Raw genomic sequence first — 254,274 nt, forward strand, 5'->3', positions numbered from 1 at the left:
CGCTACTCCTCCTATATCTTCTACTACTACTTCTGCTATTACTCTTACTCTTCTATCCTTATATTTCTGTTTGACACTGCAGTGCGGAGTGTTGCATTCTGGGAGTGCACAGATTGGTGGGAGTAACTAGAGGAGACAGAGATAGCTTTAGCACTAGGCTAACGCTAACTGTGAATGAGTCAAATGTCAAATCAAAAGTGTGAGTTCGTGTCAGTGGAAAAAGTCTGATCACAAAACAGGAAGTAAATAACAACAAGCTGCCATCTGCATCCTCTGACCCTCCCCTCTGCTCCTCTGACCCGCTCCTCTGACCCTCCCCTCTGCTCCTCTGACCCGCTCCTCTGACCCTCCCCTCTGCTCCTCTGACCCGCTCCTCTGACCCTCCCCTCTGCATCCTCTGACCCTCCCCTCTGACCCTCCCCTCTACATCCTCTGACCCTCCCCTCTGACCCTCCCCTCTACATCCTCTGACCCTCCCCTCTACATCCTCTGACCCTCCCCTCTGACCCTCCCCTCTGCTCCTCTGACCCTCCCCTCTGCATCCTCTGACCCTCCCCTCTGACCCTCCCCTCTACATCCTCTGACCCTCCCCTCTACATCCTCTGACCCTCCCCTCTGACCCTCCCCTCTACATCCTCTGACCCTCCCCTCTGACCCTCCCCTCTACATCCTCTGACCCTCCCCTCTGACCCACCCCTCTGCATCCTCTGACCCTCCCCTCTGCATCCTCTGCTCCTCTGACCCTCCCCACTGCATCCTCTGACCCGCTCCTCTGACCCTCCCCTCTGCATCCTCTGACCCGCTCCTCTGCTCCTCTGACCCTCTCCTCTGCATCCTCTGACCTGCTTCTCTGACCCTCTCCTCTGCATCCTCTGCTCCTCTGACCCTCTCCTCTGCTCTTCTGACCCTCCGCCTCTGCATCCTCTGACCCTCTCCTCTGCATCCTCTGACCTGCTCCTCTGACCTTCTCCTCTGCATCCTCTGACCCGTCCCTCTTCTTCTCTGATCTTGTCCTCTGCTCCTCTGACCCTCTCCTCTGCTCCTCTGACCCTCCCCTCTGCATCCTCTGACCCTCCCCTCTGCATCCTCTGCTCCTCTGACCCTCCCCTCTGCATCCTCTGACCCGCTCCTCTGCTCCTCTGACCCTCTCCTCTGCTCCTCTGACCCTCTCCTCTGCTCCTCTGACCCTCCCCTCTGCATCCTCTGACCCTCCCCTCTGCATCCTCTGCTCCTCTGACCCTCCCCTCTGCATTCTCTGACCCGCTCCTCTGCTCCTCTGACCCTCTCCTCTGCTCCTCTGACCCTCTCCTCTGCTCTTCTGACCTTCTCCTCTGCATCCTCTGACCCGCTCCTCTGCTCCTCTGACCCGTCCCTCTTCTTCTCTGATCTTGTCCTCTGCTCCTCTGACCTTCTCTGCATCCTCTGCTCCTCTGACCCACTCCTCTGACCCTCTCCTCTGTGCCTCTGTCCCTCCTCTGCTCTGTATATTCACATTTCCTCCTTTGTACCTTTATATTCTCTCTCCACTTCACTTTAATCTACAAAATGTCTTCCCGAACTTAGTCAAAAATCCCTGTAGCTAGAGAACCTGAATTTCGAAGCATTTGTGATTTAAATTTTAAAAGCCTGTGTTTTCGCTGAAGGGGAGAGAGTGTGTGGACCAATATTGTCAGAAAAATCCTCCCCTTGATGAGAAAAAGACAACTTCACTTGGCTCGCGTGTGTTTTATACTCCCAAAACATTATATATTTAACATCCAACAGAACAGGTAGAACGTGTGGGCAGTGATCTTAAAGCCACACTCTGCTCCCTTTCTCATCATAAATACATGTGTCTCTTATTGAGCTGTGTCTCCTCCTCCTGCTGCTGCTTTGGGCCTTAGGTAGGAACAGTTTGCTTATGTGTCAAAAAGCATTTTCTACGACTATTTGGTGTCTTCTTTTTAAAAACTGCATTGTGAAACTTTGTTGGCAAATATAGACTCGTCATTACTCTGAGCGAGCTTGCATCTCCATAAACCTGACTCTTATTTGGCCTCCTGCTTGTTTCCATGGAGATTTTTTTTTTTTTATTTTTTTTTTGATGACCATTGGGACTGTGGTCACATGTGTTTTTTATGTTTTAATATTAAAATTCTGTTCAAAGTCACATTTTAAACACGTCCGGAAGAAATGACAAAAACACTGAAATCTGAACGGACAAACTAACACCAGAATGTCATTTCAGAACATGTTTGCACAGATCTAAACTAAACTACAGGGTTAGATGTTTTTATGCAGAATAAGACGTGGGATTCTGTTGGTGGAGGAAATTATGCTACAAAAAAAATCATTGTCTTTGAGATTTTCCATTTGTGTTTGTGTGAATTAAATTGATCTTGTAGCCTTGATTCAAAACTATCATTGTCTAGATTTTATCACCTCTCCTCCTCCGCTCTTCTCGTCTCCTCCTCCTCTCCTCCTCTGTCTTCCTGTTCTCCTCTCTCCTCCCCTCTCTTCCCCTCCTCTTCCCTCTTCTCTCCTCTCCTCCTCTCCCTTCTTCTCCTCTCTCCTCCCTCCTCTTCCCTCTTCTCTCCTCTCCTCCTCTGCCCTCCTCCCCTCTTCTTTCCTCCTCTCCTCTTTTCTGTCTCCTCCTCACTTCTCTCCTCCCCTCCTCTTTCCTCCTCCCCCTCTTCTCCCCTCCTCTCTTTTCCCCTCCTCTTCCCTCTTCTCGTCTCCTCCTCCTCTCCTCCTCTGTCTTCCTGTTCTCCTCTCTCCTCCCCTCTCTTCCCCTCCTCTTCCCTCTTCTCTCCTCTCCTCCTCTCCCTTCTTCTCCTCTCTCCTCCCTCCTCTTCCCTCTTCTGTCCTCTCCTCCTCTGTCCTCCTCCCCTCTTCTTTCCTCCTCTCCTCTCTTCTCTCTCCTCCCCACTTCTCCCCCCTCCTCTTTCCTCCTCTCCCCTCTTTTCCACCCCTCTTCCCTTTCCCTTCCTCTCCTCCTCTGTCCTCCTTCCCTCTCCTCCCCTCTTCTCTCCTCCTCTCCTCTCTTCTCCCCTCTCCTCCTCTCCGCTCTTTTCTTCTTTCCTATCCTCTTTTCCCCTCCTCTCCCCTCTTCTCCTCTCTCCTCCCCTCTGTTCCCCTCTCTTCTCTCTCCTCCCCACTTCTCTCCTCCTCTCCTCCCTCCTCAACCCCTTCTTCTCCTCTCTCCTCCCCTCTTTTCCCCTCCTCTTCCCTCTTCTCCCCTCTCCTCCTCTGTCCTTCTCTCCTCTCGTCCCTGTTTCTCTCCTTCTTTCTAAACCATGACATGATCATTTAAAACATCAAACCTTAAAAAAATAACAAAACAACATGTCTTCTTCCTGTTGTCTACTTCCTGGTGACTTTTGACACTGAAGCAACAATAAACCACCATAATGAAAATCGCTCTCACCCAAGCCAATCCATGCTAATCCATGCTAACTCATGCTAACTCATGCTAACTCATGCTAACAGCTAGACACGAGCTGGTAACAAAAACTGGCACAAACATGAAACGATTATCAACTGATCACTGTTGTGTGTTCTGTGGTCGGAGAGGAGTGTGTGTGTGTGTGTGTGTGTGTGTGTGTGTGTGTGTGGGTTCAAAGAGAGTTAATGAGGGCAGAATATGCACACGGGAGGGGCCATTTCTGCTCATTTATGAATTTAAATATTTTAGTTTAGCATTAAAATTTCAACAACTTTTTGCCGCTGAAAACAAAAACCTTGAAGCCAGATTAAACTCTTTTTGTGAGTGTGATCTGCAGCATTACTGGGTTCATAATTGGACCATCAGCTCAAATTGTATCGCATATAATTAAATTAACACAGTGTTCCTCAGTAGAACAGCAAAAAAACGTTACGTACTGCAGGTTTACAGGTCCTATATTACACAAAATAGACTAGAGCTTTAAGTCATGTTATAATGTTACCTCCTCAAAAACAGACCTGGAGTTGTGGTTTGTTAACTTACTAACACTTTATTATTAGTCTGTCTACATCTCCAAAGCTCAAAATGCTCAGTTCCACCTTGTGATGTCATGAAGTGGTAGTTTTCAAGTTAACAGCTCCTTTTACATTTAGTTAATCAAGGGTGTCAAACTGAATTTCACCGAGGGCCACATCAGCAAAATGGTTTGTCTCAAATTTGCAAAGATATAAAAAATGTGTCTGTGTAACTGCGTAACTCCTGATGAACTGACATTTTAAGACAGTCATACATTTAAATTTACCTCATCCTGGGCCAAATAAAATTACATGGTGGGCCGCATTTGGCCCCCGGGCCTTGAGTTTGACACATGTGATTTAAATGATTCTAGTGAAGGTGTATGGAGTTTAAAAACACAGTGGAGCACTTCATGTATTACCACATGACATCACAAGGTGGAACAGAGTGTTTTCTGTGCAGGATACTCACATATTTATACACATCTTCAGATAAAAGGAGTTTTCTGGATCTTTTGCTGATCTGCTCTCGTCTGTGTCACACCACAGTCTCACAGGGAACAGCCCAAAACAGGACATACATTATAATAGATAGGGACGTGATTTCCCATCATGCCTCTACTCTGGCCTCAGGGGAGGAGAGAGGGAGGAGAGAGGGACGAGAGAGGGAGGAGGGGGAGGAGTGGGCAGGAGAGAAAGAGGAAGGGGAGGAGTGGGGAGTATGGGGGAGGAGAGAGGGATGAAGGGGAGGACAGAGGGAGGAGAGGAGGAGGGATTGCATTGTGTTTTTGTCCCAGAGGAAAAGCTGTTTGTCTCTGGTTTGTTTTCCTCTTTGATTTCATTAATTATGATTCTCTCTCACTCTCACTCGTTCTCTCACTCTCTCTCTTTTTTTCTCTCTGCCTCCTCTCTCACTTCCTTCCTTCTCACTCTATCTTTCTGTCTCTCTTTCCATCCACTCTCTATCTCCCTGAGCTTTCACTCTCTCCAATTCTTTCTCTCCCTCTTTCCCTCCTTTCACTCCCTTCTCTCCCTCTTCCCCCTCTTTCTCTTTCTCTCCCTCCCTCCCTCGTTTCGTCTTCTCTCTTTCTCTCCCTCTCCTCTCACTTTCTCTCCCTTTTGCCCCTCTCTCTTCCTCCCCTCCCTCTCTCATTTCTCTTTTATTTCTACCTCATGTCTTTATTCCTAAACTCCCTCTGAGGACGAGGAGCTGAACTTATTTACAAAGAGGCAGATCACATTTTTCTAAATCTCTTTTATTTCTTTGTTTCTATGGAGACCAGTGTTTTCTTCACTTTTCAGCTGATCAGAATTGCTAATGTTTCAACACAAGTGCATAAAGATAATGCTAATGACTCATGTGTTTTAAAGGGGAGGTGTTTTCAGCGGCATGCGGGGACTTTAAGAGCGAGTAGACAATGTTTAGTCAATAAGAATGAATAAAATTACAAATCTACAAAGTACAAATGAGTTTATGTATTTGTACCGACATATCAGTACTTCAGTCAAGATATACGACACAAAATGTACTGTCATGAAGAGATACAACAACAGTGCATTGGTCAGACCATAGACTATATATAAATGGACATAGCTAACATGCTAGCCGCCGTGTTCCAAACAGGAAGTGATCATGGGCACAGTCCGGCTCCATCGACTCTAGTGTTTTTATTTCATTATTGTGTCTGTTACTCAATATATGAACATTAATAACAGACAAATCAGGCGTCTTCTCCCTGAGGTTGGTCCCGCTAGCGTTAGCAACAGGTTGATTGACAGCGTTGCGTCCCTTTAAACCAGAGGTGCAGGCGAGAAAGGGCGTTACCTTCAACAGCCTCATCCAGGATTGGCTCTTTGGTTGCTATGATAACATCTGATCACTAGAAACGTGAGTTATTTTACTCAGTTGGCTCTGCTGCTGTCGTCTCCTGCTGTACGTGTGCGCTCACTAGAAGCCTCCTCAGATGTTTGGTCCCTTCCTGAGTTTTTCGTGGGGTTTATTCAGTGTTTGAGCCGTGGTGCTCATTCACAAGCCTCTAAAACGGCTCTGCGGCTGTAAAAGCACATGAGAGTGTAGCACGGCACGACCTCCAAACAACAACACCACGACACAGGTGAATGAGACGTTTGGATCCGCGCTTCCTGCAGTCTGCTCAGTGACCAGTAGGGTGTACTAAAGGACACATGACTTCAACCATGCTTCAAACAGCAGTGAAAATTGGAAAACATGAAAACGGGATTATTTGGATATAATTCAAAACTATTTCATTATACTTTGGACACGTGATACTTGTCCTGATTGCCCTTGGTATTTCACTTCTGTGGGGTATTAAAGAGGGGGTATTTTACTCTATGGGGTATTAAAGGGGGAATTTTATTCTATGGGGTATTAAAGAGGAGGTATTTTATTCTATGGGGTATTAAAGGGGGTATTTTACTATATGTGGTATTAAAGAGGAGGTATTTTATTCTATGGGGTATTAAAAGGGTATTTTATTTATATGGGGTATTAACTGTAACATATTTAGATCACCATGTTTCATTTTGCTGTTTTCTCCCCAAACAACACATTAACATATTTTATAAGTTTCACTTTCATTTTTGACGCTCCTCACTTTGCTCTCCTCACTAAGTCACTCTCCCTTCAGAGCACAATCACAACACAATCAGCTGCATCTCACTAATGACACTACTGCACATCACATCAGGTTTGTCAAGTTGTAGTTGATTGTTGTGTATCCTGCCCTCCTGCCATTCAAATGTGATTGTGATGACTCTTGTCTGATACAGAACACCTCAGCACACTCTCACACAAACAAAATAAAACATCTTAATGATCTCCATGGAAACAGTGTTAATTCTTCGTGCTAATTGAACAGCGGGATTTTGTGTTTTTGTTTGATTCAGAATTTGGCCCAAAATTCTACGGAAACCAGCACCTGTAAACAGCAGGTGTGATCTGTGTCCCATTGAGCTCTGTACACACTCACACACACACACTCACCCCCACACACCTACACACACACACACACACACACACACACGAGGATCAGACTAGTACTTTAACAGAGACATTCATCAGCACACATCTGACACACGTGCGTATCAGATGCCCTCCCGTCCCCCTGTGTCCCTGTAGTGTCAGACTGAGATGGGGCAGGTCATATGCCTCTAGATAATCAGCAGATTAGTTGCAGTTGTGGTTGGATAAGAGGATGGGAGGGCATCTGACACACAGGGGTATAAAGATGGGAGGGCATCTGGCACAGAGGGATATAAGGATGGGAGGGCATCTGGCACAGAGGGATATAAGGATGGGAGGGCATCTGACACACAGGGATATAAGGATGGGAGGGCATCTGGCACAGAGGGATATAAGGATGGGATGGCATCTGGCACACAGGGATATAAGGATGGGAGGGCATCTGGCACACAGGGATATAAGGATGGGAGGGCATCTGACACACAGGGATATAAGGATGGGAGGGCATCTGGCACACAGGGATATAAGGATGGGAGGGCATCTGGCACACAGGGGTATAAGGATGAGAGGGCATCTGGCACAGAAACATGTGACTGCTTCAGTGTTTTAAATAGGTGTGGTGTTATTTTTTATAAAGGTGTGTGTGATTTTAGTTCAGTTGTTCAATGAAAAGATGAAAATGAAACATTTTTAAATAAATCAATTTTAATAAAAGTGACTGAGCTGCAAACTCAGGATTGAAAATAAAAAACATTCATTGAATCGGTCTTTCTCCCCCTCCCTTTTTCTGTCTTTTTCTCTCTCCCTCTTTCTCGCTCTCTCTTTCTCAATCCCTCATTCTCTTCACTCTTTTGCTCTTTTTCATCAGTCTTTCTCCACCTCTCTCTCCTTTGTCTCTCTCTCTTTCTTTCTCCATCATATGTTCCCTCACTCTCTCTCTCACCAGTCTTTCTCTACCTCTATTTTTCCAGCTTTCTTTCTCTCCCTCTTTCTCCATAACTTGTTCTCTATCACTCTTTCTCTCTCCATCTCGTCTCATCTCCACTTGTCTGTTTTCAGCATTCTCTCTCTTCATCTTTCTCACTCTCTTTCACCTCCACTCATTCTCTTACTTTCTATCTCATCTCTCTCTCTCTACATCAGTCAGTCACCACTCTTTTAATCTGTCCATCTTTCTTTCTATATATTTCTCTGTGCACATTTCTCCATCATCTGTTTTTCTCTCTTCATCTCTCCATAACTCTAGTCTCTTCATCTTTCTCTCTCTCTATATATAACTAATTTTCACCCCCCCCCCCCCCCCTCTCTCCATATGCATATAAATGTCCACCCCTTTTCTCTCGCTCTCATCCCTCTTTCTCATGTCGTTTAGTCCATATCCTCTCTTCTTCTCTCTGTCTGTTCGTCTTGAGCTGTTCATTCGTTCACATTGAGTCACTGGACAGGACATTTGTTCTGTTCAACACAACATCCAGACTGAGTCACTCTCCATCTTCTTTCCCTCCTCCTGTCTTCCCCTGTCTCTCCCTCTCGCCTTCTTTCTCTTTTCTCTCTTTACTCCCTCTCATTGTCCCTCCCTGTTTTCCCTCACCTTCCCCTGCCCGCCTTCTCTCCCTCTTGTCCTCTCTCTCTGTCCTGTTCCCCTTTCCCCTCCTCTCCCTCTCTCTCTCATCCCTCCCTCTCTATTCTTATCTCATTTACTCTCCCCCTCTCTCTTCCTTCCCTCTTTTTCCCATTCTCCTCTTCCTCTCTTTTCTCGCCTCCCCTCTCCTCTTGCCCATACATCCCTCTCGCTCTCTCTCTCTCCACTATCTCTCTTCCTCTTTTCCCTCTCTTCCTTCCTTTTTTACGCCTCCTTTGTTGCTCTCTCCTTCTTCACTCTTTCCCTCTATCTCTTTCCCTCCCTGCTCCTCCCCCTTCCCCTCTCTCTGTTTCTTTCCCTCCCTCCCTTTCTCCCTCCTTCCCTCCATCCCTCTCTGTGTCTTTCCCTCCCCCTTCCCTCCATTCCCCCTGTCTCTGTGTCTTTTCCTACCTCTCTCCCCTCCCTCCCCCGTCTCTCTGCTCCCCTCTCTCTCTGTCTTTTTCCCTCCCTCTGTCTCTGTCTCTATTCCTCCCTACCCTCCCTCTCTACTCCCTCTTTCCCTCCCTCTCTTTCTTTCTCCGCTCCCTCCCTCTCTTTCTCCCTCCCTCCTCTTTCCCTTCCTCCTCTCTCTCTTCCTCCTCTCCTTCCCTCTCTTTCTCCCTCCCTCCCTTCTTCTCCAGACAGTAAAATCCCTTGAGTGCATTGACAGATTGGTTGTCGGCCATATTGATTCTGTGGATGTGGTTGTGTTATTGATGAATGGCGGGATCTAAACTCTCACTTCTATCCTTCTATCCTTCCATCCTTCTATCTTTCTATCTTTCTATCATCTGCTCCCAGCTCCGGGTCAATACTGGGGTTTTATTCTCGTACTTTTCAACAATCATCCGTCCTCTTTTGACCAAAGAAAAAAAATCTATCTTTAGAATTCTGCTCAGGCAAAAATAAGCCTGAAAATGACTCAGGACCCCACGGTCACATTAAAGCTCCACTGTGTCACTTTTCTAGTGGTGGGGGCGTGCTGATTTCCTTCAAGATGCCCAAAAGGTTTCACAGTTTGGCATTAAACTGATCTGTCGGCATGAGAATGAGCAAATGAAGCCTCGAGGCCAAGTTCCAGGTCAGATCTGTGGAGAGGCGGGCCCACTCACAGTAGCAGTGCATGTTTTAAGGTGATATAAAGACCTCAGTGCAGATACAAATGTAATGCCCTATTGTGGATCATTCCAGGCAAATCTATAACGTCTCCATGGAGCTTGATCCTCACTATCTCTCTTGCTCTCTCTATCCTTCTCTCCTCCATCTCCACCTCTCTCTCTTCCCTCCTGTCTTTCTAACGTCCCCCTCTGTTCTGTTCTCTTGCCCCACTCTTTGTCTCCTTTGTCTCAGCCCTCTTATCCCCATCTTCCTCTCACTATCTTTCCTCATCCATCTCCATCTCTCTCTCTTTCTCCTCCCTCTCTCTTTCCTCCTCTCTTCCTAACGTCCCCCTTTCCTCTTTTCTCCCCATATATTCAACTCTGTTACATTGTTCTTTTCCCTCTCTCTCTCCTTCTTGTCTGGCTCTCTCCCTCTCTCCATCTCTCTCTCTCTCTCTCCCTCTCTCTCTCTCTCTCTCCCTCTCTCGCTCTCTCTTTGTCTCTCTCTCTCTCTCTCTCTCTCTCTCTCTGTCTGTCTTGCTCATTGTTCGTACATGTATCAATGTCCATGGAGACAGAGTACAGCACGGCTAACCCAATCCACTCCCCCAAAGGAAGACAAGAAGAAGAGAGGGAGAGGGAGAGAGAGGGGAGAGGGGACAGAGGAGACAGAGAGGGGGGGGCGGAGAGAGAGAAAGGAGGGGGGAGAGAAGGGACAGAGAAAGAGAGAGGAGGAGAGAGAGGTGGGGACAGAGAGGAGAGGAGAGGAGAGGAGAGAGAGGACAGAGGCAAAGTACAGCGCGGTTAACCCAATCCACTCCCCCAAACGAAGACGAGAAGGAGAGAGAGAGAGGAATGAAGAGAGGGAGAGGAAGAGAGAGGAATGAAGAGAGGGAGAGAGAGAGGGGAGAGAGGAATGAAGAGAGGGAGAGAGAGGGGACAGAGAGGAGGAGAGAGAGGGTGAAGGAGAGAGAAGGGGGGAGATGGGACAGAGAGAGAGGAGGAGGAGAGAGAGAGGAGCAGAGGTAGAGAGGAGGGGAGAGAGAAGGTAAAGAGAAAGAGAGAGGATGGGAGAGAGGGATGAAGAGAGGAAAAGGGAAAGAGAGGGCAGAGGCAAAGTACAGCGCGGTTAACCCAATCCACTCCCCCAAACGAAGACGAGAAGGAGAGAGAGAGAGGAATGAAGAGAGGGAGAGGAAGAGAGAGGAATGAAGAGAGGGAGAGAGAGAGGGGAGAGAGGAATGAAGAGAGGGAGAGAGAGGAGAGAGAGGGGACAGAGAGGAGGAGAGAGAGGGTGAAGGAGAGAGAAGGGGGGAGATGGGACAGAGAGAGAGGAGGAGGAGAGAGAGAGGAGCAGAGGGAGAGAGGAGCAGAGGGAGAGAGAAGGTAAAGAGAAAGAGAGAGGATGGGAGAGAGGGATGAAGAGAGGAAAAGGGAAAGAGAGGGCAGAGGCAAAGTACAGCGCGGTTAACCCAATCCACTCCCCCCTGAGGGAAGACGAGAAAGGAGAGAGGAAGAGAGAGAGAGTGGGGAGAAAGAGGGGAGAGGCAGAGTAAAGCGCGGCTAACCCAATCCACTTCCCCCAGAGGGAAGACGAGGAGAAGACAGGAAGAGAGAGAGGAAGAGAGAGGGATGGAGAGAGGGCGAGAGATAGAGGAGCGAGAGGAGAGGCAAAGTACAGCACAGCTAACCCAATCCACTCCACCCAGAGGGAAGACGAGAAAGAAGACAAGATATCCGTGAAATGATGGCAGGAGTCGTGGGGGAGGAAGGGATGGAGGAGAGAGAGAGAGGGAGCAGAGCCGGAGGGCCAAACAGATGTAAGGATGGGACAGATGGATAAAAGATGAGTGTCAAAGCTTGTCCCAGCTGTTAAAAAGAGAGAGGAGGTGACAGTGGACGGGGTTATAGGGCTGAGGGGCAGAGGCAACAGTGTGTGAGAGATTTTAAAAGTTGTCCAGTTAAACTTCAGTCGTCCGAGTTCATTTACTGTTTGTTATTGTGCTTTTGGGCAAGACACTTCACCCTTTTTGCCTAAGTGAATAATAAAGACCGAATCAATGAATCAATGAATCAAAATCACATGTTTTTGAAGAGGGAACAGCAAAAAACTATGTCCAATTTGCATAATACTCTCGCTTTAAAGATCCAGGAATGTCCCAATACATTTAAACAAAGAATTTAAATGTTTTTAGCGATATTTTTTATGTACGTATGTAGTTGTTCATATACTATCACCTGGTTAATTCAGATCCCTATATTTAATGTCGATAAACGCAGTAAAAGTCCACATCTCCCCTTATATTCTCCACACGTCTGGCCCCATCTGTTTACACCAGCGCGTGAGTTGTGTTTTAAGAGTTTATTAATGCCACGCGAGTCTTAAGCAGACTTCACCAGCACAGAAAGGTGACAGGAGGTGGCTTTACGGGCTCCATGGCGACGCACCTGCACAGATGTGAATGCATTATGTATGTAGTGCTTTAGCTCAGCGTGAGGAGGGGAGAGACGGAGAGGTCACCCACGACGACTTCATCTCGGGCTTTAGAAAAACTGCAGGAGGTCTGGCTCTGATGTGGAACAGGACCAGACCAGACTGTATGAAGATGTGGAGGAGGTGAGTGTGACGTCACCCACGGCGTTCAGCTCCAGTCAAATGGACCAAAAAATGACGGGTCTGACAGCAGCAGTTACAGAGAGAAGGGCCACAGTTTTTCAATAGAAACTGAATTGGAGCCAGAGTTGATGGAGCCGGTAGCGCATCCATGCTCACTTCCTGTCTGGAGCGCGGTTAGCTAGCAGGTTAGCTATGTCCATTTTTATAAACAGTCCATGAACAGGATGTTTCTCGGCCTGTAATTCTATAGTTCAGTGAGGTTCATCCGGTCAGATCTTTTATTTTAATTGATTCTTTTTAGTTTGTTTTCATCCCTGACACTTTGTACTACTCACTAGCGCCTCAGAGTGGTCACGTGATGTTGCTTTGACGTGATTGGCCAGCTGATTTAAACAGGTTTTGGCGCCATCTTTCTACTGGTGGAAGCAGGATGACAGCATTATCTAAAATCCACTAATCCAAACCACAAATGCACAGATCTGACCTGTACCTTGGCCTGCTGAGATAGATGGATATTTTCAATACCGTACTGTGGAACATTCCAGACTAACTAAACATTTTGACTGTATTTTCCCAGCACACCACAACATTTGCATAGATTTTTACTAATTAAACCAGATCTTTATCCATGTTCTTGTCGTTTCTTCTCATTGAGCGTCTGAAGTTGTTTTTGGAGTGATTCATGTTTGAGAAATATTTAATCCACTATTTTCAAGACGCCATTTTGTCCATCTGTGACGTACACGGCCACTGTGACGTACACACTTCCTTCTCCAGTTTTATTTTCTTAATCGGTGATAATCGTAAGGATTTGTAAAAGGAAAAAAAAAAACATTTGCTGCTCGCTAGTGTGATGTCCGACAGTTGATGTGATGTTGTTTACAGCGACGCCAGCTCCCATTGGGCACTGCAGTTTTCTAACATTGAAGTCAGCAGATTTGTTTCTTTTATTAAGTCGTTTTAGATGAATATTGTGATTTAAAATGTGCAAATTATAACATAATGATCCACGAGTGTCGGAGAGATTATAACTATAGAGGCACAAGCACAATATGTCTGATTTAAATACCACTGGGATATAGTTGTGATGTCGGCCATGTTGTTTTCTGTTTTTAATAACGCCACAGACAGAGTGAGTTATTGAATGTAAACAGTACAAACACATTATGAGGAGAATAAAAGTGTCGTTCTCGTTCCTGGAGCAGGGCCACAGAGCTCCAGACTCAGTGGATGTCGATGTCTGCTGATGATCTGGGCGTAATGATCCTCTGAACGATGTCGTCAGGGCTGCGGCTAAAGACAGTCCTACACAACACTAACTTTACAAAACTACAATTACGAACACTGGGAATTTGAAGAAAAACTATTTATTTTGTTCAGTTATATGCTCTGAACACATAAGGTAAATGAGAAATAACTTTGGACCACTGCAAACAGTAAAAATCAGATACAGTGTCTTTAAGTCGTGCTAGAAGTTTCCATGGTAAAAAACAAAAGCTGCTATAATTATAATGTATTTTAAAATAACACAACTGATGTCATCCTTATTGTGGGCAGAGAAAAGTTTCAAAGTTATTCCAGAGTCAAATTTGCAAATCAGATTTTTTAGGAAAGTTGATTGAAACGTTTCTGAATTAATCTTCAATAATTCTCATCAATTAAAACATTTCAGTATTTCTCAGTTTGCGTTTTTCTCAGGGCAAGTAGAGCTGTTCGAATAATGATGACTGATTTAAAACTGGTTTGGTGCAAATGGTGGAGCTGCGTTCAAATATTCAAATGGACTCATTCTTGTCCCTGATTGTCCCCAATTGTTGCCAGACCCTGATTACAATATGTCATTCATGGGGATTAACTTGGGCAAAGGTATGATTTTTAATTATAAAAATACAGGATTTACCAATATAGTTTAATATCGTGTGAGGTTTTATTTAATTCTTGCCAAAAACAACCTTAAAAAATTGCCAAAAATGTGGAAGCATAGACTGAAAATACACGTGGACTATGGGACGTCGTACTGTTTAGCTCCAGCCAAATGACGGCAATCGAGGTTAGCAGTTATAGCGGCTAATTTAGAGCCAAAATGAACAACAGTAGCTCAGTGTGTTGGCGGTTGGTGGTTCGAATCCCGGTCTCGACATAAACATCATTGGTTGACTGAAGCCACATGGAATTGGCAGATCAATGTGCTGTTTTTTGTGTCCTTGGGCGAGACACTTAACCCGCCTTGCCCTCAGTGTCTGTGTGCACTGGTGTGTGAATGTGTGTGTGAATGTGTGTGTGTGAATGTGTGTGTGAATGTGTGTGTGAATGGGTGAGTGGCTCCTTGATGTAAATCACTTTGAGCCATGAAAGCGAAAAAGCGTTATATAAAAATGTGACCATATTTAGAATTCCGAGAGTTCTGAGAGTTTCATAGCAACCAAAGAGCCAATCAGGAGCAAGGTTGTTGAAGGTACACGCCCTTTCCTGTGAACACTGCTGGATTGACAGGGGGCGGTGTCACTGCACAATGCAACATGCCTGATGGAACCTTTACATATGCACGTTTACTCAAACAACTGAAGTGGAGTCAAGTTCAAGACGTCGCCTAATTGGTCTGTTATTGATGTTCATATCTTGATTTATGGACAAAATGACGAAATAAAAACCCCAGGGTCATGTAGAGTGGGTTAATGTGAACATTTTAAGACCAGGATGATAGAAAAGTGGATGGAGCTGATTTGTGCTATTACACCTTCTGTCCTGTTTGGAGCACAGTAGCTAGCAGATTAGCTGTGTCCACTGATAGACAGTCTGTGGAACATTTAAGACAAGGCCATCACCGTGCCGACAAACAGGAGACAGACCGTACACCAGAAATGTTACACAGTGCTGTTTTAACAAATTACAAAGGCTGCATTATTTAGGTGAAACTAAAACGTGTTCCTTTAGACCTCTACAAACATGTGTAAAGCATCTGCAGGGCATCTGGGTTTGTTTTATTTTTTTTGCACACAATACTTTTGTAACTATTCAAAATCAGCGGTTTTAAGCTTTCTCCCATGTTATAACATCGTTCCCTCATCAAAAACATGTCTGAAGAGGTTTTAGATGTCATCCATGCAGGTTTGAGTAATTTAGTAATCTCTCCAGGGCCCTATTCAAACCCTCCTTATGGTTAGCTGTAAGATTCTGTACAAGGCTCCGCCCACAAGCCTACATCACCCATGCTCCCAAACAACAATTCTCCATAAATAAACAAAAACATGATACAAAACTGAAAACAGCAACTTGACAAACCTGATGTGATGTGCAGTTGTTTCATTAGTGGGATGCAACTGAATGTGTTGTGTTAGCGCTCTGAAGAGGAGTGACTTAGCATGGAGAGCAAAGGGAGGAAAGATTCAGCGTCAAAAATGAAAGCGAAATTTATAAAACATTGTAATATGCTGTTTTGGATTAATATAGCATTTTAAAACAATAAAAGGAAACATGGTGATCTAGGTATGTTATGTGTTACAGTTAATACTCCAATAGACGTAAAATACTGCCTTTTAACCTTGAATCAGCTGAGGTTTTCCTTGAGGACACACTTTGCGGATAGCTCGTGTTTTATCCGAAAGTTTCCTCATATTCACATTCTAAGTTGATCGCTGAGTTGTGTGACTGGAGTTTGTTCTGAGCACGAGCCTCTGTTCTAGTGAAAGGACAGAAAATCTGACTAAATCTCCCACAATCCAACGGGATCATGGAGTAAACAAAGATGGCCGCCCCCTGGAGACGCTCACAAAATGATACTGTGTTCATTGTCACAGGCTGTGTCCGAATGTCCACACTCTTCCCTACAGGGGGCGCTATTTATGGGTCACACCGTTTTTTTGTGGTGTCTGAATGTCAAAGTGAACGAAAAAGTAGTGCACGGAAAATTTCCCACAATGCACCTTGAAAAGTACTGTTCAGCACTGGTCACTAGACTGGGTAATATAGACCACAATGCACTGGGATAGTTGGAAAAATAACAGTGGACCATAGACTGTGTAAAGAAGTGAACCTGTTGCTAACGCTAGCGGGAGTGACCTCAGGGAAAGCAGAAACCTGATTTATCTATTTTTAGTGATCATATCTTGAGTTACAGACACAATAGCGAAATAAAAACACCTGGATCATTTAGCGCGGGTTAATACGAACATTTTAAGACCAAAATGACGAGTCTGACAGCAGCAGTGGCAGAGAGAGGGGCCACAGCTTTTCAATAGAAAGTGAATTGGAGTGAATTTGGAATGCGCTGGCTAGCAGGTTATCTATGTCCATTTATATAAAGGATGCAGAGGACAGAGACAGGTCTTTAACCGGACACAACACAATCGGTTTATCACTCTGTTGATCCTGATTATAATTAAAACACGCTAGAATAAACCGTTATGGCGTAAAGTTGCTAACGTTAGCGGCTTTAGCTCGAGCCGTTAAAAGAGCGATAATTTCCACATCTCAGACAAAAAGCACAAAGCATCTCCAGGGAATGTTGATGACATCAGCTGAAAAGTCTCTACAGTCAGGTCCCGCTGCTTTCTGATGTTCTAACTTAAACTGTACATCGTCTCAGATCCGTCGGACGATTGTTGTGTTTGTTTACTTTGTGCGTTGTCCCACAGACACACATCGGCGCGCGGATTTCCGATGTTTCGTATGGAAAAGCAGAGACACGGTGAGGAGATGGTACAAGTTTATGACCTGATATAATCTAAAGAGCTGTTCAAATGGAGGTACAGAGCCCAGTCAGCATAAACCTGCTTATGTAACCGTGTCCTCCCAGAGACGCTGCTCCGTTCATGAATAACACATGAGATAACACACGGAGGAGGCGAGGGACAGGAGCAGGAGAACTGGAGTTAAGTTAAAACATACGCAGATCCTAATCGATACTAAAACTAGTATCAAAACTAGATACTCATAAATACTAAAAAAGTCCCATTGAGAGGACAGAAATGAACCTTTCATGAATTATCTTTAGAATGATCTTGTGCTGTATCAGAACAAGTATAAGACCAGATATACTACTACTACTTACTACTACCCCTACTACTACTACTACTACTACTACTACTACTCCAAAAGCTACTGCTGCTACTACCACATAGACTAGTACACACCCATGGACCACTATGAACCTACTGGACACTGAGGGATTACACAGATATAAGACACATGGGAATAGAAAAGAAAGTACGGCCATTTAATTTTGAAAAAGACAGTATATTGTCTAAAGAAACAGTGGTATTGGAATCGGTATCAAGTATATTCCCTAGTATCGAAATCAAGTTTGAGATTTCAGTATTGTGACTAGTTACAAACCAAATTATATCAAAAACAGTACCGTCAGAATTTAGCTGTTTAAATTCTCATTTTGTCCCTGCTCCTGTCCCTGCTCCTGTCCCTGCTCCTGTCTCTGGTCCATGTCTCTGCTCCTGTCCCTGCTCCTGTCTCTGCTCCTGTCTCTGCTCCTGTCCCTGCTCCTGTCTCTGGTCCATGTCTCTGGTCCTGTCCCTGCTCCTGTCTCTGCTCCTGTCTCTGCTCCTGTCCCTGCTCCTGTCCCTGGTCCATGTCTCTGGTCCTGTCTCTGCTCCTGTCCCTGTTCCTGTCTCTGGTCCTGTCCCTGCTCCTGTCCCTGGTCCATGTCTCTGGTCCATGTCTCTGCTCCTGTCTCTGCTCCTGTCTCTGGTCCATGTCTCTGGTCCATGTCTCTGCTCCTGTCTCTGCTCCTGTCTCTGCTTCTGTCCCTGCTCCTGTCTCTGCTCTTGTCTCTGCTCTTGTCTCTGGTCCATGTCTCTGGTCCTGTCCCTGCTCCTGTCTTCTCCTGTCTCGTGTAACTTGGAGCAGGTCCCTTCATTCAGCTGTGTGCTCTGAATCAGACTCATTGTGTAAATAATACATTCTGAGGGACGACGCACAGACGGAGGAGAGGCTAAAAGCTAAAAGGTTAATGTGTAAAGATGTTTAATGTAACAGTCGCCATGACGATAAACGACCGAGGAAGGCTTTTCCATAGACTTGACCACACAAATGTCTGCAGACGTGTAGCAGCTGCAGTAACAGTAGTAGTAATAATTGAACAGACCCATTACACTGAAAGAAAATGTACTTTCTGATGGTCTCTGTATTTGACTGTATGAGCCGGAGGAGAATATAGTATCAGTAAAACTGTAGGTACTTCCAATAGTTGGTGTAATTTTGTTTTTAAAATGTATTTCATTTTATTTGTATTTAAAGTATTGTTTATTAATACTTTGCAGCTGGTTTTATCAACATTCCCTGGGGGTGTGGCGCTAACTCTAGGCACTGCTCTGTCTGAGGCTTTAATAGACTTTAATCTGAACTTTATTTCAACACAATCTGACCAGCTGAACTGACTGTCGCTCTCAGGTAACATTACAGTCACGATAGCTAGCATTAGCCAACAGTGTTTCAGTTAGTCACTCTCGCCTTTTATTGAAACTCCTAAACAGGACCATGAACGCTCGGATTGATCACATTCTCCTGAAAATGTGCTGTTTAGCATGTTTATGTGCCATAGACACACATGTAGAACACACCCAGTATGATGTCACTGCAAAGTATCAGTTAAAGACATTGTGGACACATCTCTGTGTCCACAGAAAGGAGGTAAACAGGTCAAATCAAATATAACTTTTACAGATAACAAATGTAACGCTGATTCATACTTAATTATGAAACCATTTGACCTGATTTTATATGTTATAATTTGGTATTTTGGTTCAATTATCCAATCAGGAAGCAGAGTAAGAATCAATGAGTCTCAAAGAGAGTTTCATTTGAATTGCCAGTTTCATTGATCACATCTTTCACATCTTTTGTTTGTAGTGAAGAAGAAAGTAAAAAAATACACTGTTGCCATATTGATTAACAAATTGTCACAAAATATTATTTATTTTAAATGGGAAAATGTCCAAAATGTTGTATACAATAGGAAGCAGAAACTCATGAACAAGTCTAACCACATCCCCACAGACCAGGCCCTGCTGTCTGCGTACAGTCAGTCACATTTTTATGTAGCACTTTTCCACCTTCAAGACTCAAAGCGTTTTACATCAAGGACCCACTCACCAATTCACACACATATTCACACACACATATTCACACACATATTCATACACATATTCATACACCAGTGTACACAGACACTGGAGGTGAGGTGGGTTAAGTGTCTTGCCCACGTTGAATCGATTTAACAATAATGTTGAGAGTGGATTTCGAACCACCAACCTTGGGATCAGAGGATGAACACTTGACCAGCTAAGCTACAGTTGCCAATAATAAAAAAAATGCTCTGTCTCTTTAGCGCTAACTGTGTGCTAACTGTGTGCTAAATGTGTGTTCTAACTGTGTGTGCTAACTGTGCTAACAGTGTGCTTAATGTGTGTGCTAATTGTGTGCTAAATGTGCGTGCTAATGGTGTGTGCTAACTGTGTGTGCTAGCTGTGTGTGCACTAACTGTGTGCGTTAACTCTGTGTGCTAACTGTGTGTGCGCTAACTGTGTGTGTTAACTGTGTGTGCTAACGGTGTGTGCTAATTGTGTGCACTAAATGTCTGCAAGTGTCATTTTTTTCCGCTCTCACCTTAACCAAATTAACCGTTCCTAAACCTAACCCTGATCCTATCCAAAACCTTACTCTGATTGTGAAAACATATTGTAAATAAGCATATGCTAACAGTGGGCGCTAAAAGTGGGCGCTAACAGTGGGCGCTAACAGTGGGCGCTAACAGTGAGCGCTAACAGTGAGCGCTAACAGTGAGCGCTAACAGTGAGCGGTAACAGTGGGCGCTAACAGTGGGCGCTAGCAGTGGGCGCTAGCAGTGGGCGCTAACAATGAGCGCTAACAGTGAGCGCTAACAGTGAGCGCTAACAGTGAGCTAACCTTATGCAACAACATTACTTCCCTGACTGAGCAGCACATGGGCCTCTGTTTTCAGGGTCACTTCACTTTTCTACAGCAGAGGCCTGAATAATCCAGTGAACACGCTCCACACTGAGATATTACATTCTGGAGGTGGAACGAGCTCGTACGTCCTCAATAATTCATTTACAAATGTACAAAGGTTTGGAGGACAAATCTATTCGCTTTTAAGGAAACGTCTGGGGATGAGAAACACACAATCCATCTTTTTCAGTGCCGATAATGGGTTTAGAAGGAGTCCAACACTGATAGGTGAAAAAGTATGAAATAGTTCCAGAAACATTTTGATAATGTCATGTTTTACATTATCAAAGAGTCCTCTCAAACACTGCAGAGCCACACTTCCTGCTATAATGGAAATTAACCGTGTCATGCTAAAATAAATCAGTATGTAAATTCCAGGCAGCAGACAGCAGGGGACAGATAGATCATCACAGACAATGTTAAGACCTTTACTACGATGTAAACACTTCACCAGAGGAAACATCTGTGTTTTGAGAAGTAGTTGTTTGTGTCTTCAAGATAGTGCTAATGCTAACTGAAATTAAAATGAATTAGTGATGTTAAAATAGCTCTACTATCAAAGACTGCATAAACAAGTGGACTCAGTGAGTGTGACGTCACCCACAGCGTTTGGCTTCAGTCAAATGAAGCTCATCGAGTCTCGCTAGGAGCCAATTTGGAGCCCAGATCCATATTTGAAATTCAGATCATGAGTTTCAGCAACCAAAGAATCAATCTGGAGTGAGGCTGTTGAAGGTGACGCCCCTTTTCCCGCCCACACAGCTGGTTTAGGAGGGAGCGGGCTGTTGGTAACACTGTCAATACAACTTGTTGCTAACCCTAGTGGGAGTGACCTCGGGGAAAGAGCGCCGACATAATCACTTCCTATTTGGACCACGGCAGCTAGCAGGTTAGCTATGTCCATTTATATATACAGTCTATGGGTACAGTCTGAATGATTTTGCACAGAAAAACAATGGTGATTAGATGTAGTTTCATTATGTAGCTTGGTTCTATTTTGAGATTTAGATTAGGTTAGCATTAGCATTAGCATTAGTTTTGAGACACAAACACCTACTTTTAGAAACACAGAAGTTTCCTCCGGTTAAGTGCTTACATCGCTGTAAAAGTTTTAATATTGTCACAATGAATGGAGCAGGAAGTGCGGCTCTGCAGTTTTTGAGAGAATTGAAATTAGCCTGGTGGCTCCGTGAAAAGAGTCTAGTCTGTAGCCACGGCTGCCCTGGGGTATATGGCTCTGTATTGTGGCTCTATACTCTGACTCTATATTCTGACTCTATATTGTGACTCCATACTCTGGCTCTATATTCTGTCTGTATAAAACACATTGTGTGTTGCCAGGTCGGTTGTTTGTGGCGTCTTTAGTTACTGAATATTCAATAGAAAGTCTATTATTTGTGGAGAGCTTCTTAATCAGCCTCGGGGGCTGTGCCGTTAAAAACATTTACGAGTTTATTCTCCAAACTGCAGCTTTTACTTAAGCTCTGGCTCTGGTTTAAAGGCTGTAAAACACAAAGAGAATGACCCACAGTGAAGAGGAGATTATCAAACAGAGCTCAGAGGAAAAATGCATGAAAACACAAGGACTGGAGCAGGTGGGGCTTATGTAACAACTACGGCAGCCCACGAGGTACAAACTGATTTATCACTTTAAAGGCGCTGTACCTGATTTATACTAACCACAGACCCACAGGCTGGTGGTGCGATTCCAGCTCCCATAGATGAATGCTGTCATTGTGTCCTTGGGCAGGACACTTTACCCACTTTGCCCCCAGTGTCTTGACCCCCATAGACTGTATAAGGAGTGGACTGAATGAGTGTGACGTTGTTCGGTTCGGCTCCAGGGGCAGGAGCAGTTATAGGGGCCAATATGGAGCCCAGTTCCATATTTGAAATTCCGACTGTGAGTATCATAGCAACCAAAGAGCCAATCTGGAGTGGAGTTGTTGAAGGTAACTCCCCTTCCTGCTCACACCTCAGGTTTAGCAGAGAGCGGGCACTTGGCAACGCTTTTGCCAACACTAGCGGGAGCGACCTTGGGGGAAGAAGGCACCTGATTTGTCTGTTATTAATGTTCATATGCTGATTTACAGACACAATAGTGAAATAAAACCCCAGGATCATGTAGAGCGGGTTAATACAAACATTATAAGACTAAAATGAGAAATGGCAGCAGTCGATGGAGCCCATGCTCACCTCTAATTTAGAATGTGGCGGCTAGCAGGTCCATTTATATATACAGTCTATGGAGTCTGTGTACCCTGGTGTATGTGTATGTGTGTGAATGTGTGTGTATGTGTGAGCGCTTCCTTGATGTAAAGCTTTGAGCCTTGAAGGTGGAGAAGCGCTATATAAACATTTCAGGCTAAAAATTACATCTGCTGTTGATTAAATGTGTTTGAAGTGAGTTTGAGATGAGTTTTAGTGCGTGTAATGAAGTCGTTTATAGAGTAATCTAATGATAAATGGTGAGGGACACGTGGGTGGAGGTCTGCAGCCATGGCTCCTGTTTTTATTGAACCTTTTATCTAATCTTTTTGCAGTGTGATTTGGTTTCGTGGCCTGCGTTTCTTGGCACAGATGCAGCTCTCTGGCTCTCGTTGTTTTGGAGCAGGTCCATGTTTTCTGCTGCTGTGAGCTTGTTCTTACATAACCGGGACCAAACCTGGACTCTCATTTTGTCCTCGTCTGGTCTCTGTCTCCTCTCTCCTGGAACGCTTTCTTATTATTTTTATTTTTATGTTTTTTACAAAGTGGTGACTGCTCTCTGTGTGGGTTCAAAGCAGAATTCAAGTACGACTCCTCCACCTCTCCGTTTGGTCAAGAATTCTCAAAAAAAAACATATTTGAGTGTTGGCTATAGAGCTGTTTCATGGGTTCTTGGGTTAAAAGCTCTCTACCTGATTAAAAATGGTGTAACGCTTTATATTTAGATGTAGACAGCTCAAACCAGCATTCTGCCATTGTGTCCTTGAGCAAGAAACATCACCATCTTGTTTACATAGAAGGGCCCATATTACACTATGTTCTGATCTGTTATAATCTTGTTTCCTCATCACAAACACACCTGGAGTTGTGTTTTGTTTCACACACAAACTCTGCATATTTAGGCTGAGTTCTTCTCTCAAACTGAAAACGCTCTGTTCCACCTTGTGATGTCACTGAGTGGTAATACAGGAAGTGCTCCACTACGTTTTTAAGCTCGATACACCATCACTGGAATCATTTGTAGAAGTTCAGCCCTTGCCAGTCTTTACTGAACTAAATGTAAAAGGAGCTGTTCACTTGAAAACTCCCACTTCATTAGTCTGACCCAGGGCAGCTGTGGCTCCATGGGTCTTGCTACCCTCTGTCTCCCCCTTCAACCCTCTCCTCCCCTCTCTCTTACCCCCCCCCCCCCCCCCCACACACACACACACACCCACACACACACACACACCCACACACACATTCTAGCTCCCATCCATCTCCACAGGTGTTCATTCACATTCAGCCCTGACACTAAACAGAGGTGCAGAGGGAGAGAGGGAGGAGAAGAAGAGTAGAGAGGGGGACAGAGAGAGGGAGGAGCAGAAGACGAGAGGGGGGGATGGAGAGAGGGAGGAGAAGAAGATGAGAGAGGGGGAGGAAGGGAGGTAGAGAGGGAGAGAGGAGAATGAGAACAGCAGCAGGAGGCAGTGAAGAGACAGGAAGAGCGGTAGGGAAGAGAGGAGGAAGGGGGCAGGATAGAGAGAGTGGGATATAGGGGGAGAGATTGAGAGGAGAGATGGAGAAGGGTATAGATGGTGGAGAGTGGGTGGGGGAGCGGTGAGAGAGGGAGAGAAATAGAGAGAGAGATAAGAAGTAGAGAGGGGAAGAGGGGGATGGAAAGATAGGAAGAAAAGAGAGAGAGGGAGATGGAGAATAGAAGGGAGGGAGAGAGGGGAAAGAAACAGGTCATGAGCGTGGAGATATGTGTTTTTTAACTTAACCTGGTAAATACTTTGTCCTCTTATGTGAGGGTTCAATTCTTGCTACTGTTTTTGTGTCACTGAGCAAAGCACCTCGCTCACTGGTCTATATATCTCTGTGTTTGTGGTGACAGATGCAAAACCTCTGCTCTTGAAAGGTGAAATGTAGAGCTGATTTTGACTTGTTAAACTGAATAAAAACATGGGAGATCCTCAGACTCTCAAGTTTTGACTTTTAGCTCCGACTTTTTAAACTGTTTCTAAATCACTTCTGTTTCCTCGAGTCCACAGGAGGCAGATTACAGCTGCGTCATTATCAAGCTTCATTATTATTTAACAGAGCAGCAATTTAAAACCGCTCTTCTTTTAAATATCTTTGTTTAAATAGACGATAAACACATTTATATACCTCCAAACAGCTGTTCCAGTATATTTGTTTAATAAATCGAATTTTAAAGAGGAGGTATACTGCAAAGTCATTTTTTATTAATTTTTTTTTACCCTTTTCCCATGTTTTAACTTTTCATATCTGAAGAGGTTTTTAATGTCATCCATGCAGGTTTGAGTATTCATGCAGGCCCTATTCGAACCCTCCTTATGGTTACCGGTAAGATTCTGTACAAGGCTCCGCCCACAAACCTACGTCACCCATGCTCCCACACGACAATTCTCTATAAATAAACAAAAACATGATACAAAACTGTACACAGCAACTTGACAAACCTGATGTGACGTGCAGTAGTTTCATTAGTGGGATGCAGCTGATTGTGTTGTGATAGTGCTCTGAAGGGGGAGTGACTTAGCGTGGAGAGGAGGGGAGACGTCAAAAATGAAAGTGAAACTTATAAAACATGTTAATATGTTGTTTTGTGGCGAATATCGCATTTTCAAAACAATAAAAGGTAACGTTCTTATCTAAATATGCTATGTGTTACAGTTAATACCCTATAGAAGTTAAAAACCCCTCTTTCAAGAACACATTTTCTATATTCATTTGACCGCTAGCAGGTTAGCTATGTCCACTTATATAAACAGTCTATGATGTTGAACGAGTCTAGTGCTGGTTTATGGGTTTAAAAACTGCACAGGAAAAGTCCATAGTTTTATCCATGACGCAACTAAACAGCCTCATATCAAACAGAGCATTTTTGAGGCTCAGAGAAGACAGATCCATGAAACAAAAGACAACTCCAGGTATGAGTGGACAGTATGACATGGTTAAAATGGTCAGAAAAGTTAATTTTGTGTAGTATGTGCTTTTAAAAAACACATATTTAGTCTTTATGTGGACGACTCCTATTGTACCGCGACGTCCCCACCTCGTCTGGTCCCCACCTCGTCTGGTCCCCCACATCGTCTGGTCCCCACATCGTCTGGTCCCCACCTCGTCTGGTCCCCACCTCGTCTGGTCCCCACATCGTCTGGTCCCCACATCGTCTGGTCCTCATTCGGTCACTTGATGATTTGTCTGTGTATTCGTCCCTTGTGTCAAACCTTTTGTCTTTTATAAGCCTGTTTGTGCTTTTATGGGCCTCTCCTCTCCTCCATCTCTCCTCTATCTCTCTCTCTCTCTTCCTCCTCTGTCTGCCCAGGTTGTATATTCTCTCTGTTATGTCTCTACGAGGAGAAGAATGGCATTGTGGGAAATGGCTGTATCGTTTTTCAAATAAAGTGGTGAGATTTAAAGCCTGTAGTTTGATGCTGCTGTCTGCCCTCGTGCCTTTGAGCTTAGAGTGGACCACAGATTTATATCACTATTTTCTTTTTGGCCACGTAACATAAGGTTGGTATTAGTCATGTTTACGCAATCTCTCTGAACCTGATTTTCAAAAACGTGAAAAACATGTAGGCTGTATAAAGAAGTGAGCTAAGTGAGTGTAATGTCACCCACAGCGTTTGGCTCCAGTCAGATGAAGCTCATCGAGGTTAGCAGTCCAGTTCTGTATTAGGACTGTGAGTATCATAGCAACCAAAGAGCCAATCCGGAGCGAGGCTGTTGAAAGTAGCGGGTTAATACGAACATTTTAAGACCAAAATGACGGGTCTGACAGCAGAAGTTACAGAGAGAAGGGCCACAGTTTTTCAGTAGAAAGTGAATTGGAGCCAGACTCACTGAAGCCGGTAGCGCACTCATGCTCACTTCCTGTCTGGAGCGCGGTTAGCTAGCAGGTTAGCTATGTCCATTTATATAAACAGTCTATGAACAGGATGTTTCTCGGCCTGTAATTCTATAGTTCAGTGAGGTTCATCCGGTCTGATCTTTTATTTTAATTGATTCTTTTTAGTTTGTTTTCATCCCTGACACTTTGTACTACTCACTAGCGCCTCAGAGTGGTCACATGATGTTGCCGTGACGTGACTGGACAGCTCAGATCTTTAACCATGTTCTACTAGTTTGTTCTCATCTCATCTGAAGTTTTTGGAGTGATTCATGTTTGAGTTTAATCTTTAATCGACTATTTTCAAGACGCCATTTTGTTGATCTACTCCCGTTTTCACCTCCACCTGTACACGCCCACGATCACTTTCTATTTGGAGCTGTTATGGCTTTTTTTTTTTACCTTAAATCTTCACTTGTATTGTTATGTATCTCTTTGAAGTAACCTTCGTAATACCATCTGACACTATTAAGGACAACAGGACGATTGTGCACAATTAATTAAATAAACCAGACTTTTTAGACGACTTCTTTTGTATTTTTAAAACGTTTTTTACTATTAGAAATTCCACAACAGAACGCAGCAGCTAGCAGGTTAGCTTTTTATATATGCAGTCTACGGTGTACCTCCACCTGTAACTTGACCTGATGGCGTCGTCTGCTGGAGCAATAACAAGCAAGACATTAAGGCAACAAGTTACGTAGTGCAGCTTTAAATTGTATAAATCAAACCAATATTGTGAAGGTGTAGAATCTGTAAAATACTGTGTGACTTGGCAGAGCGTCGTACCTGCTCACTGAAACTGACTCACCAAAACCTCCATTATAATTTATAATTTGATTTCGGTCACAATTGGAAACAGATGAAAAGCTCGGAGCTCCAGGACGGAGAAATATTCGTTTTTCCAGCCACAATTTTCACATTTGTTCAGAATTAGTTTGAAATTTGCTGCTGCTTCTGCAAAGCCTCTGGTGATTGAAGTTTTACCACCTCAGGCTCCTGTACTTTGTTTTTCTCAGATATGTTTGTTAGATATGGTTTTAAAAGTAAATGTGTCATGTGAGCAAAGCAATATACATAGTTTTAGTGGAATTAGTAGTAGTAGTAGTAATAGTAGTGTTTGTAGTAGTAGTAGTAGTTGTAGTTGTAGTGGTTGTTGTTGTTGTGGTGGTTGTTGTGGTTGTTGTGGTTGTTGTGGTTGTTGTTGTGGTGGTTGTTGTGGTGGTTGTTGTGGTTGTGGTTCTTGTTGTTGTGGTTCTTGTTGTTGTGGTTGTTGTAGTAGTAGTGGTAGTAGTGGTTTTGGTTGTAGTTGTGGTTGTGGTTGTGGTAGTAGTTGTGGTAGTGGTAGTTGCAGGAGTAGTAGTTGTGGTTGTAGTAGTAGTAGTAGTTGTAGTAGTTGTTGTTGTGGTTGTTGTTGTGGTGGTTGTTGTGGTTGTTGTGGTTGTGGTTGTTGTGGTTGTTGTTGTTGTGGTTGTTGTGGTGGTGGTTGTTGTGGTTGTTGTTGTTGTTGTGGTTGTTGTAGTAGTAGTGGTAGTAGTGGTTTTGGTTGTAGTTGTGGTAGTGGTAGTTGCAGGAGTAGTAGTTGTGGTTGTAGTAGTTGTAGTTGTTGTGGTGGTTGTTGTTGTGGTTGTGGTTGTTGTGGTGGTTGTTGTGATGGTTGTTGTGGTGGTTGTGGTTGTTGTGGTGGTTGTTGTGGTTGTTGTTGTGGTGGTTGTTGTGGTGGTTGTGGTTGTTGTAGTAGTAGTAGTAGTAGTAGTGGTATTAGTGGTTTTGGTTGTAGTTGTGGTTGTGGTAGTTGCAGGAGTAGTAGTTGTGGTTGTAGTGGTAGTAGTAGTAGTAATAGTAGTGGTTGTGGTTGTAGTGGTAGTAGTAGTAGTAATAGTAGTAGTTGTGGTTGTAGTAGTAGTAGTAGTTGTGGTTGTAGTAGTAGTAGTTGTGGTAGTGTAGTTGCAGGAGTAGTAGTTGTGGTTGTAGTGGTAGTAGTTGTTGTAGTATACTAGGATGAAGTAGTAGGTCTAGGAGGTGAGTCAAAATGAATAAGAAAGTTGTAGTAGTAATAATAGTAGTAGTAACAGTAGCAGCAGTAGTATTAATAGTAATAATAATAGTTGTAGTAGTTGTAGTATTTTAAAAAGCTAAAAATAAAGGTCCTCTGCCAGTTGAAGTATTACGTTACTAAACAGTACAGTTTGGTACAAGAGCTTAACTCTTATTTTGACTAATGACTTGGTCCTAATCCCTGATCCAGAGCCAGTGGCCCCTGTGTGGCTGCAGCTGATCCCAGGCTCAGGGCTTCATTCTGGGCATGAGCAGCTCCATCTCACTCCCCTGTGTGTGGATGTAGCCCCGCGGACAGTTCACTGGACTCACCAAACTGCAACTAATCCCTTTATGAGAATATGAACCAAATGAGTGTGAGAAATGAAGACCAGAGAGGGTTTAAACGTGAGCTCGAGGCCTGTGAGGTCTGGGCCTGTGAGGACTGGGCCTGTGAGGTCTGGGCCTGTGAGGTCTGGGAGGTCTGGGCCTGTGAGGACTGTGAGGTCTGGGCCTGTGAGGTCTGGGCCTGTGAGGTCTGGGCCTGTGAGGTCTGGGAGGTCTGGGCCTGTGAGGACTGTGAGGTCTGGGCCTGTGAGGTCTGGGCCTGTGAGGTCTGGGCCTGTGAGGTCTGTGAGGTCTGGGCCTGTGAGGTCTGTGAGGTCTGGGCCTGTGAGGACTGGGCCTCTGAGGTTTGGGCCTGTGAGGTCTGGGCCTGTGAAGACTGGGCCTCTGAGGTCTGGGCCTGTGAGGTCAGACACATTCTCCAAATCAAAGAGTCATGAGCTGAGACTCAGAAGACCAGGTCCCAGCTCGGCTCTGAGTCTGGTTTTCACTTCACACCAGAGCAGGTCTCACTGTTTAGTCCACAAAAAGAATCAAGATATTTGAAAAAAGTCTTAGCTGTCGTAGCTGTAGTAGTAGTTGTAGTAGTTGTAGTTGCAGTAGTAGTAGTTGCAGTAGTGCTGGAAATGTAGGTATACTACATTTAAACTGATGTAATGAGACTGTTTCCAGATCGTGTTTGGCCTGGAAAGTCTCAGAATGTTTGAACTTTTATTTACACAAAATTGTTCTGTCGTTGTCTGTCGAGAAAGAACAGACACATTACACATCTGGATGAGTTTAGTCTTATTTTATTTGACTTAAAGGAAATAAATGGTGTTTATCAGAACTGAAGAAACTGGATCAGTGAGTCCCAAATGAAAAGCCCCCCACATCTCTCTCTCCTTCTCTCTCTCTCTCTCTCTCCCTCCCTCCTTCTCTCTCTCCCTCCTTCTCTGTAGTATCTGAAGGACTCTCCAGTCCCGGGGAGCGTTGCCATGGAGCAGATGTATAAACGTGTGTGTTATAGATAGAACAGTAAATATGTTTTTATGAGCAGATTAAGACTTTAGACTCTGGTTTACGGCTCTGGAGCTCGGCCTGGAGGGGGCGCCGTGCCCATCGTTCATATTAATATCACCTCAAGATCTGTGTCTGTGGAGAGAAAGAATTATACAGTGAATATAGAGCTATCATAGGACTAAAGCAGGACTAAAGCAGGACTAAAGCAGGACTAAACCAGGACTAAAGCAGGACTAAACCAGGACTAAAGCAGGACTAAACCAGGACTAAAGCAGGACTAAACCAGGACTAAAGCAGGACTAAACCAGGACTAAAGCAGGACTAAAGCAGGACTAAAGCAGGACTAAAGCAGGACTAAAGCAGGACTAAAGCAGGACTAAAGCAGGACTAAACCAGGACTAAAGCAGGACTAAACCAGGACTAAAGCAGGACTAAACCAGGACTAAACCAGGACTAAAGCAGGACTAAAGCAGGACTAAAGCAGGACTAAAGCAGGACTAAAGCAGGACTAAAGCAGGACTAAAGCAGGACTAAACCAGGACTAAACCAGGACTAAACCAGGACTAAACCAGGACTAAAGCAGGACTAAAGCAGGACTAAAGCAGGACTAAACCAGGACTAAACCAGGACTAAACCAGGACTAAACCAGGACTAAAGCAGGACTAAAGCAGGACTAAAGCAGGACTAAAGCAGGACTAAACCAGGACTAAACCAGGACTAAACCAGGACTAAATCAGGACTAAACCAAGACTAAAGCAGGACTAAAGCAGGACTAAAGCAGGACTAAAGCAGGACTAAACCAGGACTAAAGCAGGACTAAACCAGGACTAAACCAGGACTAAAGCAGGACTAAACCAGGACTAAACCAGGACTAAACCAAGACTAAACCAAGACTAAACCAAGACTAAACCAAGACTAAACCAGGACTAAACCAGGACTAAAGCAGGACTAAAGCAGGACTAAAGCAGGACTAAAGCAGGACTAAAGCAGGACTAAAGCAGGACTAAAGCAGGACTAAAGCAGGACTAAAGCAGGACTAAAGCAGGACTAAACCAGGATTAAACCAGGACTAAACCAGGACTAAACCAGGGCTATAAATAATAATAAAAAATAATATTTAAAGCCTTACATGGAGCTTTTAAATCTCTATGGAGACGAGCAGCCTGCTTTCCTCACCTTCAATTAATAGAGGATTAGCCAAAAGTCCCAGAGGAGCAGGACTGAGCACAGGTCTCTGGAGGTCTGGACCTGGACTGGGACCTGGACCTGGACTGGGACTGGACTGGGACTGGACTGGGACTGGACTGGGACTGGACCAGGACTTGTCTGGGACTAGACTGGGAATAAATCGAGACTGGACCGGGACCGGGCCAAGACTGGACTGGACTAGGTCTGGGACTAGACAGGGACTAGACTGGGAATAGATCGGGATTACACCAGGACCGGACCGGGGCTGGACCGGACCAGCATTAGACCGGATATGAGAAGAGACCGGACCTGGACCGGGACCAGACGGGGACTGGGACTAGAGCAGGACTACACCAGGACCAGACCAGGACTAGACTGGGCCTGAGACTAGACCGGGCCTGGGGCTAGACCGGAACTAGACCAGACCTGGACCGGACAGGGACTGGGACTAGACTGGGACTAGACCGGGACTGGACTGGGACTTCTTTGGTCCACTTTGTTTTTGGGTTAAGACCTCAGAGCACCCCAGGCATGTTTCTGTGCACTGCTGATAAGAAAGAAGGAGAGGGAAGGAGAGAAAGAGAGGAGCGAGGAGAGAGGGATGAAGAATAACAGAGAAGAAACAAAGAGGGAGATGGAGAGAGAGAAAGAGAAAGGGAGAGGGGGGAGGCAGAGGGGAAGGAGAGAGAGAGAGAAAGAGAAGTGAGGGACAGAGAATAAGAGAGATGAAAAAGAGGGAGAAGGCAATGGAGAGAGAAAGGGAGAGAAGGGAGGGAGAGGGAGAGAAGAGAGGGAGCACAGAGAGAGAAGCAAGGGATGGAGAATAACAGAAGAAAGAAAGAGGGAGAGGGCAATGGAGAATGAACGAGAACGAGAATGAGAGAAAGAGAGGGAGACAGAAAAAGACAGAGAAAAAAAGAGAGAGAAGGAGAGTGACAGAGAGAAGAGAGGTAGGAGACAGAAGGAGAGCGAGGGGTAAAGGGAGAGACAGGGAGATAGAAATGGAGAGAGAGCGGAGGGGGATGACAGAAGAGAGAGAGGAGAGGGAGGTGGATTTAACAGCAAGAGAAGGAAACAGATATAGGGAGCAACAAAGAGGTAGAAGGAGAGGGTGAGGTGAGAGAGAGAGAGAGAGAGAGAGAGAAGGAGTGAGAAGAGGAGAGGCATAATGTGGTAAAAACATGAGCTGACACAGGAGTGAACAGGAGCCAAAGACTAAAATGCAAATCAAGCTCAATGAACCCGGGTTTTTTTAAAGTTTCAAATCTGAAGACTTAAAGGTGCCCTGAATAATGTTCTGGCATGTGTGTTTGTGTGTTTGTGTGTGTTGCTTTGGCTGAAATGTTACACAGTATGGCATTAAACCTTTTTTCAACCTTATTCCAGGTCCTGGTCCTGGTGCTGTCCATGGTGCTGAAACTGAGACTGCATGCATCGCTTTTGTTTGTAGAGTTTTTTGAGCACTCGTGTTTGATTAATGCTTTTTAGTACGTCACCTCCCTAGACAGACGCAATGTTGAATTTACAGATTTGTTACATCACAGGTAAAAGTCCGAATGTCTTCTATGTGTTCATAAATCATTGTCAGACTCTTTTTAATGATTTCTTCTGTAAAATCACGCTGTGTGTTTCTGTTAGCATCGTAACACCAGATCTCAGTATAGGAGCACATCTGTAGAAACACACTGTTGTCTATTGTCTGAAGATTATTTAAAATTCTGAAACAGGAGATGCCAAACAGAGTTACTCCAGAGCATGTCTAAATGCCAATAATAATAAAAATAGGACATCATATGAGCCCTGTAAATATGTTTTCAATGATCTGTACTTTTCACTCTGCTGTGGGTTCGGTCTTGGACACATGGAGCTGTCCGTGGTCCTGAAACACAAAGTCACTACATATTTGAGTTACCATCAAAAAGAAACGATAAAGTCCTATTTCAGTTTAAAATCTTTGCTTCTCTCCTCTCTCTCGTGTTCTTTCCTTTATAAACCTGTGTTAATCTGCTAGCTCCTTCTTTCCCTGAGGTCGCTCCCGTTATCAACAGGTTTGATTGACAGCGTTGCTAAGCGCCCGCTCCCTGCCATGCCAGCGGTGGGGCGCACGCTCACTTAGTCCACGTCTTTATACAGTCTGTGGTTCTGAGCAGCTTCTGTGTAATGGGCTTGTTTCAGAGCAGAGCCTCTTTAGCTCTTCATGTCGGGGGAAGATGACAAACTCATTACATGGAGCCTGATAACACGGGGTACACAACACTGACTAACCCCACACTCATGCTGTAAGAACGAGAGAACAGAGAGAGAGACTGAAACAGAGAGAACAGAGAGAGAGCACATAGACAGGAGGAGCAGAGAGGAAAAGCAGAGAGAAAGAGATAAACTCAAACAGAGAAGAGAGACAGAGCAGAGACTGAAAAAGAGAGAACAGAGAGGGAGAGCACATACACAGGGGGAGCAGAGATGAAGAGCAGAGAGAAAGAGAGAAACTGAAACAGAGAAGAGAGACAGAGCAGAGACTGAAACAGAGAGAACAGAGAGAAAGCAGATAGACAGGAGGAGCAGAGATGAAGAGCTGCGAGAGACAGAGCAGAGACTGAAAAAGAGAGAAAAGGGAGGGAGAGCACATACACAGGAGGAGCAGAGATGAAGAGCAGAGAGAGAGACTGAAACAGAGAGAACAGAGAGAGAGCAGATAGACAGGAGGGGCAGAGATGAACAGCAGAGACAAAGAGAGCAGAGAGACCGAAACGGAGAGAGAGAGAGAGAGCAGAGACTGAAACAGACAGAAAAGGGAGAGAGCAGGGAAAAGGATATATATAGAGAGAGCAAGGGAACAAGAAGAGAGAGATGGACAGAAAGAGAGCATCGAGAGAGAGATAAATTGAGAGAGTGAGAGCAGAGAGGAAGAGAGCAGTGAAAGAACAAGCAACAACAGAGAGAAAGTAAAAAGAGAGAGTAGAGAGACACTTTGAGAGAGCAGAGACATAGCAGAGAGAAAGAAGGGTCCTAAAAAGAGAGAAGAAAGAAAGAGAGAACAGAGAGATCAGAGTGAGTACAGCGAGAGAGAAAAGAGCAACAAAAGTATTGAGAACAGAAAGAGGGAAGTGGAGAGAACACACAGGGAGAGAGGGAGAACAGAGAGACAGAGAGGGAGCGAGCAGACAGGAAGAGAGGGAGCGCGGAGAGACAGGCGGAGAGATGGTGAGAGAGAGGGAGAGAGAACGAGAGAGTAGGTGGAGAAAGAGAGAAAGCAGACGAGGAGAGAGGGAGAACAGAGAGACAGAGGGAGAGAGAGGAGACAGGAAGGGAGGGAGAGTGGAGAGACAGAGATGTTGAGAGAGAGGGAGAGAGAAAGAGAGAGTAGGGGGAGAGAGAGAGACTCTTGTGTGTTTGTCTGGTGCTGTTGAGTTCTTCCTCATTAAATGGTCCTTGTCACACAGGGTCCATGTCACACTCTAACCTCGCTCCTCTGTGTGTTTTCAGTGGTGCTGTTGAACTCTAAGGAGACGCAGGCGGAGCTGGGCTGGACCTCCTTTCCCCCCAACGGAGTAAGTCACTTTACACATACTCTGTCTGTCCTCACTGTAAAACTTTTAGAAATATCTGTACTTGTTTAGCCTCCGTTTGGGAAGAATGGTTCATTAAAGGTGCAATATGCAACTTTTCTGGTGGAGGGTCCGCTTGTCTCCATGGAGATATTTGCTTTGCCTGGAATGTTTCAAAGTATGGCATTAAACTGATGTACACGACCAGTCAAAAGTTGTATTTTGAGTCTTTCTACTCTCTCTCCATCTGTCTTTCTCTACCCTCTTCCTCTCTCTTTCTCTCTCTCTCTCTCTCTCTCTCTCTCTATCTCTCTATCTATCTATCTATCTATCTATCTATCTATCTATCTATCTATCTTTTTTTAATTGTCAGTATCTGCCTTTTGCGTTTTCTTTAGTACATAATTTTATATCTTTCTTCATATATTTGCTGTCTTCTGTTTGTATATAAAATGCAGAAAGTAGCAAAAAAACAACAAAAAAAAACATTTACCGTCACCAGGTAAGCTTACATGTCAGATCTGTGGAGAGGCGACCCAACTCACAGCAAGAATAATGTTTTTCAAGTTATTTTTTAGCCATGGAAACACCTATAATGAACTAAACGCATGCAAGGGACAGAAGTATAATGCCATGTTGTGCGACATTTTAGGCAAAGCAGTAACATCTCCATGGAGACAAGCAGATGGCTCCGTCCCTATATGAGGAAAGTTCCATAATGCACCTTTAAATGTTATACTGGAACACTCGGGTTTTGTAGAAAGTACTTTTCCCTCTTTTTTCTATGTAGGTGGGGTGTATGTGATATTATGATGTAATGTGTGAACTCTGGAGTGATCTAACGTCCTCGTCCCAGTAGTTTGGATAATTCACTCAGTGCCGCGTTAACTCATTTATGTCTTTAACTCTAATATAAACCTGTGTTATTTCACTTCATTTTTGCAAAGCCCGACATCCCTAAAGCCGTCACCGTGGGGAGGCTGAACAAAACTGCAGATTTAAAGACACTTTCCCTGATTTTTTTGCCACGTGTCTGAGCAAAATACTGTCCTGTAATGTCCTTCCCCAATACAGACATGTTGTATATACACAGTTCAGGTCAAAATAAGTCCACTGTACGCTGTCTACGTCTAATTACAAACAGCTTTACCGTCCGGAAGTGCTCTGTTAGCATGCTAGTTGCAGTTAGCTTTACTGTTACTGTTTTAAAACGCCGCTCTGGTCTGTAAGAGTTGTGAAAAACACTTATAAACTCATCTTGGTGAGTAATTTTCAGTAACTTTGGACCACTGCAAACTGTTTAAAATGACCTAGTTCTGTCTTTTTTTTTTACATTTTTAAACAGTAAAAATCTCAAGAGGAAGTAAGAAAAACCAAATCCTGAAATAGTAACTGGTCAATAACAGGCAGAAACCCCCGTCCCAGCCTGTTTATAACACTGGTATCTCACTGTAGACTTTCTAACACTCGTCTGTAGCTGTAGTTCTCTCTAAACAGATCATGCTCACACCATTCTGTGCTCCCACCTCTAAACCAGCTCCAACATTTATAATTAAACCAACGCTGTTTTTCTCTTCCATTTGTCAATCACATCCCACGTTTAATATAATAACACGTTACCCGCTCAAGTACTGCGTGTGGTTTCTAAGGTAAGAAAGTTTTCAAAGTTTATGGAAGAAAAAAAAAAAAAACAAAACGGAGAAAGGTGATGCATTTGAACAGTTGTCGACAATTTCAAACGTATTTTCCAATCAAAATGTTAGATCATTTTAATGAAAAACACAGTGGAGCACTTCCTGTATTGCCACTTGATGACATCACAAGGTGGAACAGAGTGTAATATAATTATACCTTCCCAGCTTGTGTACCTTTTATGGGGTTTACAAAGTTTTCAAAGTTTACTGACAAAAAAGAAAAACGAACGTAGAGAAAACTAACTCTTTCGCGCTCTCGCTCTCTATGTAAAGCTGCATTGTGTAAATTTTCAGGTACAAGGTCCACCACCCGCTCGTCTCCATGGAGATATTATTGCGTGGCTATTCCTCAGATCTGCATAAACGTACACAACCAGGAAAAAGTTTGGACTCACCCTTTGTCTGTTTGCCTCGATAGAATGTACCACAGTCTGTCTCTGTTAAGTTTAATACCAAAGAGGCGACATTTCCAAGGTTAAGTTACAGGTTGGATCTGTGGAAAGGCCACCAAGGCTCATGGTCATTGTTTGCACTAAAAACAAAAGTAATTGAATAAATGTGTGATGGAGACGTTAATGTGAAACTGGACTCACCCTCTCAGTCAAGTTAATTAACTCTACTAAATATTTTTTAAAATATATTTTATATTTAAATCCTCAAAGTATCCGCCCTTTGCTTATTTATTTATATATTTTCTACACTATATAATTACATATATCTTACTTCATGTATTTGATGTCTTCTCTGTGTTATAGAAAAATAATTAAATATAGAAAGTGGTAAAAAGAAGAAAAAAAAAACTGTGTCCAAACTTTTGTCTGGCAGTGCATTTATTACAGTTACTATGCCTTGGTCGCCTTTCCACAGATGTGACTTGTAACTTGACCTGGTAGCGTTGCTTCCTTGTTTCTGTGGAGATAAATTTAATGCCAGACTGTGGTACATTCTATCTAGGCAAACAGACAACATCTCCATGGAGACGGATAACCTTTTAAACTTTTCCGATGGAGGGTCACTGGTACTTTATGCAGCTTGTTCCCATGGTTTATCTGGAATGGTCCACAGTATGGCATTAAACCTCTATCCCCATGGAGACAAGCGGGCAGGAATACCAAGCCAAGCTGCAGGTCGGATCTGTGGAGAGGTGATTCTACTCACAGAAAAAATAGCATGTTTTAAGTATCCGTGGGTTTCCCAAAGGTGACACATTTGGACTGTTGCCATAGCGATTAACAAGTTAAAACAACATATATTATTGTCCGAATGCTGAAAACTCCTATCAAAATGTTAACTAATTTTACTGTCCCACTGTGGAACTTTTAAGCAAAGTCATAACATCTCCATGGAGACGAGCATGTGGCAGGCAGACCCACACTAGAAAATTTCCAGAGTACTCCTTTAAATGTAAATGTTCAAAAAGACTGGATATTGTGCTGGGCTTCACACAGCTGTTGACTGGAGAATGGAGAGAGCAGAGGAGGAGGTGTGTTTTTCCTTCTCTCTGATGACGTCTTTAAGAACAGTGATATACTGTAGTGTTTTTAGGCTCGTCTTGGCTCTGTTCGTCAGCGTCTCTCTCTCTCTTTCTCTCTTTCTCTCTCTCTTTCTCTTTCTGTCTCTCCCTCCCTCCCCTCTCTCTCTCTGTGGACTTTAAACTCATCATCTCTCTTCTCTTAGTCACACTCTTTATATTATTTCGTTCTATAAACAAATGATTTTTCAGACATTTTAACATTAACCTGTTCAGGGACTTCTGCTAAAATCTCTCCCCCAGTGTCTGCGTCCTATAGACTGTTTATATAAATGGACATAGCTAACCTGCTAGCCACCACATTACAAATAGAAAGTGATCATGGGTGCACTCCAATTCACTTTCTATTGAAAAACCGTGGCCCCTCTCTCTGTAACTGCTGCTGTCAGACTCGTCATTTTGGTCTTGAAATGTTCGTATTAACCCGCTCCACATGATCCTGGGGTTTTTATTTGTCCTTCTTTCCCCGAGGTCACTCCTACTAGCATTAGCAACAGCCGTGCGGGCGGGAAGGGGCGTTACCTTCAACACCCTCACTCTGGATTGGCTGTTTGGTTGCTATGATACTCGAATTTGGAATTTCTACTCGACTCCAAATTGGCCCCTATAACCGCTAGCGTCAATCAGCTTCATTTAGAGCCAAACGCTGTGGGTGACAGTCACTTAGTCCACTTCAGTCTATAGTGTCTGTGTGCACTGGTGTGTGAATGTGTGTGTGAATGTGTGTGTGAATGTGTGTGTGAATGTGTGTGTGAATGTGTGTGTTAATGTGTGTGTTAATGTGTGTGTGAATGTGTGTGTTAATGTGTGTGTGAATGTGTGTGTTAATGTGTGTGTGAATGTGTGTGTGAATGTGTGTGTGAATGTGTGTGTGAATGTGTGTGTGAATGGAGGAGTGGTAAAGCACTTTGAGGCTTGAAGGGGGAAATGCGCTGTATAAAAATGTGACTGTGACCATTCTCCAGTTAAAATGTGGATATATATAAGGTCGTATATCACACAAATTGACTCTTGTAGCTTTAATCCATGTTCTAATGCTGTTCCCTCCTCAAAAACAGACCTGGAGTTGTGTTTTGTTTCATTCTCACATGTTTGAATAACACTTTACTATTAGTCTGTTACATCTACAAAGCTCAAAATGCTCAGTTCCACCTTGTGATGTCATGAAGTGGTAGATTTCAAGTTAACAGCTCCTTTTACCTTTAGTTCAGTAGAGATTGGCTGAAATGATCTTTTCTAGTGAAGGTGTATGGAGTTTAAAAACACAGTGGAGCACTTACTGTATTACCACTTGATGACATCACAAGGTGGAACAGAGTGTTTTCAGTCAACCTAAAATTCAGTCTAAATCTGCAGGTTTGTGTGTTAAACATGTGTGAATGAAACAAAACACAACTCCAGGTCTGTTTGTGATGAGGAAAAAACATTAGAGCAGAGATGATTTAAACAGAAGATTGTTTTGTTTTGTTTTGTTTATAGATCTAAAATATGACTTTTAAAATCCTGGTTTGAGGTTTGGATCTTTTTGGGAATGTCAGCGCTCCGTCTGTACTGTATTGCCTCAGTTCGCACATTCCCCAGAGTTGATCTATCAAGACACTGCGTCTACATTCCACAGTATCGGGAATACTACAAGTATCCCAGTGAGAGTTTCCTGGTTTCTCATGACCGGAATACTTTCTTATCCCGGGTTCTGAAATCAGGATGCTGCATTTACACGGACACACACAAAACCAGAAAATGTGTTTGTAATTTTCAACATTGTGCACTCAAACAGGTGAAATTAATATGATTTTTACAAGATCGTTAGGTCTAAAAATATGACCTCGTTAAGTCTCTGATAGTTGATGGCGTCTAATTAAACTCTATTATAATGATCATAATCCCACAGAGACTCAGTGTGTTTGTGTCATGACTCAGCTCACATTAAAGTGACGCACCACGACTCCTCTGTTTAAACATCCCACGATTAGAGTGTCTGTGTGTGTCTGTGTGTGTGTGTGTGTGTGTGTGTGTCGGGGTGTGTGTGTGTGTCTGTGTGGGGGTGTGTGTGTCTGTGTGTGAATAGGTGAGTGTTTCCTTGATGCTTTGATATCCTTATAAAAAAACATACATAAAACATCTAAAGGTCTGTTTCCGTCTCCGTCCCAGTGCGGTCCGTCCTCGTCTTTATTCAGTCATGTGATCTGGCGTTCAGTCTAAACTACAAAGTTACACAGACATAAAGTTCCCTCGTTAGATCCGGGATGTGATACTGTCTCTTTAAGCTCCACTGTGATAATGGGATGTTAAAAAAATACTGGTAAACCAATTTCTACCTAATAAAGAACCACTGTTACACAAGTAAAGAGGTACTCCCCCGTGTTAGGTGGTCCTCCAGACAAAATGCATTTGGAACCACTAGTCTAACCCCTGTGTCTCTCTCTCTTTCTTTCCCTTTCTCCCTTTTTCTTTTCCCCCTCCATCTCTCTATCCCCCCCTCTCTTTCTCCCGCCCTCCCCTTTCCCACTCCTCCTCCCTCTCTCTGTCTTTCCCTGTCCCCCTCCTTCTCTCCCTCTCTCTCTCCCTCCTCCCTCTCTTTCTCTCTCTCTCTCCTTCCCTATGTCTCTCCTCCTCTCACTCTCTTTCTCCCTCCCCCTCTTTTCCCCTTTCTCCCTCACTCCCCTCCCTCGCCCTCTCTTTCTCTCTCCCCTCTCTCTTTCCTTCTCCCCTCTCCTTCTCTCTCCCCCTCCCTCTCTTTGTCTCGCTTTCCCTCTCTTTCCTCTCCTCTCTCTCCCCTCCTTCCCCTCCCCCTCTCTCCCTCTCCCTCTCTCTCTCACCCTTGTCCCCCCTCTTTCCCCCTTCCCCTCTCGCTCTTTCTCTCTCTCTCCCTCTCTCCCCCCTCTCTCACCCTTACCCCCCCTCTCTCTCCCTCTCCCCCTTGTCCCCTCTCTTTCCCCCTCCCTCTCTCTTTCTTTCTCTCACTCCCCCTGTTTCTCTCCCCCTTGTCTCCTCTCTCCCTCTCTTTCCCCGCTCACTCACCCTTGCCCCCCCTCCCTCTCCCCCTCTCTCTCACCCTTGCCCCCCTCTCCCTCTCCCCCTCTCTCTCACCCTTGCCCCCCTCCTCTCTCTCCCCCTCTCTCACCCTTGCCACCCCCTTTCCCCCCCTCTCTCCCCCTCTCTCTTTCACCCTTGTCCCTCCCTCTCTCCCTCCCTCTCTCTCACCCTTGTCCCCCCTCTTTCCCCCTTCCTCTCTCCCCCCCCCCCCCCTTGTCTCTTCTCCCCCTCTTTCTCTCTCTCCGCAGTGGGAGGAGATCAGTGGTGTGGATGAGAAGTACAAACCGATCCGTACGTACCAGGTGTGTAACGTGATGGAGCCGCTGCAGCAGAACAACTGGCTGCAGACGGGCTGGGTGGCCAGAAGGGGGGGCCAGCGCATCTTTGTGGAGCTCCAGTTCACGCTCCGAGACTGTAACAGCATTCCTGGCGTAGCGGGAACGTGCAAGGAAACGTTCAACCTCCTGTACGTTGAATCGGACCGCGATCTGGGCGGAGTCACCAGGGAAGACCGCTACACCAAGATCGACACCATCGCCGCAGACGAAAGTTTCACGCAGGGGGATCTGGGAGAACGAAAGATGAAACTAAACACCGAAGTGCGCGAAATCGGGCATCTGAACCGGAAAGGATTCCATTTGGCGTTCCAGGACGTGGGAGCGTGCGTCGCCCTGGTGGCTGTGAGGGTGTACTACAAGCGCTGCCTGGCCACTGTGCAGAATTTGGCAGTATTTCCGGACACGGTTGCGGAGGCGGCGTTCGCGACTTTGGTGGAGGTACGAGGGGCGTGTGTGAATAACTCCGAGGTGGATACGGACAGTCCTCCCAGAATGCACTGCAGCGCCGAGGGGGAGTGGCTTGTTCCGATCGGGAAGTGCAGCTGCAGCGCGGGATATGAGGAGGGACATAGCAGCTGTGAAGGTAGGACATTTTGGTGTTTTGTTGTTCTGCTGTTTTGTGTAAACATCACAACGTATTTACAGGTTTCAGCTTCTGTTTAGAGGCGACATTTTGAGGACTTTTGCCTATTCAGAAGACACAAGATTTTGGTTTGAATTGCTAAAAAGGCAGTCGGGCTTATTTTGAAACCCACAGAGAGTGACTTGCAGTAGTAGTAGTATTTTGGAAGTATTTAAGAGCAGTGTGTGGATATGTTTTAAGAGAAACTAAAAGTCTGATTGGGATTCTTGCTCTTTTGTCAATAATTGATGTTATCATTTGAAAGTACTTTGTAATGTTCAGTGGGTAGTAGTTCACATATATTTTGGAGAAGCAGACGGGAGCAAAAGAGGCTGAATATACAGGACCAGCTAAAAGTTCAGTCTTTATTTTTACTACTTTCAACATTTTATAAACACACAGAAGACATCAGATACTGTATATGAAGTATTATTATTTAATAAAAAAAAAAGTGAAATAACTCGGCTAAATATTTTTCCACAAAGAAAAGGGTGGAGACTTTGAGGATTTGAAACTAAAATATTAAAATAAATATGTGTATGTATATATGTATATGTATATATACATATACATATATATATATATATATATATATATATATATATATACATATATATATATATATATATATATATATATATATATATATATATATATATATATATATATTTTTTTTTTTCCCCATATATGTTACTTCATATATTTGATGTCTTCTGTGTGTAAAAAATGTATAAAGTAGTAAAAATAAAGGCATTACTGTAGTTCACGGTTGGCTTAAAACATATTCTAATGCTTTTCCATTTCATGATTTAAACATAATAGACTTAATATTTAAAGATTGTAGACGTTGAGTGCTTAAAGCTGTACAGTACTTTTCTGGCTTGAAAACTTTGAGTCCTGTTTAGTGTTTACCATCGTGTTGTGTTGTGTTGTGTTGGCCAATAATGTTGTTCCCTCCTCAAAAACAGACCTGGAGTTGTGTTTTGTTTCATTCACACATGTTTGAGTAACACTTTATTATTAGTTTGCCAATATCTCCAAAGTTCAAAATGCTCTGTTCCACTTTGTGATGTCATGAAGTGGTAGTTTTTAAGTAAACACTACCTTTTACCTTTAGTTCAATAAACATTTCCAGGACTGAAATCATCCAAATGATTCTTGTGAAGGTGTATGGAGTTTAAAAATACAGTGGAGCACTTCCTGTACTACCACTTGATGACATCACAAGGTGGAACAGAGTGTTTTCTGTTTGAGAGAAGAACCTAAATATACAGGGTTTGTGTGTTAACCGTGTGTGAATGAAACAAAACACAAATCCAGGTCTGTTTGTGATGAGGAAACCACATTAGAACAGATCAGAGAACAGTGTAACATGGCCCTTTAAATAATAATTATATATGTGGAATCAGTTTCATGTAAGTCTTGTTAATCTTTGAAGTCCTGGTAGTTAAACAAAAGTGTTAATTTCTATAAAAATGTGTGAATTTCCAGGGGCACGTTACATAAGTCTGTGTGTTGTGTCGGATCCCGCAGCCATAGCTTCTAAATAAAGCTGTTTGTTTTTGTCCTGAGTCTACGTCAGTCACATCCACCTGCACGAAGAACCTGACCTCCAGCTGGGGTTGACTTTACATAATCATATTCAAGATTTGACTAAAAACGCTCTCCTCATTTTTTCTAGTTTTTAAAAATTCCACTTCCTGGTTGCACATGAGGAGCAGGTGTAAAGGCCAGAAAAAATACCTTCCACACGTGTAAATTGTAGTAGTAAGCTTAACAGTACCAGCAGTAGCAGTAGCAGTAATAGTAGTAGTACCATCATCATCATCCTATTGTTGAAGCAGTAACACATGTTGTAGCAATAGACTCTGTGCACAACAGCGCCCTCAACCTCACTGTTAGCGTCATTACTTCCTGTCCAATTGTGTCTCTGCATGTTTTTACCAAGTCACGCTAAAAATCAATACCTATTTAAAGATCAAGATGGTGCACAGGGAGCTGAGAGCGGGTCAGGGGTCAGAGGTCAGGGGGTTAGGGTCAGGCAGTGGACAGGGAGCTGCAGGTGGATGTCACTGACAACATATTGAACACTATACAAATAAAATGAATACTTTACAAAGAGAGATGCTAATGCTAATGCTAATTTTGAGGCATGATAATTATTAAGACAACATCACAAACTGAAGTATTCTACATATAAAAATAATTGTGTAGACGTTATTTAAATGAATTTGACAGGTTTTTAACAGGTTTATTTTATGTTATAGCTGTGACACACAGTGAGCTAGCTAGCAGGATAAAGGTAGTAGGATAAAGGCTAGATGTTTATGTATCACTAAAATAAAGCTAGTTTTTCCGCTCCTGTTCGTCACACATTTCTTCACATCCTTTTGTCCTGTTGAAATCCTTCCAAAGTCTAATTTTACAGAACCACCCAACTCTTCGTTGTAACTTTCATGGCTGTATTTCTAGCTCTCACGTGTGTTACATTTAGCCTGAATGTACACTGTGGTATTAGCATTAGCTTTAGCATTAATGTGGTGCTACACATTGACGTATAAGGTGCTATTAGCATTAGCTTTAGCATTAGTGTGGGTGCTACACATTGACGTATAAGGTGCTAAACACGGCCATTGCTCATACAATAGCAGCGTGTGACGGCTAACTGCTGTTAGCTTTCACACTCACACAGCCTGTGGCCTATTGTTGTGCAATGCATCGTGGGTGTTGTAGTCTGGACTGTGGGCTGAAGCTCAAATGGTCATGTTCTTGTAATACACATTTACATATCGCCTATACCAGACACTAACTGTTATGCTAATTCTTATTGTGTTTTTTGTTTTTTTTGTTTTTTAATGCAAGTTTGTTTATTTTGTGACTGTATTTCCTGATTCTGATAATCTGTGAGATTTGAACACTGTGGCGTCTCTACTCTTCTAATGAAAGTACAGTTTACATTCATTTCCCCATAGACCTTTCAGAAAATGTAAATATAAAAGAAAAATTTCAAAAGCTTCGTGCTAACTGATCCATCGTGGTCATTTTACGCTCAAAAATCTCAATATTCAGATGTTTTGTAACTTTATAAACCTTCACAAACAGATTTTAAATTAAATTGTAGGTATTGCCATTAGTTACCACAAAGCTAAACTTTTTCAAACTTTAAATCCGCCCTGTTCTTCAAACTGTTGTGTTCAGATCTTTAACCGTGTTCTAGTCGTTTCTTCTCAATGAGCCTCTGAAGTTGTATTAGGAGTGATTTGTTTTTGACTCATCTTTAATCTTTAGTCTTTTATTTTTCAAGACTCCATTTTACCACATGAACCAAGTGTTTGTTTTTTTTCTATTCAGACATTTTGATTTAATAATACTGCTGCTCTTTGATTTCAAAAAAGCTATTTCCGTTTGTGTTTTTGACTCTGAATCGTCCAGATAACATCGCAATTTTCACTATTAGCTCATACTAGGCGATGTGAGTGTAGTGTCTTGCCTAAGGACACAACAGAACAACACAACAGAACTTAGTCCGAGCTGAAATCGATCCTTTCGCCTTCGGGTTTTTGGGGACTTTGCTGTGTAAAATCTCCGTAGACCTCACCCACCCTGATATAAAGCCGTCACATGTTTCCATAGTAACGTTTAATGCGACTGTCGCTAATTACCTCTGCGACTCACAAACTGTCACTTCATGAGGTTTTCTGAGGACGGCTGTGAGCGTCCTCCATCTTAAACACCTGCACCTGCGCCGTTAGCTTAGCCTAGCCTCTCCGCTATAGTGCTATACCGCAACGATGCCCGATTTTTGTCTCGTCAGCTGAAAAACCCGGCTCTTCGGAATAAATTATCGACTGTAGTGAGCGCGTGTCGTTCTGGGCGGAGTGGGAGTGGCTTTCGGCGGGGTGCACGTGGAGAGCCGTCGGTGTGCACGTGGAGAGCCGTCGGTGTGCGCGTGGAGAGCCGTTGTTGTGCGCGTGGAGAGCCGTTGACGTGCGCGTGGAGAGCCGTGCGCAGTTGGAGGTGATTCGTTTTATTGGCAGATCGGCCTCACAAACAAACTGTGTGGCGCTTCACTGGCTTCTTGTAATTACCCACAATGCCTCCTCGACAATAAAATCAAACAGATGAACAGACAGATAGTGAAGGAGGGGAGGAGAGGAGGAGAGGTGGAGGGGTGGAGAGAGAGAAAACGGAGATAGAATGGAAGAAAGTGAGGAGAGGAAGGGAAGAGAGCGGAGGTGGAGAGTGTGGAAGAGAGAGAGAAGGAGAAAGAGGGAGATTTAGAGGAAGAAAGGAAGGGGGGTGGAGAGAGAGCGAGAGAGAAGAGAGGGTGGAGAGTGAGAAAGAGAGAGGAAGAAAGGGAGGGAGGGAGAGGGTGGAGAGTGAGAATGAGAAATTAAGAAAAAGTAGATAGGGGGCTGAGAAAAGAGTGGGAGGGATGAGAGAAAGAGGATGAGAAGAGGGGGGAAGAGAAAGGGAGAAAGGGGGAGGAGGGTGGAGAGTAAGGATGGGAGAGAGAGAAAGAGGAAGGGAGAGGAGGGAGGGGTGCATGGAGAAAGAGGAAGAGAAGGAGAGAAGGAGGAAAAAAGTTGGGAGAGAGTGACACAGAAAGAGAGTGAGGGAGGTGGAGGGAGAGAAAAGGGCAGAAACAGAGAGGGTGAGTGTATGAGGGAGAGAGAGAGAGGGAGCAGACGACAGACGGAGGTGAGGAGGGTGAGTGCGTGTGTGAAGTAACTAAAGAAGAACTAAAGCTGCTAAACTTTCAAACCACCGCACTGCAAAATATGAACAGCCTGTGAATAATAATGATATTATTATTATTATTATTATTATTATTATTATTATTATCATTATTATTATTATTATTATTATTATTATTATTATTATTATTATTATTATTATACTATTTTATTACCATGACCCTGTGGCACAGCGCTGTAGAAGTTCTATCAGATTTTGTACTGTTGTTTTGATAGTTTGTATTTTTGGTGTAGAACTAAACCTGAACTCTAGACCTGAGCTTTACCTCCTCCCCTCCTCCCCTCCTCTCCTCCTCACCTCTTCTCTTTTCTCTCTCATTTTCTTCTGGAACAGTCTAAATGTTTTTGACTTTTGTCTTTTGAATATTTATGTGGAGAAACGAGTCCCAGAGCAGCAGAGCAACTGATCAGATCGAATGGTCCACTCAGACAGAGAGAGAGAGGGAGGGAGGGAGGGCGACTGGAAGAGGGAGAGAGGGAGAGAGAGAGAGTGAGAGGGGGAGGGAGAGGGAGAGTGAGAGGGGGAGGGAGAGGGAGAGGGAGAGAGAGAGGGAGAGGGGAGGAGAAGAGAGAGAGATGAAGAGGAAGAGAGAGGAAGAGGGACAGAGGGAGGGGGGAGAGGGAGAGAGAAAGGAGAGGAAGAGAGAGGCAGAGAGAGAGAGTTACTGATCAGCTCTAATGCTCTACTCAGACACAGGGAGCGAGGAGCAGAATGTGTCTCAGCACAGATGTGTTGTATAAGCAGCTCTTAGTCCACTGTGCACTCTCTGTTTTCATATCTAAGAATCAGGAAGTTCAGGGTTAGCGTGCTAGTGGTTGTTAGCTTTACTGTGACACCTAAACTCCGCTCTGGTCTCTGAGAGTTGTGAAAACCTCTTACAAACTCATCATGGTGAATAATTAGCATGTTCAGAATGCATAAGGTAAATGAGCAGATCCTGATGAAATATAAGAATAAGTTTGATCTGTTACACAATCGTTCCCTCGTCCATTTTAAAAGCAGGACTCATGACCAAACGGGAGACGCGATCAACTCGGACACTGCGTCTTATTTACTCTTCAGGTGTAATTGTTCTGAATGTGGATGTGTTTAAACAGATCAATATTATGGATCAGGAGATCGATCTGTGAGGAGCCGATACCAGCGTCACACTGAACGGCTCCTGCTCCTGAGTCAGACCAGGAGAGAATCAGACGGGGAGAGGAGAAAGAGAGAGACAGAGAAGAGAGACAGAGATAGAGAAGAAAGAGAGAGAGAGAGTAAGAGGTAGAGATAGAGAAGAGAGGGAGATAAAGAAGAGAGGGAGACGGAGAGAAGAGAGAGGAGAGACAGACTGAGTGAGAGAGAAGAGAGAGGGACAGAGATGGAGAAGAAAGGGAAATAGAGGGAGACAGAGAGAGGAGAGACAGCCTGAGTGAGAGAGAAGAGAGACAGAAAGAGAAGAGAGACAGAGAGAAAGCAACTGAGAGAGACAGAGATAGAGAAGAGTGGGAGACAGAAAGAGAAGAGAGAGAAGAGAGAGGGACAGAGATAGAGAAGAAAGGGAAATAGAGGGAGACAGAGAGAGGAGAGACAGCCTGAGTGAGAGAGAAGAGAGACAGAAAGAGAAGAGAGACAGAGAGAAAGCAACTGAGAGAGACAGAGATAGAAAGAGAAGAGAGACAAACTGAGTCAGAGAGGAGAGAAAGCGACTGAGAGAGAGAGACAGATAGAGAAGAGAGACAAACTGAGTCAGAGAGGAGAGAAAGCAACTGAGAGACAGAGATAGATAAGAGAGGGAGACAGAGAGAGAAGAGAGGCAGACTGGGTGAGAGAGAAGAGAGACAGAGATAGAGAAGAGAGAGAGAGATACAGAGAGAAGAGAGAGAGAGGAGAGACAGACTGAGAGAGAAGAGAGAGAGCAACTGAGAGAGAGAAGAGAGACATACTGAGTGATAGAGAAGAGAGGGAGACAGAGAGAGAGGCGGAGGGAGAGAGAGGTTTCTTCAGTCGACTACAGCACCAATAATCTCTCATAGACTCTTGAGAACACTCTAAGATACTGAAGCGCTCCTTTAAATGAACAGAATTCACTTTTCGTTTATCTGATCCCTCCATCCTCATGATCACATCGCTACAGCTCATTTCCAGTCGTCTCTAATGCGACGCTCGTTCCATTGTTCTGTGCCATATTTCATAAAGAGCCGTGTCTTCAGTGAGATCTGCTGAGGGAGAGATCAGATCTGTTTAAACCATCACATTATTCTGGGCTTTTAAATTTGTTACATTCACACACATTAGACCGGCTCGTCTCATTTATTATGAGAATCAAATGAAAAATCAAACCTAAAAAGACGAGTCATTGGGAAGACTCATCACAAAGGGGTTAACAGACTCTACGTGGAGATTCTTGATATCATGGATCTATTAAAATAAGTGGATCATGTACTGCTGCTTAGAGCTGTCTCGAGTTGGACTAGTGGACACTCAGTGGTACTACAACGAAAAAATCCCTCCTGCGCAGAAAGGATTTTTCTCATGGAGCGAAATATAATCACAAACTGCTCGTGTTCGGCTGACAGGGACAGACGGGGACAGACGGGGACACTAGCTAACCCAATATGTCTTAAAGCTAATGCTAACTTTTATTTAAAGCCTAAAATATAAAATAAACAACCTATTAAAATTGTATTGATGGATGTAAACACTGCCCCTTTGTTTTTATACGTAGATTATTTCTGTTTGCTATTTTAATATTTGTCACGTCTCAAAATCAGGGTGACCGGACGTCCCCATTGACCCGGGACAGGCCCAGGTTTGAGCCCCCTGTCCCCTGTCCCAGCACATTCATATAAAAACATTCATTTGTCACTGTTTTATACAAGAAATCTCCCAGATGTCCCTATTTTTGACCAGGTTATCACTCGGCAACAGTAAAGAAGGGGATAAATTGTTAAAACAGATCTTGAAAATGAGATTAAAGTAAAAAAATACAACGTCCCTTCTGACTGGCACGAGTGAGACGGGAATGGGCCATATCAAGCTCTCTTTTTACCATTTTATTTTTACCAACCATCCAAAGGTGAGTGTGTCCTTATAAATCTGGTCACCACATCCAACATTAGCATTAGCGTTAGCACAAACATCTCCACGCACAGCTCCCTGTCCACCGGCATCTTTAAATATTTATTCATTTTAGCGTGACTCAGCAAAAATCTCATAGGGACAGAACTTGACAGGAAGTAGTGACGCTAACGGTCATGCTAATAGTGATGCTAACGGTAACGCTAACGGTGATGCTAACGGTGACGCTAACGGTGACGCTAACGGTGACGCTAACGGTGACGCTAACGGTGATGCTAACGGTGATGCTAACGGTGATGCTAACGGTGACACTAACGGTGACGCTAGCTGTGATGCTAACGGTGATGCTAACAGTGAGATCGCCAGGTGTGGTTGAGATGTAGAGAGAGGGAGAAAGGAGGAGAGGAGAAGCGAGAGGAGGAGAGAGGGAGAGACAGAGAGAAGGAGAGAGAAGGAGAGGGGAGAGATGGGGGGAAAGAGAGGCGGAGAGAAGGAGCGCAAATAGGAGAGATGGATAGATGAGGGGAGATGGAGAGAAAGATGGAGAGAAGGAGAGCGAAGAGGAGAGATGGAGAGAGGGTGGGAGATGGAGAGAAGAAGGGAGATGGAGAGAGAGGATGAAGTAGTAGCATATTTTAGTCTTACACAGTTGGGGATGAAATAAGGATTTATATGTAATAATAAACTTCATAATCAGAGTTCATTTGTGAATTTAACCTAATTACTCACCACGATGCATTTATAAACACTTTTCACAACTGTCAGAGACCAGAGCGCAGTTTACCGTTACAATTAATGCTAACAACAACTCACTGCTAACTGAAAATCCAGTTTCATAGAGAATAAAACACTATGAACGTCATTTTCACCCATAACTGTATATATCTCAATGGACATAGCTAACGTGCTAGACACTGTGCTAGCCATCGACTCCAATTCACTTTCTATATTAAAACTGTGTCCTCTCTCTGTAACTGCTGCTGTCAGACTCGTCATTTTAGTCTTAAATGTTCATATTAATCCGCTCTTCACTATTGTGTCCGTAAATCATATGAACATTAATAACAGACAAATCAGGCGCCGTCCTTCCCTGAGGTCACTCCTGCTCCTCGCTGCTTTTACAATAGATCTGAACTGGGGCCAGACACTTTTTACTTTATTACATAACAACAACGTGGTCTGTATGCAGTATTATAATTTATCTGCTTATTCATTGTTATTATTATATTAAAATTTAAAACAAATAAAATAATAATAATAAATAATCTTCATCAGTTCATTTCCTTGTTGCTTTTGTCACATCTTCTCTGTATTTTGACCTGATAGTTTTTTCCTCTGTACAAATCCTCATTAGTGCAGCACATGGGGTTTGTCCTCCGCAGGCCGCCGTAGAGACATGTGGTGGGGTGACGGGGTGCGCGGGGTTAAACCTGGGTTAACAGGCGGAGGTCAGTAGGGGGCGCACTCTGGTGTGGGCCTTGGCTTCAGTTTCACATCCATATGTTTAATGTCTCGGTCCAAACCAAATTAGAACAATATTATTTAAAAGTACAACAAAAGTACTTGGATGACATCATTGTTTTAGATACTACTAAACCAATACTAACTGCACGAATATTATATGGATGATGTTGGTGTTAAGTGTTAGGGTCTCATTTTAGGAATCGATACTAAAAAGGTCCCACTGACAGGACAGAAATGAACCTTTCCTCTTTTCTCTCCTTACATTCCTTTACCCTCTTTCTTTCCTCCCTCTATTCCTCCTCTTTTCTCTCTTTCTCCCCATTTTTTTACATCCTTCCTCTCCCACTACCGCTATCCCTCCCCTATCTCTCTCTTCTCTTCTCCTCCCTCCATCTTTCTCTCATCTTTCCTCTTCTCTCTCATTCCCTCCATTCTTTTACCCTCTCTCCTCCTTCTTCTCTTCTCCTCTCCTCCTCCTCTTCCTCTTCTTCCGAGAACAAGTATAAGATCCATAGACGAGTGTACGCCCATGGACCACTATGGAACCGAGTCTATTCCTTAGTATTGAAATCAGTAAATCAACATTTAGTATCGCGACAACGCTCCTGGAATGTTCCGCAGTAGAGCGTCAAATGTATTTATCTCCATGGAAACAAGCCACTAGTTACACGTGAGATCTGTGGAGAGGCGAGGTGCTTACAGAGCGTGTTTTTTAAGGTATTTTCAATAATACACATAACTGTCATTGAATACGTGTGTTGGGGTGTGTGTGTTTGTGTGTGTGTGTGTTTGTGTGTGTGTGTCTGTGTGTGTGTGTGTGTGTGTGTAGTGGTCAGATTGGCAGCCTCACTTCCATCAGTCTGTCCCAGGGCATCTGTGGCTACAATAGCAGTTTAGCACCGGTGAATATAGTATGAATGACAAATGATGAATAATGACTCTTTGAGACGCTCCAACAGTTATTACTATTATTATTATTATATTATGGAACATTACAAGTAAAGACAGACACAGGCAGAAAAGTTCCATAGTGCATCTTTAACCTGCAGTCTGGAAAACCTACACTATTCCACACACTGGACCAAAAACAGACCAAGACGCTCATGTAAACAACACAATTTCCTGTCTTCAAAATGCTAACCTTGTAGTTTAGATCTGTACAAACATGTGTCAGATGCCCTCCCTGTGTGTCAGATGCCCTCCCTGTGTGTCAGATGCCCTCCCTGTGTGTGTCAGATGCCCTCCCTGTGTGTCAGATGCCCTCCCTGTGTGTCAGATGCCCTCCCTGTGTGTGTCAGATGCCCTCCCTGTGTGTGTCAGATGCCCTCCCTGTGTGTCAGATGTCCTCCCTGTGTGTCAGATGCCCTCCCTGTGTGTCAGATGCCCTCCCTGTGTGTCAGATGTCCTCCCTGTGTGTCAGATGCCCTCCCTGTGTGTCAGATGCCCTCCCCGTGTGTCAGATGCCCTCCCTGTGTGTGTCAGATGCCCTCCCTGTGTGTCAGATGCCCTCCCTGTGTGTCAGATGCCCTCCCTGTGTGTCAGATGCCCTCCCTGTGTGTGTCAGATGCCCTCCCTGTGTGTCAGATGCCCTCCCTGTAGTTTAGATCTCTACAAACATGTTCTGAAATGTGCTTCTCGTTTTATGTTGCCAGTTCATATTTCAGTGTTTTTGTCAGTTCTTCTGGACGAGTTTAAAAAGCAAACTTCAAACGGTTCAGTTCTCGTGTCTTCTGTTTGATTCTCAGCATTTAAAGCTCTATTCTGAGACATTTCCACCTCTCTACACTGTGTTTGTGACTCCGTTTGGCCCAATGCCACGTGTGCCCATCTGCTCCTACATCAGCTCTGACGGTTAGTCCAACCCCCTCTCTACCTTTATCTGACTCTATCTCTCACTGCCTCTCCCCCTCTCTCTCTCGCTTTACCTTTATCTGACTCTGTCTCTCATTGCCTCTCCCCCCTCTCTCTCTCTCTCTACCTTTATCTCGCTCTATCTCACTGCCTTTCCCCCTCTCTCTCTACCTTTATCTATCTCTGGGAGAGGGGGAGACAGAGAGATGGAGAGAGAGACAGAATAGGGAGAAGAGAGAAAGAATAGAGAGAAAAGGAAGAAATAAAGAGAGAGAAAGAGAAGGGCGAGAGAGAAGAAAAGAGAAAGGGAGAGGAGAGAGAAGAGGTAGAAGAGAGAGAGAGGGGAAGAGAGGAGAGAAAGAGAGGGAGAAAGGGAGGAGAGAGAGATGAAGAGAGACAGAGGCAGAGATAGAGGGGGAGAGATGAAGAGACTGAAAAGAGTGAGACTGAAAAGAGTGATAGAGGAGTCAGAGGTGAGAGAGATAAGAAAGGGGGAGAGAGGGAGAGACAGAGGGAGAGGCGAGAGCAGAAAGAGTAGGGAAGGGGGAGAGAGAGAGGAAGGAGAGACGATAGAGAGGGATGAGATGGGGGAGAAAGATACTGATAAGAGTAGAAAAGATAGGAAGGGAGGAGCTAGAGAAAGAGGGATATGAAAGAGAGGGAGGAGAGACAGTTAACGGAGAGGGGGAACAGAAGTTGGAGACAGCAACGAGAAAGATAGAGAAGGGTAAAGAGCAAAGGTAGAGAGAGGGAGGGTGACAGGAGAGAGAACGACCTGAGAGAGGGCAGAGAAAGGGGAAAGAGAGGGATGAGAGAGAGAGAGAGAGGCAGCAGGGCCTGTCAGCAGTTGTTTGTTTGTCTCCACATAAACGACTGATACATAATGTATGAAACAGATGAGAAGAATGTTAGTGAACGAGGGAGTGAGAGAAGAGGAAGAGAGGTGGAGGGAGACAGAAGAGGAGAGGACAAAACTCTGTAAAGGGAAAATTCCACAGGTCAAGAGCTGGAAAGAAGGAAGGAGAGAGGAAAGGAGAGGAAAGAGAGAGAGGAGGAGGAGAAGAGGAGTCGATAAAACAGGAGCTGTGTTTGCCAAGTGAAAAATTGAAGAGGACAAGAGCTGCAGAGAGTGAGGGAGAAAGAAATGAGGGAAAAAGAGAGAAGTGAGAGTGAGAGAGAGAGTGAGAGAGAAGGAGGGGTGGGGTGGAGAGAAAAGGAGGTGAAGGAGAGGACAAAACAGGAGCTCTGTTTGAAAAGTGCAAATTGAAGAGGACAAGATCAGGAGAGAACAAGGGAGGAAGAGAGGAGAGATAGAGTGAGTGTGGAGAGGAAATAGAGAAAGAAAGAGAGAGAGAGAGAGAGGAGGGGAGGAGGAGAAGAGGACAAAATAGGAGTTCTGTTTGAAAAGCGCAAATTGAAGAGGACAAGAGCAGGAGAGAAGGAGGGAGTAAGAGGAGAGGAGAGATGGAGGGACAGAAGAGGAATGAAAATCAGCCCCAGGATTCCACAGGCTGATGCAGGGGGGGACTGTGCAGCAGAGTTTGAGTCGAAAATAGACTCTTTAATTATTGTGAGTTCTAGCGCTCCCTCTTATCGGGCGACGACGGTTAAATAAAATTTGAAAATTGAGAATACTGCTGTTCCAAAGTATTTTTACTCAAGTGCAAAACACATGGTACAAAAAAAAAAAACTAAAATGTGTTTAGCTGCAGAATACTGAATACTGCAGTAGAATGTATTTTGTAACGTATCCTGATCATAGACTGTTTATATAAATGGACATAGCTAACCTGCTAGCCGCCGCGTTACAAACAGGAAGTGAACATGGACGACTCTGGCTCCAATTCACTTTACATTAAAAAACTGAGCAACAGGATCAGATTTAAAATACAGTAAAATGAAAGTAACTGTACTCTGAATACTACTAAATGAAAAAGTAACTGTACTAGAATACAGTTACTTAAAATGAGTATTCAGAACACACATTCTCAGGACATGTATATAGTTACATCCCAACACTGTGGAGGGGCGCCATACTTATCGCCGTGGAGACGCTGTAGCCGAGTCTGGAATGTTCCACAGTATGGCATCAGTCTTATATGTTACGTTTGTTCCATTAGAGCTCTTTATATTCCTTTATAAATACAATACAAACTTGGTAAAGCTATAGCATCTCCATGGAGACGAGCATGCCACTAGAAGAGTTACACAGTGTACCTAAGTAAATCCAATTCAACATATCTCAAATCGATAAAAACGATAGACAAACAGACAGATAAACGGTCTGTGGAAACATTCTGCAGTGTAACTTTAAGTCAGTTTTATTCAAAATGACAAACAAACACATCACACAGAGCGGAACCATTATCCTTCTGTTTCATCTGCACCAGAACACTGCCACGACTGAAACGTGTGGATTTGTCTGCAACACTGACTCCATTTTGAATCCTGTTTGAAAATGTTTGAAAAGAAGAAGAGCTGAGGAAGTGTAAAGTGCTGACAGAGAGATGGAGTGGAGAGTAAAGGGTTAACTCCACAGAGCAGCGGTAGAAGAAGAGAAGAAGAGTTAATTGTCCTAAAGATCTGATGAAACGGAGGTGGAGTCATGTTCTCTCAGTGTTAAAGTCCAGATCCACAAGTGTTGAACCTGAACAGAGTTTGAGATCAGCACCACAAACTCATCATGTTAAGAAGAAGAAGAAGGGATAGAGAGAGGAGGAGAGAAGAGCAGAGAGAGTAGGTGAGGAGGTGAGGAGGATGGATGGTGAGAGAGGAGAGAAAGGAGGAGGGTTGGAGAGAGAAGAGGGGAGACAGGGTAGAGAGATGTGGAAGAAGAGGAGAGATGAAGAGAGAGGAGGGATGAAGAGAGAGGAGGGATGGAGAGAGGAGGAGGGATGGAGAGAGAGGAGGGGGTATGGAGACAGAGGAGGAGCGATGTAGAGAAAGGAGGAAGGTGAGACAGAGAGGAGGTTTGGAGAGAGGAGGAGGGATAAGAGAGAGGAGGAGGGATGGAGAGAGGGGATAGAGAGAGAGGAGGAGGGATGTAGAGAAAGGAGGAGGGAGAGAGAGAGGAGGGTTGGAGAGAGGAGGAGAGATGAGAGAGAGGAGGAGGGATAAGAGAGAGGAGGAGGGATGGAGAGAGAGGAGAGGGGATAGAGAGAGGAGGAGGGATGTAAGAGGAGGAGGAGGGAGAGAGAGAGGAGGGCTGGAGAGAGGAGGAGAGATGAGAGAGAGGAGAAGGGATGGAGAGAGAGGAGAAGGGACAGAGAGAGAGGAGGAGGGAGAGAGAGGAGGGTTGGAGAGAGGAGGAGAGATGAGAGAGAGGAGAAGGGATGGAGAGAGAGGAGAAGGGATAGAGAGAGAGGAGGAGGGAGAGAGGAGGAGGGATGGAGAGAGAGGAGGCGAGGAGGAGGGATAGGGAGAGAGGAGAAGAGGAGGAGAGATAAGGATAGAGGAGAGATGGGGAGAGAGGAGGGGAAATAGAGAGAGATGAGAAGAAAAGGGAGATCTAAAATGAGGAGGAGAGGTAGAGAGAGAGGAGGAGAGAAGATAGAAATGGGGAAAGAGGAGAGGAAATGGAGAGAGATGAGAGATAAAGAGAGATGGAGAAAGAGGAGGAGACAGGAGGAGAGGTGGAGAGAGAGAATGAGGAAGTTAGGCGGAAATACAAGAAGGGTGACAGAGAAAGAGAGAAACATATGGAAAGAGAGAAAGAGAGGGATTTTGTCCTGGCGCCATCAGCTTCTTGTCTCCATGGAGATAGTTAAGTTTAATGCCATACTGTGGAGCATTCCAGACAAAGCAATAACACATAAAGAGAAAAATCAGGTATAGCGTGTCTTCTATGAGAAAAGTAACATATTGTACCTTTAATTGCACAGCCCTAAGAGACGGAGGGATGGAGCGAGGAAACGAGGGAGAGAAAGAGGTGAAGAGCTCTGACCTGCAGATAAGACTGTATTATGTCATCCTTTGTCCTCATCCGACCGGAGCATTTTGGGATTACGGATTTGGGAAGTCTAATCGTTCCGTGTAAACACAGCCACAGCCTCAGTGGGATTTAAACTTAATACAGCGCCGAGTCGGACGAGGGAATACTCCCCGGAAAAGTCAAACTCACCCGAGAGGAAAACGGAAATGGGTTTAGTACAATGATACGAGGCAGACGCTATGATCTGAACTGTCATTACATCATGGTTTAAATGTGAAATCCCCATGGCAACACACAACAGACTGTAGTAGTATGCAAATGTTGCTCACATCACTGTGGGGGTCTGTTGTCACATGTCACATGTGTCTGTGTGTTAGATCTGAACGAGTCCGTGGACCTCCTCCGTGACGCTCGTTCAGGAAGTCAATTTTACATTCATTTTTCTCATAAACTTACAACATTCAAATATTTAAAGTTCAAAGGCATCATGGAGGCTAACCAGCTATGTGCTAACTAATATCCATATCGTGGTCGTTTTAAGTTGACAAAGGCTGTTTAAAACACACAGTTTAGCTAAATGCTTTAATAACTTTGTGGTCTCTAAAGTTTCAGAAACAGATTTTAAATAAAACTATAGTATACTTGTGTCATTAGTTCTACATAGCTGATTACCCCTTAGACCTTTTAAACTTTTAATATTATTTTTCCATATTTGGTTGCTATGATACTCGTGGTTGGAATTCCAAAGAGCCAGTCCAGGGCGAGCCTGTTGAAGATAACGCCCCTTCCCGCTTGCACGGCTGGTTTAGCACAGAGCGAGCACTTAGCAACGCTGTCAATCAAACCTATTGTTAACGCTAGCGGGAGCTGCCTGATTCGTCTGTTATTAATGTTCATATCTCACTTTATGGAGCCAATAGTGAAATAAAAATAAAAAAAACAGAATCATGCAGAGCAGGTTAATACGAACATTCAACGTCTAAAATAATGAGTCTGACAGCAGCAGTTACAGAGAGAGGGGCTGGAAGTGCGCCCATGATCGCTTCCTATTTGGAACGCCGTGGCTAGCGGGTTAGCTATGTCCATTTATATAAACAGTATGTGCTTCAGCTTCATAGAGCGTCATAACTGCTCTTTATTTATTGTCTGTCAAATGTTGTGAATAATTAAAATTTATTTTAAATATGTGCTTTTTATGTTTTGACAAGTGATAAGCTAAATATCATGTGTTATGAAATAATACACACCTAAACCTTTTGGAACAGCTGCAAGTCCGGCTCTTTAGGGCTGGTGTGAAAACCCAGAGTGAAGAACCGGACCAGAAGCAGGATCTGGATCTGGGCTCGGTTCTTCAGTCTCCAGTGTGGTTTGCTTGTGATGTGAACGCTAACTGAGATGGAGCGATGGAGAGATGGAAAGGGAGGAGAGATGGAAAGAGAGGAGAAGAGAGGAAAGATGGAGAGAGAGGTAGAAGTGTAGAGATAATGATGCAGAGAATCATAAGAGAGAGAAAAGTTATACATTGCAGCTTAAATGTGTGAAAATGACTGTTGTTTACATCATGTCCTGTTTTATCTTCACCAAGTCCTCACATTAAAACACTGCACTCTGTCACTCCTCCTCTTCAGCCCCGCCCCCCTCTCTTCTGCTCTCTTTCACCTCCCTCCCCCTCTCTCTCTCTCTGTATAATAACATTTCATCCTCGTTCAGGGGGGATGCGTCGTGGTCGTATAGATCGGCCTGACCCCACTTAACCTCAGAGGCGACAGTGATCCAGAGGAAACTAGAAAACTGAACAGAGCGCCGCATTAACAAGACCGCTATCAAAACTGTAATCACTCCTGAGCCGGGTCACACGGGTCAAATGCAAACGCTTATACAGGTTATACATACGGGTTATACATACGAGTTACATTTTCATAAAGATGGAAGTATTTGTTGGCATGGAAGGGCATCTGACAGGGGACAGAGACAGACAGGGGACAAAAAGGAGAAACACATTGTTAAATAAACTGTGTTTCTGTCGTTTACCTGCTCCACTCCTCCAAACATGTCATATTGTTCAGGAGAGAGAGAGAGAGGGAGAGAGAGAGAGAGAGAGAGAAGAAGTCTCTATCTCTTCCCTCCCCTCATCTGTCTCTTTTCTCCTCTCCTCCTCCTTTCTCTCCTCCTCTCTATTGTTTATACACCATTACATTATCCTTCCTTAAACACCTGTACATCCTCCTCTTATGTCACTGCAATCATTATAATCATCCTCCTCTCTCCTGCTCATCTTATCTCTTTCTCCTCTCTCTGCTGCTCCTCTCTTCTCTCTACTTTTCCTCCTCTCTCTCTCATCTCCTCTCTCTGTCTCCTCTCCTCCTCCCTCTCTCTATTGTTCATACACCATTACATTATCCCTCCCTAAACACCTGTACATCCCCCTGTTCTGTCACTGTAATCATTATAATCATCCTCTTCTCTCTTTTCTCCCCTCCCTCTCTCCTCATCCTGTACACCTGTACATCCCCCTCTTCTGTCTGCCACTGTAATCATTACACTCATCCTCCCTTTCTCTCTCCCTCTTCTCTCTCTCTTCCTCTCTCACTACTCTCTCTCCTCTATTGCTCTGTCTCTCTCTTCTCCCTCTCTTCTCTCTTTCCTCTCTCTCTCTCCTCTCTGTACATCCCCCTCTTCTGTCACTGTAATCATTACAATCATCTTCTCTCTCTCATCTCTCTCTCTCCTCCCTGTAAATCCCCCTCTTCTGTTGCTGTAATCATTACAATCATCCTCCTCCTTTTCTCTCTCCACTCTCCTCTCTCTCTCTCCTCCCTGTACATCCCCCTCTTCTGTCGCTGTAATTGTTACAATCATCCTCCCTCTCTGTCTCTCCTCCCTCCTCTCCCTCCTCTCTCTCTCCTCTCTCCTCTCTCTCCTTCCAGTACATCCCCCTCTTCTATCACTGTAATCGTTACAATCACCCTCCCTCCTCTCTCTCCTCCCTCCATCCTCTCCCTCCTCTCTCTCTCCTCCCTGTCCATCCCTCTCTTCTCTCACTCTAATCCGTTTGATGGACAGGATCATTAGCACAAGCCCTGGCGTCGTCATGGAGACGGTGTAAACATGGTGGATTAGGGCATTTGTTTAATAAAAATAATAGTTTAGTCAGATTGTAAAGCCGTGTGTCTCTGCTCCGGTGTACGCAACATTCTACTTTTAGCGTCTCGTCTGAGTATTTTTACTGCAGTATTTGTACTAAAGTTTACATAACTCCAATGTTTACGTTTATTATGCAAATGAGACTCACAAAAACATGAAACAAATGAAAATCAACACGTACAATTATTCAAACAGAAAAGTGTAATATTACCCTATGGGGTATTAGAGAGGAGGTATTTTACAAACAGGGGGTACTTTACTTCTATGGGTTATTTAGTGTAACATATTTAGACCATCATCTTTCCTTTTATTGTTTTGAAAATGGTTCATTGGCCCAAAACAACTTATTCACATTTTATAAGTTTTAGTTTTGTTTTGTCATGCTCTGAGTCTCCTCTTTCTCCCTCTCTCCTCCCTCTTTCTCCTCTTCCTCCCTCTTTCTCCCTCCTCCTCTCTCTTTCTCCCTCCTCCTCCCTCTTTCTCCCTCTCTCCTCCCTCTTACTCCCTCTCTCCTCCCTCTTTCTGCCTCTTTCTCCCTCCTCCTCCCTCTTTCTCCCTCCTCCTCCCTCTTTCTCTCTCCTCCTCTTCCCTTTCTCTCTCCCCCTCTCTTTCTCCTCCTCTTCCCTCTTTCTCCTCTTCCTCTCTTTTTCTCCCTCCTCCTCTCTCTTTTTGTCCCTCTTTCTCCCTCATCCTCCCTCTTTCTCCCTCTCTCCTCCCTTTTTCTGCCTCTTCCTCCCTCTTTCTCCCTCCTCCTCCCTCTTTCTCCCTCCTCCCTCTTTCTCCCTCCTCCTCCCTCTTTCTCCCTCTCTCCTCCCTCTTTCTCCTCTTCCTCCCTCTTTCTCCCTCCTCCTCCCTCTTTCTCCCTCTCTCCTCCCTCTTTCTCCTCTTCCTCCCTCTTTCTCCCTCTCTCCTCCCTCTTTCTCCCTCCTCCTCCCTCTTTCTCCCTCTCTCCTCCCTCTTTCTCCTCTTCCTCCCTCTTTCTCCCTCCTCCCTCTTTCTCCCTCTCTCCTCCCTCTTTCTGCCTCTTTCTCCCTCCTCCTCCGTCTTTCTCCCTCCTCCTCCGTCTTTCTCCCTCTCTCCTCCCTCTTTCTGCCTCTTTCTCCCTCCTCCTCCCTCTTTCTCCCTCTCTCCTCCCTCTTTCTGCCTCTTTCTCCCTCCTCCTCCCTCTTTCTCCCTCTCTCCTCCCTCTTTCTGCCTCTTTCTCCCTCCTCCTCCCTCTTTCTCCTCTTCCTCCCTCTTTCTGCCTCTTCCTCCCTCTTTCTCCCTCCTCCTCCCTCTTTCTCCCTCTCTCCTCCCTCTCCTCCTCTTGTTCTATTGTTCAGTTGAGATCTTGTATTCAAAGTTGAAGGAAAAAGTGGTACATTGAGTCAGTCTCTTATAAATACATTTTATACGGTGTTGTTCTCTTCTGACAGAGAGAGAGAGAGACGGAGAGAGAGGGAGAGAGGGGGGAGCGAGAGGGGGGCGGGGCACAGCGGGGGATGGAGGGCTGTGATTGGCTCCCGCAGTGACTGTTGTGGGTGACATTTACTGAGAGCAGAGATGCACAGCTGACCCACTGAGAGGCTGTGGTCCGGTCTATCTGTGTTTGTCCAGTGGAGACAGAGAGGAGGGAGGCGTCTGGGGAGAGGGAAGGGCGTCATGGGCATACAGATGAACCACAGACACGCTATAGTCCAAAGCCTATACCGCACTCCATATTCAGAGGGAAGGAGGTGTCTGGGGGAGCTGGAGAGCAGGAGCGGTGTACACATAATCCACCAAGAGCCAAGAGGGAAGCGTCTGGGGAGTGGGGGGGGGGCATCATGAATACACAGCTGACCCACGGAGGGAGGTTATAGTCCAGTGAATCTTTGGAGAGCAGGGAGGAGGTGTCTGGGGAGGGGGGAGACCAGGATGGGGTGTAAAGTTGACCTGCTGAGAGGCTATGGTCCAGTGTATTCGTGTTTGTCCAGGGGAGAGGGAAGCGCCTGGGGAGTTGGAGAGCAAGACGGGGTACGGGGCTGACTTACAGAGAGAGGATATAGTCCATTGAGTATGTATGTGAGAGAAGGGAGGAGGCGTCTGGGGAGGGGGAGAGCAGGACAGGGTGTTAAGTTAAGTTGACCCGCTGAGAGGCTGTGGTCCAGTGAGGGAGAGGGAAGCGTCTGGGGAGGGGGACCAGAGAGGGGCTGTAGTCCGGTGAGGATGTATTCTGAGAGAAGGGAGGAGGCGTCTGGGGGAGAGGGAGACTCCGCTGACGCACAGATACAGTATAGTCCAGCGCGTAAGAAAAACAAAACTCAGTGTCCCTCAGGATGGTTCGAGCTGTATTAGGGCGACAGTGGCTCAGTCGGTAGAGCGTTTGCCCACTGATCTGAAGGTTGTCCGCTCTATTCCAGCTCCCACAGACGAATCCTGTTGTCGTGTCGTTGGGCAAGACACTTAACCCACCTCACCCCCAGTGTCTGTGTGCACTGGTGTTCCACTGGGTGAGTGGTGCTAAAGCGTTTTGAGCCTTGAAGGTGGAAAAGCTCTGTTTAAATATGTGACCAACGCGTGAGTCTGAAAGGGCATCTGACTTAATAACTATGTGCTATCGGTCATGCAGTTTTCAATTTCAAAACTGCAAACAACCTCAGCTATGTCGTTTACTTTCAATACCCAGCGTTTAAACGTGGCTTCAGCTCCATCCAGTGCAGTATTTGTACCTGCCCCCCATGCCTGAAACAGAGAGTCTGGAAGGGCATCCGGCTTAAAGTGACCATACTACACTATCCTCCGATCTGTTCTAATGTTGTTTCCTCATTACAAACATGCCAGGAGTTGTGTTTTTGTTTCATTCACACATACAAACACACAAACAAACCTGCGTATTTAGGCTGAGTTCTTCTCTTAAGCCGAAAACACTCTGTTCCACCTCGTGATGTCATCAAGTGGTAATACAGGAAGTGCTCCGCTGTGTTTTTAAACTCCACACACCTTCATTTCTAGAATCATTTGGATCATTTCAGTTGCCAATCTCTACTGAACTGAAGGTAAAAGGAGCTGTTAACTTGAAAACTACCACTTCATGACATCACAAGGTGGAACAGAGCGTTTTGAGGTTTGGAGATAACGGCATTAGAACGTGACTTAAAGCTCACGAGAGTCTTTAATAACTACGCTCCATCGGTCATGCAGATCTGTATATAGGAGGTTATTGATTTTCTATTTGAAACGTGCAAAGAAAAGAAGAACAGAAGAAGTGAACAGTGGGGTTTAAATATTTATTCGTTCCTCCTCCTCCTCCGGTGCTGTTCCTGATTGTGCACTTTTGCTCCACTGCTGTGTTTGTGATGGAGTACTTTTAAATGAGAGGAGACGGAGCAAACGTCTGGCCTGGTTTGGATCGGCTTTGGTTCTGTGAGGTCTGATACATAAATAAAAGCTGCGTTTAAACTACAGACGTATGTGTTTTACCTGCAGCACGAGAGCGACGGGAATCAGGCCCGGGATTAGAAAAGTACTAACTCATTTACTCCACAAACTACATCTATATACAACATGTTTAGACGTGTACGTGCTCTGAGGTGTCACTTCAGATTTCAGTGTTTTTGTCAGTTCTTCTGGACGAGTTTAAAATGTGAACGTCGAACAGGATTTAAATATTTAAAGTATAAACTGTAAATTTAATCACAGTCACAATGTTTGGGCAGAAGATAAATGTGAATCATGAAAAAACAGATAAATCTATATATTCTACTCTGTGTAGTGGTAAAGGAAATAGAAGTAGGAATAGTAGCAGTAGTAACGGTGGTAGTAGTAGTAGTAGTAGCGGTTGTAGTGGTAGTAGTGGTAGCAGTTGTTGTAGTTGTAGCAGTTTAAGTAGTAGTAATAGTAGCAGTGGCAGTAGTGTAAGTAGTAGTAGTAGTAGCAGTAATAGTAGTAATAGCAGTTGTAGTAGTAGTAGTAGTAGTATGTGTTGTAGTAGTAGTAGTAGTAGTAGTAGTATGTGTTGTAGTAGTAGTAGTAGTAGTATGTGTTGTAGTAGTAGTAGTATGTGTTGTAGTAGTAGTAGTAGTAGTAGTATGTGTTGTAGTAGTAGTAGTAGTAGTATGTGTTGTAGTAGTAGTAGTAGTATGTGTTGTAGTAGTAGTACCTGTAGTAGTACCTGTTGTTGTAGTAGTAGTAGTAGTACCTGTAGTAGTAGTAGTAGTAGTACCTGTAGTAGTAGTAGTAGTACCTGTAGTAGTAGTAGTAGTAGTACCTGTAGTAGTAGTAGTAGTAGTAGTACCTGTTGTTGTAGTAGTAGTTGTAGTACCTGTAGTAGCAATAGTAGTAGCAGTAGTAGTAACGGTAGTAGTAGCAGTTGTAATATTTGTAGCAGTTGTAATGGTAGCAGTAATAATAATAGCAGTTGTAGTAGCAGTAATAGTAGTAGTATTTGTAGTATTAGTATTTGTAGTAGTATTTGTTTGTGCGAGGGACAGATCAGTGGCTGGTGTGTTGTCGTCTGCTGGTCCTAAAGATGGATGGTGTGTTTATGAAGAACGCTGCAGCTCGAGGCCGAACAAGGAGACCAGACCAGAGAGATGACACGAGAGGAGACAAGGAGACAAGCGAGGAAGTAGGAAAGACGGATGAGGAGACGAGGGAGGAAAGGATGAGGAGGAGAGAGGGAGAGTGAAGGTTGGGTGGGTGTTGTGTGGTGTCCGGTAGAGTCTGACCACATGACGGTGTCTCCTTCAATAAAACCTCGTCTGGAATCTGTAGAGGTTTATACTGAACACAAAACATGACTCTGTGAAATGATACTCTCCATCTGACAGACGTTCAACTGTCATTTTATTATTTATTTTATCTTGATAAATAAATATTCCACAAAAGCCCAAGTGTCCAGGTCAGAGTTATGTTATTTTAAATAGTCTTAAAGGAGCAGTACCTGATTTTCCCCCATGTGTTCAAGCTAAATAAAGTCCTGTGTGTACTGTCTGCATCTAATTATGAAGAGTTTTATTGTCAGGAAGTGCGTGTTAGCATGCTAGTTGTTTTGTTGTTAGCATCACCGTGACAACAAAACTCTGCTTTGGCCTGAGAGTCGTGTAAAATGCTTACAAACTCATCACTGTGAGTAATTAGGACGCTCAGAATTCATAAGGTAAGTGAGGAGTAACTTTTAACCACTGCAAACTGTTTAAAATGAACTAGTTTTGTTTTTCATGTTTTTAAAACGGTAAAAATCTGGAGCAGAGAATTTATATTCAAGTCGAGTGAAACAAAACCACACATGTGACACTTTTGCCTCAATTTGAAAGAGAAAATGAAAAATGAAGTGAAATGAACAGTTAAAATAGACAGAAAAAAGACAAAGTTGCTGTTGAATGTTAATGACGGTGTGATATTTCAGAGCAGACGCACAGAAACAGAAACAAACACGTCACAGATTTAAAATGATGAAGTTTGAGTTTTAAAATAAAAGATCCAGGACTCGTCTTGTTAAAAAGACACTGATGGATTCTCCGTGTCAGAAATCACAGCCACAACTAAAACAAACACACACTTTATGAAAAGACACTCCTCCCAACAGAAACTACACCTCTGAGATCATCAGCTCCACCAGTCACTCTCTCCATACTTTCATTTAAGTCTGTCCATCTGCTTTTATGAGGGAGGAGAGGAGGAGAGGTGGAGGGCCAGAGGAGAGAAGGAGGAGAGGAAGTGGAGAGGAGGAGAGATGGAGGAGATGAGGGAGAGATGGAGGAGAGATGAAGGAGAGGAAGTGGAGAGGGGGAGATAGAAGAGAGGAGGAGAGGTGGAGACAGGTGGAGGAGAGAGAAGAAGGGGGGAGTAGAGAGAGAAAGAGTGATGGAGATAGATAGATGAAAGGAGACATGAGGGAGAGATGGAGGAGAGATGAAGGAGAGGAGGAGAAGAGGAAGTGGAGGGGGGGAGACGTGGAGCTCGGATGAAGGAGAGGAGGAGATAGTGGAGAGGGGGGAGAAATGGAGAGGAGTAGAGATCGAGAGATAGAGGAGAGATGAAGGAGAGGAAGTGGAGAGGGGGAGATGGAAGAGAGGAGGAGAGGTGGAGACAGGTGGAGGAGAGAGAAGAAGGGGGAAGTAGAGAGAGAAAGAGTGATGGAGGTAGATAGATGAAAGGAGAGATGAGGGAGAGAGGGGGAGATGGATTATTTAAAGAAACATTAAAAAGTTGTTGATGGGCGATAGTTCTCTCTGGACTTTCTCTTGTTCTTTGTTTTTTGTGCAAATCAAAGGAATATATAACGCGAAAAGCAAAAGAAGAAAGGATTTAGTGTGAGTCTAAATCTGGATTTGTTCATGACGCCGATGATTGACGTGAACTCATGAAGTGACTCAGGCTCAGTCACAAACGAGTGAGTCAATACAGACGGAGACAAGAGCACAGGGAGAACATGCACACGGCACTCGGACAGAGCAGGGAGTCCAACCTACAACCTCCTGGTGAGAGGGAGGACACAGGAGGAGGACGAGACATTCGTAGGTTGTGGCGAGGTCATTCATAGGTTGGTGATGAGGTCATTCGTAGGTTCGTGGTGAGGTCATTTGTAGGTTCGTGATGAGGTCATTTGTAGGTTCGTGGTGAGGTCATTCGTAGGTTCGTGGTGACGTCATTTGTAGGTTCGTGGTGAGGTCATTCGTAGGTTCGTGGTGAGGTCATTTGTAGGTTGGTGATGAGGTCATTTGTAGGTTTGTGGCGAGGTCATTCGTAGGTTTGTGATGAGGTCATGCGTAGGTTCGTGATGAGGTCATTCGTAGGTTCGTGGTGACGTCATTTGTAGGTTCGTGGTGAGGTCATTCGTAGGTTCGTGGTGAGGTCATTTGTAGGTTGGTGATGAGGTCATTCGCAGGTTTGTGGCGAGGTCATTTGTAGGTTTGTGGCGAGGTCATTTGTAGGTTTGTGGCGAGGTCATTTGTAGGTTCGTGATGAGGTCATTCGTAGGTTCGTAATGAGGTCATTCCTAGGTTCGTGATGAGGTCATTCGTAGGTTCGTGATGAGGTCATTCGTAGGTTCGTGATGAGGTCATTCGTAGGTTCGTGATGAGGTCATTCGTAGGTTCGTGATGAGGTCATTCGTAGGTTCGTAATGAGGTCATTCGTAGGTTCGTGATGAGGTCATTTGTTGGTTCGTGATGAGGTCATTCGTAGGTTCGTGATGAGGTCATTCGTAGGTTCGTGGTGAGGCCATTCGTAGGTTCGTGGTGATGTCATTCGTAGGTTCGTGATGAGGTCATTCGTAGGTTCGTGATGAGGTCATTCGTAGGTTCGTGATGAGGTCATTCGTAGGTTCGTAATGAGGTCATTCGTAGGTTCGTGATGAGGTCATTTGTTGGTTCGTGATGAGGTCATTCGTAGGTTCGTGATGAAGTCATTCGTAGGTTTGTGATGAGGTCATTCGTAGGTTTGTGGTGAGGTCATTCGTAGGTTCATGGTGAGGTCATTCGTAGGTTTGTGATGAGGTCATTCGTAGGGTCGTGATGAGGTCATTCGTAGGTTCGTGATGAGGTCATTCGTAGGTTTGTGGTGAGGTCATTCGTAGGTTCATGATGAGGTCATTCGTAGGTTCATGATGAGGTCATTCACACATCGTGGCGTCTCGGAGCACAGATGAAACACCTTTAGTGCATTTGGGAGCAGTTTCTATCCGGAGGAGCTGAGCTGTCAGGAGGCTGGGACACTCTGGGCCAAACTGAACTGGCCTAAGGTGAGTCCTGAGGCTACAGCTGCTGTGAAACGCTCCAGACATGTCTCTATACAAGAACATGACTTTAAATACAGTGTGGTACCTCCGGATAGCACAGGCGCCTGTATAACTCTATGGGAGTCACTGTTTTGTTTTGGGGACTGACTTGACAAACTTAAGGCTGTATTTTCTGACAGAAATGATGCTTTTGTGATTAAATAACGCCCCGCCCTGTGTCCTGATGCCGACCTGACAGAGACCATGTTTAAATCAGCCCTATTGTTCTTGTGTCTTTATGGTTCTCATCTCTGACACTCGTGGATTTATAACTAATTTTGTTATAATTTACACATTTTAAATCACAATATTCATCTAAAACAATTTAATAAATGAAACAAATACTACTACTACTACTGCCCTGATTGTCACTCCACACCTCTCTATCTTTTCTCTCTAACTCTGTCCTGTCTTTCTCCTCTTTCCCCTCTCTCCTTCTCTCTTTCTCCTCTATAAATCAGCAACTAAATAACTACTTCTTTCTATTGCACCCTTTTTCTTTCTCTCTCCTCTCTCTTTTTTCTCTGCCTCTATAAATCAGCGTCTATAACATCTCTCTATCTCACTCCCTCCGCTCTTCACCTCCTCTCTCCTCCCTCTCTTCCCCTTCTCTTCTCTGTCTTATAAACCCCTCCCCTCTCTCTCTCTCTGTACCCCTCCTCTCTGTGTCACGCCCTCTTTCCTTTCACTCCTTCCCTCCCTACATGTCTCTATGACCCTTCCCTCCATCTTCCCTGTCTGTCCCTCTCCCTCTCTCCTTCACCCTCTCCTCTCTGTATAACCCATCCAACCCCTCCCTCACCCCGCACTCCTCTTTCTTTCTTTTTCCCTCTCTTTCTGTCTCACCTCTTCCCTCCCTCCTTCCCTCTTCCACTCTTTCTCCACATCTCTCCTCTCTTTCCTCCCTCTCTCCTTCACATTATAAACCATGGCAGCATCTGGCATCCATCTCTCTCTCTCTTTCTGTCTCTCCCTCCTTCCCTCTTCCACTCTTTCTCTCCATCTCTCCCTCTCTTCTTCCCTCTCTCTCCTCTCTATAACCCTGCCTAACCCCTCCTGTCACTCCTCTCTCCTCTGTCTTCTTCCCTCTCTTTCCTCCTTCCTTCCTTGCCATTATAAACCATGGCAGCAGCTGGCTAACCTCTCCTCTTTCCTCTCCCTTTATCTTTCCATCTCTCTTTCAATTTCTCCTCTCTATAACCCAGCATCATCCCTCCTTTCTCCCTCTTTCCTCTCCCGTCTTCCTCTGAATGCGTGTGTCTGTTGTTGATACTGCTGTAAGATTCACTTAGTCTTGCGGGGCAGGGGGCGGGGCTATATTAGCGGCTGCCACGGTGACATTTCATTTGCAATGAATCATGGTCCGGCAACAGGGAGCCGACACCGCGAGCGAGACTCCTGTGCTCTTCCTAATGGTCCAATACGGCTCACCTCTGATGAACTTTACACTGCAACATGCAGGGAGCCACCGATCCGGCTCTTTCAGCTTCAATACCGATCCTAATACATAGACTTTTTATACACATCAGGGGTGTCAGACTCATTTTCACAGCAAAATGGTTCCTCTCAAAGGGCCAGATGGAAAATAAATGTAACTATTTTTTAATCTTGTTAATTAACCGTTTCTGTATTTACTACGGATTCAAGTTAGAAATATTGCATATGGATTTGCACAGATATGAAAAAATACCTGTGTAACTGTGTATCTCCTGATAAACTGATATTTTAAGACAGTCATACCTTTTAATTTACCTTGTCACGGGCCACATAAAATGACTTGGCGGGCCACATTTGGCCCACGGGCCTTGAGTTTGACACATGTGATATACATGGACATAGCTAGCCGCCACGTTCCAAACAGGAAGTGAGCATGGGTGTGTTCAATGTTCATATTATCCTGCTCTACATGATTCTGTTTGTTTTTTTTCACATGTCTGTAAATCAAAATATGAACATTAATAACAGACAAATCAGGCGTCTTCTTTCCCTGAGGTCGCTCGTGCTAGCGTTAGCAACAGGTTTGATTGACAGTGTTGCTAAGAGCCTGCTACTTCTACAATAACAACAATATTCATTTGATTTGACGCTTGTCTGTATTAAATATGATTGGCCTACAGAGTGTGGTGATGTCATCTGTTTCCCGTCCATATTGACCTTATGACCTTATGACCCCTGACCTGTCTAGAGATGGACCATGCCAAGTAAAAAGTATTGTAATCTTAATCCCATATCAATATCTACTGCACTCTCCCATCCATCCCTCCGCCCCTTCACCCCTCTACATCTCTATCCCTCCACCTCTTTGCCCCTCTACCCTTCCATCCTCCCCCCCCTCCAGCCCTTCGCCCCACCGCCTCTCCATCCCTCCACTTCTCCACCCCTTTGCCTCTCCACCCCGCCATCCCTCCATCTCTTTGCCTCTCTACCCCTCCATCCCTCTACCCCTCCATCCTTCCACCCCTCCGCACCTCCACCTCTCCATCTCTACGCCTCTCTACGCCTCCATCCCTCTACCCCTCCACCCCTTCACCCCTCTACCCCACCATCCCTCCACCCCTTCACTCCTCTACTCCTCTACCGCTCCACCCCTTCACTCCTCTACACCTCTACCCCTCATCCCTCCGCTCCTTCACTCCTCTACACCTCTACCCCTCATCCCTCCGCTCCTTCACTCCTCTACACCTCTACCCCTCCACCCCTTCACCCCTCCACCCCACCATCCCTCCACCCCTTCACTCCTCCACACCTTTACCGCTCATCCCTGTGCTCCTTTACTCCTCTACACCTCTACCCCCCCAACCCTCGCCCCTCTACCCCTCCATCCCTCTGCCCCTTCACCTCTCCACCTCTTCGCCCCTCTACCCCTCCATCCCTCTACCCCTCCATCCCTCTATCCCAACATCCCTCCACCACTTCTCAAACCAATTAAATCTTTCTCATTAGTCTGATCAAACAAAACATGTATCAGATGATGAAGGGCACATTGGGGATGACATGAAGAGTACACAGAGACTGGGGTGGATTACAACAAAAATATTTACAAATATATTCTGCATATCTGTATTATATTTACAGCAGTATTCTTTCGTTCTGTGTCTGTGTTGTTCCACACTGGGATCGAGGGTTATTTGCTGGGAGCCTGTACCAGCCTCTCTTACCCTAAAGCTGCTGCTGGACTGGAGCTACAAGACAATAATTTACTCCACACAAATGAGGTGGACCAGTTCAACACCAGAATTCCCAGTGCAGTGAAACCTCCCCGTGCCTCCGTCCTGCTCTGGGAATACTGGGAATACTGGGAAAAACAGCACAGGTCTGAAGTGCAGTGATCCAGGGATTTGGCACAATGTTTTTAGATAGAAGACTGATCCAATATTAAAGCCTGTAGTAGTAGAGATTATATTAGTATCAAATGTTGTAACAGCCACGTTAAATCAGTATCATCTGCAGCTTTTTACACCTAAAACATTGCAAAAATCAAAGGTATACTGTCAAAACCAGACTTAAAGAGACTTATCCATGTGTCCAGTCTCTCCATGGACCAGCACCAAAGTACATCTCTGACATGTTAGTGCCACATGAACCATCTCACACAAGCAGGACTACACCAGGACTACACCAGGACTACACCAGGACTACACCAGGACTACACCAGGACTACACCAGGACTACACCAGGACTACACCAGGACTACACCAGGACCACAGCAGGACTAAAGCAGTCAGTCCATACATCCACAGTAGTCGTCTTATTACCCTCGCTGTGTCGACTCGTCCTCTCCGTGGCGCCGTTCCTTCAGTTCTTATTGTGATTGGGGCCAGGACCTCTCCAGTCCCACTGCACCTGATGCCTCCAAAACACTCAAACCAATGCACTTCCCCATATCACAAACATCACTCCAAGATGAGAACCGTGAATAACATATTGATACTGTGCAGCTGACATCATCAACATTCCCTGGGGGTGCGATGATAACTGTAGGCACTTCACTGTCTGAAGCTGTGTGGAGTTTGCATATTCTCTCTGTGTCAAAAAGTGCACGACAGGTCAAATCCTCCAGCCGAGGTCCTGACCAAGACGAGCTTTAGATCTGTCCCACTGCTCCTGACAGGTTTAACCCAGAGACACTGAAGGATGGGTCAAATGCAGCAGAGCCATGAGCTGAAAAGGCAGCACTGCAGTGTCCTTAAAAAACACTTAGTTCTCATAGAAAAGCCTTGTGTTTGGTAAAATGAGGTTACAGCTGAATATTTCATGTTAAAAGCTCCGTTAGTGAAGTTATTGGAGATCTGCATTTGTGAGCGGCTCTTTTTGGTTTTGGATTAAACTTTTTAAGACACAATTGTTCCTATTTCACATCTATATCTTAAATCTTTAGTATAAGGAAACAAACGAGACTCAATCTGTGGCTCAAATGCTGAAGAAAAGTTCATTTGAAAACATAGAGCAGGTGACGAACTTGCGGCTCTCGGCCAATCAGAATTCACCTCTCATATCAGATTTAAAGGTCCTATATTATGCAAAATTGACTCTTGTGAGCTTTAAGTCATGTTATAATGCTGTTACCTCCTCAAAAACACACTTGGAGTTGTGTTTTGTTGCATTCACACATGTTTGAGTAACATTTTATTATTAGTCTGTTACATCTCCAAAGCTCAATACACTCTGTTCCACCTTGTGATGTCATGAAGTCATGGAGTTTTCAAGTTAACAGCTCCTTTTACCTTTAGTTCAGAAGAGATTGGCAACTCCAGAGCTGAAATTATCCAAATATTTCTAGTGAACGTGTATGGAGTATAAAAACACAGTGGAGCACTTCCTGTATTACCACATGATGACATCACAAGGTGAAACAGAGTCTTTTCAGTTTGAGAGAAGAATTCAGTGAGTCCAAGCTCCTATAGTTCCAGTAATCTAAGTGTAAAATGTATAGATTTCATATAAAAAAGCAGTTTAAATCTTTCAGCATTCCTGCACTCCACAGGTCCCTGAACATCTCATACATAAATAATTCAAATTCCCATAGACTCGTACACATACAGACGACTCGAATCAGATGAACCCGCCGCCCTTTGACCTTTGTATTTCTTGTACAGCTTATGTTGCGCGCCTCCCTCCTCCCACGTCGTCTCTTCAAACCGGTTTATCTCTCTATAAACCTGTCCAGTGGTGTGTTTTACCGTCTCCGGGGCGTCCTAGCATGTAGCCGTAGCTTTAAACCGCTACATTTACATCAAAAATAGCTAGCATCTCCGGGGGTTAGCATGTGTCAAACGCGATAAGCCAGACCTACGGGAAGATGCCGTAAATGTGCGGTATTACACAGCAAAGGGAGAGTGAGTGACCTTATAGACCCAGATTTGCATGTTATCGACCAAAACGTAAAAATAAAATCCAATTTGAGAGATTTGTGAGATCTCGGGAGTGCGTTTGTAGGTACTTATCTCCTTGACACATATGTAGATTAAAATAGACGCGAGATTGGAGCCCTTTAAACGATTCAGTTCTGCACCAATGGGAGGCCAGATCTTTAGCCAAACTCGGCCGGTGGTGTTAAGCTAGTGGTGCTCATAGGGGAGATATTGATGCGACGCTATGCTAGCTCCTCTGTTGTGTGTCAGACCAAAGGGAGTCTATGTATGTGGAGCTAAAATGAAAAATGTGTCTGTGTAAAGCAGACAGTGTAAGAACTGGATTATGTGTCGTCAAGGGCAACGAGACAAACGCAAAACTACTAATTTAGAATAATCTCATTAGTTTGGTGAGATGATTAATTAAACATGTTTGTAAATGCAAGAAATAAATTAAAGCCAATAGTTTAACATTTAAAGCTGCACTCTGTAACTTTTTTGTGTTCATGTTTACTATTCAACATGTGTACTATTTTATGGCTGAAATAGTAACTTGAAAATCATTCATTTGCACTGTGAGCGGGCGTGCCTCTCCACAGATCTGACCTGTAACTTGGCCTGCTTGTCTAAGTTTAATGCCACGCTGAGAAACATTCCAGCATAGAGGTTAGCATTTTGCCTCATCATTTTTGCCAAGAAGGTTCCTGGTTTGATTCCAGGTTTTGTTTGCATGTTCTTCCTATGTTTAGGTGGTTTTTTTTCTCATGTTTCTACCATTCAAGGCGCCTTACAGTCTTAAAAACATGAAAAACAAAACTATTTCCCTAAAACTAAATCCCATGACAACAGAGAAGTTGGCTGCTCTTGTGGCTATCTGGCTGACACACTGAGCTGTTATTGAAACTTTTTGTGTTTAACCTCAGTTTATACAGCATATCAAGGATCTTTAAGATGTTGCAGTTTTTGTTTTTTTGTTGTTGTTTTTTTTACACCAAATGCGGCAGAAGACCTTCCAGATGAAATACACCGACTGAAACAACAGAGAGAGTGAGAGGGCTTACAACAGAATCAGAATCAGAAGACTTTTATTGCCATCGTTTGTGAACACAGTTCACAAACTGGGAACTTACTTCGGTGATAAAGTGCAACATAAAACATAAACACACTGAATAAATACAAATACAAATAAGGGCATTCACGAAGTTAAAAAAGATATGCATAAAAAAAATAAAATAAAATACTTATAGGTAGAAAATATATACAACAGCAGCATCAGAACAACAGTACAAACATGACTTATTAAAGTGACCGGTGTTATAAAGTGTCCAGTTTTGTGCAAATATTATAAAGTGTTGAGACAAACAGCAGAGGGGAAGAAACTGTTCTTATGACGAGAGGTTCTGGTCCCAATGGACCGTAGCCTCCTGCCAGAGGGAAGTGGCTCAAATAGTCCATGTCCAGGGTGAGAGGTGTCAGCTGCTATACGGCCTGCTCGCCCCCGAGTCCTGGAGACGTACAGGTCCTGTAGAGATGGAAGGCTGCAGCCAATCACCTTCTCAGCAGAGCGCACAATGCGCTGCAGTCTTTCTATTGTGTTCACCTGGCTTCCCCTGGAGGCTTCTGTGATACTGCAGGACACAAATGAGGGACACTTTTGTCTAGAGGACTGTTACTCTCCTCAAACTTGCCCTGACACAGAATCTGCCGACCCCGCCTGACCAGTGCTTCTGTTAAACTGCCCTGAGAGGTTTGACTGAAACACAAAGGCCACAAAGAAGAGCAGTGTGTCTGTCCGTCTGTCTATCAATCAATCTAAACAGTTTGCCGTGGTCCAAATTTTATTTTCAACTCTCAGAAACCAGTTGAAAATAAACTTTGGACCACGGTTTTGCCATCACTGTAAGCTATGAACAACTACCATGCTAACACACACTGATTATCAAACACTTTATAATTAGATGCAGACAGTACACAGACACAGACTTATTTTGACCTCAAGAGCTTCTTAACCAATATATCTGTGCTGTGCTCAGTAATATATCTGTGTTCTGTATTATCTGCTCCTGACAGCTTCATATTGCTAATAGCTTATTCCCCATTAGCCTAAACACAAAAGTGGCGGCTCTCTCATCTCTTTCACTGCTCCGCTGAAGTGCACTGGAATGCAATGTAGGACTGAATCACTGGTTGCTATGCGTCGCTAATGCTACGCTAATGCCTCCAAGTGTTTCTATGTGTTTGTATGGACACGTTTCCGTGGAGATGGGACTGTGATTAGTTGCTTAGGAACTGTAATAGGAAGTCAAGTATTTAATGCACGTGGAGAGGGATGTGAGAGGCTGTTTTAGGTTCTGTTTTGAATGTCTCTGCTGGAAATGTGGGATATAACGTGACGGTGTAATGTGGAAAGAATCTATGGGCGACTGGTATAGGGACAGATATGGAAGAGCATGTGTTTGTTGTTGTATCAAGTTTTGGATTTTAAATGCTTTGGACTTTGAACTGAATTTCAGTTGATTAATGTTCAATTTGTTAAAAAAAAAAAAAAAAAAATCATCTTCTAACACATATTTTCAACTCTCAAATTCAACAGTCTAAAGATGCCAACTATCAATCCCGAGTGAGTCGATCTAACTGAGTAACAACCAGGAAATGATGTAGAGAACCGATCTGATTGGTCAGAATTAACCTCATTAAAAACTCATCTCTTTGATTTTTAACTATAAGCCCCGCCTCCAGAAGTGAATAGGAAACAGCCCCCTCTGTCCTGATAAAGACTTGTAATTTGATATAGGACAAGGTGGGTTAAGTGTCTTGCCCAGGGACACAACGACAGCATTCATGTGTGAAGCTCATCCAATGATGTTTATGTCAAGTGGGCAAATGCTCTACCAGCTGAGCCACTGTAACCCTTTGTCTTACATGCAGTTTAATAACAAATAGAAAAACTTCACCAAAGACCCAGTGTGTTTCAGCCCAGAAATAAATAAAATAAGTAGAAGTTTTTTTGTTTTTTTTGTTTTTTTCCCCTTTCCCCCTTACCCCCTCCTGTCTGAGGACATGGATCGATCCGTCTAACCTCCCTCTGCTCTGCTGTGTGCTGGGCCGGATCATTATTCCACACGAGAGGGGTGGGTCCTGTCGTTTTTACCCTTGGATCTGTCTGTCCTGGGCCACAGTGCTCCTACATGTGGCCTGATCTATAACTCTGTCCCCCTTTAACTTTTACTATTTCACTCTCTCTCATGCCCCATTCTTTCCCTCTCATCCCACATTCTTTCCCTCTCATCCCTCGATCTTTCCTTCTCATCCGTCATTCTTTCCCTCTCATCCCACATTCTTTCTCTTTCATCCCTCATTCTTTCTCTCTCATCTCTTTCTTTCTCTCTCATACCCCATTCTTTCTCGAATCCCTCATTCTTTCTCTCTCATCTCTCATTCTTTCTCTCATGTTCCATTCTTTCTCTCATCCTTCATTCTTTCCCTCATCCTTCATTCTTTCCCTCTCATCCCTCATTCTTTTTCTCCCTCTGTACCCTCTTCATTATCTCTGCTTCTCTTTTCCCTCACTCCTTTTTCTTTTCTTTTTCCACTCTTCTCTCTTTCTTAACCCCCCTCTCTCTAGTCACTTCCTACCTTTCGCTCCCTCTCTTCTTTCTCTCTTTTCGTTCTACTCTTTCCTCTCTTTTGTTACCCTCCCCCTTCTTTCTCCCTCTCCCTCTTTCTCTCCCTCTCTTTTTCTCTTTTCATTCTACTCTTTCCTCTCTTTTGTTACCCTCCTCCCTCTTTCTCCCTCTCCCGCTTTCTCTCTCTAGTTCTCTCAGCAATTCCTTGAAAAAGACGGTAACAGCGCACACCCCCCTCTCCGCCCTCCGCCCCCCTCTCTCTTAGCCCCTCTCTCTTAGCCCCTCTCTCTTAGCCCCTCTCTCTTAGCCCCTCTCATGTGCCCACCCCATGGGACGTCTTGTGCACATGTGTGGACAGGAGGAAAACCACAGGGAACACAAATGGATCAATAGGGAGCGCAGACCGGCGCGTGAACATGTCCAGCCTCTAGGGGCAGTGTGGTGAAGCTCCAAATGAACAAAAATCTGTGTGTTCCTCAATGTGACAAGTTCAGACGGTGATAAAGTTCTGTTCAAAATACGACATTGACTAAACTGATGAAAATACAATTCACACTGGTATTTATTTAGTGAGGCTCTCTCTCCCTCTTTCCATCTTTCTCCCTCACTCCCCCTACCCTCTGTCTCTCTTTCTCTTCCTCTATCTCCTTCCTCCTCCCCCACCCCTCTTTCCGCCTCTCTCTCTTTCTCACTCTCTCTTTCCCCCTCTCACCCCCTCTCTTCCTGTTTTCCTCTCTTTCCCTCTCTCTCTCTCTCTCTCTCTCTCTCTCCCCCTCATGCTCCCTCTCTCTTCCTGTCTTCCTCTCTTTCCCTCTCTCCCCTTCTCGTTCTCCCTCTCTCCCTGTCTTCCTCGCTCCCCCCACCCCTCTCTCCCTCTCTCTCTCTTCCTCTGCCCACCCCCCTCTCTCTCCCTCCCTTGCTCCATCTTTCTCCTCCCCCCACCCCTCTTTCCCTCCTCTCTCTCTCCTCTATCTCTCTCCCCCCCTCATTCTCCCTCTCTCCTTGTCTTCCTCTCTCTCTTCCTCTCTCTCTCTCCCCCCTCATTCTCCCTCTCTCTCTCCCTGTCTTCCTCTCTTTCCCTCCCCCCCCTCCCTCCTTCTCTCTCTCAGATGAAGTTTGTATCACGTTTGATCTCAGACAGGACACATCTGCCTCTCCTCTTCTCCTCTGTCTGATGGTTGTTCTGTCACTTCCTCCTGTCTCCTCCACTCGTTTGTCACCCTGTCACCTGTCACTCTCATCAGTCCATCACTCTCTCCTCTCTGTCCAAATTCTTTCTATTTCTCTATATTCTTTATAGCTCCTCCACCCCCCTCTCCTCCTCATCCCTCTTTCCCTACCCTTTTTTCCAACCTCCTTTTTTTTCTCCTCTATTATTTTAAGTGACATAATAAACGTATAGACTCTCCTACATCTGAGACCATCTTAAGTCAGACATATTAATACAACTTCAGCGGCTCAATGAGAAGAAACAACTAGAACATGTTTAAAGATCTGAACACAACAGTTTGAAGAACAGGTCTGATTTAAATCTAAACAAAATGGCGTCGTCTGATTTTAAGATGACGTTTTCTCTGCATCATCTCCAAACTCTCATGTGTTTCCTGTCTGTGTTCACTCATAAACTGCACTTCTGTGATTCGTGCTCATTTTGAATCTTTCACTGGGCCAAATTCCCATCATGTTTCCGCATTAATGCCACTGTGTAACTTTTTCTGCACTAATATGTACCCTGCTCCGTTTCCATGGAGATGTTAGAGCTTACCCCCAAGAGTTCCACTGTATGCTCGTCTCCGTGGAGATAAATATGTTCAATCTCCTCTCCCCTCCTTCTCTCCTCCCTCTTCCTCCTCTTCTGTCAGTACATGATGCTTCACTCCCTCCTCTCCCTCCTTTCCTTTCTCTCTCTTCTTCTTCCCTCTTTTTATCTCTCTCTGTTCCTCCCTCCTTCTCCTCTTCTGTCAGTACATAATGCGTCCCTTCTTTCTCCCACTCTCCTCCCGCTCTCCCTCTCTCCTTGTCCTTTTCTGTTACTACATAATGCTTCCCTCCTCTTTCCTCTTTTTCCTTTCTTTTCTTTCTCTCTTTCCCTCCCTCCTTCTCCTCTTCTGTCAGTGCATAATGCTTCCCTCGTTTCTCCCTCCCTCCTCCCTCTCTCCGTTTCTCCTTTTCCTTTTCTGTCAGGACATAATGCTTCTCTCTTCTCTCCCTCGTCTCTCTCCTTTTTCTCCTCCCTCTCTCCCTCTCCTCTTCTGTCAGTGCATAATGCTTCCCTCGTTCGCCCTTAGCCCCATTTGCCTGACCAGAGCGGGCCCATGTTTAATTCATCAGAGATCCAACATTTTCCAGAGAGCTGGAATTATCCTCAAATACAAGACCAGGAAATATACAGGAAATATACAGGAAATATACAGGAAATATACAGGAAAGATTTGAGATCAGATCATTCTGCAAAATCAGCTTTTTAAAAAATCTTTCTCCCATGTTCTAACACTGTTCCCTCATCAAAAACATGTCTGAAAGAATTTTAGATGTCATCCATGTTTGAGTAATATAGCATCTCTCCCGGCCCCTAGTCGAACCCTCCTTATGTTTAGCTGTAAGACTCTGTACAAGGCTCCGCCCACAGGTCTACATAACCCATGCTCCCACACTACAATTCCTGATTGTGTTGTGATAGTGCTCTGAAGGAGGAGTGACTTAGCATGGAGAGCAAAGGGAGGAGAGACTCAAAAACAAGTCAAGTGAAAACATATGAATACGCTGTTTTGGGTGAATATAGCTTTTTCAAAACAATCAAAGGTAACATGTGATAGTTCTGATTAGACAAATAAAAATGAATGACATCACCTTTATTTTGTTAAATGGTTTAAACAGAAAAACGTCATCCCGCGTAAATTGCCCCTCTGTTTTGGATTTGTTTTATATATACAGTCTATGGTCCCGCCAAACCAGGTAATAAATAGACAAATATATAAATCTGTCAAATGAGCATTAAGGCTAAAACCTGTCGCTAAACTGTTCTTTTTTTCACTGCAAAATATCACATTATTCAAAAGAGCTAATTATCTTTTTGTTATTCGTCATAAATATTAAATACTGTTTTGTTTTGCTTTTTCCTCATGAAGCCGTAATTTACACAGAGGAAGCGTTATTATCAGTCCCACCCTGCAGACCAAAGCACGCTAACACGCTACACGCTAACACGCTACACGCTAACACGCTAACATCTGCTGTCCTCTTCACATGTGCCTGAGGCGTGGAGTCGGGGCATGTTACACACAAACATCAGACGTGACCAAATGACACACAGCCGGCAGAGTGGCATGTGCCGTGTGAACACTTAACACGCTAACAAGCAAAGCACCCCCTCTTTAGCATTCCCAGTGTATTCCCAGTGTATTCCCAGTATTCCCAGTGCAGACCATTATATAGATTGGAGAGGGCACAATTCACCGCGGGCAAAAGGCTCCGTGCCATCTGTGAGAATGGAGTGATGAATATTTGATGAAGAGAAAATAGAATTGTCTTGAAGCTAAACGAAGCGATAGAATAAAAAAAGATATAACTTGAGGTAAATTGGGCGTGTAAAAAGGGAGGCGTGTGGTTTTCAACTGGGGGTGGGGTCCAAATGTGGGTCAGACGAGGGTTTGAATGTAGGCTAAATAAAAGGCCATGTTACTCTGTTTTCTGATCTATGTTCTAATGTTGTTTCCTCGTTACAAACAGAAAAAAAAAACAGCTGTTAACTTGAAAACTACCACTTTGTGACATCACAAGGTGGAACAGAGCATTTTGATATTTGAAGATGTAGACAGACTAATAATAAAGTGTTACTCAAACATGTGTGAATGAAACAAAACACAACTCCAGATGTGTTTCTGAGGAGGGAACAAGAAGAGTCAGTTTTATAAAATATAGCACCTTTAATATGTAACACAATGATATTTAAATTATAATAAAAAGCAGTTGTTAAAATATCTGTAGACCTACACACTGCACTATTATCTGTTCAAAAATGTGAACTGTGTATAAAATAAAATAATAAAAATCAACAAAATAAAAAATAAAAAACACAGCCAAAAAACTGATTTGTGAACACTGCACTGACACAGAACAATGATTTTTATAAAAATCAGTGTGAAATGTGTAAACTCCACAGACGAGCTCGCCTTGTTCCAGTCTGTGTCCTGAGCCCGAACTCAACAAACACGATTCAGAACACTCACGCTGTTCTTAAAGACGGCGTCTTGCACCCCGATAAAACCATTTCTACTGTTCTCTGTTCAGCTGTGGGAATAGTTTTGGTGATAAACATAATTTGACAAGTGTTTTTAAAAATAAAAAAAAAGTTAAATGTTGCATATTGGCCTTTATTACAGAAATTAATTTACGTAGAATTAATAAAGGAATGACTCACTGAGGTTAGATCATACACTGTTTATATAAATGCACAGAGCTAACTTGCTAGCTGATGGGTTTCAAACAGGAAGTGATGGGCACTCACTTCTGACTCCATCGACTCCAGTTCAGTTTACATTGGAAAACTGTCACCTAGAATTAGCTTTTCCCCCATCAATAAACCATCATTAGCTCCTCCCCTTTTCACAAAACCATCATTAGCTCCTCCTCTTTTCACAAAACCATCATTAGCTCCTCCTCTTTTCACAAAACCATCATTAGCTCCTCCTCTTTTCACAAAACGATCACTAGCTCCTCTTCTTTTCACAAAACCATCATTAGCTCCTCCCCTTTTCACAAAACCATCATTAGCTCCTCCTCTTTTCACAAAACCATCATTAGCTCCTCCTCTTTTCACAAAACCATCATTAGCTCCTCCTCTTTTCACAAAACGATCACTAGCTCCTCTTCTTTTCACAAAACCATCATTAGCTCCTCCCCTTTTCACAAAACCATCATTAGCTCCTCCCCTTTTCACAAAATGATCACTAGCTCCTCCTCTTTTCACAAAACCATCATTAGCTCCTCCTCTTTTCACAAAACGATCACTAGCTCCTCTTCTTTTCACAAAACCATCATTAGCTCCTCCTCTTTTCACAAAACCATCATTAGCTCCTCCTCTTTTCACAAAACGATCACTAGCTCCTCCTCTTTTTCCAAAACCTTCTTTACCTCCTCCCCCGTCACAAAAGCCTGAGGAAATGAAATGCAATTCCTCAAAATGAAGAATGAATCCAGCGCCTGGCTCACACTTGGCTCTAGGGGGCGCTGTTCAGGCCATATGTGAAAAAAGAGACAATATTATCTCTGTTGTTTCTGTGAGGAGAGAAAGAAAGGATTGTGTCTGTGTAATGTATAGAAAAGAAGTGAAGGGTCATGTGTTATATAGAGAGAGACGAATGAGAGAGGGATTGGGGAGAGGGTAAGAGAGAGAGAGGGAGGTGGGGCAGTGAGAGAGGGAGGTGGGGCAGTGAGAGAGGGAGGTGGGGCAGTGAGAGAGGGAGGTGAGCAAGAAAGGAGAGGAGGGAGACAGGAAAGAAGGGAGAGACAAGAGAGAGAGGAGAGGGAGGAAAGAGGAGAGGAAGAGAGGGACTTTGAAAAAGAAATGGGACTAATAGGGTAGAGAGAGAAAAGATGAACAGGCAGGAAAGAAAGAGGGAGAGAGATAAAGGAGGAAGTAGAGAGATGAAGAGAGGGGGAGTGAGAAGAGGTAAGATAAATGAGACGGAGAGGTAGAAAGTAGAGATAGTATAAAAGAAAGAGACTAAAGGGAGAGAATAAGTGGAGAGGATGGAGAGAGCAGAGAGAGAAGAGAAAGATGAGAAAGAGAATGGAGGGAGAGGTAGAGAAAGGGAGGAGAGGGTAGAGACAAGAGCTGGGAAGAGAGGAAAGAAGGGAGAGAAGAGAGAGAGAAATTAAAGGAGAGAGTGATGGGGTAGAGGGGTGGAAAGAGAAGGAAAAGGAGAGAGAGAGAAAGAGGGAGATAAATAGAGAGAAATTTAGGAGTGAAAGAGAAGAGGAAAGAGGGCAGACAGAGTGGGAAAGTGAAAAAGAAATTAGACGGATAGATGGAGAAGAGAGAGAGAAGAGATGATGAGGCAGGAGAGAAGGGACAGAGGGAGAGAGAAAGATGAAGGGAGAGGAGGTGAACAGAGGTAAAAGATAGGTAGAGGTAGAAAGTGGAGATGGTATAAAAAAGAGAGGAAACAGAGATTAAAGATGGGGAGAACAAGAGGAGGTAAAGTAGAGAGGATGGAGAGACATGAAAAAAGAGAGCTATAATCTTATCACTGCTTTTTCTGTGAGGAGAGAAACAAAATGAATTTGTCTGTGTCATTTATCAGAAAACGACTGAAGGGTCATGTGTTTCAGAGAGAGAGAGAGAGAGAGAGGGGGATGGAATAAAAGAGGGGAGAGTAGAGAGGAAGGATACGGAGAGAGAAAAGTGAGGAGACGGGAGAGAATGGAGAATGGAAGGAGAGAATTACAGAGTAGAGGGATGAGAGAAAGAGAGGAAAGAAGGAAGAAGGAGAGATGGAAATAGAGGGGATGGAAAGAAGAGAGAGAACGAGATGGAGAGAAAACGAGGAATCAGACACTAGACAGGATATTAGTGCATAAGTAGTAGTAGTTTTTTGCGTGAGCTCCCCCTGCAGGTGTAGTTTTGTGACTACAGTCTGACGACGAACATGGCCGACAAACGTGCCCTGCGTTTCCACGGAGATTGGCCGTGAACGAAGTGTGCATCTGAGCAGACTTTGCGCACTGCTATATCCCACCGCGCGTGACTTCTTCTATGGGAAAAATAAGATATATTTTCTTAAAGTTTTGTAATACTACCTAAAATTTGGGTAAAAAAATAAAATATATATCACCTAGAACGTTATATTTGCCTGTTGATATTCAAAGGGAAAGATTAATTCCTTACTTCATTCAATCTAAACAGAAATAAACGGCTGCAACGACAACACCTTGACTCTTCTTCTATGAAATAAGACAAAATGGCCATAGAGAATAGTTTTAATAGAGAGCTTTTGCCACGCCCCCTTTTGAGTCGACCAATGAGAGTTTGTTTAGTCGCCGCAGAAACAGTCTGTGTTTTATCTGCTTCTGTGACATAATGTGAGCCTGGTCCATATAAAGCTGTGGTGTCCCTGAGATCTGAGAGGCTCAAAGTGTGAAAGAACAGAACAAGGACACTCGTCTGTCTCCTTTTTCGCTCTCTGCAACCCCCTTCTCCTTCTGTCTCCCTCTCTCGCTCCTCTCCCCCTTTCAGTCTATTTCTCCTCCTCTCTCTCTCCCTCCTCATACATTTCTCCTCCTCTCCTTTCCTTGTCTCTCTCTCCCTCCCTCTCTGTTTCTCCTCCTTCTCTCTCCCTCTCCGTTTCTGCTCCTCTCCCTCCCTCTATATTTCTCCTTGTCTCCCTCTTTCCTTGCCCCCCTCTGTCCCCTTCTCTCTCTCTCCCTCCCTCTCTCTTTCCTCCAAGTCCTCCACTCTTCTCTTCCTCTCTCTCTCTCCCTCCCTCTCTCTTTTCTCCACGTCCTCCAGTTTTCTCTTACTCTCTCTCTCTCTCACTCTCTCTCTCTCTCTCCCTCCCTCTCTCTCTTCTCCACATCCTCCAGTCTTCTCTTCTCTCATCTTTTATTCATGTCCGTCCCTTACAGTGAGGCTCTGGGCTTGGTCAGAATAATCTCCCTGTTTTCTTTTAAAATGGTCAAAGTTCGTTTCTTCTTTTGACATTTTCAATTCAAAATTTCCCCCCAAAAAATTCCAAAACGAAATCCCTCAATAATGATTTAAAAACAAGAACTCCAGGCCACACTGAGCCTCGCTATTCTCAGAAATCAAATGGAAAAGTATGAAGGGATTTAAGATTGTGTGTTCAAACTGAAATGGATTTTAGTATACAAATTCAATTTCTGGATTAAAGTTACCAGTTACCATGGCGACACAGTGCACCAAAAATGTTTTAAATTTGTCTGAAAACTCAAGAAAACTGCAAAAGTGATTTAAAGAGCACATTTGCAGGAGCCTGTGATCAAGTCTGGTGTTTATGGTCCCGTTTTGGAGGAGAGTGACTAACTGAAAAACTGTTGGCTAATGCTAGCTAGCCTGTGACTGTAATATTATTGGAAATTTGTTTAACAGCACAAATCAGCTCACCTGTTATAGTTCAGATAAATTAGTTCTTTATTGCCAGATTGTGTTAAAACAAAGCTTGAGACAGAGCAGTGCTTATGGTTAGCATCACACCCCCACGGAATATTCATGTAACCAGTTGCAAAGTATTAAAACAGTACTTTGAGTTCATATTTAATGCAGACGTGTATTTTTGCCTTTAAAAAAACGGGAGTGTGCATTAGAGGGAGTGACCTCAGGGAAAGAAGGCGCCTGATTCGTCTGTTATTAATGTTCATATCTTGATTTATGGACACAATAGTGAGATAAAAGCACCAGGATTGTGTGGAGCGGGTTAATATGGACATTTTAAGAACAAAAATGGCAAATCTGACAGCAGCAGTTACAGAGAGAGAGGCGACAGCTTTTCAATAGAAAGTGAACTGGAGCTGAAATGTAGCAGCTAGCAGGTTAGCTATGTCCATTTATATATACAGTCTATGCTCAAAATGTGACTCTGGGAGAGACAAATGCGTAAGCCAAATTCTAACATAGATCTTTGTGTAACTGCTAGCTAGCTCGTGACGGCACTGTTATTTAAGAGGGACTTGTTTAACAGCACAAATTTGAACGTGGATCTATACGGGAAATAAATCATACCACCTTAAAAACTCTCAAATCACCGCGTCGATTCCCCTCAGACATCAGCACTAAAAGCACTACAGCGCTCCCGTCAACACAAGGTCACGCCAGCCTCCTCTTGACCTTTGAACTTTGACCTGTGAGAGCGAGGGCTGCTCTTTATTTAAATGTCTCCGCAGATCGATAAAGAATATGACCGCGTGTCCCCATGGCGACGTGAATGTATGTCTGTGCTTTCTGAAGGTCGATTCTTGCATGAAAATCAATCGACTGGTTAAAGATTTTGTGCAGTTTGATAGTTTGATATTTTTCATCTGGAGTTTCAGAGTAAATGAAATGGTTTAATCAGTTTTTATAAATTATACAGGTGTAAAATAAACTAATTCCAAGTCTATGATTCCAGGTGTGATCAGTGGATAGTTTTGTTCTGTCCCATTGTCTAGTATGAAAGAGTAGTGTTAGTGATGGTCAGAGTTGATCGACAGGTCAATAATCTGTTTTTTTTGTTTGTTTTTTTTGTATTTCTCTGTGTTTGAACAGGGCGCCCGTGAACAGGAGAGTCTGAGTGCTCTCGTCGGTCTCTCTCATTAACTTACCTCTACGGAGTGTGGAGTGAATGAATAATACATGGAATTGCACTTGAAAAATGCTATATTCACACGGCAAAAGGAGGAAGTATTTCAGGTCCTGTATTAGACAAAACTGACTCTTGTAGCTTTAAGTCATGGTATAATGTTGTTACCTCCTCTAAAACAAAACCTAGAGTTGTGTTTTGTTTCATTGACACATGTTTGAGTTACATTTTATTATTAGTCTGTTACATCTGCAAAGCTCAAAATGCTCAGTTCCACCTTGTGATGTCATGAAGTGGTAGTTTTCAAGTTAACAGCTCCTTTTTTACCTTTAGTTCAGCAGAAATTGGCAATTCCAGTGCTAAAACCATCCAAATGATTCAAGTGAAGGTGTATGGAGTTTAAAAACACTGTGGAGCACTTCCTGTATTACCACATAGTGACATCACAAGGTGGAACAGAGTGTTTTCAGCTTAAGAGAAGAACTCAAAACACAGCTCCAGGTCTGTTTGTGATGTAGAAACAGAGATCAGAGCATAGTGTAATACGAGCCCTTTAAAAAAATCAGGACGAAAGTGACCGGACACGCTCTGATGCAGATGTGAGCTCACTGAAGTAGCGCTGGACATGCTAACGCTAATAAATCTAGCATTATGGAAATCCCAAGGTCTTACAAGGCAATGCGGGGTTTTTCATGTGGATTGGTTTGCGTTGCCGTCGGTGACCGTGACTTTGGGCAGATGTTGTGATCAGTCAGACACATACATCTCCAAAAGTGACAGAAGAATTTGAAAGTAAAATGTGATTGTGGTCCCCTCTTCCCCTCCTCCTCCTCCTCCCTTCTTCCCCTCCTCCCTCCAGCCTTCACCCCGTACTCACACACACACAGACACATAGGAGCGTGTGGGTTTAATCACAGTAAAGATATTAAAGATGTGCATGGGTGGGGTTTTATAGCATCATAGTGACTAAAATCTGGACACACACTCACATAATGAAGACCCGCCTTCTTATGGGGACAAAAATCAGGTCCTCAAAACGTAAATCTTTCATTATAGATCAACAACATGATTTTAAGTTTAAAAATATATCAGGAGATTTTGTGTGTCGTATATAAAAACATCCAGAGATTACATGTGGATATTAAGGGTTTGAGAGAACTCTGCACGTTTGAGACCGATTTCCACCTTGTGATGTCATGAAGTGGTGATACAGGAAGTGCTCCACTGTGTTTTTAAACTCCACACACCTTCACTTGAATCATTTGGATCATTTCAGCGCTGGAGTTGCCAATCTACTACTGAACTGAAGGTAAAAGGAGCTGTTAACTTGAAAACGTCCACTTCATGACATCACAAGGTGGAACAGAGCGTTTTGGAGATGCAGACATACAACTCCAGTTATATTTTCGAGGAGGTAACAGTATTATAACATGACTTAAAGCTCACAAGAATCAGTTTTGTGTAATATAGGCCCTTTAATAGTGAAATGAACAGCTCTTAAAATCAGACGAGAGATTTACGAACACGGAATTAAACAGGAATCGTAAAGAGGAAAGATGGACATTTATGATTCCCAAAGCGCCAAATCTCGTTTTCCCCAACTGATGCGATCAAATAAACTGTGTGTTGTGTAGTGGATGTTGGAGCGATACCAAACCTGTAAAGATGATGGTAAAAATTATGTTTGTTGCGATAAATTTCAAAATAAAACAGATTTGACTCATTCCACCGTTCCACATGTAAACAGAAGCACGCTAGCTAGCTCACTGTGACGCAGGGCTAACGGTCACTTTTATTAAAACTGGAAAACGCAAAATAAACAACCAATTAAAATTCTAATTAATTAAAATAAAGATTATTACGACACAATGAGCGTGTGTCTCACTAACGAAACCACTGCATCACATCAGGTTTGTCAAGTTGCCGTGTACAGTTTTGTGTCATGTTTTTGTGTATTTATGGAGACTTGTCGTGGGAGCGTGGGGGACGGAAGCTCGTTAAAAAAAGTCCCTTCCTTGTGCGTTTTTGTTGATATAAAACGCAGGTCTACCTCCTCTATTTTTGTTCTTTTCTCTGTAAAATATTGATTGGTTTGTTAATATTTGGAGCTGCTCTGACCAAACTCTGACCATGTGTCCTGTGTCCACTTGGATCAGCCTCAAACCCACAGCTTAAACTGTCAGAGCGCTCTACACTCCTCCTTTTAACAAGCTCTCTCTCCTCTCTCTATTATTCTGTCTATCCTTCTTTCTCTCTCCCTCTCTCCTCTATCTGTCTATTCTCTCCTCTCTCTCTCTGTGTTTTTCTCTCCTCTCCCTTTCTCTCCTTTTTACTCTTTCTTTTTCATCTCTCTCCCTGCCTCTCTCCATCTCACCCTCTTTTTCTCTCTCTCTTGTCTCTTTCCATCCTCTCCCTACCTCTCTCTTTCTGCTCTCTCCTCTCTGTCTTTTCTTTACTCTCTCTTTCACCTCTCCATTCCTACCTCTCCCTCTTTTTCCTCTCCTCTTTCTCTCCTTCTCTCCCCCCCTTCTCTCTTCACTCTCTCCCTCTTTTGCTCTCTCTTTTTCAACTCTCGCTCTCTTCTGTCTCCTTCTCTCCCTCTTTTGGTCTTTCACATTCACCCCTCTCTTCCTCCCTCTCTCCTGATCCTACGCTCTCCTTTCTCTATCCTTCACTCTCTCACTCTTTCTGCCCCTCTTTTTCTCTCTCTCCTCTCTCTTTCTATCCATCTCTCTTTCTCTGTCATCCTTCTCTCTCTCCCGCTCTCTCGTGCTTCTCTCCTCTTTCTCCTCTCCGACCTCTTTTGCTCTCTCCTCTTTCTTCACTCTCACCACTTGCCCCTGCTCCCTTCCTCTTTTTCTCTCTCTCTCTCTCCTCTCTTTCTATCCTTCTCTCTTTCTCTATTATTATTCTTTCTCCCTCCTCTCTCACTCTCTCTTTCGCCTCTCTCCTCTTTGTCCTCTCTCTCCCTGTTGTTTGCTCTCTTCTCTCTCTTTACTCTCCTCTTTCTCCTCCTCCCACCCTCTTTTTCTCTCTCCCCTCTCTTTCTCTATCACTTCTTCTCTTCTCTTTCACCTCTCTCTCCCTCTCACCTCTCTCTTTTCTCCTCTCTCTCTCCTCTTTTTCCCTTCTCCCTCTTTCTCTCTCTATTTCTCCCTCTTTCTCTAATCTCTCTTTCTCACCTCACTCTCTCTCCTCTCTCTTTCTCTCCTTCTCCCTCTCTTCCTCTCTCTCCTCTCTCTTTCTCTCCCTCTCTTTCTCTCTCTCTCTCCTCTCTCTTTCTCTCCTTCTCCCTCTCTTCCTCTCTCTCTCCTCTCTCTTCCTCTCTCTCTCCTCTCTCTCTCCTCTCTCTCTCCTCTCTCTTCCTCTCTCCTCTCTCTTTTCTCCCTCTCTTCCTCTCTCTCCTCTCTCTTCCTCTCTCCTCTCTCTTTTCTCCTTCTCCCTCTCTTCCTCTCTCTCCTCTCTCTTCCTCTCTCCTCTCTCTTTTCTCCTTCTCCCTCTCTTCCTCTCTCTCCTTCTCCCTCTCTTCCTCTCTCTCTCCGTTCTCTGTCCCGGGTGGTGCCAGGGGCAAAGCTGTGGATCAGAACGGACTTGTCATAGAAGCGCAAATAATCCTCACATTACAACTGACCATGAGAAAGAGAGAGCAAGAGAAGGAGGGGAGTGAGAGAGGTGGGGGGTCGAGGGAGCCAGAGAAGGAGAGGAAGAATGCAGGGAAGTGAAAGAGGAGAATATGGAGAGAAGAGGAAAGGAGGGAGGAGGATAGAAGCGAGCGAGATAGGGAGGAAAGAGGGAGTAGCATTAGAAGATGAGCAGTGGGAGGGAGAGGGATGAGATTAGAGAGAGTAGGAGGGAGAGAAAAGAAGAGACACTCAAGAAAGAGGGGGACAATGAAGAAAAGAGATGGGGAGGAGAAGAAAGTAAAAAAGAGAGACACTGAATAATTCAAAATCATGTTTATCCCTTCTCTTGTGTGATTCCTCAGGCTCACGCCTCACTCTACACGATCGCCCCGAGTGACCCGGGAGCCACAGACGCTCTCTCACTTACTCTCTCACTCTTTTACTTTCTCTCTGTTCTTTTGTCATCTCAGGACACATGTATTCTTATTCTTTCTTTTTTTTTTTAAGGAGCGCTCAAAGTGAGACCGCTATGTGCCGTCTGCATCTAATTATAAATGTTTTTATTGTCCACAAACCAGGAAGTAAAGTCCTTTATACAGCGATTTTCCACCTTCAAACCTCAAAGAGTTTTACATCAAGGAACCACACACACATTCACACACACACCCACATTCACACATTCACACACACACCCCCACACACATTCACACACACATTCACACACACATTCACACATTCACACATTCACACACACACCCACACAGTCACACATTCACACACACACCCCCACACACACATTCACACACACATTCACTCACACATTCACACACATTCACACCCACCCCCACATTCACACACACCCCCACACACACATTCAGACACACATTCACACACACATTCACACCCCCCCCACACACACACATCCCTACACACCTTCACACACACATTCATACACACCCCCACACACATTCATACACACATTCACACATTCACACATTCACACACACCCCCGCTCACACATTCACACACACACCCCCACACACATTCACACATTCACTCACACATTCACACACTCACATTCACACACACCCCCACTCACACATTCACACACACACACACACACCCACACACACATTCACTCACACCCCCATACACACACACCCCCACACACACCCCCACACACATTCACACACACCCCTACACACATTCACACATTCACACACACATTCACTCACCAGTGCACACAGACACTGGGGGTGAGGTGGGTTAAGTGTCTTGCACAAGGACACAACAACAGCATTCATCTGTGGGAGCTGGAATTGCACCACCAGCCTGTGGGTCAGTGGATCTAAACGCTCAAACAATGATTTTTATGTCGAGAGTGGGATTCGAACTGGCAACCTTCAGATCAGAGGACTGAGCAAATGAGCTACATTAGACCCCTGCAAATGGTTTAAAATGAACTACTTCTGTTTTTCACGTTTTTAAAATGGTAAAATTCAGGTACAAAGACTTTAATAACTTTTGTCCATACACTGTATATATAAACGGCCATAGCTAACCTGTTAGCCGCCACGTTCCAAACAGGAGGTGATCATGGGCGCACTTCCAGCTCCATCGACTCTGGCTCCAATTCACTTTAAATTGAAAAACTGTGGCCCCTCTCTCTAACTGCTGCTGTCAGACTCATCATTTCGGTCTTAAAATGTTTGTATTAACTCACTTTACATCCTGAGGTTTTTATTTCACTATTGTGTCTGTAAATCAAAACGTGAACATTAATAACAGACATATCGGGCGCCTTCTTTCGCTGAGGTTGCTTCTGTTAACATTAGCAACAGTTTTGATTAACAGTGCCCACTCTCTGCCAAACCAGCGGTGCAGGAGGGGCGTTACCTTCAACAGCCTTGCTCCAGATTGGTTCTTTGGTTGCTATGATACTCGTGGTTGTAATTCCTAATATGGAACTCAGCTTCATTTGGAGCCGAACATTATGGGTGACGTCACATTCACTTAGTCCACTTCTTTATACAGACTGTGGTTTGAACAGTAACAGGAAGTTTTTCTGTTTTGCATTACAAAGGTCACTTGGAATGAAATACATATAAATATATTACGAATTTTAAGTTCAGCTCATTTTCTATATTGAAAAACAGGCGTTTAAATGTGACCTTGGAACAGTGAGTAATAAATGAACTGTCTATCCACATGACAAATGATAGTACAGGCCAGACACAAGTAATCAATACCAGATTCAAAACTGATCGATCACAAACCAAACAGACAAACACAATCAAACACGATCGCTCCATCGTCTTTGCTCTCATTATTTCCCCCATAAATACCCGAAGAGTCGTTACCTCGAGTAAAACCAAACATGTGTAAATAGGCGGCCATCTTGTCTCAGTGCGATCTCAACGCTAATGTGTCAGAGGAGCAGCGGACATATCGATCCGAACAGACGAACCAGGCTCCTCACACAAATATGTCAATACCCAATCCGCGCCGCCCAATCTGCAGCGCGGCGGCTAATGCTATCGCAGCACAGGTCTGATCAATGGCAGTGGATGGAGCAGACACAGCACTCACTCACAGCACCTCCTCTTTCACTGTTATTCTGCAGTGTTTTCACGTGTGTAACTCTGTGGGACATTTTACTAAACATGTGACACTGGTGAAAGAGCCGGCTCCTTTGAACGATTCCTTAATGGGAACAGTTGGAACCGGACCTAATTTTTTAAAAGAACCAAATCTTTTTAAACCAAATTTGTATGCATTTTTACACTGATTACCGTCTACTCCTCTACATTTTTAACTGGACTGAAAAGGTTGAGGGTTTATTTTTAATACGTTCATAATTGAAGCAAACAAAAATATACAAATAAAAACAGATTGATTCCGTGGTTTCAGTTGAACAAAATGCAGCTCAAGTCTTTATTAAAACATTTGAAGTACATTTTTAAACAGGTACTTTAGTTGATTTTTTCATGTGATACTTTTACTTGAGTATTTTTTTGCTCCTATATCTGTACTTATACTTAAGTAACAACATTGAGTACGTCTTCCACCACTGCTCAGTATGAGAAATTGTAAACTGTATTATTATTATTATTATTATTAGTATTATTATTATTACTTGCATTAGCTCCTACTTGCTTAGGTCCATGTTATAACCTCCGTTCAAACTCGAGCCCTCTCGTTCTGTAAGTATCTCCAAATCTTCATCACAAAAGAAAGCTCCTTCTGGGCTCAATATGAGACCAAACTCTCCCCAAGTCCCCTTTATTTCTACCTGCTGCTCATTCGCACCATCTGATTGGCTGTTAGAGGTGATTGGGTCGATCTGATTGGCTGTTGGTTTTGATTGGGTCGATTTCATTGGTTGTTGCGTTGGTGACGAGGTGAGAGGAGGTGGAGAGGGGAGGCGCAGCTTGGTCGGGGATCACGGGTAGAGCGACATGGCCAATTAGATTGATCTGAAAATTACCGACTAAACAAAGGTTTCCACGGAGACGGTCGTCAAGGGACATGGAAAGAAACTCAAGCAAGATTGTAACCAGACTAGACCAGGACTAGACCAGGACTAGACCAGGACTAGACCAGGACTAACCCAGGACTACATAAGAACTCATAAAACTGATTTTACATAAAGTCCTTTAAAGAGGGGGTATTTTACTTCTATGTGGTATTAACTGTAACACATTTAGATCACCATGTTTCCCTTTGTTGTTTTTAAAATTCTAGATTTGTCCAAAACAACATATTAACAAGTTTAACTTTCATTTTTGACACTCTTTGCTCTCTGCACTAAGTCACTCCCCCTTCAGAGCTTCATCCCACTAATGAAACTACTGCACATCACATCAGGATTGTCAAGTTGCAGTGTACAGTTTTGTATATTTTTTGGTATATTTATGGAGAATTGTCATGTGGGAGAATGGGTGACTCTTGTGGGTGGACACGCTTATACTGGGAGAGATCACTATATTACTTAAACATGCATGGATGACATTCAAAACCTCTTCAGAAATGTTTTTGATGAGGGAACAGCATTAGAAATCTCTAACAACTTAAAGAGGAGATATGCAAAATCCCATGTTCTATGATCACAGCCGCCCGGAGGCAGACTGCAGAAAAGTGGCTGCCTTTCTATGCCTTCAGTGAATACAGTGTCTCATGCTTATAGATAGGGGAGTTGGCAGGGGGTACAAAGGGGGTCTGTTGTCCCGGGGCTCAGAATTGGCCCCTTTACCTTTTGATTTATATTAGAGGGGGTCCATGTGAGGCTTCTTGCCCCAGTCCCCTGAATTCCTGTGGCCGGCCCTGCTCATACACATGGAGGGATTTGTGCATGTGTTATTTTTAAATGAGTTCTTAATGCTCCTAATTAACATGAACATCAACATAAAGCTCTCTTTGTGTGGCGTCTTTGTGTTTCTGTATGGAAGCGTGTCGTCTTTAGTTTAAACTCTGCCCTGCGGTCGCTCTGTGCCTGTTTCACTTCTCTGCGCTCGTTTAAGCTCCTCACATTCATTTTTGTTCAATTAAATAATAAACATGTCTCCAGGAAACGGCTTCAGACTGTGGGACAAACACAAACGAGAGCACAGCAAACATGACTGAGACATTTGATTAAAGCCACACTATGGAACTTTTCATGTGGGGGGTCCCTCCACCACCTGTTTGTCTCCACATGTCTGCCTTGTCTTGAATGTTCCATAATAGATGGCAGCATGCCTTTTTAGCTGGTTTAGACCTGGTTTAGACCTGGTTTAGTCCTGGTTTAAACCTACCGGGTTTAATCCAGTTTTTTTCTGACTTTAAGTTTAGACCTAGTTTGGTCCTGGTTTGGGCCCAGTTTAGCCCTGATGATGTAGAATTGGTTTGGGCCTGTTATGGTCCTGTTTTGACCTGATGGATAGTCCTGGTTTAGTCCTGGTTCAGTCCTGTTTTAATTGTGGTTTAAACTTGGTTTAGTCCTGGTTTAGTCTTGGTATAGTCCTGATTTAGCCCTGGTTCAGTCCTGGTTTACTCCTGGTTTAGTCCTGGTTTAGTCCTGGTTTAGTCCTAGTTTAGTCTTGGTTCAGTCCTGGTTTAGTCCTGGTTTAGTCCTGGTTTAGTCTTGGTTTAGTCCTGGTTTAGTCCTGCTTTATTCTTGGTTTAGTCCTGGTTTAGTCTTGGTTTAGTCCTGGTTTAGTCCTGGTTTAGTCTTGGTTCAGTCCTGGTTTAGTCCTGGTTTAGTCATGGTTTAGTCTTGGTTTAGTCCTGGTTTAGTCCTGGTTTAGTCCTGGTTTAGTCCTGGTTTAGTCTTGGTTTAGTCCTGGTTTAGTCTTGGTTCAGTCCTGGTTTAGTCATGGTTTAGTCTTGGTTTAGTCCTGGTTTAGTCTTGGTTTAGTCCTGGTTTAGTCCTGGTTTAGTCCTGGTTTAGTCCTGGTTTAGTCTTGGTTTAGTCCTGGTTTAGTCCTGGTTTAGTCCTGGTACAGTCCTGGTACAGTCCTGGTTTAGTCCTGGTTTAGTCCTGGTTTAGTCCTGGTTTAGTCTTGGTTTAGTCCTGGTTTAGTCTTGGTTTAGTCCTGGTTTAGTCTTGGTTTAGTCCTGGTTTAGTCCTGGTTTAGTCATGGTTTAGTCCTGGTACAGTCCTGATTTAGTCCTGGTTTAGTCCTGGTTTAGTCTTGGTTTAGTCCTGGTTTAGTCTTGGTTTAGTCCTGGTTTAGTCCTGGTTTAGTCCTGGTTTAGTCCTGGTTTAGTCCTGGTTTAGTCCTGGTTCAGTCCTGGTTTAGTACTGGTTTAGTCCTGATTTGGCCCTGTTTTACTCCATCTTTCCTTCTTAAATCCTGGTTTTGACTTGGTTTCTGGTGAAATTCGGCTCCAGACTGGCTAAGCTAATGCCTTAGATGAAATTATGGTCCCTCTTGGCTCCTCGTTAGCTCGTCATTAGCCTCTTGCTAAAACGGCGTCCGCACAAACCGTTTAAAACATTAGCATCTGCTGTTTCCTATAGCGCTGATTAGAGTTTCCTTGTTTGACGTGAGCGTAAATATCAGAGCCTTGTACAGTGTTCTCAGCTCGCAGTCACTTGTCCAAAGTCATTTGCTGCTACATGTTTTGCTAGCGATGCCGCACATGCTAATTGTTTGTGTTGGTTGCCAGATTCGTTTAGTCTGAAATAATATCCCAAAGCAACAGAACAAACGTTTCCTACACAGCTCCCCGGATAATGGGGCGCTCTGCTGTACAAGTTATTTCTGAGCTACAGAAGTCTCGGCTTAGATCCTGTTTAGACCTCGTTTAGACTTGGTTTGGACTATGTTTAGACTTGGTTTAGACCTGGTTTAGATCTGGTTTAGTCCAGGTTTTTACATTCATTTTGGGGTCATTTTTCCGTCCTATAGTCTGAGTTTAAACAAGTCAATATTTGCTGTCAAATATGGCTGGTTTAGTCCTGGTTGAGTCCTAGTTCCAAACTTAGCCTCCTGATTTAGTTCTGTTTTTTGTTAGAGCAGGTCCTGGTTTAGTCCTGGTTTTATCTGTTCTGTTTGATCTGTATTTAAATCCTGGTTTAGTTCTGGGATAGTCATAAACATGCATAAGCAAACCTTTGATATTATGGTCATGTTCCCGGTCGGTTTGGTCCTGGTTTGATACCAGTTTAGTCCTGATGTGAGCTAGTTTTGGTCCTGTTCTAGACCTGGTTTAGTCCAGGTTTAATTTCAGGTTTAGTCACAATTTTGATTCAAACCAGAGACTCATTTGAATAACTATCTTAACAAAAAACTATATACTGTGTAACTATATACACTATATAAAACACTAACTATTCAGTGAAAGTTAAGTTTATGTGTGACTTTCAGCCTTATCAAAGAAAAAGCACAAGGTAACCAGGGGTGGGAGTACTTTGTTTTTGTAAAAGTATTAAAGTACCTGTTTAAAAATGTGCTTCAAGAGTAAAAAATTATTTCACACAGATTTTGTGTAGTGATTTTAAAAAAATCTGTTTTAATTTGAAAATTTTTGTTTGCTCAAATGATGAACGTGTTATAAATAAACCTCAGCCTTTTCAGCAGACAATGATTAAAAAAAAAAAAATCACTTTTCAGTCGAGTTCAAAAATGTGCTGGAGTAGAAAGTACAGATACTGCTCTCAAATATCATGACGTAAAAGTAAAAAGTATCCGCTTTAAAATCTACTTAGTAAAAATTATAAAATTATACTGAAGTACAGTACTTTACTTTTTACTTCATTACTTTCCACCACTGGTGTGAGCATTAATAAAGTAGTATTATTTTGTGTTGTCTAAAAAGAGTCTATTTCTTAGTAATGAAATTGGGTTTAACATTTTAGTAACAGTAGTGTGAGCACAGCCCGGTGTATCTCTCCTCTCCAAACTCGTGTTAGCTTACACTGCTGGAAGCATGTTAGCGCTGTGGATTAGCATGCTAGCTGGCGGTCTGGTGGATTAGCATGTGTTAGCCCGTGTTTTGGATCTGGGCCGTGCTCGGACGACCGGACAAGCTGCTTGTGTGCCCTGAACGCTGACCTCTGCCCTGGACGCGGCGCGCTGCCTTCTCTGGTAATAGACTGACCCACTTCTCCCTCGGGTGCCTCCAAATGTCACTCTCTCTGCTGTAAAACAAAGTGGAGCTGTGCTGGTCTGATGTGGGCACAGATCGAGTTTGGAAGCTTCAAATATTAAAAAACAAGTATACGCTAAGTATTAAAGCTGCACTGTGTAACTTTTCCACCTCTCACTTGTCTCCATGGTAACCCCATTGCGTGGAATGATTCGTATTCAATGATCCTGCGTATTCAGTTTAATCATATTCAACAGTTGTAAAAAATACAATGAAAACAGGTATTCTTATTGTGAGTGGGCTCGCCTCTCCACAGATCTGACCTGTAACTTGGCCTGGTTGTGTTACCAAAGCAGTGAGTCCTCGTTCTGCCTGTGCATTGATTTAAAGTTGAACTGTGCAACTTTTACGGCCACTTGCTTGTATCTGTTCCGCATTATGGCATTAAACATTTCTATCTCCATGGAGACAAGCGGGTGACAGTGACAGGCCAGATCTGTGGAGAGACAAGCCTGCCCCTAATTGTCAACTTTCAAGCAATAAAATCAGCCGTAGTTAAATAAATGCAAGATGGATACACTTAATGCTGTACTGTGGAACATTCCAGACAAAGCAATAACATCTCCATAGTGACAAGTGGGTAGCACACTCTCTATCACAAAATTACACAGTGTAGCTTTACCATGCAGACATCTAAGCCCTGAGTTAAACTGGAGAGACAGGAGATGTTTGAGTTTCTAGTCGAGCACAACATCTGTGATGAGAGCTGGAGGTTCCACAGTGTCCTTGAACGCAGCGTGACGCCTGTAGAATTCTACGATCTCAACAGTGCATGAACATACCGTGGAACCTGAACGCACCATGGAACCTGAACGCACTGTGGAACCTGAGCACTCTGTGGAACCTGAACACTATGTAGAACCTGAACGCACCATGGAACCTGAACGCACCATGGAACCTGAACGCACAGTGGAACCTGAACGCACTGTGGAACCTGAACACTCTGTAGAACCTGAACGCACCATGGAACCTGAACGCACCATGGAACCTGAACGCACAGTGGAACCTGAACGCACAGTGGAACCTGAGCACTCTGTGGAACCTGAACACTCTGTAGAACCTGAACGCACCATGGAACCTGAACGCACAGTGGAACCTGAGCACTCTGTGGAACCTGAACGCTCTGTGGAACCTGAACACTCTGTAGAACCTGAACGCATAATGGAACCTGAACGCACAGTGGAACCTGAGCACTCCGTGGAACCTGAACACTCTGTAGAACCTGAACGCACAGTGGAACCTGAGCACTCTGTAGAACCTGAACGCACCGTGGAACCTGAACGCACCGTGGAACCTGAAAGCTCTGTAGAACCTGAACGCACCGTGGAACCTGAATGCACAGTGGAACATGAATGCACCATGAAACAGGAACACACCGCAGAACCTGAACGCACCGTGGAACCTGAAAGCTCTGTAGAACCTGAACGCACCGTGGAACCTGAACGCACCGTGGAACCTGAACGCTCTGTGGGACATGAACACTCTGTGGGACATGAACACACAGTGGGACATGAATGCACGAGGCAGCAGGAGAGATGTGACTAAACTGTGATGTTAAACTCTGCAGGAGACGAGAGGAGCAGAGCCAAAGACAAATGAACAAGAACACACACAGCTCTGACAGGGAAGGAGAGAGAAAGAGAGAGGGAGAGAGAGAGAACTCCTCTACTCTTCCCTCTTCTTTTTTCCTCTCCTCCTTCTCCTCTTCCCCTCTCTCCTTGTCCTCTTATATCTCCTTGTTATCACACCATCGTTCACTCTTCTGTCCTTGTGGGTCAATGGGACATTCACTGCTCTGGTCAGGGCCAAACTCCCTCCTTCCTCACCTTCTCTCCTCCTGTCTTTCTTTCTCCTTGTGTCCTCATCTCCTCTTTCTCCTCTTCTCTTCTATCTCCTTGTTATCACACCATCGTTCACTCTTCTGTCCTTGTCCTTCCTCCTTTCCTCCTTCCCTCCTCTCTTCCTCTACTCCTCCTCTCTCCTCTCCTCCTTCTACCCCTCCATCTCTTCTCCTGTAGTCCTCTTCTCCTACTCCTGCTCCTCTCCTCCCCCTCTCTTCCTCGACTCCGCATCCTTTCTTCTCCTCCTCGTCCTGTCCCCTCCTCTCCTCCTCCTTCTGATCTCTCCTTGCCTCCTTCTACTCCTCCATCTCCTCTCCTGTATTGCTCTTCTCCTCCTCTCCTCTTCTCCTCCTCACCTCCTCCTCTCTTTCTCTACTCCTCCTCCTCTCCTCCTCTCCTCCTCCTAAAGTTTGAACACACTCTCTCATGTCACGTCAAAATGTGAACACAGCCTTTGACTTGTATCAAACTTTAATTCCAAACGTGACAAGATTTTGGACTTTGGACAAAAGCGATTCCTCCACAACATTCACTGCCAGTTTATTGTCCAGTCAAATCTCACCTCTCTCTGACCCTCTCCTCCTCCTCTCCTCCTCCTCTCTCCTCCTCCTCGCCCAGGCTGCTCCTCCTCTCTTCAAATCTGCTGTCAAACTCCAGACCCTGGGCGCTGACCTCTCTCCCTCCCCCTCATCCGTCTTCCTCCCTGGTTCTCCATCGCGCTCATCGTTCGGACATGTTTTCAATCAGGTCCTCCCACGGATTCGCATTATTCCGCCCTCTCGCTGTCTCTCCGTGCCCTGAGGAGAAATGAACGCTCGCTGGGAATGATCCAACAGAGAAAGAAAAGATGGAAGACTTCCGAGAGCACATCAAGTTTGGCATAGACACGGGAATCAGCAAGAGCCGATTTGTACTTAGGTTTGAGTTGTAGTACTCGTGGTAAATGTACTTATACTTGTAATATGAGGAAATACAAGCAAAAACATTTATAAATAAGTCGCTCAAATGTGATTATTATTAGGTTTAGACTCATACTCTGTATAAAGAAGTGGACTAAGTGAGTGTGACGTCACCCACAGCGTTCGGCTCCAGTCAAATGAAGCTCATCCAGACTAGAGCAGTTATAGGGGCCAATTTGAGGCTGAGTTCCAAGTTTGGAATTCCGACCATGAGTATCGTAGCAACGAAAGAGCCAATCTGGAGCGAGGCTGTTGAAGATGACAGAGCAGGCGCTTAGCAACGCTGTCAATCAAACCTGTTGCTAACACTAGTGGGATCGAGTGGTTGGTCGATATGTCAGGCTGATATTTGCTTTTTTTTTTTTTTTTTTTTTTTTAGCATTTTAAATCTCCAAGACAGATATTTTGTTTGGGTCGGTGTCTGTGTACACTGATGTATGAATGTGTGTGTGTGTGAATGTGTGTGTGAATGTGTGTGTGAATGTGTGTGTGAATGTGTGTGTGAATGGGCGAGTGGTTCCTTAACGTAAAGCACTTTGAGCCTTGAATGTGGCAAGTAGAGTTTATCGGTCAGTGGTTGCTCTGAAGTCTAAACAATCGGTATCTGTGATGAAATAAATGATATCAGACGGTCTCCAGATCTCTCACAAACTTCCTGATTTGAATCTCATTAAATGTTCTTTTAAATACAGTTTTGTAAATACAAGTACACACAAAATATACCAAAAAACTCCAGTATGTTGGTGTGACCTAATTCCCTGTAATTCGAGCTAGAACATCCTGAAGTCTCTCTCAAAAAGCAGAGTTTGAATCAATACTTGTTCCATGGAAAAAAAATACTTTTCCACACAGCGACTGCTCACTTAAAATACAACAGCTAGCTAGAGTTTCACGTTGAACTTTTAGCGCGCTAGCCCTCCTACGCGCCGCCTACTCACTCTCACCTCTGCAGCTCATCCACGAAGGAGAAGTCAGCCAAAAGCTCATGCTAACGACGCCGCACAATCCGTATCGCCTCAGGGAAAAACAGGGATCGATACAAGAGCGCGCGGGCCTCCTACGCTAACGCTAACACTGTTCCCAGTTTGTGTCCTCTGCTGTGGAGCTGACCCATTACTCCAACACTTCTCAGCTGTAGTTTTCGTGCATGTCGTTATTCAAAACCAGAGTGTTCCACAGGCTGAAGAGGTGACCCCAGTCAGGTCCGCTGTGGGCTATGTGAGTTTTACACTGTGTTGTTTAAGCATTTGAGTTGTGTTGATTTGACATAAGTTTAATCTTACAAATTGGATGCAGTTTAGAAACTTTTTTGTGCAAAATACTAAAACAGAAAGAAGCCAGCAGCCAGGAAATTGTGTTAAAAGAGAACTATTATGCAAAATCAAAAAATTATACTTCTCATTGAGCCTCGGAAGTTGTACTTGGAGTGAATCATGTTTGAGTAATCTTTAATCTCTCATTTTAAAGACGCCATTTTACCGATTTACCCCTGTTTTCATCTCCAGCGGTACACGCCCACTGTGACGTACGCATTTCCTTCTCCAGTTTTATTTTCTTAATTGGTGATACTTGTAGGATTCAGCAGCGTTGCGTAGTCATTTTGGTACAAATGAAAAAGTGGGCTGCTCGCTAATGTGATGTGCAGATATCCATAGGGGGCGCTGACCAATGTTCCCTCTAATTTTTCACTGAGTCTGAGCAAACACACAAACTCCCTGAGTGGTCCCATGGACCACTGTGAGCAACATCAGACGTGCACACTGTGGTCATGCTGCATCGCATCCATCCAAGTTAAATGGTTTATTAAAAGATCCAAATTACCGCATTTACATTTCTGTTATAAGACTTTTAATTAAGTGCTTTAGCCACTTATACAATGAAAATGACAAAAATCTTGCTCATGACCTGTGTAGTATGTTAATGCTATTGGAAGTATAAATATTTAATTTTAACTATGGCAAAACATGAACTTCAACCAAACCAAGACAACTGTAAACTCCAATGTTGAAAACACACTTAACATTTTTATGATAAAGCTCTGACTTGTATTATGAGTAAAAGCCATTGTGTGAAGCTTTTGCTGTGACTGAGTGAGATTGTCCTACTGTGTCTGGGAGACAGTCCGGTAACTCTTTTTCAGTAAATGACACGATCATTTTATTTTTACAACTCATAAACTAGTGACAGTATCAATGACCAACACACACTGAGAGGAATCTGTATCTGCACAGCTGCTCTATTACTGTACATTTATACATCATATCGAAACACAATATATAATGTATATTTGTATATAAAATATATTCAAAACAAGTGGTATGGGTCAAAATAAATATATATTTACAAACCACACACTGCAAACAGTGAACAAACACACACACACACACACTTCAAAATGTAAACACACACACACTGGAAACTAAGAATACATTGTACATGTGACAGTGTGACACTCATTCTGTGACAGAGGTTGGAGGATCGAGTCCCGCTCGAACCAACTTCTGTCATTGTGTCCTTAGGCAAGACACTTCACCCAAGTGGTGTGTGTGTGATGATTGGTGGTGGTCGGGGGGCGCAGATTGGCATTAGCTAATGCTAATGATTACACATGATACACATTTGACCCACAATTAAGTCATCAGCAGAATAAACCACGCTTACCGATCAGGAACAGCATCCAGTCCATCAAAACATAAGGTCCTCTGCTCCTCAGTCCACCATGAGATCTTCACTCAGTTCCACGAACCGCTCCGGGTCCGAGATGCCTCTAGTTTAACTTGTACAAACATCCACAGTGTCCTCGGTCGCGTACTTCCTTTGTTTTGTACGTTTCGTCATGTTTAAAACGCAAAACTGCTGCAAAACAGTGCGCCCGAGGGCGGGCCGTCGGAACGTTAAGGGGTTAAACACTTAGCATCATTAGCATCATTAGCGAGTCTTCAGTCCACATCGGCTAAAACTCTGGTAGCGGGACATGAGGACATAAGGACATGAGGACGCCTGTCAATGACGTGGATAAACTGCGCAGATACGTATGTGAATCACATAATTGTCTGGAGCAGCTCGTCCCCGGTCACACTCACTGAATCACACTGAAAAATAGCGCAGAATGAATTGTTGTGTGTTTATTTTATTTTCAACTCCGGTTCGATTTTTTTTTTTTGTGCACAGCACAGATTTTCTGTGTGCGGAGACCGTGTCAGCAGGGCGCAATTGCGCACACGCGCAGCTTAGAGGGAACAGTGGCGCCGACAGCATGCTGCACTGTGTTGTGGTGACATTTACGGCGACATCAGCTTCCATTGGGCAACGCAGTTTTCTAACAAGGAAGTCAACAGATTTTTTTCTTTTATTAAGTCGTTTTAGATGAATATTGTGATTTAAAATGTGTAAATTATAACATAATGATCCACAGTGTCAGAGATGAGAACCACAGAGAAACAAGCACAATAGGTGTTTGCTAGTAACAGAAACAGTACTTTATGTGCTTATCTTATCTTATCTTAAAAATCTAATAAAATTCCTATGGAAATAGTAACTTGGCAATGACCAGTGATTCCATTCCCAGTCCAGTGTTGTTGTGTCCTTGGGCAAGACATTGTTGTATGAATGAGTAAATGCAATGGAAAAGGTGAATGTAGACATGCATCAGTGCCTTTGCAGAGGTCTGTGTAACCTCCAGTTGTAGTAAATCTATTGAATACAACCATTAGCAAAGTATTGTACAGTGGGTGTTGGCTACAGCTTCATGTGACTTTGTGAATTTAAAAACCTTTTTCACATTTGCGGCTAGCACAACCTAACACATTTGAAAACACTTTTGTCTAATCAAATACAGATTCTTCCAGACTGTTGCATAAATGTCCAAATGTCCAAAAGTTTAGCCAAGACAAAGTTCACACTGATCATGCAAAAATGTAACATTCAAGCTCTAATATTTTACAAAGATGTGACTCTGGTCCACAGACTGTATAAAGAAGTGGACTAAGTGAGTGTGACGTCCCCCACAGCGTTTGGCTCCAGTCAAATGAAGCTCATTGAGAACAGCAGTTATAGGAGTGAATTTGGAGCCAAGTTCCACATTCGGAATTCCAACCGCGAGTATCATCTCCATGAAAGAGCCAATCCAGAGTGAGGCTGTTGATGGTAACGAACCTTCTCGTTCTCCGCACTGTTGGTTTAGCAGGGGGTGGGCGCTTAGCAACCCTGTCAATCAAACATGTTGTTAAAGCTAAAAGAAGGCACTTGACTTGTCTGTTATTAATGTTCGTATCTTGATTTACAGACACAACAGTGAAATAAAAACCCCAGGATCATGTAGAGCGGGATAATACAAACATTTTAAGACCAAAATGATGAGTCTGACAGCAGCAGTTACAGAGAGAGGGGACACAGTTTTTCAATTGAAAGTGAATAGGAGCCAGAGTCGATGATACCGATGCCGATACCTGCTCATCTAATTTATCTATTATCAAATTTTATTATCGATCAGTATCTGATTTTTGATCCTTTTGATGACCCCATTTGCTCTCAGCCTGACGACAGACGCATGTAGAGACATATGCAGTGGTCACATATGTGGATCATTGGGGTCACGTCTCCTCTTCATATGTCGGGTTCATACTGGGGTCACGCAGAGGTCATCTCCGTCAGATGCTGTGACCTTTCAAGTCAAATTACACTCCACACACAAACAAACAAATAAAAAAAATGGATATCCATAGGAAGTGTCATAAATTATAACTATAGAGCAGACACAAGCACAACAGGGCTGATTTAACTCTTTGTCTCACTCTCTCTCTCTCTCTCCCCCTCTCTCTAATTGGTTCGCTCCACGTGACATTGTTAGCATGGCTTAATTAAACGTGTGCTAAAGAGGAGAAGAGAGGGAGAGAGGAGGAGAGAAGGAGCAAGTGAGCAAGAGGCCAAACAAAAGAGGGAAAAACATTAATTAGTTAAAGTTAAGTGTGTGAGTGTATGTGTGTGTACGTCCTCCCGTATCTGCATTTCTGCCTGAACAAACCAGCATTACTAACACAGGATTATTTTTTACTCCTTTCTCTCTTCTCCCCTCTCTCTCCTCCCTTTTCTCTCTCTAACTCTCTTCTCCTTCCTCCTCTCCCTCTCTCCTCCCTCCTTTCTCTCTCTCTAAATCTCTCCTCCTTCCTCCTCTCTCTGTCTCCCTCTCTCTCTCCTATACCATTTCTCTTCTCCCTCCTCCTCCTCTCTCTCCCTCCCTCTCTCCTATACTCATTCTCTCCTCCCTTCTTTCTCTGTTTCTAACTCTCTCCTCCCTAGTCCCCTCTCTCTGTCTCCCGCCCTCTCTTGATACTCTTTCTCTCCTCCCTCCTCCTCTCTCTCTCCCTCCCTCTCTCCTACACCCTTTCTCTCCTCCCTCCTCCTCTCGCTGTCTCCCTCTCTCTCTCCTCCTCTCTCTCTGTCTTCCTCTCTCTTTCTCTTCTCCCACCTCTCTCTCTCTCTTTCTTTCCTCCCTCCTCTCTCTCCGTCTTTCTCCTTCTCTCTTTCTCTCCTCCCTCCTCCTCTCTCTGTCTTCCTCTCTCTCTCTCTCGTCCCTCCTCTCTCTCTGTCTCCCTCCCTCTCTCGATACTCTTTCTCTCCTCCCTCCTGCTCTCTCTGTCTCTCCCTCCCTCTCTCCTACACCCTTTCTCCCCTCCCTCCTCCTCCCGCTGTCTCTCTCTCTCCTCCTCTCTCTCTATCTTCCTCTCTTTCTCTCCTCCTACCGCTCTCTTTCTCCTTCTCTCTTTCTCTCCACCCTCCTCTCTCTGTCTCTCCCTCCCTCTCTCCTACACCCTTTCTCTCCTCCCTCCTCCTCTCGCTGTCTCCCTCTCTCTCTCCTCCTCTCTCTCTGACTACCTCTCTCTTTCTCTCCTCCCACCGCTCTCTCTCACTCTTTCTCCTTCTCTCTTTCTCTCCTCCCTCCTCTCTCTCTTTCTCCTTCTCTCTTTCTCTCCTCCCTCCTCTCCCAGAGTATTTCATGAAGTACTATGTGTGTATTTTGGCGTACATGTAAACACTTTCTGATCTGACTCCATAATTTTCTCGTAGATTTTCTTCTAAAAAAAACAAAAAAAAAACAGTAAAAACACAAATTGTACAAACAAGTAAAAAAAACATGTTTTCAACATGAAAATCTGTCAACAAAATGTACGACTGATACTGCTGCAAGTTACTACAATTAAAATACAACTAACTACAAATACTATTACTTCTGCTACGCTAGACAGAGGAATAAAGAGAAAGAGGGAGGCAGAGAGGAAAGGAAGGAGAGTGAAGGAGGGAGCGAGGGAAGGAGGGAGGAGGGTTGACAGGCTAATTAAAGGGAGAGATTACATTGTTTGTGAAAATCAGCAGTGATGTAGATTCAGGTATACACTTTAAACTCCCTCTCTCTTTCTCCACACCTCTCTATTCTCTCTTTCTCCTTTTTCTGTTTCTTTCATCACTCCTCTTTCTCTCCCTCTCTCGTCCTCCCACTGCCGCTCTCTCTCTCCTTCCGCTCAATCTCTCATTCTCTACATCTATCCTCTCTGTCTTCTGTCTTTTCTCTTCTTTTCTCTCTCCTTTCCTGCCTAGCTCTTCCCCTCTCTCCCTCTCTCCAGATACACCGTAATCCCTTTCTCTTTCATCCCTCCTCTCCCTCTTCTCTCTCTTTCATCCCTCCTCTCTCTTCCTCTCCTCCTTCAGATCCACATTAGTAACACGCGTCTCTTCACCCACATGTGTAAATGTGTTTAATTGGACGGTGTCTGGTGGAGGACATATCTGATGACCTTTGACCTGTCCAGAGCTTAACAGCCTCACACGGAGCATGAGGATTCAATTAAGCCCCTACCCCCTCTGCTCTCTTCTCCTCCCTCTCTCCTCACTCCTCTGTCTCTTCTCCCCGCTGTCTCCTCTCTATCATCACTACATCTCCTTTCACTCCTCTCCTCTCTCCTCCCTCTTTCTCCTCCTCTCTCTCTCCTCTCTATCATCACTACATTTCCTTTCACTCATCTCCCCCTCTCTCTCTGTCTCTCTCTCTCTCCACCCTCACTCTTCTCTCTCTTACTCCCTTTCTCCTCTTTATCATCACTACACCTCCTTTCACTTCTCTCCTCTCTCTCTTCACCCTCTCTCCTCCTCACTCCTCTCTCTTACGCCCTCTCTCCTCTATTGTCACTACACCTCCTTTCACTCCTCTTCTCTCTCTATTCCCTCTCTTGTCACTCCTCTCTCTCCTCCGTTCACTCCTCTCCTCTCTCATCTCCTCCCTCTCTCCTCTTTATCATCACTACACCTCCTTTCGCTCCTCTCCTCTCTCTCTCCACCCTCTCTCCTCCTCACTCCTCTCTCTTACGCCCTCTCTCCTCTATTGTCACTACACCTCCTTTCACTCCTCTTCTCTCTCTATTCCCTCTCTTGTCACTCCTCTCTCTCCTCCTTTCACTCCTCTCCTCTCTCTTCTCCTCCCTCTCTCCTCTTTATCATCACTACACCTCCTTTCACTCCTCTCTTCTCTCTCTTCCTCCTCCCTCTCTCCTCTCTATCATCCCTACACCCCCTTTCACTTCCCTACTCTCTCTCTCTCCTCTTCCCTCTCTCTCATCACTACACCTCCTTTCACTCCTCTCCTCTCTCTCTTTCATCACTGCTTTCTCTCCTCCTTTCACTCCTCTCCTCTCTCTCTCCTCCTCCTCCCTCTCTCCTCTCTATCATCACTACACCTCCTTTCACTCCTCTCTTCTCTCTCTCATCACTACACCTCTCTCTCCTCTCTCCTCTCCCTCCTCCTTTCTCTGCTCTCCTCCCTCTCTTTGCTTTCTTTCATCAGTATTCTGATTGGTGTGTGGCTCCGAGCGCTGTCATGAAAAACTGACTAAAGCCATAATGAAACACACCAGTTATTCCAGTTCACGTCGGCTGATTTGAAAATAGAAAAATCACAAAATCAAATGAAATCAGTGTGTCAGATTAGATCCGCGCGGAGGCGAGGTGCGGCCATTTTAAAACACAATTTGAAACTCATATTTAAGAAAAACACGTACAGGACCGCAGTCAGTGTTGTTTTGATACCTTTTTTTTTATCAGAGCCGGTGCCGATCCTTTGTCTCATTGTACTCACCGATACCGATACCAGTGCGATACCACATAGAGTGAAGAAGTAGACTCCATTTTGTTACAGCACAAGAGCAAAAAATAGCTGTAGTAAAAGACTAAATCTCCAACAAAGTCAGTGCTGTTGTTGTTTTAGCTCTGTTGTCATGTTAGCGCTGCTGTTGTCATTTTAGTGCTGTTGTTGTGTTGCACTGTTGTTGTCATGTTGGCGCTATTGTTGTCATTTTAGCGCTGTTGTCATGTTAGTACTGTTGTAGTTTTAGGTCTGTTGTCGTGTTAGCGGTATTGGTGTGTTAGATCTGTTGGCATGTTAGCAATATTGGCGTGTTAGCACTGTTGTTTTCTTCGCTCTGTTGTCGTGTTAGCTCTGTTGTCATGTTAGCGCTGTTGTCATGTTATCTCTGTTGTCATGTTAGCGCTGTTGTCATGTTAGCTCTGTTGTCATGTTAGCTCTGTTGTCATGTTAGCTCTGTTTTCATGTTAGCGCTGTTGTCAGGCTGCACTCTCTGTAGTTATTTTACTAAGTTCAGCGTTCACTCCAAAGGCTAAATGAAGGTATCACAGAGCTAACACAAATGTCTTTTCTGTCATTATCAGCGTGTTTAAGCGTCTGCGGAGCCTCCACCATCTGCATTTAACCTGCTCTGGGTGTTAGCGTTAGCATTAGCCACAGATGTCAACAGCAGCAGTGCTGATAGTGATGCCCGAAAAATGTGTGGCAACTCACAACTATTATTGGAGCAAATGTCAGGTCTGTGGAGAGGCGTGTCAACTCACAGTAAGAATACAGGATTTGTTAAGTGTTTTGGTATTTTAATACAACACCTGTGAATGCAAGATCATTTTAATGCTATACAGTGGAACATTCCTGGCAAAGCAAAACATCTCTATGGAGACCACTTTGCTAATTACAGGTCAGGTGTGTGTTAATAAAAGACCTGTCAATACAAAATAGACAAGTTTAATGCCATACTGTGGAACATTCTAGGCAGAGCAATAGCATCTCCAGCTGGAAGCTCATAGCGAGAATGAAAACACTGTAAATATGAGAAATTTGTGCTGATATGTGCGGCTCCTCAGACTCTCATAATAACAGATGTAATAACGTCTGGTTTATTGTTGGAGCAAATGTATTTAAATGAGATTCAGCTCATTATGAAACAGATTTTCAGAGCGCCAAGAAAATATCGACAAAAACGCTGCGGTTTGGTCATTCAGCACCAACTTCTACTGATGGAGACAGTTTAAAATTACATAGAAATACTGACTTTTTCTACTATTTAGGATGTTGAATAATCCTTCTTATTGTAAAAATACATTGAATACTACCTATCCATAGATCTGACCTGTAACTTGCCTTGGTGATTCTCCATGGAAACATTCAATGGCAAAGCAGTAACATAAATAAAGTTCCACAGTGTAGCTTTACATATGTGGATGTTTTAAATGAGGAAAATCCCTTGTCCGTCTCACCACACCAACATGGAGTCTCACGTTCCTCTCACGTGGTATAACCTCTATGGCAGAGGTGTCAAACTCATTTTCACCGAGGGCCACATCAGCAAAATGGCCGCCATCAAGGGCCAGATGTGACTGTGCGGCAGGATAAATGTCACTAAATATAAACAAATGTCATGTAAAATAAATGTAACTACTTTTAAACTTGCTAAATAACTGTTTCTGTATTTATTACTTATTCAACTTGCAAATATTACGTGTCTGTGTAACTCCGTGTAACTGTGTATTTCCTGATAAACTGACATTTTAAAAGTGTGTATCTGGTCAGAGCACACCTCCAGCACTGCTTCAAAAATAGCCTTTTTTAGCCTTTTAATTATTGGACAATTTGTTGTTTTTCTTGAAGGTTAACTTTTTCATACTTAGCTCCGTGTTTGGTGTCAAAATGTCGACGTAGATTGTACCGACCCCGCCTCATAAAAACATACAGATTTTCTCCTTGAAGCACAAACTTGTATTCACATTTAGCACCTTTCTTGAAACTGCCTTCCACACTGACAATTTTCCTCTCCCTGAACAATTTGGGATGATTATTTGCAAATATTTCTCAGAGTGACTTGTTGGGAAAATCTCTTTAGTTTATTGTCAATGCACACATTAAAGCAGTATAGACTTATTTTAAAATGACAGTCAAGCCTTAATTTACCTTCTTACGGGCCACATAAAATGACGTGGCGGGCCGCATTTGGCCCCCGGGCCTTGAGTTTGACATATGTGCTCTATGGCATCAGTAAACAATATGGCCCCTGCTCCTGTCTGCACCTGTAACCTGTATGAGGTTAAAGCCACACTGCAGAACATTCCAGACAGAGCTGAGGGTTTGGTTCTTGTCGGAGTGGAGTGTGACAGATGCAGACATTGTCTGTACTGTGTGTGTTCTGGTGTAGACCCCTGACTGTGACACTCTTGTAAAGTAAATGTCTCCTATAGCTCACACATCGCTACACACTCTATGTGTTATTAGCTTTAGCGCTAACTGTGACGGCGGCAGCTTTAGCGCACAGTTAGCTAAGGTTTTGTGCATTACTTTGACTTTGACTGCAAGCTGTTTAAAGGCGCATTGTGTCACTTTTCTGTTCATTACCTGTTTGTATGCATGACGATGTTTGAAGTATTTGGCAGTTGTAATGTTCATCTGTTGTTATGACGATGACAAAAAATAAATGAAATGATGCATAAAAAAGTATTATACCTTTGGAAGGTTTCTCAGTATGGCTTTAAAATGATCTGTGGAGTTACAGATCAGATCTGTATTGAGGTGAGCCCACTGACAGTAAGAATACAGGAAGTTTTTGAGCTAATATAACAGCTGCAGTTGCGAGGTAGATGTTTAATGCCGCACTGTGGAAGGTTCTATTCTATGTAACTTATCTGTTGGAGGCTCTGCAACCTGATTGTTTCCATGGAGATGATATTACTTTACCTGTAATGTTTCACAGTATGACTTTAAACCCCACGGAATCCATGGAAACAAGCTGTTGATGCCACCAATCCAAGTTACAGGTCAACTCTATGCAGAGGCGAGCCCACACCTCAATGTATTTTTGAGCAAATAAAACACCTGTAAATGCACAATAGAGTTTAAAATGAATGCCACACTGTGAAACATTTCTAGCAAAGCAAAAAGATCTCTATGGAGACGAGTTAGTTAGTCACAGGTCAAATCTGTGGAGAGGCAAGCCTGCTCAGAGTAAGAATAGGTTTATTAATGTATTTCTCAGCTAAGGTACCACCTGTAAATGCAAAATAGACTATGTTTAAAGACGTACAGTGGGACATTCCACGCAGAGCAATAACATCTCCATGGAGACAAGTATGTGGAGGGTTATGTAAAGTTAAAATATTGTAAATACTTCAGTTGTTTCTGGTTCCATTATAGCTTCAAAATGCTAACGTACTTTTGGAGTAGTTTTCTGTGTAAAATGGTGGAGGCTGTTCAGGGGCAGATCGATCCTTTTTAAAACACTTTCTTTGGAGATTTTTTCACCAAACGGCAAATTGAACACATTTTTCTGCTGTTTTACAAAATAAAGTCACGCATCTTTCAAAATATTCAAATTTAATCCGATTTCGTGGTTAAATTCCACCTCGGGGTCGTAGTGTGCACCTCGCCACGGGCAGAGACGGGAAAACTCAAAATACGACCAATTTAAAAATCCACCTTTTCAGCAAATGTTTTGTGTCTCGTTCGAACTTTCATTAAAAAATATTTGGAACAACTAAGATTTGTAGATGTTCTTGTTTAGTCAATGTTTAATGTTGTCAAAGTATCGAAAATCACATACTAATTGATATTAAAACTAGTATTGAAACTACATAGTCGTTTGAGCAGGTATCGATACTAAAAAAGTCTCATTGACAGAAATTTAACTTTCCTGAATATTTTTATAATGATGTTGAGCTGCATCTTTCACATGTATAAACACATAGACTAGTATACACCCATGGACCACTATGAACCTACTGGACACTGAGGGATCACACAGATATAAGACACATGGGAATAGAAAAGAATGTATGACCATTTAATGTGGAAAATCACAGTATATTGTCTAAAGAACGAGTTTTTTTTAAGTTTTTTTCTTACTACCATTGTGGTATCAGTATCGAGTATTGAGTCGATTCCTTAATACCAAGGTCTAGTTTTAAATCAGACCTGTTCTTTAAACTGTTCTGTTCAGATCTTTATCCATGTTCAAGTCGTTTCTTCTCATTGAGCCTCTGAAGTTATATTTGGAGTGATTCATGTTTGAGTAATATTTAATACACTTTTTTCAAGACGCCATTTTTTTTATCTACCCCCGTTTTCACCTCACTCAGTACACGCCCACCCAAGCACTTCCTTCTCCAGTTTTATTTTCTTAATCAGTGATACTCGTAGCATTCAGCAGTGTTGCATGGTTATTTTGGTACAAATGAAAAAAATGGGCTGTTCTCTTGTGTGATGTGCAGCTGTCCATAGGGGGCGCCGACAGCATGCGGCTCTTTGTTGTGATGACGTTTACGGCGACGTCAGCTCCCATTGTGCACTGCAGTTTTCTATTTAGATGAATATTGCAATTTAAAATGTGCAAATTATACCATAATGATCCACAGGTGTCAGAGATTATAAATATAGAGACACAACAGGAAGGATTTAAATGATAGAAAACTCCATTTATCTTGGTGATATTCGGCCATTGTTGGTGAATCATTTTGCGTTGGCGTTTGGAGCCAAAGTGACAGGAACAATATTGTTTAATTCCATTAGCGACGTTAGCAACATTAGCGACTTTAGCGAAATTAGCGACATTAGCATGATCAGGCGTAATTAGCATCACTATCACAAAGGTCAGTGTCACCGGCTTCACTGATCCAGGCAAAAGATAGAAGTCCCATTCACAGAGCTGGCACTACTCGGGCTATTACACTGTTGTCATGGTAATTTTAACCTTAGACACAATTCTCTCCCGCACGGGGTCCTTCTTTAGTCCACTTCATGGGTTTAGTCCAAGTTTAGTCCTGGTTTAGTCCTGGTTTAGTCCTAGTTTAGTCCTAGTTTAGTTATGGTTTAGTCCTGGTTTAGTCCTGGTTTAGTCCTGGTTTAGTCCTGGTTTAGTCATGGTTTAGTTCTGGTTTAGTCCTGGTTTAGACCTTGTTTAGACCTTGTTTAGTGCTGGTTTACTTCTGGTTTAGTCCTGGTTTAGTCTTAGTTTTAGTTCTGGTTTAGTTCTGTTTTAGTCCTAGTTTAGTTCATGATTTAGTCCTGGTTTACTTCTGGTTTACTCCTGTTTCAGTCCTGGTTCAGGCCTGTTTCAGTCCTGGTTTAGTTCTGGTTTAGTCCTGGTTTAGTCCTGTTTCAGTCCTGGTTTAGTCCTGTTTCAGTCTTGATTTAGTCCTGTTTCAGTCCTGGTTTAGTCCTGTTTCAGTCCTGGTTTAGTCCTGTTTCAGTCTTGATTTAGTCCTGTTTCAGTCCTGGTTTAGTCCTGTTTCAGTCTTGATTTAGTCCTGTTTCAGTCCTGTTTCAGCCCCTGGTTCTGCATTTAGTCATTTGAGTTTAATCTTAGTATAATTTTAACATAGCAGTTTTTACATCATGTATAAATATCATTTTAAATATTAAATTCATTGGAGACTCTACAGTTCTGGATTAGTTTCATCTTTGAACAACAGATGAGACTTGTATTTGACCCCAGATGAATCAGACTCTGACCTTTACAGAGCTAAATTTGACCTCTGCATTTGACCCATCCTTAAATACCATTGAACTTAAACTAATCCGAGAGCAGTGCACATGTGACCACCATTATATAACCTTTGGCTCTTGGATCTGTTGTGTACACTCTCTCTCTCCTTCCTCCATCTCTCCCTCTATCTTTGTGTCCTCTCTCCTCTCTCTGTCTCTCCCTCCCCTCCCCCTCCCTTTCTGTCTCCTCTCCCTACCCCCCTCTCTCATTCTCTCCCTATTTCTCTCCCTTTCTGTATCTCTCTCCTGTCCCCTCTCTCCTTTCCCCCTCTCCTCTCTCTCCCCTGCTCCCTCCCTCTCTCCCTCCCTCCTACTTTACCTCCTTTACCTTATCACATTATTACCTTCTAAATGTATATTGGTGCTTATGGCCCTGACCCCCCTCCCTCTCCTTCCCTCTCTCTCCCTCCCTTTCTCTCTCTCCCTCCCTCTCTCCCCCTCTCCCTCCTTCTCTCCCTCCCCCTCTCCCCCCTCTCCTTGCCTTCCCTCTTTCTTTCCTCTCTCCCTCTTTCCCCTCTTTACATAATCCCATTGTTCTCTTCTGCATGTATATCATTGCATATGGCCACCTTCCTTCACCCTCTCTCCTCTTCTCTCCTCTCCTTTCCCTCCTTCCCTTTCTCCCTCCCTCTTTCCCTCTTTACATGATCCCATTGTTACCTTCTAAATGTATATTGTTCCATATGGCCCTGACTTCCCCCGTTCTCTTTCCTCTCTCTCCTCTCCATCCCACCCACCCTCCCTCTTTCTCTCCACCCTCCCTCCTTCCTCTCCCTCCCTCTTTCCTCTCTTTACATGATCCCATTGTTCCCTTCTGCATGTATATCGTTGTATATAGCCCTGACCCCAGCCTCCTGTCAGTCTGCTCCTCTTCTTTCATGTCGTTCATTTAAATTCACGCCGCATTGTTCCTTATCTGTTTTATCTGTTTTCCTGTCTCTCCATCTCTCCATCCTCCCCTCCCTTTCCTCTCCTCCACTGCCCTTTCTTTGTACAGAGCACCTATGGCCTGTGCTTCTTTTGTCTAAAACCAAATCAGAATCTGCCTTAGAATCTCCATCTCGATAAAAGCCTCGTGAAATATCCCATTAAACTCTGTGTAGAGAGTGTGTTGCCATGTTGGGTGTAATCGCGGTTGCCAGGTGTAGCTTTGGACAGATGCGTCAGTGGGGTTGCCAGATGTCTTGGCAGATCCTTCCTCCTGTCCTCATCTTCAAATGACATTCCAACCATATACAAGGTTAAAGGAGCTGTCAGTGAATCGTATACACAGCCAACAAAGCCATATAAACTCTATGGAGAAGCTGTGGATTACTTCATCACCCTTAATGTGTGTCAGATAAAATGTCCCTGACCTGTGGGGTGCCCCAGGGGTCAATCCTGGGACCCCTGTTGTTCAATCTCTACATGCTGCCGTTAGGCCAGTTAATACACAGCAATAATGTGTCCTACCACAACTCTGCAGATGACACTCAGATCTATGTCTCACTGCAGCAGGTGAATATGGACCAGTGGATTCACTCTGACTCTGCATCCAACAGATCAGTGTGTGGATGCAAAACTGAAGTCATCGTCTTTGGTCCACAGAAACAAAGAGAAAGTGTCAGCAGTCACCTCCAGTCTCTCTCTCTCTCTAAAACCTTCAAATCAGGCTGGAAATCTAGAGGTAATAATGGACTCAGACTTAGAGAGATTTACCCATGCATTTGTCTCCAGTGGGTTAGACGACTGTGGAGTGAGTGAGTGAACACTAGAGTATCTACGTGGAGTATTTACCCTCTCAAACACCGGTTCTTCCTCCCTCCTTTCCCTGCTTTCTCTCTCTCTGTCCCTCTCTCTGTTTCTTGCTCTGCCCCCCCTCTCTCTCTCCCTCTCTTTTCCTTCCCTTCTTTCTCTCCCCCTCCCTTTCTCCTTCTCTCTCTTCCTCTTTCTCTCTCCTTCATGCCTCTCTGCTTCTCTCCCTCTCTTTCTCTTCTCCCCCCCTCTTCGTCCCCCTCTCTCCATCTCTCTCTTCCCTTTTCTCCCTCTTTCCCCCCTCTCTCTATCTCTCTCCCTCCTTCACCCCTTCCTCTCTCCCTCTCCCCCTCCCTCCCTCTCCATTTCCTTGTTTTTCGCCCTCTCGCTCTCCTTCTTTCTCTTCCCCTTTCTTCCTCCTTAACCCCGCACTCCTTCTCTCTCTTTCCCTTTCTCCTCTCCCCCTCCCTCTCTCTCTCTCCCCATCTCTCTCTTCCCCTTTCTCCCTCTTTCACCCCTCTCTCCCTCTCTCTCTTTTTCCCTTCCCTTGTTTCTCTTCCCCTTCCCCTCTCTCTCCATCTCTCTTCTCCCTTTTCTCCTTCCTTCACCCCTCGCTTCCTCTCTCTCTCCATCTCTCTCTCTCCTTCCTTCCATCCTTTTGTAGAATATTTAATGTGCCTATAATTCAAATCAGCCTGGTGCCAGCCTTGTATCCCTCGGTTTTACTCTTAAACAATAGAAGTGTGACATAATCTGATTACTCACAGGACAGTGGGCTCAGCGGCGCCCCCTGCAGGTGTGAGAGGTTACATCACTGAAGACCGCCACGTTACATTACCACAACTGTCCAATCAGAGAGCGCGAAAGAAACAGAGATCCAGTCAGGGCGGAGTAGTGACACTGTAGTCATTCACTCCAAACTCGGTGATGGTGAGTTACTCTTGTAGCCACAGCTGCCCTGGGACAGACTGATGGAAATGAGGCTGCCAGTCCACGCCATCAGCCTCTCATACATTTGAAACTCTCACTGTAATGACAGAAAGACTCAAACCCAAACTTCTCCTCCTAAAAGTGAGAGTGTGAGAGTGTATGAGAGTTTGAGAGAGTGTGTGAGAGCGAGAGTGTGTGAGAGTGTGAGAGAGAGTGTGACAGTGTGAGAGAGAGTGTGACAGCGTGAGTGAGTGTGTGAGATCGTGAGAGAGTGTGTGACAGTGTGAGAGAGTGTGAGTGAGAGTGAAAGAGTGTGTGACAGTGTGAGAGTGTGAGCGAGAGTGAAAGAGTGTGTGACAGTGTGAGAGAGTGTGTGACAGTGTGAGAGAGTGTGTGAGATCGTGAGAGAGTGTGTGACAGTGTGAGAGAGTGTGTGACAGTGTGAGAGAGTGTGTGAGATCGTGAGAGAGTGTGTGACAGTGTGAGAGAGTGTGAGCGAGAGTGAAAGAGTGTGTGACAGTGTGAGAGAGTGTGTGACAGTGTGAGAGTGTGAGTGAGAGTGAAAGAGTGTGACAGTGTGAGAGTGTGAGTGAGTGTGTGAGAGAGTGTGTGAGAGAGTGTGTGACAGTGTGAGAGAGTGTGAGTGAGAGTGAAAGAGTGTGTGACAGTGTGAGAGAGAGTTAGAGAGAGTTAGAGAGAGTGTGAGAATGTGTGAGTATGAGGGAGAGTGTTATGGTGTGGGAATGTGAGAGTGTGAGAGTGGGAGAATGAGAGTATGAGCGTGTGTGAGGGTGTGAGAGAGTGTGAGTGTAAGTTTGTACCTTGGCCCTGTTTTTATCTCTCTTTTTTGACCTCCTCCTCGGGCTGCTCTCAGTCCAGTCTGCTCCAGATGTGCCTCAAATCAGCTTTAGTCCCCCTCCGGCTTTGGACTTAACCAGGACTTAACCAGGACTCAGGCCAGGGACTTAAGACCTTGCAGGGCTCTGGGACGTCTTATTGGTGCTGCACCTCTGTGTCTCCAGGGGGCAGCGCAGAGAGACACGTCCAAATGTGCAACAGCAGCAGAGGAAGAGCTTAGGTCAGTTTAGAAAAGCAAAAACACCACTGGATAATCAATATGTAGCACTTTAGAAAACAGTTCTACTTCTCTGAGTACTTTTCAGACTGCATACTTTTACTACTACTTAAGTCATATATTGTACAGTGTTAAGGTGCACTACTTATTGACCCCATGGGGAAGTTTGTCCTGTGCATTTGACCCATCCTTCAGTGTCTCTGGGTTAAACCTGTCACGGGCATTGGGAAAAATGTTCAGATCTTGATCTCGTCTTGGTCAGGAGCTCAGCTGGAGGAGTGGACCTTTTGTGCATGTTTGGGGTTGATGGAGGAAACACTAGGAAACCCACACGGACACAGGGAGAACATGCAAACTCCACACAGACACAGGGGGAACACGCAAACTCCACACAGAAATGCACAAGATTTGAGGCCAGAATGCTCTAGCCGCTCAGCCTTACTTGAGTAACACACACACACACACCCCCCCACACACCCCCACACACACCCCCACACACACACACGCACATAAACACACACTGTCAGTTTCATAAAACCTTGTGATTCTGGTGTGGATCATGTCTCTCTGTGTCACTCTGGTTCTTTTCATTTCATACTTTATATTTTCCCACCATTATCTGTAATAATGTCTGTCTCTACCTCTCTCTCTTTCTCTCTCCCTCTCTCCCTCCTTTCCTTCCTCTCTCCCTCCTCCTCTCCCCTTTTATTTTCCCTTCTCTCTCTCCCTCTCTTTTATTTTTTATCTCTCTCTCCCCCTACCCCTCTCTTCCTCTCCTCCCTCTTGCTTTCTCTCCCTCCCCTTTGATCTCCCTCTTTCTTCATCTTTATGTCTCCCCCCCTCCTTCTCTCTCTCTCCTCCCTCTCTTTTCTCTCCTCCCTCTATCCCTCTCTTTCTATCTCTTATTGCCCCCGCTCCCCGTCTTTTCCTCTCCCCTCTCTCCCTCTTTCCCTCTCCATATTTCACTCTCTCTCTCTCTCCTCTTTATCACCTTTTGATTTCCTTAAGGTCATGTCTACATCTGTCTGCCTCTCTCATCTCCTACCCCATCTCTCTCTCTCTCTCTCTCTCCCTCTTTCTTTCTCTCTTTCTCTTCCTCTCTGTATATGTCTGTCCATTATCCCCCAGGCTAAACGCCCCTATCATTTTCACACGCTTTACAAGAGACAGTCGAACAAAAGCAGTAGACGATGAAGAGGAGGAAGAGGAGAGAGAGGAGGAGGAGGAGAGAGGAGGAAGAGGAGAGAGAGGAGGGAGAGGAGATAAAGGAGGGAGAAGAGATAAAGGAGGGAGAGTAGGAAGAGGTGAGAGAGGAGGGAGATGGAGGAGGAGGGAGATGAGGAAGCAGAGGAATAGGGGAGAGAGGAGGGAAGAGAGAGAAGGAAGAGGAGGCAGAGGAGGGAGAGGAAAGAGAGGAGGCAGTCAATGAAGAGGAGAGCAGTCCTTTGTCCATAATTCCTCTCCTTATCTTCATCATTTGCCTCCTCCTCATCATTTGCCTCCTCTTCCTTTCCTCCGCTTCATGGTCCACCTCCTCTTCCTCTCCTCCTCTTCATCGCCTGCCTCCTCTTTCTCTCCTTCTCTTCATTATTTGCCTGCTGTTCCTCTCCTCCTCATGCGCTTTTACTGTGAGCGGACTCACCTCGCCACAGATCTGACCTGTAATCTGGTTTGGTGGCATCATCTGCTCGTCTCCATGGAGATAGATCCATTGAATGCCATACTGTGGGACCTTCCAGGCAAAACACCAACATTTCAATGGAAAATGTAGATTACCTAAAGTTTTATTGTGCGCCTTTAAACTCAGTGTAAAGTATCAGTTAAAGAGACTAAAAAGCCTTACACTGGAACATTATGCTTCAGGGCCGGGTCACAGGGGGCAGCAGTCGTCCTCCAGCTCCTCCATATCTCACATCAGCACGAACCAATTGTGGACTAAACCAGAACTAGAATTTAAAGCCACAGTACGTAACTTTTTTAGATAAGTAAAAAACGTGTTTCCTGTTTTTATGATCATCAGTGTTTGTTATAGCATAAAACATGTGGTGAATGTTCCGTAGTGTGGTTTTAACTTTCTATTTCCAAGTAAACATGTAGATCACGCCACCTCCAGAAAGTTAAACACTGTAGTTTTAAGTAAATCAGCACTAATTAGCAGGACTTCCCGCTCCCCAGACGCACAGGGCGACGATGACTCAGTTGGTGGAGTGTTTGTTGATCCGAAGGTTGCCAGTTCAAATCCCGCTCTCGACATAAACATCATTGGTTGAGCGGTCAGATCCCCCCCCCCTCTATAACACACCAGTACCTCTGATATCCGACGGAGTGTGTGACTACGAACGAGGAAGTGAAAGTATCTACACGTGTAATCTGCCGCCGTCTCCTCTGTCGCTCGGATGTTTACACGCCCGTTAAATACTTGGTAATAGAAAATGGCCGCCTCTCTCCGCGCACGCTCTCTGTGTAAACTTTAAACAGGGAGCATTAATAAATCATGAAGCGCTTAACTGGATAAATGTGTTACCGTGGAGACGACAGCGCGCCGCAATTAATAACAGGAGATAGATCTACGTGCGGCGGAGCTGCACAGGCCGGTCCCTGTGGAGGAATGAAACCAAATCATATGCAAATGTATCTGTGTTTAAATGTCATGTGTGGAGGGAGAAATATTTACTTTAAAATCATATCAATTACTTAAAGGGAGAAGAAAACTGACTCTTTCTCTCTGCTCTAAAAACACAACTCCAGATCTGTTTGTGATGAGGAAACAACATCAGAGCAGAGATCAGAGAAGAGCGTAATATGGGCCTTTTAAAGCCGCTCGTCTTAAAAATGAGTTAATTTTAAACAGTTTGCCGGGGTCCTGTCTTATAAATACTGTACATTCTAATTACTCACCACGAGTGTTGTGAAGTAACTGAATACATGCACCAAAAAAACATATTCTGAATATTTTGAGTACTTGTATTGTGGTGCAGTTACTCTTTCATTTGGTGGTATTCAGAATACAGTTACTTTTATAAATTAAAATGAAACATGGAGGTACTTCATCTGTAATTTTGTCTTTAACTGCACAGTATCAGGGAGAAAAACACAAAACACAGCTCTTCTGGTCCGTACATTTCTCCTTCTCTAATTAGACATAATGAACACAGAACAAACACAGCAACAAAAACAAAGCTGTTTGTAATTCAGTTCAACTAAATTCAAGTTTATTTCTATAGCACATTTGAAACGGCTTCAGCTGAAGCAAAGTGCTTCACATAAAAGTAAAAAAACAACAACAAATCTACAGGTCACACAGAAACAGAACAATAACACACCTGTGTACTGTACATGAGAAGAGGGGGGTTTTCAGTCAACTCTAAAACTGTGTTAAAGACTGAGAGGATCTGACAGACAGAGGGCGCTGTTCCATAGTCTGGACATTGACAATCTAATGGTAGCAACAACTACCATGCTAACACGCACTTCTGTATTACTACACGATATACCTCAACTGGAGGTTTATCGTATATTGCTCAAATACATGAAAAAGAATGTGGTTGAACTACATGCTTTCTTACTGTTAGCGCCAGGTTCACCTCTCCACAGATCTGACCTGTAATGTGGTCTGGTGGCTCAATCTGCTCATGGAGCGTTTCAGTCAAAGCAATAACATCTCAAAGGACTCGTTCAGGAAGCAGACTAGACCAGAAATGTTACAGAGTGGACCTTTAAATACACAACAACACTCAGACACCTGGGGAAAAATGACTCTGGGGATGGTTCAAAAGTCCATTTAGCAGCAGATCAGGAGTAAAAATAAACACGATGGTGTCCCAGTTTATGTTCCATAAACGTGTGTGAGCCACAGAGTGTTCCACATGACTCCATCATTCTGTCTTTACTAAAACTCACACTGATCTATTCAAAACTCTCTCTGTCTCTATCACTCTGTCCCACTCTCTCTCTTCTCGCTTTTTCTCTCACTCCTCTCTCTTCTCGCTCCCTCTCTTTCTCTCTCCTCTCTTCTCGCTCTCTCTCTTTCTGTCTCTCCTCTCTTCTCGCTCTCTTTCTCTCTCTCTCTTCTCACTCTCTTTCTCTCTCTCTCCTCTCTCTTCTCGCTCTCTTTCTCTCTCTTTTCTCACTCTCTCTTTCTCTCTCCTCTCTCTTCTTGCTCTTCTCGCTCTCTCTCTTCTCTCTCTTCCTCTCTCTGTTTTCTCTCTCTTCCCCCCCCTCCCTCCCTCTCTCTATCTCTCCGTTCTCGATGTCTTTTGTTGGTGCGAGGGGCGGATAGCACAGAGTGATTATAATGAGCAGATTATGTTCATTACACACAGGACACAGGGCGGCCATCTTTACCTCTGTCTGTGGCTGTCACGCCTCACAACAAAAAGGTTCTGGGTTCAGCTTCCACCGGGGCCTTTCTGAGTAGAGGAAGAAGAGAGAAAGAGAGAGAGGAGAAAAAAGGGAGGTAACGACTGGAGTGAGGAGGAGAGAAAGAGGAGAAAGAGATAGCAGCCCCCAATAACAAAACCAGACTGCAGACTGCATAAGGACTTTTTTAACAAACAAGACGAGGACTGAAATCTGTCCCATCGCACAGATATTTAAGAGTGTATAAATGTGTTTCATTTTAACAGTGTATAAATGTGTTTCATTTTCTAATCCCACCTTTGTGCTCCTCAGATGAATGGAGCAAACGTCTCTTCTGTAATCTCTAATCTCATATTATATCTCATCTTCCCAGAATTCACACGCATATCGTTCATAATCCAGGATGTGTTTTATAAAAGGATTAAGTCTGACACACGGCTCACTGTCTATGAGGAAAATTATGATTACAGGGAATTATATGAAATGATCAGAGAAAAAGACTTGAGGGATTTACATTTTAAATATGTCTGGAAATGCTTATTTTCTCTAATGTTTAGCACAGTGCTTCAGGAGCTGTTTCCTCGTCTAAAAATCAGCACACACTATAGGACGCAAATTAATGAAATCAGGGCTTGATATCAGGGCTCGAAATCAGGGCTCAAAATTAGGGCTTGAAAATGAAATCAGGGCTTAAATGTGAAATCTGGGCTCGAAATCTGGGCTTGAAAACAGCGTCCTGATTTTCTTCTCCCCCGCGCTCCTCGTGTGTGGTGTCCGAGCGATAGCATAACCACAAAACATCACCACGGCAACAGCCAATAAAACAGAGCGTCCGGAGCAAACGCAGTGACGGACACAGAGGCGCCAGATACAAACTCAGGAAACGGTGAAAGTCATTTAAAGTCGACTTAATAAAGATGTAAAGTTAAACTGCAGCATTCTCATCCACATTATCCATTAGAATGTTTCCTCTGCAAATAATGGCACCCAGTCCACAAAACAACGCTGTGATCCAGTTTGAAGTGTTCTTTAAAAGTAAAAAGGCAAGAGTAGATCCTCATGTGTGTCTGTTTACATCCACACAGTGAGGACCAGGCTGAAGCTGCTGCTACAATAAACATGACTCTACTTCCTGTTCCTGTAAAGCATTTATCTGAACTGCCGCACCACATTTCATTGATAATAATGACACAGTTTTGACTTGTATCTAAACTAGAAGTGCAATGCTTCATCCCTCCCTCCTCTCTCCTCTCTCCTAAACTAGAAGTGCAATCCTCTGATCTTTGAAACACTTTAAAGTCTCAGAGTGAGTTGTTTTACTGTAGATATGAAACAGGTGCTCTCACAACTTGTAGCTTGTGGTGTGTGGTCTCTTCGCTGCCATATCTCAATTCTCATCCAATTCTCCTCGTGTTGGTGGTCTGCACTTTTTGTCGCACGTTTTAAAAAAAATTTTAAGACTGAAAAATCCTGTAGAGTGACACGCTTTAATTAGAAGTTTTTTGTGACAGTTCAAGTAATGATCTCACTGTTGTAAAACTTCTATGTAAATATGTTGTGAGGATATTATTTTAATTATAATGTAAAGTTTGTTTTATTTTCCTTGAGTGTTTAGCTGAAAAGAAAACACAGATTTGTTGTATGTGATTTTTACTCTTCTCTGTTTTTAAATGCCACCTTCACTAAAATAGTTCTGATTATTTCAGTTCTCCAGTTTACACAGTTTAATCAATACATTTTATTTTATTATTGCACAGATCTTAGGTACAATCCAAGATGGCGCCATGTATGATTTTCCTGGCATTCTGATTTTTTTATTTATTTATTTAATTTATTTTTTTTTAAATATAAATTAGTTGAAAGTGGTTTGACTGGTAGTATATACGTTTGTGTTTTGCAGTGTGTCCCCCCGGTTTGTACTAGATATCCTCTCATCAGCAGTGCTCTGTATATAGTGTGTACTGTATGTTCATGTTGTGTTTGCGTTGTGTGTGTGTCCAGCCCGTACAAGATGTCACTTTATCACCAGTTCTCTGTATATAATGTATCTGTTTGTGTTGTGTTTTGCAGCGTGTCCCCCCGGCTCGTACAAGATGTCGTCCCGTCAGCAGGAGTGTTTTCCCTGCCCCGAGAACAGTATCGCCGAGGAGGACGGCTCCATCATGTGTGTGTGTAAAGAGGACCACTTCAGGACGCCTCTGGACACGCCCTCCGCCCCCTGCACCAGTAAGACACAAACTGATGTCTATTGAACATTATATAAGAATTATTCAAGAGCATCGTCGAGCAAACGCTTGAGCTCATCCCTGTTAGCGGTAAAACTGTAAAGCCTAGTGTGAATGTGTTGTGCGTGTGAGTTTAAATTAGTGGTGGTCGATATATAAATCAAGTGCATTATTATTAGAACATGATCTGCTTCTACGATCACTGTCTTTATCTGTCGTACACTCATGTCAGAGAGAGCCCATTTGGGTTTATTTTAGTCGTGAGATCTGGCAACCCAAACATGAGGCGCTCATTTCTGCTGTTACATGGTGTAGAGATGTTATTGCTTTGAATTTGAACATCCATTACTACTGTGAGTGGACCTGCCTCTCCACAGATCTGACCTATAACTTGTGTTGGTGTCCACCTGCTTAATGCCAAACTGTGGAACACTGCATGCAAATAAATACGATCTCCATGGACATAAGCGGGTGGCGTGAGCTCCTCTAGAACATTTACATACGCCGCCTTTCATCAGCGTGAGCCTTCAGGGCCACCGTACATGACCACTGTAAATGACATCACCCTGCCCTTGACCCTGGCCCCTCCCACACTTTAGTCTGACCTCAGCGCCCCCTGTAGGCCTTCAGCTCTCGTTCACCATCAGCACATACAGGGGGTTGTGGTAGTCTGCACTGTGTAACTTTTCTGTTTGGGGTTAAAGTTCCCATATTAGGCATTATAATGTTGTTTCTTCATCGTAAACATACACGGATTTGTGTTGAGGGCTTCTTTCAAACAGAAAACACTCTGTTCCACCTTGTGATGTCATCATGTGGTAATACAGGAAGTGCTCCACTGTGTTTTTAAACTCCATACACCTTCACTAGAATCATTTGGATAAGTTCAGACCAGAAGTTGCCAAATCTCTACCGGGGCTGTTAATTTGAAATCTACCACTTCATGACATCACAAGGTGGAACAGAGCATTTTGAGGTTTGGAGATGTAACAGATGAATAATAAAGTGTTACTCAAACATGTGTGAATGAGACAAAACACAACTGCAGGTCTGTTTTTGAGGAAGTAACAACATTAGAACATGACATAAAACTCACAAGAGTCAATTTGTGTGATACAGGTGTATCTCTGCGGAAAACATAGAAAAAATAATAATAATCTAGTCGATATAGGTCCAGTCGATATCTCATTTTGGTCTATAAACTGGTGAAATAAGACAATTTACTGGTTGTTATTGGCCCAAAACACATGGGATTAGTGAACTTGTATTTTTCTTACTTTAAATGATAAAACAGATACAAAACACATCTGGGTCATATATTTATCTTATGTCTTTTAAAGAAAATAAATGCTGTTTTCATTCTCTGCTCTGGTATCTGTCGATGTAGAGAATCGTCAAGTACTTTAAAGCCAAAGTATCGACATCGGTATTGAAACGGAAAAGGCTGGATCAAAAGGATAGGCTGGATAAAAAGTTTTGAGTAGTGTTTTTGCCGTGGAGTTTATACTTTTATTTTAGTACATTTTTGGCAGTGGTAGTATTTGCAATAGAGTACATGTAACTGTACTTTTACTTAAGTACAAAATTTTAATACACTTTCCACCTCTGGGTAGGTCCAAGTCTTATTCTACTAGACACTTTTTTAATAATAATCCTCCCTCCCTCATGCGCTCCATCCTGCCCTCTGTCCCTTTTCTTTTTCTCTTTCTCTCTCTCTTCTCTCTGCTTTTCCTCTTTTCTTTCATTTGTCACATGTTTTATTCATGTCTCTGCCTTGGACCTTCCTTGAACCCGTTCAGATACTGGACGCGGCCTCACCTTGTATAAATCTTATAAACTCCCAGGGCTGCGTCCCATTTTCACCCTTCTCTCGCCTCTTTTCCTCTTTCCTCACGGACATTACAGATCCCTGCTCAATAACCTGCTCCATCCGTTATCTCAACTTTACCATCTCCTCACCACCTCCTCTTTCCCTCTCCTCTTCTCATCCTCTTTCCCTCCTTCTCCTCCTCCTCCGCTCTCTCCTCTCCTCCCTTCCTCATCCTCTCGTCTCCTCTCCATGACCCCTTACCCGCTACTAAGTCCGTCCTCTGGCTCTCATCAGTCTAACCCTAATATCGTCTCCTCCCCTCTGTCCATTCTGCTCTCCTCTCCCTCTCCTCCCCTCCTCTAGCTCCTCTCCTCCTCTTTTTCCTCCCCTTTTCTCCTCTATTCTCATCTTATCCCCTCTCCTCCTCGTATTCTCTACTTTCTTCTCCTCTCACTCCTCTTCCTCTCTCCCCTCTCCTCACTCATCCTCTCCTCTCCCTTGTTCTCTCCTCTCCCTCGTTCTCCCCTCTCCTCCTCTCACTCGTTCTCCCCTCTCCTGAAAATGCTTTGTTTCTGCGATGTCCAGATCAGATCTGTGGATAAGTGAGCCTGCTCTCAGTAAGAATGCATGTTTTTCAAGACAATAAAATCCCCTGTAAATGAACAAATGTAAGTGATACAAGTTTAATACCATACTGTGGAACATTTCAGACAAAGCGATAACTTCTCCATGGATACAAGCAGGTGACGGTCCCTCCCCTCAAAAAGTTACACAGTGCACCTTTAAAACCCAGTTCAGTCTGATTTACATTCAAAAGTGTTAAATCCCTGTATCTCTCCTCTGAACATCTCCATCACACTAGAGGGCGCTCTTCCCGTCTCCTTCACAGTAGAACACACACACTGCTGTGTGCTCTGGGCCGATGGCGTTCATCAGAGCGTCCCATAAAGATGCACTGTACAGGCCTGGTATCGACCCGGTCCATTCATATGAGACTAATTACACAGAGTAATGAGTCTGAGCGGTCAGGGATCGTAACCACGAGGTCAGCAACATTTTACAAGATTATAAAGGGTTTATAAAGGGTAGTTTTATTAGACCTGGTTTAGTCCTGGTTTAGATCTGTTTAAACCAGGTTCAGTCCAGGTCGATACATTTGAATTTGTTTAGGTTTATGGGAGCAGTAGCAGGTGTAATTGGGTTATTGACCCATACAGAGACCTGGTTTAGTCCTGGTCTAGTTCTAGTCTAGTCCTGGTCTAGTCCTGGTTTAGTCCTAATCTAGTCATGGTTCAGGCCTGGTTTAGTCCTGATCTAGTCCTGATCTAGTCCTGATCTAGTCCTAGTCCAGTCCTGGTCCAGTCCTGGTCCAGTCCTGGTCCAGTCCCGGTCCAGTCCTGGTCCAGTGCTGGTCCAGTCCAGTCCTGGGCTAATCCTGGTCCAGTCCCAGTCCAGTCCTGGTCCAGTCCTGGTCCAGTCCTGGTCAAGTCCCGGTCCAGTCCCGGTCCAGTCCAGTCCAGTCCAGTCCCGGTCCAGTCCCGGCCCAGTCCCGGCCCAGTCCTGGTCCAGTCCGGTCCAGTCCAGTCCCGGTCCAGTCCCGGTCCAGTCCTGGTCCAGTCCCGGTCCAGTCCTGGTCAAGTCCCGGTCCAGTCCCGGTCCAGTCCCGGTCCAGTCCTGGTCCAGTCCGGTCCAGTCCAGTCCTGGTCCAGTCCTGGTCCAGTCCTGGTCAAGTCCCGGTCCAGTCCCGGTCCAGTCCAGTCCAGTCCCGGTCCAGTCCCGGCCCAGTCCCGGCCCAGTCCTGGTCCAGTCCGGTCCAGTCCAGTCCCGGTCCAGTCCCGGTCCAGTCCCGGTCAAGTCCCGGTCCAGTCCCGGCCCAGTCCCGGCCCAGTCCCGGTCCAGTCCCGGTCCAGTCCCGGTCCAGTCTTGGTCCAGTCCCGGTCCAGTCCCGGTCCAGTCCCGGTCCAGTCCTGGTCCTGGCTCTTTTAGGTGCAGGTGTGCTTGTGTTATTGATCCGCACACAGATCCCTGACTCTTTGGTGATAACATTTATAGTGGCTTAAAGGCCACATTAATTACACTATTGATCTGTTAATTATGATTTGTCTAATCCAGTGCGCGCTAACGAGACGAGGGACACACTGGGGACTATAGAAATGTGAGGTTTAAAGTCCTGTATGTGGAGCCTTCGAGTGGATCAGGTGTAATTATGGCTCTAATGAGACTGGAGCTTTTGTCTTTTCACATCGGCGTCGTTCATTAAGTCTCTTCATAAACTTCATAAACTTCATAAACTTCATAAAGCTGTAATCCTATAAAGATCACACAGAAATACATCAAGTACAACTTTACTTTTTCTCTTTCTGCTCTTTAAAGAAATGATTATTATTAAACCCAGAACAGTGACACTAATGAACCAAAGTACTCAGTTATGTTATTTAAGAAAAAGTACAAACACAGAGGCAAAAAGTTACTCAGGTAAAAGTATCACATGAAAAAGTCTACATAAGTAAAAGTATTTAAGTACTAAAATAAATGTACTTTAAGAGTAAAAAGTATTTCACACAAGTGTTGTTCAAGTGTAAATGTAGTAATATTGATTTAAAATGATGCATATTTTGGTCACAGCAATGGTATGAATCAGTTTCTTAATTTTTCTTATGAATTTTGTGTATTTATTTTTGTTTTACTCAGAGCTGAAGCTTGAACTTGAAAACTTGAAAAAAGTCAGGATGTTTCCACGAATATGGTAAAAATAACTCATATGAAAAGTACTTTTTGCTTTTCAGTCCAGTTCAAAAATGTAGTGGAGCAGAAAGTACAGATACTGCTCTCAAATGGAGTGAAGTAAAAGTAAAAGTATCCACTGTAAAATGTACTTAAGTAAAATACAGATACCTAAAAATTCTACTTAAGTACAGTACTTTAATACTTGTACGTTGTTACCTTCCACCACTGACAAAGAGACTGTGTATCCTTGGCTGTCTGCTCTATTTAACCAGGGGACAGTGTGAGTTTTAGCTTTATTGTGTAACTTTTGAGAAAGGAGGTCCATCATCTGCTTGTCTCCATGGAGATAAGTTAAAGGTCCATGTTACTCCATTTTCTGATCTGTTTTCTAATGTTGTTTCTTCATCACAAACAGACCTGGAGTTGTGTTTTGTTTCATTCACACATGTTTAACACACAAACCTGCAGATTTAGGCTGAGTTCTTCTCTCAAACTGAAAACAGTCTGTTCCACCTTGTGATGTCATCAAGTGGTAATACAGGTGGCATTTTTAAAACTCCATACACCTTTAATAGAATCATTTGGATGATTTTTGATTTCGGAATGGCCAATCTGAATTAAAGATAATGTTAACTTGAAAACCACCACTTAATGACATCACAAGGTTGAACAGTGTGTTTTGTTCTTTGGAGATGTAGACAGACTAATAATAAAGTGTGACTCAAACATGTGTTGTGCCTCGATCCAGAATCAAACGTGACCGTCCAATCAGATGTGTTTATTTCAGTGATGCGTGTGAAACAAAAGAGCTCATTGGTTCTGCTGAAGTCCATTATGTTTTTCTGTCCCCTGTGATATTTGTTTGTCTTTTCTTTTTCCTCATAAGCAGCCATGTTTGATGAAATGGATGAGAACCAGACCAAATGTTGAAGGAATTTTGCAAATCGTTGTTAAAGGGTGTGTTCACTTGTCTTGGTTTGGTTCTGGTTCGGTCCATAGACTGTATATATAAATGGACATAGCTAACCTGCTAGCCACCACCTTTCAAACAGGAAGTGATCATGGGCTCGATTCTGGCTCCAATTCAATTTCTATTGAAAAACCATCACCCACTCTCCTTCAATTTGGTCTTAAAATGTTTGCATTAACCCGCTCTACGTGGTCCTGGTGTTTTATTTCACTATTGTGTCGGTAAATCAAGATATGAACATTAATAACTGACAAATCAGGCGCCTCCTTTCCCTGAGGTTGCTCCTGCTAGCGTTAGCAACAGGTTTGATTAATAGGGTTGCTAAGTGCCCTTTCCCTGCCAAACTGTGGGTGACGTCAAACTCACTTAGTCCACTTCTTTATACAGTCTATGGTTCGGACCAAGTTTTAGCCCTGGTCTAGATTTGGTTAGTTCCCATTTTATCCCTGGTTTAGACCTGGTCTAGGTTTGGTTTAGTCCTGGTCTAGCCCTGGTTTAGTCCTGGTTTAGTCCTGGTTTAGTCCTGGTTTAGTCCTGGTCAAGCCCTGGTTTAGTCCTGGTCTAGCCCTGGTTTAGACCTGGTTTAGTCCTGGTTTAGTCCTGGTCCATCCCTGGTTTAATCCTGGTCTACAGTTTATATTTCATATTCTTCTAAATATAAAACTGTGTAGTTCCAGTAAAAGCCAGAGGAAATCTGCATTTGAAAACAGGAGCTGGACTCATGTATTGAGCTGTATCTGCAGATTAAATGATCATTTAGTAAACAAAAGAGCAACAAAAACCTTTCAAAATCACATAATTCATATTTTAAACCCGCTGGATAATCCCACCATCTTCAGTTGAACCGTGTGACCTCTGACCTCTGCATTTGGGTCGAACGTTTCCATCAAAACAATTGATTGTGCTCAAATCCAGGATAAACAGGATTACACTCCATTATTATCATCGCAAGATAACTCCACTCTCGGGCTAACGTAGCCTTATCCTAATCAGGCGAATGTGCTGAACTCCGTGATCTCATTGGTTTAAGCTAACGGCTATGCTAATGCTAACACTAGCCCTTTAAGAGGAGACTCTACAGGCAAAACTTTTTTCTTTTTTTTTTTCAGTCAGTAACAGCCTTTATTTTGGCAACAATTCTGCACTGAGTTGTTTTAATATTTAATTTAATAAATCTGCATCTATAGAATTACCTGGGACAGAGTAACTTTCCCCCTCAGCTCTTAAAGTAGCACCTACACACACCAAACTAAACGATCTGGGACTTAACGAGATTTTGATGCACCACACTGAAGGATTTTTTTTTTTATATCTAATTCCAAGTCTGATTGACTAAAGTTTTAACTCCAAAAATAAGCGAAATTTGAATTTTTAGGCAAATTTTCAGTCAGATCTCATTTCAGATCCTAAATCCCCTCTTTGTGTGTTTTATTATAACATGTGACAGCAAAGAGAAGCAAGAAATTTAAACCAGGCTTTTTTCACATTTCTGTTTTAAAAGTCCCAAAAATTGTCAGTTTTGGGAGGTTTTTTTTTTTTTTTTTTCAAATAAAATGGCTTATTTTTTCTGTGAAAACCTGACATGATAAACTCGCCTGCAGCTGGGACTCACTTCCAGATCTGAACCGTTTCACCACCACACAGCTGCTTCTGTCTCATTATTCATTTGGCAACAACATTCACCAAATATTATTGCAAGAATTTAGCTGATAATTAGAGGATCAGACATGGCAACACTCTGATCATTTTTGTAAGAAAAAAGTGTGTACAAGCAGCTTAAAGGCCCATGTTTCCTCATCACAAACAGACCTGGAGTTGTGTTTTGTTTCATTCACACATGTTTAACACACAAACCTGCAGATTTAAGCTGAGTTCTTCTCTTTCTGTTATATAATAATAATGATAATAATAAGAATCATTATTATATCATGTTGTTATTTATTATGATGTGAGGGCCTAAAGGCCTCGGCCTGAGATTGAGTTTCTGTTTTTGACAAACTGAGACTTGGACACAGTCTCACATATTATGACTTTATGACCAAGAACAAAAACAAACGTTAATACAATTCAAAATAATGAAAGTAGCAAAAATAGAAAGAAACAAAAACACCTTCATTGAACTGGTTACACAAGAGAACTAACTCCTCTCCTCTCTCTCCTTCCTTCTCTCTGGGCTCTCTCTTCTCTCTCTCCTCTCCTTTCTCTCCTCTCTCTTCTTTTCTCTCTCCTCTCCTTTTTCTCATCTCTTTTCTCTCCTTTCCTTTGTTCTCTCCCTTCTCTCTCCTCCCTCTCTGCTCTCTCCTCTCCTGTCTCCTCTCTTCTCTCCCTTCTCTTCTCCTCCCTCTCTGCTCTCTCCTCTCCTGTCTCCTCTCTTCTCTTCTCCTCCCTCTCTGCTCTCTCCTGTCTCCTCTCTTCTCTTCTCTCCCTTCTCTTCTCCTCCCTCTCTGCTCTCTCCTGTCTCCTCTCTTCTCCCTGTAGGACCTCCCTCTCCTCCTCGGGACCTGGTGTACACTCTGAAACAGTCGACGCTGGTGTTGGAGTGGGCGCCCCCTGCTGACAGTGGAGGGAGGGCAGACCTGTCGTACAGTGTGGGGTGTCGGCGCTGTAGTCCCGGGAGCTGCGATCCGTGCGGGGCCAGTATCGGCTTCGTCCCGCAGCAGGTCGGGCTGACGGAGAGGACGGTTACCGTGGTGAACCTTTTACCAAACACCAACTACAGCTTCACCGTGGAGGCCCTCAACGGAGTGTCCGAACTCCTGCCCAAGAAGAGACAGCTCACCCACGTCAACGTGTCCACCAGCCTGCCCGGTGAGACCTGCATCTATTTAAACTCTGCAGTGACATCAGGCTGGGGGTGTTCTACATGTATGTGTATGGCAGAATGTTCAGCAGTTACCGTGGAGACCAGGCCTAAAGGAAGCGTGTTATGTTTGCACCGCTTTAAGACTCAAAAGCCCCCCTCAGTCAGTTTGTTGCACGTCTGATTAGCAAACACAACACAACAACTTTTAAAATTGTCTGAAAACTCAAGAAAAAATAGAAAAGTGTTTTAAAAATCACATTTTCAGGAGCCTCTGATCAATCCGAGCGTTCATGGTCCTGTTTTACTCAAAACGTGAGAGTGACTAACAGAAAACTGTTGGCTAATGCTAGCTAGTTTGTGTCTGTAATGTTATTTTAGAGGGACTTGACAGAATAAATCATCTGTTGTAGTTCAGATAAGGCAAGGAACAAGACGAGTTTATTTGTACAGCACAGTTGGTCCACAAAGTAATTCAAAATGCTTTAAAGAATAAGAAAGACATTAAAATCGCAATACAACAAATCAAACCATAAATAATCATCATAAAATTAACATTAAAGGGGAAAAATGTAGATTAAAACCGTTTCAGTCACATGCACAGATAAACAGAACTGTTTTGAGCCTGGATTTAAACATTGTCAAAGTAGAGGTGTGTCACATCTTCAGGAAGAATGTTCCAGGTTCTAGCTGCATAAAACTGAAACACTGATTCCCCATGTTTAGTCCTGCTTTAGTCCTGGTTTAATCCTGGTTTAGTCCTGGTTTAGTCCTGCTTTAGTCCTGCTTTAGTCCTGCTTTAGTCCTGCTTTAGTCCTGCTTTAGTCCTGACTCTGGGACCAGCAGGTCGGTCCCTGAAGTCCTCCTCATGTGAGATGGTTCATGTGGCTCTAACATGTGGGAGATGTTCTTTGGTTCTGGTCCATGGAGAGACTTGTTCACAAACAGAGCTGCTGTGTACAAGTCTCTCCATGGCCTAACTATTCTCTGAGCCACAGGAGCCAGTGCAGAGAGTATTTTACTTCTATGGGGTATTAAAGAGGGAGTATTTTACTTCTATGGGGAATTAAAGAGGGAGTATTTTACTTCTATGGAATATGAACTGTAACACACACATATTTAGATCAACGTGTTTCCTTTTCTTGTTTTGAAAATGCTGGGTTTCTTTTTATAAGTTCTGAGTCCCTCCACCCTTCACTCTCCATGCTAAGTCACTCCTCCTTCAGAACGCCATTGCAACACAGTAAGCGTACATCACACGAATGAAACACGAATGCACATCACATCAGATTTGTGAAGTTGTAGTGTATTGTAACATTGTTGTGTAGGACCCTGGGTGACATAGGATTGTGGGCGGAGGCTTGTACAGAATTTTAGGGCCCGGGAGAGATTGCTAAATTACTCAAACTTGCACGGATGACATCTATAAAGCCTCCTCTGACTTGTTTTGACGAGGGAACAGCGTTAGAACATGGGAGAAAGATACAGAAAAGTCAGTTTTGCAGAATATCATCTTTTATCTTGCTACGATAATTTTATTTTGAAAAACTCTTTAGTACAATTTTTTAAATCGCTGAATCGCTGTTTTACGTCTCTGGTCTTGTTCTGTTTCTTAACCCAAACAGCTGAGCCAAAGTAGGTCAGAGCTTTTCAAGGAAGTTAATGGACTAATCTGGGACTTTCCTCCGCTCCTCTATCTGTTCTTATACGTGTGATCTTTTTATGTGATGTTTAGCTCTGTAATAAATCTGAGTATGGTTAAGGAGCTCACTTTATAAATACAAGGGGGTTTTATTTAATCTAATCTTTTTTTAAGAGTTCATGCATTTTTCAGTTTTCAATTTGAGTGGAGACAAACTTAGATTTCTGCTTCTCTCTAGAGGAAATTTGAACAGTCGAACTAAAAATCTAAACTAAAAAGCAAAATATTTTACAGAGGAGGATTAGTGAATATGGTACAGAGGAGGAACAGTGGTGCAGAGGGGAGAGTTAATATCATGATTGGTGATTGGTTGAGAGGCAGACATAGTGGGATGTGATTGGCTGACAGGTGACAGTGGGACTTCCTGGTTGATTTTGGCTTCATTATAAACCAGGAGTCTCAAACTCGCAGCCCGTGGGCCAATTGCGGCCCACGAGATGATATTTTGTGGCCCGCAGGACAATATGAAAGCTTATTGTTAGTGTGGCATTACCATGTTGCGTGTAGAAGGTTCCGCCGAATCAGTAAACCCCAAACACACGTCACTTGCGCTGTGTACTACCATCATAAAAGATTCAACAAATAACGATGTATATCCATAAAATCCACAAGAATTAGCATATTTCCTCATGTATGTTGAAAACAGCGATGACGTTTGAGAAAATTTTAATGTTTTTTTTTTGTGGAATACCTGATGCGGCCCAGCTTCACCCAGACTCTGCCTCCTGCGGCCCTCAGATAATTTGAGTTTGAGACCCCTGGTATAAACAGACTGAGGGGAGGGGGGCTCTTTGTGCATAATAAAAGAAGTGTGTGATTACCGCGGCTGTAATCAGTGAGTGATCCAGTTAAAGACATATTCTGTACTTTTCCAAAAGAGGACCCTTGATTAAACGCTGAAGGAGTTTGTTTATTGCATGATCTGCATCGTGGCTTCAGTTAGCTCCGAGTAGCACCGGGGAATATTAAGTTGTTTTTTGAAACATCTTAACGTCCTCACCAAATTTACAACAATATCTGTCTTTTTGTTGATGAGACGGGTTTGTTTCCTTTAACGTTTTAAGCTATAAATTAATTAATCTTTATGTTGAGCATGATTGCCTCATTACAATTTAAATTTTTTTTTTTTTTTTTTTATCACAGAAACTACACTTCCTCCTCTCCTCCTCTGAGATGTCCACACATTATGAGGTGTATTAATGTTAAGGTGCATGTTATTGTCCTCTGCATTTGACCCATCCTTCTGTTTCTCTGCGTTAAACCTGCATTTGACCCATCCTTCTGTGTCTCCAGACCTTGCGCGAGTCTCAGTCCTCCTTTAGCTGGACGATTTGACCTGTCGTGCTTGTTTTGGGTTGATGAGGGAAAAAGCGCCTGAAGAAACCCCTCCAGACACGGGGAGGGGTTTCCCTCTCTAACCCGCAATGGGCGAAAACAGCGAGACCGCGAAAGGTGAACCGCGATATAGAGAGGGGCAATTTTGTGTTTTTGTTGATTTCATTTGGACCAGTAGCGGAAGAGCGGAACCTGGCTCTTAAGGTGAGCTGTGGACTGGGATTTCCTTTATAGACTTTTTGTGGGTGTATTATCAGGTGTATTACGGTACAACAGAGACCAGACAGGACCAGACTGCCCTTTAGTCATTATGGAGCATATTATCAGGAGTATTAGAGTAGTCGGAGCAGGCTTTGTGCGGGTGGAGAGCGGCTCTAAAGGTGAGATGTGCTCTGGGATTTCCTCTGAGTTGTGTAAAGTTTTTGTGGAGTATATTATCAGGAGTATTACAGTAGTGGGAGAGTGGATCCTGGCTCTAAAGGGGAGATGTGCTCTGGGATTTCCTCTGACTTCTGTAGAGTTTTTGTGGAGTATATTATCAGGTGTATTACGGTGCCACAGGGAGCAGACAGGACCAGACTGCCTCGGGGTATTATGGGATGTATTTATGGAGTGCATTATCCGGTGTATTACGGTAGTGGGAGAGTGGGTTCTGGCTCTAAAGGTGAGCTGTGGTCTGGGATTCACTGTGACATTTAAGACTCTCTGCACACACAGAGGGTCACATTGAAAACGGATTAGAATTATAGAGTTTTATTTGATGTTTTTTTGGCAGTATTCAGTTATTCATATATTTATACAACAGTGGCTCAGTTGGTACAGCGTTTGTCCACTGAACGTAAGGTTGATGGTGCGAATCCCGCTCTCGACATAAACGTCATTGGCTGAGCGGGCAGGTCCACTGATCCACAGGAATGGCGGTGTGATTCCAGCTCCCACAGATGGATGGTGTCGTTGTGTCCTTGGGCAAGACACTTAACTCACCTCACCCCAGTGTCTGTGTGCACTGGTGTGTGGAAAAATGCTGTATAAAAATGTGACGATTTACAATTCTGGAACTGGAGCTGAGGTGGAAGTGATTGGGAGAGTCGAGCGGGAGTGTTGATCGGGAGCGTTGATCGGGAGCGTTGATCGGGAGCGTTGATCGGGAGCGCTGATCGGGAGTGTTGATCGGGAGCGTTGATCGGGAGCGTTGATCGGGAGCGTTGATCGGGAGCGTTGATCGGGAGCGTTGATCGGGAGTGCTGATCGGGAGTGTTGAGCTCCAATGGAGACAAGGCTCCATCTGGATCAGAGGCTGTTACACTCAAGTCGGGTTTTACTGGTTTATAAAGTTACTTATCTGTCTCACAAGAGTTTATTTTAAACACATCACCCAGAAAAGGAACAGTTGATGATGTTCCAGGATAAAGATATATAAAAAAAACAAACCAATACAATGAGCTTCCTTTATACCTCCATCAGAATACTGGAAAAATGTATAAATCCCACATGTTTTTACAGGCATTAATGGTGACAGTGGCACAGTCGCTAGAGCGTTTGACCACTGATCTGAAAGATGATGGTTCAAATCCCACTCTGGAAATAAACATCATTGGTAGAGCGGCCAGATCCACTGATCCACAAGTTGGCAGTGAGATTCCAGCTTCCACAGATGAATGCTGACGTTGTGTCCTTGGGCAAGACACTTAACCCACCTCTTGATAAACAGGTCTGCTGAACCTACATTTTTGGCTGATTTAAGAAAAACATAAAAATAAGAGAATGTAATAAGTTCAGAGCAGTGGTCGCGGTGGGGAGTAGGGGAAAACGGGAATTTCTGGAGCAATGGCGTCTTGGGAAAACCATTTAAAATCTATTTTGCATAATATGTCCCCTTTACGCCCATATACTGTCCCAGAGGAGTCTTTATCAGGTCCATGTAATCTATGTCCTCACTTCACCTCCTGTTTTCTCCTCCATCTCTCTGTTTTTATTCCCTCGTTCTTCCACCTTCGCTGTGTCGTCTGAACATATCCCAGTGTGTTTCTCCTGAGCAAACAGTGAACGCGGCGCTGCTATAGAGCCACACACAGGTTTGAATCGTGTACTATGGATCTGTCTGTGTTTGGGCTGTTTAAATAAACGTTTACCATGGCAACAGACCCATGTTTACCACGGCAACAGACCAATGTTTACCATGGCAACAGACCAAGGTGAGAAAGAAGAGTGGAGATACAAAATGGAGGGATTTTGTACTTTAGACAAAAAGTGATCAGGATTGTGTTGGATGAAGTACTCAGTTCTGTTACTTCAGTAAAAGTGCAGATACAGAGTAACAACAAAAGTTAAAGTATTTAAGTACCTGTTTAAAAATGGTCTTTAAAGTTGCGTTCAGCCGCTCACACCAGCTCACTCCTGTCGTCCACGCCTTCTGTTGTCCTCTTCTCCTGTCCCCCTCGTCTCCTGTAGCCCTCGTCTCCTGTAGCCCTCGTCTCCTGTAGCCCTCGTCTCCTGTCCCCCTCGTCTCCTGTCCCCCTCGTCTTCTGTCCCCCTCGTCTCCTGTCGCCCTCGTCTCCTGTCCCCCTCGTCTCCTGTCCCCCTCGTCTTCTGTCCCCCTCGTCTCCTGTCGCCCTCGTCTCCTGTCCCCCTCGTCTCCTGTCCCCCTCGTCTTCTGTCCCCCTCGTCTCCTGTAGCCCTCGTCTCCTGTCCCCCTCGTCTCCTGTCCCCCTCGTCTTCTGTCCCCCTCGTCTCCTGTCGCCCTCGTCTCCTGTCCCCCTCGTCTCCTGTAGCCCTCGTCTCCTGTAGCCCTCGTCTCCTGTAGTCCTCGTTTCCTGGTGTCCTCGTTTCCTGGTGTCCTCGTCTAGTGTCCTCCTCGTCTCCTGTAGTCCTCGTTTCCTGGTGTCCTCATCTAGTGTCCTCCTCGTCTCCTGTAGTCCTCGTTTCCTGGTGTCCTCATCTAGTGTCCTCCTCGTCTCCTGTTGTCCTCATGTCATGTCATCCTGTTTCCAGTCGTCCTCGTCTCCTATAGCCCTCGTCTCCTAGTGTCCTCTCTGCCCCACACTGTTGTTTAATTCATAAAGTCACAGAGGAGTGTCTCAGCAGGACTCAGATGTGACTCACTCTTTAACAGATATTTTCATGGCTCTGGTCTTATTTTCTCACTTAAGTTTTAGCTCTGCTGCAGAGTTAATGTGACCGAAGAGTAAAAAGTAAAAGTATTTCACACGATTGTCTAAGTGTAAATGTGGTGAGACTGATTCAAAATGAGGCAGATTTAGGTCGACAGTAACAATATGAGTCAATTTTTGAGCATCTTAATTAAGCTGAGCAGGGCTGGGCCTGGTTGGAGACCGTTGGGAACATCAGGAGCCACAGAGGAGCAGCACAGATTGTTGTGTCTTTAGGCAAGACACTTCATCCACATACATACAGTGAATGTGGTGTGATGTGAGTGTTGGTGGTCGGAGAGGCCGATGGAGCAGAGCTGAATTTCAAGGAAACACTTTTCTTAATCCCTAGTCTCTTCCCCTTCTCTCTCCCTTCTCTCCCTCTCTCCCCCTCCCCCTCCCCTCTCTCTCTCCTTCCCCATCTGTCTCTGCCTCCCCCCTCCCCCTCTCTTTCTCCCTCTCTCTCTCCTGCCCTCCTTTCTCCCTCTCTCCCCCCTCTCTCTCTCCCCCCTCTCTTTCTCTCTCTCCTGCCCTCCCCTCTCTCCCTCTCTACCCCCCCCTCTTTCTTTCTCTCTCTCCTGCCCTCCTCTCTCCCTCTCTATCTCCCTCTCTCTCTCTCTGCTCTGGGACGCCTTGATAAAACTACATTTCATTGAACACACTGAGCACATTTGCCACATGAGCCGTTTCCAAAGGGGATTTTAAAGTCCAAATTGGTTTTAATGAGGCTCGATTCAGGTTTTTAAAAGGGGGATGAGATAAACGCACACGTCCCAGAATGGGGAAATATTTGGAAATTGAAAGTTTGACTTAAGGTTATTTTCAGAATTTGTGAGTGCTTTGAAAAAGAGGAATTCTGCAAGAAATTCCAACGAGGCAAAAATATCATCTGGGTCGTTTCAGTTAATGACAAACATGCCCCAATAGTTCAACTAAAAACTATCTCTCTCCTCCATCTCTCCTCTCTCTTTCTTTCTCTCTCTCTCTTTCTCTCCCTTCTCTCTTCTATCTGTCTCTCCTCTCTTCCCTCTCTCTCCTTTCTTCTGTGTCTCCTCTCTCTCCCCTTCTCTCTCTCCTCTCTCCTCTTCTCTCTGTCTCTCATCTGTTCTGTCTCTCTCCCCTTCTCTCTCTCTCCTTTCTCCACTCTCTCCTCTCTCTCTTCTTTCTCCTCTCTCCGCTCTCTCTTCTTTCTCCTCTCTCCTCTTTCTCTTCTTTCTGCCTCTTCTCTCTCCCCTCTCTCCTCTCTATCATTTCTCTGCCATTCTCTCTCCCCCCTCTCTCTGTCCTCTCTCCTCCCTCTCTCCTCTCTTATTTTTTCTTTTCTCTCCCCTTCTTTCTGTTTCTCCTCTCTTCTCTCTCTGTCTCTCCTATCTTCTATCTCTCTTCTCTCTCCCCTTCTCTGTCTCCTCTCTCTTCTCTGTCTCTCCTCTTTTCTCTCTCTCCTCTCTCTTCTTTCTCTCCTCCTTCTCTCTCTCTCTAACTATCTCCTCTCTCCCCTCTCTCCTGTTTCTCTTCTCTCTGTCTCTCATCTCTTCTCTTTCTCTCTCCCTTCTCTGTCTCTCTCTCTCCTCTTTCCCCTCTCTCCTGTTTCTCTTCTCTCTGTCTCTCCTCTCTTCTATTTCTCTTCCCCTTCTCTCTCTCCCTCTTCCCCTCTGCCTCTCCCTTTCTCTCTCTCTCACAAATATGTCCAATCGTTCATCTAAATAAAAATACCTAGAGCGACGTGTGATGAAAAGAGAAAGAGATGTTAGTAGAAAGTTGGGGGTTCAAATCCCAGTCTAGTCCGTTGTGTCTTTGGGCAAAGCACTTAGACCCAAAACAAACTGTGCAAAAATGTTATTGCTTTGCGTAAAATGTCCCAGAGTGTGGCATTAATCACAGCTGTGGAGAAGCGAGCTTGCTCACAGTGACAGTACACATGTTTCTAGGCGTTTTTTAGCAAGACAGAGACATTTAATGCCATACTGAGGAATCTTAATAATCTCCATGGAAACTGGCTGGTACGTGGAAAAATGACGTATTTAAACAGGGTCAGCGTTGCATTTTTAGGTTAATCTGTAGACGTGTTTTAATAATGTTTTAAGTTTTTATTTAAGAGCGACTCTGGAGCTGCAGGGACCTGAGTCGGGGCAGATTTCAGGGCACAAGTCCGTCCTGAAGTGAGAGCAGAACTGAAGCCTCGTAGTGATTATATCAAGTGTCACCAAGACGGAGAGACAGGCACAAAATGGAACTCCAAGGACTCTAAGAATAGTCAGAGAAGAGAGAGATGGAGAGACACCGAGATAGAGAGATGAGAGGAAATGAGTGAGTATAAAAAGACAGGAACAAAGCTAAAATTATATTGTACATTACAGCGGCTGATGAAGGGGTGAAGAGGAGAGATGTGAAGAGGAGTGATGTGAGCCACAGTGAGGCGAGAGTGGACTGGGATTAGAAAGACTCACTTATAACTAAATAGAATTATTAATAAAACATTTATTTGTAATAGTAACTCGTTTTAATATTTACTGAGTTTATAATCTAATTCTTATCCGCTTTTGCAATATGAAAGTTAAAAGGTTGGATCTGTTTTAGTCCAATTTAGTCCAATGACGTCGCCGTAAATGTCGTCACAACAAAGCGACGCATGAGAGGAGGAAGAGAGAGGAGAGAAAGAAGAGAGAAAGAAGGCAGAAGAGAGGATGAGAGAGAGAGAGACCGACAGAGGAGAGAGCGAGAGAGAGACAGAGAGAGGAAGAGAGAGAGGGATAGAGAAAAGAGATAGAAAGAAGACAGAAGAGATGATGAGAGAAACCAACAGAGAGACGTGAGAGAGAGAGAGTGAAAAAGAGATAAAGAAAGAGAGAGCGAAAAGGAGAGAAAGAGAGAAAGAAAAAGAGAGAAAGAAAGAGAGAGAGAGAGAGAGAGAGAGAGAGAGAGAGAGTTACTTGGCAAAAAACATTAGTTCACTTTTAATCCTGGTTTTGTTGTAGTTCCTTTTCATTTCACTCGTTGAAGCCAAATTCAAACTCTTGTGTTAAGTTTTAAGAGAACGAGAGGAGGACTGAGACATAGGAGGAGAAAGAGGGAGGAGGAACAGAGAGGAGGAGAGGAGAGGGGGAGAAAGAGAGGAGGAGAAGGAGGGAGGAGAGACAGAAGGGGAGGAGGGAGACAGAGGAGAAGATGAGGATAGGAGGAGAGCACCACAGGAGGAGATGAGGGGATGAGATAGAGGAGGAGAGGAGGATAGGAGGAGAGGACCACAGGAGGAGGGGATGAGCCTGACAGAGGAGGAGATGAGGGGATGAGATAGAGGAGGAGAGGAGGTTAAGATCAGAATGCAGGCTGCTGCGTGAGGCGCCATCTTGACTTTCTCTCTTTGTTTATATGAAAGTCAGATGGGATTTTTACGGCCGTCGTAAAACTGAGTCAGTGTTTTGTTTTGTCGAGTTCTGCTCAAAAATATGAAACAATAAAAGATCAGTGTTATGATCAAAGGTACAACTAAAATACACCGTATTCACAAAACTATGACACGATAGACCCTCTGCCAAGGCACCGTCTGAAACTCGCAATGACACAGACTCAGTGTCCAGACCTCGGCTCAGTTTCACTTCAGCCTGAGACCTGCAGAACAAATACTCGAGTATACTTTTACTTAAGCACATTTTTTCATGTGATACTTTTACTTTTACTTCAGTTTTTTTTTTGCTCCAGTAGCTGTACTTTTACTTAAGTACCAACACTGAGTACTTTTTCCTCCTCTGCCTGTGGGCTCAGGTTTATATGAACGTGTGAGACTGGTATATGGAACAAAGAGAGAGAGACGGAGGGAAAGAGAGACAGAGAGAGAGATGGAGGGAGAGAAAGAGAGACAGAGAGAGGTGGAGTGAGAGAAAGAGAGAGACGAGGGAAAGAGACGGAGGGAAAGAGACTGACAGAGAGAGAGATGGAGGAAGGGAGAGAAAGAGAGAGATGGAGGGAAAGACAGAAGAGAGACAGAGAGAGAGGGATGGAGGGAGAGAGGCAGAGGGAAAGAGAGGGATGGAGGGAGAGAGAAGAGTAGTGAGATAGAGAGATGAAGGGAAGGAACGAGATGGAGGGAAAGAGAGGAGAGGCAAAGAGAAAGATGGAGGGAGAGAGACAGAGGGAAAGAGGAGAGAGAGAGGCAGAGGGAGGGAGAGAGGGAAGTGAGAGAGAGGGACAGGAAAGAGGGAGAGTGAGAGATGGAAAGAGGTAGAGGAGAGAGAGGGAAGGAGGGAGGAAGAGAAGAGAGAGAAAAGGGAGTGAGTGAGGGAGAAGTAGGGAGAGAGGGAGGAGAGGGATAGGAGAGAGAGGTTAGGAAAGAGAGGAGAGAGTGAATTAGGGAGAGAGAGGGAGAGAGCAAGAGGGAAAGAGAGAGAGGGTCAGTGAGAGATGGAAGGAGGGAGAAAGAAGAGAGAGGGAGAGGAAAGAGAGGGTGAGGGTTAAAAAGGGGAGGGAGGAAGGGGAAATAGAGAAGAGAGTGAGAGAGAGGTAGGGAGAGGAGAAAGGGAGAAGGGAGAAAGAGATTAAAGGGGAGAGGAGAAAGAAAGGGAGTTAGGGGGAGAGAAGGAGAGAGAGGGAGAGAGTTAGGAAGAGAAGGAAAGGTGAGAGAGAGAGAGTGTGTGAGAGAGAGGGAGATGAGAGTGAGGAGAGAGTGTGAGGAGAGGAGTGTCCAAACAACACCAGAGCAGATCACAAGAACAAGCTGAGTGTGTCACAGAAGAGGATTATTTTCATTTATACAAACACAATCAAACAAGAAATTATAATCTGAAAAAAATACTTCATCTGAAGACTTTTGAGCAGGCGTTTTATAGAGGAAAATATGATGTTTGGATCTTGAACTCTGGCTCCAATTCACTTCCTGCTGAAAAACTGTGATCCCTCTCTCTGTAACTGCTGCTGTCATGTTGGTCTTAAAATGTTCATATTAACCTGCTCTACATCAGGGGCGTCAAACACATTTTCACCACATTAGCAAAACGGCTGCTCTCAAAGGGCCAGATGTAAAATAAATCTAACTACTTTTTTAACTTGTTAATTAACCTTTTCTGTATTTATTACTTATTCAGGTTACAATTATTGCATATTCATTTCCCTAGATGTAAAAATATGGCTCTGTAACTGTGCATCTCCTGATAAAATGACATTTTATTACCATCATACCTTTTTAATTTACCGTGTCGAGGGCCACATAAAATGATGTGGAGGGCCACATTTGGCCCGCGGGCCTTGAGTTTGACACATGCACTCTCCTTTTATTTCACTTTTGTGTCTGTAAATCAAGATATAAACATTACTAACAGACAAATCAGATGCCTTCTTTCCCTTCATTCTCTTCCTCCCCCCTCTCCTTCTCTTTGTATATCTCTGTCCCTCTCTCTCTCTGTCTCACTCTCTCCACCAGAAACATTCCATAGTGCTCTTTTTACATTCTCTTTTCATGTATTTGTTCATTATAACTCCTCTTCCAGCTGTTGCCATGACAGCTGTGTGTTTTTCTCTCATATCTCTGGTTTATTTTTCATTCTGTTCTTTATTAGTGTAACTTGCGCGCTGCATGTGTGTACATACATCTGCACTCAGACACTATTTCTTTGCTTGGAATGTTCCACAGTGACTTATTTATTTCCATGGAGACAAGGTCAGACCTATGGAGAGGCAAGTCTACTCAATCATATTTTTTCTAATGTAAGATCACAAAGTTTGATACAGAACTGTTTAAGATACCAGAAAGAAAAATTACACAGTGCAGCTAAAGCCATGTGCCAAACAAGAACACAACAGTGCTGACGTTCACACTGGTTTAGTCCTGGTTTAGTCCTGGTTTAGTCTTGGTTTAGTCTTGGTTTAGACCTGGTTTAGTCCTGGTTTAGTCCTGGTTTAGTCCTGGTTTAGTCTTGGTTTAGACCTGGTTTAGTCCTGGTTTAGTCCTGGTTTAGTCCTGGTTTAGTCTTGGTTTAGACCTGCTTTAGTCCTGGTTTAGTCCTGGTTTAGTCCCGGGTTTAGTCCTGGTAAAGACTAGGTTTTGGTGTTTGGTGTGCATTCTGAGCATCCTAATTATTCACCCTGATGACTTTATAAGCACTTTTCACACTTCTCAGAGACCAGAGCAGAGTTTTGTCGTGGTGGTGATGCTAACAACAAACAAGTACCATGCTAACAGCGCACTTCCTGATTATCGAACAATAAGACTTCTACTTGTGTACTTATACATCTGCACCAGGCCACACACACTGCGCTCTCATCCACGGCAGTACAAATACTGTACTGGGCCTTTAATACTATTCTGACTCAAATACTGCAGTAGTGGCTTGTATTGAACCACAGAGTGATACAAATACATGAGTTTGTGTGAGGGACAGGAGCCCGCGGTTGCCAGGTGCTGAGGGGGCAGATTAGGCAGTGGCAGAGTGGTTGACGGGTTGCCAGATAAGGCCTGAGTGCTGATAGAGCAGAATGATATATGCTTTAAACAGCAAAGTGCCACTGGACACATTAATATTCATAAAACAACATTATGTTTGGACTTACACAAAGTTTAAAATGAAATGAAATGTTTGTGAGTTTGTGGGAGTATTGTGTGCAAAATCATCTCCTCTGGGACCGAGAAACGCTGAAGCACAAGTTTAGAAACAAGAACTTAAAGAGGATTGTCCTGTGAATATAGAGCTCACTCTCATCTCTGCTTTGGATTCAAACTTTACATCCTAGAGGAGGGAGAGGAGGAGAAGAGAGGGAGTAGAGGAGCAGTGAGGGAGAAGAGCAGAGTGAGGGAGTGGAGAGGAGGAGAAGAGGAGGGAGTAGAGGAGCAGTGAGGGAGAAGAGCAGAGTGAGGGAGAGGAGAGGAGGAGAAGAGGAAGTGTAAGGGAGGGAAGAGATAGGAGAGAGGGAGAAGAGGAACAGTAAAGGAGGCGAGGAGAGAGGAAGAAGAGGAGCTGTGAGGGAGGGAGAAGAGGGAGGGGAGAGGAGGATAGAGAAAGAGAAGAGGGAGTGAAGGAAGGGAGGAGGAGAGAGGGAGAAGAGAGGAGTGAGGAAGTGAGTGACAGAGAGGAGTGGGGGAAAGAAGGACGAAAGGAGGGGAGAGAGTGAGAAGAGAGGAGTGAGGGAGGAGAGGAGGAGTGGGGGTGAGGAGAGGAGGGGAGAGGGAGAAGTGGAGGAGAGGGGAGAGAGGGAGGAGAGGAGGATTGACAGAGAGGAGAGGAGGAAAGAAGGAGGAGAGAGTGAGAAGAGAGGAGTGAAGAAGGAGAGGAGGGGAGAAGGAGAAGTGGAGGAGAGATGGAAAAAAGAAGGAGTGAGGGAGGAGAGAGGAGGATAGAGGGACAGGAGAATAAAAAATGGATAGTTTGGTGCCACTAATGCACTTTAATAATGTGGAGATAAACATTTATAATCACACTGCTCCTGTTTTAAAGTTTTAAATGGACCTGTGCTGTTATGTGTGTGTTTTTTTTGTATTCTTCTGTAGTTTAGGTTGTTTTCACACATGTTAGTGGCTGCGCCCCCTAGTGTGTCTTTTGGGTTCACACGTGCCCAAACACCACTTATGTGAGAGCGAGGGATGAGATAGATGGACGTAAATACTCCGTCCTCATGGTTTGTTAATCCGTTTTTCCAGGTTTAAATCTTAATGTGGACGTAATTTGCGCGTTTGACTTTAATGAGGTGATAACGGACTGAGCTCAGAGTGTTTGGGGTAATTCTGCAGGTTTGAGTAATCCTGTGTTTGTCCTGCGTTTGAGGCGCCGAAAATGTACTGCTCCAGCCAAATGAAGCTCATCGAGGAGAGCAGATACAGGAGCCAATGTGGAGTATCATAGCAACCAACGAGCCAATCAGGAGCGAGGCTGTCTCCGCCCACTGATCTGTTTTACTTGTGATTATTGAAACATTCAGAAACCACATGTCGGGTTCAAAGGTCATGGGCGTATCTCTGTATTATTCCATGTTGAGGCGTCACATACCCACAATGCTTCTTTACATTCTATCTCCATCTATGGAACTATCTATGTCCTTTTCAAGCTAAACGAGGGTCAGCAGTGGAACAGAAAGACAAAACAGGCCTGCGGACGAGCCGTAAGGAGCCGTAAGGAGCCGTAAGGAGCCGTAAGGAGCCGTAAGGAGCCGTAAGGAGCCGTAAGGAGCCGTAAGGAGCCGTAAGGAGCCGTAAGGAGCCGTAAGGAGCCGTAAGGAGCCGTAAGGAGCCATCTGCTACGTCTGAAAAACTTTTACCTTGAAAGACAAAACTGATGAACAGGCTGAAATGTGTCTTTGCAAACTCTTTAGAATAATTTAAAACAGCTTTATCTGCTCCTCCCTGTGCTCATAGAGAAAGACAAACTTTATACACAGAGTCCAGGAGGACGAGTAAACAGGATTAATTAATTTATTTATTTTTACTGTTTATTCTGGTCTGTGTTGTACCTGGACATACTGTGATTTTAGCCTATAGTTCTCCTCTTTGTATAAACCAGAGCAGCTCCGGAATTACACCTCCTCATCCTCTGTTTCACCTCTTCCTCCTCTGCTCATCCGCTCTTTCACCTCTGCCTCCTTTCATTCACCTCCTCCTCTGCTTCACCTTCTCCTCATCCTCTTTCACATCCTCCTTCTCATCCTCTATTTCACCTCCTCCTCTCCTTCACCTCCTCCTTCTCCTCTCTTTCACCTTCTCCTCTGTTTCACCTTCTCCTCCTTCTCCTCTCTTTCACCTCCTCCTCTGCTTCACCTCCTCCTTCTCCTCTCTTTCACCTTCTCCTCGGTTTCACCTTCTCCTCCTCTTCCTCTCTTTCACCTCCTCCTCTGCTTCACCTCCTCCTTCTCCTCTCTTTCACCTCCTCCTCTGCTTCACCTCCTCCTTCTCCTCTCTTTCACCTTCTCCTCGGATTCACCTTCTCCTCCTCTTCCTCTCTTTCACCTCCTCCTCTGCTTCACCTCCTCCTCCTCTCTTTCACCTCCTCCTCTCTCAGACGCACACTTCTTTTCTCCTGTAATGGCAGAGGAGCACAGAGCTGGAACAATGATGGATATTAGCCGAGCTGCGGTGCGTTCAGGGACCACTGGGAATCCGCCTCCTCCCCGGGGAATAGAGAGATTTGCACCACACAAAAGCAGAGCCGAGCGGAAGAGGGTCTGAAGAGAGGGGCTGGCTCCTCCGATAAGGAAACTGAGACCCCAGCCCCCAGAGCGGACGCCATTTTGTGCCAAAGTTGAATGTGTTCACAGAGCTGCAGAGGACCAGGATGTGCAGAGGTCAAGAGGTCAGGGCCAAGGGAAAACATGAGCGAGGGAGCGGTTAGAGAGGGGTTATGAAGGTAAAGGATGTGAGAGGAGGAAGGAGGGAGAGGAGAGGGGGAAGGGGGAAGAGAGAGGGAGGAGAGAGGGGTTAGAGACGGGTTATAAAGGTAAAGGATGTGAGAAGGGAAGGGAGAGAGAGGAGGCAGGAGGAGAGAGAGGAGGGAAAAGAGAGGGGGAGAGGAAAGAGAACAAGAGGAGAGAGGGAGGGAAAGAGAGGGAGAGGGGCTGGAGGAGAGAGGAGAGGAAAGAGAGGGAGAGGAGCAACAGGAAAGAGAGTGGAGGGAAAGAGAGAGAGAGGAGCAGGGGAAAGAGTGGAGGGAAAGAGAGAGAGGAGCAGGAGAGAGAGAGGAAAGGATAGAGAGGGAGAGGAGTGAGGGGGAGGAGCGTGGGGGGGGTGCGAGAGAAGAAGGGGGAGAGATGGAGGAGCAGGAAGAGAAAGAGAGGAATGGGAGAGGGAAGAGAGAGGAGGAGGAGAGGGAGGAGCAGGAGGAGGTGGAGGAGGTGAAGGATTTGAGAAGTGAACTCAAATTTATTTTAAGAGTCTTTCTTCAGACCAAGGTTCAGTTTGTTTCAGCTCTGGGTTTGGACGCTCAAAATACACTTACTGTGAGTGGGGTCACCTCTGCGCAGATCTGACCTGTAACATGGTCTGGTGGTGACACTTCTTTGTCTTCACAGAAATAGATGCCATACTGTGGAATATTCTAGTGTTTTTCTAGTTCTTCTGTCAAACTGAAAACATTCTGTTGCACTCTGTGATGTCATGAAGTGGTAATACAGGAAGTGCTCCACTGTGTTTTTAAACTCCACCCACCTTCACTGGAATCAATCATTTTAGACCTGGAATTACCAATCTCTACTGAACTAAATGTAAAAGGAGCTGCTAATTTGAAAACTACCACTTCATGACATCACAAGGTGGAACAGAGCATTTTGAGGTTTGGAGATGTAACAGACTAATAGTAAAGAGTCAAACATGTGTGAATGAAACAAAACACAACTCCAGGTCTGTTTTTGAGGAGCTAACAGCATTAGAACATGACTTAAAGCTCTCAAGAGTCAGTTTGTGTGATATAGAACTTTTAAATAAAAGTTCCTCCTGACACTGAACCTGACTTAAGATCTGGAGAAAGTCCCTGAAGTGGGGTTTTTTGCATTGAAGTATGGGTTACATTCAGAGAGCAGATTTCTGTTGTCCCTCAAGCTAACGTCCCTTTATCTTTGCATAATCCCGCGCTCGCTCACACGTTTACGCTGTAGTCTTATTTAAGCCTTTTATTTTACAGTTATGTTTCTGTCCAAACATCACCACAGATGTGAACAGCCCTGTTCTCTCAGGCCTGATTGTTCCTCAGTGAGATCCTCGGAATTGGATGGGATTTTGAATGGTTTACGTGCTCGGAAAATCATTGTAGGGGGGAAGGAGGGAGGAGGGGAGAGGGGTGGAGGGAGAGGAGGGAAGAGGAGGAAAGAGGAGGGAGTAAGGTTGGATGGAGGGAGGGAAGGAGGGAGGAGAGAGGAGGGTAAAAAGAGCTGAGAAGGGTGGAAGGATAGACAGAGAGGGTAGGGAGGAGAAAAGAGAGAGGAGAGTGGAGAGAGAGAAGGAGAAAGGGATAGGCTGGAGGAGAGAGGATGAAGAACTGTGGAGGAAGGAGAGAGAACTGGGGAGGAAGAGGGAGGAACGGCACGGAATAAAAGAGGAGAGTAGAGGGGAGGAAGGAGGGAGGATAGACAGGGAGAGTAGGGAGGAGAAAAGAGAGAAGAAAGAAGAAGTTGGATGAGGGGAAGGTTGGAGGAGAGAGGAGGAAGGACTGTGGAGGAAGGAGAGAGAACTGGGGAGGAACAGGGAGGAGCGGCAGGGAATAAAAGAGAAGAGAAGAGGAGAGGGGAGGAAAAGAGGGAGGGAGAGAGAGAGGGGGAGAAAAGAGGCAAGAGGAGAGTGGACTGCAGTGTGCAAAAGCAATTTCAGATGAGAAACAGCCGTGTTTCCTCCGGTCTGATCACAGCAATCACAGAAATGAAACAGACTGAACGGGACTGTGTGAGCTCCTATAGATCTTATATTACTGTGTGTGTGTGTGTGTGTGTGTGGGGGGGGTGTGTGTGTGTGTGTGTGTGTGTGTGGGGGGGGGGGGTGTGTGTGTGTGTGTGTTCCTGTAGATCTCATATTACTCTGTGTGTTTTGAACCTGAATACAAACTTTCATTATAAACTGCAACAATGAGTTTAATCCTGTTCAATTCCCTATAGTTAAAACTATAATAATGAATTAATAATAATAGTTTTATGTTTGATTATAAAAGGAGCCAATCAGGCGTCAGAATGTTATGATGCTTTATAACTCAGCCAAACTCTGTCCGACACGACTCTGTCCCTGTGTCTCTGACCCTGTGTCTCTGTCCCTGTGTCTCTGTCCCTGTGTCTCTGTCCCTGTGTCTCTGTCCCTGTGTCTCTGACCCTGTGTCTCTGTCCCTGTGTCTCTGTCCGTGGTGCTGAACTCCACTTTATAAAACTGTTCTGTTGAGTTTAATGAGAAATGTCTAGAAAATGTGATTGTAAACTAAATAAATAAACTAACTAAACTAATTAATTAAATACAGTTTAAATAAAAAAAAAAATTAAATAAAGTTTATAATGGCCCTGAACATTAGTCAGAAAAAAACACTTCACATTTTAGAAAATTGTTTTTAAAATTTAAATCCCAGAAGAATAACTTTTTTGACAACCAAAAGTTAATCTTAATAAAAAAATAAATAAATAAATTCACTGTGGTCATGTTTATAAAAGCTACAAAAACAAAACAAAAATAAATAAGTAAAAAAATTTCAATTGAATTGAACAGAATGATTGTGTCTTTGGGCAAGACACTTTGCTGCATCAGGCAGTATTAAATAGTCACAGTAAGGGCATCTGATGCAACACTGTCCACACACATAAGACAACACTGACATTTAGTTATTTTTATCCAAGCACAAACTTAATCTTGTTTCACTGAGTGACGGCGTTTGACCAGCTCCTGTTTATTCTCTGTGTTTGTGTCTCGTCTCAGATCCAACAGTCTCTGGTTTGAATAATGCAGGAAACTGGAGTCTTCACAAACATCTAAACGAGCTCACGAAGAGATGGAGAGACAGAGAAGAGATAGAGACAGAGAGAGAAAGAGACAGACAGAGAGAGAGAGTCTTCACAAACATCTAAACGAGCTCACGAAGAGATGGAGAGATGGAGAAAAGATAGAGAGAGAGACAGAGAGAGAAAGAGACAGACAGAGAGAGAGACAGAGAGAGTCTTCATAAACATCTAAACAAGCTCACGAAGAGATGGAGAGACTGAGAAAAGATAGAGAGAGAGAGAGAAAGACAGCGAGAGAGGGACGAGCTCATGCAGGGATAGAGAGAGAGACAGAGAGAAACAAAGAGACATCTAAATGAGTTGAGAGAGAGACAGAGAGAGAGAGAGAGGGGGAAAAAGTCAGAGAGCGAGACAAAGAGAGAGGGAAACAGACAGAGATAGAGAGACAGAAAGAGACAGAGAGACAGACACAGAGAGACAGAGAGAGATATCTAAACGAGCTCATGCAGAGACAGTGACAGAGAGTGAGACAGAGAGAGTGAGACAGAGAGTGAGACAGAGAGTAAGACAGAGAGTGAGGGAGACAGAGGAGCAGAGCTTTGATTCAAGATGGCGGCATTATTCAGTGTGGGTTTGTAGTTTCTTGTTGGGTTTGAATTGAGACACAGACACAACAACACAGTCATTAGAGACGGAGCGCTCAAAAGAAGAAGAAAAACAGGAAGTGAAAGGTCAGATGTAAAGAGGAGAGGATGGAGGGATGAAACAGATGGTGAAGAGTGAGAAAAAATGGGAAGTGTGATTCACAAACAAGTTATTTATCTGTAACCTTTTGTAGTGATCTAGGTTTTTAGAGAGAGGGAAACAGTAAAGGAGGGTAAGGTATCTATCTATCGATCTATCTGTCTGTTTAACTATCTATCTTCATTTATCTCTCTATCCCTATATCTCGCTATTCATTTCTTTCTTTATTTAGAATGTAGGTTACAGAGCTCTGGTTCCACATTTCCACTGTACACAAACAGAAAGTTAAAGCCATACTCTGGACCATTCTCCATGGAGATAAATCAGCTTTATGCCATACTATGGAAGAATATAGTCAAAGAAACAACATTTCCATGGAAACAATCAGGTTAAGGCCCTCCTCCAGGTCAAATATGAGTCAGGTCTGTGGAGATGTGAGCACGCTCAGACTAAGGATGGATGTTTGCCTGTGTCTTTCATCTATTTGGGCTAAAAAGTTACATACTGGGGCTTTAATTACATACAATCTGTCAAATCAGTATGCGTTAAAGGTACAATGTGTAAGAAAGCACCACCATGGACATGCTTTTTCTGTAATGTTCCACAGTATGGCATTAAACTTGGATGTATTCAATTATGGGTGGTAGCAGTAGTAGTAGTAGTGGTGGTAGTAGTGGTAGTAGTAGTAGTAGTAGTAGTAGTAGTAGTGGTAGTAGTAGTGGTAGTAGTGGTAGTAGTAGTGGTAGTAGTAGTAGTAGTGGTGGTAGTAGTGGTAGTAGTAGTGGTAGTAGTAGTAGTATAACATTTCAAGCAAAGTAATAATATCTCCCAGTAACGTTCCGCAGTGGATCTTTAAGAGGCAGATCACACATTTACTGAGCTCAAAACATCCAAACGTAAACAAGTCTTCAGACTCGTTTATTCCGGAAACATCTGCTTCATCTGTGACATAAACTTAGACCTGGAGTTGAATGTTTGTGCTTCACGGAGCGACCGGCCCCCACCTGCCCCTTTGTCTCTGTGCCCACCGTCGCCATGGCAACCGCGGCACCACCCACCAATGCCACATGCATAATTACGTCCGCTTTAACGAAGAGCCGCTCACCTGTCAATCAAAACCCGGGGCCTAAATGAGGGTGCGGAGTGAAGGAGGGAGGGGGCGGGACCATTAGGGGACACATTTGGAGACAGCGGACAGATAATTATATGTATTAGTGACTTAAATGGGTTTTGGAAATGAGGCTAGATGGAGGTATTATCATGTCTATTAGAGCTGACAATGCAGCTAAGGAGAAAAAGGCAGGTTTTGATGCTAATTCACTGTGTGGTATTGTTTGGAGAGAGACAGGATAACCACTCTGCCACAGGGAGAACATGCACACGCCACTCAGAGAGATCAGGAGTCTAACCCACAACCTCCCGGTGAGAGGGAGGAGACAGACGTAGTTTTATAGTTAATTCTCTTTAAATAATACAGACATATACAATACAAAATACTGACTTCACATGTTTTTATCTGCAGTCTGAAGTCAAGTTTGCAGTAGTAGTAGTAGCAGTAGTAGCAGTAGTAGTAGTAGTAGTTCACATTACTGACTTATTCACATGTTTCTATCTGTAGTCGAGTTTTTATAGTAATAGTAGTAGTAGTAGTAGTAGTAGTGTGTGTACTTTGTGTGCCTCTGTCCATGGTGCTGAAGTTAATGTTTCAGTGCTGTTTTATAATGTGCTGGTTTAAATTAACTGTGTGTGAGATTTTAACTTTCATAAACTTGGCCTCTCTGAGTCCCCAGAGCGAAACATGTTCACATCAAATATAACTTTTCCTGATCACATCTGATCACAAATGTGATGCTGATTTATTCTTAATTATAAAGACATTTGTTTGTCCAATCACAAATCAGAATGAGCCTCACATGACTGTAGTATTTGGGTCCAGGTCCAGTGTCTAAATCAAGCTGGTGTTTAGTCTAATTCTGAGGTTCTGAGGTTCTTTCACATGAGATATTACCCATAATCCATGTGGTCTTATCTTTGAGTTTGAGTATCTGTTTTTCGAAATACTTGTTCTTGTGGTTTTCATCTGTGTATTTTGTGTATTCTGTGTTTGTTGTTGCAGTTCCATCTCTCATCAGTGAGCTGCGAGCTGAAAAGATTGAGGAGAAAAGTGTGACTCTGGTTTGGAGAGAACCCAGCAACCCCAAGAGGAGCAGGCCTGAGTATGAAGTCAAGTACTACGAGAAGGTATTTATACTGCAGTAATCTGAGTCAAGTACTACGAGAAGGTATTTATACTGCAGTAATCTGAGTCAAGTACTACGAGAAGGTATTTATACTGTAGTAAAACTAAGTCAAGTACTACGAGAAGGTATTTATACTGCAGTAATCTGAGTCAAGTACTACGAGAAGGTATTTATACTGTAGTAAAACTAAGTCAAGTACTACGAGAAGGTATTTATACTGCAGTAATCTGAGTCAAGTACTACGAGAAGGTATTTATACTGTAGTAAAACTAAGTCAAGTACTACGAGAAGGTATTTATACTGCAGTAATCTGAGTCAAGTACTACGAGAAGGTATTTATACTGCAGTAATCTGAGTCAAGTACTACGAGAAGGCATTTATACTGTAGTAAAACTAAGTCAAGTACTACGAGAAGGTATTTATACTGCAGTAATCTGAGTCAAGTACTATGAGAAGGTATTTATACTGCAGTAATACTAAATTAAGTACTACAAAAAAGGTATTTATACTGTAGAAATACTAAGTTAAGTACTACAAGAATGGATTTATACTGTAGTAATACTTATTATATAAAGTACTACATAGTATATCTACATAGAACTATTTATATCTCTTTATCTCCATGGAGACCACCCACCAAGACAAACAAGCCAACTAGCCAAGTGACAAGTCAGATCTGTGGAAAGGCTGTCCGATCCAGAAGAAGCTGTGTTTGTGAGCGATAAAAAGACTTCTAATTGAATCAGTCCAAGAAAGATCAAATTAATGCCATAATGTAGAACATTCAGATGGCAAATCCTCCCCCAGAAAGGTTACACAGTGCACCTTTAACACAGCTGTGCAGTATTCGCTCTGAGACATGTGACTGTGTTTATACTGTCGTGTTCACTTTAAACAAACTTTACACTTATGTAGCTGCTCCAGTCAGAATCAAATCAGTGATGAAGTTCTTTCTCTGTCCTCACGTAACACGCTCATTTTGATCCCAGTATACAGCGCCCCCTGTGTGTCAGGATTTACATTCTCCTCTCCTAATACTAGAATCACATTTCACATCTAAACTACAGGGTTAAAGGTTTTTAGGTAGAATAAAACCCCATGGAGGCACAGGGAGGGCATCTGACACACAGGAACATTCCAGAACATGCTTGTACACATCTAAACTACAGGATTAGCAGTTTTTATGCAGAATCAGACATTAGTTTGTGGAGAAAGTTTTTGGTTTTTCGAAAACTGCAGTCTTTAAGATTTGATAATTGTGCTCATTCAGATTGTTATTTTTTATTAAATTGTGATTAATGCAATAAAAACACCATATTGTAAACACCATACTCTCTGACAGCTGCCCACCATCTCCACATTTACATATGCGTTCATTCATATGCAGATAAACATGTTAATATCAGCTCCATATGGGTCCGTCGCACAGCCCCGCCCACTCTTAGTCACTCACACCTCATATAATGAAGACTGCTGTTTTGTTCAGACCCGCCCACGTAAACACTGGGAGCACTCAGACACAGTTTACGCCCTGTCACATGTTAATTTACCGCAATAAAGTCCCATATGATCACATGTGCTGTCAATCAACCGGGTCAAGCTACTGCTAGCACCATTATGAACACATTTCTATATAGCACTTTTCCACCTTCAAGGCACTCAAAGCACTTAACCCATAGACTGTATATATAAATGAATATAGCTAACCTGAGAGCTGCTGTGCTCCAAATAAGCTCCATCGGCTCTGGCTCCAATTCACTTTCTATTGAAAAACAGTGGCCCCTCTCTCTGTAACTGCTGCTGTCAGACTCGTCATTTTGGTCTTAAAATGTTCGTATTAACCTGCTCTACATGATCCTGGGGTATTGACTTCACAATCATGTGCATAAATCAAGATGTGAACATTAATAACATTAACTAATAACTTGTCTCCTTCGACTAGTTCAGTCCTATAGTCCTGGTTAGGTCCTGATCTAGTCGTGTTTCAGTCTAAACTTCGTCTTACAGTACATATCTCCCATAAATGTTGAATGTTCGCATAATTTGTTTGGGATCAGCTCCACAGATTTGTAATATTAATCTTCTGGCTTTAAGTCCTTTCAACTGATGCCAGTTACATCTTTGAAAAACTGTTGGCTAATGCTAGACCATAATGTCACTTGAGAGGGACTTGTTTAACAGCACAAATCATCTCACTTGTTGTAGTTCCAACCAAGTCAGCTCTTTCTGTTCATATTGTGTTAAAATAAAGCTCAGATTAAAATCTAACTAAGCCTCAGACAGAGCAGTGCCTATAGCTAGCGTCTCACCCCCAGTGAATGTTGATGACGTGTATTCTCGCTCTCTAAATATCCTGTTGTTTGTGTCTTCAGGAGCAAAAGGACCAGAGTTACTCCACAGTGAAAACCGCCACCACTCGAATCAGCGTCAACAACCTCAAACCTGGGACCACCTATGTGTTTCTGATCAGACCCTTCTCCAGTGCAGCGCCCCCTTCTGGCCTGGCCCCTCTCTCCTCCTCTGCATCCTCCTCTTCCTCTGCATCCTCCTCTTCCTCTTCATCCTCCTCTTCCTCTGCATCCGCTGCTCCTCCCATCGACTATGGAGCCTACAGCGCCCCTCTGGAACTGCAGACGCTCGGGGAATGTGAGTACAGAGGAAGAAATGAACACATTACTTATTAAAGGCTTCCTGTATTATCACTTGATGACATCACAAGGTGGAACAGAGTGTTTTCACTCTGAGAGAAGAACTCAGCCTAAATACGCAGGGTTTGTGCATTAATTTCTCCCTCACATTTATTCATATACAGTCTCATATGTTGCTCAACAGGCAGACGTCTCAAAACAAATGAGACTGAAATATGAATGTGTGTAATCCTAATTACTCTTAATACTCATTATCGTTAACAATTATTATGAAAAAAGAGAAAGATATTCTAAAGAAATTGTAACGTCTGCTGAAGGACACTGAAACAACAGGGTCTGAATCATTATTTAAACTTTCAATCTTTAAACTTTCAGTGAATGAGTAACACAAGGTACAAGGCAAGTTTATTTGTATAACTCAATTCATACACAGTAGTTTAAGGTGTTTTACAGAATAAGACATTAAAATCACAAAATAACAAATCAAAACAAATAATCATATTATTACATTTTTAAATAGCCCTTTTCCACCTTCAAGGCACTCAAAGCACTTGACACATAGGCCGTGACCTAATTTGCCAAATGCACAATTTGAAGTACCATTCAAAGTACCCTTCAAGGGATCATTCAAAGTGCCATTTGAAGTACCTACCCAAGGGTACTCCTCTGTGTAGCCTTCATACCGAAATGGGACACGGAGCGTACGCTGTGGCACCGGTGAATAAGTGCCCATTCTCCTCTCTCAGGTGGATAAATTCCGAGTGTATAACATACTCTAGTTTCATCTCTTCTCTGCGTAGGCATGGTGCATGATGGGATATAGCAATGCGAGAATTTGCTCAGATGCATGCTTTGGTTACGGTCAATTTCCATGGAAACTCACGCCACATTTTCGGCCGCATTCGTCACATGCATGAAAAGGGACAGCAGTTGTCGCACTGCAAGTGACGTAAGCCCTTAAATGCACTGTTCAAACGCCACATTTAAGGACACTTTGGCGAATTGGGACAAGGCCATAGACTCTATATATAAATGGACATAGCTAACCTGCTAACTGCTGCATTCCAAACAGGAAGTGAACATGGGCACAAGCTCCATTGACTCTGGTCAATTATCATTTAAGACCAAAATGAAGAGAAAATGAATTGGAGCCAATGAGCTCCTTTGTTTCACATGCGTTACTAAAGTAAACTAATCTGACTGTTTGATCGTGTGAAGACGCAACTCTGTATAAATCCACAGGTATCAGTCTGGACCGGGAGCTGTTTGGATTATTATGAATATTAGATGTTCGTAGTTATGTTTATTAAGGCTGGTGATGTTACTACCAATGTGTTTCCTGTTGAGGTCGTTCTTTGATGACTTTAAACACATTTGATATTTTCCAGCATCCATTGAGTTTTATTTTCTCACAAAAGTTCTTAAAATCTGAAGGTTAAAGAGGTTTGTGAAATTAATTTACTATTTCACAGTTAAAATAATCAGAAAAAATGGGAATAATTTGGCAAATGAAATCTAAAATGATGCTGTGTTTTTTAGGACATTTTCAAAACTCAGGACTAGGATCTAAAATAAGAACTTCTGTAGGACTAAGCCAGGACTAAGCCAGGACTAAGCCAGGACTAAACCAGGACTAAACCAGGACTAAGACAGGACTAAGACAGAACTAAGACAGAACTAAGCCAGGACTAAACCAGGACTAAACCAGGACTAAGCCAGGGCTAATCCAGGACTAATCCAGGACTAATCCAGGACTAATCCAGGACTAATCCAGGACTAAGCCAGGACTAAGCCAGGACTAAGCCAGGACTAAGCCAGGACTAAGCCAGGACTAAGCCAGGACTAAGCCAGGACTAAGCCAGGACTAAGCCAGGACTAAGCCAGGACTAAGCCAGGACCAAACCCAAAATAAAGGATGCAACTTGGCCTATGCCAGAACTCAACCAGAACTTAATCAAGACAGGACTAAACCGCATTTGTGTATCTAATGAAACCCAGTCTAGACCGGGCTGGTTGTGCCGCTCCGCTCTGTAATGATCTGTTTGAATTCAAACCAGACAAAAGAATCGTTTGTCTTCTTTATAAAAATGTGTTTCCTGTTCACACTGTGAGCCCACGCACTCTACACATGTAACTTCAGAGCAGACTAGCGCCCCCTGCTGTTCCTCACTCCTCCCACAGAGCACAGGCTGTTAGAGGAGCTGTGAGAGGGGGAGGGGCCCATAACAAACTAACATCTCTATGTAAAGAGTTGTAGTCTCCTGTTTGTGTGTTGTTTTGTTGCAGTGGCGATAGAGTTGCTTGGGCCCTTTATCCCTGCTTGCTGTTCTAACACTAATTCTATGTTTTTTTCCAGTGGCGTTGGCTTTGAGTGAGCAGAACCCAGCGCTCATCATCATCATCATCATCATGTGTCTAAGCATTTAGATAGACAGCTCTTCACCTTATAACATTCATTCATTTGAAGTGGTGCTGGGGGTGCTAAGGCCCTTCTTCCCTGCTTGCAGTTTTAACAGTGTGTTGTTTTGTTGCAGTGGCGTTGGCGTCGAGCGAGCAGAACCCGGTCCTGATCATCGTGGTGATCTCTGTGGCGGCGCTCATCACGGTGTTGTCGATGGGAGTGGGGTTGCTGGTCTGGAGAAGGTAGGACTAAACCAAGACCAGGACTGTACCATGTGCTCTCCCCCTCTCTCTTCTATCTCTCGGCCTGCCATCTCTATCTCTCCCTCTTTCTCTCTCTCGCTCCTTCTCCTCTCTCTCTTCCCCCTCTCCTTCTCACTCTCCCTCCCTTCATCTTTCCCTCTTTCCATCTTCTTTTCTGTCTTTCCCACTCTCCTTCTCTCCCCACCCCCCTCTCTCTTGGTTTCAGTCCAGATTTTCTTCTGCTGTATAAACTCCCTCTCCCCGTCTCTCCCTTTCTTCTTCTCTTTCCCTATCCCCCCCCCTCTCTCTCTCTCTCTCTCTCTCTCTTTCCTCCTCTCTCCCTCCCTCTCTCTCTTGGGTTCAGTCCACACTTACTCTGCTGTATAAACACTCTCCCTCTTTCTCTCTCTGTCTCTCTTTCCTCGTCTCTCTTCCTCCCTCTCCCCCCCTCTCTCTCTCTCCTCCTCCTCCTCTCCCTCCCTCTCTCTCTTGGGTTCAGTCCACACTTCCTCTGCTGTATAAACTCCTTTTGCCATATATTCTCTCTCCCTCCCTCTCTCCCCTCTCTCTCTTTCTTCTTCTCCCTCCCTCTCTCTCTCCTCCTCTCTCTCCTCCTCTCCCTCCCTCTCTCTCTCCTCCACTCCCTCCCTCTCTCTCCTCCTCTCCCTCCCTCCCTCTCTCCTCTGTACATCCAGGTGACTCTCTCTCATGTACATGTTAGTGAGTCTTACATATATTTACACGTTCACATTTGATCTCCGTGACTGTGACGTACACACTTCCTTCTCCAGTTTCTTAATCAGTGATACTCATGGGACTTAAGTCGTTTTAGATGAATATTGTGATTTAAAATGTGTAAATTATAACATAATGATGCACGAGTGTCAGAGATGAGAACCATAGAGACACAAAAACACAATAAGACTGATTTAAACACACTGAAGATGTAGTAGAACGTCTTTATTAACACACCACTCCTGCTTGAACTGATCTAATAATTCAATATTGGTTATAAACATGTCAAATGCTTGTTTCCATGGAGACGACATTGCTGTGCCTGAAATGTTCCACAGTATGACATTCAACTTATCGAGAGCGTTTATTTTCATTAAGTGTCTTTGCTGTTCTGCCTTGAGGAACAGTGTGCGGGGTCGCCTCTCCACAGATCTGACCTCAAAGTTGACTGCTTCTTTTCATGCAGATAGAGAAGTTTAATGCCATACTGTGGAACATTCTAAGCGTGGTGGACCTTGAACCAGATGATGTTGAGTTGTATCTTTTACCAGTATAAGACACATAGACTAGTATACACCCATGGACCACTATGAACCTACTGGACACTGAGGGATCACACAGATACACATTCACATTCTATTGTTTGAAGAGAATCGAAATGGAGTTTGAGCATCAATACTTTATACATGAGAATCAATACTTTGAATCAATACCTTATCATTAATACATTTTGTTATTTTGATATCGATCCATCCACTTCAGTTCACAAATTCCCTGACCGACAACTGAGATATGCTCCATTCATTACACACACACACACACCCCTACACACACATGCATATACACACACACATACAAACACATGAAAACACACACTCATGCATACATACACACATATACAGTTATACACATGCACACACGCATACAGGTATACACATACATATACACGCACATGCATATACACACACACACACACACACACACACGCATACACATATACACATGCAGACACACACATACACACACTCATGCATACATACACATACATACGCACACACACACACTCATGCATACATACACATACATACGCACACACACACACACCCCCTCATGCATACATACACATACATACGCACACACACACACTCATGCATACATACACATACATACGCACACACACACACTCACCCCTACATACACATACATACGCACACACACACACTCATGCATACATACACATACATACGCACACACACACACACCCCCTCATGCATACATACACATACATACGCACACACACACACTCACCCCTACATACACATACATACGCACACACACACACTCATGCATACATACACACATATACAGTTATACACATGCACACACACATACAGGTATACACACACACACACACACGCAGTCACACATATGCACACACACACACATACACACACACATGCAGACACACACACACCATTGTTGTCCACTGATCCCTGACTGTCTGGGATAGAGCTGAGGTTCCACAACATTGCCCAGGCAGTGTGAGGGAAGTGTCCGATCAGAGTGCTCCGTTCTGGGGCTGCTTCACCCTCCGCTGCCCCTGATCCCTGCTGCTCTGGAGAAAAGTAGAGAAATGTGATATTATCTGAGCTGAACCTGGCTCTGACCATCAATACTGGAGCAATCAGGAGACAGACAGCGGTAAAGACGCTCAAAATACAGCAGCAGTTTGACGCCATTCCACATCTGTGCAACCGAAGAGACTTAAGAAACGAGAGGAAGATGAGTGTGTCTGTGTACTCATCACACAGATACACCCATGTTTTGGTTTGGTCGATCAAACCTATTCTGCAAACTGTTCTGTTCAGATCTTTAACCATGTTCTTGTCATTTCTGAAGTTGTTTTTATTAAGTCGATTTAGATGAATATTGTGATTGAAAATGTGCAAATTACAACATAATGATCCACGAGTGTCAGAGATGAGAACCATAGAGACACAAGCTCAATAGGTCTGATTTAAAGTTCCAGTACAGGCCGATATTTAGTTTGGGTCGACCTGCTCTGTAAAGATTACACACTTTAGCTTTATTTCAACGCTTGAATGAAACGAGAGAGCTGTAAAAATGAGACCACGCGACTCTTTTGAAGGTTCGTGGATGAGTTTGTAGTCAATTTAAACTACAGGATTTGGCGAATATGATCAAGACTGGCTTAAAATATCAGCACAAAAATCCAGATCTGATCAGCCATCAACGTCTGACAACAAAACAATAAAACAAACAAAGAAAACAACATATCAGCACGACATTTACCGTTATGAGGAGCTTTTTGTGATGTCTAATGTGTTCTAAGACATAAGGAGGATCTTAAGGAGGAGCCATAGGTTGTAGTACACAATGACATTTACTTCAGTATGTTTTATTAGAGAGGCTTTTTCAGGCTTTTTAGCTCCGATACCGATTCCAATGCAACGGCTTTAAGTATGTGCTCATCCCCCGATATCAACCAATACCAGAGCAGAGACTGAAAACAGCATTTATTTCATTTATACAAAAATAAATTAAGACAAAATCGATCCAAATGTGTTACGTAACTGTTATTTCTCTCTCAAATAACGACAGACCAACTTCGTACATTCTGAGACTTTCTGGTCCAACTACAACCAGTTTTTTTTTATATGTTTGAATTTTCTAGCAGCATAAATCTCCTGCTTGAGTCACATCTTTAATGAAGAAACAGAACTCTAATTTGAGTAAACATTTCCTTCCTTGACAAGTGATCTTGAGCTTTATGTCGACAATATGAAATGATTGTGTTTTTGGCACGGCTCCTTCAGACATGATTTACTTTGGCTCATTTCTGTGTCTGAAAATTTCACATTTGGTTCATTATTTCATGTTTTGTCCTTCACATTCACCTCAAATCATAAATCAGATGTTACGTTTGGACAGTTTCTCTTTACGTTGAGTACTAGTTTACCCAAATAACACTGTTTCGTACTTCTACTTAATATTATTCTGATCTTGGAGCGTTGAATTGGCAGCCCGTATAACTAACACCAAAAATCGTTGTGTGTTTCCTTTCCACACTGGAGCGATATTTTCAAACCTAAAATTTGACTCTTAATCAGTTGGAAAACCTTCACAAACACGCTCGGAGCGCTGAGCCAAAAGAGCTCCGGTGGTTCAAACTCAGCTGAACAAACAGAGTAAAAATCATCCAAATATCGAGACTGTTGACTCAAATCACTGGATTCTGCTGCTTTTATTAGAATGTGTTCGAATATAAAAAAACTTTTGCCAATTTTACTATTTGGCCAAAAGTGTAGAGTCCAGATTTGGCTGATTTGAGGTGTTTTGTGCCAGATGCCAGATACACACTCGGACTGGAGACATGAAATACTGGGATATTCTGGTTCATTTTACAGTGAAGAGTTTGAAGTGTCTCTTATACAAAAACATAAAAGCACTAGTCATTGAGTAAAACATCTTCAGAACAATAATAGTGGACACTCAACATCTCTAGTGTGTCTGAATCAAACCTGAGCTGGAGGAGAGGTCAGAATTCTGCAAAACAAATTAAAAAAAAAGAAACAAAACAAAGTAATATTAAGGCTGTTGTTGCACTGCACTTCTCACATTTATATCTGTGCCATAGACTGTATATGTAAATGGACAGAGCTAACCTGTTAGCCGCCGCGTTCCAAATAGAAAGTAATCATGGGTGTGCTTCCTGCTCCATCGACTCTGGCTTCAATTCACTTTCTATTGAAAAACTCTGGCCCCTCTCTCTGTAACTGCTGCTGTTAAGATGTTTCTATTAATCCGCTCTTTATGATCCTGGTGTTTTTATTTCATTATTGTGTCTGTAAATGAAGATCTGATCATTAATAACAGACAAATCGGGCACTTCAGACACAGTGACCCCGATAAAATGTGCTTCAGAACAGTTCCAGGTGTAGCCAAACTGGTTCATTTGAAATTAAAATCATCCCTTCTTCCTCTTCAGGATAAACCAGTCACTGAGGTTGTGAGGCATTATTACTGTGACTCATCAGTGCTGTTGTTTTTAGTGTGCATGAAGCAGGACGCCAGCACCAGCACATAGGTGTCCTACAAGGGCCTGCTTAAAACTATTTATATTATATTATATTTAGAGGAGTTTCCACAGTGGAGATTTGTCAGCTGGACAAAAAGATGTAAGAGTGAGAGCTTTTCAGTGCTCATCCAAGCCGCTTCTTCAGTTCCGGTCAGATTACTGATTTACACAGCCTTATATCTGTCTGAAGGGAGGAGCTAACTACGCCTGAAACTCAAAACACTCATTGTTTACAGTTTCTGTTTGTAGGCTAGCTCTATTGTGCTACTCTAAGTGTGCACTGTGTCTGAGTCATACTTAGCATAGTCATTCAAGCCCCTAATGAGTGATTTCACCCCTATTAGCATCCTGGCTAGCTCTGTTGTTTTCTTCATTCTCTGTGTTTTGCTTTGGGTCAGACACACCAGAGAAGATGGAGGAAGTGTCTGGGGTGGGGGAAATCTGGGAGTTCTTGCTTAGTCTGTTGCCCCATGTGACCCGGGCCCGGATAACAGGAAGAAAATGGATGGATGAATGGAAATCGTGACATCACACTAGGGAATTTGAAGTGTAGTACTCTATATTTCCTGCAATTTTCAACATATTTTCCAACTTTCCTTCACCAAACTGCCTCTTGACTGGTGTAAAACTTTTATTTATTTATTTATTTTTTATATTTACAACAGGTGTTATCTCGCCAAAGTAACTAAAACTTAGAGAACAATAAAAACCCATCATTCACACTTTAACTGTCTCTATGGTAACTGCCTCTGTATCAGTGGGCCTGTCTCCCCAGTGTCACCCCTGGACAGAGAGAAATCGTACGTTTTTAGTTCATATTTTTTCTCATCCAATTATAATCATAAGAACATAATGATATAATGATAAACTGAATTATCACAGTGTTATTTTTTCTCCAGTCATTTGAAAACACACCTCCGTCCTTTGCATCCCTCGCTCCAGCTGTCTTATGTAATTACACTCACACTTATATTATAAATGTGTTTAATTCTATTGCTCTTGTGTCTCTGCGTCTCCCTCACGTGCTCTTTTTTCTTATATATTCTATTAATCCTCAGTTCGGATCAGACGAGGGGGAAACGCCGTAGCCTGAGGTTGGAGAAAGGGCGACTTTGCATATGGCATTTCATTTCTGTCACTGTGAGAGAGTTTGATTTGATTCAGGATTTGTACTCGCGCCTCTCACCTCATAACGACACACGTTTAACCCGTGAAGTGAGGCCATCCTTCATATGAATATACACTCATCAAATGTCACTCCAGGTATTAGCAAGATGGACTCCTGCCAGAGCTAAGGTGGAAATCAGGAACTTTTAATGGAAAATAGGTTTGTACCGTGCATTGGAAATTATATTCTTCTATGGAGTATTAAAGAGGAGGTATTTGACTTCTATGGGGTATTAACTGTAACATATTTAGATTATCATGTTTCATTTTATTGTTTTGAAACTTCTATATGCTATTTGAGAAACTTTTATTTTTGACACTCTCTGCTCTCCATGCTAAGTCTCCCCCCTTCAGAGCACTATCACAACACATTCAGCTGCATCCCACTAATGAAACTATTGCACATCACATCAGGTTTGTCACGTTGCTGTGTACTGTTTTGTATCACGTTTTTTGTATATTTATGGAGAATTGTCTTGTGGGAGCATGGGTGATGTAGGCTTGTGGGTGGAGCCTTGTACAGAATCTTACTAGGGTTCGAATCGGGCTGGGAGAGATCGCTAGATGACTCAAACATGCACGGATGACGTATAAAACCTCTTCAGACAAGTTTTGGATGAAGGAACAATGTCAGAACATGGGAGAAAACTCTAGAAAGTTGATTTTGTGTAATACCTCCTCTTTAAAGCCATGAGATCTGTTCGGTGTTTTGTTGACTGACTTATTGTCGTTATTTTAGTCCATAGTTTCATAGTTCTTCACACAGAGAAGGACAAACTAGTTTTAAAATCATTACTAGCCAACACAGCATCAACATCAAGTAATAACACAGACATAACACAGCTCTTCTTCACTGATATAAACATGAGCACACACACAAACACACACACACACACATATACATGTCCTCTCGCTGGTATAAACATGAGCACACACACACATCCTCTCGCTGGTATAAACATGAGCACACACACACCTCCTCTCACTGGTATAAACATGAGTGCACACGTCTCGCTCGTTTTCTGTTTTTATTCTAAAGATTTGTTTCATTTTTCCTGATTTTCTTTGACGTTGTGTATTATTAAAGAGACTATTTGCCTTGTGCCATGTGTTTAAATGGTTACAAGCAGTTCTTAATGTTTCCAATTTACTGGTAAAGTGCTTTCTAATTAACCATAATTACTACGGCTTTACCCAATTACCATAATTAGCCGTTATAAATAACATGATTCGAGCCTTGTTAGAAACGCAACTGGAAAAAACACGAATGAGAAAAACTCAACTGAAAAAACTGAAAAAGTGAAGACGTGAACGACCCCGTTTAGACCAGATATAAGACTTTAAAAGTTTGGCCTGAGACATGAACAAAATATGAGTCTGCACAACTGGAAATGATCATTTTACACACACACACACACACACACCCCCACACACACATATATACACATACACACATGCACACACACTAACGCCCACACACAAACACACACACACAAATGCACACAAATGCAGACACACACATACAAATGCAGAAACACACACACAAACACGCACACACACAAACACAGACACGCACACACAAATGCAGACACATACACACACAAATGCAGACACAAACACACACAAATGCAGACACAAACACACTTACACACACAAATGCAGACACAAACACACATACACACACAAATGCAGACACAAACACACACAAATGCAGACACAAACACACATACACACACAAATGCAGGCACACACGTGTCACATATACACACACACAGACTTGTACACAGACTCGCACACAGACAAACACACACCGACAAACGCAGATACGGACAGACACAGGCACACACGATATAAATGCACACATATACACACACACATACATGCACACGCATAGACACATACACACAGAGAGACACACACACAGACATACAGAGACACATGCACACACATAGGCATACACACACATATACATGTACAGTTACATCCCACTGCAAAGAGAATCTGTTTATATGTGAATATGATGAATATAAACTGCACGGGTTTAGCCTCAAACTAGAGCTTTATTTGAGAAAGTGTAAAAAAATAAAAAAATAAAATAGTAGACAATGTGATTACTTAATAGAAAATATCCTAGAAAAGTCCTGGAAAAGTCTTGGAAAAATTTGATTGTACACTTTAAATTATCCTTCCCTTATATTTACTATTTGTTTAATAATTATAATTAAATGTTGTTTTTTCACTAAATCAGTCCCATCCTCCCTCTCTGCTAAAGTCGTCGTCTCTGTTCTTCTGTGTTGTTGTGTGTGTTTAAGGCCTCTCTCACATCTACCCTACTTCACTATTGTTTCCTCCATGTTAAACTCCCTAAGGACCCTCTCACATTTGGCTAATCCCAATTCTGTCAAACCCCCTCGATCCTTGTCTCCTTTCCTTCGTCCCTTCCTTCCTGTCTTGCTTCCTTGGTTCCTTCCTTGGTCTCATCTCGTCTCCTTGTCTCCTGTCTTAAGGACACTAGCTTAAGGTGATATATTGTGACAGATCGGGTCATGACTTTGTCCATAAACCAGATTACAAGAGACGTGATAAAACACACCTCCCCCAGGACTAAACCAGGACTGAACCAGGACTGAACCAGGACTAAACCAGGACTAAACCAGGACTAAACCAGGACTAAACCAGAACTGAACCAGGACTAAACCAGGACTGAACCAGGACTGAACCAGGACTAAACCAGGACTGAACCAGGACTAAACCAGGACTGAACCAGGACTGAACCAGGACTAAACCAGGACTGAACCAGGACTAAACCAGAACTGAACCAGGACTGAACCAGGACTGAACCAGGACTGAACCAGGACTAAACCAGGACTGAACCAGGACTAAACCAGGACTGAACCAGGACTAAACCAGGACTAAACCAGGACTAAACCAGGACTAAACCAGAACTGAACCAGGACTAAACCAGGACTGAACCAGGACTGAACCAGGACTAAACCAGGACTGAACCAGGACTAAACCAGGACTGAACCAGGACTGAACCAGGACTGAACCAGGACTGAACCAGGACTAAACCAGAACTGAACCAGGACTGAACCAGGACTGAACCAGGACTGAACCAGGACTAAACCAGGACTGAACCAGGACTAAACCAGGACTGAACCAGGACTAAACCAGGACTGAACCAGGACTGAACCAGGACTAAACCAGGACTGAACCAGGACTAAACCAGGACTAAACCAGGACTGAACCAGGACTCAACCAGGACTCAACCAGGACTCAACCAGGACTCAACCAGGACTCAACCAGGACTAAACCAGGACTAAACCAGGTCTAAATCAGGTTTAAACCTGGTTTAGACCTGGTTTAGTCCTGGTTTAGTCCTAGTTTAGATCTGTTTTAGACCTGTTATAGTCCTGGTTTAGACTTGGTTTAGATCCAGTGGCTCTGGTAAAGCCAGTTCTTTTCTTTGGTGGTATTTCCTGAGACATTTGAGAATCTGTTCTATTCTCTCCTCGACAGGTGAACTTTTGCCAATCTCATGTCTTGTCCAATCATAAATATGTATTTATCAGACACATGTCCCCTCGTTCCCCTCCTCTGTCCTCCCTCTCTCCTCTCCTCTGTCCTCCCTCCCTCTCTCCTCTCTCCTCTTCTCCCTCTCTCCTCTCTCTCTCCTCTTTCTCACCTCCTCTCTCCTCCCTCTCTCCTCTCCTCTCGTCTCCTCCCTCTCTCCTCTCGCTCTCCTTCCTCTCTCCTCTCCTTCCTCTCTCCTCTCCTCCCTCTCTCCTCTCTCTCCTCTCATCCCTCTCTCCTCTCCTCTCTCTCCTCTCCTCTCTCCTCTTCCTCCCTCTCTCCTCTCTCCTCTCCTCCCTCTCTCCTCCCTCTCTCCTCTCTCTCTCCTCTCCTCCCTCTCTCTCCTCTCTCCTCTTCCTCCCTCTCTCCTCTCTCTCTCCTCTTCCTCCCTCTCTCCTCTCTCCTCTTCCTCCCTCTCTCTCTCTCTCCTCTCCTCCCTCTCTCCTCTCTCCTCTTCCTCCCTCTCTCCTCTCTCCTCTTCCTCCCTCTCTCCTCTTCTCTCCTCTTATCACTCCGAGCGTTCCTTATCTCTCTGAATCTCCGTGTTATTTGCGTCGTTTGCGTCGCTCGGGACCAAAGCCGCTCACATCTTCATCTGTTTGTGTTTTTCAGACAATGCGGCTACAGCAAGGCGTCTCAAGAGGGCGACGAGGAGCTCTACTTTCAGTGTAAGTGACGACATTGACGGCTCTATCGCAGAAGAAGAGCGAGAGGGAGCGGGGAATCAGGGAGCGACATGGGAATACCGCTGTTTACCGTGTGTTCAGTGTGTCGGACAAATTGGGTCGTGTTTGGATCTTTTTTTGCTACTTAACTGTGTATATTTAATAGCATCGTTTACTGTTCCTAGTCCAATTTTAGGTACAATTTGAGGTACAATTGGCCAAAAATGGTTAAAAACTTGAGTGTGCGCTGCCTCTGGTGGTCACTGCGATTTCAAGTACTACGTGATATCACACAGGACTGCCCTGATCACAGCCAGCCCCTTATCCTGCACTACTCTGGCCTGCATTTGTATCTATAGTCACTCGTCTACCACTCCTCCTTCTCTCCATCCCTCACTCCTCCAGCCCCCTCTCACCATCTCTCTCTAGCTCTTCTCCAGCCCTCTCTTCTTCCTGGGCCCTCCACACCTCTCTCCTCATCCCTCTCTCCTTCTCCCTCTCTTCTGCTCTCACTCCACTACATTATCTCGTGCCTCTGTGAGTATCATATCTCTCTCCTCTCATCCTCCTTCTCTCCTCTCCTCCTCCCTCTCTCCTCCTCCTCTTCTGATCCTTCTCTCTCATATCTCTGTGTATCATACCTCCTCTCCTCCTCTCCCTCTCTTCTGCTCCGTTCTCCTCTCTCCTCATCCCTCTCTCGTGTCTCTCTGTGTATCATCTCTCCTCCTCCTCTCTCCTCATCCCTCTCTCGTGTCTCTCTGTGTATCATCTCTCCTCCTCCTCTCTCCTCATCCCTCTCTCGTGCCTCTCTGTGTATCATCTCTCCTCTCCTCCTCCTCTCTCCTCATCCCTCTCTCTTGCCTCTCTGTGTATCATCTCTCCTCCTCTCCTCCTCCTCTCTCCTCATCCCTCTCTCGTGCCTCTCTGTGTATCATCTCTCCTCTCCTCCTCCTCTCTCCTCATCTCTCTCTCGTGCCTCTCTGTGTATCATCTCTCCTCCTCTCCTCCTCCTCTCTCCTCACCCCTCTCTGTGTATCATCTCTCCTCCTCCTCTCTCCTCATCCCTCTCTCGTGCCTCTGTGTATCATCTCTCCTCTCCTCCTCCTCTCTCCTCATCCCTCTCTCGTGCCTCTCTGTGTATCATCTCTCCTCCTCCTCTCTCCTCATCCCTCTCTCGTGCCTCTCTGTGTATCATCTCTCCTCTCCTCCTCCTCTCTCCTCATCCCTCTCTCGTGCCTCTCTGTGTATCATCTCTCCTCCTCCTCTCTCCTCATCCCTCTCTCGTGCCTCTCTGTGTATCATCTCTCCTCCTCCTCTCTCCTCATCCCTCTCTCGTGCCTCTCTGTGTATCATTTCTCCTCTCCTCCTCCTCTCCCCTCATCCCTCTCTCGTGCCTCTCTGTGTATCATCTCTCCTCTCCTCCTCCTCTCTCCTCATCCCTCTCTCGTGCCTCTCTGTGTATCATCTCTCCTCTCCTCCTCCTCTCTCCTCATCCCTCTCTCGTGCCTCTCTGTGTATCATCTCTCCTCTCCTCCTCCTCTCTCCTCATCCCTCTCTCGTGCCTCTCTGTGTATCATCTCTCCTCTCCTCCTCCTCTCTCCTCATCCCTCTCTCTTGCCTCTCTGTGTATCATCTCTCCTCCTCTCCTCCTCCTCTCTCCTCATCCCTCTCTCGTGCCTCTCTGTGTATCATCTCTCCTCTCCTCCTCCTCTCTCCTCATCTCTCTCTCGTGCCTCTCTGTGTATCATCTCTCCTCCTCTCCTCCTCCTCTCTCCTCACCCCTCTCTGTGTATCATCTCTCCTCCTCCTCTCTCCTCATCCCTCTCTCGTGCATCTCTGTGTATCATCTCTCCTCTCCTCCTCCTCTCTCCTCATCCCTCTCTCGTGCCTCTCTGTGTATCATCTCTCCTCTCCTCCTCCTCTCTCCTCATCCCTCTCTCGTGCCTCTCTATGTATCATCTCTCCTCCTCCTCTCTCCTCATCCCTCTCTCGTGTCTCTCTGTGTATCATCTCTCCTCTCCTCCTCCTCTCTCCTCATCCCTCTCTCGTGCCTCTCTGTGTATCATCTCTCCTCCTCCTCTCTCCTCATCCCTCTCTCGTGCCTCTCTGTGTATCATCTCTCCTCTCCTCCTCCTCTCTCCTCATCCCTCTCTCGTGCCTCTCTGTGTATCATCTCTCCTCCTCCTCTCTCCTCATCCCTCTCTCGTGCCTCTCTGTGTATCATCTCTCCTCCTCCTCTCCCCTCATCCCTCTCTCGTGCCTCTCTGTGTATCATTTCTCCTCTCCTCCTCCTCTCCCCTCATCCCTCTCTCGTGCCTCTCTGTGTATCATCTCTCCTCTCCTCCTCCTCTCTCCTCATCCCTCTCTCGTGCCTCTCTGTGTATCATCTCTCCTCTCCTCCTCCTCTCCCCTCATCCCTCTCTCGTGCCTCTCTGTGTATCATCTCTCCTCCTCCTCTCTCCTCATCCCTCTCTCGTGCCTCTCTGTGTATCATCTCTCCTCCTCCTCTCTCCTCATCCCTCTCTCGTGCCTCTCTGTGTATCATCTCTCCTCTCCTCCTCCTCTCTCCTCATCCCTCTCTCGTGCCTCTCTGTGTATCATCTCTCCTCTCCTCCTCTCTCCTCATCCCTCTCTCGTGTCTCTCTGTGTATCATCTCTCCTCTCCTCCTCCTCTCTCCTCATCCCTCTCTCGTGCCTCTCTGTGTATCATCTCTCCTCTCCTCCTCCTCTCTCCTCATCCCTCTCTCGTGCCTCTCTGTGTATCATCTCTCCTCTCTCCTCCTCCTCTCTCCTCATCCCTCTCTTGTGTCTCTCTGTGTATCATCTCTCCTCCTCCTCTCTCCTCATCCCTCTCTTGTGTCTCTCTGTGTATCATCTCTCCTCCTCCTCTCTCCTCATCCCTCTCTCGTGCCTCTCTGTGTATCATCTCTCCTCTCCTCCTCCTCTCTCCTCATCCCTCTCTCGTGCCTCTCTGTGTATCATCTCTCCTCTCTCCTCCTCCTCTCTCCTCATCCCTCTCTTGTGTCTCTCTGTGTATCATCTCTCCTCCTCCTCTCTCCTCATCCCTCTCTCGTGCCTCTCTGTGTATCATCTCTCCTCTCCTCCTGTCTCCTCATCCCTCTCTCGTGTCTCTCTGTGTATCATCTCTCCTCTCCTCCTCCTCTCTCCTCATCCCTCTCTCGTGCCTCTCTGTGTATCATCTCTCCTCTCCTCCTCCTCTCTCCTCATCCCTCTCTCGTGCCTCTCTGTGTATCATCTCTCCTCTCTCCTCCTCCTCTCTCCTCATCCCTCTCTCGTGCCTCTCTGTGTATCATCTCTCCTCTCCTCCTCCTCTCTCCTCATCCCTCTCTCGTGTCTCTCTGTGTATCATCTCTCCTCTCCTCCTCCTCTCTCCTCATCCCTCTCTCGTGCCTCTCTGTGTATCATCTCTCCTCTCCTCCTCCTCTCTCCTCATCCCTGTCTCGTGCCTCTCTGTGTATCATCTCTCCTCTCCTCCTCCTCTCTCCTCATCCCTCTCTCGTGCCTCTCTGTGTATCATCTCTCCTCTCCTCCTCCTCTCTCCTCATCCCTCTCTCTCGTGTCTCTCTGTGTATCATCTCTCCTCCTCCTCTCTCCTCATCCCTCTCTCGTGCCTCTCTGTGTATCATCTCTCCTCCTCCTCTCTCCTCATCCCTCTCTCGTGCCTCTCTGTGTATCATCTCTCCTCCTCCTCTCTCCTCATCCCTCTCTCGTGCCTCTCTGTGTATCATCTCTCCTCATCCCTCTCTCGTGCCTCTCTGTGTATCACCTCTCCTCTCCTCCTCCTCTCTCCTCATCCCTCTCTCGTGCCTCTCTGTGTATCATCTCTCCTCTCCTCCTCCTCTCTCCTCATCCCTCTCTCATGCCTCTCTGTGTATCATCTCTCCTCTCCTCCTCCTCTCTCCTCATCCCTCTCTCGTGCCTCTCTGTGTATCACCTCTCCTCTCCTCCTCCTCTCTCCTCATCCCTCTCTCGTGCCTCTCTGTGTATCACCTCTCCTCTCCTCCTCCTCTCTCCTCATCCCTCTCTCGTGCCTCTCTGTGTATCATCTCTCCTCTCCTCCTCCTCTCTCCTCATCCCTCTCTCGTGCCTCTCTGTGTATCACCTCTCCTCTCCTCCTCCTCTCTCCTCATCCCTCTCTCGTGCCTCTCTGTGTATCACCTCTCCTCTCCTCCTCCTCTCTCCTCATCCCTCTCTTGTGCCTCTCTGTGTATCACCTCTCCTCTCCTCCTCCTCTCTCCTCATCCCTCTCTCGTGCCTCTCTGTGTATCACCTCTCCTCTCCTCCTCCTCTCTCCTCATCCCTCTCTCGTGCCTCTCTGTGTATCATCTCTCCTCCTCTCTCCTCATCCCTCTCTCGTGCCTCTCTGTGTATCATCTCTCCTCTCCTCCTCCTCTCTCCTCATCCCTCTCTCGTGCCTCTCTGTGTATCATCTCTCCTCCTCCTCTCTCCTCATCCCTCTCTCGTGCCTCTCTGTGTATCATCTCTCCTCCTCCTCTCTCCTCATCCCTCTCTCGTGCCTCTCTGTGTATCATCTCTCCTCCTCCTCTCTCCTCATCCCTCTCTCGTGCCTCTCTGTGTATCATCTCTCCTCCTCTCTCCTCATCCCTCTCTTGTGCCTCTCTGTGTATCATCTCTCCTCTCCTCCTCCTCTCTCCTCATCCCTCTCTCGTGCCTCTCTGTGTATCATCTCTCCTCCTCCTCTCTCCTCATCCCTCTCTCGTGCCTCTCTGTGTATCATCTCTCCTCCTCCTCTCTCCTCATCCCTCTCTCGTGCCTCTCTGTGTATCATCTCTCCTCCTCCTCTCTCCTCATCCCTCTCTCGTGCCTCTCTGTGTATCAGACTCAGTCACAGATGGAGCAGAATCCATCTCCAAATGTCCCATCTGTTCCACTCCAAATACAACCACAAATACTGTAGTCTTTCGCCTTTTAATCAAGAGAAAAGTATTACTACTGCTTCTACTACTGCTACTACTAAAACTACTATTAATACAGCTATTACTACTGCTGCGACTACTACAACTACAACTACAACTAGGCCAACCACTACTACTGCTACAAATGGCCGCCTGTTCTACTCACAGACTGTATGAAGAAGTGAACTAAGTGAGTGTGACGTCACCCACAGTGTTTGTTAACTGGAGCCAGAGCAGGAAGTGCATCATGATCACTTCCTGTTTGGGACGCGGCGGTTAGCACGTTAGCTAGGTCCATTTATATAAGTCTATGATTCTACCAGACTCTGCTGTGCACTCGCCGAGACTCTCAAATCGATACTTTCATTGATTGCGACACTGCCAACCTGTGCCACACAAACATACAAAGCAATGTGGATGAAGTGTCTTGCCCAAGGACACAACCCGACCTGAACCTGCCCAGCTCTACTTTACCTCCTAGTACAGATTTGGGTTGTTGTTTTCGGACATAATTCTGGACATTTATTGTAAAGAGAGAGAGAAACTGGACTCCTCTGTAAAATCCTGCTGTATCTGTGTTTTAAAAATCCACTGAAGCTCTGAGGTCTGAGAGTGGATCTTGAATTCTTATGTTAAAGGATGAGAGGAGAGGAGGAGAGAAAGAGAGAGAGGGAGAGAGAGAGAGAAAGAGAGAGAGAGGAGAGAAGGAGAGAGGAGGAGAGAATGAGAGAGAGGGGGAGAGAGAGAGGAGAGAAGGAGAGAGGAGGAGAGAATGAGACTAGTGTGAGTGTCTGTACTGGACACTGAGATGCCTGTATGCACATGGAAAAAGAAAAGAGAGAAAGGAGAGAGAAGGAGGAGAGAGCGGAGGAGGACAGAATAGTCTAGTATGAGTGTTGGACTCTGAGACACATGTTTACATTATCAAAGAAAGAAGGACAAGAGAGAGGAGGAGGAGAGTGAGAGGAGGACAGAATGAGTGTGTTTGTACTGGATATTTAAGCACACGCTACTGGACTTATGCACATGGAAGAAGAGAAGAGGAGAGGAAGAGAGAGGAGGAGAGGAGGAGAGAGTGAGACTAGTGTTTGTACTGGACACTGAGGCGTATGCTGCACGGACTTATGCACATGTGCACTTATGTGGTTTAGGATTTACATCACCAGAGAGAGGAGGAGAGAGAGGAGGAGAAGAATGAGAAAAAGAGGAGGAGGAGAGGGGAAGTACAGAGAAGAAGAGGAGAAGGAAAGAGGAGGAGGAGGAGAATGAGAAGACGGGGATGAGATGAGAGAACTAGGGGAAGGGGAGAGGGGAGGAGGAGGAGAGAGGGGAGAGATGAGTAGGAGGAGCAGAACGAGGACAAGAAGTGGAAAAGAGAGGGAGAAGAGAAGAAACAAAAAGTAGATAGAGGGATGAGCAGGAGGGGAAAGTCTTGTGAGCCTAATCTCCCAGCATGCCCCTCTTCTCTCTGGAGGTGCTGTAGATCTGTGTGTTCCTGATGAATTATGAGCTGCTCTGGAGCCACTGGGACTGAACCAAACAAAGACTCTGCACAACCCCCCGTAGGACGAGGCCTGAAACTGTAGGACTATTCTCTCTGTAGGACTAAACTGTAGGCCTATCCTCTCTGTAGGACTAAACTGTAGGCCTATCCTCTCTGTAGGACTAAACTGTAGACCTATCCGCTCTGCAGGACTAAACTGTAGGCCTATTCACTCTGTAGGACTAAACTGTAGGACTATCCTCTCTGTAGGACTAAAGAGCAGGCATATCCTCTCTGTAGGACTAAACTGTAGGACTATCCTCTCTGTAGGACTAAACTGTAGGACTATCCTCTCTGTAGGACTAAACTGTAGACCTATTCACTCTGTAGAACTAAGGAGTAGGCCTATCCTCTCTGTAGGACTAAACTGTAGGACTATCCTCTCTGTAGAACTAAGGAGTAGGCCTATCCTCTCTGTAGGACTAAACTGTAGGACTATCCTCTCTGTAGGACTAAAGAGTAGGCCTATCCTCTCTGTAGGACTAAAGAGTAGGCCTATCCTCTCTGTAGGACTAAACTAGGTCTATTCACTCAGTTTTTCAGATACTGAGGACTGGGCCTGTTCATTCCTGTGTCTGTTACCAAATTTGCGTCAGCCATGCTAGCTGTTAGCTTGACCTTATTTTCATTATTTTAATCACCAGAAACAGTTGTAATGTTATCTGTCAGCTGTGTTCTTAGTTTTGCCTTAATTTAAGTTAAATAGAGTTCATAAAGAAAGTTTTGGAGCGTTTATTTTTAGATAACGACACAAATAAATATGGCTATCAATATTTATTTCATGAACAAGACAACAAAAATGACAAAAAAATTATAATAATTGACCTTTTTCTCCTTAGTTTGAGGTTATTCTTGCATATCCAATCTAATTTTTATCTGTATATTTATTTATTTAAAACAACAACAACAAAACACTTTAAACCAACAAGGACCCACAATAATGAAACATGAAAAAAAATAAATAAAATAAACAGTTAAATTCTGTGCACAAGTCGCCTTCATCTACATGTCAAAGCAACAATAAAGCAGCTAATGTTTCAAGCCTAATTTAATCTTGAAAGGCCCTCAGGCAAAATCCACTAGGAAACCTCTTAACCCCGTAGCCTTTTAGCCGTATGCTAGGTTGCCGTTAGCGTGTGACCTACAAACCCACTCAGGTTCATCTGCATTTTTCATTACACCTTCGCCCCGGTTTGATCTCATGCAACAAGGAAACAAAGACCTGGCTCCTACAGGGATAAGGCATGTGGTACGCTAAAGTGCACGTTAGCAATGTTAGCGTGGAGAGAGCTAGCTTAGCGTGTGGCACAGATCTGGTCGTGTGTGGGCATTTGTGGTGATTTTGTGTAATCGTTGTGACAGGGGGAGCAGTTAACCCGGGTCTAATCACGGCTAACACATTGAAGCGTGAGGTTTTAGTGACTTAAACATGTCAGAGGAGTTAGCTTAGCACGCTTCAGTAGAACAGATGCTAATGTCCTCACGAATGCGGAGAGTGGGTTAGCAGGAGCAGGACTGAGGCTTAGCCAAAGTGTCACATGTGGGATTGAGTTTAAATGTGTCATGAGAGAGGACAAAGACAATCCAATTGAAACAAAAGGATTCATTTTTTTAAAACCGGAGTGAAGTAATTTAATCCGGGACACATGCCATGTTTGTACTAGAGATGGGCCTTAGGTTATACATGGATTTATATTGGTCTAGTAGTAGTGTAATAGCCTAAAATTTTGTATTTATTTATTTAAGATTGACAACGTGCTATTTTGAACTTCCCAGAAAAAAGCTAGCATTAGCATATACATGTACAAAATGTAGCCTAGCAATTAAATACTACGAAAAATAATTAATATAATATACAGTTTTACATTTTATTAATTTCAAAGAGGTCTCTCATCAAATGTTTATATTTGTCAGTATTTATTTTAAATTCAAATACATTAATTAAATATGAAATTGTTGACTAAATAGTAAATTTGGCTGATTAATTTATTTTAAAAAAAAGTAAGAAATTTTCAGAAATATGTACACAAAATCATGACGTAATATACAGCAGTAACTAAAACATTTTGATTCACTTATTTATTTGTTCATTCGTTCATTTTGTTCATGTGACATAGTGCCACATAACACCTTTAGGCTTGTATGTGACTTTTCAAAATATGAAGCATGAAGCTGCAATCAAACAAGCTTTTTCCCATAATGCATTGTACCAAAATATCACAAAGGTTTGTTCAGAGTTTGTTCTCAGTGCAACATGGCAATTTTCTCTTGGATGTTGATTATCATAACCAGTGTTGGGAAGTAACTGAATACATGTACTGAAAATACTTGTTCTGAATACTCATTTGAAGTACCTGTATTCTGGTGCCGTTACTTTTTCAATTGGTGGTATTCAGAATATACTTACTTTACTAAATTAAAGGAATACATGGTGGTACTTTAGCTGCAATTTTGGCTTTGAACTGCACAGTATTAGTGAGAAAAATGGAAACACAGCTCTTACAGTGTGAATGTGTGTGTCTGTGTGTGTGTCGGGGTGCGTCTGTGTGTGTGTGTCTGTGTGCCTGTGTCCATATGCATGTGTGTGCGTGTCTGCGTTAGTGTCTGTATGTATGTGTGTGTATCTGTGTGTATGTGCCAGTGTGTGTGTGTTTGTGTGTTAGCATGCGTGTGTGTCTGCATGTATGTGCGTCTGTGTATGCGTGTGTGTGTGTCTACGTGTGGGTGTGTGAGTGTTTGTGTGTGTGTCTATATGCTTGTGTGTGTGTCTGTGTATGTGCCTGCGTGTGTTTGTGTTGTTTGTATGCGTGTGTGTATGCATGTGTGTGTATGTATGTATGTGTGCGTGTGTCTGTATGCGTGTGTGTTTGTCTGTGTGTATGTGCCTGCGTGTGTGTTTCTGTGTGCGTCTGTGTGCATTTGTTTGTGTGTGTTGTGTGTGTGTATTACACTATAACAGGGGTCACCAACCCTGTGCCCGCGGGCGCCATGTCGCTCCCAAGCCCCATGAGTCGCCCACAGACCGGTTCTAAAAATAGCACATCTCACTAATGAGCTGCATCTAAAATTTAATTTTATTCTGTTGCTATTTTTTTTTTTTTTTTTTTATCACCCTTTCATTTATTTAGATTTAAAAATGACAATATCTTAAACATATGTTCATTATATGTGAAGTTTAGATAAGTTAAGGTGAACTTTGACCTACTCACTTCAAAGGTCAGTATTGTGCGCGTGACAAAACCAGTGCTCCGCTCGTGAGCGCTGTGAGGATGCGCTGAATGTTTCTTACTCCAAAACATTTTAGAAAATAAAGAGATCACTTTCACAACGATTTAAGACTGTAAAAGAAACCTGCGCTTATCTCATCTGTGGAGCGACTGTGGTGACGGCAAAGCGGCACAATGTGGAGGGACACGTCACTACGTCTCACAAAGCTCCACACTAACTACCCACGGGGACGCGCACTCCCCACGGGGACGCGCACTCCCCACGGAGACGCGCACTCCCCACGGAGACGCGCACTCCCCACGGGGACGCGCACTCCCCACGGAGACGCGCACTCCCCACGGAGACGCGCACTCCCCACGGAGACGCGCACTCCCCACTGGGACGCGCACTCCCCACGGAGACGCACACTATGGGCAGAACAAGCCCAGAGCTAAACGCAGCTTTGGGTAAACAACAGGCTATAAAAAATATGTAATCTTATTTTTCTTTAACATTACATAATTGATAACTTTATGAAACATGGTGCAATGTATATTATTTATGTTTTGTTAAAAAGGTTTGTCAGTGGATAGTGAAAATGGGACACTTTTCCTATGAGATGTAGTGATGTAAGTGTCATCTGGAAATTTAACAATTACTAAGATTAGTAAAGTTAAAGTGCTGAATACTGATATCTGTTTCCCTCCTTGCTCATTGTTGATAATTATTTTGAGAAATCATTAATGTGATCAGTGTCTTTTAACATGATCAGTGTGTTCACATAGATGATTATCATTTATCATTATTAATAATGTATAACTAAAGGCAAACTGAGAAAATTTGTTATTTCAGAAGAGCGTCTCAAACTGGTCGCCCTTCGTATGACTCAGTGCCCATAAAGTAGCTCTCAGGTTAAAAAAGGTTGGTGACCCCTGCACTATAATATAATGCAACTCATGTAAAAGTATTTAGAGTATTCAGAACACAGTACTCTGATTGGTCCATGTAACAGAATAAGTTACAAAACGCATTTAAATGTGAGTATTCAGTATTGTGTAACTAAATATGTTTTCACAGTATTCCTCCATCACTGGCTTTAACTAAACACAACACATTACCTCCTCCATTCCCAGTGGTCATTTCTGTTTCCTCTTTGACAAAACTCCTCTTCGATCCTCCACTTAGCTTCAGCCTTAAATAGAAGCCATTTTCTTACTCATATAATCTCACATACATATCCACACATCCACAGACCCAGAGCCGCGAGAGGCCGCCGCAGACCGATCGATACCCCGTTATGAGGCTCCTCTCTAGGCTAGCCGCTCGATCCGCAGCCTTAATCACATCTCGCTCTCTCTAAGGCTTCCAGCGCATTTTCCTGGAAGCGCGGAGCCGATGCGCGATTACGGAGGTCAGGCTGGAGTAATTGAAAGTATAGCCGCCGCTCGTGGTTATTATGGGCTGTCGGAGAGTTTATTTGGCGGTCGTTAGCGCATTGGGCAGTTTATAAAGACAAACAAGGGGAGATATTGAGAGCTGAGGAGGGGCTTGTTCACATGAAGTCACAGTCGGCCCATAACATAGAAATGACAGCTAGCGTTAGCGGCGTTGCTAATGGGGTGGTGTGTTGTAGTGGACACGTGTATGTATTTGACAGGAGTTTAAAACATGGTGGAGGATTTGTGGGATTACCACAATTTTCTGAAAAGATGCAGATTATTGAAATATGAAAGAAAGAAAGCTTTCTTTTTTTTAATTAATTTATTTATGTTTTGATGGGAATGTATAATAACAGCATTACAAGAGCATCATAAACTGGGAAATATCAGTTTGGCTTAAAGGTCCTGTATCACACAGACTGACTCTTGTAAGCTTTAAATCATGTTCTAATGCTGTTTCCTCCTCAAAAACAGACCTGGAGTTGTGTTTTGTTTCATTCTCACATGTTTGAGTAACACTTTATTATTAGTCTGTTACATCTCCAAACCTCAAAATGCCCTGTTCCACCTTCTGATGTCATAAAGTGGTAGTTTTCAAGTTAACAGCTCTTTTTACCTTTAGTTCAGTAGAGATTGGTAATTCCAGAGCTGACATCATCCAAATGATTCTAGTGAAGGTGTTTGGAGTTTAAAAACACAGTGGAGCACTTCCTGTATTACCACATGACATCACAAGGTGGAACAGAGTGTTTTCAGCCTAAATATGCAGGGTTTGCACGTTAAATGTGTGAATAAAATAACACAACTCCAGGTCTGTTTGTGATGAGGAAACATTAGAACATAGATCAGACAATATTACAGACTAATTTTGACCTCAAGAGCTGCTTATACAGTAGATCTGTACTGGGGCCAGACACTCTGCTCAAATTCATGGGAAAAAATCAGGTACAGGTCCTTTAAGTTTTAAGGTTTGTTGAATGGTAAAAAGAAACCCTTGAATGAACTGAACTCGTCTTCTTAACATAATTCTCGGGATGAACCATCCTGTATATATAAATGGACATAGCTAACACACTAGCCACTGCATTCTAAATAGGAAGTGAGCGTGGAGCATTTTGGTCTAAAATGTTCATCTTAACTCGCTCTACATGATCCTAGTTATTTTATTTTGCTATTGCATCTGTAAATCAAGATATGAAGATTAATAACAGACAAATTAGGCACCTTCTTTCCCCGAGGTCACTACCACTAGTGTTAGCAACAGATTTGATTGACAACATTGCTAAGCAGGAAGGGATGTTGCCTTCAACAGCCTTGCTCCGGATTGGCTCTTTGGTTGCTATGATACTTGCAGTTGGAATTCTGAATATGAAACTTGTTTCCAAATTGGTCCCTATAACTGCTCTAGCCTCGATGAGCTTCATTTGACTGGAGCCGAATGCTGTGCGTGACGTCACACTCACTTAGTCCACTTCTTTATACAGTCTGTGGTAATACTCGGGATGAACTGAATCCGTCTCCTAAACAAACATAATACTCAGGATGCATCTTAACCAGTGTCTCAGACTTCCGTTGAATCCAACCACAATGGGGCCTGGCGTTTCTGCATTCTGCTCCTGTATCCGTGTCTTGTTTTGTGTTGTCGACCTTGCAAACTCCAGAGAACCGGATCAAAGCGGAAAACCGGCGAATCGAAGGCACGTTCCCAAAGCGCTAGCCTCATCACAGAGCTCTTTTTCTGGGATGTTTTTTGTGTCCGTGCCCCTATCTTCACAACACACGCGCACACATGCTAACGAAGACGTGAACAATACCAGCGCAAAGAGAAAAGACGCTGAGGCTAAGAATGTAAACACACAGGACTCTCGGGGTTACGGCGAGAATGGGGGAAGTGTAACTTTTTAAGTGAGAGGATTTGAAATCTTAATCCAAACTTAATCTGATCTTGTATTATGTTGATTCTAAGCATTATGTCCCTGCAGGGCTGCCGCAGAAAAGTCACGAATGGAGCCAGAGCTATTCATCAATTTAGCTTTCTGTTTTTTATATGCAACATTTTGACATCTTTTTCCAATTCAAAAGATATATTTTGTTTTAAATTGTTAATCACTATGGCAATGGTCCTAATAATTCTGAAACCCATGAATAGACACATTGGTCTTTTTAGTGGCAAGCAGTCGTTTTTGATATTCAGTTTTTCTTAGAAGTAAAAGACTTTTTGATTTTGTTTTTCCCAAATTGTCTGCATTATGTAGCCATACGTAGAATGTTTCACAGTATGGCATTAAATCTGTCTGCTTTGCATTTATTCCATTTCTGGTGTTTTTATTGCTCAGAAACACCTTTACAAACCAGGGCCACCACTGCACAGATCTGACTTGTTACTTGGACTACTGGCACCACCAACTGCTCGTCTCCATGGAGATAGACGTGTTTAATCTGCCATACCGTGGAACATTCCAGGCACTGAAATAACAATAGGTTTCTCTCATTTGGCATCACAACTGGACTGAAGGTCAGAGGTCAGAATCCTCAGGTGCAGTTTGCTGTATAACTGTCAGACTGCAGATGTGTTGACCTGGTTTAAGACGTTATTATGAAAGAAAATATGGATGTTAACCATAAAGTGGTGCCAAATCAACCCAAAACACACGATTGATGTCGAAAGGACTTTAAACCATGAGATTAAAGGCGCTGTACCTGTTTTTTATCATCTTAAAAACATAAAAAACAGAATTTGTTCATTTTAAACAGTTTGCAGTGGTCCAAAGTTATTCATTTACCTTATGCATTCTCAGCACGATGAGTTTATAAGCATCTTTCACAACCCTCAGAGACCAGAGCAGAGTTTTGCCTTTACTGTAAAGCTAACAACCACTAGCATGCAAACGCACAGTACCTGATTATCAGACAATACACTGGCTTATAGTTGGATGCAGACAGCACACGCAGACTTATTTTGACCTGCTCTGGATATTCTTCCCCAAACTGTGAATCTCCCATAGACTTACACAGGCCCCGCCCTCCATTTGAAATCATCGAATTGTAGAACGAGAACGCAGCTCGCCATCAGTGTAATGTAACAATAATAGACTGACATACAAACGCGTTTTCAGATCCATGTGGAGCAAACGTCCAGCCTCTGCTCAGACAGGAGCGTGTGATCTGGGGTGAACTCTATCGATTTTTGTGGAGCAGTGCACGGAGCCATTTTCTCACAACATTTGGGCCCAAAGCTCAAACATCCCTCAGGGGAAAAGCCACGAAAACCAAGAAAACTGCAATTTCTACACCCACTTTAGCCTCTACTCAAAACAATTCAGAGAGTCAAATACGTGTGATTGGGAGTATAGCAACGCTGCAGCGACAGTGGGTTTCTCATATTTCCATTGCTCTGTCTGTACAGTTTAAAATAATACGTTTGTTGGTAAAGTCTGATTGGATTTTTATAGTTCTTAAACCAGTACTATTCAGCAAGCTGGACTTTTCAGATCTTTAACCATGTTCTAGTCGTTTCTTCTCACTGAGCCTCTGAAGTTGTGTTTGGAGTGATTCATGTTTGAGTAATATTTAATCACTTATTTTTAAGCCACCATTTTGCCGATCTACCCCCGTTTTCACCTCCACCTGTACACGCCCACTATTAGGTACGCACTTCCTTCTCCAATTTTATTTTCTTAATAAGTAATACTCTTTAACGTACCTTTCCAAATGTGTCAGTGGTCCAGTGACAGAAATTTGGCCCGCTAAACTGAAGGGTGGTGGTACAATTCCATCTTCAGTTAGCATATTGCCATTGTTTCTTTGGGCAAGACATTTTCAGTTCCTTCTCACCAGTGTCTGTGTCCACTACGGTATGAGTGAAGTTTGTGAGTGTGAATCCCAGAAAATGAATGAAAATGAGCCCAGTACATGTTTAGTAATATGCACTGTCTCTATACCAAATAAAAGTGTCTTGCTCAAAGGCACTCGAGTAGACTGTATAACATTTCAGTATGGTCACATTTTTATATAGCGTTTTCCCACCTTATGTTGAGAGCAGGATTGGAACCACCAAACATCCTATCAGTGGACAAACACTCTGCCAACTGAGCCACTGACAACCTTCTCGCTAGTGGGCAAACATGTTGGAAGTTACTTTAATTCAAAAGTTGTGCCATATTTCTACTTCCTGTTTTCTTTTCTGCATACTACTTTTGCATAAATATACTTTTGTTTAACACGGTGACAAACCCCAAAATTCTGCAGCTGTTGTAGAAACACACCTCCTGAGCCGTGGAGTCTGAACGCCTCCAAAAACAATCCCAGAATTCTCCAGTGACCCATAGAATAAGCTGCAGATTGAGTTGACATGAACTGCTCTGCCCCATATTCCAATCATTATTTTTGTTTTGCCTGTTTCAAAGTTTTTATTTTTGTTGTTTTTATTTAAAGTAGACATACTGTGCAAAATCAACTTTTTTCTGAACTTTTAGCCATGTTCCAATGTCTCCCACGAAGTTGAATTTAGAGTGGTTCATGTTTGAATAATCTTCATTCACACCCACTGTGACGTACACGCCCGCTGTGACGTACACGCCCACTGTGACGTACACGCCCATTGTGACGTACACGCCCACTGTGACGTATACACTTCATTCTCTAGTTTTATTTTCTTAATTGGTGATACTTGTAGGACATCTGTCAATCAGTCAGATCCTCTCAGTCTTTAACACAGTTTAAGACCAGACTGAAAACCCACCTCTTCTCCCTGGCATTTAATACTACACAGGATATACACATGTTTTATTGTTCTGTTCCTTTATATCGTGTTATTTGTTTGGTTTTTGTTGACTTTTAGGTGAAGCTCTTTGATCAGCTCAAGTTTTTCAAATGTGCTGTAGAAATAAACTTGAACTGAAAAGAACTGCTCATTTTAAAAAGTATTTCTGTTTGTTTTGCAGTTAAGATTCCCACTCGTAGGACGTACATCGACCCAGAGACATGTGAGGACCTGATGCAGGCCGTTCACGCTTTCGCCAAAGAACTGGACAACTCCAGCATCAAGATCGAACGCATCGTGCACACAGGTGAGACGCTATACTGCCACACAGGTGAGAGGTGGTACTGCAGAGAAGAGCTAAACATTGTGGGATCTGAATGTGCCACAACTAAAATATACAGAAATATCCAGAGAGAACATATGCAGTATAATGAAATGGTTTATTGATACTTTGCAGTGACACCACCGCGAGGTTGTTCTACAAACATGTCTATGGTGGAATGTTAAGCAGTTACCTTGGTGATCCAATGTATACATTAGCAAACACTGTCAAAAAGGTTTTAAAATAGGGGAGATCAGATGAGGAGCAGCTAAAATGAAGACTGTTGAAATGCAGATTTTTGTTGTAATACAGTGAGTTCCAACATTTCTGCATTTACCTTATGGACGTTTCAAGTACAGTGTCAACAAAAGGAAAACTGCCTCTTGTCTCCATCTCCCCTGTGACATCATCACATTCGAGAATCTAAAAACCACCAATGGAGCTCAACAGTGACCCCCACCCTCTGGCTCCGGAAGTAACTTCATAGACCATAGACTTTCCAAAAAAAAAAAAAAAAAAAACTTTATAAAAATCTAAGGTATTAAAACATTTGACTGAATCTTGTGTTTTAAATGGCTACAGTTTTTCAGTGAATTTTTTAAGTGAATTGGAGCCAGAGTCGATGGAGCTGAAAGCATGTCCATGCTCACTTCCTATTTGGAACACAGCAACTAGCAGATTAGCTATGTCCATTTATATGTACAGTCTACAGTTAGCATGTAGCTGGTTAGCCTCCATGACCTTTGAACTATTAATATTTGAATTTTTTTAAATGTAAAATTTACGTTTTTAACTGATAGAACATGAATGCAACCTTGAGATTCACTTGACCCCCGCATGTCGCCCCCTGCAGGTGACTTTGGGGAGGTGTGCCGCGGCTGTCTGAAGCTTCCCAGTAAACGGGAGCTCCCTGTTGCTATAAAGACTGTGCGGGCGGGATGCTCGGAAAAACAGAGGAGGGCTTTTCTCTGCGAGGCCGGAATTCTCGGGCAGTTCGACCATTCCAACATCATCAGACTGGAGGGAGTCATCACCACGGGTAAGTCCACCGCGCCAAGAAAATGCTCCTAACTGCTTTAAATCAGCCCTGTTGTGCTTGGGTCTCTCTATAATTATAATCTCTGACACTCATGGATCATAATGTTATAATTTGCACATTTTAAATCACAATATTCATATAAAACGATCTAATATTCACTTTATTCTGGAAGTTGCTGTCGAGAGAGTCTTCGTCATTTACAGAAAGTTGCATTTTAGGACCGATATATTGTCCATCGCTTAATTTTCGTTGTGGATAAAAGAAACTTTAGGCTTAAGATTTTGAGACAACGCGCCATCTGTTCAGTGATCCTCATATAGACGACACGATGAATGCAAAATGCTAATAATTATACATAACAAACTTGTATATAGTGTCCTTTTTGAGAGACAGTTGGCTCCTCTCTGCTCTGTGAGTGGAGCAGCAGCAGATGTGTCGGGGCTGTAATTGGTCCTCCAGGCACAGCGGGGGCAGCGTCTCTCACTCTCTTCGCTTCACGTGAATCTAAAGTGGGTCTGTTCATATAATCTGAGGTGCCGTCTGCTCCGGTGCACCTGTGGTCGTCTGGCACGGGGCTAAACCGCCCACACCACAGACAAATCACTTCAGAACACCGCCAAGCCTCCACGCAACCGGACCCATGCAGAGCTAACCCCACACACAACCAGACCCACATGCAACAGGACCCGCATGCGACCGGATCCACACACCACTTGACCCACATGCAACTGGACCCACACTCAACCAGACTCAGATCACCACTGATTCTCCAACCCCCACTTCATAACCCGACCCACACGCAACCGGACCCACACATATTCAGACTCACTCACAATAGGACCCGCACACAACCGGACGTACATACAATCAGACAACTGGATGCAACTGGACCTACACGCAACTGGACCCACATGCTACCGGACCCACACACAACCAGACCCACATCACCACTGATTCTCGTCCCCCCACTTCACAACCTGACCCGCACACAATCAGACTTACTCACAACTGGACCCCCACGCAACTGGACCCACATGCAACCAGACCCACGCACAATCAGATCAACAGGCAACCGGACCCACACACAACTGACCCTCAACACAACCAAACCCATACATCCGCACGCAACCAGACCCACACATAACTGACCCTCCACGCAATCAGAGCCGCACACAACAGGACCCACACTCAACCGGACTCACACACAGCTGGACCCACACACAACAGGACTCACATCACAACCGATCCGCCTACTTTACACCACCGGGCCCAGCTCTCTGCACCTGCACAGCCTCTAATCAGGACTGGATCATTCCCACAGCTGTTCAGAGGTGGTAGAGGAGCCAAAAATGAACTAAAGTTAGAATAGCTCAATGCTTTTGTTTGGCAAATTAAAACTAATTAAAAACAAACTCAGCATTTATAAATCATTATTTGAATTCAAAAGTTTGTTTTATTAACCTTCTGATCACGTGTTGGAATAAGTTGACTAAATGAGCGAACATTTTCAACTTTTAATTAAACTAAAATTGAAACTACAAGGTTTTAAGACTAAAAATAAAGTATTTCTAGTGAAAAACAAAATTAAACTTGTCTATAAAAATGAACACTGCCCAAGTCCTCAAAGTGTCAGGCTAAAATATAAATTCAGAATACAAATATCGTGACATCAAACCCGGAAAACCTGGAAAATAATTGGCCAGTTTTCCAGACATGGAAAACACACGGACAATTAGAAAAAATCCCAAATATCCTGGAAAATATATATTCTGTTGTTGAAAATGTCTTTTTCCTTTGCTTTTCTGGATTCTTGGATATCAAACTGATGGAGACTGTTACTTTCATCATCACAGTAAAAATACAAGCTGTTTTTTTCTGAAATAAATTTGGTCTCAATCATTTAAAATTCACAAAAATGCAGGAAATTATACTTAATTTGTACAAAATTTCTTGGGGGAGGATGCCCAAACCCCCTTCACCAGCTTATCTCATCTGGGATCACATGAAAATACACCTGAACTCACTTCTGAAGTATGTGTGGGTTACATTACTACTAACTCTCTATGTAATTTGAGTTTGACCACAGGATCATATTTGGGGTGATCTATAGACCTGTGTCACATGTACAGTGTGACGACACCACACTGTAAAGAGAAAATCATTTATATAAACTATCTACGACTACATCAGACTACATCTTTATGAAAAACTGAAATAAAATGAGGTTATGTAGTTGTAGACGATGTGATTACTTAATAGAAAAAGCCATGGAAAAGTCCTTGAAAACAATCTCAGGCAAAGCGCGGGAGCCAGTGTGATTTGAAAACAGTGTTAACGTAAGACTGAAGGGCCGTGCTCTCCCTCTGGACTAAATCAATTCTTTATTAACCCGAGTACTCCACATCGTACACTATAATGTAACCCAGGAGCCGTGAGCCGTTCTTCTTCTAAACTCACTCTCCTCCTCTGAGTTATGAACTAATGCTAACGCTAACGCTAACAGAATCCAGCCTTAACAGGATCCTCCATCATCAACACAAAATGAACCACCATCGGCTCATTTTCAGCATTAAGTCGGTTACATATCTGGCAACCACTCCCCCACTGACTCAGACTCCCATAATTCACTGCTGCAGTCTGGTTTCACCACTCTGTGCACTTGGCCGCGGCTGGACGAAAGCCATCTGGACTGGAGACGAGAGAGAGGGAGGAGAGAGACGGAGGAGGAGGAAAGGGAGGAGGAGAGAGAGGGAGGAGGAAAGACAGAGAAAGAGGAGTAGAGAAGGAGATGGAGAGACCGAGGGAAGGAGAGGCTGAGGAAGGAGAGATGAAAATGGGAGGAGAAAGGAAAGAGGAGAGAGGAGAGGGAGAACGTGAAATGAAGGAGGAGAGGGGAGGAGAACATGAGAGAGGGAGAGGAGAGACAAAGAGAAACTGAAAGGAAGGGGAGGGAGAGAGAGGAGGAAAGACGGACAGAGAGGAGGAGAGGAAAGATGGACAGAGAGGAGAGAAAAGAGGGAGAAGGAGAGGGAGAGGGGAAGGAGAAAAGGAGAAGGGTAGAGAGTGACGAGGAAAGGGAGGAGGCAGGTAAGGAGACAGATGAGGAGAAGAGGAGAGAAGAAGGAAGAGAAGCAGAGGATAGACAGAGAGGGAGGAAGAGAGGAGAGGGAGGAGGAGGAGAGGAAGGAGATGATTTATGAGCCAAAGCTGTAACAGAGTGTAGTTAAGAGCCTGTAGGAGGCACAAAGTGAACACAGTATCTCTATTATTGTAATACGGAGAAATAGGAGCTAATTTGGGCCTGAGGCGGGACAGTGATCAGGTTTAGAGATATTCACCTTATTCAGGAAGCTGTCATTCTGGTTGTATGGTTTTTGCCGATCTCAACCGAAAATGAATTATATGCGGATGACAAAGCTGTTTAAAGCCTCCTGTAGAATTGTACACAAATCAAACGACTTTATCTCAGATTCTAGCTGTGAGAGTCGTCTCTGCTTCTCCATTTAAATGAATGGCTCTTGCAGAGTGGGGCGTGTGGTGGGTCGGTTGGCTCGCCTGGCTCTGTCCCAGTTCATTGGTGATGGATGACAGTACCAATATGGCCGCCCCCTTCTGCCTCTCTCCCCTCGGCTGTGCGCTCACGTCTTTATTAAACCTACAGGGTGACTCTAGATGTTTATGTTCTCTCTCCCTGTGTGTGTGTGCGGGTGTGTGTCTGTGTGTGCGTACATGTGTGGGTGTGTGTGTGTGTGTGTGTGTGTATGTGCGTGTGTGTGTGTCTGTGTGTATTTGTGTGTGCAGGTAACACCATGATGATAGTGGAGGAGAGCATGTCCAATGGTTCCCTGGATGCTTTTCTCAGGGTGAGTCTGAACCTACAAATAAAAGTGACATTTGCTTTATATAAACAAAACAAAAAGTTGTAACAATATTTTTTACAGTATTTCATTAATAATGGAAACTGGATTTTTTAAATAGTTTTTGGTAGAGGCAAACGCTCTACCAACTGAGCCACTGTCACGCTTGTTACGCATTTTTGTTATAAGGACCATTACTTAGGGTCAACATGAGACCATTGTGTACTGTCTACTAATTATATAAGCATTTTATTATATGAGAACCAGGAAGTAACGTGGGTGTGCAGTTAGCATGCTAGTGGTTGTTAGCATTGTTATGACAGCAAAACTCCACCAGAGACTTTCAGTGGCAGGGTCTATAATTAAGGTGACTGTGCATTTCTGTAGTATTTTGAGTACTTTGTTGACGTGCTGTTTTGTTGTGTTGTTTTGACGTGTTGTTGCCGTAGAAACATGAGGGCCAGCTGAGCATGATCCAGCTGATTGACATGTTGACCGGAGTGGCCTCAGGAATGAAGTACCTGACCGAGATGGGCTTTGTCCACAAGAGGCTCGCCGCACATAAGGTGAGGACGGGGGAGAGACGAGGGGAGGAGAGAGGAGAGGGGGGAAGCACATAAGGTGAGGACGGGGGAGAGACGAGGGGAGGAGAGAGGAGAGGGGGGCAGCACATAAGGTGAGGACGGGGGAGAGACGAGGGGAGGAGAAGGAGGGATGGAGAGGGTGAGGAGGGGGGAGAGACGAGGGGAGGAGAAGGAGGCAGGAAGAGGAGAGAGAGAGGGCAGCACATAAGGTGAGGAGGGAGGAGAGACGAGGGGAGGAGGAGGGAGGGAGAGGGGAGAGAGGGGCAGCACATAAGGTGAGGAGGGGGGGAGACGAGGGGAGGAGAAGGAGGGAGAGGGGAGAGAGGGCAGAGAGGGGGAGGAAAAGAGAGGGAGAGACGGGGGAGCACATAAAGTGAGGAGTGGGGAGAGACGAGGGGAGGAGAAGGAGGGAGGAGAGGGGAGAGGGGGGCAGCACATAAGGTGAGGAGGGGGGAGAGAGGGGAGGGAAGGACAAGGAGGGAGGGAGAGGGCAGAGAGGGGAAGGAAAGGAGAGGGGGAGGAGAGGAGAGGGAGAGAGGGGGCAGCACATAAGGTGAGGAGGGGTGAAAGAAAGAAAAGGGGAGGAGAAGGAGGAGAGGAAAGGGGGAGAGGGAGGGGGAAGCACATAAGATGAGGAGGGGGAAGAGGGAAGAAGAAAAAGAAATGTGCTTTGTTTACAAGAGGCTGGCCGCACATAAGGTCATAAAGTGAGGAAGAGGGAGAGAAGGAGAGGGGGAACAGTGTGGAGGGAGAGAGAGAAAGGGGAAAACAGTGAGAGAGAAAGAAAGAAAGAAGGAAGGAGAGGAGAGAGAAGGAGGGACTAGTGCGAATGGGTGAAGACAGGAGTGAGAACGAAAGAAAGTGGGAGAGAGTAGGAGAAGGGAGGGAGTAGAAAAGATGGGTGAACAGAGGAGACTCAAAGTGAATGAAAGGAAGGGGTAAGGGGGGAGAAAAAAACGAGAGAGGGAGGGAGCTGAGCTTGAGGGGGAACATAGAATATAGGAGTGCATGATGGAGAGATAGAGAGAGAGATTAGAAAGGGAAGGGGAGATTGCTGAGGTGATTGATAGAGCAGAGGGAGAGAGAGAGAGAGAGAGAGAAAGAAGATGGGGAGATGGAGCATTTAATGAAGAGAGAGAGAATGGAGGGGTTATAGAAGGACAGAACAGATTGAGGGTTTGTTGGAGAGAGAGAAAGAAAGAGAGAGAATGGAGGGGTTATAGAAGGACAGAGGAGATGGAGAAAGGAAGAGGTGGAGGAGTGCAGTGACTGATGTGAGCACACGGAGCAGAGTTTGACAAATGGAGCCACAGTGAAAGTCTGAGGGAGCCACGAGAGCCAGAGCCGCCAGAGCCGCCAGACCCAGACACAGAGTTTATAGAGCCCCAGAGCTTCCACACATGGGTGTATGGAGTAGAGGGAGACTTTGGTTTATGTTTATTTATTTTCATTTGTTTAATGCATCCATCTACTTATGTATTTATGTAACTTTAAAAAAGTGCACTTGATGGGTCAAATAATCTTACTCCACATATTTAAAAAAAATATATAAAAATTGTAATAAGTTTTCAAAATAACAAAGTAGTAAAAGAACATCTTTTACTATCATTTCAAAATTATGAAGAACTGGGACAGTTGCCATAACGATTAACATTTTAAAACATCTTTTTGAGTATGGGGAAAAGTTCAAGATGTTGCATAGAATACTAAATAAAGCTAAATTAGTCAAAACAGCATCAATATTAATTTAAAGGAACACTGTGCAACTTTAGATATGCCAACTGCTAGTCTCCATGGAGATGTTAGAGACGTCTGACGATAAACTTGAACTGATTTCATTGGTTTTAAAGCTCAAGTAGACCTTCTTCCTGTGAGCGAGGTAGCTATTCCATAGATCTGACCTGTAACTTGGCCTGCTTGTTTAATGTCCTGCTGTGGAACATTCTAGGAAAAAAGCATCTTCATGGAGACAAGCAGGTAGTGTACATCAGAAAAGCGTTTTACTGTATTTCCTGTAAAACATTTACAGCAGAGCCTTACAACAAACAAAGCTTTGAAGTCAAGTGTATTTTTACAGCACATTTAAAACAGCTACAGCTGAACCAAAGTGCTTCATGTAAAAGTAAAATAAATCTACAGATAACACGATGCATAGAAACAGAACAATAACACACCTGTACTGTCTAGTGTTAAATGCCAGGGAGAAGAGGTGGGTTTTCAGTCGAGTCTTAAACTGTGTTATAGACTGAGAGGATCTGACAGGCAGAGGGCGCTGTTCCACAGTCTGGGCACTGCCACAGAAAAGACTCTGTCACCTCTGGTCTTGAGTCTGACCTTGGGCACAGTAGCAGGAGCTGGTCAGTTGACCTCTGACCTCAGGAGTCTGGGTGGAGTCTAGAGCTGCAGTAACTCCCTCAGATAAAGAGGACCCATAGAGCGCACACATTTAAACACAGGGGCTCCTCTTCTGATCAAATCTTTATTTATGCTTTATTAAGGCGTAGTAAAGTATTAAGTCTAAAGTGTTCCCTGTAAACTCTGTAAACTCCCATGTTGCACTGCTCTATGGGCCCACACAGATTTCTGTTCACTTGTTCTGCCTCTGAAACGTCTGTTTAAAATACAGAATAAACACATGACTCCACGCTTTTTCTGTCACTCCCACAATGTCATATTTACAGAACAATCTCTCTGTCCTGGTGGCACTGTACAGCAACACAAAATTAACTTAGCTCAGGTCCTGGTTTGGGCCTGGTTTAGTCCAGTTAGACATTTTGTACATGCCCTAATTAGTCCTGGTTTAGACCTTGTTTAGTCCTTGTTTAGTCCTGGTTTATCCACTATGTACATTAACCACCTGTCTCCATGGAGATTTAGTTTTTTTTTGCCAGGAATCTTTCACAGTGTGATATTTTAACTGATCTACATCCACAGAGACAAGTAAAGTAAAACGAAGTCAGTAAAGTTACAGGTCAGATCTGTGGAGGGGGAACAACTCTCATACTAAGATTGCAAAATTTTCAAGGTATTTTTGCAATAAAACACCCGGAATTGAACAAATGAGTTTAACACCTACGGCGAAACATACCAGGCAAAACAATAACATCTCCATGGAAACAAACAGATGACAGAGCCTGGTAAAAGTTCCATAGCGCACCTTTAAATAATACTTTGTCCATATGTTGTGTGTTTGCAGGTGCTGGTGAACTCTAACCTGTGCTGTAAAGTGTCTGGGTTCAGGCCTCTGCAGGAGGATAAGATGGAGGCCGTTTACACCACACTGGTACGACTCACATCACTGTATATGAACTCATGTAAACCTGTGTGTACTGTGACATAACTAATACACATAAACTCAGCACATCATGGACATCGCTAACCGCCACGCTCCAAACAGGAAGTGATCACTGATGATAGTTAACCCATCCCTAGTTTGGATAGACCTTCCTGATACATTTCCCTGTTTGACCGCAGCACGGGGGTAAGAGTGTGGTTCTGTGGTCTGCTCCTGAGGCGATACAGTATCATCGCTTCTCCTCGGCCTCCGACGTCTGGAGCTTCGGGATCGTCATGTGGGAAGTGATGTCCTACGGAGAGAGGCCGTACTGGGACATGGGGCACCAGGATGTGAGTCTGAACACGTGTAGAATGACATGCTTATAATGGAGTTTATAATGGAGTTTATAATGGAGTTTATATGGGGTTCATAATGAGGTTTATGATGGGGTTTATATGGGAATTATATTGGGTTTATATGGGGTTTATATTGGAGTTTATATGGGGTTTATAATAGGGTTTATAATAGGGTTTATATGGGGTTTATATGGGGTTTATAATAGGGTTTATATGGGGTTTATAATAGGGTTTATATGGGGTTTATAATAGGGTTTATATGGGGTTTATAATAGGGTTTATAATAGGGTTTATATGGGGTTTATAGTGGAGTTTATATGGGGTTTATAATAGGGTTTATATGGGGTTTATAATAGGGTTTATATGGGGTTTATAATAGGGTTTATATGGGGTTTATAGTGGAGTTTATATGGGGTTTATAATAGGGTTTATATGGGGTTTATAATAGGGTTTATATGGGGTTTATAGTGGAGTTTATATGGGGTTTATAATAGGGTTTATATGGGGTTTATAATAGGGTTTATATGGGGTTTATAATAGGGTTTATATGGGGTTTATAGTGGAGTTTATATGGGGTTTATAATAGGGTTTATATGGGGTTTATAATAGGGTTTATATGGGGTTTATAATAGGGTTTATATGGGGTTTATAATAGGGTTTATAATAGGGTTTATATGGGGTTTATATGGGGTTTATAATAGGGTTTATATGGGGTTTATAGTGGGGTTTATATGGGGTTTATAATAGGGTTTATATGGGGTATATAATAGGGTTTATATGGGGTTTATAATAGGGTTTATATGGGGTATATAATAGGGTTTATATGGGGTATATAATAGGGTTTATATGGGGTTTATAATAGGGTTTATATGGGGTTTATAATAGGGTTTATATGGGGTATATAATAGGGTTTATATGGGGTTTATAATAGGGTTTATAATAGGGTTTATATGGGGTTTATAATATAGTTTATAATGGAGTCCGTAATAGTGTTTATAATGGAGTTTATAATGGGGTTAATCAGAGCTAACACGAGGCACTGCTCTGTCTGAAGCTCTACAGTTAGACTTTTTTATTCTGATCTTTATTTTAACACAATCTGACACAATAAAGACCTGATTCATTTTAAAGTGCAGCAGGTGAGCTGTTTGTGCCGTTTATGTCCCTCTTTAATAAAAAGCACAGATCACTGGCAGAGCTGTGAAAAATACAGTGCTATAAAATGTATTTCACATCACTGCTCCTGAAAAGATAAAAAATAGTGGGAAAAAAGAGAGGAAGAGGACAAAGAGACAGAGAGAGAAGGAGAGTGTAAGAGAGAGGAAGGAGAGAAAGTATAAACCTTTTGGATAAATGCAGTTATACTTCTGCACTTATGTTGCCATATATAACTAAAATGACCATCTGCCTCTGCACTCCCCTCTTTTCAGACTAAATTTACTTTACTCTTAATCCCTCGCTCTCTCCCGCCGTCTGTATTCTCTCCATAAGTCTTCCTCCTCTCCTTCACCTCCCTGTATCACTCTTTATCCACAAACACTCTGGATCTTATTAAAGGAAGCCGTGAATACACCGCTCCTATGAAATATGCTCTCTTCTCTCCCTCTCTCCCCTCTTTCACTCACCTTACTCTCTCTGTGCCCTCTCACTTCATCTACCTCTCGCTCGTCCCCCTCTCCTCTATCTCATCCCCTTTTTTCCTGTCTCTTCCCCCTCTCTCCCATCTTTCTCGCTCCTCTCTATCTCCTCTTTCTCCCTCCCTCTCCTCTCTCTCTCTCTCTCCCCTCTTGCTCTCTCTCTTTCCCTCTCTTTTTTCCTCTCACTATCTCGCTTCCTCAATTTCTCCCTCTCTCCTCTCCAAGTCTTATTTTAACCCCCCCTCTTCTCTCCATCTTCCCTCTCTCTTCTCTCTTTCCATCTTTCTCTTCTCTCTCCCCTTATTGTCCCTCTCTCTTCCTGCCCCGCCCTCTCTTTCTCCTCTCTTTCCTCTCTAAGTCGTCTTTTTAACTCCCTCCTCAGCTCCGTGTCTGATCCTGTTACATTCTTAAGGACACTTTGACCCCGTTCAAGTTGGAGCCACTGTCCTCCTCCTCCTCTTCTTTTTGGTGTTCTTGTTCTTCTTCCTCTTCTTCTTCTTCTTGTTCTTCTTCTTAATCTTCTTTTTCTTCTTCTCCTTCTTGAAAAATATTTAAAAATAAAAAAAAAACCTTAAAAATCCCAAAGAAAAGCTGCACTTTCTTTAAAGTGAATGTAGAACGTTTGTGTCGTTTAGAGGATGTCCCTGAAAAAGACCTGAACCAAAACCTCTTTTTTTCCAGTCAGAATGAAAGAACAGAGGAGGAGAAGGCGCAAGAGAAGAGGGAAGAGAGATGGAAGAGAGGGAGGAAGAGAAGGGGAGAAAGAGAGGAGAGACAGAGGAGAGGAAGAGGGGAGAGAAGGAGAGTTGGGGGAGAGAAGGGGAGGAAGAGGGGAGAGAGACAGAGGAGACGGAGGACAGAGACAGAGAGAGGGAGGACATACAGAAGAGAGATATGGGGGGAGAGAGAGATAAAGATAAAGGTGAAGGGGAGAGACAAGCAGAGGAAGAGAGGACAGAAATACAGGGAGCAGGAGAGAAAGGGGGGAGTGAGTGCGAAGAGAGGGGGAGTTGATGAAAGAGTGGACAGAGAGGGAGTGAGATACAGAGGGGACAATGAAGGAATGTGGAGAAAAAGAACGAGAGAGAGGGGGGAGATGGAGAAAGAGTAACAGAGGAGAAAGAGGGGAGAGTGAGAAGAGAGAGGAGGAGAAGAGAGAGAAAGGGGAGATAAGGACATGAGAAGGAGAGTGAGGAGGGGAGAAAGGAAGAGAGAGAGAATCTCTCCTCTCTCGATTTCTTGTCTCTCCTTCTCTCCCATCTCTCTCTCTCCTCCTTTTTCACCTGCCCCTTTCTTTTCCATCTCTCTTCTTCTGCTGGGAAGATGGAAAAAGAGAGAGAGGGAGGGATTGAGGGAGAAAAATAGAGAAGGGGCAGGAGATGGGGGCAGAGAGAGAAAAAGAAATAGAAAAGTGGAAGGAGAGAGGAGAGTTGGAGAGAAACGACAAAGACAGGAGAGGCAGCAATAGAGAGGATATGCAAGAGGAAATAAGGAATGAGAGAGGGAGGGAGAGAGAAAAAAATAGAAAAGGGGCAGAAGATCAAGGAGAATATATAGAGAGAAGAGAGAGGAGAGATGGAGAGAAAGGACAAAGACAGGAGAGAGAGAGAGAGACAGAAAGAAGAGGGACAGAGGGAAAGAGAGAAATAGAGAGGAAGAGCGAGAGGAAAGAAGGGAAGAGAGAGGGAGAGGTGGATGGTTTCGTGTGCTGTCTGCTGTGTCCTTGGAGAGAAGTGCTTTTGAAAAGTGCTTGTTCAAATGGGACAAACAGGTTGTGTGAGGCTTTTGTGGAGCTCTCTGGAACTTTTAATGTGCAGCTTTTGTTTCAGATTTTTAATGCACCAAACGAAAGCCACAGGAAATGTTATGGAGAAAATGTCTGATCACGGTTCACTGTAAACTGGAGTAAACAGGAGGAGATCATTTTTGTAAAGTCAGTAGATCATGTTTTTCTCATTTTAGTTTGAAGACAAAACATGTTATTTTTGCTGTTCAAGGGCTTCCATCTTATTCCGTGGCTGGAATGTTCCACACTATGGCATTAAACTTCTTGCTAACTTGCATTTACTCAAAAATACCTTGAAAAGAGTGGAGTAGCCTCTCCACAGATCTAACTTGTAACTTGGCCTGGTAGCATCAACTGCCTATCCTCATTAAGATGGTTTTCGTTTAATGCCATACTGTGGAAAATTCAAAGCCAAGCGATGTTATTGCTTGAAAAAGTGACATAGTGCACCTTTAAAGCAGACCTATTATGCAAAATCAACTTTGCCTTACCCAGAGCTGTATTTTGACTGATTCATGCGTGTTTGAATAATCTTGTACTGTTCTGCATTTGAGGCTTTGAAAATCTGTTGAAAATCTGTTTTCACCTACCCCCTGTCTCCACCCACAGCCCTGTACTTACCGGGATTCTTTGAAAAATCCCAAACTAGAACTTTTTCCCATGTATTTTGGAAAAAAGTGTATTGCCCCAGAACAGACGTACAGTATAAACATCTTGAGATCAAAATAAGTCTGTAAGCGTTAGCATGCTAGTAGTTGTTAGCTTTACGTCATGGCAAATCTCTGCTCAGGTCTTTGAAAGTTGTGAAAAGTGCTTATAAACTCATTGCGGTGATTGATTAGAATGCTCTGAATGCATGCTGGTTCTGTTTTAAGGCAGTAAAACTACAGCGCCGTTTTTATTATTAATCCATTTTTAAACAATATTATGACAATGAGCAAATGTAAAGCTAAGATATAGACATATGTAATAGTGCATTAGCAATAGCCAGAACAAGACAGTAGCTAGAGTCTTCACCCGCTCAAAGAAAAGCTGTCTTACTTCCTTTTATCTGGTCTAATCTCAAATGGCCAGCGTCCTTAATTTCAGCTCACATCAAAAAGCATTAATAACTTACACCTTTTCTCTAAATGTAGCTTAAGCCCATCTCCAGGTCTCATTATACTGTGATATTTTAAAGTAATTACCCCTAATCACGTCTCTGCTCTTTCCTCTCAAAGCAGGGCCCCTCTGCTCTCCTCTGTCCTGACATAATCCCCCGTTTTGAGAAACCAAGAGCATGTTAAAAGTTCATTTATTACAAACATGTCTCTGCTCTGTGTCCAGATGAATATGCATGAGCCACACAGCCCTGCGTGTGAATAACCCCCATTTTAATCACGATTTTTCACTGTCTTTATGCGGCGTTACTAAGTGCAAAAGGGCTCATGTTACGCTATTTTTTGATTTGTTATTATTTTGTTTCCTTATCACGGAGGGGTGCATGATTAGGCTGAGGTCTTCTCTCAGATCTAAACTGTTTCTTATCCTATAAAATACATATCTCGGATTTGCAAAACAGTTTAAAATCAAAATGGTACTACTTTGCCTTTCAATCAATGTACCGATTAGTGAATAAAGATTTGTAGCTTGCACCACATAATAAATAAGTAAATAAACTCTGTTTTATTTTCATTCAAAGGTAATTTAAGATTTTTGAGGCAGTTTTGGATTTCATTAAAATCTTGCTGCAGTTTTAAAATCACCTGACCAGCAGAGGGAGCACTTGAATACAAAACAGCATCATCTGCATATAAATGTATGAGGCTATCTCTTAAATTGCAACATACGGAATTAATGAATATAGTAAAAAGTTGTGGGGCCAAAATTGGGCCTTGGGGCACTCCTTTGCTTAAAGTTAAAAATTGGCTACTACTGCCTGGGTTCAGTTTGAAAGATAACTTTGGAACCAATCACGTGTAGCACAGTCAAATCTAATCTGCTTCAGACGCTTCAAGACGACTCCATGACCCACTGAATCAAAGGCTTTAGTTAAATCAATAAACAGAGCTGCACAATCTTGTTTACATCAAGGCCTGAGAAAATGTCATTTAAAACTTTTATAGTTACAGTGACAGTATTTTGCCCTTTTCTGAAAGTCGATTGATAAGATTCAAAATGGAGCATTGTTTTGAATAAACTGTAATTACTTTTGAACTTACCTTTTCTAAAACTTTTGCAAGAAAGGTCATTTAGATATTGGCCTGAAAAGCTTTACATTTTTAGTTCTCCCACTATGTCAAGACGAAACGTGGGGTTTACCATAATTCTGGTATAACACCATTTGAATTGATACATTAAAAATATGGAAGAGGTTGAGTTAAATACGGGGCAGCTGGTAATATGAGGGTCATTCAATAAATAAGGTGAATTTTTCGGTATAAGGACTTTTAATACAGTTAGAAGCTTACTTTTTTGTGTTTGTTTTACTTGTTTTTCACATGGATTTAATTTCTTTTGCAGATAAAAAAAAAAAACTTTGAGAGTTTTGGCAATTAAAAAAGATGGCCAACCAAGAAGCATGCTCCAGGATTGAACAGCAGTCAGTTATCAAGTTTTTGGTTGCTGAAGGTGCAAACCCGTTGAAATTCATAGGAGAATGTCAACTGTGTAATGTTCGATCACCTCAGGAGACCTCACTTCTGTAGCCTCCCTACCTTCATCCTCAACACTGCTCCGTCCTTCTTTAAACACTTTATCCCACTTGTAGACATTTTTTTGGCTGAAACATGTGGCACCATACACAGTTGACATTCTCCTACGAATATGGGTTTGCACCCTTCAGCAACCAAAAACTTGATAACTGACCGCTGTTCAATCCTGGAGCATGCTTCTTGGTTGGCCATCTTTGTTAATCGCCAAAACTCTCAACGTTTTTTTTTTGTCTGCAAAAGAAATTAAATCCATGTGGAAAAACAAGTAAAACAAAACAAAAAAGTAAGCTTCTAACTGTATTAAAAGTCCTTATACCGAAAAATTCACCTTATTTATTGAATGACCCTCGTAGAAGTTTTGGATCAAGGTCATCAGCTCCCATGGACTTCTTTAGGTCTATGCAAAGGAGAGCATTTAAGACCTCCGTGTAAGTGAAAGAGAAAATCTGCCCCAGGTTCAAGTTCAACATAATCAAGATCTAAAACGTCACATGCAGAGATAATATGCTTATTAAAAGTATCAAACGTTTCCTCTTTAGAATTTGGTAATGTATGAAAACAAGACTCTGAGAGGAATCTGACTGTCCTCCAGAAGTTTGGTAGATTGTCTTTTTACTAGCAGTAGTAGTAACAGTAGCAGTAAGAGTAGCAGTAGTACCAGTGAGAGAGAGGATGGGTGAAGAAACAAAGGACAAAGAAGAGGAGAGAGATGGGGTAGAAGAAAAAGAGAGGGACAGCTCAATAAAGAGAGGAGAGAAATAAAGAAGAACGAGAGAGAGCAGTGGCAAAGAGGGAGGAGACAAGAACAAGTGTTTTATAAAATGGCGCCGTGGTTGTATGTTTTTTATGATAATCCGATTTTGTGCGTAGCTTTTAGGAGATTGAGTTCGGTACAGGGCCTGAGTGAAGGCAGACTGATCTGAAACTGATGTAGTTAGCAAGGCTTCTGTGTTTAGCTCAGCTTTGTGCATTTTCCTCTATACAAAAAACTGCTCCTGATGGGTCACTGAAGGATGGGTCAAATGCAGAGGACTATGTGAAGTTTACATTTGGGCTGTGCATACAAAGAAGGTTTTTTGGATGTTCTCCCCGTGACTGGGTGGGTTTCTTGCAGGAATCAACCGAAAACATGCGCTAAGATAGTCCAGACCAAAACTAGCTCAAGATCTGGAGATGGGTCCCACTGCTCCTGACCCAGTTTGACCCAGCAGCACTGACGGATGGGTCAAATCCTTAACCTTACCTTTAGTTCATGTTTCAATCTTCTCTCAAATATTAATAGTCCGTGAGTTACGATGTGTACTCTCAACTAGTTTTGTCATGGTACAAACATTTCAAACTCAATTTTGATACTAAGGAATAAATTCAATACAATACACATTTTGTTCAGAACCTTGCAGCTCCTCATAACATTATATTAACCTTCTTTGTTTTTGTAGGTGATAAAGGCGATAGAGGACGGCTTCCGGCTCCCTGCTCCGGTGAACTGCCCCCCCCACCTGCACCAGCTCATGTTGGACTGTTGGCAGAAGGAACGCACAGAAAGACCTAGTTTTAGTCAGATTCACTCAGCGCTCAGTAAAAGTATACGCTCTCCAGACGGCATCGGCTCTTCCACACTCGCACGCAGGTGAGAAGGTTATAAAGGTTCATGTTTTAGGCCAATAATGACTTATCTTTGGTTTAGTTCTGTAGTTTAGACCTAAAAATATGTGGGTACAATTGACCACAACGTATTTTGTTACACGGAAACAAATTGGTGAACTGTTGGGGTTCCTCAAGGATCTGTCTTAGGGCTCAAATTATTCCTCCTTTCTATCAATGACCTGCATCTAATCTAAAGAAAACCTTAAATTTATTCTGTTTGCTGGTGAAGTTTAGAAAGGTTCCATAGCGATTATGTTCATGCCAATAATGATGTAGCTGTAGTTTTAGTTCATAACTTTGTTTCACGCAGATGTTTTAGGAGTCCTAGGCCAATAATGACTTATCTTTGGTCTAGTTATTTAGTTTAGACCTAAAAATATGTTGATACAATTGACCACAAGTTATTTTGTCAAAAGAAAAAAATATATATAGTAAACTGCTGGGGTTCCTCAAGGATCTGTTTTAGGGCCCAGATTACTCCTCCTTGTTATCAATAACCTGTATCTAATCTCCAAAAAACTTAAAATGTATTCTATCTGCTGGTGAAGTTTAGAAAGGTTCCATAGAAATCTTATGTAATGGCCAAAATGACTTAGATATAGTGAATAGTTTGAGCCCTAAGACATATCTTTGAGGAACCCCAGCAGTTCACCATATATTTTTTGGACAAAATAAGTTGTAGTCAATTGTATCAACATATTTTTTTAGGTCTAAATTAAAGAGCCAAACAAAAGAAAAGTCATTATTGGCTCAGCATTTAGTAGAAGTATTCAGTCTCAGGCTCCTCCATGCTCGCACACAGGTCAGAAGGTTATAAAGGTGTCGTGTCTTAGGATTTTTAGGCTACAAATGACTTATCTTAGCTTTAGTTCTTTACTGTTTAGTGTTAATCTTTAGTTTTATTGCTTGACTTCAGTTCAGACCTCAATAAAAGTATACGCTCTCCGGCTTAAGAGCAAAGGGTTAGTGTGGTCAACTGGAGTATAGGGAGCATTTGTGTTACTATTTGGTCAGTGATTAGGAAGCCTGACACCAATTCAGTACTTTAAGACTGAATTATTCATATTTTAAGACATATTATACAAAACCTACTTTTTACTTAGCTTTTAACCACGTTGTAGCAGTGTTCCTCATCATTAGATTACTCAGAATTCCTGCATGTTTGAGTAATCCTGTATTCTTCTGCCTTTGACACTTGACTGCTCAGAAATTATCAGTTTTCACCTACCCCCTATCTCCGTCCTCAACTCTGCTCTCACTTTTAATTTCAACTATTACAATATTAAACCTTTGGGCCATACATGTGCAATTCAAAATGTTCAGTAGTTATTTTTCTATATTAAAAACAGGTAAATGAAAATGTGCTTCTTGCTACATTGACATGTCACTCTGAAGGCTTATCAGTTCTGCAGTTATGGACAGAAAGTTAATGACAGTTTCAATTATTAAGATGTTTTAGATCAATATCGCCGTCTACAATGAACAAAATGGTGGTCTACTTCTTGTATCTTAAAAACTGAATATCACAAAAACAGCGTAATATGTTTTGTCAAAGGTGTGTATTGCATTATTTATGGGTTCACTCTCATTTTATTTACCGCTGCTGCCTGAAGTGTTTAGAGCAATGTCAAGAGACGTGGAGAGGGCTGTACTTTGAAATAACAAAAAAGCGTGTTACCCAAGTTATAAAAACATTCATTCTTCTAGTAAACTGTCTGTATATCCATGTCTGTTCTGCAGGACGCTGAGCTCGTCCATCACGATAGCAGAGCGCCCCCTACCCACGTTCCCCGGCTTCAGCTCAGTCGGGGAGTGGCTGGACGCAGTGGACATGGGACGATATAAGGACAACTTCACTGCAGCCGGCTACTGCTACTTAGAGTCTGTGGCACGGATGACTGTACAGTAAGTATTATGAAGTAGTAGTAGTGGTACAGGATGGCCCAAAAGTCAAAGTGAAAAAAAATCATAACTCTTTTGTTTCTACATATTTTTCTTTAATTTTTTCAGAGCATTTAGAACGACCCTTCCGACATTAATATGAGCAAATCTAGCACCGAGGAACGAACCGTCATTGTACAGTGGTACTTTGAGTCACATGGGTCAAATTCAGAAACCCAGCGGTGTTACTGTCGACATTTTAATACCAGAAATGCCCCAAGTGTAAATGCCATTAAAGGAATAATAAGTCGTTTTCAAAGACAGGGGGCTGTATGTGATCCCCACAGACCTGACTAGTCTGATTTCTTCCTGTGGGGCGATCTTAAAGAAAAGTGAATAAACCTCAGACAATAAACGACTTAAAACGTAATATCGAGGATCAAATAAGAGCCATAACCTTGGAAATGCTTTCAAATGTTATGTAAAGTGTGTTGGATCGGGCTATTCAGTGTGAAACCGAAAATGATGGACAATTAAAAAACCTTTTTTTTTTTTTTTTTATTAGGTCATTTTTACTTCCCGTAGTTTAAGTATTTATAAGTTCAAGTATAAGTGAACAATTACAACCTTATATATTGCCAAAAATCTCAGAAGGTTCAGTTTACCTAGTGCTAAAATTTGGTGAGTATAACTTAAGAATTATAGGAACTACCGAAGATTTAAAAGTGCCAGTGACTTTTGGGGCACCTTGTAGTAGTAGCGCTGATAGTACTGGGAGTAGTAGTTGCCTTGTGTTTCATTGTATAGTTATTTAAACCATATTCATACTAGGCAAAATATTCTGTCTGCTGAATTGTGAAAAGTTCTCAAAATGGCAGCTATAAACATAAAGCTGATATTCATAGACTTTTGTGATGTCGTCTTTAAGGGTCAAGTGAGTGAGGTTACGGCTGCGTTCACACCACATCAAATATGGGATTAAATCTGGACTAGACCTGAACTAAACCAAAACTGAAGCAGCACTAGAACAAGACCAAACCAAGTCTAAATGAGAACAAAACCAGAACCAGTGTGAACGCACCTTCTAATGTTGATTGTGTTTTAGTTGCGTAGTGTCTTATCAGTGTCAGTCCTGTTTCCTGTTTCAGAAAATAAAAGTTGAGCTGAGAGGAGGCGAGAGCGCGAGAGGAGGAGGTGATAATTGAATTGATAACGGTGTGAATAAATGGAAACTCACTGACAGAATATATTGACTTTGTGAAGTTATATTGGCTCCATTTTTAATCATTTCTGAGTCTACAATCTTTTAATGAAATCCACGAGAAATAAAAACTAATATAGAATAATATGCAAAACCAAACTATGACTGTAAAGAGCACACATTATGAAAGACTTTTTGGAGCTTTTAATCACGTTTAGCATTATTCCCTTATCAAAAACATAACTGGAGTTGTATTTTACTTCATTCACACTTGTTTGATGAATCCTGTTTTGTAAGTCCGCTCCCTCTAAGCCCTATAAAAACATCTGATTTTGAGATTTCCAGTTTTGTTATGTCATAGGTAAAAGTCTCCTGCTGTTTTTAAGTCTATAAATCAAAACTTTTTTGATGCAAAGCCATTTTCTTTGAATATTTGATTTTATGAACTATAGCATAAGCTGCCTAGGGACTACAGGCAGAAATGAGCAATAGTGCTACAACCTGGTACAATGCAACTTACCTGTTAAAAGGCCCACATTACAATATTCTCTGATCTATGCTCTAATGATATTTCCTCATCCCAAACAGACCTGGAGTTGTGTTTTGTTTCATTCACACATGTTTAACACACAGACCCTGCATATTTTGGTTCTTCTGAGTTCTTCTCTCAAACTGAAAACACTGTGCTCCACCTTGTGACGTCATGTGGTAATACAGGAAGTGACAACTCCAGGTCTGTTTGTGAAGAGGTAACAGCATTATAACATGACTTAAAGCTCACAAGAGTCAGTTTTGTGTAATAAAGGGTCTTTAAGGTTAATGTGTATCGTGCACTGTTCCCATCTCATTAAATAAATAAACTAGAAAGTAAAATTTGAGTATTTCTGTGTCAGATCACGTTCATTATAACTACATATTTCTGTTGGCCAATCGCAGCTGTTTTGATTTTTAAATGACCTCTCCTGCCAGTTAACCCCAGTTCCTAGAATTGGAGTTCACCTCAAGGTCTTTTTAGCAACATAAATAGATATATAAGTTCAATATAAATAGATATATAAGTTCAGTGCCATTCAAGGCAAAGTACTAACATCTTTATTGAGACAAGCAGAAGTTATAGAGTGCACCTTTCAACTCAGGTATTTAATCTAAACTTTTTTCAGTTGTTGTGAAGGTGCCCAAAGAGGCCCAATAGCTTCAGGCATCAATTTATTTTACTTTTCTTCGTTTTGAGAGTTTTGAGATCTGAGAGAGAGGCAGGATGAAACCAGTGTGTGTGGATTAAACAAACACAACTCCAGCTGTTTGAACGGCTCCCTTAAATTATTCAAATCTAAGTTTTTACCTATGGGCAGTGCTGGGGACTGTATTCTGGTACAGTTACTGTTTCAACACAATTCAATTTTATTTGTATAGCACATTTAAAAATACAACTTAAGCTCTCTAAAGTAAAGTTCAACAAAACAGTTATACAGAAAATATAACACATAGGCAAAGAACAATAAAAAACCAAAACACCTATATATTATGTCTACTGTTAAATGCCAGGGAGAGGGGGTGTGTCTCGGTGCTGCCAGAGAAAAGACTCTGTCATTTGGAAGGTTTTCAGATTACAGATTTGAACTGCACAGTATGTGTGTGTGTGTGTGTGTGTGTGTATGTGTGTGTGTCTAATTAGACATAAATTACTACACAACAAACAGAGCAACAAAAATAAAGCTGTTTATAATTATGTCATGTTTTTTCCACTGTAACATAATGCAGTGTGAAAGTATTTTAAGTATTCAGAACACAGTACTCTCATTGGTCTATGTAACAGAGTTACAAAATACTTTTTAATGCAGTATTCAGTATTCTGTAACTAAACACATTTCCAAAGTATTCTTCCATCACTGCCGATGGGTGACATTGACTGAATTAATAACTCAATACTTCTAATCAGATTATGTTTTTTAATCCACTGAAAATGGTAAAATATACCCACAAACCTCTTGGGTGAGGTTCAAATATGGTTCAAAAACTGAATGAACTGAGATAGCTGTAATGTAATACTTTGGGACATTCGAGGCAAAAACATCACCATGTAGACACAATAGACTGTATATATAAATAAACATAACTAACCTGCTAGCCGTGTTCCAAATAGGAAGTGATCACGGGTGCGCTTTCAGCTCCATCGACTCTGGATCCTATTAAAAAACTCTGGCCCCTCTCTCTGTAACTGCTGCTGGTTTTAAAATGTTTGTATTAACCTGCTCTACATGGTCCTCAGGACCCACTGGCGTTAGCAACAGGTTTGATTGTTAGCGCTGATAAGGGAAGGTGCTGAATGTAAGGGGCATTACATTCATCAGGTTCTCTCCAGATTTTTGTTCCCTAGTCCACTTCTTTATACAGTCTATGGTGGACACGCAGGTACCCTCTATGAGAAAAGTTACGCAGTGCACTTTACCTGGCCCTATCTTCAATCATTTATAACAGTACTAACTTAAATTCCATTTGTTCACAGGGACGTCATGAGTCTCGGCATCACCTCGTTGGAGCATCAGAAACTCATCCTCACTGCGATACAGACACTGAGAGCCCAGGTCATTCAAATGCACGGGCGAGGCGTGCAAGTTTAACCTACACTTCCTGCTTCGTGGCACCACATTTGGACCACGCTCTCGTCCAATCAGAGGAGAGGAAGGAGAGAGGACGGGAGGGAACAAGACTCCTCGCTAAGCTCCTAACCTCGTCTCCTAATGCCTTCCTCTGGGTTCCTAACTCCTCTGTGTACGAAATAACCCGATTTTGGAGTTGGCTTGATTGATAGTTGCTAAGGGGGACCGCAGTGGAGTGATGTCATCTCTGCCGCCACTTTTGCCCTTGGGCGATTACGGTAACGCTGTCCCAAAATTAGTATTTAAAACTACAACAAATTTGAATGGATTTTGGAGGATTTTGAATGGCGAAAATGTGAACATAGAGAGAAACTTAGAAATAATGGTACAAGTGAATGAACAAAGTCTGCAAAAGTCGACGACTACGACGATTTGAAGAACGCAATGGAAGGGGAACCGCCAACGTGAACCTACTGCGCCATGTAAGATCTCCGATGGTCTAACGTTTAAGCTTAGATGTTCGCATACTACATTTGGAGACCAGACACCAGGTTTTGAAGACCGCAACGGAAGATCTACCACATTCTAGTATGAGTGAGTTTAAAAGACAAGTTCTTTCAAATATTTCTTGAGCAGGTGATGCGCTATGGCCGCAACACTGAAGAACATTTGTTTCGAAAGCGAAGACACCATTTTGAGAAGATCGTCAAGGGTTTCCAATACTTCAAATTGATCAAGTATTGTAATTGTTTTAAACTTGGTTGGGTTTAGCTTGACTTGACTCACGAGTACTACTTGTAGAAAAACAATGCGTTGCTACAAAATGGCGATATCGTGGAGTAGACGTGTTCTTCAAATAATATTGCAGATCTCGTTGCGTTAAGTTGGGATTCAAAACTGCTGTTCCTTCTCTTGTCCATTGGCGGTAAAGTAATTGTCTGTCTCTTCCAAGGTGAATGCAAAGCAACAAAATGGACTCGCAGGTTATTTTTGGAACGTAAACGAGCTTAAGTGAACCTACTTCGCCGTTTCAGATCAGCAATGGGCTAAAATGTAAGCTTGGGTGTTCACTTTTGAGTATTTGAAAGACTTAAAATGCACTGGAAAAAACTGGCATGCTGCAAGAAAGATTTAACGATCTGATGGACAAAAATGCAAGAATTCGAAGCAGGAAAAATGGGTTTGGCCATGAGTGAACTTTCTTAGTATTCGAAGGACATGTTTTTAGAGACTTTGGTTTTGAATTTGGAGGAACACTCTTGAATGAATGCAAAGTGTAGAGATGCGTTTGCAGAATGGCGTGGGTTCTTCAAAAATGCCGGTCTTGTTTTTTTGGACTTGGTTTGAGCGGGTTACAACTTTACATGATATCACACGGGAATGCTGAAAGGAAGAGAGTGAAATAGTTATTTTTATTTAATTTTGGGGATTAGGATTTTTCACTATTGGAACTTCACCTGATCTGTATTCATTTTTGGTATCATAAAAAGAGGTGGGAGGATTACTTTAAATTCATTAGAGTTATGTTTTGAAGAAATTGCACTGAAAGGTCCTATATTACACACAATGGATTTAAATCATGTTGTAAAGCTGTTACCTCCTCAAAAACAGACCTGGAGTTGTGTTTGGTTTCATTTGCACATGTTTGAGTAACACTTTATATTAGTATTAGTCTGTCTACATCTCCAAAGCTCAAAACGCTCTGTTCCACCTTGTGATGTCATGAAGTGGACGTTAACAGCTACGTTTTATCTTTTGTTTAATAGACATAGACAATTCCAGAGCTGAAATGATCCAAATGATTCTAGTGAAGTGTAATGACTTTAAAAACACAGTGGAGCACTTCCTGTATTACCGCTTGATGACGTCACAAGGTGGAACAGAGTGTTTTCAGTTTGAGAGACGTGTGAATGAAACAAAACACAGCTCCAGGTCTGTTTGTGATGACGAAACAACATTAGAACAGAGATGAGAGAACACTGTAATATGGGCCCTTTAAAGACTAGTTTAATACTCGGTACTTTTTACTTTTACTTGAGAAATGTTATGTATTTATTTATTTATGTATTTATTTATTTTGACCTGAATGACTTTGGGTTTCTCTTCCTATCTCAGTAAGTCTATAAGTGACAAAAGCTCACCTATGATTCTGAGGTTAAATTTCTTGTACAAATTTTTTTGTTATCTGTTTTTAAATTTTAAGTTTTCTTCTATGACTTAAATATTAAACTTTCATGCTTTTACTTGAGTACATATTTTGGCTGATCTTCCCACCTCTGGCCAAAAAAAACACACAGCTTCCCTCTCCTTCATCATTTTAGTTTCATAAAACAACACTGGGATGTTTACGTGCAAGTATCTGATGCGTTTGTGCCATTTTGGACTCAAATGTTTTGGTTCTTTCTTTTTTTTTTGGTTATTATCGCAGTAAACTGGAGTGGGAGGTGGAAATATTCTTTTGTGTTTCTAAAAGGTAACGTTTAAAATGATTTACTTCTATGTTTAAATCTGCATTTCATATTTTAATACAAAAGTTTACCAATGTCAGAATATTTTAAACAAGTTAATTATTTTTAAAGTAAAGTAAAGTCTTATTCAAACGTTTAAATGACCACTAGACCTGTTTAAAGGCGCTGTACCTGATTTTTACTGTGAAACATGAAAAACCTGTGCATTTTAAACAGTTTGCAGTCGTCCTAAGTCATTCCTCACTTACAGTATGCGTTCTGAACCTCCTAATTACTCACCATGATAAGTTTATAAGACCTTTTCACAACTCTTAGAGACCAGAGTGAGGTTTTGTCACAATGGTAAGGCTAAAAACTAGCATGCTAATGTACACTTCCTGATTATTGGACATTATAATGCTTTATGTTTAGTTGCAGACAGCACGCACCAGGCTTATTTTGACCTGAAGAGCTGCTCACACAATATCTGTACTGGAAAGAGACACATTTTGCTCAATTACAAGGAGAAAAATCAGGTACTGGCCCTTTAATAAACTCAGTCAAATATATGAATCATATGAATCAACAACATATGAATCAACTGATGTTATGAAGAACAACATTTTAACATTAAGACATGAAAAAGTGTTGCGTAATCGTCCAGTTCACTCCTCTTTACTGCCAAAAGTATCACAGTATGAAGTAGGCCGGACTGGAGCGCCCCGCCCACCTCTAAATCCGGAATTTCGGAAGTCTTTTCCATTTATTTTTCCCATAGACTTTTGAAAAATCCAAATATTGACAGTTCAAATGTTATGGATGCTAACCAGGTACGTGCTAACCTGCTACATGCTAACCAGCTGCGTGCTAACTATTATCTTTAAGCCTAAAAAGCACATTTAAAACACAAAATTCAGCTAAATGTTTAAATAACTTGGTATTTTATGAAGTTTCAGAAACAGATTTTAAATTAAAGTATAGGTCTTGTTGTCACTAGTTACACGTAGCTGATTATTCCTGAACTTTTCGGAACGTTTATGGGAAAAATGAATGAGAAATGAACCTCCAGACCGGGGGGAGGAGCTCCATTGTAAAGTTATTCCATTTTTGTGTAGTTTTTTTTTGTCAGTCCAATTCTTTACATTTTCCTCTATCTTATTAGTGTACTTTTCCGCTCTCATTTCCCTCTCCAGACGTTTTGAAATGACGTGGGCCGACTCTGGGAGCTGACCTCACCTTTAAATATGTATGAGTATTTATTTATAAATGACCTCTTCAGAAACAGATGCTTTATTTAACTCATGTACTGTATTTAAAGTGAAATATGGTTTTATCGTTGTTGAATTGTGTTTGGTCTGATGCACTCTGGTTTATTTAAGTATTTCTTTTGTACAGTTTTAAACAGGTCCTGGGGAAGTTACTGTGTCAACCTCCTTCACTGGACTCCTCTGCACTGAAATGGTTTTGAAATATTTAGTTTCAATGTTATATCTCATAATTTTAGACTTTTTTTTAAAGAATTTTTGTTTAGGTATAAATATAAAATAGACAGAAATGGGTGAGGGTGAGATACAGTCCAGCAAATCCTGAAACTGAAAAAAGCTCATTGAGTTAGCATCACCAGCTAAAGTTAGTTTCCACTGAAAGGCAAAGGCATTTCTTCCATAAATATTGTGATTTCAAAACAGAATCGGATTTATAAAGCCCCATTGACACGTGCAGCCTGACACGGGAATGATCAGCATTTTTGTTGTGTGAACGAAGCCAGAACTGGTTTTCCTGCATTTTTGATCTGCTAATTTCCCGGGTAAATTACCGGGAATGTGTCGGGAAGGTTTATGTGGGAATAGCTGTGTTTCAGATGACATCACCACAATCTATAGGCAAATATTATTAACACAGATGGGGGGCCAGTAAAGTTAATATGTTTACAATGCAGATTTGTGTTGTAATACACAGGGGCGCCACCAGGGGGGGGGCTTGAGGGGACCCTAGCCTCGTCATAGCTCCCTCAAAACCTTTACCCCATTTTCTTAGCACAATCAACAAAAAGAATGTTCAAATATCAACTACAGAGTGTTCGAAATGAAACTATAATCATTTTTAAAATCCATATTAGTTTTCATAATCACTACAGTAGCAAACTAAATTTAAACTGGTTTAAAACAGCCGCTCAAACATGGTAGAGGGTGAGGGGTGGGCTTGTGTCCATAAAACACTCTAAATTAACATTGAGCGCTCCCATTGAAGAACCAACCACCCCATAGCTCCTCCTACCCAAAATGTCTGGCCCCGCCCCTGGTCATACAACGAGTTCTTGGGTCCAGTCAATAATAAAAAAGATCAATTTCAACATTTGTGCGTTTATATTTTGGGATATTTCATGGCAAAGTACAATGTAATCAATAGAAAACTCTGTCTCCTGCCCCCATCTGGCAGCATGACGTCATCACAGTCTACAATCTAAACATTCCCAGAGCCACTGCAGTTTGGTTTCCTTGGTTACAAGCGTAATTTCCTTCATTTTAATTACGGGAAATGAAAATATGAAACATTTTTCACTGCAATTTTTTTTTAATATTGGTTCAAATGACCTGCTTGTCTCCATGGTGATATTACTTCACCTGGAATGATCCGCAGTATGTCATTAAACTTATCTATCTTCATTTATATGTTTAATTATATGTGCGTTTTGTTTAATACTTGGGGACAACGTGAGTTTTTACAGGGAGCGTAATCACCTCTCCACAGATCTGGGCCATAACTTAGTCTGATGGCACTACGTTCTAGTCTCCATGTTGATAGATAAGTTTAATGCCCTACTGTGGAACATTCCAGGGAAACCGTTAACCGTTACCAATTGGATTATATTTTAAAATGTGTTTCATATTAACTCCATGGAAACGAGACTCCGGTTTAAGTTTTATTCTGATCTTCAAAAAAATGTACCGTGGTGATGTGTCGCCAGCTCCAGTTCAAAAAGCCGAGTCGTTCTCACGTCGTGTTTGGTGAATCTGCTGTAAAAATCATTTCTCACTCGTCTTGTGAGATCTCACTTTGTATTATTATGAATATTTTGTCCATTTTTCCAATTACAAACTTGAATGATGTGGTTTTGCAGGGCATTAAATTTCATTCCCACAATCTCACAATAAAACCAGAATAAATCTTTTCAAACTGAGAAATTGTGACTTTATATTTGTGGTTATTTCATTGCTGAATCCACAAATGGACCCAAAGCGGCGTCCCGACTCCCTGTCCTACTGTGACCGGCCACTAGGGGGTTTCATACTGTACATATGTATCTGAAAATGCCAAAATTCTATTTTTATAATTTGTTTGCAGAACGCTGTGTTGAATAGACTCACTATGTAAAGGTTCTGTTGAATTTAGAAGCAAAATCTGTTGTTTGGGATAAACTTTTCTTTGTTAGTTTTGAATGATTTTTACCTGTTAGAATTAAACCTGATGGCTGTTCAAATAAAGACAAGTGTTATTAAAAAAGCTGCAATGATACTCGTCTCCGGATTTACTCAATGTTAGCGCTGTTTTAAGAGGCTAGCATGCACACCTCACAGCGAGAATGTTCTGGGTTCAATTCTCAGGGAGTTTGCATGTTCTTCCTGTGTCTGTGTGGAGTTTGCATGTTCTTCCTGTGTCTGTGTGGAGTTTGCATGTTCTTCCTGTGTCTGTGTGGAGTTTGCATGTTCTTCCTGTGTCTGTGTGGAGTTTGCATGTTCTTCCTGTGTCTGTGTGGAGTTTGCATGTTCTCCCTGTGTCTGGATAGGTTTCCTCTAACGCAAAACAAAAATGTCCGTATTAACCCGCTCTACATGATCCTGATCCTTTTATTTCATTACTGTGTCCATAAATCAAGATATGAATATTAATAAAGGACCCGTCAGGCGCCTTCTTTCCCTGAGGTCACTCCTGCTAGCGTTAGCACCAGGCTTGATTGACAGCGTTGATTAGCACCTGTCCCCTGCTAAATGGGCAGGAAGGGGCGTTACCTTCAACAGCTTCACTCCGGATTGGCTCTTCGGTTGCTATGATACAATTGTAATTCCTAATATAGAACTCGGCTCTATATTCACCCCTATAACTGCTCTGGCCTCGATGAGCTTCATTTGACTGGAGCTGAACGCTGTGGGGGACGTCACACTCACTTAGTCCACTTCTTTATGGTTAAACTCCACCCGCCTAACAGGTCAGATCTATGGAGAGGCGACCCTGCTCAGTTAGAATTCATGTTTTTATGGTATTTTGGAGCAATAAAACAAGAAATCTCTGGAATGGAAGCTTGGAATAAACGCTAGATAAATTTGCTGACACATTTTGCCATACTGTGGAACATTTCAGACAAAGCATCCCACAGTCGGCAGATGGCTTCAAATGACTAAATAAACAGCTTACAAACATTACCTTTTATACCTTTTCATAAAGAGTATTAGAAGATTTTCTGATAGCGATGCTCAAAAACCACAAAAACACAATGGGAGCTGCAGGAGGAACTGCAATCAAATCAAAATCAATATTTTTTGAACGAACAAATCTTTGAAGTCCCAGGAAATTTTGTCGTTTCCTCCAGAAGCAACAAAATCTTCTGTCTTATGCTGCATAAAAATGTCTAACCTTGTAGTTTGGATCTGTACAAACATGTTCTGAAATGTCCCTGTGTGCCAGATGCCCTCCCCGTGTGTCAGATGCCCTCCCCGTGTGTCAGATGCCCTCCCCGTGTGTCAGATGCCCTCCCCGTGTGTCAGATGCCCTCCCTGTTGTTCAGATCTGTACAAACATTCTGAAATCTGATTTTTGTATTATTTTGTCAGTTCAGATTTCAGTCTTTTTGTCAGTTCTTCTGGACGCGTTTAAAATGTGACTTTGAACAGAATCCCATCATTAAAACATAAAACGCAAATCAAACCTCACTCTCAATGCTCGTCAGAAAAATTCCAAATAGATATTTTCCCCGGATCGTTCAGTCCTACCTCTGAATCTGCCGCCTTTGTTTTACAGTAAACTCCACTTGTCTCCTCTGTCTCCTCAAACATGTGGCTGAATCAGAGTCTAACAAAGGCATCTCATCTCGGCCGCATCCAAATTCTCATCACATTTACCTCCTTATTCCTCCTCACTGTTTATTCACTGTAAATGAGATCAGAGACAGACACCAGCGCTCGCTCGGCAGAACCACACAAATCAGGTTTTCAAAAATCAAGATCGAAACTCATCTCTTTCACTCAAACGCGCTGACTTTCAAATAAGAAGGAGCGTAATCTTGTTTTTGTCATAACTAATGCTATTTGAACAAACATAACACAGATAAATGCATTTACCTATAGAAACTTTACTTATAGTTTCAACAGAACAGACATCGCAAACAGACCTGGAGCTGTGTTTTGTTTCATTCACACATGTTTAACACAAAAACAAACTTGCATATTTAGTCTGAGTTCTTCTGTCAAACTGAAAACACTCTGTTCCACCTTGTGATGTCATCATGTGGTAATACAGGAAGTGCTCCACTGTGTTTTTAAACTCCACACACCTTCACTAGAATCATTTGGATCATTTCAGCGCTGGACTTGTCAATCTCTACTGAACTAAAGATCAAAATAGCTGTTAACTTGAAAACTACCACTTCATGACATCACAAGGTGGAACAGAGCGTTTTGAGCTTTGGAGATGTGACAGAATAATAATAAAGTGTTACTCAAACAGGTTCCAGATTCTGCGTGGAGTTTGCGTGTTCTCTCCACGTCAACCCCTAAGATCTGGAGATGGCTGATTTCACCCAGAGCCACTGAAGGATGGGTCAAATGTAAGTAACAAGTCAGATCTGCGGAGAGGTGACTGCACTCACAATAGGAACACATGTTTTTTTTTTATAGAATCTTTTGCAGTAAAAATCTCGTGTAATTGAAAAGACAATGCAAGATAAAGCAGTTTAATACCACACCATGAAACATTCCAAAAAAAACACGTGACCGACCGCCCGAAGAATAGTGAATCTGTAAATGATAATTTGATGAAACAACAACATTACACAGTTTGAGAAATTTAAAATGTCATTGTTTTTGTGAATCTGGGTATGGGGCACTGTGTCCTCCTGTCTGCTCCTGTCTCTTCCTGTCTGCCCCTGTCTCTTCCTGTCTGCTCCTGTCTCTTCCTGTCTGCCCCTGTCTCTTCCTGTCTGCCCCTGTCTCTTCCTGTCTGCCCCTGTCTCTTCCTGTCTGCCCCTGTCTCTTCCTGTCTGCTCCTGTCTCTTCCTGTCTGTTAATGTCTCTTCCTGTCTGTTAATGTCTCCTCCTGTCTGCTCCTGTCTCCTCCTGTCTGTTCCTCTCTCTGCTCCTGTCTCCTCCTGTCTCCTCCTGTCTGCTCCTGTCTGCTCCTGTCTCCTCCTGTCTGTTCCTCTCTCTGCTCCTGTCTGCTCCTGTCACCTGCCCCATTTGTTTAGGCACTCTACTATAATGCACGGATTAATCTCATAAAGCCGATTTATGCTCCGGCAAAGAACAGGACCGAGGGAGCAACTTTTGTGAGTGCTATGAGAGGAGAGAGAAGGGGAGGAGAGGAGGAGAAGAGAGACAGAGGGAGAGGGAGTAGAGAGGGCGTGGGAGGGGGGAGAGAGGGGGAAGATGAGAGAGGGAGAAGAGGAAAGATGGAGGAGGGAGAGAGAGAGAGGAGAGTACCCTTCACAGTGACTTAAAGGGGGGACACTCCTGCTGTGTTTTTATCCTGGAGAATTTAATCTGCACATGACCAGAGAGAGAGAGAGACGGAGAGGGAGGGAAGGGAGAGATGGAGAGGAGGGGTAGTAGATGAAAGAGTAGGGAGAGAAAGAAGAGTGGAAACAAGGAAAGACTGCGATAGTAAGGGAAGGGAGAGAGAGGAGGGCAGGGAAGAAAGGGAAGAGAGACGGGGCAGAGAGAAGAGTATGAGTAAAGGAGAGGGAGCGAAAAAGAGAAAGTAGAGAGGAGATAGGAGTGTGAGGAGGGGAGGGATGGGTATGCAGTGAGAGAGAGGAAGAGAGTGAAGGGAAGAGAGAGGAAGCACAGTGCACAGATGCTCGTCCTCTGCTGTTGTCACTAAAACCTTTGTCCTCCATCACAATTTAGAGCTTTGTGGATTTTAGAAACTGAAAGTGAAACTGAAACAAGAAAACAAATATGGCTTATGTATAAGAATAAAAGTTGTATCAATTTAAAAACAAAGGACCCAGTTTAAAGGCACAGTGTGTAACTTTCGCCTGCACAAATCCATGGCACCAGAAAGTAAAAGGGCCAAATACACCTCTCCTCCATCATCTCTCTCTCTCTTTCTTTCTTTATTTGCCATGTACAAATTCATTGATCTTACAAAAGAAAAGATGATTCGCACCAGATTTTGCTACTGCGACTTTCCATCTGCAGTCCATGGGCAGGTCAGCACACAATAAAATACATTTCATTACAATTACATTATAAAACTAACAGTTCATCATTAACATTAACAGTTAAATACAATAAAATGTCCAATACATGATGTTTCCTACAGTCAAAACCAATATAAAAAGTCATTATGTGCAGGTTTTTACAGTGAAACAGAACAGTACAAATTAACCTCACTGATGTGGACATGTTTGATGATCTAAAATGTACTTTTTCAAAATTCTAATAATATTATTTAAATCTACAGACAGTTTCAGTCTGTCTGGAGCTGATTCGACTGAGCCAAGGCCAAGGATCTTTTTGGAACTATGCAATTTTAGTTCACAGAGACCGAGTGGAGACCGAGAGTCCTACATCTCTCCTTTTCCATCTATCTACTGCCACCTCTCCTCCTCCACCTCTCCTATTTATTTATTTTATTTATTTTGCACTCATATAACATAATAATAAAAAGGACACTGTATGTAAAAAGCAGGTGTGAGAAGAGGCAAAAACCCAAAAGGGCTTATATTAAAGCCTCATGAATACAGAAAATTCAATATTTTAGCCGAGCGTTTGGTTTAAAAAATGACATTTACACATCTACAAAAGTGATGCCATTAAACGCAAACATTGAGTAACATCCAATAAAACATCCAACAATTTAAAGATTATTAAACATCACACTGAAATATCAAACATTTCCTTTAAATGATGTTTCTGATCTGCATCACGAGTCAGATCTGTGCACTGGCTCCACACTTTACAGCCTCTGAGTCTCAGGCCAAACTGAGCTCCTGATGTGACACAGTTTAGAACATGAGTGTTGTATCTGTCTATTTGAATTAAAATGTAAAAATGTTCAGGGATGGTGCTTCTATTATAAAGAATTTTATACATAAAAATACAAATGTGATAAATATTACGAATGTTAAGTTTGTAGAATAAATGAGCAGATGTTTGTGGCACAGAATGAGTTACAACTTGAACAAAGTGTTTTTGTACTATTAATATTTAGTTCAGAGGAGTTGGGACGTGCTCGCCCACTCTACGTTACAATATGACAGACAGGGGTACATTAAGCCCGTATTGATTTTGAGTCCACAAGTTTAGTGATTCTTCTTATAAAATCAAGAGATTTGTTAATTTTTGCAGCCACCCAGTCAGTATGCTCTTTCCAACATTGTCAACAATGGCACCCAGAAATTTAGTGGATGAGACATGAGTTATTTCAAATTAATCCATTTTGATTTTAATAAAATCATAAACCATGTTCCCAAGCAGATAATCCAGCACTGATTTGGTTTATTGATGCACTGAAGTTTAGATATGAATAAAGTAGTATGATCCACAAACATTATCAGGGTACGATCTTGAGATATATAACATAGGTCATTTATGTATAACAAAAATAATAAAGGACCCAATATGGATCCCTGAGGGACACCACACTGTATATCAGCTCTATCAGAATTACAAACATTTATACAAACAAACTGGGATCGATTACAAATATAATTCTGCAGCCACTTTAAAACTGTGTTATAAAAAACATATTTATATATTTTTTCCATCTCTCCTCTTCCATCTCTCCACCTCAGAGCTGCTCAGACAGTTCCCTGAGCCTGGATTAAACTCAGAATGACCGTGGTGCTACCTCCATCTCCATCTTTTCTCTTCCATTTCTCCTCCTCCGTCTCGTCTTTGGGGGTAAAACACCACATTCCAGCTCAAATCTGATCTCTTCAATCCAGTTTGACACTTTTAAACTCCCATAAGAACATTCTGGACATTTCTCAGCTCCTTTCTGCCTTTACAGCCTCCCTAATCTCACATCTATCACTCACTTTCTGTCTTTTTGAATTATTATATATGAACATCTGTCCCATTCACTTTGACAGGGAGCAAAATGGCCGCACAAAGCGTGGTTCTCTCTGTTTCTATTCAAATAACTCAGATGTAAATGTGCGCGACTTTAATATGATTTTAAACCCGATAGTCTGCAGGAGTCTCTAAAGTAAAAATACAGTGTTCAGAATGGTTTAAACCTGACTTCTGTGTTAGAAAACTCGTGCCTAATGGGAGTTGACATCACCGTAAACATCATCACAACAAACGTATTATTAAGTATTTTTAGATCAGTATTATGATTTAAAATGCATAAAAAAGATCCATAGATTATAGCTATAGAAGACTAAAGATCAGAGGTCCACAGTGTAACTTTTCTGACTTCATCAAGATGTTATTACTTTGCATGGAATGTTCCTCAGTATGGCATTAAATATACATATCTTACATTTTTCACCACATGTGTCTTCATTGCTCAAGAATACATTGAAAAACATGTGTTCTTATCGTGAGCAGGCCTGCTTCACAGATCTGACCAGTAACTTGGCCCAATGGAGGCAGCTGCCAAATCTCCATAGAGACAAGCATGGCAGCAAACCGTCTACCAGAAAAGTTACACCGTGGGCCTTTGATATTTTTTCATCAGGATGTTGTGATGCTCCTCTCCTCCTTTGTCCATCCTCTTGATCCTCTTTAGCCCTTGTTGACCCTGTAGTCCACTGTCCAGATGTGTCCAGTGTCTTCATCACGCTCAGAAGACGGGCTGATGTAAATGTCCCGCTGTAATTTCAGTAAAACCCCTCGACCCGTGAAGTATTAGAGCAGAGGTTAGAGCACAGTTTTTACGGTCTTACACTGCCACCTGCTGGACAGAATCGGAACTTTTTTTTTTTTTTTTTTTTTTTTTTTTTTTTTAATTTGGATTTTTATTTATTTGAACAGGGAGAGCCCATTGAGAGACTAAAATGCAGAACAATATAAACAAAACAAAACCAACAAACACTTGCATAGGTTCATTTCAAATATTGAAAACAGGAGCAGATATGAATATAAAAGTTTATCACCAGATATTAAACGTTGTTCTCCACCTCTTCTCTTCCTCCTCTCTCCTCCTGTCTCTTCCTCTCCTCTCCCTCACCTCTCCTCACCCCTCCCTCTCCTCTCTTTTTCTCCCGCTCTTTCGCTCTCTCTCCTCCTCTCCTCCCTCTCTACCAGTTAATTAAAATATACTTTGAATTTAATTAAAAAAGGGGGATCACATTCATCGAGAGTGCGTGCAAAACTAACGCTGTAGTGAGGATTTTGACAGAACTTATGCTACGGTCCATTTGTCCAGCTTTAAGATAAGAAAGAAGCTTGTAACTTGATAATAATAATAATAATAATAATAATAATAATAATAATAATAATAATAATAATAATAATATTAATAATAATAATAATAATAATAATAATAATAATGGACTAGCTACATTACAAGGACAGACAAGTTAAATAAGCATTTTAAAATCCTTTGTGTGCAGTTGTCTTATTTGTTAAAGTGCAAATAATGTTCAAAGTGCTGTGTGCTATTAAAGTGTAAGTGCAATTTAAAGTGCATATAGTGAAGGGTGTAAAGTGCTGTTACTTTTGTAACAAATGGCCTGTTTGTTACACTTGATTTTATAAAGCTTTTTACATTATAAGTATCACTCTCAAATGCTAACTGAGACTAACAAGCAGTCAGCATCTGCAGTAAAAATAAAATAACAGATCTTGCCTATGCTAGGTGCTTCTTTAACTTTGAATGCCATTTTTAGATGTCTTTTATGAAATGCTCATTTTTTTCTTTCAGAAAATTCACCGTCCCTTGATTAGAGCTGCAATACATGAACCAACGCCAGACAAGATGGAGTTGACCTTTCACCTGCATCAGGACCTACAAAAGATATACTTATTACTCAATCTCACAATTTTAGGTGTAAAAACATCTACTCAATTTTCATTTACATTTGAAATGACCAATAATTATCAACAAAACCAACTATTGTTGTACAAACAGCATTTTGAAATACTGCAGGCCTCCTATCAAAAGCGGGCATATTTATGTGAAACGAAAAAAAAAAAAAAAAAAAAAAAAATGATGTCTGCGGTGTCTAGTTTGGGATTTATACATTTGGAGTTTCAAATAAAGTATCAACATGGTTAGTTTGCTACAGTTTTATGGTAAACTTTGTTCACTTTAACATTGCATGCTGTTTTTTTTTTTTTTTTTCGATATTGTATTTAACTATGACAATCCAAATGTAAACGTCACGTGACCGCCAGAGGCTCACGCATGACGTCTCCTAATGTAGAAATAAATGAATAAATACGTACATATGTACATAAATAAATTATAATAACAATAATAATAATTTTAAAAAAAATCATCAAGTCGTGTTAAACCATATTAGCCTGAACAACATGGTTTGTGCACATGTAGGCTACAGTAGAGTTCAAAGTTTCTCACTTGATAGGCCAAAATCATTTAAATTAAAAATACATTATTACCTGCTGTTTTCCTGGATAAAGTGTCTTGGAACCAACGCCAAGCATCTCCAAAAACCTAACTTAAGGGAAAGAAAATTGGTTTCTTTAGTTTAGTTTTTTAAAATAGATCCTTGCATTAGCATAGCCTCGCCTTAGCCAATATTTGTGCAACGTTAATTTCCTCCCCAGCGCAACAACTTCCTCAGAACCAAAATCCTTTCACTTAAAATAGTTATGGATAATTCAGTCTGATATATAGAATTATTTGGATTGTTTTACTATTTTGTTTTTATTATATTTACATGCGTACGATCATAAGAAGAGTATTTCACTGGGTAAACCTAGAGTTCAACCTGTCCAAACAAATAGACCCTGTATACCTAATTTTCAAGTCATTTCCACTCAGCCATGTGTTGATTATAGTGTAAACGGGAAGCTGCAGGTGCCATGGTGGGTGTGTTTGACCCAGATCCCACTATGACAATAAGAGCCGTGACGACCTATCTAGTGCCCGAAGAGAGGGACCCACCCGGGAATGCTAGTTTTCAAGTTAACAGCTACCTTTTACCTTTAGTTCAGTAGAGATTGGAAATTCTAGGGCTGAAATCATCCAAATGATTCTAGAGAAGGTGTATAAAGTTTAAAAACACAGTGGGGCACTTCCTGTATTAATCACATTACATCACAAGGTGGAACAGAATGTTTTCAGTTTGAAAAAAGAACTCAGCCTAAATATGCAGTTTTTGTGTTAAACATGTTTATGAAACAAAACACAACTGACATGGGCCCTTTAAATGAGGTCTCTGCAGCTTTATGAAAACAATATTTAAGTTGTAGATTCACACCTTCACCAGGAGTATAAGAATACATTTACAAATAATTTGGCAACCCTATAGTTGTACACACAGACTCCCAGACTTCCCTCACCCCGGACACGTCCTCCAGCTCCTCCGGTGGGATCCCAAGGCGTTCCCAGGCCAGCCGAGAGACATAGTCCCTCCAGCGTGTCCTGGGTCTTCCCCGGGGCCTCCTCCCGGTGGGACATGCCCAGAACACCTCCCTAGGGAGGCGTCCAGGAGGCATCCTGAGCAGATGCCCGAGCCACCTCAGCTGGTTCCTCTCAACGTGTAGGAGCAGCGGCTCTACTCCGAGCTCCTCCCGTGTGACCGAGCTCCTCACCCTATCCCTAAGGGTGCGCCCGGCCACTCTGCGGAGGAAGCCCATTTCAGCCGCTTGTATCCGCGATCTTGTCCTTTCGGTCATTACCCAGAGCTCATGACCATAGGTGAGGGTAGGAACGTAGATTGACCGGTAAATCGAGAGCTTCGCCTTCCGGCTCAGCTCCTTCTTTACCACAACGGACCGATACAGCGACCGCATCACTGCAGACGCTGCACCGATCCGCCTGTCAATCTCACGCTCCATCCTTCCCTCACTCGTGAACAAGACCCCGAGATACTTGAACTCCTCCACTTGGGGCAGAGACTCACCACCCACCCGGAGAGAGCAAACCACCTTTTTCCGGTCGAGAACCATGGCCTCGGATTTGGAGGAGCTGATTCTCATCCCAGCCGCTTCACACTCGGCTGCAAACCGCCCCAGTGCCTGCTGCAGGTCCTGGCTCGAAGAAGCCATCAGGACAACATCATCTGCAAACAGCAGAGATGAAATCCTGTGGTTCCCAAACCAGACCCCCTCCGGCCCCTGGCTGCACCTAGAAATTCTGTCCATAAATATAATGAACAGAACCGGTGACAAAGGGCAGCCCTGGTGGAGTCCAACATGCACCGGGAACAGGTCTGACTTACTGCCGGCAATGCGAACACAGCTCCTGCTCTGGTCATACAGGGACCGGACAGCCCTTAGCAAAGAGCCCCGGACCCCATACTCCCAGAGCACCCCCCAAAGGACACCACGAGGGACACGGTCGAATGCCTTCTCCAGATCCACAAAACACATGTGGACTGGTTGGGCAAACTCCCATGAGCCCTCGGGGACCCGATGAAGAGTATAGAGCTGGTCCAGTGTTCCACGACCAGGACGAAAACCACACTGCTCCTCCTGAATCCGAGGTTCGACTATCGGTCGGATTCTCCTCTCCAGTACCCTGGAATAGTTACACTGTACAGAGCGTACAGTGTAACAAAAATATTTTCTTTGAAATATGAAGATCTCCTTGTTGATATAATGTAGGCTGGCCTTTAGCGGTAGGATGTGAGACAGAAGACAGCAGCACTGGCATGGTCCACCATTTTTTTTCTTTTATTTAAAGAATTTACCAAAGTGCAAGTGTATTGTGCAATGGAGAATTTTAAAACCCATAACTACCCACCCCTTTTCTTTTCGCATCAGATTGTGAGCCTATTCTGTCCCATACTCCGGAACAGTAGGTGTCGGTAATGCTCCTGTACAATGGTTGCCAACCGCCATAAAACAACAAAAGGAAGAAGAAGAAACAAACGTCACTTCCTCCCTCGCTGTTAGTGTTAGCATTAGCCTCGTTAGCCTCTTCCGCTGCTCCTCTCTTGTTTATCTCCGTTTCCTCGGTGTTATGTGAGTTCCTCTCCACACTTGATCATGTCTCGTTTGGAAAGGCTCCGGGCTCTGGTGAACCAGCGCATTAACGCCGCAGCGGACGACATCGGCCGCATCCTGGAGGGAAAAGTGTCCGAGTACGAAGAGGAGGTGCGCTTCTTCAGAGAGGAGAACAACAGTCTGCAGCACAAGATCCTGCAGCTGGCGTCCAAGTCAGGTCTGTCCTGAATCTATACACGGGTCCAACTCAGGTCTGTCCCGGATCTATACACGGGTCCAACTCAGGTCTGTCCCGGATCTATACACGGGTCCAACTCAGGTCTGTCCTGGATCTATACACGGGTCCAACTCAGGTCTGTCCTGGATCTATACATGGGTCCAACTCAGGTCTGTCCTGGATCTATACATGGGTCTAACTCAGGTCCAAGTCAGGTCTGTCCTGGATCCACATACGGGTCCAACTCAGGTCCACTGTGTGTATATATTATATGTTTTGGAGTTGATACATTTATTTATTATTTTCTAAAACTAAACTAAAACAAAACAGGGAGAAGGATTTTAAGTCACCCCTGCTCTTGATTGAAACCCCTGTTGTTTTTGCAGATGTCCAGATCGTAGTGATGGACGAGGACGAGGCTGAGCCCAGTGAGAACCAAGAACAACCAACTGAGGAAGACTCCGATGAAGCCTCCGCCTCCTCTGCTCCAGTCTGTGAAGAAGAGAAGAAAACTGCACCCAAACGAACCAGGAGAGGGCGCAAGAGTAACACCAAAGACTGTGAAACTCCAGGCACAAGTTCAGACAAAGAAACAGAGGGAACTCAAAGACCGAAATCAAAACGAACAGCGTCTCAGCCAGAAGTGTCCAAAGCGAAGAGGCGCCGGAACTAGACTCTAAAGACCTCACTCACTCGTACAGGGACTAAACACGTGCTGACGATCGATTGGCCGACTAAAAAGCTCTCAAAACTATTCCCAATCTCTGCATCGGACTCAAACTGCATTCACAGGACTACACCTGCAGGGGGAGCTCATGGAAAAACTAAACCTGGACTGAACCCGGACTAGACTAGGACTAGAACAGGACCAAACCAAGTCTACACCAGGACTGAAGAAAGTCGACATAACCTTACACTTAAAGGTGAAGTATGTAACTTTTTTGGTTGATGTTTTGCTTGGAATTTTCCACAGTAAACAGACTTCCACTGGTGGATTGATATAGTTTGATCTATCTCAATCCACTAGGTCAAGTCAGATCTGTGGAGAGGCAAGCTCCATTAAGAATCTATGTCTTTCAAGGTATTATCTGCAAGTTTAGTGACATCTCCATGGAAACGACCTCCAACAGATATTGTACCTTTTAGTAAAATGTATATGTTAACTTTGAAAATATGTTTAATCTTTTTCATCTGTATTTTAAGTAAATAAACAAACTTGAAATGCAAATATTTTCTTTATAAAAACATACTGTTGTTATTAAATAAAAAAATGACATTTATTTAAAATCAGCATTTATCAGCCCTTAAACAGTGTATTCCATCTGATGAAGTGTTATCTTACAGAGACAGAGGTTAAGCAAAAGAAATGAATAAACGCAGAAATACTAATATTAACTGGCCATACGAGGATTTGAACAGGCAACCTTTCCGTTAGAGGTTGCATCAGTATATGAGCAGTGTATTGGCTAACAGTGTTTCGTATGTAAAAGTGGTTGATTAAATATTGATAAAACTACAATAATGAAAGGAGATCTCAGCATCTTTCTTTCGTTTTAAAAATTACTTTAAGTTTAAGTCATGGACAAATGATTTAAAAAATTAAAAACAAAAACCCTAAATCTCTCTGTGTGTCCTGTGTGTGTGAAGACACATTTATTCATTCTATTTCTGTTTTAATGAACTGCTTTTTACAGCGTTATGTGATCATTTCTCTTGTAAATGATGTAAGATTCAAACTTTCTTCAATGAACTGTCTCATTATTATTAAAAATGCTCTGTGTTTAGACACTTTCATTTAAATGGGCTTGTTTTCGTCTTGTTCTCAGTTCATTACGTCACATACAGATGCATGTGTCTGTCTCTGCTTTTTCTTCTAATTTTATGAAAAAAAGTATGAAAATATTTTAGTTTAAAACAATTGTTGAATGAGCTTTTCTTTAAATGAAAAAAACAGTTTGAAATCCTTCAGTTGTTTATCTCAGCTCCATGTTTGAGCCAGTCGCACGTCAGTTTCATTTTAATAAAGTTTGTTTAACTTTATTTGATGCCTCTGTTTTACAAGGAAGTATCCAAAGACATTTACATCATTTTAGGAGAAGTTTCACTCAGATTTGCATTTGAGGAACATTTGGGCTCGTTTGGGAAATGAGGTTGAAAACACCATTGTGAATGTGTCTGTAAAGAGCATGGAATAAAAGCTTTTTCTGTGTTCCGAGTTCTGTACAAACAGTCTATACAACAGTCTATACATAGACTGTATGTAAATGAATATATAGGTGACCTGCACACCACTGTGTTCCAAACAGAAAGTGAACACAGGTGCATTTACAGCTCCACTGGCTCTAATTCACTTCACACTGAAAAACTGTGGACCCTCTCTCTGTAACTGCTGCTGTCAGACTCATCATTTTAGTCTTAAATGTTTGTATTTCTGTTCTGTTGCATGAAGAACAGGCGCAGAGGCACATTCTGTAGATCTTTATTGTCAGTTACACAAATATAGTCGGCTTAAAGGCAGAGTCTAAAACAGAGTCTATCTTTTAGCAGAGATTACACCAGAGTTTTTATGGTCCTCCTTTAGTGGGAGTCGTGCACTCTTGTATAAAATGAGGCTATAGAGAAGAAATATGGCCTTGACCAAAATGATTGAAATGAATGAGCAGTGAAATGTCTTCACTCCTACAGCGTTTTGTCCAGTTGACAGATTTAATTTGGCTGTTAATATGGATCAGACCTGGAGGACTGAGGGATTACACAGACACTTGTGAGTTCACATTCAGGACTGAAGCTGTCAAAAGTGTCAAGAACTAGTATTGAAATTAGATCCTCAGTTTTTGCAGGTATCGATGCTAAAAAAAAAAAGTCTGTTCGCAGGATAGAAATGAATATAGTATAAGACACATAGACTAGTATACACCCATGGACCACTATGAACCTACTGGACACTGAGGGATTACACAGATATAAGACACATGGGAATAGAAAAGAAAGTACTACCATTTAATGTGGAAAATCACAGTATGCTGTCTAAAGAAAGAGTGTTTTTATTATCATTGTGAAAAAATAAAAAAAATATTATCATTGTGAAAAAATTATCATTAAAAAAAACAACAACACACAAACTGAACCCTGACAATTTGAAATGGCTGAATCTTGTTTAAAATTAATTTAATGAATATAATTTTGAAGTATCAGTACTTTTACTTGAGTACATGCCACAGGTTCCACATTCTCACGTTATCTTTCATATTTATGCCAGACCAAGCCTTTTCCCGTCCATCGCTTCAAACATCTCAAATAAAAACTTAACAACATTCTTATGTTTTATAGTTTCACTTCTGATTTGTCGTAACAATAAAATATGTTCTATTGTGTGTCTATAAAACGTCCCACTCAAACAGACCCACCCAACACAGGACACAGAAACACAGAACACCCACCCACAGTGGGTAACGAGGGGCAGGGTCCACGTGACATCACAACTCCCAGTTTATTCACACGCACATGTTTAACACACAAACCCTATATATTTAGGCTGAGTTCTTCTCTCAAACTGAAAACACTCTGTTCCACCTTGTGATGTCACCAAGTGGTAATACAGGAAGTGCTCCACTGTGTTTTTAAACTCCATACACCTTCACTGAAATCATCTGGATTATGTTATACCTGGACTTGCTAATCTCTACTGAAGTAAAGGTAAAAGGAGCTGTTAATTTGAAAACTACCACTTCATGACATCACAAGGTGGAACTGAGCGTTTTAAGCTTTGGAGATGTAACAGATTAATAAAAGTGTAACTCAAACATGTGTGAATGAAACAAAACACAACTCCAGGTCTGTTTTTGAGGAGGTAACAGCATTAGCTAAAAGAGGCAATTTTGTGCAATATAGGACCTTTAAAACACTCTAGAAGCTGTTTGTATTAGCCTAACTTAAAGGGGCGGTGACTTTTCTGGCGTATGATCAGTCACCTGATTCTTGGTAAATGGTCACAGTGTTTTTCCACCTTCTGAGACTCGAAGCTCTTTACTTCTTCCTGGTAATATCATTATATTATTGCCTGGAATGTTCCGCAATATGGCAATAAAACTCATCCATCGGCACTGGGAAAAACTGTCCAAGCCAATTTACAGGTCAGATCTATGAAGAGGCAACCCTGCTCAAAGCAAGAATCCATGTTTTTTACAATAAACCCCCTGTAACTGAATAAATATAAAATGAACGAGTCCGATGTCATACTGTGGAACATTTCAGGCAAAGCAATAGCATCTCCACGGAGACGAGCAGATGGCCCACCCTTCTCTACAAAGTGCACCTTTAAGTTAACAGTAGTTGCAGTTGGTAAAGCGTTTGTGCCTTGATCTAAAGGTTGACGGTTCAAATCCCACTCTCAACATAACACCGATGAGAGTGAGTGGAGCAGCTGTGAGGGAGGAAATGGAATAATAAATAAATAAATTGCAAATTATAAATGCTAATGTTCATTCTTCCAGGAGCTTCTGACCCATGTCGTTCAGGACAGGTGGGCACTAGTCCAACTCGAGACCGCTCTAAGCAGCAAGACTCCAGTTATTTTAATAGATCCATGATGTAGATGATGTAATAGATCCAACCCTCGTTTACCACCATGGAGTTATTTAAATTAGTTAGTTAAATGTTAATTCTTTTTGCCCCGTGGAGGAAGTACAGGCTCATGTACGTGATCAAGGTTCAGGTCATACAGATGAGAAGTGTGAAGATTTTATCATCAGGAAATAACAGAGATCGAGTTTGATAAAAATATAAAGGTCAATTGTACTGTACTCCTTATGAATAAAACTATGTATAGACTGGGACTAAACCAGGACTAAACCAGGACTAAACCAGGACTAAACCAGGACTAAATCAGGACTAAACCAGGACTACACCAGGACTAAACCAGGACTAAATCAGGACTAAATCAGGACTAAACCAGGACTAAACCAGGACTAAATCAGGACTAAACCAGGACTAAACCAGGACTAAACCAGGACTAAATCAGGACTAAACCAGGACTACACCAGGACTAAACCAGGACTAAATCAGGACTAAATCAGGACTAAACCAGGACTAAACCAGGACTAAATCAGGACTAAACCAGGACTAAACCAGGACTAAACCAGGACTAAAACAGGACTAAACCAGGACTAAACCAGGACTAAACCAGGACTAAATCAGGACTAAATCAGGACTAAACCAGGACTAAATCAGGACTAAACCAGGACTAAACCAGGACTAAATCAGGACTAAACCAGGACTAAACCAGGACTAAACAGGACTACACCAGGACTAAACCGGGACTAAACCAGGACTAAATCAGGACTAAACCGGGACTAAACCGGGACTAAACCAGGACTAAACCGGGACTAAAACAGGACTAAAACAGAACCAAACCAGGACTAAACCAGGACTAGGACTAAACCAGGACTCAACTAGGTCTAAAACAGGACTAAACAGAGGTTTCGATACCAGTTTTAGCATCCCTCTGTGTATACTATTGACAACCCTAATATGTCATAATTATACAAAAATAGACTCGAACAAACTTTTTTTTTTGCTTTTTTTAAAGCTCATCAAAGGTAAAGATGGCTCTGTGTGTTTACATCCTCTGCTTCTTATTGTTGGAACTCTGAGGCCGGTTAGAACTGTGAGAGGAGGACTTCCTCTGCTGGAGGATCACTCTTATTTTACAGCCTGAGCAACGTACTGGCCTCTTTCATCCTCAGCTAGACGCTCCCACTGTGGAGAACACAAGCACATACATTTGTTAATATCATTTCATGCATTTCCGGTCCCTCCAAGTTTTGCAGTCAATGAACCTTGAAAGTGGGACTAAACACCTAAACTCTGCCCACAACCGCACTTCAAACAGAGCCGAGGGTAAAGGGGAACAAACAGGTGTGATTGGTCAAACAGGAGTCCACACTTCAAACCTCGCTCCTACAGCGAGGTGTTTGTAATCACACACTCCTGGCATCAGTGTTTAGTTCCACTTTAAAGGCCCTGTACCTGATTATTTTCATGTATTAGAGCAAAATTCATACAGATATATTGTTTGAGAAGCTCTTGAGGTCAAAATAGGTCTGCTGTCTACCTGTCTATCTGCATCTAATTATAAAGCATTATATTGTCTGTTAATCAGAAAGTACACAGTACACATGCTAGTTGTTGTTACTTTAACCGTGATGGCGAAACTCTGCTCTGGTTTCTGAGAGTTGTGAAAAACGTGTATAAATTCATCGTGGTGAATAATTAGGATGTTCAGACAGTATAAGGTAAGTGAGGAATAACTTTGGATCGCTGCAAACTGTTTCAAATGAATTAGTTCTGTTTTTCTTGTTTTTGGACAGTGAAAATCAGGTACAGCGTCTTTATCATTTGTCTTTAGGTTAAGCCTGATTCTAAGAATCTTTCACTCATCACATTAAGTTTTACATAAGGCTCTTCAGCACTTTGAATTATTTTGTATTAGCATGTTAGCATTAGCAAAGGCATTTTATAGGACAAACATAGAAAAGACTTGTTCCAGACTTACTCTTTTTTTTCAGCGTTCAGGACCATCGTGTTTTTGGTTCGGAGCTCAGTCTTGACCCTCTCTCACTGATGTTTTTTGAACACAGAAAAGGCTGTGGGGACCTCAGCAAGAGGTGTGGGGCCCATGGATGCAGGAGCAGGGGCTGGACGCTTTGACCCAGGACCCTCGTTGTCAGTAAGTTTGGCTGTCAAGGGTCTAGAAAACGCAGAGTCCAGCCGTGTGAGGTGGAGAGGAGGGGTGTGGAGTATAGAAGCTGTGGGCTCCAATGCAGTATCAGGGGCCTCAAACAAACAGCAAGGCTCCTCACACATAAAGTCAAGGACATCAAATCCAGGGGTCTCAAACACAGGAGTAGGGTCGATGGATAGAGGAGCGGGGTCCACGGACACAGGAGTGGGGTCCATGAACACAGGATTGAGGCTCATGGGCACAGAAGAGAGGGCCGGGCGTTTGGACCCAGGACCCTCATCATCAGCAATTTTGCGTTTTCTCGTCCCTCGACAGTGTGGAGACTTGGGAGAAGGGACATCAAACATAGGAGTGAGGTCTATGGACACAGGAGTGAGGTCTATGGCCACAGGAGTGAGGTCTATGGACACAGGAGCGGGGTACACGGACACAATTTGCATTTATTATAAAGAATTGTCTTGTTCTGAGTCATATTATGGTATTTTTTGTAGATTTTATGCAGTAATTATTAAAGGTTAAAATGGGAATGCTCATCAACCTTTTGAGAACCGTAATCTAAAACTATTTTCACAATTTCCATGTTTAATTTTTTGAGCCTGTCCACTTATATATTATAAATAAATGTATTTAATACATGATTTGCCTGTTGTCAAATAAATTGCAGTAACCTGAGAGTTGAAAAGAGACATGACGCTGAAGTTCAACCCAGGAGAGGTTTGGTTAGCATCAGTACAGGACCCAGCACCTGCAGACGTGGACCCTCAACACACTGAGATATGTATGTATCATTTGAATGATTTAGATTTTATTTGGGAACAGTGGGGTGCAATTACACCTGCTTTACAGAGACCAGAGGAGGACAGTGCTATTGCCTGAAATGAAATATGCTGATTTGTGTTGACAGGCAAATGTTGACACGCCAAACTGCAATATTGTGAGCTGATTTATTTTGAAAACATTGCATAGAAAGCAATATTTAAATATTACAGTTTTATTTGTTACATGACCAGGACTAAACCAGGACTTAACTAGGACTAAAGCAGGACTAAACCAGGACTAAATCGAGGCTGGTCTAGCCTCAACTAAACCAAGGCTAGACCAGGACTAAACCCAAGAACTGAAATGGGAATAAAAGCTATTGATTATTTTGCTTCCTAAAAATGTAATACGTTTGAAGCACATACAAAACTGGATAGTTTGGTGCCACTAATGCATTTCAATAATGTGGAGATAAACATTTATAATCACATCTGCTCCTGGTTTTAATGTTGGAAATGGACCTGTGCAGGTTTGTGTTTGTTTGGCTGAACTGGTTGTACTAATTCTTATAAGAAAACCCTGCAGAATTGAAGGGACTGGTCAGTGAGTGGAGCAGGGCCTTATTACATATGAGTTTATTACATACATCTGATTAGTCAATGCCGTAAACATAAAAGTGTTGTAAGTTTCTCATGAGTCACATTAGGAAATAGCTGAGTTCCCCATAACGACGTCAGGACCTGAACAAAGCCCCGTCATTTTAACCAGTGCCTCAGGCCTGATGTCACTGCTGTACGATCTCTTTTTTTAGACCTGGTTCTGTTTGGTTTCTTCAAATTACAGTCACCCTGACTTTCCAAGAATGAAATCAAAATAAAGCACTCAAAGATAAGCACAACCAGGATTAAACCAGGACTAAAACAGGACTAAACCAGGACTAAAACAGGACTAAAACAGGACTAAAACAGGACTAAACGAGGACTAAAACAGGACTAAAACAGGAGTAAACCAGGACTAAAACAGGACTAAAACAGGACTAAAACAGGAGTAAGCCACGACTAAACCAGGACTAAAACAGGAATAAACCAGGACTAAAACGGGACTAAAACGGGACTAAAACGGGACTAAAATAAGACTAAAACAGGAGTAAACCAGGACTAAAACAGGACTAAAACAGGACTAAAAGAGGACTAAAACAGGAGTAAGCCAGGACTAAACCAGGACTAAAACGGGAATAAACCAGGACTAAAACAGTACTAAAACAGGAGTAAACCAGGAGTAAAACAGGACTAAAACAGGACTAAACCAGGACTAAATTAGGACTAAACCAAGACTAAAACAGGGCAAAACCAGGACGTAATCACAAATTAAACAGCACAAATCAGAGTAGCTTGAAACTTATTCGGAAGATTAAAAACTAGGACTAAACTATTACTAAACAGGAACATCACTAGACCCTTTTTACTGTTTGGAAAGACCCAGTCCTACTGCACCAGAGGCAAGTGCCAAGAGCGAGGAGCCCTGCCCCTCTGTACAGCTCACAGTATGAGGTCTACTGCACAGAGGGTGGGTCGGGTCAGATACAGTGGGTGGGAGTGTGTTGGTCAGATACAGGGGCTTGGTGGGTTGTGTCAGATACAGGGGGCTGGAGGTTCGGTTCAGAAACAGCGGGTTGGTGGGTCGGGTGGGTCATTTCAGACACAGTGGGTTGGTAGGTCAGGTCAAGTATAGCAGGTGGGTTGGGTCAGCACCATCCTCCTCTTTAATGTGGTCAGTGCAGTACCTCTCCTGACGTTTTGGAGCCAACTTATACAAACTGTCATTAAGCAGTAAAGTGCATTTTAATAAAATAAAAGTCTCCACACCGGTGTGTGCGTCTGCCATTTCCTAAAACCATGGTCCAAGCAGCACTACCATGTACACCCTCAGTCCTGTGGTACAACACAGAGCAGAGTCTTTACGGCATAAAGTGAGGAGTCAAAAGCTGTGGGAAACATTTAGAGCCCATGAAGATGTTTGAAGCATAAATGATTAAGATGTGTGGACTCAATAAATGGTGAAGTTCCCCCCTATATCTCAGCTGGAATAAAAGCAACATAAACATGAGGTCAGGTGTCCTCATGAAATGTGAGGTCAAGGTCCTCACAGAGGAAGCTTTAGTTTTTTTCTCTGGAGGACCTGTCCACAGACAGGGGATGGTCAGTGCTCTGCGTGTGCTGGAGGGCAGGGGTGGAGCACAGGGAGGCAGCAGAGGGCTGGGGGTCCATTACCGCTGGCACAGATCATCAAGAGTATCCTGTAGTTTTACCAATAATAAAACCCTAGGACTAAACTAGGACTACACTAGGACTAAACCAGGACTGAAACCGGACTCTACTAGTCGAAGCAGGGGTCTAAATGAAAAATAATGACACAGCAATTTTTCTGCAAACCACCATTTTGTATGCAGGCGCCATCTTGAGGACCTCCAGTACATCTGAACCTGCTAAAACAAATACAATAAATGTGAGTTTATGACCTGTGTCCGCCCTGTTCTGGTCCAGTTTATAATCCATCTCCAAACCCATAAAACCAATGATGACCACTGTGTGTACTTTCACAGTGAGAGGTAAAAGTACTTTTAAAAGAGTTCAAAAGTCAATATTTAGTACTCAGACAAGGTCTAAACATGAGACTAAACCAGGACTAAACCAGGACTATGACGTCCAGATTTCACCTTACCCTGAGGTGACTGGAAGGATACATGTATTTGCGGTGGTTGCCAGGTTGATAAGAATGGTTTTATCACAATTTAAATATTGCTTTTGTCAGGCCTCAGTTTATCGAGAGCTGAAGGGGACATGCAGCGAGCAGAGGAACACACTTCATATGAATGATATTTACAGTTTAATATAGTTGTGAACTGGTTGGTCCTGGTTTATTCCTGATTTAGCCTTGGTTTAATTTGGGTATAGTTCTCAGTTTAGGCTTGGGTTGGTCCTGGTTTAGTCCTGGTTTTATCCCGATTTAGTCCTGGTTTAGTCCTGGTTTGGTCCTGGTTTAGTCCTAGTTTAGTGCTGTGGTTGAGTTCTGATTTAGTCCTGATTTACTCCTGGTTTAGTTCTGCTTTTGTCCTGGCTTAGTCCTAATAGACCTTATTTAAAGCCCCACTGCGTAGCCTTTTTACCTAAACCTTTTGTTTTTTGAAATTGTTTGTTGAAAAACTCCAGTCTGCACATAAGTCCTGCTGCTTATTTCCATGGAAATGTTATTGCCACAGTATGACATAAAACATACCGTTCTCCATGGAGAATGTTCCAGAGTGTGGCTTTAACTTCTTATTTTGATTGAATTATGTTGACTCTCTGACCACATAAAGTTACACAAAGTGATTTTAAAGCTTTGTTTCAACCTGGTTTTGTTCTGGTTTAGTCCTGGTTTAGTTTTGGGTTTAGTCCTTTGTTTGCCCCTGGTTTGGTCCTGGTTTGGTCCTGGATTAGTCCTGGTTTGGTCTGGTTTGAGTTTGGTTTAGTCATCATTTAGTCCTGGTTTAGTCCTGTTTTGTCCTGGTTTAGTCTTGGTTTATAAATCATTTGCATGTTGTTTAATTACCGAGAATCAAAAATACTCCTTAAAAGTAACTATCTTCAAGTAGTACTTTTCAAACAGAATAACTGCAAGTGTACCTTATGTGTTTATAATATGAAGGAAGGACAAAATATAAAATGTTGAACCAGATGTGTTTTTTCAGAAAGAAACAAAAATGAGCCAAACTAAACCATGTCTGAAGGAGCCAGAGACACAAAAGTTCAAGTCGTTTCATATTCTCCACATGAAGCTTTTGTCTTTTCCTGTAATCTGTGTAATCTCAGAACCCGCTCTCCACACCGAGGAACCGAGATCATCATTTCTCAAGCCATTTACAAAACCGGGAATACACAGAATTTGGTGTCAGCTCAATGTAACTCAAACCTCCGCCAAAGAATGCCAGAGTTGGCCTGACAAAAGCACAATTGACAAGCCCTCGGCCCTGCTCTCTCACTGTCACAACGCAACCTGGAGCTAGCATGCGCGCTAACGGCACGTCCCATATTTGTGTTTCCTGTTAGCGTTAAGCCCTCCTCATTAGTAACTGTTATCTGAGGCTATAAAAGCAAAAGGAAACACAGGAGCCAGTTTTATGTTTGAGAAGAATCGTACTGACTGAACTGATGGAGCGAGTCACCATGATGATCGCGCTCATGTTTGTGGCTTTGGTGGGTCTGGTCAGTTCTGAGGTAAACATTTCTATTTATTTATTTATGTATTTATTTATTTATTTATTTGAAGAAAATAATGGAGGTTAAATAACAGTTTGTCAAATGGTTTGCATAACATTTAAAGCAGGACATTTTACAAATTTGTGGTTTAATCCTGGATTAGACCTGGTTTAGTTCTGGTTTATTTCTGGTTTAGTCACGGTTTACTGCCGATTTAGTCCTGGATTAGTCCCAGTTTAGTCCTGGTTTAGTCCTGGTTTAGTCCCAGTTTAGTTCTGGTTTAGTCCTGGTTTAGTCCCGGTCTAGTCCCAGTTTAGTCCTGGTTTAGTCCTGGTTTAGTCCCAGTTTAGTTCTGGTTTAGTCCTGGTTTAGTCCCGGTCTAGTCCCGGTTTAGTCCTGGTTTAGTCCTGATTTAGTCCTGGTTTAGTTCTGGTTTACTCCCAGTTTAGTCCTGGTTTAGTCCCGGTTTAGTCCTGGTTTAGTCCCAATTTAGTCCTAGTTTATTCCTGATTTAGTCCTGGTTTAGTCCTGGTTTAGTGCTGGTTTAGTCCTAGTTTATTCCTGATTTAGTCCTGGTTTAGTCCCAGTTTAGTCCCAGTTTAGTCCTGGTTTAGTCCCGGTTTACACATAGTTTAATCGTGGTTTAGTTCTGGTTTAGTCCTGATTTAGTCCTGGATTAGACCTGGTTTAGTTCTGGTTTATTTCTGGTTTAGTCACGGTTTACTGCCGATTTAGTCCTGGATTAGTCCCAGTTTAGTCCTGGTTTAGTCCTGGTTTAGTCCCAGTTTAGTTCTGGTTTAGTCCTGGTTTAGTCCCGGTCTAGTCCCAGTTTAGTCCTGGTTTAGTCCTGGTTTAGTCCCAGTTTAGTTCTGGTTTAGTCCTGGTTTAGTCCCGGTCTAGTCCCGGTTTAGTCCTGGTTTAGTCCTGATTTAGTCCTGGTTTAGTTCTGGTTTACTCCCAGTTTAGTCCTGGTTTAGTCCCGGTTTAGTCCTGGTTTAGTCCCAATTTAGTCCTAGTTTATTCCTGATTTAGTCCTGGTTTAGTCCTGGTTTAGTGCTGGTTTAGTCCTAGTTTATTCCTGATTTAGTCCTGGTTTAGTCCCAGTTTAGTCCTGGTTTAGTCCCGGTTTACACATAGTTTAATCGTGGTTTAGTTCTGGTTTAGTCCTGATTTAGTCCTGGATTAGACCTGGTTTAGTTCTGGTTTATTTCTGGTTTAGTCCCGGTTTACTGCCGATTTAGTCCTGGATTAGTCCCGGTTTAGTCCCAGTTTAGTCCCGGTTTAGTCCTGGTTTAGTCCCAGTTTAGTTCTGGTTTAGTCCTGGTTTAGTCCCGGTCTAGTCCCGGTTTAGTCCTGGTTTAGTCCTGGTTTAGTCCTGGTTTAGTCCCAGTTTAGTTCTGGTTTAGTCCTGGTTTAGTCCCGGTCTAGTCCCGGTTTAGTCCTGGTTTAGTCCTGATTTAGTCCTGGTTTAGTCCTGGTTTACTCCCAGTTTAGTCCTGGTTTAGTCCCGGTTTAGTCCTGGTTTAGTCCCAATTTAGTCCTAGTTTATTCCTGATTTAGTCCTGGTTTAGTCCTGGTTTAGTTCCGGTTTAGATCCGGTTTAGTCCTGGTTTAGTCCTGGTTTAGTCCTAGTTATGTAAGGCAGGCCTGGTCCTTAGTGGTCCTTTAAGTGTATGTTTAGTAAACCTGCTCAGATCTGGTTTAACCTCAGTTTAACTTTGTCCTGGTTCAGTTAAAGCTGTAATACGTAACTTTTCTGGTGGACGACTGGCTGGTCTGTGCTTGAGATGGAGATGTTATTGCTTGTCCCACAGTATGGCATTAAACTTATTTATCTCCATTGTGACAAGTAATAAATATCCCTCAGGCAAAGTTACAGGTCAGATCCGTGGAGAGGCCAGCCGCTTAAAGCCATACAGCGGGACATACCAGGCAAAGCAATGACATCTCCATGGAGACAAGCAGGTGGCAGATCGTCCACCAGAAAGGTTACATAGTGTAGTTTTAATGTTATGTTCAGAGATTTGTTTCTATGTCGTCAGTATCAATAGTTTTTAAAAATATAAAAGAAGAAGTAAAGTGGAGGAAATGAATCAAATCTCAAACTAAAGATCAAACTGAATTTTATATTAATGATAAAAATCTGATGGTCCTCATAAAAACTGACCAGTGTCTCTCCTCTGCATCACTCTCCCTCCTCTGCACCACTCTCCCTCCTCTGCACCACTCTCCCTCCTCTGCATCACTCTCCCTCCTCTGCATCACTCTCCCTCCTCTGCATCACTCTCCCTCCTCTGCACCACTCTCCCTCCTCTGCACCACTCTCCCTCCTCTGCACCACTCTCCCTCCTCTGCACCCCTCTCCCTCCTCTGCTTCACTCTCCCTCCTCTGCACCACTCTCCCTCCTCTGCACCACTCTCCCTCCTCTGCTTCACTCTCCCTCCTCTGCACCACTCTCCCTCCTCTGCACCACTCTCCCTCCTCTGCATCATATACTCACTCTCTAAAGCACTGACTCTTAACTACAGAACCATAGTTATTCTTTAACTAGAATCACGTCTCTGGACTATGTTTGTCCACTTTTTATCTGTAACAAAATGCAACATGATCAAATATAAGATAAAGATAAAAAGAAAATGACCTTTTTGAAAACCTTTATAAACAACAAACGTCTGAATCTTGCGTGTATTCTATTCTAGGTGTTTTATATTGCTACAAAAGGTGTCTTGGAAATGTTTCAAAGAAAAAAAGTGGGTTTGCCTTTCCACAGATGTAACTGTAACTTGAACTGAAGGCGTGAAGTGCTTGTCTCCATGGAGATAGATTAGTTTAAGAAGGGTTTCAGAATGATGAAAAATTAGGACCGTTGCCATGGCAATGAAAAATTTAAAACACATTATTTCTTTTGAATAGGGAAAAGTCCCCAAAATGTTGCCTTTAACAGGGATAAACATATAAAGATGTCATGTCACAAACTCTAGACCTGCCACAAAACGTCTGAACGTCTGTACTGCAGCAGGGACGCACAGTATGCAAAATACCACAGGCTTAAGTTACTGCATAACAAGTGCTTTCTGGGTACGTATAAAAAAAATTAAAACCTTCAAGTTGTAATATTTGAGAGTAATATTTACTAGTAATATTTATATATAGTAGTGCTTCAAAAGGTCACTACTAGTAGTAGTAGTAGTCGTACATTTTACTGTTCAATTCAAACAGGTAAATGCACTGGACACCTCTGTAGGTCAGACCACAGTGTCACATCTTTATTTTGAGATCATAGATTGTATATATATGTGTGTGTGTGTGTGGGGGGGGGGGGTGTGTGGGTGTGTGGGGGTGTGTGTGTGCGTGCGTGTGTGTGTAACCTGTGTCACCTGTGTAACTCTACACACTCGTGTGAGTGGGGCTGAGGCTGCATTAGGACTTAAGTATCAAGTCCATGTAGTATGTAAAACACACTGGGTCCTGTCTAAACCTGTGTGTTCTTTCCAGACTTATTCAAAGTGGAGCTAATGCCTCCACAGCTCATGTGTCCAGAGCTAAAACAACTCAGACTCTCTGTAGTTTAACCTGAGACAGGTGAGAATCCTCAGGTGGAGCTGTAACTGACAGACTGCAGATGTATGGACCTGGTTTATGGTCAATATCTCTGTCAATACTAGGCCTATCCACATCAAACAAAAATTGATACACCTTTCAATGCCATTTCTATCAGTATATATAAAAAAGTTTAGTCATAATATCTTGAGAAAGTGGTGCCAAAGATGTGACTTGTTTGTCTTAAAATGTGAAAATAGAACCAATTCAAAGTTAGTCCTCACTCACTCATTTCGCAATCAGAACATCCTAATTATTCACCAAGATGAGTTTATAAGCACTTTTCAACTCCCAGAGACCAGAGCGGAGTTTGCTGTGACAGCAAAGCTAACAACAACTAGCATGCTAACACGCACTTCTTGTTTATTGTACAATGTAATGCTTTGTAATTAAATGCAGACAGTACACAGTGGGCTTATTTTGACCTCCAGAGCAGTTTACACCATATATCTGTACTGAGTGAGACTCATATTTGGTGAAATACATGTAAAATATCAGGTTTAGGGTCTTTAAGAGTCATGTGGCAGGTTTTATGGAGTTAATCCCAAACACATAATGAAAAGGTTCAACATTTGTGATTAAAAACAGAGTGTATATTTTATGCATTTATTATTATTATTATTATTATTATTATTATTATTATTATTATTATTATTGATACTTTGCAGTAACATCATGCTGGGGGTGTTCTGCATTTATGTCTGTGGTAGAGTGTTCAGCAGTTACCATGGTGACACAATTCACACATTAGCAAACTCTGCCAAAAAAGTTTTAAGATGGTCTGAAAACTCAAGAAAAAATCCCGAAAGTGATTTAAAGAGCACAATTTCGGGAGCTTATTATTATTATTTTAATCAATTTTATTAAATTATTTATATTTTTTTCAGACCACACAGGCTACCACAACACCCGCCAAGCCCACAGTGAACGGCACCACTTCCTCATCCACAACCAATCAGACGATTGCCACCAGTCACATGACCCACACCAGTCACATGACCCACACCAGTCACATGACCCAGGCCAGTCACGTGACCGACACCGCTACCTCTAACAGCACTCTCCACTCTGAGCTGACCATGCCCACCAAGCCCCATGGAGGGACGCCATCTTTGGTCCCAGTCTGGAGTCTGCTGGTTGCTGTGGTTACGGCTCTTGTCCTGCTCACTGCGTAAAGAACAAGGACTCTGCAAAATGACACGTTTTAACGTCTGATGTTCACGAGTCACATGTTTGGACTTGAGTTTTCATGTTTCTTCTTTATTTCCATGATTATTCTTCACTGTAGACTCTCGCTGAAGCATCAAAGCTATGAAAGACACATGTGAATGTAGTAAACAAAAGTAAAATCAAAGTAACTCCAAACTTGTTTTATATTTCAGATTTCTTTTTATTTTTTAAATTTTTATTTAATTTTTTTTTATCCTTTACCCTTTGCTTTGAACCCTGGTTTATACTTTTATCATTTATTGACCCTGAGGCACAGCTGTGAAGTGAAAACTACTGTACTGTATTTAAGTAAAATTTTCAGGTATCGGTACTTTACTTAAGTAGATTTTACAGTGTATACTTTTTACTTTTACTTCACTACATTTAAGAGCCGGTATCTGTATTTTATACCCCACTACATTTTTGAACAGGACTGAAAAGTAAAAGTATTTTTTATTATTGTGTGAGACCTGCTGAAAAGGCTGAGGGTTTATTTTATGTTTATTTTTAACACGTTCATAATTTGAGCCAGACCCCCCCCCCCCCCAAAAAAAAAAAAAACCCAAACAAATAAAAATAGATTAAAAAAACTATTGATTCAGTTGTTTCACATTCAGCACAAATCTTTATCACAATCACCACATCTGCAGAAATACTTTTACTTTTTAAATAGGTACTTTAATACTTTTACTTCTAAGAGCAATTAAAGAACAGTTAACAGAGCATCTAAATAACAATTATCTCTTGCATCCAATGCAATTTGGCTTTCGCAGCAATCATTCCACCGAAGCTGCCTGCTGCTACCTGACAGAGAGCATTAGAGCTAGCCTGGACAAGGGGGGCACGGTGGGGGCTGTATTTCTGGACCTACAAAAGGCCTTTGACACAGTAAACCACCGTGTCCTCCTGTCCAAGCTCTCTCAGTACCACCTTTCCAGTGATGCATTGCATTGGGTAAAATCATACCTCTCTAATCGGGTACAGTGTGTAAGAATAAACTTAAGTGGATTTGTGATCATTTTACATGAGTATTTTTTTTTGCTTGGGTATCTGTACTTTTACTTAATGACAGAATGAAGTACTTCTTCCAGCACTGATCTTACTTCATATATCTGATGTTTTCTATATAAAGTCATAAACATAAAGACACTGAGTGAGTCCAAACGTGTGACTGCTTGTGTAATAATTATAACATAATAACACATGTACAGCTTTTACAGACACTTGCTTCAAAATCTCATGTATTTTTGTAAACCTTTTTGCAGCTATATCTGCCCTGGGGCAGACTGACACATGTGTGGCTGCTTATCTGTGCCAGTGGTTTCTCTGACTATCAACTACAACATTCATATTGAAGTAGGATGGCTCAAGTGTCTTGCTTAAGGACACAAGATCATGAACTGGTCAGAGCTGGGACTGAACTACCAACCAAAACGTCTTTAAGCTAAAAGTCCAGACACATACTTGTGTTATTGAAGAGGAGGATGTCTGAACTTACTTTGAAAACTGTAAAAACGTTGCTATAGAGATAAGGCAATAAAAATGTGATTTGTTCATCTACTGCCCCCTCATGGCAGTAGATAGGATTGTTGACCCTATCTCACAATGACATGGTTTATTATAGTAAGTAAATCTAGTACTTTTTCTCTTTAAAGGTGCACTATGTAACATTTTGGGTGATGGGTCTCCATGGAGATAATGCTTTTGTGGGCAACACCCCTAGACCAAGTTACAGGTCAGATCTGCGGAGAGCCAACCTTTGCCAAACTGCAGTTGAATAAATGAAAGATATGAGTTTAGATGAAGTTTAATGCCATATTGTGGAACTTTAAACTCTTAAATGAACATTATATAGTCACTACTCGCTTTAAAATTAACAGTATGAATTATTTTATTTTATTATTTTTTTTACATACATCTTAAAGCTACACTATGGAAGTTTCTGAAGCTCTTTCCTCCCAAAATAAACGTTTGTTTGTAAAAGTGTTTGTTGTGATGTGCACTTTGCTGAAAGTGAACTTGGCCAAAGCTCATTTGAATGGTTTATTTTGAATTCAAATCTGCTTCAATAAAAAACACCTTAATCGCCGCGGTGTTTCCTCAGCTTCACGGCTCATTGTTTGTTCAGAGACTCAATGCAAAACTACACACGTACAGAGACGCAGGACCAAAGACATGCATCCCCATAACCATAAGGTAATGGGTTCAAGTCCCAGAGCATAAGGATGACACATTTAAACTTTTATGGAAGTTTATTCCACAAATGTTGAACCATTCTGTCAAAAACAGTGAATCTCCCATAGAGTTACATAGAATTATATAGAATTACATCAACTATATAGAGTTATATAGAGTTATATACAATTATATAGAGTTATATACAGTTATATAGAGTTACATACAGTTATATAGAGTTATATACAATTATATAGAGTTATATACAGTTATATACAGTTATATACAATTAAATAGAGTTATATGGAGTTATATACAATTATATAGAGTTATATACAATTATATAGAGTTATGTACAGTTATATAGAGTTATATACAGTTATATAGAGTTATATACAGTTATATACAATTAAATAGAGTTATATGGAGTTATATACAATTATATAGAGTTATATACAATTATATAGAGTTATATACAGTTATATAGAGTTATATATAGTTATATGGAGTTATATAGAGTTATATACAGTTATATAGAGTTATATATAGTTATATGGAGTTATATAGAGTTATATACAGTTATATGGAGTTATATACAGTTATATAGAGTTATATATAGTTATATGGAGTTATATAGAGTTATATACAGTTATATGGAGTTATATACACTTACATGGAGTTATGTACAGTTATGAATGGACTATGTAACTTTTCTGGTCTTGGATCTGCTTGGCTGCATTCATCCCATTACATTTATTGTAAAAAAGCTAAAAAAAACAAAAACAAACCCAAAACTCTCCACCTCTAACTTGTCTGGTCTGACCGTGTCCTTGCTTGTCTCCATGGAGATAGACATGTTTAATGCTGTGTAACATTAGGCAAAATGCTGACATCTCCATGGAGACAGATGAGTCTTTTCCATGTTGATATTTAATGTTCGTTGGATGAAAATGTACATTTAAATTTGGTTAATACAAAATCAAAATATTTTACTTCTTAAATTGTGATTCTGACATAACTAAAGAAAGTTTAATAATAATCTAAGGATTTATATAGAGACACTAAAAGAACTTCTACATTACACTATTCATTCACTGTATAGGAGCCACAGCTGCCCTGGGACAGACTGACAGAAGTGAGGCTGCCAATCTGCACCATCGACCCCCATTTTTATATAGCACTTTTCCACTTTCAAGGCTGTGTGGGAGCTGGAATCACACCATCAACCTTCTGATCAGAAAACTGTCATACCAGGCAATGTGGGTGAAGTGTCTTGCTTAAGGACACAACAACAGCCTCCACTAGAGCCATTGTCCTGCTGTGGTCCCTGGACTCACAGCGGTCTCCATCCGAGCACTAACCAGAGCCTTGTTAGCTCTTATATTTATTGTGTATTTTAGACCAAGAACAACATTAGTGAAGTGAAATAGTTTGATTAAAGCTTTAGTGAGCTGGACACAGATATAACATTCAAAAACACATTTCGAGTCATTTTAAAGGTGTGTTTTCCTGTGGTGTGAGACAGTTCTGGCGTCGGTGGATCAGATGTGGTGCCACGTACAGATCATATAAGACTGCAGGTTGTTTTGCATGTGCAGAGCTGGGTGTGGAGGTCTAATCCCATCCTGACTCAATGGAAATGAGACAAATGGTGTTTGGAGTTTAGTATAAAAGACACAAGCAAATCAACTCTGCACATTTGAAAAACAGATCTCAGAGGAACTTTGAGCGTCGGGTTACTCTGAGAGACGACAAACATCCAAAATGAACCACGTTTTTGAGGGGCTTCTGTCGCTGGCTCTGCTGATGCTGCTGGTCAGTTATGAGGTAAGTGTAATTTTGTTTGTTTTTACATGTTTGCAGTAAGAATTGGTATTTAACTAAAAACTGTTTGAAATTAAATAACAAAAGCCCAGTTTATTGTATGTATTCATTTATTTATTTCATTTGGCATATTTACCAAATCAACATTTTGGGAAATATTCCATAATGAACCAGAATGCCTGTTTTTCATCTGTAGTCTCGTAACAGATACCAGACGGAATGTTGGAATAACAAAAAAAAAAAAAAAGGATTAAATGTAAAATTATTGAAAAGAGAAATATTTACACTATTTACAAGGCACAGACACATCAGCCAACAGTGTCCAACAAACACACACCATAGAGCAACTACACACGCACAAACACACCCACACCCACACCCCGACACACACACACACACACAGACACACACACAACTAGCCACATATAACTATACATATACTATTGTTCACTACTTCAGTACTATTATTATCTATATATTTATCATTATTATTCTGCATCTAAAAACCACCGGTCACACAGGTGCTCTGGTCACACAGAGCGCAGATGTGAACCACTTTTTTCTCGAAAAAAGATCCAGAACAGCACTCGGTGATGTTGTCGTCGTCTCCTGTCGCTCACTAGAAATCTCTGTAACATATAAATTGGTTTATTCAGCTTTGTGTGACCCAGCTGTGGTCCTCAGCACATGGGGTTTATTCAGATGTGTTCCTCAGCACATGGGGTTTATTCAGAGCAGTTTGAGCGGTGGTCCTCAGTACATGGGGTTTATTCAGAGCAGTTTGAGCGGTGGTCCTCAGCACATGGGGTTTATTCAGATGTGGTCCTCAGCACATGGGGTTTATTCAGATGTGTTCCTCAGCACATGGGGTTTATTCAGAGCAGTTTGAGCGGTGGTCCTCAGCACATGGGGTTTATTCAGAGCAGTTTGAGCGGTGGTCCTCAGTACATGGGGTTTATTCAGAGCAGTTTGAGTGGTGGTCCTCAGCACATGGGGTTTATTCAGAGCTGTTTGAGCTGTGGTTCTCAGCACATGGGGTTTATTCAGAGCTGTTTGAGCTGTGGTCCTCAGCACATGGGGTTTATTCAGAGCTGTTTGAGCTGTGGTCCTCAGCACATGGGGTTTATTCAGAGCTGTTTGAGCTGTGGTCCTGAGTATGACTGGCTCTCCGGTTGTAAAAGCACATCTGCTCAGTGACCAGTAGGGTGTACTAAAGGACACCGTCACTTCAACTATGCTTCAAACAGCAGAACTGAAGTAAAATGAGATTATTTAGATATAAATATAACAAGCACAGATCACCTCGATTGCCCTGACCACAGACCACTGCATCATAGAACAATTACACACAACTCAAACACACACAGGGACACGAGGCCAGTAGGGGGCAGCAGTTGCATATAATGCCATCTCAAAACAGTGTTCCTTCCATTGTAACATTACATAAGATGAAGAAATACTCCATGTTAATTCTTCATTTGTTAACAATTCTTTACATTATTACATTTTTAAAACATATATTCTGTTGAATGTAATAAAATTACATTCTAAAAATTCTAAATTTGATGTGGCTTGATGTTGAATTTTATTTTTATATTGATGTACTGACTTTATTTTTTTAAATTATGAAGTACATTGATTGTTTGCTAATGGGCTGATCTAATATAAGAGCATTTTACTTAGCATTTTCTCAGGTAATAACTAAAGGATCGCCTGTTTTCATAGAATCGTAGGAAAAAAACGGGCCAAAACTATTCCAAACACTTGATTCTCTGTCATGGTGCAATTTCAACAGTAATAAACAAACAAATAGTAACAGGGATGTGAGAACCATTAAGAAACAACTGAATCGCAATCCCAGACAGTCGTTTCTGTGCCATGGTTCAATATCACAGCGGCAAAGAGGACTAAGTGAGCGGGGCTAACAGTTCAAACTAAAACATGTTCTTGACTCATGGTTTGAAATAACGCACAGGTCCTTTCAAACCCAGAGTATGTTCTAACACTCATGTTTTGGTCCTTTTTGCAGAGCGCCGCTGGAGCAGACCTCAGCGTCGTGAATGTTGACGTCAACACGACGGGAAAATACAAGTCATCGGACAAAGCCCAGCCCACGTCTACCACAACCACTATGGGGAGGACCTCAAATAGTACTTCAAATAGTACCTCAAATAGTACCTCAAGTAATACCTCAAACAGTAACTCAGGTGGGGGTAGTTCGGGGGGTGGCGGCAATGGGGGGAGTTCTTCCGGAGGGGGTAGTAACTCTAGTTGGAACTGGGCGAACGGCTGTAACAACATGACCTATCCACATGGAGGAAAAGGTCGTGTTAGCTTCTCCGTTCCTCTCCTCCTGATCTCTGCGTTCATATGGAAGATGTGGCCATAAGTGCCCCCAAGTGGACTGCTATGCCTCCTTTAAAACATTTACTTAAAGCAAAATCAACTTTTCAGAGCTTTTTTCAAACTTGTATTTGGAGAGATTCATGTTTGAGTAATCTTTAGTCGCCCATTTTAAAGATTCCAATTTGCCGATTAACTCCCGTTTTCATTTCTACCGGTACACGCCCACTGTGATGTTCGCAATTATTCCTTCTCCAGTTTTATTTTCTTAACCGGTAATACTCGTAGAACTAGTCAGTATCGCATGGTCGCTAGTGTGATGTGCAACTATCCATAGGGGCCCAATTGGAGCTGATGGCGATGTCAGCTCCCATTGGGCATCGCAATTTTCTAACCCGGAAGTCAGTGGACTTGTTTCTTTTATCAAGTCGTTTTAGATGAATGTTGTATTTTAATATGTGTAAATTATAACATAATGATTCACTGGTTTCAGAGATTATAACTATAGAGACATAAACTCAATAGAGCTGATTTAAGCCGTAGAGTTTTGGAGGGTTCACAGTTTCTAAAATTATTTCTTAATTAAACAGAGTTGTGTTTAGTCGTCTTCAGTCAGTGTATCTATTTTTGTTTCATTACATGTTTGGTAGTGCCACCTTTTTGTCTCCATAGAGATAATTAAGTTTAATGACATACTGTGGGAAAGTATCATCTCCATGGAGACAGCAGAAAAGTTACACAGTGCACACAGTTTATGTTACCAATGTTATGCATAATAATGAGTAATGTAAATGTGTTAGTTGTTTGTTTGCAGATATGTTGTAAACATATAAACAGGTTTGAGTGTATTTGAAATAAATGTATCCACTATTTGAAGAACACATGTGTTTGAATGTTATATGTTATAAATACTTTGCCAGGACTATCTATGCACCCCCTGCTCCTGACGGGTTACTCCAGAGGCAAGGAGGGATGGGCCAAATGCAGGTTTAACCCAGAGACACCGAGGGATGGGTCAAATGCATGGATAATTTGCAGTGCTTGGAATTAACAATGTTTGAAGCTACATGTAGTAAATTGCAAAGTTAATTGATTAATTTAAGGCTAAAAATAGCTGTTAACTTTAAAACTACAACTTGATGACATCATAAGGTGTTTGAGCTTTGGAGATGTTACAGACTAATAATACAGGATTACTCAAGCATGTGTGAATGAAACAAAACACACAGTTTCTGAGGAGGTAACATCATTCTAACATCAACACCCGGGTACAGGGCCATGATGGCCTATTTGGTAATTTTCCATTGGTAACCGTAGCAACGCCTTGAGCTAGTGCTGAAGTCTGACAGTGGCACTTTTCTATTGCCTTTGCATTGGGCAGAGTAAGGTTTGATTACATTAGAGTTTTGGATGCACCTTTAGGAGCCACAATGGGGTTAGATACAAGGGATCACTCGTGGCAGGTAACACAGTACAGGTACGGGACACTGGGTCAAAACACATGTTCTTCAGGGCAAAAGGAGGGTGAGGTTTAAGTTTGAAAAAAAAAAGAAAATAAATACTGCTTTGGGAGCGTCCAAAGGTGTGGTCCAAAATTGTAAGAAATAATATTAAATAAAATAAAAAATAGTATTAAACTTAAAGAGCCCATATTACACTATTTTCTGATCTATATTATAATGTTGTTTCTTCATCACAAACAGACCTGGAGTTGTGTTTTGTTTCATTCACACATGTTAAACACACAAATCCTGCATATTTAGGCTAAGTTCTTCAAGTTCAAGATGAAAACGTTCTGTTCCACCTTGTGATGTCATGTGGTAATACAGGAAGTGCTCCACTATGTTTTTAAACTCCATACACCTTCATTAGAATCATTTGGATCATTTCAGTCCTGGACTTGCCGATCTCTACTGAACTAAAGGTAAAAGGAGCTGTTAACTTGAAAACTACCACTTCATGACATCACAAGATGGAACTGAGCATTTTGAGTTTTGGAGATGTAGACAGACAAATAATAAAGAGTTACTCAAACATGTGAGAATGAAACAAAACACAACTCTAGATCTGTTTTTGAGGAGGGAACAGCATTAGAACATGACTTTAATCTCACAAGAGTCAGGTTTGTGTGATATAGGACCTTTAAACTTTATTAAAGCACAAATCTGGTATTTTCAAAGGATAAATAAAAAAACATGTTATGTCCAGAAAGCTACTCTTAAACTTTTGTACTTATTTGATTTTGGAAACTCACTCTCTCAGATTATCCATTGTTAAATTGTTAATATTTTATCATTACATCAGTATGACTTAAGTAAACTTCCTTCACGAGGCAGGAGCCAGGGGCATGATTACAATCTTCAGTCCTCACAGATATATATAGAACTTCCTCATTCAGAGAAAACAGGACTAAACCAGGACTAAACCAGGACTAACCCAGGATTAAACCAGGACTAAACCAGGTCTAACCCAAGACTAACCCAGGACTAAACCAGGACTAAACCAGGACTAAACCAGGACTAAACCAGGACTAAATCAGGACTAAACCAGGTCTAAACCAGAACTAACCCAGGACTAAACCAGGACTAAATCAGGACTAAACCAGGTCTAACCAAGGACTAACCAAGGACTAAACCAGGACTAAACCAGGTCTAAACCAGAACTAACCCAGGACTAAACCAGGTATAACCCAGAACTAACCCAGGACTATACCAGGACTAAATCAGGACTAAACCAGGACTAAACCGGGTCTAACCCAGGACTAACCAAGGACTAAACCAGGTCTAAACTAGGACTAAACCAGGTCTAACCCAGGACTAATCAAGGACTAACCCAGAACTAAACCAGGACTAAACCAGGTCTAACCCAGGACTAAACCAGGTCTAACCCAGGGCTAACCAAGGACTAAACCAGGACTAAACCAGGACTAAACCAGGTCTAACCCAGGACTAACCAAGGACTAAACCAGGACTAAACCAGGTCTTACCCAGGACTAAACCAGGACTAACCCAGGACTAAACCAGGACTAACCCAGGACTAAACCAGGACTAAATCAGGACTAAACCAATTCTAATCGAGGACTAAATCAGGTCTAACCCAGGACTAAACCAGATCTACTCCAAGACTAAACCAGGTCAAACCAAGGACAAGGCAAATATAATATCTAACGTCCTCATTATGCACAGCGGTTGCAGTGAGTGAGGCATTAAAATGTCTGTCAGTAGAACAGTGAGCTTTTCAAACATTTAACACACAAACCCTGCATATTTAAGTTCTTGTCTCAAACAGAAAACACTCTGTTCCACCTTGTGATGTCATCAAGTAAATGGTAATTTGCTTTTCTAACTTCTAGGCACTCAAAGCATTTTACATCAAGGAACCACTCACACATGCACACTCACATTCATACACCAGTGTACACAGACACTGCGGGTGAGGGGCGTTAAGTGTCTTGCCCAAGGACACAACATCAGTATTCATCTGTGGGAGCTGGAATTGCACCACCAACCTGTGGGTCAGTGGATCTGACTGCTCTACTAATGATGTTTATGTCAAGAAAGGGATTCGAACCACCAACCTTCAGTTCAGAGGTCAAATACTGTCACCTCCAAAGTGGTAATCCAGGAAGTGCTCCACTGTGTTTTTACTCCACCTTCACAATCATTTGAACACATGCATCTAGAGCCTCGTCTTTGTTTCTCGGTACAAAAACATTTTTAAGGCAACAACTTGAGGTTGTTCTAGAGTATTGTGGAGTTAAACAGGTCAATTAAATTCAAATAGTTGCTAATGTGAAATCTACCACTTCATGACATCACAAGGTGGAACAAAGCATTCTGAGCTTTGGAGATGTTACAGACTAATAATAAAGTGTAACTTAAACATGTGTGAATGAAACAAAACACAACTCCAGGTCTGTTTTTGAGGAGGTAACAGTATTAGTACATGACTTAAAGCTCACAAGAGTCAGTTTGTGTGATATAGGACTTTTAAACAAATGTGTCGGCTGTTACTTGATCTGATTGCGTCTGTTTCCAGGGAAACTTTGCTCCAGAATTATCCAAAACCTGGAATGTCCGTAATATGGCATTAAATGTATCTCCACTGTAGTATGAACAACATATAAACAACAAAGACCTGCACATATACTAGACTAACTCAAGACTAAACCACTAAACCAGGACTAAACCAGGATTAATTTAAGATTAAACCATACTTTATATGTTTTGTTTCTTTATTTTGTGGTGTAAAATGAGATAAACCTGCTTAAAATGACTGCAACACATTAGTTAATGTGTCAGCAGTTCCAACTCTAACCTTCAGTCCTCTGTATGTTTTTATTAAGAACTTCCTTGTGTTTTCAGTAATAAATAATCTGTTCCTTTTACACAGTCCCGGATCTTACCTCTGACCTTGTCATTAATGTTTTTATGTCCCATTAAAATATAAACTAGCCTAGTGGACATTTACTGCAGACAAGAACACTCAGCTAACTCAGGTACACAGGTCAGTGAACAGTTCCTGCTCTCTGGTCTATTGGATTTGTATCTAGATTCTGGTTCAATCTGTAGTTCAATCTCTGGACTGGTCCGGTCTCTGGTCTGGTCTCTGGTCCAGTCTCAGGTCTTGTTCAGTCTTTGGTCCAGTCTCTGGTCTCTGGTCTGGTCCTGGTCCAGTCTCTGGTATCTGGTCCCGTCTCTGGTCCGGCCTCTGGTCTAGATTCTGGTCTGGATTTCTTTCTGAAGCTGAGGATGGGACGTTTGGGTCTGTTTCTGCTGGTGATGCTGTGTTCCAGGGTAAGGAGTTTTTTGGTCCATGGGAAAAAAAAGATGATATTAAAAATGCAAATGTAACTTTTGTGGTGTGTCTCCATGGAGCTTTGCCTGTTATGTTTCACAGTATGGCATTAAACTATATCTGGTGGGTGGCGAGCCAAGCCAAGTTACAGGTCAGATCTGTGTAGAGGCCAGCCCGCTCACAATAACAGTGGGTATTCTCAGCATTAAACATTGGTAATGAATAAATGCAAAATATACAAGGTTAATGCTATATATTCCAGGCTTAGCAATAACATCTCCTTGGAGACAAGCAAGTAATGCCTTCCACAAAAGTTACAGAGTGCACCTTTGAGGAAATGATTATTGTTTTCCTAAGAATATAATCTGTATTTTGTTTCCTCATTCATCTTACAGGCTTCACACAACAGTGGATTTAAGCAAAAGTTAAAGAATTTGCTAATGTGTGCACTGTCTCAATATGATAACTGCTGAACATTCTACCATAGACATACATGTAGAATATCCAACAACAATACACATATAAACATATACATGAGTCAGTAATATCTGTATAACTTTAAATATTAAATTTGCTCTTATTTTCAGGGACTGGGAAATATCACCCTCACAGCTCCAGTCTCCCCACAGTCTGCTGCAAATGAAACTACTCCTACTACTTCTGCTACTACTACCAAATACTCAACCCTCACGTCCATCAGAGTCACTTCTAAGATCATTACTTCAGTCTGTACAAAAACTACCGCTGCTACTACACCTGCGATCAAAATGACTTCAACTGTTCCAATCACTACAACTAAAGATACTACTACAACTACTTCTACTACTACTACTCCTACTACTACTGCTACTACAGCCTCTAACCATAAATCAACCAGGAACACAACTGCTTCTCTGCCAACTACTTCAGAGGTTACTACAACTAAGATTACCATGCATCCTACTACAACTGATACTGCTACTACTGTTACTACTACCAATACTAGCACTGCTGTTACTGCTGCTACTACAACTACTACTACTACTACTACCATATATAACCTTGCCACTTATACATTTGACAAAGCAATAGGATTCAGAATGTCTATGTTTTCTATTATAATGTTTTGTCTGTCCCTGTAAACCAAGTAAGTGACCCTCCACCAGAAAAGTTACACAGTGCAACTTTAATATCATGGAATGATGTTCCACAGTATGGCATTAATTCTACAGATCTAGCATTTATTTCACAAGTGTTTGGATTGCTTAATGTATATGTCTAATGCTCATGTGTGTAGTAAACTGTGCAGGCTTTTTCAATCAAATTTAAACTAAAAACT

At 42.9% G+C, this 254,274-nt stretch overlaps 1 protein-coding gene across 1 annotated transcript; it reads left to right on the forward strand.

Annotated features, from left to right (window-relative positions):
• The first annotated feature begins 41,026 nt into the window (after window positions 1-41,026).
• On the forward strand, window positions 41,027-208,322 carry LOC117379153 (ephrin type-A receptor 7-like). The gene is given in 17 exon segments (XM_033975881.2): window positions 41,027-41,648; window positions 123,997-124,152; window positions 132,137-132,466; window positions 153,880-154,004; window positions 156,376-156,491; window positions 156,603-156,649; window positions 159,159-159,294; window positions 169,481-169,536; window positions 185,603-185,728; window positions 186,597-186,782; window positions 190,584-190,645; window positions 191,089-191,205; window positions 194,420-194,506; window positions 194,698-194,850; window positions 202,412-202,658; window positions 204,386-204,524; window positions 208,208-208,322. Coding segments are annotated over 17 exon segments (2,805 nt in total). The 5' UTR covers window positions 41,027-41,041.
• The last annotated feature ends 45,952 nt before the right edge of the window (window positions 208,323-254,274 follow it).

The sequence above is a fragment of the Periophthalmus magnuspinnatus genome, chromosome 11 (genome assembly GCF_009829125.3).
Source record: "Periophthalmus magnuspinnatus isolate fPerMag1 chromosome 11, fPerMag1.2.pri, whole genome shotgun sequence".
NCBI lineage: Eukaryota > Metazoa > Chordata > Actinopteri > Gobiiformes > Gobiidae > Periophthalmus > Periophthalmus magnuspinnatus.